The sequence below is a fragment of the Cygnus olor genome, chromosome 3, assembly GCF_009769625.2.
Source record: "Cygnus olor isolate bCygOlo1 chromosome 3, bCygOlo1.pri.v2, whole genome shotgun sequence".
NCBI classification, from domain to species: domain Eukaryota; kingdom Metazoa; phylum Chordata; class Aves; order Anseriformes; family Anatidae; genus Cygnus; species Cygnus olor.
The window spans coordinates 115,939,599-116,227,956 of record NC_049171.1 but is presented as its reverse complement, the minus strand read 5'-3'; the positions used below and the strand labels follow the sequence as shown (position 1 = coordinate 116,227,956).

General features: G+C 44.1%; 2 long non-coding RNA genes across 3 annotated transcripts; one reads left to right on the top strand and one right to left on the bottom strand.

Annotated features, from left to right (window-relative positions):
• Positions 1–70,166: 70,166 nt before the first annotated feature.
• LOC121066812 lies at positions 70,167–209,679 on the bottom strand. Of its 2 annotated transcripts, none has more exons than XR_005817974.1 (4): positions 209,515–209,679; positions 194,615–194,789; positions 104,770–104,851; positions 70,167–70,557 (listed from the first exon to the last, which is right to left on the bottom strand). It is a non-coding gene; the product is annotated as an uncharacterized LOC121066812 (long non-coding RNA). The 2 variants fall into 2 exon arrangements; XR_005817973.1 differs by lacking the exon at positions 70,167–70,557 and adding an exon at positions 102,373–103,235.
• A 58,927-nt stretch (positions 209,680–268,606) lies between these two features.
• LOC121068310 lies at positions 268,607–275,567 on the top strand. Its single transcript, XR_005818796.1, has 3 exons — positions 268,607–268,814; positions 272,313–272,542; positions 274,695–275,567. It is a non-coding gene; the product is annotated as an uncharacterized LOC121068310 (long non-coding RNA).
• Positions 275,568–288,358: the final 12,791 nt, after the last annotated feature.

The following is a 288,358-nucleotide window of genomic DNA, read 5'->3' as shown; positions in this document are numbered from 1 at the left end:
CTGAATTGTGTGTGGATATAAAGTCAGACTCACCATTTTTGATCCAACAGGCATAGAATAGGTAGAAAAGCAGACCTATTTCTTTAGGCTACACATTTCTCAGAGATTTACAAGAGAGGCAGAGCTGCTCATTAGCTCATATGTAGTGGCAAGTAACAAAAAATCTTCAGAGGTATCGAGTTAGATTGTAATTTCAGCTCCAAGAGACTCCACCAGCTTCGGTGTAGCTATTCCTAATGGATACTGGTCAATTAGGGCAGAATGAGCCCCATCCTGTTTTACAAGTATTCAATCACGGGTCATATGTATTAATAGATGATGACAATGCTAATTTGATGTGAGTGCTTGAGGCAGCCTGTGGATGGTCTGCCTGGAATCATGTGGCCACAGGAAAAGCCAAAATCCTTCGTTTTAGGACAGGCCTGTTAGACAGGACTCGTGTTTATTCTAGGCAATACTTTCTCTAGGTTGTGTGAGAACTCTTCTTCACACTGGTTGGAGCAGTTCCTCACCCAGATTAGTGGCCAGAATTTGGATTCAGGGTTTGCTAGAAGAAATGCTTGATGGTATCTGGCTTGCTTTGTCCCTGGTCTTCTGGAGTATTTCAGCTATTTTTCCTCTGCTTTCAACACTGTGGTTTCTAAATGCCTCCTCCTTTCGCTGGCCAGTGGCAGATGGACTCCTTTTTCTCTCTACTGAATGAACTAGTAGACTGAGCAAAATCAAAGTGAAATCACGGCTGGACTACTGGTCTTTCAGTCAGTTACGTATCACCTGTTAGGAAAGCTATCCGAGTGAAACCAGTATTTATGTGGAGTGGCTGAATTTAGTAGCTAAGCATCTGAATAGTGGCATTATTTTTTCATGCAAGCATTCCAGCACTTCTTTCCATTTTACCGCCTTTCTAAGCAGGCCATTGTCCAGTGTTATCTCCAAAGACCACGGTCAGATAACACCGGACAGTGTGCTAGTACAGTACAGACATTGGCTGGTTAATTATCAACTCCTCTATCAATGCAGCTTTAACAAGGGAATGTGTCTTAATGGGATGGCTGGTTAGGAAGTCAGTTTGTTTCCTCATTCTGTAAATGTTATTACTGATTTTATGTCACTGACTGCATGTTTCAGTCCATATTTTGAGCCTAGTGTAAATCTGCACTGACTTCACTGCAGTTCTCCTGTGCCTATGGTGCCATAATGACACACGTGCACTGAAACTTGCTTTTTCTCTGCTTTTATTGTACCTGCATCGTGCTGGCATCACTTTCCTCAAAGATGATTAGGTCTTTTAAAAGAGGGACCTGCATTTACTCTGACGGAAGTAAGATCACTTTTTCAGCACTGTATCCCTCCCCAGACTTTCTTGCGTGAGAGGAATCCTGTCAGATTTTAGTGGAGCAAAATAAGAGCTCCTGGGGTTGGTGAACGAGCCTTGCTTCATGGCTGCATACACTTTTCTAGTGTGTTACCTGCTTATCCAGGTGAATTAGGCTCCTGAAGTAATTCTAGGACAAAGGAGATTGTATTAGCTTTGAACTAGTGCAGTTTCCTCACCCTCAAAGCAATATAGTTCATCTCTTTTAAAACCCTCTGTTAGGTTCAATACTAGCCAAAGTCCAGAAGTCCCAAACGCATCTTTTTGGTAACTTCTCAACAGCTGTGATCGCTGGCATCTGACTGGCGGAGGAGGAGGCATCAGTTCAGACACCCATGGAAGTAACCCTTTGAGGTGCGTGGGGGGATGTTAAAGGTTTCTCATTTGTACATGGGACTGACTGGAGACAGAAATGAGCAATACATCAGCTCAGAACATGCAGTTCTTTGTGGGGAGACTGTGCAGCCCAATTTCATCAGCACAGCATTGAGTCTCCTGCCCCAAAGGGACATGTCTTGTGTTTTCTGTTTTTTTGGGAGCATTCCTTCAGTTTTGGGTGGAAGGCAGCATATGTAGTACCTAGTTCCCTTTGTTGATCTGGGAAGAAGCTTCACCAAACACTCTTTATCCCAAAGCTTTTAATAAACGGAGTTTTCAAACTGAGCTCTACTCAACAGACATACGAACAGTTTTCGTTGTCGTTGCTAACACAGACTGGGAGATGGACTCAATCACACTTAGCAGCACCCTTGCCTGTAAGAGTTTCACCCTGCTGTCACAGACAACCAATTTTTGAAGTCCATGCCTAACTCAGAGCAGCATTTACATACTTTTGACTGTCTGGTCTCCTCATCCACCACCCCTCTTTACTTATTTCTGGTATGCTTTTGAACTCCCTGGTCTTGTAATGGTACTGCAAGAGCATGACCCTCGTAGCTCCATGTACAGGTGAATGCCTCTCTCTCTCGCACTGTACTGGGCACTGCCAGGCCGGGCTGTCCCTGCTGTCACCATCAGCAGAGGGATGCTCTTTTACCTGGTAGAGACTGCACTGTCTGTCAGCACATTTGCTGTTGCTGAGGATTAAAAGGACTGCTTGCTCTGGGAGCAGATGGCCACCTCGGGAGGCAGCCAAAAACTAGCTTAAAAGAGTAAAGTGTAACCTGTTCAAAGAACAGAAAGGAACATTTTTCAAACAGCTTAATGAAGCACTTATTAAGGACTGCCAGGGACAGATTTCCATTCTACACGGGATATTCATTAGAAAAGTAAACACCCTCCAGCACCATTTGTAGGAACAAAGCAGCTTGCATTTTATAACGAGGTGTTAATTTAATGAAGGAAGGGACTGGCAGGGGAGCAGGAGGCAGATAACCAAATGACAGACACCTCTTCCTAGGGGGACAGGGCAGCTGTGCCATCCTGCTCTGCCGTGGGGTGGAGGACCAAGGGCGCTGTATGCTACACTGCAGGCAGGGATGGTCCTGGGACAGGGATCTGGGGCGACGTGGAGCTTGTTGGCCGACATGTGGGGTTAATGGGGGCTCTCTGGTGCCAAGCATCTCAGCTGGAGAATCAGGGACCCCACCAGGGCCTCCTGCCTCTCTTTGCTACCAGGGTGCTGGATGCTCGCCGTGACCCCAGGGCAGGGTAAAGTAGCAAATCCTCAAGTGTCGAAAGAGCCAGCTATTTATTTATTTCACAAGGAAACAAATCCAGTGGAAAGATTTCGCATTTTTTCCCCTTAAGATGAAACAAAAAATCCTTAGTAATTTCCTTTCTGTGGGAAATCTTCCTCTTCATTTTTCTGAAGTGGCTCCCCCCACGCACTCTAACAAAATGTCACAGCCTCTTGCAGAACAGAAACCTGGCAGTTCAACCTCCTCTCTGGTTAGGACGTCACTGGATTTGTGACTTTTGCTGGATAGAAAGAGCTGGACTGGGGCTAAGATGTGTTCCCCAATGCGTCATCCCAAAAGATGCACAGCTCTGGGGTCACTCGCAGGAAGGGGGTGTGGAGGGTGCCAGTCTGCCTCTGCGGAGCGGGGAGAAGTGGCAGGAATATTTTGCTGTGCCAGTGGTGGGGGACAAAGGTAATCTGTGGGCTCCCAGGATTAGCCAGATGTCACCAAGGGAGAGCTGGGAGATGAGGGCGAGTTTTTCTGCGTCTCCTGCCAGGACTTTAGCTCAAGCCCTTCCCTTATTTTCATACGTGTGTGTTTCCCACCAGGGAAGTCCTGCCAGAGCATTTAGCCTGTGCAGTTGCTCCCCGTGAGGATGGGGCCAAAGCTAACCTGCCCTCCCAGCTCCGGGACAATGGGAGCCACTGTGGTGCTTGCCCAGGGAGGAGGCTCAGGAGTTGAAGGGAAAGCACTAGAGAAGAGGCCAAGTCTTATTTAATTATGCTATCCTGTTTTTGATCAGGGCATACATCAGTGCAGAGGAGAGCGAAAATAAGGCCTTGGGAGAAATTCTGGCCACGAACCTATATAATCAGGCTGAGCATTGGCACAAATGAAGTCATTTCTCATGTTTATATTTTTACATGTATTGTACGCTCCCTGTCCTTCTTCTTGTGTCGCTGTGATGTGAAGGGAATTTCCTGCTCACGCACGGCATTGTTGTTGCAGGGCTTTTGTGAACATAAACCACCTCAAGTGGCAAGGAGAAATAATTCAGTGCTGGCAGGAAAAACACGAAGTTAAGGAAACTCCCACTCCCTCAAATCATTTTACTTCTGGTCGCTTGCTGAATATTTTATTAGAAGATTAGAAGGAGAAGTGGCCGTATTTAGCAGCTGCTGACACGTTTCGGCACTCTCGATACACAGAGGTCAGCTCTCCAGCGCTGTAAATCAGCCTGGCCGCACTGTGGCAGCTGAGGAGGGGGCTTGTGGGACCACTCAAAGCCCTCCTCTCCTTGTGGAGTGTCGCTCACCCATCGGCTCTACAAGCACATGCCTCATTTGAGTGGTGAGCTTTTCACTTGCAGTCTCTCACCTTTGGGTGTATGCTGCCCAGGGTAGGGGTACAGGTGGAAAATACGTGTCCCCTTTGGCTTCTGGTTCCTGATGGATAGAAACATGCATTTCTGTGGTTGTAGAATAAGAGCCCAGGTTTGTGCTGCGAGTGAATGGCGGTGGAGCACGGGATCTGCAGCCAGTGCTCAGGTGCACTGAGCCATGGGGTCCTTGTCAGTGGGCCAAATGAGGAGCGATGCAAAATGGCTGCAGTTCTCCAGCGGAATCAGATTAAAAGCAGATGTGCAAAGGAGAACCCCCCTTCTCTCCTGCCTCCCGCGGTTGCCTCAGCTGCAAAGCTGTTGCTTAAGGGCAACAGAGCTTTCCTGCTGACGGCAGGCCAATAAAGCCATCCCCGAGCTAAGTCTCCCAAGCCTGAGGCCAGAGGGCACAGCGTGCTTTTAACACCAGAGCTGTGAAAACCCAGCTCAGGCTGGAGGGGAGAGGGCTGTAGCTGCGGTGGGCACGTCTCGCCTCTCCTCTGCCCACCGGCAGCGTGTCCCCGTGCCGATGGCACTGCTTTGGCAGTGCAGAAGCATGAGGTTGCTTCCTATAGGTACCACCACTGTCCTGCCTCGGGATTCGGGCAGGGCCACAGCCAGCAGCGGGGTGACAGGTGTGGGGCAGCAGCTGCAAGAATGCCTGGGTCTGGCAGCAGCACTGCGAGTGAAGAGGTGGTGCCCCAGACACTGCGATAGCGCACCTCGTCTGCAATTACACTTGGAAGAGGCTTCAGAGTGCAAAAAAACAACAACAGAGGAGAAGGAAAAAAAAATGAACAAAAAGCCAACCCTCATGTAAACCCCAGGGCTGGAGGAATAAAAGCGCCAGAAAACATTTATATTGGGCTCCCCTGATATCAACACAGATGAAATGGATCCCCATGCTTCCCTCCAAACCGCAAGCTCTAAAGTGGATTCCAAATCCCATCCCCACTTTAATTTAAGGGCCTCCCAATTAGACCGTTGGATGCCTTTCAAAGCTTTGTATAAATTGGAGATTATGCATCTCGCAGCAGAGGCTTGTCTCCTCACCGGAGCAGCCACCGGCCGTAGCTCACAGCACGGCCTCCGGCGGGGAAATTCAGAGGCCGAACGCAGCGTCAGGGTGCAGGGCAGCTCCAGCCCCACCGCCCTGGGGCTGGCATCTGCCCCAGCAATTTGGCTGCTGGGGGGCTGGAAGCGGAGGGGCTGTGGGAGCTAGAGATTCCTCCAGCACGCCAACCAAAGTGGAAATATCTCAGGAGGGGAAAAAACATCCTTTCAGGTCGATTTGAAATGTGTTTGCTCTTCTTATTCGTCCCGTCTCCCCCAAGCAGGCATCAAACAATGCAAAACAAAGCAAAGCAAAGCAAAACAAAAACCCTCACAGAATATGGCACAAATTCAAATAGTTTTGGTCAAGCTGTATTTTTCATGATTAAAGATTTTTTTTTTGCTGTTGTTGCCCACACCAAGGATTCTCCTGTGTTTTCCTAAGAAATAACAGTCTTAGGTGGTGGAAGCTTTGGGTGGGAGAAGGAGGGATCGGGGCTGTTTCATTCCTGTGCGAACCCCAAGCGTTTCCTCCCATCCCTCCTGCATCCTCCCTCCTACCTGCCCTTCCTCCAGGGCTGCACCCACACCCCCGAGGCTGATGGGCCATTAGCGTTGCATCCAGGACCCATCCCTCAGGTGAGGGAAGGCGGATGCAGGGGGATGCCTGCCTGTGGGTACCGGAGGGTCTGTGCAGGACAGAGTTATCGAGCAAAAGGTCTCCAAAAGAAAAGGCCACCTTGCAGAGACTGGTGGTGGTCTTGAGTTTCTCCCGTTGCTTGTCAGCTCCGGCGTTTCCCATCCTCCCTCCCTGTGCCTCATGGCTGCTGGGCTCTCAGGTCCTGAGCAGGGGATGGGCCCCATCCTGGTCTGCCTGGACATGAGGAGCTGCCACCACGTAGTGCTTTGGGTTTCCAAAGAAAATAACAGCAACAAGCTGGAGATGGGTAATTTTATTATGTTGTTGGAAATGAGGTCTGTAATTTAAATATTTGCCACCAGGCTTCTGAGCCCAAACTCTATCAGAGGGAAACAGGTCATTGTAGTGGCATTAACTGGCTGCAGCATGTGGAAGAATACAATAATTAATAATTAATAATTAAACAACCAAGGTGACCAAGGGGATGGAAGGCATTTACTTGGGCATTTCCACATGCTTTTGAGTCTGTAGCTCCCAAGGAACTGGAGGGAGTCCTGGGCCTGGCTCTGCCACCTACGGCCAACTCCTCACTTTTCAGCCTGATCAATATATCCCAAACACAGGCTCTAATCAGAGTTACATCTTTTTGTTCAGCTCTTTAAAGTCATTTATCATGACCAAATGCCCTATTTGGCGCAGTTCAAACTGGGACAGCCTTTTCTGCTTTTGGCACAGGAGGGGAACACTTACAGAATGGCTCATTTGATGCTACCACTAATGCCAACTGCTTTAAACTACTGAGCCTTGAGTGAAGGAAGGAGGACAAGACTGAGCTGTAAGTCCTCTTTTTCTTATGCACATGACCATCCCATTTTTATCCGTCTTCCCTTGAAACATGAGCATTTTTCTTAAAAAAAAAAAAAAAAAGACAGGAAAAAGAAAACCGTAAAAACCAAAGGATAAATTTATGTCTCTTTTAATGTGAGAACCACGACATCACCATTAAACTATCAAATTATTCTCTGTTTAATTTCTATATAAATTTGAAGACTTTCTGCAGACAGCCAATAAACCTCAGGGTGATAGGACTTGTTTCTGCTTCCATTGAAGTCCGTGGCAAACCTCCCATTTATTGCAGTGTGTAGGATCAAACCCCCAGCACATAAATAATCAGGCACTGAAGGTGCTCTCTGATTCTTCTGTCCATATCTCTCCCTTCCTCTCAGAAAACTTATGAGGTCGGGCCCAACATTGATCTCATGCACAGGCTGGGAGCATCTTTCTTTCTTTCTCCCCCCCCCACCCCCATCCCCCTTCTTTGTGGGTTTTGATCTCTCCCTTTGAAATGGAAGCAAATTCCCTGCAGGGTGCTCTGTGATCACTTGCTGGGTGTAGTCGCATGCTTTCACTTCTTGCTGTAGGTGAAATGGCTCGTGTGCAACGATATTAACTCTCTGCTAGGCAGCCGTACGCAGCAGGAGCAGGACGCTGCTTACCCTGTGTGTTCCTCGCTGCTTAGCGGAGCCGGCAGCTTCCCCCAAAAACCTCGGTAAGGCACCCATGTGGGTAGTGCAGCACTTAGAGAACACAAGGCGTACAAGAGGCGATGGTTCGGTGAGAGATGTGTCTCAGACAGACCTATTTAGTTAGCCTGGGCTAGCTGGTCGAAATGGAAGATACTAGCTCTTCCCACAGAGCTGTGCATAAAGTACCAGTTTGTTGTCAATTATGATTTACTTGCCATAGACAAAAATGTCATTTCCCTTTGGTTGCACTGGAATGAAGCAGATGGAGAGCGTTATTGAAGCGGGAAATTGCAGTGGTGGGGTAAGTGTTGGGGGAAAAAAAAAAAAGAAAAAAAGACTTTTAACAGGAGAACTCTGGTTAGGCCCAGCCCAGAGAAGTATGTAAGAATGTGCTTGTGATTTGCTTCCAACAAAATTTTTAAGCCTATACTTAACCATAAGCATGAGTATCTCGTTGCTTAAGGTTAAGCACGTGCTGAAATACTCATCTGGAGGTAAGCCCTGGCTGGCAGGACTGAAAGAAACAGAGATCACATAATCAACTTCCAAAGCAAGTGCCTAATCCTACCCAGTCAGCTATTCTGGGGGAGTTTCCAGGAAGGCAAAGAGGTTGCAAGAGGTGGATCTGAGTCTCTGATCTTACAAATTTCCTGGCAGGTGCAAAAGCAACTGCTCTGAACAATACCAGAGGTGTTTGCAGGATTGGCCTGAAGGCTTTGTCTGCAGCAGAAAACGAGGTTAACAGGCTACTTGAAACAAACAAACAACCCCACCTCCCTCCAGAAATTTCACAAAGATGTGCCTCTGTGGATGTGGTGTGATGTTAAAGAGATTTAAGTACATCTGCTCTGAAACCATTGCTGTAGCTCTAGAAAACCTAAGTCTTTACAAAATTGCTCCACTGTATCAATCAGTTTTGCAAAGTCACATCCCAAAGTCCCGTCTGTTTTGGGGAGTCAGTTGGGGCATCTCTTTGTATTGGATTGTATCTCCTCGTATTGGATTTTCATCTTGTTTGAAGAAAAATGCCAGGTGACACTAAGCAGATCTTCTCTAAACGATGTTTGCTTATTCAGTAGGACTTTTAACTGGAAATCTTCCAAATAATTAAGCTTAAAGAATTTGTGCAGGTAAACTATGCTCTTTATTCATGAAAAAATGCACACACGCACACACTCAAGAATGGGGAAGAAAGGGTAAGGAAGAGCATTTGCTTATGGACATGAAATGCAATTGTGAAAACTAGTTTTATTTTAAGCCTTTGGAGAACAGTGCAACACGAGTCAAAGTAATGCCATTTCGTACCACCTGTAAAATATAGGAACATGTTTACAGCAAGCAGAGAGGGAAGCAAATGCAAAAGAAGAGAAAATGAGATCACGGTGGGTCTGCTGCTGCGTACTGCCATGGTGGCAGAAGTCTGCCCGGGGCATTTGACAAGAAAGCTGGAAAAGGAGGCTTTGGATACTTCCATGCTTCATCTTCTCAAAACTAGGCCTAAGGTTCTGTCTTAATTTTGAAGGCTTCTGGCCAAGCAGAGCTGATGAAGCCACTGGATTTCTTCTATCTAGCAGAGACGAGAGGGAAGTGACTGAAGTGCTTCCAGGTGTTTTGGCTTCAGAGAAAACTCAGCAGAGTTTTTGGCTTGCTGGAGATTTGTGCACTATGTTCAGGGTTCGCTTGCACTTGCTGCCTTCCCAAGCTGCTCAGGCAGCTGGTGAGTCTGTTTTGCAGCCCCATGAGAGCTGATACAGCTGAGCTGTCCCACAAAGACAGTCAGATCAGTCTTATCACCCAAGACTTTGCTGCCAAAGCATGTGACAGCTCTGGGAATGGCCTCTGCAGAAGTAGTTTCAACCTCTGGTTTAGCAGTAATTGCATTGGAGAATAAGCAAGATATGCTGGCCACTCATTTGCAAATCCCCAGCGGTGAGTTTGTGAGCCAGGCTGCGTGTTTCTCAATATTAAATAATGAGGTGGAATAACACAGGTGATCGTCACACGGCATTCATGCGTCTGTAAGGCACTGAGTAATAAATGAGACCTACACAGCGTTTCAGCAAAGACCTCGCCTTTGGATTTTCATGGAGATGATGATCAACAGAAAAGGTAATGTGCTCAAAACAATGGAAGTTATCTACAAGTATGTTCAGGAAGGCCTGGGGCTTTCAGATGCAAATACAGAAATATATTTAACATCTTGACTTCTATTCTTTTGTCATAATACAAAGTGGAAAGACAATGTTTAGTAAATGTTTACATCTTACAAAGGGGAGTTTTGCAAATTGCATTGTAGCTCTTTGGGAGGAACCAGGAAAGAGGGCAGGATGTTAACAACATAAAAAAGAATAGCAATAAAACCCACCCCTAATATTAATTGTCTAAGAGGAAATGCATATATCTCTCATCAGGATATTTCATACTCTGCTTTGCATTGCTGGAAGCCTGAGAACACTAATCATTTTTTGGCATAGAGAACCAAGCTCTTGCATACTTGAAACATAACTCATTTACAGTTGTTTTGATGGATGCTTATAAGCAATATGGAGAAACTCCCAAGTCCTTTCAGCTTGCTGAGCATCAGAGCTAAGAACGGGCCCAAGCCACAGAGTTCAGATGTGGATCTGGCTGAGCTCCTTGACGTGGGAACAGGAGGGGACGGCTCCGATTGAACACCTCTGTTCATCTCTGGTCCTAAGGATGGTTGTGTTACACCACGAACATCTATCATCAGGTTTCCTTGTGAGCTAGTAATGCACCTGAAGGGGTTCTTGAAGAATCATTTCCACCAGCACTGTGGCACGGAGCCATCGAAACAGCTCTTAGCAAGGTGGCAATGGCTCTCACACCCTGAGGATCCAGGCACCGGGTGTTGGCAAGGTCGACCAGTGCAGGGTGGCCAAGTGGAGAGGGGCACCTAAACACTTCCAGGCAGTCTTGGGAGTGAAGCGTAGCCCAGAGAGCTGCAGCCTGGTCCTCTTCCTCCCTGAAACAGCAGCCTAGAGTCGCCATGCTCTGGGGTCAGGCACAGACTCAAACGCCAGACACAGGTGACTGGGGGAAGCACGAGCTGAGCTGCAGAACATAGCCACTAACTCTGCGTATCTGTGCGTACAGTGTGTGGAAGGGGGAGGAACAACAGGCTTGTGGCTGCAGTGAGATTCCTCATCACTGGCCAGTGCCAGACTTCGTGTAAAAGCCTCGGTGGTTGATGTTACTTAGACATAAGGCTTTGCCCCGTGTTCCAGTTTCTCCCACAGACTGCTATTCAAAATTTGGTTGGAAGAGGAAGATTAGCAACTCTAGCTCTTGTGGAGAACAATTTCTTTCCCCTAGACCCCAGCCTGCTTCTCCTGGTGCTGTAGAACAAAACCCTGAGCAAGGTGGTCTTCATGGGCAGTGCCTTTTAGCAACAGAAATGATTGCATTTCTGCCACATGGTTTTCATTTCATACAATCTACCAAGTTGCAATGAGTAACTTTTAGGTTACATCATGTTGTGTGGAGGGAAACAAGTGGGATTTATATACTGTGTGACTGTCATGGAGTCCTGCATATATCTCCTGGTACAGTTTTGTATATGGAACATGCAAAGATCTCTGCAGACAGGCTGGAAATGCATTTGTGGGGATACTGAGGAGTTGATGCCAAACTCTTCAGAGCCATTTTTTTTCCTCCATAGGCTATCTACGTGCATATCCACCCTCCTCCTTCCAGGTGAACCATAGACCTGGTCTTCATTTTCCTTCTAGTGGTGTTCTGATGATGTACTTATAGTGTACTTACTCCTGTTCAGCACATACCAGCCCAAATAAAACCCTGCAGAAGCAATCCCAGTAGTTAGATAATACCAAATTATTATCTCTAAAAATGTCTTTCTGTCTCTTGTTGCCTCGCTCTCACCCTTCCTTCCTTTCCTTTCCCCTTCCTTTCACCTGCCTTGCTCTGAGCATCCATTTCCCTCCCCACGCCCGGCTGCCATTCCTTGGGCTGCACCTCTCCCACGGCAGCTGGCAGGAGGGCTGCAGGAGCCTCTTCCTGCTCCACCCTCGCAGGAGGTTTTGGAGCCCTGCAGGGAACTGCAGGCTTATTGCTCGCCGACTTGCAAGGGCAGGTGAAGTTCTCTAAGCTCCACCTAGTAGCAAGGAAGGCAGAGGAGTTGCTTGGCCGAGAGGCGTCGCAGAAGATGGGTCTGGAGGGAAGGAAGCCTCGGAGCAGCTGGGGCTGTGTGGGAGGCGCTGGCTGGGAGCCCTGGACACTGTCAGGGGGCCGTCCACTTATTTGAAATTATTGGTGCTCTAGCACTCAAATCAGGCTAAATGTCCACAGGATTAAAAAACAAAAACAAGAACAAAACCAAAACCAAAAGCAAGAACAAAACCAAAACCAAACCAGAAGGGACCATACAACAGTTGTCATTTTCACATTCATTACGTGTTAGCCTTAGCAGAAGCTCTCACCTCATGTCAGCCTGGGACAAAACCAGACGTAGGCACAGAGTCTGGCTTCCAGGATCAGCCCTATGACACCAGGGAATGATTGGGCCCAGGGAGAGATAATTTTCTAGCAGCTGCTGCCTGTAAAGCAGCACTGACTGCAGCTCTTCAGCAATACCAGGACAGTGGTGACTTACGCTGGTCCTGTCAACCCGCATGGTGTCCGAGTCACTTCCCCGCCTTAGGAGACAAGCTGCTGGGGTTAAAAAAGGTTCTCTTTTGGTCAGCGTGAAGGCACAGGAAAACAACAAAACTAGCTGGACAATTTTCTGAGATGCTGATGACCTATCTCTACAGAGGTACCTGCTTTCTGTCAAAAAAAGGTTAGACAGTGACTATCATCTTCTTCTTTCCCCCTCCATTGTTCTTCTCTTTTTTCTTGCTGGAAAAAAAAGAGTATAAATTATTGAAAAAAGCCCAAAGCTTAAAGAGAGGAGAAAAGAGATGAAAGCCTAACAGAGTCATTTCACTTAACAGCAAAGCACTTTATTTTTACTGGTTTATTTAATGATGTTGCAAAAAAAATGTCTCCCAGTACAGCTAAAGGGTAGTCAAAAATGTAATTAATAATAGAAATGAAATAAAATTCTAATACTCCAGGGTGAATATTGGAAACAGTCATAATCATATAAAACCTCCTCTGGGATCTTCCATGAACTCAAGTGAGCTCCAAGAGCCTCCTGCAGCACAGCCTGCTTGGCAATGCTAGGCCCTAACAAAAGCAGCAGTGACCTACAGGATCATGATCAGTCAGGAAAAATATTTTCTAACCTCTTCAGTCCAGGATATATCTTTTTTTCCTTAGTGATTGTTCTCCTAGCTGCTGGCCATGACTGGTCTTACAGGGACTTGCTCATATCGGGCTGTGGTAATGTGGCAGCTGGGATGAATAGGAGAACTGGGACATTAGGGACCTCTGGCATTCAAAGTGGTTGTGATTGAGGATTTTTTTTTTTTTTAATAGCATCAGAACAAAATTTTCACAAACTTCCAAACAGGTTTGAAGGCCTAACGTAGCATTTTTAAAGCAAGTGACTCCTTAGGCTTTGGACTCACTGTGATTTTTAGTGGGAGAATATAAAGTCAAATATTCAGGAGCATCAGAGTCCTTTAGCCAAACTCCTTGTGGGTATTTGGTAGGTTTCCCATCCCTGTTTCTAATTTGGTTTACACCCCAAAGCCAATGGGTTTTGCTATTTGTTTTGTGGGTGGGAACGCTTGTGAGAAGGTATTATCAGGTGTACATCCCAGACGAGTGATTTTCTTCTCTGAACTTCCCTGGATGCGAGGAGGAAATTCTTCTCCAAATCATCAGCTTGTTTTTGGGCCTTTGTTGTTGTTGTTGTTGTTGTTTGTCAGGCAGATCTACATCAGGAAATCTGAGCACCTGGAGAAGGTTCAAGCATAGACTGAGCTTCAGATCTCAGCTTGGACTCAGCAGATGTTAACAACAACTACACGCTCTTCACCAGGGCAGCTGTCCTACTGGTTGGTTACACAGGAAATCTCATTTAGCTCTCAGGGACTGGCGTTTGGCTTGTTCTGCTCTGTGGCACACACGTAGGATTGGTAACCCTGCCAGTGCAGGGCAGTTTTTGCCTCCTTGGCTCCCAGCTGAGGTTGCTGGCATGGATGCTGAAGCCACCAGCCCCAGCTGTGTGCCCATGTCTGTTCGTCCAGGGCAGGCTTTCCAGAGGCAGCTGTGTCTGCATCTGACCCTGGTGGGAAGGCTGGCTGTCAAGAAGGGGTGCAAAAGGCATGAGGATAACTTCTTGGGATGAAGAAGCCTTGAGAAACCCTTGCTCCACACACAACAGGAGCCACATAAAATAGCTGGTTGTTTTTAATCAAATGGCATTTGGTACTAGCACCACAGTTTCTTCCTTCAAGAAGGATCGGTAGCCAAAGCTTTAACTACATTTCTAAATTAAATGTGTTAAAAAGCTGCCTCCAAGAGGCGGGGGGAGCCTGCGCCAACATTCAATATAAAGTTGGGCTCAGCGCTGATGGTTTATGGCTGATAATGAATTTAGCAAGCTACCAGTTAGGCTTTGATGCTAATTATTTTAAGTATCATAGGGTCTGATTCACAAGGCAGTAATCACGGGTCATTATTTCTGACATTATTAGGTTAAGTTAAAAATTAGCTTTCAGGCTCAGAGCACCGTGTACTAATATGCTCTGAAACAGAACACCTGTGTGATGCCTGAACAGACAATTGAAGGAAATTAGCCCCTTTAATTAAACAAGCTGCAAGTGTGCATTGTTTGTTGTTACACTGACAAAAAATGGTATTTGCACCTTTAGACAGCAATTTTCTGTAGCTGAAATGGGACACCAGTAGGGAGAAATAAGCCTAGGTTTTGCAAAACGGCGGTGGCTTTCCTTTGATATATTGTGGTCAATGCCCCCACACCCTGAAGGGCTGAGTTGGACCAGAAGTGATTTTGTTAGCTGGATTCTTGAGTTGGGTTAAAATGGGACTGGCAGAGCTGCATCCATGTACCGGCTTTGTGTTTTAGATGCACATGCATGCAAATCCAGTTTTCTGACCCAGCTTCAATGACAGGAGACAGAAAGCCAGATTTTTTCCTGTTACGAGCTTCCTACCGTGGGGTTCCTGCAGGCAGGCTCCAGCCTGTGCCTCTGCTATGTCCAAGCACACTGCCAGAGCTCGAGGTGGGAAGCAGCAGCTTTACCAGGCTGTGACGGCTCCCTTCACATGCAGCGGCCGTGCCCCTGTGCCTCCACCGCCAGCTCGGGGGCAGGTTATGGCCATGGCGGTCCCTCGAGTGCTCCCGAGGCAGCGCAGGACCGCCTGTGTCAGGAGACACTTCCCTCTGGCTTCGTGTCACACAGGTGCTGTGCAATCAGCAATGCCTTTCCAGATGCACTTACAGGTACCAGTTTTAATAGGTGAAGTTTTGAATGGGATGGTTATCTCCATAGAGACTATTCCACTTCCTTTAGCTTAGGTTATCCGAGGTATATGAACGAGAACTGTGTGTAATTGGGAAGGGCCTGGCATTTGCATTTCAATGGGACCCTCTAGCTATAGAATCCAGAGAAAAGCATCTGCAGGCGTGTTTGTGTGGGCTTTCGATCCCTTTGCATCTCACAAAGAATTGACACATACTTAATTCAAAGAGGGAAGGAAGTATGCTGATTTCCTCCTCTCCAAATGTAAAGTTTCTACACAAGGAAGTATGGAAAGTTTAAATGATTTGCCCAACAGCGTAGCCTGAAATAGGACACAGATACCAGCCTCTAATCCTTACCTGCGGCCATGAGATCATCTTTCTTCTCTTGATCGTAATGAAAGTGCAGAAGCTGCTTGCGCAGTTGTGCAGGAAGCCAGGATGAGTTGCTCCACCATGGGGACAGATTAGGGTTATGAGGGGCAGCACCTGGCATGCGGGGGCCAGGGAAAAGCAAATGAAACAGTCACTGAACCAGTCTGCCTGCGGCAGCCCAAGGGGAGCGCGCTTCTCCCCGCCGACACCTGGTTCTCCTCCTGCCTTTTGGACTTTGTCCTTTTGGGTAGCCCATCATAGCTTCTGGCGGGCTGCTGCTGAGCTCTCCAACGCGCTGAGACGTGGTGCTGGTGAGGAGATGCCTGCAGCGTCCACACCACCTTTGGTCCACCCAGGAGCTGGACACTCATGGTTTTCCTGGTTTTGTTCTTGGTGGGTTTGGGGTTCTTTCCTTCCGTAGTTTTCAGACATTCCAGAGTCCCCCACCAGACAAAATGAGCTCTGGTTCTGCAGTGCAAGTTTGGGTCCACGTCAGCTTCTGGAACTATCTTTCTATTTTACTCCTCTGTCCCTCTGAAATAGGGCAGGAGTTGCCTTTCATTTTGGATTGAGCCTAAAAAAATAAATGAATATGGATACCAACCCCATCCAAATACAGCGGAAAAGCTATCTTGCCTTACTAATATTCATTTACAAAACTAGCCTGGATTGATCTGATAAAACTCTTGAAGATAACCAGCACAAAAAAAGGGACTATTCAAATAAATTCATGCCAAGGAAGCACACAAAGACACATAGAATATGTAACACCAGAACTGCAAAACTGAGCTAAAGGATCAGTGTTTGGATTTTCTGACAATACCGGCAGATCCCAGTTTATTAAGTCCGGAAAAGAAAAATAGTGAGTGGTCCCAGGCTTACAGTTAGAGGTGTCAGAGTGCTCCTTGGATGTGCTAACCAGGCAATCACTTTTTTTTTTTTTTTTTTTGTTCCTTTGAGAAACAGAGGTGGGGAACTACAGGGCTGCAAAATTTGCCTGCGTGACACAGGCGCACCTGGATCTCTTTGAATCTCGCTCCACTGCTTTGGGGCTGAGCTTCGCTGGCACAACGAGCTGGCTGCCAGCGGTGTGCGTCGTGTTAACAGGAGTCACTCCATCACCCAGGACCTGTGGGTGGTGGGAAGTGCTGCCTGATGGGGCTGAGGATTAAATGTGCCGGTGCTGGAGGATAGGGTGTTCCTGTGCAGAGAGCCCTCGACTTAGGAATTTGCTCCTCACAAAGGTATGCCAATGCCCCGAGGCTTTCTACATTTAGGGTGTGAGGTAAGATACAGCTCTTTGTTGGGAGCTTTTCTCCTGACATCCTCGCAAGCCAGGCAGATGTGTAGATACCTCCTCGTAGTTACCCCTGGAAGGAAACATTGTTGGGATATCCTAAGGGGTAAACAGCACTGAGAGCTGAATTAAGAAGTGTTGTCTCTGTTTACTCCAGTTCTGTATGCACTGCTCACTATTTTAGGGCAAAGCATTTATATTTTATTAGCAGTGACCTGTTTTCAGCATCGACTCCCAGCCCTGCAGAGGTGTCCTCTTTGAAATCCGGCAGAATGAGGCATTTGCCAGACTTCAAGTTTCCCTCCAGACCCCCAGGTTCAGATCCCACCCGGATGGAGCTACCAGGAGGAGCTGGGGCTGGACGGCCTCGAGGCAGAGACGCTGAGCACGGGGGCTGATGCTGGCCCCCTCTATTCCAAAGGGCCGGGAGGCTCCTTGTGGTGGGGGGAGCTGGAAGTGGAGCCGAGCTCGGGGTCTTCCTGATGACCACAAGCAGCCCTGAGCTGACAGGGCAAGGTGAGCACACTCTGCGCAGTCCCTGTGCTGCCACTCCTCTTTGCAGGTGTACCTTGTCCTTGCTGTCCTCCTCCCTGTGATGATAAAAGCTGCGTCTGCTCTGTACAGGCACCTTCTGCTTTCGTAGGGTGTTAACCAGGCTTGGAGGTGACTGCTGCTCCTGGAGGTGAATGACAGAGGTCCTTGCCCAGCTGATGTTGCCTGTAACTCTGTGTCTCCCTGTACCCTCTCCTGGACTCGTTTCCTTTGCTTACCTTGCAGTGCAAGAAGATGCATTGCGTTTTCCAGCCTGCACATCTCATCCAATTTTGCGAGCTATAGCTGCTGCTGCTGTGTACATAAGGATCTTCAGGTGCTTATTTCCAGACTTTTCAGGCATCTTTCTTTCACACGTCTTTAGAAAATGCTGGCATTTTCATCATTCAAGCTGAAATTTGTTTTTTGACAGGTTGGAAGGACAAAGTCTTGGGTCCAAGATAGAAATGAGGGAGGAGAAGAAAAGGAGAAGGGACAAAGACAGCAAGCAGATGCATGCACCCTGCCTTATCCCCTATGTCTGTGGCTGAGCAGACAGCCTGGTGTCTGCCATGCCCAATGAGTGGCAGTTCAGGGTGGAAGCGAGGACCCTGCTTGACTGAGATCAGTGGCCTTGGGTTTCTGCCTTGCCCAGGTACATGTCCTGCTTTGGGGGAGGACGGGATCCTTGCTCTCCAAAACCCATAACACAACTGACATTGCATGCTCAGAAATCCTCCTAGCTGGAGTTCTTCTCTTCTAGCTAACGCTATTTATACCAACCTTTCTCTTCAGCTTACCCAAGACAGGATCAAAGCTCTGGGAGCAGAGATCTGTCATTACACAGGCTATGAATTCTGTATTCCTACCTCAGATTTTGATTCAATTTGGGAGTTGTGTGGAATTCATCTAAAGCCAAGTGGTTTTGGATGTCAAAACCATAAAAACAATTTTCCTGTTTCATGTGATGCGGGTGTATAATAATGTATCTGGCCTTGCCCCTAGGCTACCTAACCATGGGCTGTGATTCACCTTGGAGGTTTAGCTGCCCTTTTAGCAGACCTGTGCTCCGTTTCAATTTTTGTAATGAAAGCAAAGCTTGGCCAGTTCTTCTGCTTTTCAGGTTCCACCAAGAGCACTTCCAGTAGCTCTGCTAGTTAATATTAAAATCTACTTTCTGCCAATACAACGCTAATGATCTGTACTTCAAGGGCAGCTTTGATGTGATGATCTCAAAGCAAATCAATTAAGGGTTATCCCACACCCTTGCTATGGATGGAAACATCGAATATATGGAGAAATGAATCCTAAAATCACTGGCAAATGGGAAGTGAAAACTGGAATGTCTGTCCTGTGAGAAAGTCAGCGTTTGTTTTCTTCCCCAGAAGACCACAATTTTGCTACAGTGATGTGTTTATGGAACAGATTATGTAAAGGGATAAAATATTCCCAGGAAGTGTCCAGCATTTAGTTGTGCACCAGCAAACCAAATGGCACTACAGCTCCGGTGCCTTGTGCTCCCGGTCCTTCTGCACTGCTGGGGTTTGGGTGAGCCAAGACGCACGGTGCCAACCCTGAGACCGACAGCCTGGCTGCAGTCACAGGGGGTGGTGGGGCAGCGTCCAAACTGCACGTGGTGTCACGGCATCTTTCACAAAAGCATTTCATTGCTATAGCGTCAAAGTCAACCATTTCATTTAGAATTGTCTATTTAGAAGACCCAAACAAACCTTTCCTGATTTTTGCCTTGAAAAATGTCAACTCCACTTGCTTAGTAGAGCTTTGCAAGCAGCAGTCTCCACATGTGCTGTTACAGATGTGCCATAAACCAGGTGTTTTCAGTGCTGAGCTGGACTCAGGTTAAGTGCTGTGTGTTACTCCATTTCAGAAGAGTCTCCCTATCTGTTTGGCCACGTACATGGCTGTACGTGCTCCTCCCCAGGAAGCTGTGACTGCTCACACTAGCAGCCAGCGGTGGAAGACCAGCCTGGAGGCACAGCCCCATCCCGAGCCCTTTGCTGGTGGGATGTGAGCCACAGCTCGTTAAAATAAGACACACTATGGTCAGCTTTGGTTCACAGACCCTCCACATTGCCTGTTTTTTTTGGCTGGGGAGGCGCATAAACCATTGCTGGTTAGATTGCATGGTCTTGGCCTCTTCTGCATCCCTGAACGTTTGCACCCAGAGGGGTACACGGTCAGCCAGACAAGAAGGGGGAGTGCAGGGGTATAACCGGGTGCATTGCCTCTGAAAAGGTCAGCACCAGATTTTTTGGTGTGGTATGCATAAACTCTGCAGGATTGAGCAAGAAAAAGCTTTCCCTCCCACGTTATGCTTCGTCTTGAGCACTGGTGGTAGTGGGACTTAGAGCCTGAAGCATATTTGGAAACATTTACACACGCAGCTGCGACAGCAGAAGGGGGAAATGGCTTCTTTTCAAATGCTCGAGGCAAGGATTACTTTTCTGCAAACTGCCATAGGATGTGATGTTTCTTTAAAGCTCAAATCTCCTCAAACATATATGTATCTTTCTAAGGGACAAATTTCCCTCTACACTGACAGTTAGCCTTTCTTGCAATGCAAGTTGCGGACTGGAAAATGTAGGAAATGCTCCCTAAAGCCCAACAGAGTCTCCAATTTGTCCTGTTGGGCAAACATCTGCATATGAACGGAGGCTTCTGCTTTAATCTCACCCTCTCTGTCTTGCATTTCCGGGTTATCCTTTTATGTGAATCACAGTTTTTATCTATACAAAGAGAAGCTTAAACTGCCTCAAGTGAGGTATTTTTTCCAGTACTTTAGCACTAATTAATCATTAAAGCACCAAGATCAAAGGGTGGGGAGCTACAACGTTGGTATGTTCTTATGATCACACTGTGGCCAGTTCCTCTCATAAATACTGGTATTTTGTGTGTCAAGTCACATATCCCACTCAACTCAAGAATGATTTGACACCAAGACGGTGGGCTGCTCTGCCTTGGCTTTCAAAAGGAAAGGGAGCTCCATACAGATCACAGCATCAGCCCCACAATAAAAAGGGCAGCTCTTACCTCGAACATGCTGGCACCCAGAGGGGCCAGGGATTTAGGCATGAAGTGAAAACCCACCATGGAGCGAGAGGCAGCAGTCCCTGCCCAGAAGCTCTGGTTGCTCAGTGGGACAAGTGAAATGGCTGGAGCCATGTCAAGAGTAACCGAAGGCAGTTAAGGGTGTAAATCTCACTGTAAGCTACTAAGACTTACCATTTAAGTGCTTAAGTTACTTCTCAAAGTGAGGCTTTTAAAATTACGCTGCCACATTTGAGAAGTGTAGCCTAAGGCCATGACTTCAGCGAAGCATTAACCCCAGTCTTAAATGGCTGTGGCTGCTGTCTTCTCACCTGGAAGGCCAGCGCTTGCACTCAAGGGTGCTTCCAGCCGTGGGCAGCAGCAGGCACGGCAAAGGTGTTTGGTGGTGCCCGGCCTCCGCTGTTACATGTGCTGGCAGGCTGCGCCCACTGCCTGCCCTTTCCCGTGGCTGTTGCTGGGTACTCCTGCAACCCTAAAGCTCACCTTCAGGTGTAAAGGCTGCTGCACCCCAACACTTGGGACCTGACAATTGAGCTGCCATGCGTGTAGCTTAGTACAAATCAGAGTGGTTGAGGGTGGAAGAGACTCGAGATCACCTAGTCCGGCCGCCCTGCTCAAGCAGGGTCCCCTGGAGCACGTTGCCCAGGGTTGTGTCCTGGCGGCTTTTGGGTATCTCCAGGAAAGGGGACTCCACAGCCTCTCTGGGCAACCTGCTCCAGTGCTCTGTCACCCACACAGTGAAGAAGTTTTTCCTCACGTTCAGATGGAGCTTCCTGGGCTGCACTTTGTGGACTTCACTCTGCAGCACAGGTAATGAAGCACCTGTAAAATTAGTGGTAACAGTGGTTGTCCTAGAAATGGATAGAGCAATGGTATTTCTGAAATGTCTTTTTTACGAACATAGGATGTTTGAAAAGACCATTATTCCTCCTTTAAAAAAAATATATATTCTTTTCATTCTTTCTCTTGAGGGAGGCCTCGGACTTGACAGCATGGGCTCTTACCCAGCATTTGTTCTGACCTAGATTTTGATCTCTGCTTTTTTCCCCTACCTTCTGCTTAGCTGGCTACTACCTCTTAAAGACATGCATATAATCTATAAAACATTTGTGTTTCCCATTAGTTTTACTTTCTATTTTCAGGAGATTCCTAAGACTGTAACAAAGAGATTTAAATTACACTGACCATAAATGCTTTGGGCTGCTAGGGCGGTCTAAATAACTGTAATCAGCAAGGGAACTTGCTAGGCCATTAAGTAGAGATCACAAGTGAGATATTAAAAAAACACAAGGCAGTAAAAAATGCTGTAGATTAATGAACATTCATCTTGTCTCAGTGGACAGCAGCAATTTGCAATAGCTTGTCTGGCAGCACTGGATGGCTGTTGCACCTGAATTAAACCTCTGAAATCAAGCAATTACTATTACAGTGCAGTCTCAGGACTCGGAGCATGGTTTGGGATCTTTTTTATGCTGGGCGATGTATACATGCATATGAAAGACAGTCCCTATCCTGAAGAGCGTACGGAGGAAAAAATGCATAAAGCAGACAAGGAAGGGTGATGATGTAGGTTCTGGTCCCTGCTTTCCAGCTGGTGATGGGAAGCATGGGGGGGGTCTCTGGTTTATATCACTTGTGAAGCGGGCCCTTTTCCTCAGCCTCCCTTTTGCTGATCTCTTCTGCCTCTCCTATCCCTGATGATGCCTGCCTCTCGTTCAGCGCTCACCTGCTCAGTGTGTGCAGCAGGTTGGTTACTGGACACACAAAGATGGGGAGAACCAAGCCCTGCGGTTTGTACAAGGACAAGCAATTGAGCCTGATCCTTGGGCTGAATGAGAATTCAAAGCTTTTAAAATCATCAGTTAGTTGATTTAGTTAATTCAGCTGAAAGAGTACAGTGTGACACCAGCTGCATTTGTTTTACTGTTTCCTCCTCTCAGTGTCGCATGTCCCCACAGATACTTGGAGATGTGGGTGTTCAGTACGAAGGATGGAGGCTGAATGGGGTCCTTGCAGCTGGAACAGTCCCGTTCCATTCACAAATGAATGTTTACAGACAAAAATCGCTGCAGCTGGCAGGTATTTCTCCCCCATACATATCTCAAAGCAATGGCTGGTAGATGTGCTGTTCAACTTGAAAAGTCCAGCTGCTGGCTGAGGTGATGCTGCTGAGGTTGGAAAAACACCCGTTGCTAAGTCATGTGGGCCATCTTTGTGAAAGTCATTTTTTTTTTCTCCTGTGTTGAATTTACAAACTCCCTGCTCCAAACCCAAATATGCCTCAGCACACAGGGAATAGCGCTGACTGAACACAATGCAGGCTCTTGCTTCTGCTGCCTTGGTTTTCAGGTGCCTACCAGAAATACTGACCCAAAAGAAGAAACCCTCCATGCCATCTCGTTCTGCAGCAGCAGCTTTGGATTTCGAGCTATGTGATGTTGTAAAATGCATTTTACATGAAAGATTGTTCTTCTTAAGCACAGATATGTATAAAGCTTTATTTTTGTAACCCATTAGTGAAAAGTGATGAGAAAAATAAGAAAAAAAAAATTACCACCCTAAAACACTGGTATGAATAAAGGAGGCAGCCCCGCCTGCCTGGGCCACTGGAAGAGCAAAGACCAATGGCATCCTGTGCCACATGAAATGTGCAAGCTCTGGATAATCCGTGCAGGTTATTGATGGGTTAAAAAAAGGTCAGTAGGAAGAGTGTTTACCTGGTGAGGAGCTGGAAACACCATACTACCTAGGAGAAGGCAGGGCGAGCTATTCACTGCTGAAGGTTTAACTGGTGGTTGTCACGTCAGTAGGCTGCAAAGGAGCGCGGACTTTGCTGGTGAGGAGGTAAGGCCTGGAGAGACGAGCTTCCCCAGAGCGTGTGGCTCTCACCTGGCCCGCTGCCTTACCTGGTGCGCCGGCAGTGAGGCAAGTCCCTTCGGGTGTGCGTCGGTGGGGATTTCCAGCTGCATGCACCATGCTTATGGCACAGCCAGACTAGCACTGGCCAAGCCTCTGCCAAAAGCGAGACTCCGTGTCAGGAGCAGCGAAGTGCAGTGCCGTGGTTCAAGAGGCCCTGAGCAGCAAGCACTTTGGTTTGGTTGGTTTCTTCCTCTCCTTCCCCTCCAAAGGCTCCAGCCAGTAGCCAACAAGCAACATGTGCATGCACACACCCCATGCACTGCGCTTTGTCCTTGTTAACACAGGAGACAGATGGGGGAGCGTGCAGTCCCACCAGCCCCGTCTCCTTCAGGTGTGCTGCACCGCTGAGTGTAATTCATACACTAATCCTGTTTGATGATCCAGACAGAATGTTTCAAGTATGTTTCATCCCTCAGTAATTTCGTTAAACTCTCCTGGCAACAAGAAGAGGGGCGGTAATGAAGTGGTATTTTCAAAGAACATAAAACCTAGACAGCCCTTCTTTCGTTTGGGAAGGGTTAGTATGCGTATGGAGGACTTCTCCACATGGCTCTGCACTTCATCTGTGACTTGAAAAAAACCAACCTCATGGGATACTAATTCAGTCCTTGGTTTCTTTCTTGTATCAAATACTGCCAACTGTGCCTTAAATTTGGGCCAGATGCATGATTGTTTTATGATGTGATACTGTTAGGAAGTGTGGGTTGAATATAGCAGGGGCTCTGCTAATGGGGCTGCTCCTTTATGGCAATGGTACGATGCTGGCTTGGGACGCTTAAGCACATTTACTCTGTGCCTCTGTGGGAGTATGTCTTCAGCAGAAATTAATGGTTGGGTTTAGCAGGGTGGATAAGATTACTGGGGCTGATTGGGTCTGCTAGCGTGGTGAGAGGAGCAAAATGTGTTGTGATGCATTGGGTTTGGGTAAGAGCTTTCCACATCACCCTCATTTGAGCAAAAAAACATCAGGGTTTGTTCAGGTTCATTCCTAAATTGTTTATTTATGTATTGCTGGAGGCACCACATGCCTACATTGCCAGAGCCTCTCCTCCTCGTCCAAATGGACAAAATAGGCCAAGGGGATTAGTCTCATCTCATGGGGCTTCATTGCCCACCACAGCAAATACATGCCACAACCGGGCTTGGAAGTAGCATAGTTCATAAGCCCAGTTTAGTGCACAGGACTCTCACCATTCAAAACTAATCACAAGACTGTCCTGTTCCTCGCTGATCACATCATGTCCCAAAAGCTTTGTGGAGGATAAACCAAATCTCCCGTGTTTTCATTTACTTAGCTCAGCCAAGTGATACAAAAACCAGAACTCTTTTTCTGCCAATGTGGATTCACAGTGATTAAATTGCTCTGTTGTATGGGGTTAATTTTCATGGACAGATATTAATAATTATCAGCTAATATGCTTAGTAATCTTAAGAAAATACTTGGTAGTCTTTACAGCTACTTAGCTATCAAAAATTGGCATAAATTTCTTTGAATTTGGGCTCTGTAACTCATCATCATCTCCTCTTTTTGTCCTCCTTCCCAATAATATGATCACCGTCTTCACATTAAGGTGCAACTTTCTCTTTACCTAGCATTTATTTCTCAGTGAGAGTCCAAACTGCTTTGTTGTCACCTGTTCTTAAACCTGCTTATTGATGCAGACATGAAGGAGTCCGATTTATTTTACTTATCAGAAACATGGACTAGGCATGACCACAAGACCCTTGGTCTAGAAGATAAAGGCCATGTCTGTGCATGTGCATGCACATGTAGTTCTTCCAAAACAGAATTTCTTTTAATGCATTAAGTGTACCACGTAGTGAGTTTCTCTTACTATGAAACTCCCCATGGATATGAAACACTCATTTTCAGTGGGATGGAGCTTGGGGACAGCGAGTCAGCTACGCTAACTCAGTACTAGCTCGTTGAAGTATGCGTGCGTACACTTTTTTTTTGTTCAAGTATGTGTGCGTGCGCTTTTTTCCTGGGAAACCCACAGCAGTGGCTGATGCGGGGTTTTACGGGACAGGGGTATAGCCAAGAGGCAGTTGTTTTAAATGCAAACTGTTGGGCTATGTACAAGACTAAGTGGCTGAATTTTATGGCTACTGCTATGCTGGATGGCACATTATGGTGTTGACAGTTTGGTGTACTGAGGACAAAAGTATTTTACTAGAACATTGACTGTACCTACTTTTTTCTGTCCTTTTGATAAATGCAACTAACTTGAAAAGTTCCCTACACAAGAAAAAAATACAGCAGTTACCAAATATTAAAGGAAATACAGTCGAATATATGGGAAGAGTAACATAAAACCAATACCTTATGAGTCAGGACTGAATTTAATCTCCAAATATGATGCAGGAACTCTTTATAAATATCTGCCTAAGAGTCTTCCAGTGAAAAAGTGGTTTTACAGTGGGAACATTTTAAAATACTACAAATATTAAATGTATCCTCTATTTCTGATTTGTCTTGAAGCTCCGTTACCCGAGCAGCCACGATGCTGATGGACTCCAGCTCACGCGCACACACACAAAGCTGATACCTTGCTGTGTAAGCCATTATCCCGTAGTGTGTCTAAGGTAGGAACAGGAGAAACCGCATCTCATTTCTTCTTTATCCTTTCTGTTTGCTTTGTCCTCAAATCCCTGCTGAAGGAGGCCATTGGCGACCGGAGTAGAGTCTGACACCAAATTCCTTCATTTCACCTTCAGCCCAGTTGTGTGAAGCCCACATGATGATGGTGTGAGTGTTTCTCTGCCTTGGTGGCATTTGGTGGCTCAATCCCTCAGCTGCTCCTCGGTGGATGGATGCACTAAGCTGCAGACCAGTGTGACAAGACAGGGGCATAGGAATGCTCTCCATTTTATAGACAAGGCACTGAGGTCCTGTGGCACCTGTGTTTCCTAAGAAACAGTCCAGAAAATCAAATGGCACCCCTTGTAGAGGTCCAGATGCCTTCCTGGCCTCCCTGTGCTGTGGAAGGGGTGTAAGTTCACCTTCTTGTGTCCCCAGCTGTGCCCTGGCCTTGCTGGCCCAGCAGAATGGAGCCATTTTCCCTATTTCCTGGCTCCTCCTGCTGCTATGGACTCGGTGGTACCAGCGCTGCCCACCCCATCCCCAGTGTGCCTCTGGTAGGTGCAGGCTGAGGTCACAGCCGCACTGGGGATGCTCCCTCACTAGTGGCATCTTGCTGCGTCAGACAGGGCACCAAGGACTCATACCGCTGTAATACAACCTAGCCTCCGGCAAGCCATACTATACCAGGTAAGTGTGTTTTTCCTTGGTATCTGTGCATAGGCTGGTAGAATGGTACCTGAAGCTATGGCAGCCAAAGCCCTTAACCTCTTCATTATTATTTTTAAACCTGCTTAGTGAGTAAACGCCGCGACAAACCCCAGCTGGGCGGCGTGGTGCAAAGCTGGCACAGCACCGGCTGAGTATCGGCCGCAGCAGTGGCAGTGCAGCAGCATTGCTGCTCGCGAGTCGTGTCGGGGTGTCGGGTTTGCTTGAGGCCAAGACAAGAGCGGGTGTTAGGGGCTGAGCCGTGGAACATACTGCAACCCCACCAGAAGGGGCTTGCCTGAAGTCCTGCCCTCGCAAACATTTACGCTGTAGCAGACGTGTGAGATATTGTGTGGCTGTGTTCCAAAGTGTGGGATAAGAAGACATGTAGAGGGCATATTATCATCTCTCTGACCATTGCAGGTGCAAAGAATTCGGTAACAATATTTGCTCTGGAGCCAAATTGCTCTCAGACTCCCTCCAATGTTTATTCAGTTGAAGAGAATTACCCAGCTGTTCAGCTGCACAACAATCACCGGGTAAGAATTCCCAGACAGCATATTTTTCTTTCTTTTATTTTATACCCTTTTGAAACATTTGTCTAGACATGTGACAGGGAAACCTCAAATTGTTTGGTTGCATATTTGAAAGGTACCTGAACGTTTCCTCCCTCCATCCATCGCCCTGAGTGTATTCAACCTGCCTCAGTTCCTTGTAATTGGGCTGAAAGCCTCTGGAGAGCAACTTTTCTTGTAAGCTTTTCATCTGCTTTTGGTTTGAAGGAGTTCAGCGATCTCCCAACCATCAGGACTTTTGCAAACACTTCACTGGTTCCGTCTCAAACCAAGAAGTACAAGGAAGCATAAAACTGTAAAAAAAAAAAAGTAACTATAATAATAACAAAAGGACTCCACCCCCAAACCTTAACATAACAGAAAAGTGTTTTTCATTCCAACTAAAAATATAAAGAAGTCACTTGTATGCAGTTCAAGGAAAGGAGCAATCATTTTTTTAAGCTCTCTGAACCAGAAGCTTCATGCCAGTAGCACACTGCCCTGAGGACAGCGGTGTGTAGCACTGCCAATACAGCCCTGTGAGACGGGCACACAGGACACTTCACTGGTACAGATCCTGCTTGTGGTTATAGGCTGTTTGCTGGTCTGAATGCACGCAGTTAGCCTGATCCATTTGATTTCAGTGGCATTTCACACGGATGCAAAAGTCTATCACAGACCTTTCAGTAGCTGAATCACTACATATTTTCGTGCTTTAAAATAATTTCAGACTCCAGCTGTTTACTGGAAATAGTTTTAAAAAGGCAATCAAGATAATATAATATCAATAATAATCAAGATAATTGCATTATCTGGTAGTCCATTTTATTACTTATTCGACCAACCAGAGATGTCGTACCCTCTAAGCAATGAAATATCCAGCAGCTCATTTTTATTCATATTTTTCAATTAGCCATCTATAAAAAATCATTGCAAAACTCAACTCTTCTCTTCAGAGTCACATCCTCTGGCTGTGCCAGGCAGTGAAATAATTCAAAGAGGGGCAGCCCTAGGAGAGAGCTAGATTGGGTGAGGAAGTAAACTGCAATGCTGCAGCCTCACTGCAACTGAATCCTTACTGCCAAAGGCCAAGTAAGGGGAAGGCCAATACTGCAGCACCATATTAACACTGCAAGATTATCATTTCCATTCCATTCAAATTAAAAGAAAAAAAAAAGTATTTCTTTGGCTTGATAAATCCCATACGTCCTTCCCACCCATTTCCATTTTAATGCAAAAATAGAAGCACTCTACTTATATCTTGTTTCCAAGCTGGCAGGAGAAGTCCCTGTGTTGGTTGGTAGTGCTACAATGCGTTAGGCTGCGACGCAGCTCTGGCTGTCTTTATTTCATTACTTTTTTCTTTCCCCTCAACACATCGAGTACTGAGAGCTGGTTCTTCACTTGGTGTCAATGGCAAAGCCTTGGCTCTTCTAGAGGAGGAAGCCCAAACCCGTAGCTAATGCAAATCACCAGCGTTGGGTATTGTTACTGAGAAAACATTCTGTAATGAGCTGTGCATTTAGAGCTGTTCGGGGAGGAAGACGACTTTGGTGTCCTGTAATCACAGGGTGACTCTGAGCCACAACTATGCCATAGTCATGAAAAGGGAAATGCAATCTAAAGGGAGAGACAAGACAGTGGCAGCACAGCGGGCACAGACAAGAGCTCGGCTTCAACGCGGCACAACGCGGTGCCCTTCTGTGCTCACCAAGGAACAAGAAATGAGCTGAGGCAGAAGCAAATGCCAAAGCGTGCTACCAAGGTTGGCAAGGACAGGAGGGCCTGCTATGGGTAAGGACACCATAAGGGATTAGCTGAGAAAAGCAATGGCTGAGATTTCTGCCTATAAATATATTAAAAAAAATTAAAGAAGCTGAAGAACTCTTCAGGCAAAGGGATTGTCTGGTACGAAAATGGTAATACAAACTGCTGTGGATGGATTTAGACTGAAATTAGAGAAAGGTTTCCTAAGTACTGGTGAGAGCAAGCACGAACAATTTTCTCATTTAAGATGGAGCTTGCTAGAAAAGCTCATATGGCATGGTGGGGGAAAATGGGCCTGAACTTACTGACACAGCAGTCTCTTGTACCGAAGCTGGAGACGCTTGCCAAGCAGCAGCTGGGTTGTGTTGGGATCACACTTTGCAGGGTAATGTGCCAAATTCTCATTGTCTCTCTCATTTGAAGCCTCTGGTTGGCTCATCAGAAAGCAGCATTTCTATCAGCAAGCCAGGGAGGCTGGCAGGGGTGTGGAGGTCTGCTCTCAAGCAAAACTAATAACTGACCCTGTCTGCAGGGTTTTTGTATTGTCTTCAAAGGAAGATGGCTCTATTTTAATGTAGGGAGGTTTAAAATTTGTAGGGCTTTCTTAGGTGACAAAACTTTATTTATTTCTTTATTTATTATTTAAAAAAAAAAAAAAGAGAGAGACCATACTAAATTTTAGGTGTTTAGGAAACCTGAAGATACTCCACTGCTGTGAATCTTTCCTTGCTCAAGCAGCAATAGCCCAAGAGGAATCATGCCTGGGGGCTCTTAGCAGATATAGGTTTGGAAAAGAATATCAGAAAAACTGTTTATCAGGAAAAAAATAGGGATTATGTAAAAACATATTTCTGCCTGCAGTGATACTTAGATCAATATAATGCAGGTAACCACAAAGAAATGAAATGCTTTTGGGGAAATCGGAGGGGAGAAGTTGCTATCTGTATTTGTTCACATTGCATTCAAACATCCAGGTTAGCTCAGAGCTACTCAGATAGGATATTTTTTAGAGAGGCTCAGGCGTAGATGACATCAAAGTGCGTGGTGCAGCAAAGCTCTTTCTTGTGTGTAAATATGTGCTGTGCACTCACCAAAATGTGTTCACTGGGCCTGATTTTTGACCCACCTGTGCTTGATGCGGGGAGCGGGCGGGGACTGAAGGTTGCTCTGAGGAGAGAGGAAAAGGGCAGAAATGTGCCCTGTGTTGGGGGGAGGTACTTGTGCAACTGCTCAGCCTCAAAACCTCCCGGTCGTATTAGCAGATCAGTCGGCCAGGCCTTCCCTTACCATGCAGCAGGCAGACGTGCCATGCACGGAGAGGCAGCAGCTAGCTGGCAGCACTGACCCCCATGTTGCATCCTGACCCAGGGGAGCCGCTGTGCTGCCCCCACTGGAGGAGCTGCTCCACAAACAGTCTGTCAACATGGAGAAACGAATTCATTTTTTAATGGTGGGTGATGTCAAGAGTGAAAGACTTCGGTGAATAATCCTAAAAAGGAGATGGCGTTTAAATGAGAGACTGGGGAATTCACAGACAAATGCATGAATTGGCTGGTTGTAAAATGGACAGCATTTTACTCAAGGGTGCAATGGCCACTTCCAGCTTTTGAAATTTCCACCAAATTTTAGAGGCTAAGTGCTAGAGAAGATAAAGAAGATAGACATCATTCAGTGGCAGGATTTCATCTGTCTCAAGAGTTTCTGTAGGACATAGGCATTAGCCCACCGTTGTTAGACCTTGCTTGGTTTGGTCCTCAGATCACTGCCCTGCAACTGATGAAGAAAACACACAGTAGAGAATGGATCTGCTGAGAAGATTTACCTGGTCAGTCTGAGAGTCCTTTGCACCTCTATCACCTCCCATCCCACACTACCACATTCACACTCCCTGTCTGTGCCACTGTGCACAAAAATAATGGCTCCAAGCATGGCAGGCAGTATGTTGGACTTACACAAAGTGAATGGGCAGTGCAGTTTCTATTGCAGTATGGGAACACTGCTCGCTTTTATCCTCTGGAGTTGATAAGAAGCCACCCCCCCCCTCCCAAAAGAAAAGTCATGCCTTAGCTCTTTGGCAGAAGAAAAATAATTCGAGTGCCCCTTCCGCCATGCTTTGCTGCGTTACAGGCAATGGTGTTGCTTGGAATGAAACGCTGCAGCTGTGAACTTTGCTTCGTGTTAGACAGGAATGAAATGTTCTCTCTTTTCACTTCTGTTTGCTACACAGGCAACATGATTTCAGATTACATTACCTGAGCAATTGCCATCCAAATTATTTGTCCAGACATAAAATAGCAAGGCAAAGAAACCCACCCAAGAAATCTGTGGTGTAACTTCAAATATGTGTACGAGTATTTCCATGCTTGCAACTATCCTGTGTAGGTGTTCAGTGATTCCCCATAATTATCTAACCATATGTTTTATTTCTCTCTTTTTTTTTTTTTTTAATAAATGATTCAACACATTTTTTTGTGGCATGTTAGCTTGGCTAAAATAATGCATGGTCTGATTGTGCTCTCATTTAGTTTAATGCCACCATTCCCACTGAGTAAACTGATTCAGGATTAGGCCCCCAGTGAAGCAAAGTCCATACTTTGTAGAAATGGCAGGATTGAAAATCCCTGTAGTTTGTAGACATATTGAGCTTATTTAGTACAGAACGAATATTTTGCCTTTACTTGGACACATATACAGATGGTCCAGTCCTGCACAGAACAGGCAAAGCTCCCACTGAATTAACAAGAGGAAAAAAAAAAAAAAACAGAAAAAGGTTAAAATTTGCAAATCAGGTCAGTATGGCATGATCAGTGGAATTTTGAAATATATTGAAGTTGCAGTTTTTCTTTGAAAAAAACCTTTGGTCCAAACTTGCTGCTCAACCCTTAAGATTCATGGAATTGTACAACTCAAGTAGTAGGTGTTGGCTCCTCTTTCAGTTTCACTCCAAGTACCAGGCTCCCATGGTTGTGATACAATTTTCTGCAATGGGTTACCTGCATGGCCAGCAAACAGGTTTTCCAGGAGGAAAGCGGTGTGCAGAACAACCCCAGAGGGGCAATGCTCAGCACCTCATGATAACTTGGTGTGACAGGTCCGGCACCACAACAGAGCTAGGGGAGAGCTGAGTCACAGCTTTCTGGGGACACCTCGCAGATGCACAGCTTTTGAGGATGAGGCACAAGTTAAGTCTGGGTTAAGTCCACAAATTTGGCCCTTCCTGCTAAACCACTTGGACAGCTGGCTGACGGGGGAGTGAGAATGATCTGGGACAACAGAGAAGTGGCACTATTTTGTGAAACGAGGAAATGGCTTGCCAATGCTAACTGGTTTCACACTACTGTGAGAGTTGATCTTCCAGGAGAAATAGATCTATACTGCGGTACAGTAAAGAGAAAAAAAATCTCTTTTCAGCTGATCTGTGTAAGCAGATCAGGATGAGTTCAGCTTTTCAGAGATCCAAGATGCAAAATATTTCAGATGTGTGTGACCAGATTGGTCACCTTTGCTGATATAAAGGAAAACAAAATAAATTCAGAGTTAGAAGGGACATAATTCCCTAGATTTGAAAACTAGAAATCTTTGGATGTGGAAATAAAAAACGCCACCAAGCACTGTACTCAGCTTGTACTCAATGGTACATAACTTGCATTATCTTAAATTCATCTAATAAACTCAAAATTATTCTGTGGATTTAATCTACTGGACTAAGTGTATGGTGACATTTTCATTTTTTAGGAAATATTGATAATGGAAAGCCCTTAACTTCTGTATGGTAAAAAAGCTATCCAGGATATAAATGTGTGACATGCATGAACAGTTCTCCAAAACATGAAGGTTTCCCTTAAGCTGCTCAGCTCGTCAGTAGCCCATTTAGGCCAGTGATGATCATTTCTGAAAGTCTCAGATGGAGTTTTTTGAATTACTACTACATTGAAAAGCGTACAATGATAATCAAACACAACGCTGCTCAAGGTAGGAGAGGGCCCGGATACAAGGCTGAACTTTGGCTGATGGATCAGATTACAGACCAAGCATCAGCCTGGGTTTTCTCGCATGATTTTTAAGCTTAAATCATCCCAAGTTAAGTAAGTACAATGTCAAACTCCTGACTAGCCAAGGATGGTGGTTCAGTTTTCGCTCAACATCAGCTGTTTTGCAGGATCCTGGGCCGAGGCTGGATGCCTTCCTGGGTATGGGGTTGGAGGAACCCAACTGCCCAACCAAAGTGTTTGTATTTCTGCTTCCAGCCTACACCAAAGCTCTGAGAGTCACTGCTCAAAGGAGAATACTGCTGGGCTCTGACATGTGCTCCTCCTCCATTCACGGAGCATGAAGAAGAGAGTGTGCAGAGGGAAGTCCTTCTTACTAACTTGAGGTCCTTCTGTTTGATGGTCTGCATGGTTTACAGGGAAACTATGATCATCAGGGAAAGACAATCTGATAGTTATTAAAAATAATAGGCCGACAAATGACGTATCCCTGGCCATGGAATGAAATACATGACACACCAGATGGGACTTCTTATCAGAGATTTCTCCAGCTTACCCACTCAATATTGATAACATGCTCAGAGGAGTTAAGAGAGTCATGCCAATAAACATAAACGCCTAAAAACTATCTGCATCAAGGCTTGACGATAAAGGATATGAAAAGAAAGATATTTCCCAGAGTAATAACAAGTTAAAAGATGTCTTTCTGGAAGATGGGTATAAAGCTCTGTTCACAATTGTTGGAGGATACAACTGGGTCCCCTCAGGGCTTCGTGCTAGGACATCTGCCACATCTCTCTGTGCAAGAGAAAGGTTTTTGTGCATTACTTAGAAGTGAGGTCGTTGCAATACTAATTTGACAGTGTTCAGACATATTCATAAATAGCCCGGTAAAAAGGATGAATAGTGAGATGAGAAATTTTGCAGACGATGCAAATTATTCAGCATTGTAAAACTAAATCTGGCCACAAAGCACTGCCGAAAGAGTTCATGATCCTGAGTGACTGGGCAATAAAATGACTGATGTAGTGCAGTGTCAACAAAAGCAGAGCACATACAGAAAACTCACCCTAACTATACTTCAACATGGATGAGACCTCAGTTTAACATTTAGCAAAGAGAGCTTGGAGTTCTCTGTAAACATCATTTAAAGTCCATCAGAAGAGGCAACCATCATGTTAAGAATTAGCTGGCAAAGATGCAGGAACAAAACATAAAATGTCATCACAGCAGTCCTCAGTGAAACTGTATCATGATGGTAGTGTGTTTTCTGGTCATCTAAGTCCAGAAAGGTTGAACTGAACTAGAAAACACAGAAACGAAAGCATTCAGGATCAGGAGAGGTAGGAAACAGCTTCCATAAAGATGAGAAACTAAGTAGATGAGGAGTCTTCAGGGTGGAAAGGGGTGATAGAAGCAGGAGGTACAGTGAAGGTCTGTTAGATCATGAATGATGTATAGAAAAAGGCAAATAGGAAATGGTTGTCCACTGCTTCTCGTAAGGGGACCTGACACAGCATTCACGCAAGAAGGTTTAAACCAACACAAGGAAGTACTTTTTCATGCAAAGCATAATTAAATTGTGGAACTCGTTGCCACAGGATGTTGCGGAGGCCAAAAGTTATAAATGGCTTGAGAAAGGGATCAAAAAAATTTGAGGAGGATAGGTCCATGGGTGGCTATTAAAACACACTGGTCTGGAGGCAGCCTCTGCTTTGGGAAGTCCATAAACCACGGATTGCCTGAAGCAAGGAGGGTACAGCTGGGGAAGGATCACGCCGTACCTCCTCCTTGAGTTTCCTCCTTCCGCATCTCCTTCTGGCTATGCCAGCAGACAGGATACTGGCTCACACGGCTGCTTGGTGTGATGCTGCTCAGGTCCCAGCTCTGCTGGTCCTGTCTGGGGCACGTCTCCACTTAATCCCCTTGAATTAAAAAATAAAAAAAAAAAAAGCCAAAGAGGGGGAAGAAACAACCCCAGCCCTCCACACTGTTAGTAGGCAGCCTGGTAGTTGTTTTATTTTCTTTAGAGTGGACTTTGTGTTGCAAGTGGCAGGAAGCCATGAACCACAAAAATAAAATAATTCTAACCCTAGTGCTAAGTAAGGAAAACAAAGATGGCTCAGCAATTAGCAGCATTATATATGTTAGTACTAAGTAACAACAGATGTCAGGACTTGAGCCCTTTGCATTCCTTGCAATCCTTTGGAAACCAAAGCCTTTTGACGTTGCTATACATTATTACAGTTATTTTGGGTCTGAGAGAACAGCAAAAGCTCTTTGAATGTTGAAATATGCACATTGCTAGGACTGGCTGGGTCTTACCTGTGTATACCTTACCGTCCTGCATACTTCTGCTGACTTAACAGGCTAGCGTGTGCTGTAAAAGCCTGCTCTGTAAAGACATGCGCTGGCCATGAGTCATTAGCAAGCATGCGAAGCTAATTGGCAAAATACTCATAAAAGATTTTGAAGGTGGGTTAATTACAATTCATTACACTGTAAACTGTCCCCAGGCTATTGTTAAAAAATGCAGGAGTTTCAAGGTCCAGTATTTTATGATTCATTTTGCCATGCAGTGAAAAACAGACTCTATATCAAACTACATTCATTATAGTTAAGACCACAAAATCTTTATTGGTTTTCCCAACATTCCCTCCTTGTTATAAGAATTCATATGGACTGCACATTTCTAACAATTGGCAAGAAGGCATGAAATAAAATTTATGATATTTTCTTACCTTATACTCAGTGCAGCCTTAAAAATTGCCCATTCCAATTGCTTTACCTCCTCCCACCTTGATTCATTGGAGCCGATTGGATGGGAACTGGAAAATAAACAGAGATGAATAAGAACGACAACAACTCCATGCTAGAGGTTTCCTTGTGTGATGAACCAGGCTTCTGTGTGGAACTTCAGCTCCATGAGGATAATGAGAAATGGTAATAAATAAGAATTTCCCCTTGTCGTAATATAGGTAATGTTTTAAATTTCAGAGTGTCACATTTATACCAGTTACGTCTATTTCCAGTGGAGGCTCTCGCAGCTGAGCCCAGGACACACCACCAGAGACCCAGGTTTCAGTCCCGCCTCTGCTTAGGCAGATCTTGCAGGCTCGTGCATCAATTTGCACACAGGAGTAACACTGCTCACGTGCTTTGCTGGACCTCTGTATACTTGTAGCCAAATTCTCCAGCTTATGATAGAAGATAACAGTGCCTTCGACTGTCTTCGCTTATGCCTGAGACGTCAAATACTTCTCTTTTCTCTTTAAAGGTCCGTGGGAGGGAGGCATTACTACTGAGTAGCTCGGCATAATCTCAATAACGCTGTGTTGAGGAAAGTTAATAGAGGACCCAGCTGCAACCTCTGTGGGAGCCGAGCCAAGCGCTGCTCATCAGTGCTACCTTTGTGCCCTTCTCCGGGGTTCTCCTTATCTCCTGGCACTGGCTGGCACTTGGGCTTTCCTGTGGGGCTTAAATGGTACCATTCAGACATGCTTTCTTTCCTCTACCCCAACTTGCTGAGCCCCGATCACTTCTGCACACCCTGCGGGCTTTCTCCTGTGTTGGCCCAGCCCGCATCTGACTGCACCACGTCCTACTCCCTGCATTCACACACCTTGCTAAGAGAATGGGTGGTGGAGGCATTTCCAGCTCAGCTGAGCTAATTTTGGCTTTCAATAGGTTCCAGTAGGCTCTAAGGATATTGCTATTATTGTCATTAATACACGGCATTGAGTTGCAATGGCCTGCTTGGAGTCTAAGTTCAACTCTGAGTCCAGCCCCATGTGGCTTTGGGATGCTGCAGAGCAGCCACTTACAGAGGTCAGAGCTGGAATAATACCAGATTTAAGCATAAGTAGTAAATGGGGAACATAACCAGGGACTACTCCTCTCCCCCAGGAAAACTGCTGATGACATGGATGAATTTTGTTATTTTGGTTAATATGTTACTTTTGGGTAGCCTTGAGGTGATGGGGGAGTGCAATACTGAAGAAACCTCTCAGAAAATAACTGAACTGATGTTCTTACCTTTTTCCTATTGAGAGCTCTAAACCTTTCAGTGGAACTGAATATTGTTGGAGGCAAAATTTTTCATTCAATTGGAAAATAAGTTCTCGTTCACCAAAATGCACCAATGGAAAAAAAAACACCAAGCCTACCAGCTAGAAATCAGATATGTGGGAACGTTCTAGTAAAGCTCAGTAACAGATTTATTGTAAGGTGTGTTGGTTTTGTTTGCATCTATATAGTGTAAATCAACAAATATCTTGGGATGGCTATTTTTTCTGAGGTTTTCTCTAAGAAACTGGATTTTCCTTACATGACAATGTCAGAACTTCTGTATTTGTTGGGACCAAGACTCTATCTAGCCCAGTTTCTTTCAGTGTCACTCAAGGAAGAGTAAAAATCAACCTGGCCATTTATGATGCTTGTACCACCCCATTGCACTGGCAGAGACCCCCGGCCACTGCACTAGATGCCGAGCAGAGCCCAGAAGGAGTTTATAGCCCAGCAGCCAAAGCTTGGTTGGGTTTCCACAGCCAGTGGGCATTTCCAGGAAAGAACTTGGAAATCAGATTTAAATGACAGTGATATTTATGGGTGCTCTGACTAATCTCTGTGCCTGGGAAATAACAACTATATCCAGAAACATTAGCAAATACTTCTTTTGTTTTGTTTTGTTAAGAATTATAGCTACTCCCATGGCCATCTCACCTGGAACTAGTACATGAACAAAGTTCATCATGACATTTCAGCGATGTCCGTGATGTTATTGGACAGGCGTACCAGTGAGCAAAATGGAAGCAAAGGAGGAAAAAATGAGTGACCAAAAGTTTCCAAACTCTAATATTTGTTTCTAGCAGTGGAGAGATTTTGCAAGTGGCAGGTGTCAGTAATAAGTACTGAATTCTCCATTTTCCCCCTGGTCTCATTATAAACAGGGATATTTGTTTTTAAAATAGACATTTTTCATCACTTCTTTTTGGGGTCATGCCTCTGTAAGGCTCACAGATGCTGAGTTTGGACAGGATCTTTAAGCCATAACATATGAAGCTCCAAAATTTCAGAGGCTCCATTAAGAATATCTTGCAAAAAGTGGGATTTTTGCCATTGGCTTGATTGGCTCCAGGATTACACCCTTGCTGCTCCTTGGAAGTCATCTTTGATTTGGAAATCATCTTGAAAAATGTTGTGATACATTGCTCTCTGAGGAGATTCCTGCTACTTCATCGTTTTGACAAGGCTGTAAATAACAAAAGAGCCATACTCATCAAGTGCTCCTCCAGTCCCGGCTGAAATCAGGATAGTCAGAAATGGGCAACAGCAAAATGTTAATCAAATTCCTTTGAATCTCAAAAGAAATGTGGAGCAGAACTTCTTTGAGACTGCAGAAAACTGTCCATGGAAAACTGTCAACATTGCTCTTTAACATATTGTGTCAACATTTGGCACGTGTGAATCAGTTGGTGAAGTGGCTGGAAAAAACAGGAAAATACATTTTTATGGATGTTGGGAATATATATAGCTATATGACTATATGTATAAAATATACGCGTTTTGCTATCTAAAATATACACACTACCTACATACAAAGTTTTTATTTGCCAACTATGTGTATGTGTTTATTCAATATTTATATATGAGAACAGGAAAACTTTCAGCTCCAGTTTTGAAAGCAGATTTATTTGTGTGTTGAAGAAAACCCACTTTTGACAAACAACTTGTCCTAGCTATGGACTGGCTACCCTGAAGGCCATTCTGGATGGGCCGTGTGATACCACTGTCAGGGCTTTCATAGTTGCCAGCATCAGTAACTCCTCTGGAGTTCTCCTCCCTGTGCTGTTATAATTCACTGGGGTATTGCCTTCCTCTCCAGCAGCTGCTGAGTCCCATTGGCATCACCTATGTGCTAGAAAACAGGGAAAGGATGTGCAAGTGTTTAGGGGGAACTTGGCCCCACAGCTGTCTGTGGCAAAAATCCTATTGACTTCAACAAACCTGGATTTCACTCGCAGCCCTTGGAAGATTTTTACAGATGTGCAAATAACGCACTGTGTATATCCTGTAATCAAAGCCTTCCCTATTGAGTTTATTTACTTTTATGTTGTGCACGATATTAAACCCAAGCTCTGTGAATTCCTGCTCTTATCTCAGGCCCCATGGAAGGACCACCTCGTCTGGCTTCACTGAAGTTCATCACTGCTCCTACATCAAGGCTGGTGGAAGTACCTTGCTGAAGGTTCCTCACGTAGCTTGTTTCCTACAGTAAATTCAAAGGGATGAGGCATCTCACAATTGGCTTTTATAGCATTACAAAAAAAAAAAAAAAAGTTTGGCTCAAAAGCAGCTTTTTCTCTAGCGGTGGCTGAGCTGCTGGGAAGTTTGTGTAGAATTCCCCCGCAGCAAGCCAAATCCTGCAACTCCAAGCAGGGAAAAGTGTCATAAATCCTTGCAAACGAGAGGCACCTCTAGCTGCATGGTGAGAGCCCAGCCATTGCTTTTGGAGCCAAAGAGCTCACCAGCAAAGGGTTGAACTTTTTTTTTTGAGCAAAGGGTTGAAAGATTATCACCAACTGTCACACCTGGAGCCCTCCAATGAATTCAGGTCCCCTGTGTGACCTTGGACAAGGTGTGTACGCTCCTTTCCTTCACTTCCCCATCTAGAAGATGGAGCTAGTAACACTCGATTTGCTCATCATGTTTATTTAAATTATAAACACCTCCAGGCAGAGGCAATCTCTTACAACGTGTCTATACAACGTCTAATAGAAGGCCCTTGTCTCAGCTCAACCTCTAGGTACTACATGGAGGCAAATAATCGTACTTGGCAGAGTGCAGATTTCGAACTAGAAATCTAATATCAAATAGTTCTCTTCTCCTGCTTTTGGCACTTGGACCTATTCAAGATGACAAATCCTGAGGGCCCTCAGTCGCTGACTCCCATTAAAATTTATATTACACTCACTGGCAGTTTGTCTCAGAAGTGTCCCAGGATTTCCCCCTTAGATTTTTAAATGGCTGTACAGCAGAAAGAAAGAAAGAACGACTGTAGCTGGTCCTGGAGTTGCAGCTGTAATCAAAAGCGTTATGATGAAGTTCAGCTGGAAGAGCAAACAAGAGAAGGAAAAAAAAAAAGAAACAAAACACGGGAATGCCATCAAAGTCTTTCAAAGACAGAAATTCATTTTACCTTTGTCAATGGCTGTGGTTTTCAAGGATAAAGATCAAAGCAATGACCGTGGGCAGAGCTATGACAAATGCCGAGATCAGTCTGTTAAACCCTAGCATTAGCGCTACAGTTAGACTGGTGTCTAGACTAGCAGTGGGTACTCATGCCAGGTTTGGCAAGCACGGCAGCACAGCGCTTGCATCAGAGCTGTAGCAAGAAGAACGAGGCATCCAAATTGCAGAGGGGAGGGAGCAATCAGGCTCCAGCAGAGTGGAACTGGAAAAAGGAAGTTTAGAAAAAATAACAACAAAAACAAAAACACACGCAAAAAAAAAAAAAAAAAAACACAGAGCCGGATTACTGCCTGAGCCCAGGGAAAGCCAGATGAGAAGATGCATCCCCCCAGCTCCTGGTTTGTGCATTGTGATTAACGTACACAGAAAGCTTAGATAACTGGGGGAAAGTAATGCCAAATTCTTATCAATACAGATGAGCTGGCTTCATATTCCTCCAGCGCTTTCATGTGGAAATGAGACTGCATTTGATGAGGCCAAGCCCATTTTTGAAACAGCTCAGCTGGGATGTGAGCATGGTGAGGGTTCAGGTGCCTGCACAGAAAATTGCTGCGGCTGGATGGAAAGGAGAGACCTTTCCTGAGGGCAGAGAGTGCTTTTCCTCTTCCTCATGGAGAGGACACGGAGCTGTTGCTCTGTGGGCTAAATACCCACTGAAGTCCAAGCTGACGGACCGTGCCAGGAAGCAAGGTGTTCTTGGCTGCTGAGGGGCCATGGCCGAGCCTGGGGCTTTCCTGGCCCAAGAGTGCCACACAGGGCCAGTGTAGGGGCAAACACCAGAAAACCTGCATGCTGCTCTCCTGGAGCTCCCCGCCGCACGACAAAGCGTTTGCACAGCCCCCGTCACTGGAGGATCTCAAAACTCCCCAGATACCTTCCAACAACCACTTGTCATCACAGCGACATGGGCTTCCACCAGTCCTTACGAGCTGAAAAGGAGCTGCAGGCGAGCTGTGGCAAAGGCAGCCTCCAGTGGGTGGAGACAGACAGGAGGGGATATTTTCAGAAACCCAGCTGGTCTCAGCTGTGCTTCACGCAGGGGCTTGCAGGGTCCGTTGTCAGAAGCACGACGTAGCACTTGCTAGAAACAATTAGCCAAGACTTCGACCAGTCATATGCTATTCTCAGCTCTGCTACTGACTCACCTGCATGGCCTCAGGCGAGTTGCTTGCATATTTGTGCCTTAGTTTACCCATTGGTAATACCAGAGACAGTAACAGTCTCACAGAGTGGTGCGAGGATTAATTAATTAATATTTGGAAAGCAGTTTGTGCCTTGACGTCTTTGTGCTTTTGTTTACCCATCAGTAATGTCAGAGATAAAACTGTCTCATGGAAAGGTACAAGGATTAATTAATTATTTGAAAAGCAGTTTGAGATCCTCGGATGAAAGATTCTATGCGAGTCAAACATATCATTAAAAACATCTCCCAGTCCTCTGTGAAGTTAAAATAAAGCTGGAGCTTCTTAGTCATTCAAATAATTAAACCATAAATACTGTTTATATTAATCTTGCCTTTAAAAAAATAATCTAATCAGTGATACCAGCCAAAGAATGAAAAATGTTTCAAATTCAAGAGACCTATCAATTTAAAGAGCTTGATTCTTAATTGCCTTTTGATTTCTATCAATGGAAAGTGAGAGCAATTGTATTTACAAATGCCTGCAAAAGCACGGGGCAGCTGGGAGGATGCCCACAGCTCCTCTCCAGGGTTTCAACCTTGCATATTCACATGGATACGGCAGCTGTACACAGCACTGCATGTGGGTTTTCGCACTACCCAAGCAGAGATGTGCATGCCAAATGCAGAAGTCCTCCAACACACTTCCCTGGGGAGCTGTTGTATAGTGGGTCATAAAATATCAGTTTTTTGTCTCTTTCTCCCTCTCTTGTTTTTCTGCATCTTTTTGTTTTACGAGCTACGTATGTAAAGAAGAGGTTTGCAGAATCAAGGTCACAGGTTTTAATTGAGCGGGGCCTCTTTTAAGGTGTAACTACTGCTGGGAATCAGCTAGCATAGCAATCTGCCGTACGGGGCACCCAAACCACCATCCCACATGAGGTTTCCTTCAGCTCTGAGGGACACGTCTCAGCCTTTTCATGGCCTTCCACTTTTCTTTGCTCAGAGAAAATTCTGCAGCAATCTCTGAGTAACCCGTGTGGGAATGTGGGGAGGAGGAAGAAAGGATGTAATTGCTTTCCTGAGCTCCAGCGCGTTCATTAGTCAAATGTCCTGCTGCCTTTTCCATGCTAGTCCAGCTTCTACTGAATTTTCATCAGACCAGAAGAGGCCTCTAGGGCCATTTGAAAGTAACCATCAGATAAAAGCGACTGTCATCCTCCTTCTGCGGCAGGCGAGGAAGCAGACACGGGTAGGCTGGTCACACAGGAAGGTGAGGAGGGACCTGATGACTCAGCTTTTGACTCCCAGCCATCAGCTTGAGACGCCATTCTAGCCAGGTATAAAAGCACATGGTTATCTCTGACCTCATGAATAATCCCACTGATTTAAGCCATAAACTTCGGCATCAGGGCCTTAACCACCTCACTGTGCTCGCCAGGAGTGGATAAACAAGCGCGCAGGCCTGGATAGGCCCAAATAATTGACATAGAGGAATAGCAGCAAATGGTGGTTTACCTGCTGCAGGTTTCCTGGCAGCTGTTCTAAGAAGATCGCCAATGGGACAAACAGGTGGCTTGGTCCCTGCGATGAGGGGCTCCTTGGGGATGACGGTGTTTCCCCAGAGAGCAATGCCCTGATGATGCTATCCCTGTCCTGGGGAACCCCTGGGAGGGGAAAGGGGAATTTGCAGATCCATTGATACCAACTGTCCTTTCCTGGCAGGGATTTACTGAGCTCTTGATCCCTTTGCTCATGCAGAATCAGGAAATGACCTGGTTGTGAAGGAGTCCCACCCACAAGCAGAGGCATCCCTCAAAACTCTGTGGCCCAGTGCAGGATGCAGTTTACTCCCCCGCAGCTGCTTGTGTCCTTGCATTTGTAGCAAAGGGCTAAGAGATCAAGGGAAACCAGAAGGAATCTACTTTCCTGTTGTTGATGGGAGAGTGAGTGAAGCAACCTAAATTATACATGGCGTTGCCTACCAGATGGTCAGAGCGTCTCTCCCTTCTATTATGCAAAGTAATAGTTTCACAGACAAAGTAGAGGGGACTGGAGATAGCAGAGCATTTGGGAAACATGCCCCTGATTTAAAGGCGTGTTTTGCTTCTAGCTGGGACATGGGGTTTCAGCTGGATGCCTGTTGTTCAAACCTTCTCCCGAGGTGAAAGGTGTCAGGCGGGCCTGTGAGAGGGAGCAGGACTGTGAACCCAACCAGAATCAGAGCAGTAATTTCTAACAGCAGGGTTTGGGTTTTGCTGACTGGGACAAGAAGTGGTGGTTTAAAACAACAAGTTTAATAAACCTGGACAAAGCCCATTTCACCCCCTTTTGCTTCTTACTTATGAGAAGCTTTCAGTTTGGCCCTTCATAGCTGTAGACACTGACTCGTGATCTCTCCACTGCAGTAACAGTGTGTGAGCCACATGAACTAAACCCCATTGCCTAGTACGTCCAAGTATTCTTCCTGGTCTGCCTCATGTCATAATAGCATGTCAACATGGAAACTGAAGGTCTGAATGGAAAGCCACTTCTGCTGGCTTTAACTTAGAAAAGTTCAGATATTGTCACGAGCATGAGGCTCATTGTGCGCTGAAGCAGTGCTGGGCCAGACTGCTGGGGCTGAGGCATCCCAGGGAGCTGCTGCTGCCCCCCGCTAGCTGTCTGGAAGTCCTAACAATCATGAGTTCACTTGTAGCAGACATATCCATCCCGAGGATGGGGATGACAGCATTTTCTCCACTACGTGACAGTATCACATTTCACACAATAGTCCTAGTCCACGAGCAGAGCTCCTCAGCACAGCATTAACACCTCCTGAGAGCACGTATGGGAAAGAAAAATTCTCATGCAAGCCTTGCTAGATCAGCCCTTTCATACCGATTGCACAAACACACCGCCGGGCAGGACGCACGGACTTCATTTCACTGGTAATGGCCTGGATCCACATATCAAAATAAACCACTCAGGGCTTTGGTTTGTGCATTATATGATCATCCAGAGGCTTCAAAAAGGGTATCACAGAGATCTCATTCCCATGTATAATTTCTGTCTTCCCTGATCTTGGGCGCAGCTTTCACTGGAGTAGTGCAAGATATAAAAACGTCAGGCTTCCTTTATGAGCCTTGGTTTTTGATAACTGAAACCCAACTGATTAAAACCCAGATCAGGAGTGGTGACCCTTGTTCTCACTCAGAGCTGCGGGTTATCAGCTCTCAGGCTGATTTCTGAAGCAGTTCACTCTGTAGTAAGAGGTCCTTAAGAATCAACAGCCAATACTGGACCTAGTTCAGTCACCTTTCATTTGGCTACAGATTCCCCTAACACAGATGCTGGAGCTCATAATCTTTATTTAATTTTCTCCTTTCATTTTTCTTGAGGAAACCAAGGAGAAACAAAACTAGAAAAGGATGGAAGGGATGGTGAAGCCCATGGAAGGGGCAGGGATTTGGCAGTCAGCTCCTGCTCCGAACCCTGCTTTCAGACTACTGCCTGACATTGGGCAAACGGCATCACAGCCTCCCCATCATTTGAGTATAGAAAATACAGCGTTCTTTCTATACAGACATACAGGTGGAAAGCATTACGGGGAGCTAGGCATTTGTCATATTGTTTTTTAAGGCATATACTCCAAAAATCAAGGCATGAGAAAACCAAGGGTTTCACAACAAAGAGTGGAAAAACCCCAACAAATATTGTCTCAAACCTTCCCTTTCAGGCCACACCCCGAAAGCAAGTGAGACTATCATGGACAAATCCTCCTCTGGCAGCAGGCCGATCAGCCAGAGAGCCATTCTCCGATTCCCAACCTATTTCACACGATGCAGAATCACTGCGGGAAAAGCCTGACAAGGCTCAGACAACTCACAGTGCCATACCTTTGCTCATGACAGTAACGCCAGCCAATTGCTAGCGTCTCGGTGTCTGGCCAAAGTGGATGGCAGACGGCTGTCTGAAGCTGGGACCTGGGAAAATGGGGATAACATCAGGAAAAAAACAAAAACATCTTACGTACCTACTGCTCCCATCTCATCCTGCTCTGGGGACATGCCTGCTCGCCGTGGACTGAGTCAGTGCCTGGTCTTGTGGTCCTTCAGTGCTCTGCAGAGCTACTGAGTGCTTGCAGACTTGGAGCTGTTAGCACATCTCATCCTACCTGCTGTGCACGAGGACTTGCCAGGACCGGCAGCTCCCCGGTGGGTCAGTGGGTTACGATGGAGGAACACCACCTCTTGGGAAAGTTTGGTGGCTCCTCTGAAAATCTTCCCAGACTTTTACTGGATCTTAAGTTACCACGAAGTATCTGCCTGGATCTGGGCTTTGATTCTGCACTCCACTACTTTATCCCAGGCGGGCTGGGGTAGTGCCTTTCCCTCAGAGACCACAACTGACAGCACCCCTCCCAGGGAGAGGAATGGAGCAGTGGCTGTGTTTCAAGGGTGGGGAGATGGAAAGGGTGTTTGAGGCTGCTGTCGGCATGGGGGAGCTGCAGGGCTGGCAAGGAGGATCAGAAATCATCTTATTTCTCCACTCCTGGTTCCTATCTCCAGCCAGGGGACTGGACTGCCACCCCCAGCTCTCCCATCACCCCAGTCCCCAGGTCCCACACTCACAGCTCTCCCCACCCAGCCCGTCTCTGCCCCAACCTCCCCACTGCTCGCTCCCCAGGCAGGTCCTGGCCCTTCAGCTGTGGTGTGGCAAAATTCAATTTTGCCTACGTGGCTGAGAAACTCTGGCTCTTCATAATAATACCAGCTTGCCTGCAGGGAACGAGGTGGAAGCTAGACCACGTCAAGGCCTTTTATTTCCTGCAAAGGTGTGTTTGCAAGACACTCGTGGAGAACACTATGCAGATGAGCGACAACGGGAGAGGTAGGACCAGCTCCCCAGCATGGGGAAAATGGGGCAGATCAAATAGTTACCCAGATTTCCATCAGCTGTGGGGTTGGCCTGGTGACAGTTAGGCAGTCTTGCCATGTTGCAGGGATGGCTCACCTCTCTGCCAGCTATAATAAATATGTCCGTTTGATGCCAACAGGACTGGGCCGAGCTTCACCCACAGAAGCATTTTCTTCCCCTCCTGCTCCACTGGTGTGAGCGGCCCCATCTCTGCAAAATAAGCACACGAAGAGAGCTTGAAATTGCCAAGAGGAAATCCAGTTTGAATTTGTGCTGAGAGCTGGCCAAGGAAGGAGAAAACATCAATCTCAGAAGGTTTTTCAAGTTTTGGACATTTGGCTTCATCTATCACTATGTTCAACCACAATATGTCAATTCCCATCAAGAAAAAAAAAAGAGGGAGAACAGCCTAGCCTTTAAAAGTCAGTGCTGCCATGGCTAGAAAGTTCACGAAGCACATGGGACAAAAAGGTTAGTCTGAACTCATGACTTGAACAGAAATCTACGGCCCGTAACTGAATACTGTGGGGTTCCTTCCTCTCTTGCTGTGCTAGGAAATTCTGGCCAGAAAGTTAGAAAGTGAAATGCAAAAAAGAGCTCTTAAAAGTAATAATTATCCACCCCCCAAAACTGAAGCTAAACCGAGGAACTTCTACGTTCCTCAGCTGCGCAGGATTTATGTTTGAGAAAATTCCTGGTAGGGTATAAAGATTTTACTACTTTGAGCTTTGGATGGTTTTAGTATTAGCAGGCCACAAATGCATTAGGTGGATGATGCAAAAATGACTGTCAATAAAATCTTTACACCAATGCTTCATTCTGTGTGAAACATCTTTTATATATATGCATATACATATATACTATAAATAATAGAAATGATGCCCATATTTTATACTAGGGATGTAAACACTGGTCCCAAATGCAGTGGCAAATGAACCACTCACATTTTCTGATTGCATAATTTGCCTAGAGGATGGATACATAATTACACTATAATTAAGTATAATAAACAGAGAAAATGATTTGAGAAGGAAAAATTATCACAGCCTCAACCACATCAGCCAGAAGCTCTCTTCTAATTAAGTTATTTTATTAAACAAAATGTTTTTAAGGTGGGTCCCCTTTGAAAACGTACATTATAGGCCATGTAATGTAATTTACTTTATAAGTAAAACATAGCTTGTGTATGGACAGACGGTATCTGATAGGACTCATAAAATATGCAGCCACTGGGTCCAGCCCAGCTGGGAGCTGCGTCCCCCCACACTTTTGTCTTCAAACCGAGGAGCAGACCCTAAGCACTGCTCTGGGATATCTCAGTAGCTCATACAGCAGTCTTTTATTTGCAATCATTGATGGGCTCTTTTTATGTTATTATTATTATTTTTTTAGTAATTTAAAGGAAGAAATTCTCGCAGGTAACTCTGATGCTGCCATCCCATAATGATATGGTTGAGGCAGAGGACAAGAGAGGAGGTAGCTCAAGCTACCTCAGATACCTCAAGCTATCTGGATTGGAGAGTCTTTTAAATGCTCTTTCTTCTTAAAAGACTTTTCCCCTTACTAATTCTGTTTGATGCGTGGCAAGATGCGGCATTCTCTTAAATTACCGTGGCTGAAGAAGTCCAAAACAAAGTGGTTCACTACCTGTATGACTCGGGAAGACCACATAATCTGGTACCTCATCTGGCAAGGGCTTCCAGACACCCTCCAGTTCGTTCCTCTTTGAACTATACCGTATGTTTTTAAACACCTGCCCCCACTTGCTTGGGGACTACAGGAGCTATTACAGACGCCTTGGAGCATTGCTCTGAAATTAACTATTGCTCCTGTTCACCCAAAATAGAAATAACTCTGAACTTAGCTATTGCTTTATCCCTGCAAAAGAAAAAAATGTTCAGCTTAAGTTTTAGCTGCAGTATTTCTGTATACATCTACTTCATTTCCATGTTTCTCTTCCTCTTGTGAGCACTTAGAGATTGTGATCAAGCCATCCCTTAGCCTCTCTTCTGTAAGCTCATTAGATCGAGCTGCATGATATAAATCTCTTTCCTAGCTCTTCAAGTCTCACATACAGCCTCGCAATGTTCTTTGGGAAGATCTCTCTGTATCTGTGACCTCTGTTTTCTTAACTACTTACTCTCTTCTTCAGTTCCCAATTCATCTGTAAAGTTTTTGTGATGATTTAGGTTTTTTTTCAGGTCGTTGTAAAAAATAGCATAACCTCAGTAACACATCTCTTTGGGACCTGGAAGGGATGAGACCTAAGAACGGACTTATATCCAGTATATGAGAAAACATCCTTAGTCAAGAAAAACCCAAAGGAAAAATAAAATGTGTCCTAAAAATCAGTTGTCCACAGCAGCACAGTGTCCTTGAATTTCAAATGTTGAACATTAGGTTATGAGAACACCTCTGAATGCCGAACGAAGACATCCTGCTCTAGTTTTGTCTACTGCATGCACAACTTACTGGGTAATGGAGAGAGCAACGTGGTGTTCAGGAGAAATCTTCTCCTATTTAGAGTTTTCCACTCTTAAATGTTTGCAGATCTTTGAACCACAAAATGTTGTAGGTTATTGACAAAATTACTGATGTGTGGTTACCGCTTGCAGGGTGCTCCAGGCGGGACACTTAGGTCATCATGGATCTGTAGATTCCTGATGACTACTTCAGTTTCCCTCCTAATCCCATGCACTTTTGGTTGTTTAGTGACCTGATTTAAACTAGGAGCTTCCATGAGAAATCACGTGGCAATCACAGACTCAATAATAAACTCAAGCCAAAGAGTCATTTTCAAATGCTTGGCAAATGCTAGACCACAGAAACTCAATGTGTCGTAAGATTCCACTTGGTCCCATCATCATGGGTGGGAAAAAGGAGGAGGATTATCCATAGACCTCAAAGCGTTTTACGAAGGGAAGCAAATGCTGCTATTCCCATTTATTGGATAGGGCAACAGCAAGTCGAGACTTGCACAAAGTCACCCAATTAATCAGCCAGAAAACTGCCACTGAAACCCATATTCTGGTCTAAACAGGTTCTCAGACTGCCCTCATCACTGTAATATCTGAGTACCCTTCAGTAGTATGTTAGGAGAATTTGGGCATGTCTACACCAGCCGATGCAAACAGCTGCCTGTCAATCCAGCCCCCTTCTCAGCCAACTGGACAAAAGCCATCTCCACACCAAAGCTGTGTAGCCATGTTAACACCATTTGGAGCCCAGGTGTATGAACCCCACCATGAGCTGGGGGGAAAGCTTGGAACCAGCACCACTCTAACTCATCTCTGTGGCTTCCAGGGTGCAGCTTGCTCGTGGCTGGATGGGGCACGGACAAAGCAGATGCAAGACCATTTCTGAGAGAAGGTAGACCTTCATTCTGAATCTGGTTTCAGCATTTATAGTGCTTCTCAGAGGATCTCCTAATGCTTTACTGAGCCATGGAGACAGGGAACAAATGTGTTGGTTATCTGGTTACAGCCTTTTGGCTCTGAGGAAAGTTCTGGAAGAAAAATTGAACAGGGAGATTTGGATACACTGCCATGAAAAAAGAAAATCTGCAAAATATATTTAGAAAGTCAGGAAAAGGAAAGAGGAAGAAAACATCTCTTTAAACCTGGGATCTACTTGTCATGAGCAGGAGTACTAAAAAATTTGTAACTTAATGACCTGAAGGAAGAGTAGCTGTTATTACAGGGCATTGTGCTGGCAAAGCTCCTATACATCACAACAACAATTCTCTCCAGACTTCTCTTCCCTTCCAAGGCATGAGGAAACATCAGTGTGTTTAGCCTCAACTCTCTGGCAGGCGGCATCACTTCCTCCTGAGCGGCAGGGAGCTGACACAGCGAAGGGAAGGCTCTCCTTTGTAGCAGCTACAAAAGCCCCGTGTGACCCAGTAGGCCTGACGTAGAGCTGAACAAATGAGCCCTGCACCAAGGAAGCTAAACATCTCTGAGAGCTTGTCCTGGACAACTCATGCTCTCAGGTTTAGAAATCCTTCGAGGGTTGCTAAGTTCACACAAACCACTCCTAGCTGTGCAAGTCCCCCAGCCTTGAATGGTTAGAGGCCAGGAAAGCACAGTGTGGATGAGTCCAGCTCTGCTCACCCTGCTTTTGCTCTCCTCCCTGGCCACTTGCTTCCACCAGCTGCCAGTGACGGGCCATCGGATGGTGGGCTATGATCCAGAGCAGCACAGCTGCTCTGATGCTCTTGCCTGCTTCTGGATCCAAATCCCTGCTGGCAGGGATTTAGTGGCTTCACCAGATCATCACCCTTTGCCTGGGGAAACTGGGGCAGCATATAGGCGGCAGCATTTCTTTGCAGCTTTGCGCTTCTTGGACTTTTGCACAAAGTCCTGAAAGGCGATGTGGGCTTCATGCATCTGCAGGGAGGGCACAGACTCTGCCTGAAAAAAACGAACCTGGTTAACTTGGCTACGATCATCCAGGAAGTTCGTGGCAGAGCTGCAAATAAAATCCAGACATTTTGCCTTTCGGGCCTGTGTCTTCACAACAATAGTATTCTTCCTCCGGGCATCTGTGCTTGTTGTCTTATCGGGACACACTGCTCAGCGTGTATCCTTAAAGGGAACGAGTGCTGGGAAAGCCACGCTTTAATTCTTTAGAGAAAATGACACCACCTACATAGGAAAACCCCATAGCTTTTTGCCATGCATGTATATCTTTCCTTCCCTTTGTGATCTTTACCACTTCCTCACCATATGTAAAAGGCCTGATCCTGATGAAAATAGTCATGGTTCCAGAAATGCCACTCAGATGATGTTGATTTACCTCGGCAAAGGATGTGGCCCAATGCTCTTGGTCAGATTTTTCTGCAAGCAGCCAGTCACCCCTCTCTCTCCCCCACCCAGAAACCCGGGGGAAGTCAGGCAACAATAACCTTGCTGGACTTCACCTGGCCCACCCATGGAATAGCTATTTCTAGACTGAGATGGAAAACCCAAGCTGTGTCCCTTTAATCTAACATCTCATGCATGTTGCTAAGCCTAATGTTTAATTTGAAAAAAAAACAACCTGAAAATAGCATTAAAGGAAGCAGAGGATTTGAACAGCACTATGTTTTTAAGATAGTCTTTCTGGAAAACACTATATTTAAAACCTGGCCCTTTTACCATGAGGTTTCTAAAACTATAGAGCCATCCTCAGCTTCCTGGGAGATAAGGCTTGTAATTTGGAACTGAGTAATGGCATACAAACAACACAATTTGCTTAGTATTAAGAAGCAATATGCAATCATCTGGCAGTGTCATATTGCCCCCACTCCAGAGCGGTTTGGGGCTGTTTGTGCTGGAAAGTTGAATGTAAGAGCAAGGTGATGATGAAGGTAGCTCATCCTCCACACCTGATGGTGTCTCAGGGTGCCAGTCTCCCAGGGCTTTAGTGAAAAACCCTACTTCTGAGCATTAGTGGTCCCCCAGCTCCTACACTTGCAGGACTGTTGATTGAAGCTGTAAGCCTATGACTTGAAGTGTTGGGAAGGGCTGCTAGTGAGCTGTGGTGGGCTGAGGTAGACATTGCAACTCAAGTAATACAAACCCAAGATGATTTTAACCAGAAGATCTCATTCCTTTGTATTCACTTGGCATTTTTGTATTAAAAGGATGGCAAGAGCAGAGAAAAACAGGAGTTTCTGTGGTGGTTTTACGCCAAGCCTGTGTAGGACCCTTTCAGACCTCTTTGTACTTCCAGAGCAAGGACCAGATCTGGCCTGGGTTTTTTAATTTTCTTCCAATTTGTTGGCGTGAAATCTGACAGCCAGGCAGATGTGCCTGCCTTGATCTTTGGTGTGGATCTCCTTTTGCACTCTTCCCTGTTTTTCCAAGCCTCAATAGGGGAAAGCGAAATTACTGTCCAGAAACATTAATCACGGTATCTCAGATCTGTAAATTCTCCAGAGTTTTTATCCTGGAGGACTGGAAGGATTTGACTCATTTTCAAAAGTGGGTATAAAACATATATACATAAGGAAAGCACACATACTTGTAGCATCTGCAAAAACATATGGTAGTTTCACATCCCACTAACCAGTTTCCTGGACTGAATACATATAAGGACAGGCTTTGTGAGAACTAGCAGTTTTTGAATGCTGGATTTCTGACTCTCATCCCTTAACCGCAGCCCTTCCTTGACTTTGTGAAAGATACCATTTCCCCCTTAATTTGGCACGTTATTGCACTTCTTCATACTTGTTCTTCCCTTCTGCTTACTTGTTCTTGCGCTGCCTTTTTTGCAGGTGAAGCTACTCCCAGGCTCCTCTGAGAATCCCTCTATCCATCTTTCCATTCCATACTGTCTTACCTCTCCTTAATCCCAAATGGCAAAAAGTAACCATCTCCAGTATTAGCTATTGCACTTCAGGTGTCTCGTGATATTTCTGGGCTGCTAATCTACAGAGGTCATTGCAAATTTTTCCATCTAAATCTTTTGTTTAATGAAAGATGATGCTTTGCCAAAGGATCCATTTTCCTGAAATATACTTTTTTTGAAGTAGAACATCTAAAACTGCTGGCTCTTGTTTCTGACAATGATATCATTTTTCCTGTCTTATCAACATTTTCTGTGCAAACATACCCCCCTATCAGCATCTTTTCTATTTTAGCAACCCAACTTGTGTCCCACATGCCTCCTGCTACCACCACCAAAGCAACAATCTCTGAAGAATGGGCTTAACCAAAGGCAAGTAGATATGGAGAGACCCTCCTGCATCTTTCTGTGCCTGTGCCCACACCATTCCTCTTGTACTTTTGTTTAAACTCTTGGGATTTCCCAGTGGTGGAGATCCCAACGCCTCACATCAGTTCTAGTGTCTCCCTTTCCTTATGGATAAAGCTTTCCTGAACTCTTACCTCTGTTTGCTGCCAATAAAGCCAATTAGATCTTGTTCTTCCCCATGCAGATAGACCCAGTGACCACCATATCCTTTTATATCCCTTTCAGCTACTGTCCCCACATGTGCAGTCTCTCCCAGCTGTCCTCAGTCTTTTCTAGACTAAACAAACCTAATTAAAAAACAATTCCTTTCAGGTCATGTTTTTCTGAAAGGTCTTATCAGTTCTGCTGTTCTCCTCCAGACTTCCTTGTGTGCTTACATCTTTATTCAAAGTAGGGAGTGCAGATCTTTGGTCTGGGCTTCTCCAGCTCCAAAATGACCTCACCACGAGGAGCGCTCTTAATACCTCTCCTAATAACAAGCATCTTTCTGGCCACAGCATCACATGGCAGACTTTGAGCTTCTCCTCTCCCAGCTCCTCTAGCATATTTCCAGTACCAAGACCAGGTTCCTATGTGCATTTTGATTATGTACTTTCTTTTTCATTTAAGACTGCTTCTAAAGTTTATTGAGAACATTTAAAATAAATTCCCTTCCCCTCCCATAGATAGGGACGGACCTTCCTGCCTATTTCATTGTTTTATCCTACTGTGAGAGCCCTGTCTGCTCCACCATCCAAACCATTAACAGAGAGATGTAAATGAACTGTGACCGACACAGGCTTCTGTTGATGCACCTTCTCAGTTTGACAGTGAATCACTCCTACCTAATGTGCAAGACTGTTATTCCAACCAATGGCTGAAAAATAGCAATTATTTCTGTCAGGCAGATATCATTTCTGATACCAGCAGTTGTCCAAAGGAGACCTGAAGCCAAGAGTGATACCAGTGAATAATAGGCGAATACCTACTCATCACCTGCACGGAGAAACAGGCTTGAGTACCAAGCCCTGAAACTACACTCTCTCTTTTTTTTTATAAGAAGATGGCAGTGAAGCCAGATTATTCATAGCTCTAAAAGCAGGATGGGCACATCAGTATGCCCCTAAAGCCAAGATGATGAGCTAATCAGCTTTGTATTGTTAGAAGAGTCCCCACCTACGCTTTCACACAAAGGGCTGATTAGCTCACAGGTATGCAAAACTCTGGGAGGATGCCATCTTTCATCACTACCAGAAGATGTTTAATATATGCTAAGTTGCCAACAATTAAGTGTTTGTGTGTGTGCGTACACATGTGCCCAGCCACTTGCTGTGTCCCAGGAGCTGCACACCATGTTGTGCTAACCCGCCGAGCCTGGGCAGAGCCCCACGCCGGGCACAGCTCTGCAGCTGCACCGTGGGGATGTGCGCCGCTGGGTGACGGCATCGCAGCAACCACTGCCTTGCAGCCCAGAGGAAGCAACTTTTAACGTGTTTGTCCTGCTTCTGGTGGCAGCAGCTGGGACAAAACCAGTCACAGGCTGAGGGTGTCTACACAGGGAGCGAGGCGGTGAGGCTACAGTGCGTGATGCACGTCTACCGCTTCTGTCATGCCCCAGTGCAAGAAAGCCAAAAGCACTCTGTCATCCGAGTCACTGATGGAAACACTGAGCAGTGTCTGAAGGCACTAAAACACCCTCTGCCCACGTGCCAACGTGCTGTACTCCCCATAGGAAGGTTTAATAAGAAGCGTGACTGTAAGTGCACATAGTGGTATGGCTGAGGCTGGCCATGGTGGTTCTTGGTCCAAGCCCTGAGTGGTGACATGAAATATTGGCTCGGTGTCTGGAGGTGTTCAGCACCTCCTCCCCATTCCTACCTCACGGGATGCACGTGGGCTCAGCGCTTTTCTCAATAAACACTGGTTTTACAACGTTAACTCTATGAAAAGTGCTGCATGGCCCAAAAGAGAAACAAGCAGGGTGGGAGGAGCTGGGGAGAGAAGTCCTCTGAAGCAACACATTACTACAGTGGTGAAGCTGTACTGTTTGGAGGAATATGTGCTCCAAGGCTGCACCCTGCCCATTGCTTTGAACAACCAACTATATATGTGTCCCCCTTTCAATTTCCATCAGCAAAGTGCAACAAGCTAGAATGATCTCTTTATGTGACAGATGAATGTCAGAGGGGAAAGGGTAATTTGGGAAAGAAACCCTCCCTACTATGGAAAAGAAGAAAGAGAAAGGTGACAATATATTTGCTATCTTTCTAACAGCATACCTTATCTGATGTGCACAGGAAGCAATGTCTTCTGGCTAGCTTTTCTTGCTCTGTTCCTCCACAATTCTTGCTGAAAATCCGCAGGACATCAGGAATGCCTATAAACCATCTTCCCCATTAGCTTAACAGTAATATGGAAAACAGTGTGACCAAAAAAGTCATGCACTGAAATATACATTTGACAAATATGTATGTGTGTTTCCCAATATGCTTTCTCACTGTAGTGTGTCAACAATAGAAGACACAGGAGGTTATCACAAAAATGTATGCTTGCAAATAGAATAGCTTCCTTTTCCCTTTCTCTTTTCCCTTTCTGATATAGGGAGACATTACCCACTGTAGAACAGAGGATTTTTCTGACTTGTAAGGAGTGGAGATGCTGAGTCTGTGCCATCTGCATTTCCTCCTCCTAGGGATGTGTGTGAGGAGGGCTAGTTCAAGCTGGGCAAACCAACCCCATTAGGAACTGAACGCAAATTTGAGCTCGTGGGAAGAAATTATCCCGGAATAACTTTAGGCTACTGCTGAGAAAAAGTAACTGTCTAAATCCCAAATGATTACCTCCCTGTATCTGTGGCTTCAGAGGAGCAGCCAGGGTTACATCAGCTGGGCTCCAGCACAGCCCCTTTGCCCGGTGGCAGCTCCCAGCCCCAGCCCAGCCATGGCTGCTCCTTCAGACAGACCACAACCCCCCCACTGCCAGCTGCTGGTCACAGCACAGCACATCGAGTGAGGCAAAGGGGGAGTCTGCAGCGGCAAGGAGCTCCCTTTGGTTCCCTGTGGCCCGTGCTGGTACTTAATGCAGAGCGGTTTTTACTTTACAGAAGCCTGCATGAAATGACTTTGTCCTAATCACTGCACTACCTCGGTTATCACCCACACAAACATTCCCTTCAGATCAACATACTGGCTGGGCCAGAAATCACACAATTGATGTTTTGGTTTCCATTGCCTTATCTAAATCCAGTTACTGCTCAAAATGAGACTAAGTCAACAGACTTAATTGAATGAAAGGGCTGTGAGACAACCTAGAGATTTGTGGCTGTGTACGTCCGTGCATGAGTTAATCACTAAGCAAACACTTCGCAACAAACAGTTCTGGGCTGAGCAGGCTTGGTTTTTCTGTGGCCTCAAAGCTCCTGACATGCTGGGGTTGCGTGAGGCATTGTTGGGACTGGCAGGAGGATTTAAACAACATCTCAAACAATGTACTGCCATGGAGAAAAGCTGGGGATGGACAATGGAGCAAGCCATGAACAAACACTTCTGCTGGCTGCCTAGATCAGGAGATAGCAGTGACCCTGTAGTAGTGGCAAAAAATAATTGCTCCCTTGTAATTGTTGCTTTCCGGATATGTGAAATAGCTCTGCTGGCACCCAAAAGCTGGGAGCAGGGAACTGCTCAGTGTCCTCAGCTCATTCCTGGGGAGGCAGCTGCCAAACTCCCGATATCCCCAGCCACAAGCCCTTGCAGACATTACAGGTTTTCCTGGCCGCAGAGTCATGGCTTTCCTCCTGACTCTGCAGATGAAGAGAGAAAGGTGCAAATGAAATATTTGGGAAGGGCCATGCTGGGTCAGTCCACTGCTGCACCTCATCTCTCTTCTTGTCTTCAGTGGAGGCCATGAGGAGACTCTCAGGAAAATAATAGTAAAATGGATTTTAATGGCACTGTCTAGGGCCACAGCCAGGATCAAGTCCCCACTGTGACAGTACTGCACAAAGCTCCTTCAGAGCTGAAGGACTAAACAGAGAAAGCCTTACTCTGCAGTTGTAACGTGCCCTGGCAAAATCCGTGCCTCTCCTTTTTCTAGCACCTGCTCGGCTCAGAGGCCTGGTGCTGGTACCTGCTGCAGCTGCTGTTTGGGCAGGTTGCATCGGAAATACTCAGGTTCATGCCAGTGGTTCATCTTAGCCACTGCAAGAAGGGAGGCTGAAGCTGCAAACTTCCTAAAATAATCATTAAATATCTTCTAAAATGAGATGACTCGCCTATTTCTCTGGCTGGTAGAACTTCAACAGGTGATGGAGAACCTGAATCAGGTCACTTGGCAGTGACAGCCTTAGGGACATAGGTGACTTTGCCATGAGCAGTATAAAGACGGAGCCTTGCCATTTTAGCTCAGGATTGAACATGATTTTCACTGGAAAATCTCATCCCATACTACAGAGACACCACGCCCTGCACAGGCCACCCACTTGTCACCAAGCTCTTGCTTGGGGCCAGAACATCTGGTTGTAAAAATGCAACTGTGATGGTGTCTCCTAAACAAAGGAGGGTACTGGACGCAGCTAGATCCTTCCTCCCTGAGGGAGGCCACAGCCACTGCTGTTACATTTGAGACCCATCTGACAGTTCTTGCCCTTTGGCGTGCCGCACAAGCAGACAGGGCAACTTTTCTAGCAAGGCCAGGAGAGATAGCAAGGATGACTAGCATTGTGATCAGGTGCTGCACAGCCAGAGTCAAAAGGAACTGCTGCTGAATGCCCAGGTTTTGGGATACAATAATAACACACAACGCTATATTTCATTCCTTTAACAAGTGCTGAATATGCAAAGGCTCCTTTCCCAGCTTCTGTCTCCGTCTTGGAAGCGGGGGAAGAGCTGTGTATATAATTATTTTCAGATGCCATCCACTTTATTGATTATCTGAGTGGGATGCACAAATAATGGCAGCTAATGCCAGGAGCAGAGATAGAATGGAGCTTGCTCCCTTTTGGGAAAAGCTGAAATAAAACCACTATATGAATGGGTCATTGAAAACAGGCTGGAATATATTCCCTATAGTCATTCCGAAAGTTCAAGGACAGGGGAAAAGAAAAAACAGAAGAAACTGCCTCTGTGTTCACTAAACTTCTAATATCTGAAAGTGCTTAAAAAAACACACATGCACTTTTTTTTTTTCATACAATCATGGAAAAACACACTAAGCTTTTGACTCAATGGTTTTGTTTTTCCAGTGAGTCCCTTCCAGGTTCCACGCGCCATCTCACAGTCACGTCTGCTGGGTGAGCTTCGAGCTAACAAAGTTTAGAAGAGCTCTTTGCGATTTTGCCACATCGAGTTTCAAGTATCGGCTTGCTGGAAGTGCAGCAGAGAGGGAGGAGGGAGGGAAGTGGTGTGAGCTTTGCCAACACACCTGCACAAGCTTTGGGCTCTCCTGGACACTCTGTGCGCTAATGATGTATAACCTGTAGAGCCTGGCAACACGCACGCTGAAGACTATAACAGACAGACTGTGCATACCTCTGATTTCTAATTTCTTCAAACAAGTAATAACCCCATCCTCCCTCAACCCTGTGCTGTAGGTAAATGCTTAGGATGGAAACTAAGATGTGTTCAGCTGGGGAGAGCTTCTACCAAGGTAAGGAACAAATGACAATTTAATTATGGTATTTTAGGTCTAAGCAAAAGGGGGGAAAATGCAAAAAGAAAGACGGAGTTCATTTTGACTCCAATGTTCTGCTAATTTGTCTTTTGACTATTAGAGATGCAGCTGGATCCTATTTCTAATCCACTTTCAAATTTGCTCGAATTAAAATTCCAGATCACTGCTGTGTTTTCAAGTTGAAGCATGCATAGTAGCCAAAGTTTATATTGCAATTTCTGGAGTTATGGAATGATGAGCTCCAATAGAGGAAAGTGTGTTGTATGCCTGAGTCCTGGGGAAAAAAAAAAAAAAAGGTTGGCATCGGTGTTAGTGTTATTTGGAATTAGAGCTCGCTTGTAGAATAAATAACCTTGAAGTTAATATACTGGCTACGTTTTACATTCAGTTCCAAACACTGGAACTGGTAGGTATGGAAGAGCAAAGGCTGCCATGGTGGAGAGGTGGGAATGGGAAGTGCTATTTAATTATAAAGTCTGGATATTTTTGAACTTTAATCTGAAATTGAAAAAATCCCCCATTAGACTGGGACTTATTTTAATAAGAAATTAACTTTCTGACTGAGACAGAAAAGTAAGACTGCCCTTGCTTCAAAATACCTGTGTATTCTCTATTGTTACCTGAATCCCAGTCTAAAAGCTGACATTTCTGCTCCAGCATCCTGTTTACATCTAAATTCAATAGAATAGTCTTGTTAGTCTTTCCCACCTGGAAAACACCGTAACTCACATGAAGTTATGAGTCCCTATATTCTCTGGCCTTTCATATCTGCCATGACAATTCCCTGCCACTGCCAGGTGAAGCCAGCCAGCATTTATGGAACACGAACAGACTAATCATTTCCAATAGCGGGACACAATTATGATATAATTGCAGCAGTTTACGTTGACATCCAAGTGGACAGATACGAGCCAAAAATTGGAGTAAGGGATCCACCCATCTACCACCCAAACATAAACAAGCCAGCATGGTTAAAAAGAGGACTAGAAGACATGGCTCAGGCATTCTCCTTCAGCTGTGCTGTGGTACAATTGCCAAATTGCCACACAACCTTTCTGCCAGACAATTTATCCAGCCGTACAGTGACCCTTACCTCACACAAAAAGTTCAGCGGCTTTTTTCAGTACCAGCTCTTTTTTAAACAGGGCTAGAAGTGCATTATTATTGTTAGCAGTGAGAGATTATATTTTGGATGTTGGTTGTTGTAGGGTCACAACTTTGACCTGCTATGTACCTAAAACCCAGCTCAGCCTGAGCCAAGCTCAGCCCCACTGTAGTGTGTGCACACCACTGCCAGCATGGGTTCCCTTGTTCAAACAAGCAGTAATGTGCATGCAAAGGGGCACATTAGGAATGAAGTCTACATGAATTCAGCTGGAGATGAGGTGCACAAGAACTTTCTGAGGTACAGAAGCATTTCCGAAAGATTGGGGAGTGGCTCCTTTGCTGATGGATGACTGATAATCCAGTTGTGGACTATGGGTATGTGAAGGAACACTGGGGTACGTCTTCAGTTGGAATAAATCAGTATAGTGGTCCTGATGCTGAGCAAGCCCTACTTTATACAACCTTTGTGAACTATGAGCCTCATTCAGAGCATCGTTTCCACAGAAGAAAGACAAAGCTTTTTATTTCAGCAATACTAGTCAATCCCACTCTATTCCCTTGTTGAGCATTTCCCTTGTTAACAGAAAAAGATGGAGCAAAGCTATCTGTGTTTGGGTAGGGGCTGTCCTGAAAAGAGACCTGATGTTACCCTGATAATTTACTTCCCTGCCTCTCTCCAAAATGGGCTAAATTAGACTTTTTTTTTTTTTCCCCAAATTTACATTTCCAATAAAGTAATGACCCTGAATGAACCAGCCTCTACAGTATGCTGACGCATTTCTGTATGCAATGGTCAATCCATTCCTCCTGGTAGTCACCAGGAGAAAATGGCTGCTGCTCAGCTGCAAGTTCTCACCCCTGTTTAGGAGTTTATGAGACAATTTGGCCTGAGTTTGCCCTGTGTCTGCATCTCTGGATATCACAAACCTCCTCAAATGTGTTGGCCAGATGGAGGGAGCTCTCTTGGAGGCTGGGGCAGTTTCTACTAGTGGAGGATCTGGCCTGCGAACACCTGCACCTATGGCATGAGGACAAATAAAGGCCCAAGATCCAAACACAGTGTGCTCTCAGGCTTCTAAGCTGCACAAAATTCCATTTCCTTTCCACTTGTGCTAAACGTAAAAACAGAAACAAAATCACACACCTAAATAAACAGAAAAGCACAGACAGCAGAAGGGGAGAGAGGCCCTAGTGCAGGTTGTAAGCCAACTAGTACAAAGAGATGTTTTCTATTTGCGGTCCTTCGTGTGAGACCTTGCCATATCATGTGGATGAGAATGTGAGTGGGAGACTTGTTGGATGTTGGTTTTATAAATGTCTCACAACTGCAGAAACACCTGCTTTACATTATGTTTCTTGTTGGTCCACAACAAAAATCCTCCCTGGTCAACGGTCCTCAGCAGGCCTTGCTCCTTCCTTCTCTGTGGACAGCTCAAGTCACTGGTCTCTCAGCTCTGGGACACCACAGGATCACACCGGAACCTCATCAAGAAGGAGAGGAAAGACAGAAGGGAGAAGGGCACTTCTGCACAAAATCATGCCAAAATGTTGGCTAGAGGACCAAAACCGCATGAGACTGCTTCCCATAAGGTGGGGGAGGCGAGGCAGGAAGGTTACCCAGGCCAAATGGACAGGTCTTGAAGACCCATCTGTTTTCACCATGAAAACCTCACAGCCCACACCTATGCAACACACATCACTCCAGTCACCACAAGTTATTACTCTTGGTCTCCACTGCTTCCTGTGAAGCTGTAATGGGTCTGATACAGTGTCCAATGAAACCAAATGGAGCCTTTCCATTAACTCAATGGGCTCTGGATCAGGCCCAACATCTGTTTGGCCCTCTCTGTACATAGTGCAGCCAATTTATTCTTTATCCATTCCTGGGCCTCTCTCTCCTACTTCTGGTTGTCATTAGCCATGCTAAGCACCACCTCAGGAAGAATCCGTCCCCACCCTGTCAGCACCCAAGCCCCTGGCATGGCAGAGCTGCAAGCGCTGCCCCAACCCCTTATCATTCCAGCAAGCTGTCTCTCCTTCCTCCTGGTTCACGTTGCCAGGCCTAGCTCTGAGCTCCTCTCGCTCTTCTCTTCCCATAGGAAGGGCTGATTGTCTTGTCTGCTGTATTGTAAACCTGGTCAAGAATGAATGCAAAAAAAACAAACAGGTCCAGGAGCCTGCTGGACACTTGAAGAGGATTGTTGGAGCAGGAACAGGTCTCTGAACAGATATCTCCTACCCTGATCGATGGCAATCCTGGAAATGGTTAGGCTGACAATCCAGCATGCAAGGGGGAAAGAGCAAACAGGCAGCTCCGTGGTCTGATCTCGGGTTATGGAGCTGGAGTACCTGAATAATTCTGCAAGCTGTTGGTCTAAGACCATTCCCCTATCTCCTCAAGTGCAAATACACACATTGTGCCCCAAAGCCACTTTGCAGTACTTCAGTTTCCAACCACTCTAACCAAATTTGTGATTTATGTTGCACAGACTGTGATGGGACCAGGCACAGATCTTGTCAATGTCTCATGCTGACAGTGATGAGCCAGAAGATACCACCCATTCACTGAACAATACACAACATTCATTTCTTCAGGACTTTGCTGGGCCCTTGGATTCCAGGGTCCTTTTGTCACCTGTCACATGTGGATTCCCATGTTGTGAAATGCATGCCACTGCTAAGAAGAGCTATTAATAGCATTAAGAAGCCAAGCAGCTTCCTGTATCAAAAAAAAAAAAAAAAAAGGCCTCCAGTGTCAAATCAATATCTTATTCCAGACACAGAGCTGCAGATTCCTTTTGGGCACTGACATTGTGTAAGTGAGAACTCCATGCAAAAATCTTCCCGCCCCAATGTACCACCAAATCACATGGGTTTGAAAATGTGAGCATGATGCCTGAGGCCAGATGTGTGGACTGGCAGACTGCTGGCACTGTGCATAGGTACATTTGCATGTCAGCTAGTTACTCATCCCTGAATACTTCCCTGATAAAATCTGGATTGCCTAAAGCTGGTATTTTCACTGCAGTTTCCTTATCAAGGTATTTACCACCTCCTGTCTGTGCCTTGCAGACTGAGGGTGTTAAATGCTCCCTTGCTCTCTTCACAGTGCAGTGAGCTCAGGCATGTAGGAGCTGCTGTACAGGATGGGATTTCTAAACCCACTGGAGTATGCAGTGGGTGGCTGCTGGCCTGGGCTCAGTAGGATCTCACCCTGTTTGTACCTGGGACATTGCGCTTTTGATCCTCTTGCTGCCTTTCTGCAGCTGGCGGGCTCCTTCCGGTGGTTCACGGTGTTTATTGTGTTTTCTGGTAGTCCCAGCAGTTTACAGGCTGTTGTCTCCCATGGAGGGTTCTGTCCTGGTGTAGTTGCTGTACGGCTGTATAAAGAGGAGAGTTTGGGATGAAGTTATCTGAGGAGTGGCAGAAGTCTGTACAGAACCTCAATCTATACACAAAGCACCTTCTTCTCCTTCTAAAATAGAAAGCCTCTCTCTCTTTCTTTAAATAACAATAGAGATAGGCCAACTACCACAAATACCAGCTGCCCTTGGAAGCTTTGAGTAGTCCCCTTCCAAGAGCACCCCACACCTTTTTCCCACCCATTGCTGATATTAATCTTTCTTTTATGCTACTGGTTCTTACCTTTCTCTTCCCATGAGAGAGAACATCACTCTGATTCCTGCACACTGTCCTTGGTGGCTCTGCTGTTCACCTCCAAGCTTGATGAAAGGGGAAAAAGAAGGACAGATTCTGAAACGCAATTTCTGAAAAATTACTAATTTCCTTCAGGAAGAACACTGTTTGATTACATATTGGGGAAACCTAAGCAACAGATTTGTTTCAATTAGGTTTCACAAATATAAGAAATATTTAAGCAGTTTAAGAATAATATTTACAGAGCTTGTTTAGCTGGGTGCACATTGCACCGGGGGAGGATGTAGTTTATTTTGGGATGCTGATTCCACAAACAACACTTCCATGAACAACAACTCCTATGAGCAGTGCATTGTATGAATATTGCTTGGCATTAATCAGACTTAAAAGGAAACCTTTGGGCTAAATTCAAACAAAATTAAATGAAATGTAATTTGATTTCTAAGATGTCCCCAAGTTCTGTAAATTCAAAATTACAATATAGTTTTTCATGTTTCATATAAAGAGATTTTCTTCTGACATTGTTGTTCCAGTTGGGGATCTAGAAAAAAAGAAAAGTCAAATCTATCTCATGGAACAGATTTCTAAATGACTTGAAATTTCTGTCTTGAAACAGGCTGGCTGAAGAAAAAGAGTGAGCTTCCCAGCTGCTTTTCCTAGAGCAACTGCCCAGCTGTAACCACGCTGAGCAAACTTGTTTAAATCCCATCGCTACACCCCCATAACATGCAGTGCTCGTTGGATGTTGGACAACACTTAATGGGACCCAGGAAAAAGACCTTTATTTCAGAATATTTAACTCCTTGTGGCCTTTCTGTTGAAAGAGGCTAGACTTGGACCCAAGGCTGCTATCGTAGCTGACAGCCTTCAGTGCCTGTCCCAGAAGGAGAGCTCTGAAGCCCACCAGCTGGGGAAAATGAGTCTTGTCCACTGGCAGCAGTGAAGGAGAATCAGGCAGAGTTCAAGGGGCTGGTTTTTCCCATTGCTTTGGTTTTGGTACAAGCCAGCACTGAAATCAGAGAGATGACCGCATATCTGAGGTGGTGTTAATTAGGTGCCAATTGCAATGAAGACATGACAGCATGGGCTTCCATGGGAGCTGGCTGCTGGCAATCAGATCCTGCATCCAAGCCTGTATCCTGCTCTGCATCCTCCCTCCTGTTAGGACTAGCTAGGCTAAAACTGGCTTGGGATATGCCTGCTCTTGCTATAGTTTCTCCTCGGACTGTACTGCGATTTTTTGGAGGTGTGCACCTGCTGCAGCCCCGTGCTTGGGTGCCAGTGCCCAGAGCTTGGGTAGGAGCAGCCCTGTGAGAAGCCTCGAGCGAGATGCACGGGGAAGCAGATGCTTTGCCAAGTGCTGACCCGCAGCTTTGTCCTGTCCCGAAACCTCCAAAGACATTGAGAATAAAACCTGGGGAACCATGTAGTGCAAGAGAGCAACTAAAAAATTACTCCTGTAGTGAAGAAACCACATAATATATTCAAGATGTCAGAGGTTAGCCGTGGTGCATGTGAATCATGCTGCAAATACCTCACCTTTAACTTTACCGTCGTAATTAGATTACAAAGTTTTTATTATGGTTTTAAATTCTGCCTTTATAGGTTGCTGCCCAGCTGTGCACTTAAATCTGGTTTTATCACACTTTCTGAGCTCATCGCATTTAATTCTGCCCCTACAATGCTGGATTAACTTTAAGGGTCACTGAAGTCAGAAGTCACTCACCCTTGCCCTACTAATGGATTCACACCATCCCAACACGGCCCTGAAGAGTGATGTGTACAGTAAACTGTATTTATTGGCACGGTGGAGGGCAAGGGGCGTTGGGGCTGTTTGCTTATTTACTGCACTGCTGCGCTTAGCTGTCGGGATATTTGCACAGATTACCGTGTCCACAAGATGCTGTTTACCTCCATGTAATAGCCTGTTGCAGTGAAATCTTCTCAGCAGCGCTGGTCTGAGAGCTAAAAGGGAGAATACTGACGTCTGCCTGTGAGAATTGGATGGCTGCTTAACGAGGTATATAGGCTTGTATCATCCGAGGAACTGATCAATTGTCTCCATTCAGAAATCCAGAAATCACACCCGGCCGTCGCACTCATTGCAGCCAGAAAGCCCAGACCTGGCGTTTCATGGCTCCTGTCTCTGATATTTCATGCAGTCCCAGAGGAGGAAGAATACATTATTTTTTCTAAGGATGACTTCTTCATTGTTTCCATCACCAAGAAAGCATGTCAAGGCACAGACGAAACTCTTCATCCAGACAACATTCATCCCCAGGTTTTACCTTGATCTCTTTTTCTTCTTTGACCAGCAAAGATCAGATGTGTTGGTGTTAGATACCACCCACACAAGAGGATTCGTTGTCCTGAGAAATTCATCACGTAAATGGGCAAATAAAGGGGAAATCACATTCTTTCCATTAAAAAAAGGAGACATGAGGTATTGAACATCCAAGTGATTTATGTGAAGTCACAAGGGGGAGTCTGAAAGGGATCTGAGAAATAAAACTAGCTCCAGTGGAAAGGTCATTTCTCTCTTTCTTGCAGGGGAATACTTTGAACAGAATTAGAACAGACCTGAGCCAGAGATGGACAGCAGGGACTTTAATCAAAAACGGAGGGCAAAACTCATCACTGAATAATGCCATGACAATTCTTAACCTTTGCCATTCAATGACTAGACATAACGGTTTTGGAACCAAGGTTAATAATTTTCGGCAATATACAACCTTCTCCCAAGGAATGCACGGTGATTAGGGCAAAAAAAAATTCACATGGTCACAAAATATCTATCTCAGAGTCCTGGGCTTATAAAATACTCTATTTCCTCCATTAATTGTGTCCACGTGGAGCTGTAACTAAGTAGCTGAAACAAATAAAACCAAAGTAATATTGTTTCCTTTTAAAATATTTCACTTAATTTGTGGAAGAGGTTTGGGCTCATTAAAAATAGACCATCTCCCATGAGGGCTTTTCCCTTTTCTTCTCCAAGACTCTCAACCAATCCCTAGTAATGCATATAGCAGTGCACTCCTCCTCGGCACAGCCCCGGCTGGGGCTGCTCTCCTCTTTGACTCAGCAGCTCCTGCTGTGATCTGCAGTGAGGGCAGGCAACGCTCCTCTGGCTAAGCAGAACGAGGCCTCCCTGTCCTCTGATGCATCACTGCCCTGAGGTGACCACTCAGTGTCTCTGAATACAATTTCCTCCTTCCATCTCCAGCTCGTTAGGGAACTCCAGCCCTTCCTCCCATGTAAAGATTTGGCTATCATGACCTGTGCTTTTTTCACAGAAATGACAGTACCCTGCAACCACAGTGCAAGCAATGCCTAGACATCAGCTACCATCTACACAACGGAAGCTATTCTTGTGTATCTTAGTGTGTTCCCTAATCTTCCAAAGTAAGTTATGAATCAGTTACTGGTGAAATCACAAACCTCTGTGTCATCTGCGACAATTCCCTTCCCCAGGCTGATGTCAATCACAAACCAGAGGGCAAAGCACGTGAGACAGAGAGGGAAAGAGCAACCTGGAGCAAGCGCGTTAGGCTGCAAGAACAACCTCCAGAGGAGGTTAACTCCAGAGATTCCTTTCCTGTTTAATATCATTTTTTTCACCTTCTTCAAGATATCTTTTCCTCTTAAATCCTCTTAAATCCACTCCTCCAAAACAAAGGCCAAACAAAAATGGGAAAAGATCTGGTGACTCCATGTAGTCCCCTGCGAAGTCCCCATTGCTGGTGTGCTCTTACCAGCAGAGTGCTCCCACTGCAGTGCAATAGGGCACACAAGGTGGATGATGGATGGATCTGACCAAGGGGGGGCAAGTATGCAAGCATTCAAGTTGCAGGAAATTTAGGCCAGAAGTTGAGGCGGTGACGTTCTCTATGCTGGGATGTTTCACGAGGTAGTAGTGCCTTGCCGGCATCCAACATCCTTACCCTCACCCACAATCCCGATGAGGCCGAGTATGCTTCAGGTATCTGGGACAGATGTCACGGCACGTGCACTTCAGCCCTGTTTCATAAAGACTCTTCCATAAAATTGGTCCTATGACCTGGTTCCGAGTTTCTCCCAGTCACTCTGCAGAAGAATTTACGCCAATGTTACCAGGCAACAGCCAAACTATTCGTGAGGGCATCCAGACAAAGGATGGAGAGCAGTTCAGAGGCTCCCCCAGTGCTGGGCCACTCCAGTTCTTCTCACTGGTTTTGTTCTCCTCCTGGGGGGTGAAGCCACATCTGGAAAATTATTGGTGTCCTGCTGTTCACTATGGACACCACTGGGAACTGGCATACGGTCTTGTAAACCGTGATTAGATCTACAAAGTAAACTCTCATTATGACCTCTCTCAAGGTCTTTTAAAACACATTTCCCTAACTGCTATGATTACATTCAAATTCTTTCATTTTAGTAATAAATATATTGTCCACATTTTCCTCTCTTCCTCCTCTTCTGATCATAATCTTCTTGGGCACAATAGAAAAATCACTTCACATTCTCTTTTCTCCCCATGCTCTCCAACTCTGGGCATTAACACTCTCCTCCCGTCAGAAAGACAATATGAATATAAACAGCTTCCCCGCGCGGATGAGCTGAAACTGATGTGCGGAGCTCTTCTGGAGCATATTAAAAGGTAACTATCACCAGTCGTTCATTGGCATTATCCTTATTATTATTACTACTATTGCTTATGTTTGCGCCTCTCTTGGAAATGATAGCCGGGATCAAGGCCTGATGATGGTGCAGATGCTGTGCAGGCAACGTGTGAACGCAGTCCTTGCCTTCAGCCTGCAGCAGATCTAGAGCAATGCAGCCGTGAAACAGAGTGCAGGACATTAGGGGAAACACTTGGTCAGTGTGAGAAACAGCCCAGCTCAATTAATCCTATGTCACTGCCACTCCTCTGATGCCTCTTTTGCGTAACTGGAATTTTTCGTGGTGCAGTATCTGGTGATCATGAACATGGCTGTACCAAATGACTTTTTAATGCAAAGCACAAACCCCAAAATTGCCATTACTCAGCCCCAGGAAACAAGCTCCCAGCGACTGACTGGGACAGCAGTGAGGCTTTGCCCAAAATCTTACCCGCACCATAAGAGCCATGGGAGAACTTGAGTAGGATGAAGATTTCTGCCCTGTGTATGTTTATCCTGGAGTATAATGTCATGCTCCAGGCAGGCACGCACTAGTCCTGGGCAACTTCAAAGGAATTAATTCAGGATCACCTCTCAGCCCTGTAGGAGCTGAGAGGGAGAGCTGGACCTGCTGACTCTGCAGGGACCAGTTTAGGTACTGCAGCAACCAGGAAAATGGCATCTGACCACAGCTAGGTAGCTCAGCTCATCTAGGCTGTTCTGGTGTCCTCTGAGGGAAGATGAGCAAAACCTACACACTCGACAGAGGGCTGTGTATTGCTCATACCAGATTAGTAAAGAACTATGCAATATTCCTAAATAATTGAAATTTTATGATTCCAACAGAACAGCCTGCCCAGATGATGTATCACAGGAACTAAAGAGCTAAAAATATCCAGTAGCAGTTTGCTTCACAACGGGGACTGTGCATGCAGGTCACATATGTCTATACAGGCATTCTCTGGATTGTGTTTTTCTATGTGTCATGAATGGAGACACAGACATAAGAACACTTGGTTTTAAGAACTGAATCACTTGGCTTTGATAAGATTTTATCTAGCTAAAAAACGAATTGATTGACATCTCATATTTCTGGGCTTTAGTGAGATCATAACTGCACTTTAATTGGTTTAATTACCAGGACATAATATTACAGGTATGTAATATAGACCTGTAATATGGAGTTATACAATATATGTGCAATATATAATAAAATGTAACAGGTAATATAACACATTTTTTCATGATAATTATTACTAGGATTATCAGTAGTAAATATTCAGTGACATGAATAGAAATTTCCGGTAAGTAATGTCCTCAGGATTTGGCCCTTCTTGTACAAGCTTCTAAGAACAACATACATAGGAGGAATCGTGAAGGTTGTGAATGTGAAAGTATTTGCAGGCTAGGGTGGGATTTGGCTTCAGTAAGCTTGGGGTCTAAGCTCTTCCAAGATGTTTAGGCACCTAACTCCCACTTCAAATTTCCATGTTCTCTTCAGAAATATATTTTTCCTTTAGCTTTTTCCATGGCTGGCTCAATGCTCACAGCATTTTTCACAATCTATCTGTTGCCTGCATTTTGGAAATGGCTGTTAACAGTCACCCAATATTTTCCTACCATAATTATTTAGATCTCTCCAGTGACACAGTTAGCACCTGGGAGAAACACCGTAGTGTGCAATTGTGTCTTTAATTATCTTTCCATTGTGAGAAGGGATGGTATGTGCCAAGGCATTTATTACGCCTGACAAGGGCTATGTATTTACAATGGGTGTTTATACACGCTAATTCTTTACAAAAATACCTTGACAGAAAGTGCTCCGCCTGCCCTCATGTTCCCTATCGCAATTGCTAATTAATATTATTGTGCTGAAAATGATCCTATCAATTAAAGCCTCTCCTGTCATAACCGCTGCTCCCTGCCTAGCTATGCCTAATTAACGTGCCGCTTACTCACATGCTGGGAAGGATGTTCATTAGGCAGACCTTAGGCCTTGCTGATCTGATTTCCATTGCTCCACTTGGTTTTATACAGAGCCCTCCATTTGGCTAAGCATGTGCCTCACCTGAAGGATATTATCCAATTGGTTTCCCTCTCCACTCAGCACTTATACTCAATTCCTTCTGCTGATTAGGGTTTAATGCTATATTCAGGTATATGGTAAAGTTCCCGTTGATATAATCAGTACTAGGGCTGACCATAAGCATATATTTAAAGCCAAGTGCCATTTGATTCACTGTGCCAGTTACTCTGGTTAAAATAAAGTTGTGAGTGCACAAAATTGTTCTGAAAAATACTGCACACAACGACTGCAGCTGTTCTGAATTTTCTGTATATTTGTCAAGCTAAAGAGATGTTTATGTTGCTTGTATAAATAAGGCTTGATCCTTCAAACTGGAACAGAATGCAACTGTTTCGCAGATCTGGTCTCTGGGAATTATGACAGGGACTGGGAAGGACAGTGGTGAGAGCACTGCCATCGCTCCCAGAAGAGCCAGGTTCAGAGAGTGACTTTGCTGTCTACAAGATGCTTTGGGCTTAACTTTGGGGTTTGTATCCAGGTACATAAGGATACAAACAGAAGTCTAATGGGATTGTCAAAAGGACATTACTCACCCCTTGGGAGGCCTCTTCTTCTGCCAAAGAGCTCCTGCCTGCCTCAGCTCAAATTGCAAAATCTCCATGTTCTTCTGTTTCTCATCTGTTACAAGAGAGATAATTACAGAGGTGCTAAGAGGATAAACGTAGCAAGGTCTGGGAGGTGCTCAGAAAAAGAGCATGTAGGATAGATAGATTACGAGTCGAACACTTGTCTGAAGGCATGCCTGAGCTCTGTAGGGACACAAGATGGGGTTTCTGGCCGATCACAAACTCAGCTGTGATGTGGTCAAATGGGGCTGGGTGAGGGCTCTCAGGATATGGGCTTGTTCTCTCCAGGTTTGCTTCAGATCAGCTGCCCAGAGATGCTGGACTCTGAAGCTATCTTTGGCCTTTTCAATGATTAAGAAATTAATAGGATATCCCTGAGGACAACCTTTTATACAAGCTGTCTGGTGCCCCTCTGTGCCGTGAGAGATAGCGCCAGTTAAAATGAATCACACAGAGGGAAAAAAAAACAACAATCTCTTCTTCCCCAACTCTCCAAGAAAGACTAACTTAAAATATGGAGGAGCATCCCTGCTGGAAGCTGCTTCTCATTCATCCATCCCGGCTTGCTGGGCTGCCCTTGGTGATAAAGCTGTTCGCCACATGTTGCTCAGTGGCACTACAGCGATTACGTCCAACCAGCGCGGCGCAGTGGGGGAACCCATCCTGCCAGCCTGGCAAGTGGGGCCACATAGAAGGAAATGGGATCTTAAGAGAAAGGATGTCACGTGGTGAGCCACTGTCTCTTTTCCTTGGGACCAGCTCTGTGGTGGGTGTTACAGATTAGGTTCTAGGCAAGCGTGATGAAATCTTGTGGAGGGATGGCAAAGTGAAGAAAGCCATGCACGCGTGCCATCTAGTAGATGAGGCCTTCAAACTTTTCTCTTGAACCTACCAATAACAACAAAAACAAACAAAAAGGGAAACAAATAAAGCTTTAAAAGTGAGTCTATCTTAGAGGGTACAAAACTAATCAGTGAATCAAACAGGCTAAAGGAAGAGGAAGGGATGTGGAAAAATCAAGTCTTTTTTTCCCTGTGAAACCATGGTATTCTTGTAAATAGAGAAGGGGAGAGGAACTATTTATTCTCACAGGAATGTGAGAAAGTGTCACTGTGCAATGAGGCAGGTGGCTGGCACACTGGTGCCTGTGCATCTTCGGCACTAACCAGGAGTAAGGCATTGCAGAAGACGTTCTACCTCAGCCTGCTCCCAAAGCATCCCTGGGTCCACTACCCAGGAGGAGCATTTTCCCTCCCAGACCTCTCCTTCTCTGGCAGTTCTGACCTTCCTCCTGCACTCAGAGGAGAGTTGGAAGGTGGGCAGAATTGGCCAAGCCATATTGCTAGTACATCATGGGCAAGTAACCCTTATGGGAGTATTTGTTCTTGTCAGCGACTCCCATGGGAGCTGAAGGTATGTAGCACCTCACTGGATCAGCACTTGCTATTGCAACTAGTAATAGCAGTAATAATAATAATAATAATAAAAAAAAAAGGCGGGGGGAAAAATAATATTGCAACTTCTTTTCAACCTCAAGGTCTCTGTGTGTTGGGAGAGCGGGGATTCCACAGGCACTCTACTCCGCTTTCTTTGAAGCAGTGGTAAATAGAAATGGCTGGCAAAACTTCAAAAGAGCCATATAAAAGAACCATATACCTACGTGGTTATATAGGGTTTGTATAAGGAATACACATCCATTTCTTTGAAATATGCAGTCCCACCAGTAGATCCCTTTTTGACTACACTTTGCTTTGAAAGAAAAACATCCAAAGGAAAAAGAAAACGTCAAGAGCACTGCAATTGCTCCATTTCAAAACTTAGAGCATGAAGCATTTGGCTTTTGTACTTTGCAGTTCTCATGTAGATCATTATGCAAGACTGCGAAAAGCAGGAAGAGAGACAATAGCTTTAGGCTCACCTTTTAGGAGGGAAAAAGGAAGATTATTATTTTTTTTCTGGAGTGATTCCTGAACTCCTAAGTCAGATGTCAGAATTCCTTCTAGCCATGGGATTCCAGCTCGTACGTCATTTGAAGTGTTGCTTATATGCCTCTCTACATCACCACCGACACCATAGGAGCTACACACCAGATCTCCTGGTTTACAAATCCTCACAGAGCCCCTGGCCCACAGGGAGACACTACTATCCCCACAACTGTGGAAACTGAGGCAGGAACCAAGCAGGTGACCTTATAACTTCACATGGAGCATCGCTGACAGTGCTAGGTGACAAGCTGTATCTCGCGAGTCTGTGATCCGCAGTTCTGTCAAAAAAAACCCTTTTCTACTCTTTTCTGAGTCAGCCTGGGTAATGAGAAGGAGGCTTTTGTTGTTTCCATTTGAGGAGCTGGCTGTTGGTTTGAGCTCTCGTGCTCTCGTTAAGGAGGCCACGAGGGGAGAGCAGAGCGCCGATCCCAGCGGGAACACGTGTCCTAGGTTGGTCCGTCTGCAAAATAACTCTTCTGCATGTCATCTAGGCCAAGAGCCGAGTCTGGGATCTGCTACATGGGTATGTTTCCTCCCTGTGGCGGCCAGAGCAAGCGTGGTGACAGTTATGGGGAAGGAAATTGAAATGTTTTGGGGAGTTATGGCATGGAGAGTGACATCTGTGGCAATGGGCTCATTAAGTGAAGGATTTGGTGTAATACATATTGTAACAAGGTCATATTTTCAGAAAACTAGGACTTGCCAGAAAAACAAACTAAATCAGCCAGGCTTATGAATCGGTTTGCTTCCAAACGCATCTTTAATCTAAGTTCTTTTCAAGGTCATCACAACCAGGCTTGCATGAATCTTGGGGCCTAATCCTCATCTGGTGCAAGCTGGAGTGAATCCATTTAACTCAAGGGAACCTCGCCAGTTTACATCAAATAGTAGTTATTTTTAAGGGTAGGTCATGTACAAATATGTAAGTACTTAATTCCAGTTATACTTTTTGAATAAAGCAAATAAATCTGTAACCCACCAGGGTACAGAGCATCCAAATTTTTGTTTCAAGCCATGGGACAAGTATCCTCTATCTTGAGTCACTTATGCTGTAACGTGGAAAACCCGGGGACAGAAATGACATTGAGGTCTTTGTGGAGTATTCCCCAGCCCATCTTTTGCCAAGAAGGGACTTCCAGAAGGGTGCTGGGCTGGTCACTGTGCTTGACAGCGGTGATAGCCAAAAGTGCTGCCAGGAGAGAAACTGGAGCAACTCACCGGTTTCTCCCAGGCTCACCTCACTGATGAAAGAGGTGCAGCCCCCTTGAAGTAAGCGGCTCCCTTTCAGATTTCACCAGATTAGAGTTTGGCCATGGGATTCCAACAATCCCAGGTCTGACAGCCCTGAGAAAGCACTTGGATGGAAGATGTGTCTCCAAGCAACAATGACTTGAGCAAATCCTGGCTTCATTCAGCTTTCAAAACCAGGCAGAACCCCAAATACTGCACTCCAGATTGAATTGTGCAGCTTCAAGGAGGACAACAAACCATGATTTGCCTCACTGCTGGGATGGGCTGGCTCCAAATGGTCCCCTCATGCAAGAGGCAGTACAAAAACTTTGTGAATTACATTTCATTTTTCATCTCTAATTCCTCTTTCTGTGGCCTAATTCCTACCCATGGTGAACTGCTTTGCCCTCAGTCCCACAGATTCCTGTTCATGGGAAGAGTCAGAAGGTAATGAATGAATGAATTCCATCAGGAAGGAGAGACCATTCTTAAGTTTAAGAAGGAAAAAAAAAAAAAAAAAAAAGATGGTTGCCTGCATTGGAAGTGGTTCAGTAGGTCAGGAGCAGTGGCAGGAATTCAGGGAAAGGGAAAGATACCCAGTAGCAATTTTGCAACTCTGTTTTAGAGAAAAAAGGTTAAAACCCAAGAATGACCCAGGGACCAGCTCTTTTGCTGCTCTTTCAACTGTTGCCTCTAAAGACCCTAGTGCAGTGGTTTCCCAAAAAGATCGAGGCCTCTAGGTATTATCTGAGCTTAAAGAAAAAGAAAGGTATCACCTAATGAAATACTGAGATGTAGAAATACCTGTTTTGTGCTTTTTTTAACATCCTTTCCACTTGAGTAATTGTCTCCCTTAGCAAAAATGGTGCACTGAATATAGGGCAGAGACAAAAGAATATTTAAAAGCTATAATTACTGCTGTTTAATTAATCAAAGTTCTATCTGAGGATGTTTTGAATACCATTTATGGTATGTTTTCTCATTTTAATTTATAATTATTAGGGAGAAGCTTAGCTTTGAGTGTTTCTCCTCTAAAAATGTAGAATAATGTATATAGTACGTGTTTGGTCTGTAGCAAAGGATACAAAATTGGGAAAAAACATGTAGGAAGGATACATTTTTTTTTTACGTGTAAGTAAGGTTTAAATGGAATAATTAAATTTACCATAATCAATAAAATGTGTGAGTCAAGTTTATTGAAGTGGCTATTTCCCATTGCATAATTTCCCTGGGGAACTTTCATTTTTAATTCAAAAAAAAAATAATAATAATAAAAAAACCCAACCCCCTGAGCACTTACTGTAAATATGCCAGCATACGTGTGAGGTTAAGAAAAGCACGAGCCTACACCCAGGAATCAAAGAGGGGCTTACCACTGCTTTGACACTAATTGTAAAAGCTGAACATTTTCTAGAACCATAATCAAATATTAACTGCCATGGGGGACTCATTCAGCAGCTCACAGTAATTCTAATAAGATGCAGAGCCCTTCACCTTCAGGTCACCAGTTCAAACCCACTTTGGGCTGGTTAGTAAACACAAGGTAGATCCCAAGTCCGGTGGAGAGCCAGAGCATCCAGAGTAGATGCCAGAGCATCTGTTGGGCAGAAGTTGGAAAGGTTATCCCTTCCTTTTCTTCCCTGCATCCCAGGTCATCCACGCTTCCCCTGGGATTGATGTGGTCACCTCCTCTGGGGCCCCACCTCATGTCCCTTGGCCTCAGATCCTCCCTTCTGAAGAGCAGAAGGGAAGCCCTCCTCCTTGCTGCCCTTCCACTGCTGCAGCTGTAAGCTCCCCGGATGCCCCCCAGCACCTACCACCAGAAAGGCTGATCTTGATGTGGTGTTTCTCAATACTTCTCTAACATCCCTTAGATGACGAACATTACTTAGAAAATGTAAGCAGCAATATCACCTCTGCCCCTCTTCCATGTGTACAATTCCTCTTAATTAATTAGTTCATTTACTTGAGCACCGCATGGAAAACACACTGATCAAACACATAACTGAAATTAACGGGTTTCACCCCCCTGCCTTAGGCTGCACAACAACAGCTCTGCCAGTAACGGCAGTGTTTGAAAACTGAAGCCGAGTCCTTGGCTCGGCTATTCACCCGGCTTCAGGTAGCAATTCTTGCACTACTCTGAGCTGAGCACAGTTCCAGCTGAGGCACTCGGGACACAGCACTGCCAAGAGCCCCAGGGCAGCTCAAATTTTGTGGCAAACACCCCACACATCTCCCCACGACACCAGGGTCTGGATGGGTGCTGAGCCTACTGTGTCTTTTGTGGGGAGGGCATGGATGGTTTTGGTTCCTCAGTTTTTCAGGCTGAATACCCACCACAAGACGCCTATGTGGCTGAACCAGCCTAAAGACAGGTTGCCACCAGCACGGACAGTCTCCTCTCTTCCTTGCACACACGATCCACTTCTTGTGTGCACGGGCACAGAGGAAGATGCTTCAGGAAGTGGCACTAGCTGAAGATGAATCTTGTATTTCATTTGTGGAGTTAATTTTAGGCTGAATCACTTCCCAAGGCTTGGTATGGCCAACTTATGGCAAGGTCACAACTGCTACTGGTGGCAGTATTGGAATGGCCCTTTCCTATGGCTGGAGGGAAGCTAGACAAGGCAATCCTTGATGCATTAGGAAATCCAGAGCTAGGCATGACTTGAAGGCTGTTTTATGGCATATAGTTACAGTATGCAACCCCATCTTTCTGACTATGATGATATGCATGCTTCTGTGTATGTGTGTGAGTGAACAGAACAGTCTGAGGCCTTAATTGTGTCTCACATTAATGCAGCTGAAAAGTTGAGGAGCTCTACGGAACAATTCATTCATTGTCCTCTACACATCTGGGTTAATGTTTCCTCCTTGGATTAGTCTGTACCAGCATGTTCCCTCTCTGCTCACCACAAGCTAGCGGTGCCAATTTCCCTCCATGGCAGCTCCAGTGACAGCTGTTTACTTGGAAGCTCATGGATTTGATATATGGGTGCTAGCCACAAATTAATGGAATACTTTCCAGATGCAATGTCTTTAAATATTCAAACAATAAGCCAAAAGCACTAAGCTGTTCTGGCCATTTTTTAACTCCGGATGTCTCCTGGAGATGATGTAAACACAATTTCTTGGGGCAATGACCAGAACACTTCAGGGGTTTCGAAGGCGAGCAGCAGCATGTGCTGCTAGATGGCAGCCAGTCGATGGTGCCATTTGTCACCTGAAGCCAAGACCTGAAATGACCAAGAAGGACAGACGAATAAAGAACAAAAAAGAAGTGTTGAGGCTAACGGTTAGCAGGTGGCCTTCCCAGCCCGCTCTGCCTGAGGGCTGTGCACATTGACTTGGACCCTGGGGTTCAGATGAGCTACACTTGGCATAGGCTCCAGAGAACAGCTCCCAGAAATGTCTCTGGAGCATTTCAGAGCAAAAACCAGAGTCTACTGAAGATGGTGGCAGCGGACAGAGATCACATAAATGCCTCTAACTTCTCCTTGCTAGGTGTCATTTAGAAATCCTTCTCAAATAGAGGAGTGGGTACCTAGCTCAGAAATTGAGACCAATGGATCATCTCCAGTCTGTCTCCCACACCAGACCTTCAGCTGAGGCATACTGTTCCTATGATCTCAGTTTGCATTATATTCACCCTAATGATGAGGACTGGAACAAGTCCTCCAAACAACATTTGAGGGTAGAGATCAGCATGCAAAAGTGAGCTAAACTGCTTTGTGGCTGTGTGTAATTTTGACTGTTACCACCTTTGCTCAAAGTTGACAACAGGTCAAACTGAAAACTGCGAAGTAGAACGGCTGCACCGAAGCTGAACGGTAACGATTTATACCACACCAGAACCTGGGCCAAAAAGTGTAACTGACTTCTTGGCCAACTTGCATGATTTTTTCTTCTCTCACTGCATTTTCTTTGGCATTTTCTTCTTTGCATTCTCTCATTTTCCAGAACAATTTAACATGACCTGGACAGTTGAGCTACCAGGGCATGGATTTTCTATCCAGGCATTATGGTAGGAACCTTCTAACACATTTTTATCTTAAAACTTAACTTAACTTAACTTAACTTAAAAATGCCAGCAAACATGAGCTGTGTGGCCTTATACTTGATGAGGGCAAGAGAGAGCTCTGTTTGAATTTGAAACCAGCTCAAGCCTGTTTGAAGGTTTCTCTTTTATTCCCTCCAGTGTTGCAATTAATTAAGAGAATTAATAGTTATTAAAGTTATCATCATTTTTACTGGATGGAAAAAATCAAGTTCATTATCTAATGGGAGAAAAATAAACATAATTTTACAAGGGTTTTAAAGCAACAACAGTAATAACAAACCGCCCCAAACTCTAGTCCACAGGCAGCACAGACATCTGCTAGAAAAATATGATGATTCCCCCACCCACCACCCTCAAATTTAGGGATTTGTGGAATATGGGCCTTGCCTAAAGTTGCTTGGCAGAAATCCCCATGTTAAGTTCTTATTTAATGAAATCATGTGGTAGTAAATCAAATACAGAAACAGGAATAAGTAAATCCACCACATCCTTTGAAAAAAGTATGGTTTGACTCTGTCAACTCAAGTTGCCCGGGCAATGAATTATCTGCATTTGTCAACTCAAAAGCCATCATCCAGCAGTTACCCACCTTTTGGTACAATTTTCTAATCCTCGGTCTCAAAGCTGAGCTGAGAGCCAGCACAAAATGGGCAGGATACTCACACAACTAGCTCCTGAAATGAGTGCTAAGCTGCCCCATCTTTGCTAAGTCCGTGGAAATGGCCCACAATGCAGGCCCTCTTGCAAAGTGTTTACCTCTGAATTTTAAACAAAAGGTGGCAAATTAGTGTCATATACATCATGAGGGAAAGTGGCAGAAGAGTGGGCAGAACAACGTTGATATCATGATAGAAAAAATTAAGAGGTTGGCTTCATGGATTTGGCTGTGTTAGGCTGATGGTTGGACTTGGTGATCTGAAGGGTCTTTTCCAAACTGAATGGTTCTATGATTCTATCTAGTACTGAAGTCAACAGGAGCCTTAACACAGAGCCACTTTACATGGTTTTCCCTGTGCTCTTGGTGCATCCACATGGGTCAGAGCCATGGAGAGATGCTGGGTAGATTTTGTCTTCTGATAAATTCATTATAATTTGATAACAACTATGACAACAAAAAGGATCTCTCACAGAGAGAGCTTGTGAACTTTTTTCTTGTGAGACTTCCTACAGAAACTACGTCTGTTGAAACAACAACCTCTACAGACAACAATTGACGCCTTTTAAAATATGATTCAGTTTTCTGTCTCACCTTCCATATTTTTCTCTAGAAAAAGAGATCTGTTTGATTTTTGGTCCCCAAAACTCTGAGGAAAAAGTTCAGTGAAATTTTCAATTTTCTTCTCCCCCCCTCCTTTTTTTTTTTTTTTTTCCAAAGGAAACCTGTATTTCCTGTGGAAAACCACAACAAAAATAAACATTTCTTGTCAACATTTCCCTAAGGAATATTAACACGTGATTTTCATTCACTGGTATGCCCAAGAAAGCAAGCAGGAGAGAGATCATTTGTGCCTTTGCAAACAAGATTTACAAAGAGCTATCTTGTAAGGAAGTGGTTGAAAAAGGCCTTGCGTCAGATTTTGCTATTGTGTCCATTTTAATCATGACCCACCCCCTGAGATTGCTGTGCTACTTGGATTTGCTGCTTGAAATTAATTCAATCGCTCAGTCATAGGAAAAGCCCCTTAGCTCTTCAGTCTTTAATTTACTGACAAAACATAAGGAATTTGGTACCCTTCCTCATTCCCTAAGACTACACACTTTTAATTTAGTGTTTTCATTTTTATAACCGAGTACTTACAAGTACCAAGATGACGGCTTTATGCTTGCTGGTCTGTCTTGTATCCATTATTGTTTCAGCTTTGCGATTCATTGCTGTGAAATCAATGCAAAGCAACCCCTCAGAAATCTTGGGATTCCCTGGAATCCCCATCTGAATGCCATTTAAGATTTGACTTTGTAATTAACCATTTCTGAGGGAGTTAAAAAATATAAACAGCTCAAACGTGACATTTTTATAACCTTCATGAAACCAAATGCAACAATTACTAGGAACGCATTTTAGCAAAAAGAGAAAGGTTGCCATAGCAAAAGAGCAATCATAGTAATTTTAAGCAAAACCAACAGTAATTGTAGAGCAGCAAGGTGTATGTTATTGACATTAGAAAAATTCTCGCTTTGTACTGGAATAGCAGAACTTGATAAAAACAAGAGATCACCACATGGAAACAGGCTGCAGTACTCAGCAGAAAACAAAAGCAACTGTTGCACTAGAGAGCAGAACTTATGCAAAAACTATCCCTTCTGCTCCCAGTGACAGATTTTCTTTTTTATGCCCTAATTTGCAGAAGTAAAGAATGATAAGAACTACAGCTGGGTGATGCTGTTTGAACTTTGTTGTTGTTGTTAAACAAAACACAATTTGCGATGAGTTAATTTTTTCTTCTTCTAAATTCATAACCCAGTAAAAACAAACAAACAAAAAAACCCGACAACAACAACAACAACAACAAAAACAACAAAAAAACACAACAGGATGAATTCCGAAATCAGGAAATATTTTCATTCTTATGCTTCCTTATCTTTCCCTAATAGACAGCCACATTACAGGGTGGTTCATTTGGGGCTGAAGAAGTGATAATTTTTATTGTAATTTTTCCCTTTCTTGCATTAACTGGAAAAAACAGGGGAAGATCACTGGTGCCAACACTGACCTCCAGAAGGTGCCTTGCTGTTTTGAGTGCCCTGTATAGAAACTGCCATGTGGTACCATGCCTGGTCAGACAAGATGCTCTGGGATTAGGACCCTGGCTTCAGAGGCTCCATTTACCCCTTTCGGAGCAAAGTAGAGATGAACTTGGAATAAGCCTTCCAAGATGACCCAAATCCTCTTCCTTTCCTAGCAGAGATCGGTGCAGCCACCAGAGAGGCTACAAGTGAGAGCTGTGTCACGTTACCCATGGCGAGCTTCAGAGCGCTGCACACAAAGAGCACTACGTTTTATGGCTCCTGCAGAATACTAAGGGATACTAATTTTACAGGTGCATTCTAGCAAACTGCAGTCCCTAATATCAGAATGCCATTAAAAATAATGCACTCCTTATGCCCGGGCAGTTAATTTAATATTAAATCAATAAAACATTTACTAGGGCTGGTCAGGGGCCTGGTTGCTGACAGCAGACTCAGCTCACGGCAACAAATGTCTCCTCACCCTTTGCAGACAGCTGCTGGTTTATTGTAGAAGACGTCTTTGGTCCTGACAAATCGCCTCCCTAAGCCCTAATGAGTGCAGAAATTCAAAACATTTGTGGGACATTTATTAGCAAGAAAATACACCAGCCTTTTGGGAGATTTGGATCGACAGCAACAATCATCCGTGGGCCAAGTTCAGTCCAGCTTGCACAGGGAACACAAAATGACTTTCCTGGCCACACTGAACGAGATTGCAGCTCTTCCCAGCTGGTTTCATCCCTGGGTTACGGAGGCTGGGGTGGGATCTCTTCCCTAAGATGGATTTTCACTGGTGGTGTCATTTCAGTCTCCACCAGGATCCCGACAAAATCCTAAAACAATGGAGGTCACTGGGATGGGATCCGCCACATTCCATAGTGCTGCTGAGCACAGCCAATCCCCTGGCACAGCCACCTTTCCCCCCCTAAAAGGTCACTTCCAAATTAACTTGAGCACAAAATACAGGATTTTGCCAGCCCGCTTGAAAGGCGATGTGCTACAGTGACTTTAAGGGGTAAGGCTGGGGAACCATTTTTCTTCCTTCAGAAAATGTCAACCTTTTTATCAAGAATCTGAGAATCAAAGTAACATTTTTATAGCAACCGCCTCCTCTCACAGATCAAATACACATGCAAAGAAGAAGAGAAAAAGAAAAAAAAAACACCAACAAGAAAAAAAAAAAAGACCAAGTTCTCCAAATCAGCAATCTGGCAATTCTCTGTGAGGAGCTGACATTTCTGAGTTAAACAGACACTTTCTGTCCAAACTCTATTCTGCAGAAAGTCCGATTCCCTAAAAATTCCCGCAGCAGTTGCTTCCCAGCATTGTACACAGAAGGCTGGTCCTTCCCCGAGCCAACAGAGCTCCAGGGACCCATGGCCCAAGACTCCCCTCCACTTTTGCTGAAGCAAGCCACTTTGGGACACTGACTTTCATGAGAAGGACCACTCCGGGTGTAGTCCACCCAGAAACGCTCCCAGCAGACTCCTTTTCCCTGCCGCCTCCGGGAGCAAGGACATGGGTACCGAGATGGCTTGTGGCAGAGTCTGGTCCTTGCAGGAGGTGTCTGCCTGGAGAACAAGGTGCTTCCCGTGCCTGCCCTAAACCCTGAGCACCTGGGACAAGTTGGGGCGTGACCAGCTCTGACTTGTCCTGACACCACTGGCATTATTTGTGTGATGAGCCTCTACGCTGTACTTACGGGAACGCTTTAGCTGTGACCCACAAAGCCAAGCCCGGTCAGATTTAATATCGAACTCAATCCCTAGTAGCTTCCCTTAGACATCAGCATTCCAGCACATGTAATATGATGAAAACAAATTTCATGCCATGAAAGCAGAAATATGGGTGAGGTCTGGGAGCATATTTAGGATGTGGTTTTCATAAGCACTCAGCGCTGGCTTAACTCTGCTCCTATTACAGTCAAGGGTAAGAAAGCCCCACTGACTTCAATGGGAGCGGAATTAGGCCAGCACTGAGTGGTTTTGAAAATCCCACCCTTAGCTTTTATATAACATCGAAAATAAGAATCACATGCAAACCTTCAGAGGGTAATTGGCCCATTAAAATGCATATCGCTATTTCTTTTAGCCACCACGTTCAATGTGAAGATCTGCGGCACTGATAGACAGGGCCTGACGATCCCCGGGGAACGCCCGCCGGTATCGGGGAGCGCCCTCGGGGCGAGGAGCACAACACCGAGGGGAAGTCACGGGGCCAGCTGAAAGCAATGCCTTGACACTGTTCTTGGTAAAAAAAGAAAAAAAAAAAAAGAAAAAAAAATCAAAAAACAAACATGCTTGTAGAGTTGTCTGTTTTGGGGGGAAAGCAGAACTTCCCATTGGATGAATCAATCCTGCCAACAAACAGCCCACCCGTACATTCTTTTGTTCTTCCTCATTTACAACAGAAATATTTCTGCCGCTAGAAAACCGACCAACCTCTTCGTTTTCCCCCATCTTTCCAGTGAACTTCTCAACAGTCGTATAGGAAAACGTAGAAGAAAGCTTTTTGCAGCAGCAGCTGTGGCCGGGGAGGTGCAGATGTCCTGGCTGGCTGTTGTGGTCCTGCCACGATCAGAGCACGAGGGGCAGGATTTGCCGCATCAACCTGGATCGCATTATTCACAGGCTGCCCATGATCCAGAGGAGGAAGAGGAGGAACAAACCCCACTGTTTAAAGGGCTGTAAAACCCTGAGCTGCTCCCCGAAGCGCAGCTGTTTTCCGCAGGAGGTCTCAGTAGGAAGCAGGGAGCGAGGTGACATTGGAGGCGTCATGCAGAGGCGGCCGCCGTTGCCTGTCCCCAGGCGCGTGGGGCCCTGGCATGCCCTCGGCGCGGCTCTGAGTCAGGAGTGACTCACTGAGAGGACAGACTCGTTCTCAGGCACCCAGGAAGCTTGAACGGAGGAAGACAGTGAGCAGGACATGAAGGCATCTTAGTTGTGCAAGAGGAGGGGCTGCTGGGTTTATTCGCTAGTACAAGCAGCGAAAAAACAGGGGAATGCACTATTTCATCAGGGCTTTGCCATCACCAATGGTGACAGAAGGATACGGCCGCTGTCCTGTTGCTTTCTGACCCTAAGTGCCCCAGCTGCAGCTGACCGTGGGACCTCCTGGCTTGTTCTGAATGGGAAGCGCTGTCAGCTTAATCCCGATGCTGTCAGCGGAGCATTTATCAAGCCAACGTATCAGGCAGGGATAAAACCAACACGCGTCCTTCGGAGCAATGCGGTTAGTCCTCCCATCGCTCTCAAAGCACTGCTCATCCCTCTCTGCCCTGCCCTGCTCCTGGGCATGCCAACGGCAAGCACAGCTCTAGTCTCTGCTCCTGTCACTGCTGAAGCATTTGGCCTGAAAGAAGTCACCGTCTGCGAGCCATAGCAGTGCTGGGAGCACGGACAGGAGTCCTGGGGGAGAGGTCACCACCTGGTCTGGGTTCGGGCTCCCAGTTCACCCCTGAAAGTGCTGTGGAGGTTTCTCAGCCTCTTCCTGAAACTTCAACCACGGCGAGGAGACCGAGGTGCCTGGCAGAAGCCCCCAGCAGCCGTAACCCAAGCAGGCTCCTCATCTGCCACGTGAGAAGTGACCCCTGGAGACTCCGGGCTATTAAGGCAAAGGATGCTTTTATCATACATTTTTGCCATAGCAGACACATGGGGCTCTTTGCCAAGTTCCTTCATTCTTTCCCCTGCTTTATTTGCACAGATGTTTTTGCCAACGCTTGTCATCAAACTGGGGAGGGGGCAGTTGAAAAAAAAAATAAAAATAAAAATGACCGAACAAGTTGAAGAAATTGCAAACAGTAAATCTGGTGCTCGCTAGGCTGAGCCCAATAAGTTGCTGAGGTTGTACTTTTCAGATTCAGTTTTAGGCTCTTGTAAATTTTCAGTTATTTTTAACCCACCTCTCTGAGAGAGCGTAGGAATGAGAAAGTAATCGTTTCATCAACTCAGGCTATATAAATCTCCTTGGGGTTTATTATTTGCTGTTTCATTTTACTGGCACAAGTGCTCCTACGAAAGTACAATAACCTCCTCGTTGATTTACAACTTGGAAGCAGGCACATGCTGAAAAACCCAGCACGTAGCACCTGAGGAAAAGTGCACCGAGTTAATTGAAAAGCTTCAGGAAACTGGAATTCCTTGCAGTGATACTGTCACATGCGTCAGTCACCAGATGTAACTCCAATTTTCTGCTTTCATAATAAGAATTCAATTGATATCCCCAGAAATAAAAATCTGCAGCCAGAATAACAGCACATTTATCATCAACAAGTCTAAACCTCAGAACAGAGCTGTGTGCAGCCCTTAGCCTTGGGGCTGTAAGCACTGTGGGTGCCTTTTCTTCGTCTTTCTTATGTGAGTGCGTTTTTGTGCCTATACCTATACATACACACCCAGACATATATATCTCCTGGGGAAGTCTAAGATTAGAAAGAGGATGTTGTCTCTGGAGAGCTACTCCCGTAGCCTGAGTTAACATCACTGCCCTCGTGCCTTTTTTATCCATTTTGGTCTTCCACTGGTCTCACATCTCCGTTTCTCCCTCTCACACAGACTTTCTGCAGCCTCCCCACACCCGATCCATGCAGTCGTTCGCTGGGTACAAGGGGATATTCTCCAAGAGGCCTTTGATTAGAAACACAGACATGCTGCGAGCTGCCTCCTCCTTTGTGCATATACCCCCCCACACCCCGGTGACAGCACCTTTATTGCCATTTGGACATCTACGTATTGCAACCCTGCCCTGAAGCCGGGGCCAAAATAGAGCGGTAGGGAAACACCAGGCAATGTTAACATATCTCCCCACTTTCTAGAGAGGGTACTTACAGACTTGCTCCACAGGGGACCATAGCCACATGCTGCTGAATGGCATTTTTTGGACCCAGCTTCAGGGGTTTCCAGGTCAGCTGGTGTCCCACGCTACCCTGAGCTGGGCTTTCATTTCATCAGCACTGGGCTCACTGTGCATTTTTGAATTAACTGCAAAAACCCCACCCCAAGGTCTAGATCTCCCCTGGAAGGCAACGCAGAGCATCCCAACCAGGTCACTTTGATTTCTATACAAAAGAGAGAGGCTCTGCGTCGTGCTTTGGTGAGCCCTTATCTCTGTCTACAGGCTCAGTGGTATACGAGGTCCCCAGCAGGGATTTAGCTGTCCTCGTAAAGCCGGCAGGCACTTGTCTAATGTAAACATTCCCATGGAGATTTCACATACATTAGGGTGAAAAAAAAAACCCGTTTGCTGTTTTCCAACTGCTTTTAGGCAATGCCTGGCTTTATATACTCAGACTGGATGGAATTGTTTTATGAATCCTCCTTTTAAAAAGGGCAGCTCTGCTTCTGGATGGTGCACAAATGACCACTTACCCCATGAAATCTGCAATTCCCTTCCAGACAGAAACCCTGAAATGCAATGAAATCAGTGACCTCGCTAAAATCTTTCATAAATTTTTCATTCAACACTCTTAATATATTGCACCCATGTGCATGCACATGAGCATATATCTATATACCTGTATAATACCTAAACAAAATCTATTTTATAGTATTGTCTGCTGTATGGGGGCAAACACTGAAAATCACCCACACTCAGGCATTGCAGCACTCTGCCTGAAGCCAGCTCTGCAGCTCTCTGTGCTCCCATCAGTGGCCCCAGGAGGAACCATCAGCTGGGTGCTGACGCCACCCTGCAAGCGGCACAGCGCACATCACTGATTTCCACATATTTCACATCCAACAGACCACTGAGAGCCATCAGGGCTTCTCCCAGACTACTGGGCATTCCTGTCCTCAAACTAAACATCCTTACTCATTAAGCACCGGTGCCTGAGGCTGCTGCAGGCTCATGCCACGGCTTCACAGAGGACCCTCAACCAGAGCTTGGGACCAGCGGCAGCACGTTTGGGACACCAGCACCTTCCGAAACAGACCAGGTTGTTCTGCAGCTAACGTGCACCTCCCTGCATTTGCTCTGAGTCTATGCCAAGCTAAGTTTAGAAAAAAAAAAAAAAAGTAAAAATTTATAGCAATTTAATGATGTCAGCTAACTTTTGTCCTGTGACCATATTTAACAGTCGTGTCTCTGTTAGCAGCACACATATTGTGCTCAGAAGTGAAGCAACAAGTGTAAGAGGCCAAATTACCTCTCAAATTTATTACAGGCTGATTTCTCCCAGCAAACCCACTCCAAAGCCGCTTATGTTTAACACCACCAGCACAAAAAAACAGTTTGGAAAACAGCCCCCCCATGGCACTGTCAGAGGAGTACCAAGAGGCTGCAAACCTCCCGTCAGCTGCCACGCGAGGGCTGTGATGTCCCCTCCTCCAACTGCTGAAGAACCCAATCTGTGTTGGCAATGCCTTTCAGGTAAGAAGCAAAGCAGACCTCTCTCATCTGAGATCCCCTGATTTTCTTCTTTAACCATTTGTCCAAGTCTCACTGGTGCATGTTTTTCATGAGGCAAACCGTGTGAAGTTTTGAAGGATGCACCTCGCAGGAACAACCGATCTCCAGGAGCAGAGGACTGAAGTAAGCCCGCAGAGAAGAGTAAAGTAAGCTCTGCGAGAAGAGCCAATCCAATGAGTCAAACCAAAGTACCCTCATATTAACCTGCCTCTGAAGTTTAGGTAAACTTCCTGATCACTTAGACTTTCAATTTATTTTTAGGGAACTATTTCCAGTAAGTGGTTCAAGATGGATTATAGTTTAACTGGAAGCTTGGGAATAAAAAGATGGTCACAGGAAAGCTGGGTTCAATTCTTGCCTCTGCCACAGACTTCCTGTATAAATCTGGATGCATTGCACCGGGGGGGTATTCGCCCATCTAACTCAAACATCTAATTTCAATGCCTATATTAAGAGCTCAGGCTTCCATTATAGCCAGTTGAGTGAGCTGGGCTGGGTGATTCAGAGCACTCTCAGGAGCAGTGCACTTACTGGCTCTATAGGGAATGTAGGCTCCTAATTTAAGAGCATAAAGCAGACTCCTAAATCCCCTCTGCCCTTTCGACATCCCTGGGGCTCAGTTTCTCACCTGTGAAATGTGTTTTGGATTAGTGACATGAAGAAAGTGGTACCCAAATTGAGTCTGAGCACTGGTTCCCTGGCGCAGCAGCTCAGGAAAGATGCAGCAGAAGCACCAGGCAAGAGTGAATTTCTAATTCAAAATTTTTCATTGGCATTTGTTATTTATCTACTTGCTGATTATTTTTTTTTAATATATAAAGAAGTACATGTTTTAAGTACATTTTTATGAATCTGATTTTTTCTCCCTTTTTTGTCTCTCCTGATTGTTCTCTCTCTGAGGTCTTGAGTGTGACTGTAAAAGTCCTGGTAACACTTGTGGAAGTGTTTTCACAATTTCTGAGCTTCAAGAACAGGCCTACAAAACTAAGCATCCTTCCCATCAGTGCCCTTTGAAATGAAAAAAAAAAGCTTGTGCATGCTACTGAAACAAATTCTTTCATTTGAGTGTTTTTCCCCAGACATCTTCTGTACGGGCTTTTTTGTCCACCTTTAATTCTGAATGACTGAGGATGCTGTTCTTTACATCTGTAGAATGACAGCATTTGAGAACACTGTTTTAAATGCCTAAAAAGAGAGAGGAACAATGTGCACAACCATCCTATATTTTGCAAGGAACTTTAAAACATGAGGCTTCACATATATCAGATTTGGCCCTGAACAATAAACATGTTGTGCATTCCTGGGGCTTTTTTTTTTTTTTTTTTTTTTAGGACTGTAAACTTTCCCTTGACAAAATGTCCCACTTGGGACTGATGCTATATCAGTATCTGAAGACTGTGCTACTGAGCAGCTACTCAGAATCCTGGGGTGATAAATTAAAACAGAGGAAACGGATCGTTTCTACTATCAGGGTCACTGTTGTCAACTCCTAACAGGGCAATTGACTTGTCAAGTTGTCTCTGAAAGCCCAAGCTCAGATTTCATTGCCTTTCACATTTTTTTCAGAATTGTATACAAGGATCTCTGAGCCTGTCTTTCACCTGGCGCTTTGCGAAATTCCAGACACCAATCCTGCTCATAAATGGCAGAGGAATAGATGATGAGACTCCCACCAAAGCAACCGCGTGGGACTATAAAGTACAAGAAAAGATACAATAGGGATGTGTGTGCGAACAGAGGGGCATTTGCTTGTGTGTCATTATTAGACATGGACAAGATCTTAAATGGTGAAAGGTCATTTGGAAAAGCCACAGCCTACCTCTAGCATCAAGAAAGAAAGAGAAAGCTCTGACACTCTGAGGCTCACTGTATTATTTAGAGTAACAAACAAATCCACCTGTCAGAGAAGCAACAGAATAACTGTAAGCAGAGCAGACCCACTAATAACTCTTCCTACCTGCATTTCTGTATTTATATGTAATACACACTTTTAGATATATAAACATATACACACAGAGAAGTTAGGGACCAAAATGAGAACAGCACTGTGTAAGAGTATTTGCTCAGCAAAAGAGAGCTCCCCTGCTTTAATCAGCTTCCAGGCTAGAAGAAATAGGCAAGGCAGGAAAAGCGACTTGCTTGGATACAACATCACAGGGTAATGCCAGAGAGGAGAGGAGAAGCCATTTCAAGTGCATCCCTGTAATGCTTGGGTCATGCTGTTACCCAAATTAGAGTTTCAGTTTTCCAAAATGCTTTGGAGTAGTGCTGAAACTCAAGTGATCACTTAAGGGAAATGCCACAATTATAAAAAACACGCTTGTTCCAAAACCAAAATTGCTCAGTGGTCAACTAAAAGATTTCTTTTGTTGTTAAAGATGTCTTTTGCTGGTGCTGCTGCGATTAAATTGAAAGGTTTCTGCTATGATGTTGACATCCTTGTTTTTATTACTGATTAAATATATATATATATATATATATATATATATATATATATATATTCCAGAACCAAGCCACATTCACTTTTCCATAAAAGATCTCAGCTTCAATGAAAAATCATTTCTGGAGGAAAAATGTTCTGCTGGAAAATAGTGACCAGCTCTCATAATCATGGCTGAAAATCCAAACACACCCAGATGTGCTGTAAGCCCTTGTTATCTTTGGGGCAGCCTGAGTTTTTGTGGCATCCTCATGCGACGGCTCTTTGAATGGAGAAAGGTGAGGCGAAAGCATGTATAGGGAGTTTCTCTGCTTTGCCCTGCAAAAATGCCTCCTCCCTCCACCCCCAAAAAGACCACGTTGCCTCCCAGTCCCCTGCTCTACCACCTCACCCCCAGTTTACCCTCTTGTCGTTTCCTCTTGCCCTCTTCCCGCCGTATCACGTTTCCAGTTCAGAATCTGTAGATCCACAATTGTTTAAAAAGCAGCTCAAACTTCCAACTTATAAACATTGCTTCCTCTGTCTCCTGAATTTATTTTAATAGCTGATATTTGAGCCCAGGGGATTGTTTTAACTAACACTGTATAGTCAGAAGGAATCACTTTCCTCCAGGCTACCTCTAGGTCAATAGCATAAGGCAAGACCCCCTCACATTTCATTACCCAGGGATCAGATCCCCTTTCCCAATCCATCACTCTGAAGCTCGTTCCTCCTATTCCTCTCAGATTTGCCCGTATGATTCATGCGGTGCCAAATCAACAGTATATTTGCTTTTTTCTCAGTTCATTGTTTTTATTTGCTTACATGTTCCCTGTCGTAGTTCAACTCATAAATCAACGCTGGTTTATTTTCTACAAACCCGTTGAAAGTTTGAGCCAGTTTCCACTGTTATGAAAGACTCCCAATACTACACGTCCTTTAACAGGTGGAAAATGTCTTAAGAGGCTGTTTGGATGGGAACGATTTTCTAACTTAAGGACAAAGTAGTATTTATTTATGACTTAATCTAATTCCAAAACAAAGTAACAGTTCCCTGCACCGAATTATCTCCTTATGATGCTATCCCACTAACATATGGTTTTATTATTTAAATAAAAAATGTAATATTGAAACCATTTCTAGCTATTAAACTTGTGTAACTGATTACAGTGAAACAATGTTCCTGAGATACTTTAAGAGACCATTTTCCCTTAAGAAGACCGCTAAAAGCCTGTCCTAGCTAAATTTGGAATTGTAAAAGCAGGCAAAGAAACAAAAACCAAGCAATCACCCCAAACCCTTTCCTTAACCTTTACTTTCTGGTTCAGAACGAAGAGCTGTTGTTTTACTGGGTTATCAGAGGAACAAAACCAGCCCTTTTCTGGTGACCTAGATTTGGAGAAGACGACCCTGTGAAGAGGAACCCCCCAGCCTGAGTTTGGTGTGCGTTACCTTGGTCAGAGCTTGGCTCAGCAAAACAAGCCCAGACAGCTCCTGCCAGGGCCCAGGCTCACCCATGCCACCCGGCCAGGCACAAACAGAGCAGAGAGGTGCCTGCTGCTGTGGTTATAGCCCATTTCCCTTCTGCTTGGTACAGCATCTGCTGGGGGTAAAACCACTGCCCTGGGCGACAATCACCCCCCGTCCTAGTGAGCGGACAGGGTGGTTCTCTTCTTCTCCTCCCAGCTCCACGCCGCAGTGGGATGCAGTCCCCGAGACCATCTGGTGCCTCTTCCTCTCTCTGGCTGACTTCAGCTCTCAGCTGTCAGCCAAGTAGAGTGCTTCAAGACTGTGTGCTTCTCTAATGTTTCTTCCTTGCATGAATGACATTAGCCACTGGGAAAATATCTGCTTCTTGGTTAGGACACTGGGGATGCTCACTGGCAGCTCGGATGACAACCATGTGTTGCGAGTCAACAGCTTCAGCGAGTACACAGCAGGAAAGGAACTGAGGTTGAGGCATGATGGTTCCCTCTTGCAAATGCAGCTCCTTGGCCTTAGGAGAAAGGACCTACACCTCGTCCTACCGGGCATCAGGAATAGAGCCTGAAGCACTGTTCCAGCAAGGACTGCAGCCTTAAAATGGAGAAGACATACACCACTAGGTTGGGGCAATGTTTGGCCCTGCTGCCAGACCACACTCAAGACAAACCAAAGTGAATAAATAAAAACAAAGTCCAGAAGTCAGAAGCTTCTGAAATTGCCAGCCTTGAGGTAACACTGCACTTCTGGACTGAACAAATGATGTTGCAAGCAGACTTTAAACATGCTGAGAATCAGTTCTTACTGAATGTATCATGTTTAGTGCATTGAAAATATTTCCTATTGTGAGTTCTGATGAAAACCTTGGCAATTTTGTGTGCTGTGAAAGTTTAAAAGAATAATTTAGAATAACTGAAAGATTTCATTTCTGTAATGTGTTATTAGGATTTCGACACACAACCATTTTCCAATATTTTTACTACAATGAGAGTATGTTTCTATACAGCACGCTGTTTTAGATGAGAAAGTCATAACTTTTACCTGAAAAATGCTAAAAATTTTTGCTTTAACAATTTTGAGACATTCTACCTTGTTTTTTCTTCAAATGAAAAATTGTCTGAAACTGACCCTTTCTTGTAAGGCATTTCAGATTTGACACATCAGCAGTTTCCAACCACAACACATTTACTTTGAAAAAAACTCAACCAACTTGGACAGTCGCAATGAACTTGTGCTCTTTGCCTGTTCACTTCCAGCTCTGAGATCACCAGGGACAGATCCAATATTAGGTTTCCATACGCCAAGAATTGCTTTGTCCTGCACACAAGCTGCCGTCTTGGAGGAAACCCAATTCCAGCCTTCAGCTTGGTGGAATTAGCAACCTAGCCCTGTCCTTCAGAAGCCTTAACAAAAAATCCCTCAATTAATCTGCTGTGAAGCCATTAGAAATAGTGTCTTCTTCCTAGCCACTGCTAACATTTTTGATCGAAGTCAGCTCTCCGCTCAGCCCAGGTATTTGCAGAGCCACAAGTCCAGCCATACCCTTTGATAAACAGGACAATAAACACAATGGACAATTAAGAAAGCAGATTAAAAGCCATCATCTATTTCTTTCAAGAAAAATCATTGCACTTTTCATGTAAGTTTTGACAGGCTCAGCTCCTCCTTTCTTGAGTGCCACATACTAATCCTGGCACTTGAGTGGGAAGCATTGGGTAGAAGTGAGACCAGACCCTTTCAGATGAAGGCAGTGGGAGCAAATGGCCAACGGCCCGGGTTCACTGCCTCGGGCTGGTGGATCCACGTCTCCTGAAGCAAGGCCGAGGAAGCTGACATGCCACAGCCAAACACACCATTATGACAATTACAACACCTAATACAATTCCATAGGCCAGAATTAACAGGTTGTCCAACTAGATGTTTCCTAACATCTTAAAATGTATTATTTACTTCTACTTTCTGTTTGCCAGAGAATGAAGCTAACTCTCCCCACAAACCCTAATTGGACTAGTTAGAGCGGCTGGAAAAAATAATCACATTTTCAGGCACACAAGCCTTTTCTGTGTAGTTCTGTGCACCCAAAAGCTGTTCCAGCTGCACGAGCTGACCTAGTGAACAAGATTACCTTTACCTGCGAGCCTTGTCTGCCTTATGTCTGTAGACAGTCCAGGCTACCAGAGCAGCACTGCTTTAACTGTGTGTTTAGACATTCCTGGCACAGCGAGACTTTAAGTTCACTTTTTACCTGTGGAAGTAACAGCATACTGGAGGCAATTAAAAACACACGGAAAAGGGCACTTTCCTCCTATTTGTCCCTTTCAGAACCTCCCCCACTGAAACTAAAATTATATAAATCCAATTAGGAGGGGAGCTCGAAAGGTTTGGATTTTTATACACTCCTCTAAAAGGCTGGATTACTCGCTGCAGCCCAGGAGACACACCGCAGGATGCCGCTGGTGGACACGGACCCGGGACAGAGAATTCCTGCTCGCTGCTATGAAAACGAGAGGTTTGTTGCAATGCACACAGACCCATTACTACTAATTTCCTCCAGCTTCTGAGCAATTTTTGAATTGTTCGTCAATTTTTTCAAAGTGATTTACGGGTTTGAGCTAGAGAAAGAAGCAGGGGTTTTGTAAATAGTTCCTCCCTTTCATTCAATTTCAGCGCATTAATTGCTCATTGTCTGTAATTGGAAACATAAAGTGCATTCCTACTCAGATCGCATGCAGACAGCTGCCCTGATGTGACTCTTAATGTACAATAAACTTCCAGTGTGGTACCATGGACTTGCTTGTTTTAATAAAGCTAATGTATGGGGACTTTGAAATACACGAGTACGTCCAGTATGCACTTTTAGATGAAGAAAGATTATTTAAGCCTCCACTTTGAGAACATCCTTCCTCTCTGGAGGTGAGTGTTTTAAGGAAATTACTTGAATTCATATAAGTATTCCCAAGATCTCACCCTTCCAGTTTAAAGTCAAAGTTTGGGGTAGTTTTTTGGCATTTCTACATCAAGGCAGGCCCCAGAACTCCCTTAGAAAGGAAAGAAGGAAAGAAAAATAAAGAAACGTAAATGGCTGTTGCTTAAATACCAAGAGTTTTCCACTTAACCAGGCTTATCTTTATTTCTAAGCCCATTTAAGTGCAAAGAGGCCTAATGCAACCACATGATTTTATTGGCTTGACAGCCAATTTCCCAGGCTATAACTTGCCTTTAGGAAATGTGGCTAAGAAAGCCAGGAATAGGCCATTAACTTCCCCATTGCTGTGAGCAAGCAGAAAAAGGATGGTTCCCACAGACAGAGGGGAACAGGAACGATTCCACGCTCCATACCTGGGTTCAGTTTTAAAGAGCCTTGCATTTGACTAAGAATCTTGCTTTTGATTTTATAGTGGGAACTACTTATAAAGACCACAGCTAAATGAAACTTTTCCAGTAGTTTCAGAGAAAGTCAAATGAAAACAAGTTATTTTGAGTCAACGTTTTCTGGAGAGAAGTAAGTAAAGAGAAGTTTTCAGAAAGAATATTAGGGATCGGAAACCAAATCCCTGGAAGGACTATGGACATGTTTGGGAAGCTTCTTCATGCCAGGAGAGGCATCCGAGGGCCTGCAATTCACTTTGTTTGTCACACAAATTAAGCTGAGGATTTTACCTGAAGCAGCACAGGAAAGGCCCAACTCATTTCTTCTGCTAGCAGATTCATGCGATTGCAAACCTCCGGCAGCTGGAGTGGGAAGCCTTGTCCCAAGCAGCATGGCTATTTGCAAAATGAACGTCTGCCTGCAGTGCAGCTCCCTCCTTCAGAGAGGCACGGCTCTGCTCTGCTCCCCAGAGGGGCTGGCACGCTGAAACTTGCTGATAGCGGCTTAAATTTCACCGCTGTCAACCAGGCCCGAAGAAGGAAGAAGTGCTCGGATGGGTGCTGTCACTTTAGTGCAGAGAAGACAGAGAAGATGCTGAAGCCCTGAGTCTGGACCACGCACGGTGGCCTGCCAGATGCAGCACGCCAATAAGCCGAGGCAACACAAAACAGTTAAGATTTCCAGAGAGAACTGTGTTTATTTTAAAGCTCACAGCAGCCCTTTAAATGAAGAAATAAAGTCCTTCATCTCCAAATGCATACAGACCTTAGCCTGAAAGAAAATGTTTTTGGGGACCTATTATTAAAATAGAGACCACATAGTAAAGGCTGAAACAAAGATGTTTTTGCTGCCAGTGCTGAATTCATTACCTGTATTTCTGTCACTTGTAGGACATGGCTCTGGCTAGGTGCTGTACAGATGAGCAGAAAGCAGCCCCCTTTGGACTGCTCAATCTCTGCAAGGAATGCAGAAATACATGCACTAAATGCCCACTTAGCACCCCCCACACTTTTTTTTAAAACAAAAAATATTGGCTTATATTAGCTTATGCAAGTACCCTGTCCTGGTTATTGTAGACTTAGACTGTTTTTTCATTTCCAGTTGCTGAATAGTAAACAAAAACTGGCATGCTGCGAGAAAAACGATTGCCTCAATAGAAAAGTGCCCATTTATGTCATCCCACAATTATTTCAAGCACTATAGTTGAGGTTAGTCCCTCCAAGGCATGTACAAATTGCAAATACACACAAATAATAATGCTCGTACTTTTGGAAAATGTGAAACCCTTTGTTTTGGAAAGGTTGTTCCTATTATTTGTGGCTTGCAACTGTCATCATTATTCAAGTCTTGTCTTCTTTCATGATTGTTCTGCAGCTACTGGGTGCTTGAGAACTTCCCCAAAATTAATATACTTCAAAGAACCAGACATTTTGTATATAGCTTAATTACAGCCTATATAATTAAGTTTTAAAATGATAAAAACTCTTTTGTGCCATAAGTGTACTCAGGCTTCGGCTCACAGACAAGCTACTACATATCATCCGACGGAGAGAAGGGCCAAGAAATTCCATTTCATTAATTGTTTCCTCCAAATCTCAAATGTAATTACATATTTTCCAGGGACCTTTGACATTTTCACACTGTGGCTTGGAATTTGATCATACCCTGAAGTAAACTGCCTGGCTGGTCAGAAACTTAGGAAAAAATATGACTAGTGAGGTAGGCTTGGTCTTTTTCAGACTCTGGAGAAAGAGGAGGGAGCTGTACAGGTCTGGGTCAGGTTTTGTTAGCAGAGCCTTGAAAGGAACCAGAAAGAGACGAGGAGATGAACTCTCAACTAACCGCTCTTACAGCAATCAGAAAAGGCACTGGAAGAAAGAAAAGTCTTTTTTTACAGCAGCCATGGCTGGTGCATGTAGGAACTGAAGGGATTTTTAAACCTTGTTCATATTTAATCTCCCTGGGTTTTGTGCTAAGTTTCCAGACTCTTCTTCTGAGCCCAAAGCCCAGACATGGTGAACAGACAGATGTGACCCATACAGATGCAATGCTCCAGCACTGACTGCTCCTGGAAACATCCCCTAAGGTGGGCGCTGCTAGGAACAGGCACCAGGGGCTCGATGCCATCAGTCTCACTCTGGGTGGGCACATCCTTGCTCTGTCAGAAGCCACAGTGATTTTATTAACGCGCAACTCTTTACTAATGAGTAAAGCATGAATGAACTCACTGTTGGAGAACTCAGTGATTGACATCAGTGGGCCCAGCCCACCATTCGTGCTATTCAGGTGACTATGATGTGCACACGTGACACAAACACAAGGTATAGGTAAAGGTATGCTAGCAAATAGTTGATTTACTGTCTTGCAAACAGTATGTTAGACCTCGGTGCAATCAACCCGATATTTCTGCAGATGCTAAATTGACATGAAAATACGATTTTTAATGTAGCACCAGGTGGTGTTTTTTTTTCTGCCTCAGAATGCTTTTCATGTATGGCTTTGGATGACTCGACTCCCAGACAAAACATCTTTCTTCGAAATTTTGCTCTGCTTTCCTTTACCTCTGTGAACGGGAGAACAGCACCTTATTAGAGACAAAATTGATGAGTCTCTATGAATCATTGCTTGGAGTTTGGAAAGGAAAAAAGAAATTTGGCAAGCCTATAGTCGGTAATATGTGCTTCTAAAACCTACTCTTTGAAAGGGCCAAGTTATTACATTGTGAAAAGTAGTTACTCAGCACGTGCTGTAACTTTTCATAGGGATTTTTAGGCCAAATTTAAAGAGTGCTAATGATTTTGAATGCCAAACTTGAGACCCTACAGCAGGATGAGGTTTTAACAAGATTTGAACTGCCCTCCCTCCCCCCAGGTTATGCCTCCTTTAGAGATCTGGATATCTGGTGCCTGAAAATTAAAGCATATCACATCTGCAGTCATGGAAAGTCTTGGCCTTCCCATCCTTTTCAGTGTATCGAGAGTGAACTCCCACCAAAGGCAGTGGGAAAGCTGCTGGCACTCACCAACCTATGTTGGCATGCTGGGAATGTCATTCGTTATTAAAAAGAGGGAAAAACCACAACTGCAAGTGCCTTGTTCGGCAACCTGAGCGCATGCAGTGACGGGGCACACCGCTGCCCTGCAGACAGCCTGCTTCAGCTACTGGGGGTGACCTGGCCACGGCAACTGGGAACTAATTTATTCTGCTTCTCAATTACCTCACCCAAGTCAGCTAGCACTGTGGGGAAGCCTGACGAAAGGTTCTCCGACAGTGGCTTGTACCGGATGCTTTAGAAGATGGCATAACCTGAGGGGGACGTGCGGTAAGGGCCAGCACCTACTCTTTTATTCCTCTTATTCATTTATGATTTTAATAAATAATTAAAGATACTTGCGAAGGCAGACTAGAGATAACGTAATTAATATTAGAGCATAATTCCTAGAGCTTGCCAAATAGCATGAACAGGTGCTACTGCAGGGAGGGCACAGAAGCTGAGCCTGATTCCTCCACTTCCAGCACTCGGGCTTGCTGCGAGCCTGCGAAGCTGAGCTGTTCGTAAAGCAGGCAGGCCACAAGGCCAGACCTCAGGGAGCCCAGCCCTGAGCCCCCGAATCACCTCCAGGTCCCCCATCGGCCATCTGGCTCCCCAGCGGTGCAGCCCCACTGCAATTTGAGCCCATCTTTAACGTTTCCCAAAGAAAGGGGAGACGAAAAGAAAAGGATCATTTACTTCCTCTAATTGAGAAACAAGATAGGAAGCCAGATAAGGCAAGGAAAATTGGCATGACTCCACAGACTTCAACTGATGCCAGAGAGCAGGGTGATGAGCGCGGCAGAAAGGATAGGAGCACGCTACTGCTGCTGCCTTGTGACAGCAGTACCAGTCTGTTAACCGATGCACTTCATCCTCGGGTACAAAAGCGCTTTACAAGGAAGGCAGCGTCACAGAAATGAAGTTGCTTTGATTTACCCAGAAGGAGCTAAGCCAACCTTCTTTTCCTTGTCATTCACAATGTGACTTTTTTCCTTGCTAAGACAAAAATAATGTAGTGCTAGTTGTTGCCAAATAGCCACTTTTGAAACTTGGGCCCAGTCATTTTTAGCTATGCAAACTTGGCACGAACCAAGTGTTGCCTATGGATGGAGTTTACAGTGTGGGAAGCTTGCCAGAATCCTATTGCAGCCTACTTTGAGGTCTGGTGCTTCACCTTCTCACCCTACAACAAAGATTAAATAGTGTTCTAGCAAGGAAAAAACAGAAAACACCTGATGCTATTTTTTTCCCTTCCCTCCTTTGGATTCTAGGAATTAAGAGTACACAGGAGATGAACTTTGATAATGCCATGAGCAAAAACATGGCTTCGCCTGAAGCCAGCAGTACTTCCCCAGGCTGTGATTATTTATGTACAACACACACATAAATGCACATGCACACACGGGTGTCTTTACAGGAGTCTGGTAGGAGTGCTCTCCTCTCACCAGTTTCTTAAGGGCACAAAGAAAAAAAAAAAGCTGTTAAAAAAAAAAAAGAAACGTTGTGAAACAATCCAAAGTTACAGGATCCGTACTTTTTAAAGGATACTCAGCAGCCCTGGGGTTAGCAGTGGCTGCTGAACAGTGACTCAGAGGAGGGACAGAAATACTCAACAGAGCTTGTACGTCCTCTGATCGGGGCAGAATGGGGTTTCCCCCCCTCAAAAACTATCCCTCAGGGAGCAGACAATGAACAGTGGCGTCAAAGGAGTTGGAGAAGCTGCAACCACTCCTTTGGGCATCGCACGCCCTGCTTCAAATCCTCTTGCTGGTGAGGGACCCAGAAGTGGAAGCCCGATCACTGCCCTCCCTGGTCCCTTCTTGCCTACAGCATCAGTGAGAGGTCATCGGCGCATCCATGGCTTTCCGCTCTGCACAGGGGAAATGCGAAGGGACAAAAACCCACAACGTGCCCTCAGAGAGGAGAGTTACATCCCTGCTCGAGCCTACTTCGCATTTCCTATGTCTGCCACAGGACACAGGAACAGAGCAGGATGGGGATGTTCCCCTGGACCAGCTCTCCTTCGCCTCTCTGAAAGAATAGCTGAAACAAGAGGGGAGGGTGTGGGTGGGAGGGGACCATGGAAAGATTGATGTAAATTCATTTTTAAAAGCCAAACAGATGAAAATAGTTTTCACAGCCCCACAGCTGTTCTATGTATTTTTTTTGGACCAAGCCCGAGCAAAATGCGGTGCAGATAATAGCCCTTACTTCGGGTAGATAAGCCCCATGTAATCAAACCAGCAGCACAGCCCCAGTGTCTCCGCGTCCTGGCAGCTGGTGAGCTCAGTGACAGATGAGCATCTTCTCTCCCCCTTCTTGGGGTCCTTGTCCCCCCTCCAACATGGTCTGTCTGGGTTAGGTGCAGTCTTTGGTGGGCTGCTGCCTGCCCACTGTGCTCTGGTTCCAGCGGAGCCCCACGTGAGTCCAGCGCTGCCCTGGGCTTTCCCTGCTCCCTGCCCACACCTTTGGGCATGAAACAGAGCGGACAAAAAAATGAGAGAAGGAGCAGGACCTAAGTCCTGAAGCCATGTTCTTTGAGGCGACATTGCCAAGCCTCGGACCACAGCAACAACAGACGGACTTACAGTCACATTTATCCTCCGTTATTTTCCTATAAACCAACTCTGCCAGCAGCTGGCCAGTGCTTTCTGCAGCTTCTGCAGAGCTTTGTGGAGCAAGAGCTTAGACTGGATTTCAAAAGCTGCAAAAATCTCTCTGTTTGGGAGCCAGACAACACATGTCCAGGAACTCACTGTCGTGCTCCGCGTCCCAGCGCTTGGTAGGAGGCAGAGCTGCCTTTTCCGCAGGAGGGCCCCGGCACCCCACGGGCATCCTCTGGATGGGGATGGAGCCTGCTGCGAAGTGACGGGGTCATTTTGTGTCAGTCCTGAGTGATTTTCCTCCTAAAGTCAGCCTGAGCCCGACCCTCGTCCTCACCGGGCTCTGGGACAGCCTCCGAAAGAACTGGTGGGGAATATGAAATGCTGCGATGCTTTCAAGAGTCCAAGTTGGCACCTCCTCCTGCCTAGAGGTTCCTAAATGGCTTTGAAAACCTTGCTCTAAATGTTTTATCTGGGACCATTTCATTAAAAGGGAAGTGTTTAAAATGGCTTTTATAAAAATTGCTGAGGCTCTGAAAGCAATACCTCGGGCAGATGCAAGTGGGGTGTACAAAAAGCAACTGCTAAAGGCAACACCAAGTGGAACAGCTCATGGGCTTCAGAGCAGGCTGAGGGCACCTGGGCTCAGCAACTTCCATTCCTGAACGTATTTAGCCCAGATCCCACCTGAGGCCCTTCGGATGAGGAACAAGAGGCCTGGGGGTGCTCCCCTGCACGCAGCCCCCTCAGCACAGGGCTATTGCTGCGTGGTTTTTATGCACAGCGGCACAATATAAAATCCATTTAGAAACTGGGCTCACTTGCTGTTATTAAAGAATCCATCAGTGAATTTCATTTTTTATTGGTTCAGTTACAAAACTCACAGCGGTGTGTTGTGTTTGTTTTTCCAGAGCACCAATAAAAATCTTTTTGATTAAAAAAATTGAGAGAGGGAGAGAGAAAGAAAGAAAAAGGAAAGGAATGAAAAGCTGACCTGGCGTAACCCATGAGAGCACTGAGCCTCAGCGGTGTTATATAAAAAGCGCCAAGAGGCAGCAAATCCAATTGCTGAGCAACTGCTCGACTGCGGCTACAACCAGCAACAATCCAAACCCGTTTATGACAGCATTTTTGTTTCATAAAAATAAGCACAATCAAGCTCTGCTATATTAAACCAGGTTTTGTCATAGACCAAACACTGAAGGAGAATTATGGCATATGTAGAGCCCCAGGAGGAAAGCACAAAGCTCTCTTTGCTTTTCCATGGTGCCAATCCTGCCATACACAGCCAGCAGGGCTGGCTCCAGGTATTTGGGATGCTACACTGCCATACTGCTCCACAGCTGTCAAACAATCTACACTAGACATTTTTCCTTCTCATTTATGGGCACGCAAACATTTCAAAATCTGCTGCCTTTGTGTGACCTGCAATCCCATCTGGCCTATATCTAATCATCTGCAACCAATATGGAAATTGTGAGCAAGGTGACAATTACAATAGATCCCATAAAGACAAATATCCCAAAGATGGTAGCCACACCACATCAGGTGCTATACAGTAAAATTGTGGACTCGTCCCAAGTCAGGGCCACTTACTCCTGTAGGACTAAGCACAGCAAAATGAGAGCCGAGCTGCACTGGAGTTGGCATCCAGTTTTCCAAAATGATGCCTATGAAGAGCAAATCCAAGCAGCTTAATTTCCATTTATATGGATTGGTTGAAATTCTATGCAACTGAAAATATATTGTAACAGCATTATTAGGATGGAGCTGTAATAGGAAATCAATTTTCTTTTTTTCTTTAGAGTGAAAATAAAACTAAATGCATATAGTTCATATTACAGGGAATTCTACTTAGCAGAACAGAGCTGGTTCATTTTTTAAAAAGAAAAATAGGTGAATTCTGACTTTTTTATCAATTATTTCTCAAAATACAATTTTGTGTAACTCTATTTAGAGAGAACAAGCAATTATAGAAAAAGAAAACAATTGCTTTAAAAATACATAATTTTCCCCATCTCAATTACGAAAACAAATTTTCAAAATATCAACTAAATTTATACAGTTCAGTTATTAGATGAAAAAATGCAAGTGGGATAAACACCAGCATTCAGAGCATTTCATTTCTGTTCCTTTTTTTTTGTCAACCCTAGAAAAAGAAAATAGATCCTATTTTATTCACAAATGCTTGTCAGATATTTTATCTGTTACAGCTTGTGGGATGTTAATGTGCTGCTCGCTTTGGCTGCTCATTACTAGGTGCTGATTCTTGGCCAGCCACCAGAGAACCAGGAACACGTCCCACGAGAGCATGGGTGCTGGTGTGAAGGCACGGGTTTTGGTGTGAATTCCCACAGATATCATAAACTAGAGATGCCTCCATGGTCAAGAAATGGGGAACAAATGTGGCCGACGCGAACGGCTGTCCAGAACAGGAACTGATGTTTGCAAACACTCTGTCATCTCTGGCTATCTTTAGAGATGGTCTTTAGAGGACCATGAATCCTGCTAAAAATCAGACAGCTGATGTGTCGCTAAGCCTCTTGGATGCTTTCAGAAATCCCTGCTCTGGAGCTTGTCTAACTTGGAAAAGAAACGAAGGGCAGCTCTGATGGAATATATACTTATCAATGTCTGCATGGGTGGATGCTGATAGCGCCTTTATCAGGTTCAGCTTAATCCCCTTGGGAAACAAGCCATTAAATAATCCCTCGGAGGCAACGGAGCGCAGGAGCACACACTCGGGGCAGCGCTGAGCTTCGCAGCCTTGCTCCCCGCCTCTGCAAGTGCCTGGCCTTCAGATAAGGAGGTGTTAACCGAGTGGGAAGTTGGTCACAGGCAAAATCTCCTAACTCTTGGGAAAAGTCACACAGCTACACAAGAGCAGCAACCCGTGTTGCTGTTCTGTCTTCTTGTGGGTGGGAAATGAACAGCCTGAGCAAATAACATGGTGCAGGAAACCTTTGGGGATTAAAACATGATATGCTGTGTTTCAGCGGGGATTTAGATAGGCCTCCCGGAAGAAGGAATGTTTCCCTCATGGCCTCTAGATTACCTTGGTGCTTTTGTTGCTGTCTTCTTTCACCATGAGCTTTCATTGGGAGGGAAGTCATTCGCCACTGGGATGCGTGTATAGAAAGCAGCAAACTCCAAGCACTGCTTTTGCAGGGGCCTTTTTCTTTCCACCCCATCGGCAGAACAGATCTTACATGGACAGAAGAAAACTATTATGCAAAGCCTGTTCCTAGGACAGGAAAAGTCCTCTCCCATCCTCATTAACATTGTAAAAAGTATTTCAGGCTTGCAAGTGCTATAGGAAGGGTTTGACAGACATGACTGTTGACCCAAAATATTAGCGAGGATTGGAAAACAACCGGTTGAAGCTTTCTGAACACGACCTTCAGCGTGACTGCCAAAGAAAGCATCAGCACCCGTTAATTCATGAACCAACATGCGATTTGCAGAAACACTTACATGGCTTAAAAAGGCTAAATCCTGCTTTCAGAGGGGCTTAATCACCACAGACTGATTTAGGCATCTCAGTATGTTTGAGGGTCTGGTCACTGCAAGCACAAATTTCAGTGGAAATGAGCAGTTGATTATAAATTTTGAAGTCGGAGATTCCTACTAAAGAGGCTGCTGGGGAGACCCAAAGCTGCTGCAAAATACCTTCCCTCCACCACAACCTCTACGCCTCCACGCAGGCCACCTGGGCAAAGAGCTAGAACAGAGCATCCTACATCTGGTAACAACAGCTGAGGTGGGACACGCAGACATCCCCAGCTGGCAGCAGCATCTGGGACCCTGCTGATAGGACAGACCTGTACTTTTAGGAAGTAGGTAGCTTCCTACTTGCGTGTGAAGCAGTTAAAACACAAACTTCTTGCCCATAAAAACACAAAAGATCTTCTAAGACTGGGCTTGCATGCAAAACTCTCAAAAAATAGGACACTTAGATAATACAGGAACAGCATTAACTCAGCACAGAAGAGAAAATGAGGAGTTTCAGTCCACGCTGGTCAGATAGGATTTCAGTTTTTTTGCATTTTGTTAGAGCCACACCACAGCGATGTACCACATTAGCCCTAGCCTAGGAGGCTTTCTCTTGTGTGGAACACACACTTTGTTTGAAGCCATCGTTCTGCTTTTTGCTATCATAACTGTGAGAAATTAACCACCAAAACCATCTGCTGTGAACATCAAAGGCTGCTATGCCAACATTTTATCAAAGATGCAACAGGACTTGTACCCCGGCAGAGATCATAATAAACATCAATCACAGCAAAAAGTAACAGACACTCAACATAAATTCACATCCTTTTCAGTACAGGACCTGACATATTATTAGTTTGGCACATGCGTAGGTCAAAAAATTGAACTGAAAAGTTTAACCCAAGGAGTCTTAAGTTCAAAACCCCTCTGAAAGTGAAAGCTGTGAATTAAGTCAATAATAATCACAAATCAAGCTTCAGGCTAAGTAGTCTGTCATTTAAAAGCCTTAAATCAGCAGCTGGAGTGGCATTACTTGAATTTAATGGGCACACAGCAAAGTGCTGTTTAATTAACCATTGCCAGCCTGACATTTCAAAATCTCCTCAATTTGCCATTTGCTTTAATGTATATTAATAGCTAGAGCTTGCTGGAAATGCTCTGTTGGGAGAAATTTTGGAGTGATGAAAGCTCAAAAATTTTCTCCATGAAACTTTCCATTTTACTAACTACTACAAAAATCACAGAAAAACACCTTAAAATATTTTTTTTCATTTTGAATCAGTTCAGTATTAATGGAAAATCCCCCCACAGGTAAGTTTATCCATGATGACACATTACCTGATGTAAATCTAAGTTCCAGTTACTAAAACCTTGACTTTTTTTTTTTTTTATTTAATTGAGTTAGGCTCTTTGCTTGGACTATCCAAAAGGAAGCACAGAAATCCTCCTACCTTGGTCCATTTGGAAGGTGTCTGGAGGAACATGGCTTTTGCCCCATGATGGCCTCCCGTTATCAGTCATGTCAACGAGCCTCTGCAGAAACAAGCAGAAACAAAACTCAACAGACTGTAAAGAAACCCTTAAAACAGTAATGGAAAGACTGTGTGTGACAACCAAAATAGCTGGAGGCTTCTTCTTTCAATCTGCAGTAGAAATGGAGAGGCTGAAAGGCAGCTAAGATCACCCTGACGGTCTTCCCAAGGATATCTATGGCACAATTAGAAACACTGCATATGATTTCCTTAGTATCACCAAAATGGCTTCCAAAACCAAGGAAAAGTACCACTTCCAAAACGTCAAAGCATTGTTTTTGTCTATAATGCCAGCTGAGCAGGCCAGTGAACTCATTCCTGCTTACCAATAAACTTTTATTTAGTTTTCCACTGTGAGATTAGATCATGCAGGAAAAGTTCACCAAATAATACTGTAAAAAGAGATGAACTCACGCAAGATTTTCATCGGTCACTGAAAAAAAAAAAAACTCTGTCAAACTACTAGAAATGAATTAACTTTGAATACTTGACTACATAAACATTTCTGCAAAAACACTTTGGGATGAAAAAAATTATTTATTGTGCCCTCCAGGGAAATGTACCTCGTCAATTCCTTGTTACTAAATCACTTTCTAACAGTTATGGTGTGAGGTAAATTGCTGTTTAACCCTGATGAGTTTAAAGACCTTGATGCCTAATGAATTCTCCTATTCATACTGGAGGTTACATCTGCACTAGAGCTCTCTTTTAACAGCCTGGTGCTGAAAAGATCTGATGTAATTTTATTTACCAAACAGGTGTCAGCAATCATATCCAATGATGTCAGAAGGCTTGATGGGAACTTGCTCTAAGATGAGTATCAGAGCCAGTGCTCCACAGTCATAAAAAGGCTCTCCCCTAGGTAGTAAGAGCCTTGGAGCACGTTCATGATGCTTGATGATCAAGTGAGGGCTAGTTAGTGCTGCCATGAGCAAAAGCAATAACCAGACGGGTTAATGGCACGAATCCCGTCAGCGCAGCTCACCTGTTGAGCTCTTGGGGGTGGCTCCACGGGAGGGCCCTTTGCTCATGCAATGCAGCGCCCAGCAAGGGCATAACCCCGGGTGCTGCCCTCCTCTGAGGTGCACCCAGGGCTACTCCGAGGGAGACAGTGCTCAGCGGGGCTGCACCACTTCAGTGCAGCAGATGGGCACAATGTCTCCTTCAGCCTGGTTAGTGAGGCTGAGAAGCCACAGTGATGTTTTACATCGGGAGGTAAGGAAAGAGCTCCCAGTGCTGCAATGCTTCGCTGGCATAAACTTGGCTGTAGGCTCCCTGGATGACCTCCGAGCCAATTTTGAAGTAACCCAAAGGCTGCTGAGCATGGCCCCATGGCCACCCCCTCTGGGTAGGCCACTGCCGTGTACAGGGCTGGGACTTGACTTGCTGTATGCTCAGTCCCTCATGGAGCATCAGTGTGCTGGGGGGTTGCAGAAGATTTTGGCTATGCAGCACCATTCCCTTGGCAGGAGAGAAATTTGAGGCAAAAAGGCAGAAATGCTGGACTCTGGATGCCTGATGCTAAGGCCATGTGCAAGATGAGTGTCCTTCATTTGTAGAGCTTGTTATCCTCCTAAACTAAATAATTTTAACTGTGCTATTAAGTATTTATATCAGATTTGTTTTTAAGACAAAATACGTCTGTTTTAGCTAATGGAAACACTTTGCAGAAAATATAAAAAAAAAATTTAAAATCTACAAGAGAAAGAAGATTTTTGGCTGAAAACCATCCCATTGCAGCCTCGCGCTGAAAACTTTCCAGGTTAGACTAAAAATGTTTAGTCTTTAATGACAATGTTAAATTTTCCATGGAAAAAAGGAAATGTTTCCCAGATATGTTAATAAGCTACAAGCTATATTCCTCGCTGCTGGAAATGTATTTGTTTGACTATATAATTTCAGGCACTAATTTTGCATTCCTGTGCCTAGAGTTTTAAACAGGAGATTGCTTATTTTCATCAAAGCAGTAAAATCGCATCAAAACTCTGCACGGGCATTTATGCAGATATAAAGCCATCCTAATTTGTTCAGCTTAACTCATAAAATGAAGACAACACACAGTGGCATTTGAATTCAGAGCAAACTTGCTACTAGTTATTAGGTCTCCATGCAGACAGCCCTACTTGGCACTGCTGGACGTTGGTAGTTTGGTCTAACACACTCCCCAAAACACGCTGTATTAAATCACACACTTCTTCAGACCTGAAGAACAGCCCATAAGCCTGCAAGTTTGTGTCTACTTTTTCCAGCTACATCAGTTGCATCTAATAAAACACATTACCAAAGATCTCATCTTGTTTACATCCCACAAAGGCAGACTGAGGGCAGAAAATGAACATTGAGTCAATCGATTTGACTGGGCTCTGTCAAACCAGGCTCCTGGCAGTTTTTTGGTTTTTTTTTTTTTTTTTTTAACTTCAATAGAGCATCTTCTACTCCATAAGAACTAATTTTCCAGGTCCAAGCCTACGTGTTTTTTAGTTTTTTTCCCCTTTCAATGTTGTTACTAGGTATTTAGCTTTTTCTTCCTTAATGGCAATTTAATAAGACCCAGCTGACAAATGCTCATTGGAGTGACCAAGCAGCACCTGAAAGAGATGGGATGTAACATTCATATAAAGTGCCTGAGTACAATCATTGTTATTAAAAGGATAACCAAATGAATTCGTAATGATGGGACACTCATTTCAAAGTGTTTCCATAGCTGTTACACATCAGGAAAAATAGGGAAGTTACCTCATTTTCTCCAATCCTAAATAACCTTATAAACTCACCAAAGAAATTAATTAGCCAATATTTCTTGAAAATTCATAACAAAGTTTCCATTTTTCCGTCAGATAATTCCTTAGTGCATTCTGGTTTTTAACTTCCTTCAAGTCTGGATCATTTTGATGTGTGAACAGACATTTTGTGTTTCCATGGGTTATTTCCACAGGTTCAAATATCTTATGTAATTGACATTTTCCTGCTTACAAAAGCTGTCAAACTTAAAAGTAGCAGTTGATTGATAAAACATGGTTTTTGTCTGAACTTAACTTCATTGTTGGGGCCTATTGCTCAAGCTCTGAATAACTCCTCTCTTCAAAGTGACATGCATTCATTTTTTTCTTCTAAGCATCTGTGCTTTAAACTACATTTATAAACTAGAAAACAGCAGCAACTTCTTTTTCTTTTTTCCTACAGGTAGATCTCTTCAACAATTTCCTTCCCTTTATAATTGCTGCTCTTTAAATAAGCAGTGCAACTTGACTTTAAAGTAAAGACTCCTGAAGTCAACACAATAATCATTCAGCAACATCTATCCTTTCCAATCCTGACTTTAAAAAAAAAAAAAAGAAGTGGGAGAAGAGAGCACTGAGATTTATGGCATCTACAGAAAGCTATAGCTATGCGGGCTGTAAAGCAAGCTGTGCAGATAATTTTTAATAGTAAAGGACCATTTTGTCTAGCTGTGACAAAGGCCCAACAGCATGATCCAGAGCCTGGTGGGGCTTTTTGGTTGGCTTGTTAGGCTTGGATGTTGCTTGATGAAGAAAAGAACAAGCTGGTGTCACACTGAAATGGCCACAGTGATTGTACAGGCAGGGACGTGGAGCTGGCAACCTACTTAGCCTCTGTGCAAACCATCACCAGTACAGTGGTTCATGATGGGCAGCCATCTACGTTTCCCACCTGAATACTGCTTTATGCTGCAAACACTCAGCAATGTTGTAACAGCACATCACTGTTACTCTTCCTCATGTTCCAAGAGCCAAGACAGGCGTCACACAGCCCCTTCGCTGCCCACGAATCCCTCGCATTTCAATTTTCTCCAGGAGACGGCCTCCAACAGCATCTTCTCCTCTCTTGCATAAGCCTGCTCTGCTCAGAGACGTCTCTGTCACAGAGGGGCCTTAATTTTGCAGCCCTGTAACCAGCACAGTCTCAGAATTATTCAGTTGTCCTGAGCAGGGACGGATTGAAGCAAGTGCCAATTTTTTTTTATATTTTTATTTCTTTGCGTCAAGGCCCAGATACAGCAGTTTCACATGCTTTTGGCAGAAAAATGTTATTGCTTTCTGAAGCAGTTGTTTTTTCAATGACATGACTTCCTGCAGGGGCGTTTTAATTATTGTTGGTGTATCACCTAACTTAGTTATGTATTGCTTTGAAGTTGTTCTTTGTATCTGATAGTAAGAGGATAGAAATAAACACGTCGGTGTTTATTCGCTTCCCCTTGCCCTGCATTGGCTTGGTGCAGCCTTCTCTTTGGATTACACAAGCACGGGGCGGGTGGAAGAGGAGGTCCCAAAGAAGAGGCCAGGCAAAGCACATGCACTGACACCTTTACGCTGGCAGGTGCTTTCTCTTAAGCTGCCCATATTAGCAGTCAAATGGAGATCACACGCACAAACCTCCAAAGCTCTGAAGACAGAAAATTGCTGAAGACCAAGGGCTGCATCGATGTGTTAAATGGCCATTCCTAGGTGAAAAAATAAAATAGAGTTCCTGAACCAAATACATCGCTGTTGTGCTGGGGTATGCAAGCCACTGCACTGTGGCAGAGAAGCAGTATTTGCAAGTGTTCGCGTATAAGTGCATGAAGTGATATCCCAGCCACCTGCAAAACAGAGGCAAGGAAAGCTTCCTCGTTGTATTGCCAAGGTAGGATCGAAGGGCTCGACGCTAGCCAGATGGCAGCAGAGTATGCACAACCTACGGCGAGCTGCTGAAATACATCCCAGTCTCCTGTTACTTTGATATTTCGGATGTATTTAGGTATCGAGGGCTGGGGGATGACACCTCACTGCGCTCAACTCAGTCTTCACCTTGAACTGGATTCACCTCCTCCCCATCCAGGTGACAGTCAAGTTCCTCAGATTTCATTTGCTTTTTCCTGAGTTAATGACCAGAAAGTTTTCTTTTTACGAGAGAAAAAAAAAAAAAAAAAAGCAATTCATAAAAAAGATGGTTCCTGAAAGGCAGCGTGCCAAGAGCAAGATAAAGCATTTCAAACCATCAGCTGCAAAGTACATGCATTAGGAAGCTGTGAACTGGGCCGCTCATTTTGGGGGAAGCCTCTCTCATCTTGAAAGAATTTGGATGATTTTTATAGTCAGACAGGACAGATCCTTCTGGGATCACTAAAGCCTTCTCCCTTCCTACCAGAGGCACCAAGAGAAGGCACCATGAGAACAGCTTTCAGCAGAGGCAGTTATTATTAATGGTTTCTTCATTAACAGGGCAATTTCAGTCCCATTCTGCCTCTCCCATTGAGGACGGAAGTTCTCAACTTTCAAAAGCAATCTGAGCAAGCCATGTGAGGATTTCGCCATTTGTGGCTTGGGAAAGTAGAGATGAAAGACTTCTAAGACCTTTTGCTTGGATTTGTTTTCTACTGTGTGATGATTATGACATTACTCACCACATGTGCCATCTTCCCATCCCAGGAGACTGTGCTGGGGAGACCCGGTGCACTATATAACTCATTTTGTACTTCAGGGCTTTCAGTTTCCATCTAGTTTTTGCCACCAAGGCCGAGGTCCCAACTGGAGAGCTGTTAAGTTGGATACATAAGGCGATATTTACACCGGGAACTTCTCAAAGAAAGGCCACAATCCTGCTTCAGAGCTACATGGAGCTATAAAGCCTCGTGTTTCTTTAACAAACTGTTTCTCAAGGCTTTATTTTTTGCACTGAATGTTGTGCCGTGCTGAACAGATGCCTTCAGATGGAGGATGCACTCATACCACCTCTTGCGAGAGCTCCGTGACTGCACTCGCTGCTCCTGGGAAACAAAAGTCCAAATGTACAGCAAAAAAATCCTCCAGCCAGCTCTCCACTCCCACTTCCCAACCCTGCACACCTGGTGTTTAACATATACAAAGGCAGAGACTTTCCTTTTCCCACAACCTGAAAACTGGAGTTTAGCAGCAAAGCTGAGCGGAATGGGAACCTGGCAGATCCTCTGCTTTCTGGTCTTTCTGCCTCCTCCTTTGCTAAGGCTTGTTTTCAAATCCACAGCCTTCCGCTATCCTCCAGTGAATAAACCTCATTAAACACGAGGACAGAGGCAACTCCTGGTGCCGAAACCTCTCGGCTCATATGCGCAGCCTGCCCACGCTCGTGGCCACGGCCTGAAAAACCGTACTGAAATCCTCTCGCTTCAGATCCACAACAATCTTTGAACCCAGACAGATGTCCAGAGATGAAAGGGGGAAATGAAGCTGCTGAGTTCCTTTCCTGCCATGACAGAAGCGTACACACCAGTCGACTACTTCCTACAGCCAGCCCCACCCTCCAAAATTCTGAGAAAAAAGGGAAAAAAAAGCTCAGCTAATGAGAATTGCAGCACTGTTCACGCCACAGTAGTTAAGGTTGTATTCATTATAAATCCCCTTTTCAAGGTTTCTGTCACTCAGCCATAAAAATCATACTGGGTTGAAATTTAGCATCCAAGCTTTCTGCCCAAGGACAATATTTTTGACAGAATTTGGAAACAATTGGTTTGGCAAAGCACATCTGAAGTTTTAAGGAGTGCAAAAAAGAATAGTGGTTAGTGGTGTCAGATGCTATTATTTTATGCTCTTATAACTTAAAAACAACTAATTTAGGTTCTGTGGTTGTTATTACTCCATAATTTCCTCCGAAATATTTGGCCCGTTCCTAATAACAAACTCCTGCAAATTGCTAGCACTGTTTTAAATAGAAAAATAATAGCATTCCTGGGCCAAATCTTCAGCTGCTATAAATTAGCTTAGTGTCATTGTTGCCCTTGTACAGCAGCTGAGGTGTTGGCCCCAGGTGTTCAGCAGAACTCATTTTGGTGTGTGCATGTGTCTGGCTGGCTCCATTAGTCTTTTGCTGGGCAGTTCCCAGGAATTTAGAAAGCAGATGGTTAGGTAATGTCTTTGGGATGTGACAGAAGCGGTCCTGCTCTCATCAAAGCCTGTTGCTAAACATCGCTTGACTTCATGCGCTGAAGTCAACACCTCCACCTAGAATGCGTAAAGTTTTCTTGGGGAGCACTGCCACACCAGGAAGCTCTGCCGGCTGCATTCAAACCCAACTTTAAGTCACTGCAATGAATCACACGCATGTTTAGCCTCTCTTGTTTTGCCTTTGGAGCTGCTGCTACCAGAGAAGCTGCTGTTTAATGCATCCTGAGCATAGCTCACAAGAGACCATATATTTTGGAGGCCACCGCATCCCAACGCACGGTAACTGAAGGGTGTTAATGGCCACAAGTTGGGTCTTTGGTGCCTTGGGAAGCCTGGTGTTTGCTGTTATGTGAGTGTTTTTTTGAGTGGGATCTTGAACACTAGGGGTAGGATTTGGGTGTTTTCAGAGGCTGGTCATAATGACAACTCCTTTCCCCTCCTCCTCCTCGCACTTACATAAGCGGTATTTTCTTATTGAGAACTAGTGTTTGAATAAACAAGTACTTGGGAAATGCCTTAGGTAAGCTCTGAGTAACTAAGCAGTTCCTCTCCCATTTTTACAGATCTTCAGAGTGAAACCCGTGCTCATTGCACTGTGTCAATGCAATGTTTTCAATGTTTTAACTCTGCACTTCTGCCCACTGCAAGCCATCTGCAGCTCCCCCTACAAGTCACTCACCTCCCTCTTCCCTCCTCTTCGCTGTGCACGGCAATGCACACACAGACCAGCTAGTGGGTTCTCCTTGGGGGCTGCACATCCTCAGCAACATTAATAAAATCAAGTTGGATGGAGCAGCTGCCCACCTCTGACACGTACCCAAGAGGACCCCTTGCAAAACTTTCCAGTTTTTGAATGCTCTCATGCTTCCACATGCAGTGGACAAGGTCACAGTCAGCAGGCAGACCGCCCTCAGAAGTCAGATGAAGATTGTGAATATAGCAAAACGTGTTAGAAGTTCAAAAAAATATTTTGTCTTGTTAAAATTTCTCATGCAGTTGTCCTCCAGTGAATGTGGCTTGGAACCTAAAGGTCTTCTGTGTAAAGTATCAGAAAAAAAAAAAAAGCAGCTTTCTAGTTGAAATAATTTGATAGTTAACCTGAGAAAAACATACCTAGGTCTGCACTTCTAAAATTTAGGTATTCTTTCTGTATATCCCTCCCCCACCCCTCTGGTTAATGTTCACATTTAAAATCTGCACTGCTCAGAGAAATGGATTCAAGGAAGAGCAGCAATAAAGATTAACCAAGAACCATGTAGGTATTTCACGTGGATTCTCACCTGGAATTCACTCTTTGTGCCCTTGGATCCCGGCCCACTATTCCCTACCCCACCAGACCCCCTGTGGTAGGGCAGAGCTCTGGGCTGGCTGCGGAGTCAGCGCAGCTGCCTGTGTTCAGGGTAAGAGTGAGACAACAAGGTAGCCAGAGCTGGGCTGACTCTCTCCTCCTGTCAAGACGAGAATTATTAGGTAATCCCACAACCTGTTAATTGCTCTGTGGCCATAACAGCCTCCTAGGCCTAAAATGCCATGAGTTTGTGAATCAGCTTTCCCCTTAAAGATTGCTTATCTAGATAGAAAAGAGACAAACAAGGAGGCTCCAGCCAATTACAGCGATGAAACTGCATCGTTTTTCTCCTGATCTTTGAAGCAAAAGGGCAAGGCCCTCGAGCAGGCCAGAGCTGACTCCCACGCAGCCCAGGCAATCTGCATTTCTGCCTATGGAGGTAAGACAGCAGCAGAAGCTGGTGCTCTTCAGAAGCAGCAAGACTACTTGCAAGGAGCAGCAGGGCAACGCATCCCTGGGACACAAGGGACTTGCATGGGACCGGTGTTGGTCACCAGGGACAAACCTATTCACCTGACAAGGGAAGTAAATTGCAGTGTCAGATGTCAAGAGAACCTCCCAAATACTGTTTGGAAAGTACGCGGACTGTTTATGTCGGGGCAGGGGGAAATGTATCCATCCCTTCTTGCAATGGGTTAAGCAGCTCTTACCTATACGATAAGCTACTTGTGCTAAGATGTCAACAACTGACCTAAATTATTTAAGATGCAGAGCAAAATTGGCCTCTGCTATCCAAATTTCAGCAATTAATTTAGGGAAACAAAAAGAAAAGAGGCCCCTTGTCATAAAAAGGCATTATCTTGCCAGCCTAAGGGATTTTGTCCCCAGGCTACTCATCTTCCTGAATGATACAAAAAAAAAAAAACAAAAAAAAAAACCACCCTGATTTTTGAAGATGAATTTGAAAGTGGCATGGAAAGAAATCCCTTCCTGAGAACAGGTTAAGATTTCTGTGATAAAAATAGCAGGAGTCTGCTTTTACACAGCAGCTAACTTGCTCCTGTCAAGGTGGTTTTTAAATAGTGTTTCGGCGTACAGCTACAGAAAGCCCCTCTCAGCCACCCGTCCAGAACCGTGCCTGGCTTCTTCCTAATCCCTGGAACAACAGCAGCAGACTCCTAAAAATACTGGGTTGGGGGGGAAGCTTAATCAACTCCTTTCAGAATAATATTTGTAGACTCCTTATTTCCTCCTGCAATACCATCATATTTAATCATGAAAGTCAGGTTAAGGTTTTACTTGGCGTCTGTGTCTATTGTGGTGTCGGGAATCAAAATTTTGGGCCTCCAACAGCTGTGGAGAAGGGCCTTGAATATTACATCATTTATCAGTAGTGCTTCCAGAAAAAAAGGAAACATTCCATGAAAAGATAATTTACTTGTCTTAATAATGTAAGCAGAAATTAAAGTGGAGAAATCCCCTCTGGCAGTGTTTTTGACAGTTACCTTCATTTTCATCATTGCTGACTGCACATATCTACTTTGAAAATGAATACAGTTTCCACTTCAAAAGGAAAAAAGAAAAAAGAACACAGGAAAGGAGTGTGAGAGGGACCCTGTGATGTAAAAATTCATTGACTACAATATTTTCTGGGAAGTTTACCTGCTCTGAAGTTCAGACAGAAAGGGTACCTTTGAGAGTATTAGGGAAATGTTTATAGCACATTCACCAGGAGCACACGTCAGGGTTTTGGCTCAACTTACCCACACTGAACTTTTAAATAAATGCGCGTTTCGGCAAAGAGAATAAAAGTGACGGGTCCAGAACCGTATGGCATATCTCTACATATATATTCACTTCTTCCTAGTCGGAATAAATTGGAAACAGTTCAGGAAAAGAGCTACAAGGAGTGGTAACCTGCCTCTGAGGAGGTGGCTCTCAGTTCCCGTGCCACCCGTACCGCTGCCATTAACCAGTAACAGCAGGGTCTGGTTTTCTCTGCTCCAACTGCAGCCCTCCGGTGCTGAGCACTCCAGAAGACTGGAGCCCTCGGCTCGTGCACTGTGCTGTAGGTGCAATGAAAGGCACCTGGGGTGGGAGGCGCCTTCCCACACCGTGATAACCAAAGGGTAGAGAGGCCAGCAGCCGAGGGCTGAGCGGTCGGCCTGTCCTCACAGCCTTCTGGGGACACGGCCCCCCCGTAACTGCGGAAAAACTGCACAGGAAGCCAATGGCAGAAGCAGAAATGGAGGCCAGACCTCCTTTTCCTAGCCACTCCACAGCAAACACCGTCCCCTCCACAGGGGGAGGATACACATGGTGTCAAACATGAGAACTGTCCGTATGTGGAGCGCATGTCCCAAACTCCTTAGGGCTGCGTCGATCCAGTCCCACTGCAGGGTGGGAAAGCCGAGTGCCTGCAGCCCAAGTAACCACCCCAGGAAACACCGAAGGGGCTTCCACACCCCTGACGTGCTGTCAGGCTCTTCACAAGCTGAAGAACTCTGGGGAGAGTCACCTGAATGCTGGGCAGATGGCCTTGGTACCGCCAGGAAGGGGTGTCCAGCCACAGTGCGATACCACGGGTGCCCACGAGCTGCCAGACCAAGCAACTTGTGTGCAGGAATTAGCACGCAGCCAGACCTGGTTCTCTGCCTAATGAGGAATAAGCTGATTATTGCAGAGAAAATATGCAACAGGGATCGTGATAAAACAGACTCTAGGCCAGGTATAGTTACACTCAGCACAAGTTACTTCGTAATTCTTGCAGAAGTGACAATGACACAGGTCCCAGCTGCCACTAGAGCTGGTTCCCTTTGCTCTATGCTCCTTCCAGCCGAGCCTGCAGCTGCTGCAGAAGCTGACCTCAGGGCCTGATCTCCCAGCGGATTTCACACTGAGAAATCGACCAAGTCTCAGCAATTTCCACGAAAACCATGGTACCGATCTGGTGTTAAATTAATAAATACATGGTCATCTCCAACAGTTTAGAATGAGGGGGTTACACGCACAATTTCCACCCATGTAAACTAACTTGCACATGAGTGCAATTCAAGAAGAGAGAAAAATATCTGCAAGTCGTATTTAATCTGAAACACCCCACTGTGCTTGCGAAAAGGTGGTTGGGGTGGGAAACCTGAAACCTGTCACAGCCCAGTTAGATAAAACTATGTTGTTTGCACAATATTATTTTGTTTGAAAAAAATCAAGGCAGTTTGCACAGACCTATGTGGGAACTCAGTCATTTGGGGATAAGCTGATGTAAACTTATCTACTGCAGCTATAATGAGGTATTCAGTTTTGCCAGAAGGATGCATTCAAAAACCATTCGTTAGGTACTGAAGGATGAGATTGGCTTAGCGATTGCAATTTTTTAAAAAAGACAGATTTATATTTTGTTGGTCTGTACAGTGCATGTTTTCAAATCTTTCTGTGCAACCACTAGGAACAGAAACCCGAATATAGAAGCCCCGTCAGACAGACCTATTTATCAGGATACTCTGATTATTTCAGATGCAGAGCTTGGCTTCCTCCCCAAAGCACTGCCAAGCTCCAAAACAACTTTCTGACAGCTGCTCTGAGGTGGTGGAGAGGGGAGGGTGCTTCTGGCCTCAGCCCAGCATGGCCTCAAACCCACACGGATGGGAAGGGAGAGAGCGAGCTGCCCAGAGGAGAGCGAAGGTGGGGAGCAGTGTGACAAGGACACGGGGAGCCTCACCCCGCACATAGTATCCAGGCGAGCAGGGAAGATAAACTAGACTTATTTTTATTCCCCCTCAAGGTGTGTTGCAGAATGTTGGATGCTTTAATAAAGACACCCAACGTAACACGTCTGCATTCCCCAGATTCACCCCCAACAACAACAGCACCAGACGTGCTGTGGCCTGAGCAGCCAGCGGCGGAGGTGGCCACATCCATGTCCACAAGGCTGGGAGCCCAGCTCCCTGCCCCAGCCGCGGGGCTGGAGGGCTACAAGCACTTGCCCTTCGAGCAGCCTCAGCCAGCCCCCCAGCAAGCCCCCACACAGTCCGGAGCCCCAGCACCGCTTCATTCCCCGTGTGGGGAGGCCGGCGTGGAAGCCCCCAGCCTCCTGTAAGCTTTAGCTCAGGAAGGGGTGACCAGCCCCAGTGTCTTAACGGAGGTACAACCCCCTGCACAGAAGCCCTTTATGTGAAATCAGCAAACCACTGGCTGTTTTAAGTCTCAAACAAAATACGGGGGAGTTTTGACTGTGGTTTGAAAAGAAAACTGACAGGCAGCCTTCGGAAGGAGAGCAGATCTCACCTAGCAAGATCCCTGCTAGCGCCAGGGATAAGCGTGCTGCTCGCTGCTCCTCCCGAACACGACCAGCCTGGGACAAGCTCAAGAAGCTTTGTAATTTCACTGCGTGGTTTTAAACTTTAGGAACGTCCTGTGCTCTGTAAGATATAAAAGGCCAGTGTGAATTGATCCATCTGACTCAGCTCCCAGAAGCATCTGACACCGTACCAAGGTGAACAGCATGAGGAAATGGCTGATTTTCTGTTGGTCCTACCCTGCAGTGCTCAGCACCCTCTCCAGACAGCAACATGGCTTTGCACCACCTGAAGAACTTCTCCCAACTTTTTAACTCTCTCCCATTTTTCTCCCCCATACTTATCATTTGGAGCAAACCACAGCTTTCAGTCCGTCTCCTTCCCTTTCCAAAGGGCCAGGATCCAGCTGGAAGCTGGTCCAAGCCAGGCCGCTGGGAAACAAAGCGAGGAAAGGAGAGAGCTGGCAGCACGATCCCTTGGCAGCTCGCGCTTCCCGCTAACCCACAGCACAGCTCAGCTCCGCTCTCAAGGTGATCGCTGCCCTGGCATCTGCCAGTGCACCTTGCAGGGGCACATCGATGCCCAACCAGGGGATGCTGTGGCAGCAAAGTCCTCCAGAGGACCCTGGCGGACATCAGTTGGCAAAAGGATGGCTTTTTCTTAACCACTGCCGTGTAAAGCCTCCTCTGATAGCTTTGCTATCTACAACACAAACCATCGCAAACTAAAAAGGACTAGCTGTTCCCGGAAGAGCTGAGATTTTGCTCTAGGTATTTACACTGTTCTTTGCCATAGATAAGGAATTATGATAAGAATTCGAGCGACTGTGTTAGAAAAAACAACCAGGAGGTTTACAAACTTGAGAGGTTCCTCAGGAAGGAGCTCGGAGAGAAAGGTAGCTTTGGGGTTTTAAAAGAAGGGACTCGGACTTTGGATCTGGGTTGCCTCTCCTCTGGCTGCTGGTGGGAGTCTGGGCAACTTGCGTAACTCTGGATGGCTGCAGCTCCCAGTGCTGTGAGAAAGGACTGAGGTGATCAGAAAGTAAAGACTAGTAATGTAAGAAATACCTCTAGCATCACCGAAGTCTCAAACTGTTGAAAGAAGAACATTTTAGAGAAGGAATTCCAAGCTGATATCCAGTACAGGTGCTGGGAAAACCTGCTTTAGACAACCCAAAGGGGTGGTGGCATTTTTGCTGCTAGACGAGGGAAACTGCCACGCTTTTAGGTTGCCTACACGGGGAACAGTGAGGACACCAAGTGTCCTCAGTCCCACACCTTCAGGACAGCCCCACCACATGCACGCCACCCTTGGGGGCATCGGCCCCCTGGCTGTGATGCTCTCAGGGCCCCAGAAGACCCAAGATCTGAGGCAACCTTGGGGTTTTGATGGGCTGGAAGCAGCAAAGTGGCTGCTACCGTGGATGCATTTAGGAGACCTTGAGGAACTATTCCTGTCAAAAAAATAAAAATTAAAATCCCCAGAGCTAAACAGCCTCTTCTCTTCAAACAGCTAGCAGAAATTCTCTTGCTCAACTGCATTTAAAAAATCCTCCTCTTTTTACCTTTAATCAGAGTGCAAACCTCCATAACTAAATAAAAATGAAAACAGGGCAGCACTTCAAGTAGGACAGTGATGCCAAACTCGGTCAGCTGCAGGTTGGCCTGGGAGGAGCCCCAGAGCTGACCCTTCCTGTATCTCCTGGCTGAGGTCCGTGGCTGTTGCGGGGAGCCATCTGCTCTGCGGAGAGGTGTGGAACATGCACTGCTCTCCTCTGCCCCCTCCCCAGAGCGAGGAAGCAATTCAGCTCCCTGGTGCTTGTCTGATCTTTGGGAAGCGCTAATTTTAATGCTGCATTCCTCCTCCTCTTTCCAGGCCCTCGCTGCTCTTTTTGCAGTGGAGATAGCATCAGCTCTGCCAGTCCCTTGTGGCACGTACAGAGAGAGCATGTGCTCCCCGTCCTCTCTGCCCTTCATGATGAGACTTTTGGAGGCTGCCTGGAACAATGGGACTTTGCTTTTGGTTTGAGCATCCATGTACCACTCTTATAGGAATTGCATGAAGTGCAGAAGATGCTGACTTAGCCAAGCAGCCCAGTAGCCTTGACAAACTGTTCCCTCCCCATAAAGTTGTGTCCTCATTTTAGGAAGCTTTTGGCATCGTGCAGAAATAAATCACCCAGCCTGAAATCAAAGGCCTCTCTCTGGACTTGAAAGAGGGCTGGGATTTCAAGCCTCTCCTCCCAGTGCTCTGCTGTGAACAGTAGCAGAGCAAATACTCCTGGTTTTCTTTGCACAAGCAGTAAAGCTCTACTTTTCAGGATTTTGTGCATGTCCGAGCAAATCACATTTCTTTCTGGCTCTACGATGATTTTTTCCACGCCGCCACCACCACCATCCCCCTTTTTCCCCCCTCCTTTGCAATGCCATTGGCATTCCTTTGGAGGACATTTAACTGCAGAAGGGTCCAGCAGACCCTCCCCACCAAGAGCCCTGTTCACAAGTGTCAACCCCAACTTGGAGTTCAGCCCTCAGTCAGAGGAGCAGTAAAGCTGGCAGGCTTAAGTACTACAGGAATGCTAACATCGCAGATCTGAGAGAGTTAATTTGGTCAGAATGCACTCTAGTAATGTTTATGTTTTAGATAAAGTGCCTACAATGTTGCAGTTTGCCCTTCTGACCCCATTTCCTCGTTCGTGTGCAGCTCGGAGAAAGTGATACTTAATTCCAAATCTCTGCTTTTATTAGCTCCCAGAGAGGGGTAGGATTTCATCCCAGCCTTATCTCTGGTATAAACATCCTGTTACCATTCATATCGCAGGGCTATCTTTGGGAAAATGATTAAATACGTTCCACCAGACACAAACGGCGTCCCCCGATCCGTTTTGCACGGTCCGTGGTGACTTTGGGCCTGGTCAAGCAGCAGGAGCCCGATTCCTGCAGAGGGGCCGGGAGTTTTACATGCCAGGGCAAAAACGTGTGGGGGCTCGGCCGCGACGCACGTCCAAGTGCCCTATCTAGTCCCAGCCTTGCTCACAGCAACAGTTTTAGCCAGGAATTTCCTAAAGACAGCTTAGCCATTAAGGTCTAATCCTTCATCCTTTTACATCTCTGCCAACTCACTTTCTCAGCTGCTGCAACCCAGCTCTGACTATTTAATGCAAGTGCAAGCGTGACACAGGTGGTTCTCCTGCAGCTCTGCACCACTTTCAACATCAAAAAAGTCTGGGCACATTCTTGCAGCAGTATTAATAATATTCCATTCACACTTCTGGAGCTTTGTGAAGTGCCAAGCGCTCAAGTGGGCAGACTCCTGGAGGACACCTCGTTCCCACAGGCTTGCTTCTCGTATTGCTGCTCTGCAGCAGTGGTGTGTGAGCCAACGTCCCCAGCCACAGATTTCAGCTACTGAGTCCACAAAAGAGACCAGGAAAGCACCTCTGCCTAGGCTCTCCAGCAATAGGTAGTATTTTTAGAAGGATTTCTACCTTTGAAGCATGCAGGCTACAGGAGTCACAAACCAAAAAATAATCATCAAAAACTTCACCCCAAAGCACCTTCTCTGGAAGCATCTGTACATTACCAGCATATACAGCAAAAAAGGGAAAGAAAGCACCTGATGATGTATTGCAGTTAGTGTATGGCCAAGCTGGACATACGCAGGAGCACAGGGACGGAGTTTCCTGGTGGGAAAGAAGTTGCATTTGACATGCTCATCAGTAACTGATGGCCCCTGGAGACACACGGGGGAATGGCAGCTTCGTGCAGGATAGGCACACGTCCTGAGGCTCACTGGGGACTGGGCTGACACGTCGGCTTCTTGCAGCATCCTGAGAACTTTTCTAGCTCTACCTTCTGGCACTGAGCAAGGACAGCCTTTGGTTTCTTTATTGCGAGTGATCTTGACCAAGAGCACAAGAAGAGTATGTCCAAAGTTACAAGCTCTTGAATTCAGTCAGTTAGGGATACATTTTCAATGTCACAAAGGGCAGGTGGGTAACCAGCTCTCCATGGCTTTCTACCAGAGCTGGGTACCAAACCACGCACCCTTTTGGTCTAGGAAATGGGTATCTTACTCAAGGAAAGCCCTGGATTTCCAGAGATGCTCAGCACACAGCAGTACTCCTTGGTTTGGAGCCACGGTTCAGCTCTCTGCTCCCAGACACACATCTGCACGTACTTCCAAACGGCAGGTACCGCTTGGAGCTGGGGCTCAACCCACGCCCCCATCAAAACGCATCCCAGCTCTGCAAGAAGCTGAAGTCTGGGTCTATGCAACTTGCACAGCTGAGACCTGTCAGACCGGGTCCTGTATTAACAGAATTCAGGGCAAAAAAGCTTCCAGTTCAATACCTACAGTATCACTGGCTAAAAACCACAACTGTTTTGTGTGGAAGTTAAAAAGTGTGTGTAAATACACACCCACCTACCCTCCTTTGGGAATTCTTTTCCAGTGAGTTACTGATGATAAAAAAATCAAAACATTTTCTTCCATGTTCTGTAACCAGCTTCCAATCCCATTCAGGGCTGGAGCTTCGACTTAAAGTAATACTTCGGGAGGTTAACAAAAACAAACCGCCCGAAGTGAAAAATTTACACACAAACTGAATTTCACGCATATAGTTCCAGTTTTTCTTTCGTTCCCGTCCAACCAAAGATTGAAAGATAGTAGCTAAAACTGGAGATTTCACAGATTTGTCCCCCATTTGCTGGAGGCCATTACACATCAAGCAGCTTTCCAATTTAATCTTTTGATTTTAACAGCCTTTGTATCTACTTAAACGATGCATCCTCCAGGGGAGGAGGACAGGGAATGGCCCCTCCGTTCCCCAGCCTTCCAGCTTTTCCTTCTCCTTGCTGAAGCAGAATGGGATGACTTCATGCAGACCTCAAAACATCATCCCAGCATCTGGCTCGGGGGTGCAGGAGCACTGTGCAGCCAGGATGGCACCAGCTGACCAGGTACAGCATGGACTGCTGTTTTCCATACCACCTGGAAAGGGGCTGAAACAAGGGGCCAAACGAGATGTTGGATAGCCTGTGCTTGAGCAACCCTTCTCAAGGTGCCTCTCTGTAAGTACGTGGCCCCAAACAGCAGTGCAAAACCATGCCCTTTGAGATCATCCTTTCAGCTCCAGCCTCCTTGGGGAGTGGAGGTGGCAACATAGGCTCAGAAAGGGAGAAGCTGGCTCTGAGGGGTGCAGCGTGCATGCTTATCTCCCCGGCAGCCAATCCTCCCGTCCCCAACTGGGGTTAAGCTCCTCCAGCAAACGCTGTTCATTTCCCTACTTGGCGTGCGGCCAGAGGAGTTTGCCTTCCAGTCATGTGAACTTTTCAATTTGTGATTCTTACAAGCTGAGCTTACATGAAACTGTTTCCTGAAACGAACTGTTTTCATGCCCCCTCTGTCCTCTCCCCGCCCCACCACTTCTGCTAGAGCAAAACCGAGCCCATTTATTGATCAGCCAACAATAAACAAAGGCTCTGAAAGTCTGAGGCATCCCTTAAAAGCTACGGTGACATGGTCTCCTATCAGATTTACTCAGTTTAACTACACTTCCCTCAAACATTACATCCCTTAATGTGTATTTAAACAGGTCTTGGCCTCTTGGGTACATTTTCTAATGACCTTTGTTTTAACCCAGCCCAAATGAAATGCTGTGAGCCAGGAGCTTTGCTGGAATGGGAACTTGATCACCAGTTCCAATAAAAAACAGATCACATCTTGCATCTTCTAAAAAATCAGCCTGTTTGCTGTTTTTACCATAACTGAATGCAAGAACACCAACATCATGCCCTGGGACATTGTTTGCAGCATGCATCGTTGACATGGGCAGAAGAAAACTACAACACAATTATCTAGTTCGCTCAGGACCAGGACACACCATTAAGCAAAAAGACTTTCTAAATGAAGGTGAATGGGCAGTGGGAAAGGAGATCTGCTGCTGGTTACTGACAGATACAGCACACTGGGTGGACTGAAGTGACTTCAGTGTAGTGGAAGAGTCAAAATCAGCTGAGGGCTCGGAGCAAGGCATCCCTGCCTGCTGCACAAGCAGCATTTTGGCTCACTGTCGGAGCCAAGAGAACGTGAGGTCAGGACAGTAAAGTAATACAAACCTTATTATTTCACAGGCAGATGGTGGAGCCTCATCTGGAATAACATGTCAGCATCTGCTCATTTTTTCCCCAAAGATGAAGTAGATTGGCAAGAATTAAGGATGCTGAGGGGCACAAAGCAAGAAAGTGCAAACTAGAAGAACGTGTTCAGGAGAGTAGATAAAAAAATTGTCCTTTAAAAAAAAAAATCACCCCTTCCAAAAACCAAAACAAAAACAGTAAAACAGTATATTTTTAGGAGATGGTTTCTCCTTTTTTTTTTTTCATTTTTTGGAAAAAAGAAAATTACTGTTTCTTTCTAAAATGGGGAAAATCTTACCGAGCTCTGCAATCAGACCTTAACCCCGACATTTTCAACCCGTGCCAGGTCTCAAAAGCAAGTGAGTAGGGCATTTTCTAGGCATATACTTAGTTTCCATTGATTCAACCGGGATTTAAACATACATTTAAGATTGAGGTTTTCCAGGATTTGGGCAACTAAAGCTCTTCAGCCCCACAAAAGAGCTGAGCAAAGAGTTGCATACCAGCCACGTGCCTCAAGAAGTGCGCAGCCAGTTGACAAGAAGCACCAAGAGCTGGAATTTAGGGAGGCGTAAAATATTGGCAGGCTGGGTTTGGACAGCCCTGAGAGTGAGGAACACAGGCACCACCTCTTTTGATAAATCCTTTGCTAAACTGAAAACTTCAGCTCACTCCAAGGCAAATGTACTGTCATGATACCTAGCACATTAGTGTAGCAGAGAGGATATGGGGACCTTCTACTGTCTGCTCAGCCCCATGGTCTGATCTGGCCAGCTGCTGTAAGGTTTGACTTATTCAAACGATGGAAGGATTAATGGAGGTCATCCCCAGCTTAGCAAGAAACCTAAGCCTAGACTTCTTCACAGCAAACCACCTTCCTCTAAAGGTATGCTGATTATAATCAAGAATGCACAAGGGTTTCTACAGACAGAGCTTGTACTCAAAAAAAAAAAAAAACACAACAACTTTTTCCAATTTAATATTTGGTCTCTGATCTACCTCTTCCCTATATTTTTTCAATAAGTATGTTTTGGTGTTCAACCCAAGGAACTGTCAGCCTGGGTTGGAAATGCTGAGGCCTGACATTTCTAGATTAAATGTCAACCAGATGTTTGTGTACTTCCCTTACGAGCCTTTCAAGAAGCTTCCCAATTTGGTATTGTGTTTCGCTATTAGGGGAAACCCATGTTTGTACCTTACTAGTTTGGGCTAAAAGAGACTGAAAGCCTCAGGGAGGAAAAGAAATCACAGGTACCTCAGCAATAGGAAACATGATTCTAAACTGCAATCCACGATAGTTGGCGTCCTTTTTTTTTCCCCAAAAATATTTTAAGTGCAACTGAAATAAATTAGCTTCAACTCCAGAAACTTTTTTTTTCTTTTTAATATATATACAATAGCAATATTTTCCCTCAACCACTGAAGCAAGGGAAACACGGAATGGGACATTGCCCTTCCCTTAATCTTCTTGGCCGCAGTGCCAGAGGTGGCACTGCTTCTGACAACGGAGAGCAAGATACAGGGGAAACACTGAAAAGAGATTTACTCATGAAAAGAGAGGAGAGGAGGGAGAGGGAGTATTATTGCAGCTGTAACTGCCTATAAAGCCCCTACCTGGGATACAACGGGGCACCCTGGCTTTCCTCTCACCTCAACTTTGCAAACAAGCCTCAGTTCCTGCTCCGCAAAATAGGATTTATAGTGGGATTTTGTGTACGTACGTATGCGTGGTTGTTTTGCCTTGTATGGTCTTCAGGGCAAAGGACTCGCTCTTATTATGCTTCTCACATGCGCTGCAACAGGGCCTCAGGCAGAGATGGGGAACTCTAGGTGCCAATGTAGTCAATAAATAAGGACATAAATAATGCAGTTACAACATGTGGCTGAGAACTGGCTCTCATCCCAGAAATTCAGAGTGAACTTTCCTGTTTTTGTTGGTTTAGTTTGACTCTAGTTTCTTGGTCAAAGTAACAATTTTTTAAACTCAATTTCCAATATTATAGTAGTGAAAGAAATCAACGGGTAGACCTGGACAATAACCCTACAAGCGGGCCATCAGTGAACATCTGAGAGAGGCAAAGAAAGAGTCAGCTAATTGCTGTTCATGGGGTAGGCAGGACCAACATGCCCTCCCACGCCAGACCCTTCACTTATGGCTGCATGCAAATTCCAAGATTCTGCAGGATTTAAGGCCAAATTCTTTTAGAACATGTAACATGCAGAGAATAAGAAGTTGTTAGAAATAAGACCCCCCCAAAAAGAAAAAAACACCAAAAAAACAACAGCCACCACCATCAACCCCACTGGGGCGAGCACTCTGCAGGAAGCAAATGCCTCCATGGCCTCCACGTCCACCCTCCATGTGTGCAGTGGGAGCCATGCTCAGCAGCCAGGAGCTGGTTCCTACCCATGAAAACACAGGCACGGTTTCCCGCTGAATTTCATTACCGAGAATGAGGACCGATTCCACTAGACTCAGTAAATGGCTTCCAGACTGCAGCGTGGTGCGGCTGGGTAAGAGCCTGACCTCGCACACTCACACGGCAGGAGGCTGGGAAATATATTGGGTGACGTCCTGGCTCTGCTCAAGCCTGTGGCAAGATTCCCATTGACTTCAGGCAGGTCCAGGATTTCACCCATTACATTTCTGGATGTCAGGGCAGCAACCCAGTACCGGCTCCTGATCCAGCCTCCCAGGTGTGCTTAGAGCCACTTGTCAGGAATTGGTAACCCCTCTGGAGCTGCGATGCCTTCCCCAGCAGGCTCACAACAAGCTGGTGGCCCAGGGGAGGCAAGCAGATTGATGGATTCTCTGTAAATGTGTCACCCAAAACTGAGCAGAAAGAAAGAAATTTGATAATTTAGTACAACTCCTGTGTTATTAGGGTGTGGATTACTCTGCTTGGTAGGGGGACCCTGCTGAAGGCTTTTGAAAATAAATGTAGTTAATCACTGCAAGGGCTTGGTGACTCATTATCCTGTGAGAAGTCTCTTTTGAGAACACAATGGTATCTGAAAAGAATAGACAGAAGGGATGCTCAGAACGAAGAGATATTGAAGAGAATAGCAAGTGGAAGTGAAACCAAGGCAATTAATCTATCCACTCTGTTACAGAACAATCCCAAGACACTGTCTTTGTATGAATCCAAAGATTGGGAAAGTGCTAAAGTGAGTCCATAAACCTTTTAAAAAAAAAAAAAGAAACTAAAAAACTCAAAACATGGGCTCTACCCATCTCCTGCTGAAGTGAACAAGAACCATTTCAGTGAAGCAGTCAGAGCGTACAGTTTTAACATTGTTCTGCTGTTCATTTAAAACTAAACATCTTGCTTTAATAAAAGTATTTAAGTCATAACCATATCCACTGCTGAGGATACATTGGAAAGCATCTACTCAGGACCAGCCTTAGGTAAATACAGAGTTCGGCTTTCTTCAGAGGCAGGAAAAGAGTAGACCTAGAGTGTAGTTTCTTCACGGTTTTCCGGGCCAAGTCAGTTCTGAAGATGACAGCATCACACAGAGTAACCACCTAGGTCATTGCGATCATGTCCAAGTGTTTGAAGTGAAAAGGCTAATGAACAGTGCCACTTTAACATGAAAAATATTGTCAGAGAACAGACAATCCTGCACCTAAATTGCCAGCTATACGTCTCAATGTTTCCATCACAGGAACAGAGAACATTAAAAACATCACAGATAAGTTGTCTTCTTTCCTAAATATAATAAATTCACACCTACCAACTTCTTAGATAACAGCAAATCTTGCATGAGCAATGAGCTGGTCTCTCACCGAAGAGCCTGGACTTTGTTTGGTTCAAGAAAACATTCCTTCTAGTCACCAAAATCATAGCTATTTAAATATCACCAACTGCGCAACCATAGACGAATCTTTTCTACTTGATGCATACTTGAACAGAGATACACTGCCTGTTTTTGTTTACAAATAATTAAAAGCCCCACCTGTAAGATCTGCCTCGGTGAGTTTACATTGCTCAAATGATTTTCTCCAAACCTGACTTCTTTTGTAGTGTTGAGGCCTGAAGTCAAAAAACTTGTGTGTGTTTATAATTAACAACTCCTAAGACCAGCTTAATATATAATCACCTTAGCCCAGCACACACAGGTAAGAACATGCAGAATCAGAGTTCATCATGCAAGGCAGGAGATGCTGGAATGCTAATATACATGACCAGGGAACACGTTCCAGTGCACTGAGATACATTTCTCTCTTCAGGGACAATCTCTGCTCTTCAGAACTAAAGTTAATTGATGTTTGAGAAAAGGAAGGCTGTTGCATTACGCTGCTAAGAGTTTATCATTCTTTGAGCTAACAAAAGCAATGGCAAGAAATACACCATAGTTCCTTTTACACCCCACTGAGCAAAACAAGGGCAATGCTTTTAAAGTGTTGCATGCTACTGGAGCTGTGTGTCAATCTTTTTCCTTAGCTTCTTGTGTCAAAACAACAACAACAAAAAGAAGTCTCACCGAACTACACGCATCAATCCTATTTGAATAAGCATTAACAACACAAGTGGCAAGACAGAGTGCATGGTTTTACTTGTAGCTTGTGGCCTAAACAGATCCTGACGCAAGCTTTGTGCGACTGCAAGTCATGCTGGGCACAGAGGTGCTGCTCAAAGTTGAAAAAAAAAACAAACAACAAAACCAAAAAAACCCAATGACAATACCTGCAATGAGAATACGTGCATGTTTTGGAGTGACAACTAATAAACTTTTCATAATATTTCGGCTTTTCATTTGGGTAGCATATTCCCCTTCAGCCTTGAGTTTTCCACTGTGATGGAGCCTGGGATGAATTTAGCAGGAGTAGGGGAAAGACAGGAAGGGCTTGAGAAAGTAATGACCGAGCTGTTTTCATAAACTGGTGTGTATATATATATATATTTAATGAAAGAAAAAAAAACACACACACACAAATATTCCTACAGATTACAAATGTTTCAGTCCTTTAAAATGAAATTGAAAGGACAGTGGTAATTCCCAGCAGGTGGTGAGAAGACTCGCTGTTGTTTGCAGCTGGTACAGTCACCTAAATCCCCGTCTTGTCTGAGCGCTCAGCATGGTGCCACAGAGCAAACACTAGGTAACAAGTAACCTTAAGACCCTACCACCGAAGCAGACAAGGAAAAAAAAAATTAAGAAATGCATCGTTGTCACCTTAGCAATAGAGAACTAAACCAAAGAGAACACCTTGTTTGAGGCTGAAGAATGAACTGCAGGCAGAGCCCAGAGCAAGCCCCATCCCTCCCAAGTGCCGTTGTATTGCAGAAGGACAGGGAAATAGCTCAGACCTGTGTCCCTACAAAATCCATCCCTCCGCATCCCTCCTCATCTGCACATATGCAGTAGGGTGTATTCCTCAGACAGGCCACACTTTGGAACTGAAGCCACATGCACCAGACCTCCCTAAGATCCTTACAGAAGCTGAGATAAAGCTCCTGGTGGACACATCGATGCATCCAGGCAGAAGTGTCTTTATGCTATTAATTTGTCACCAAATTACCATCTATTCAAAGACAGAGGCATTACAGGACCCTGCACACCAAGGTTGCATCTACCCCCTTAGCCTCCACATGGCCTTAGGCAGGACCCCCACACTGCACCTTGCACAAGGGCTCCTGCTATCCCTACTACAGCACAATACCTTGAGTACTGCTGCCAGCCCCACACAACACTTCTGGTGGCAAGATAGGTCTTCAGCCCCCCTCCAGAAACAAAGAAGAGAAGTGGCTGCTGCCTTATCAGTGGCACAAATTCGCAGAGTCCCCACTGGCCACCTGCCTCGAGCTGTGCCACCTGTAGAAGAAATTAACCGTGCACACGCCTTTGCTGCCTCTCTCAACTGCTCTGAGATCAGCTGCTGAATAAACGGCAAATCTAGTTAGCTGCATTTGTTCTGCTGGAATAAACCCCAGACATTTGTCCTAAAGGCACAGCAGTATAGCTGGTTGCTATGGCTTTTGCTTAAGCCCTGTTGAGCGCGGAGGTGAGTGCCCTGCACCTGCGGTGTGTGGGTGGGTGCCTGGGTGGCTCTCTGCAGAGCGAGTGCAGATGTTTCTAATGAGAGCAGGGAAGGAGCCAGGGCACCGCAGGAGACCTCCCGCCCGCCCTGCGTGCTTCCCTAGGCACGCATCTGGATTTGGGCTTTGGATCACGCCTTGGATGTCTCTGAGAAACTCCCTTTGAAATGCTGTTTTCACATGAATGAAAAAATGAAAACCTTTTAAAATGACCTCCCATCAAAATACTACAAAACATTAAAGAAAAGAATTGGCTGGAAGTGCTCGTTTTGAAAGAAAAAAAATGCCATTGTGTTCCATATTTGACCCAAGCTGATATTTTTAACCACTTAAAGTAAGTGTCAACTTTAGAACTATCTGCTTTAAAAATGCTGATGAATTTTCTTTAATATTTGTAGAAACAAAACACCTTTCCCTGCCAAATTAGTTACAGATCAACCTAGGTGACATAGCAAAATATGTGTGTATTAAAGTATACATGATATAGCTCCACAACGAAATTCAGGAGTTCCTTCTTATCTCCAGAAATCTTGTAGTGTGCTATGGTCTGCCCACCGACCTCTCAAAATCAAAGCACCCTCCGAAGCCCTACCACTGTCTATCTGCACAGCAGATCACCATATATTAGTGTTTCCAAACACACTGTGTCAGTCCACCCTCTACTTGTTTGGAGTAGAGAGTAAGCAAAGTTAGATGGCTTAGACAGACATTAACATGCCCCGAACTAGGTTTAAAGTCTTTGGACAGTAAAACGCGCTTTATTTATAGCGCAGTGCTTCTTTCACAGTTCAGGCATAGTTCAGTCTCAGTCATATAAATAATACTCTGACTATTTTAATAGAAAAAAAGAAGTGCATAGACCTACATGTTACACCAAGCATGATAAGCTCTTTAAGGGCAGAGTAATTTATTGACCTAGCCGGAACATTTATGGGGTAATTAGCCAGAGCTACAATGATATTGGATTTTACGGACGTTAAAGAAAGCATGCAGATGAGCTGCATGGCAAAACATGTAATGTCACACAGCTCTGAAGACCGTTCATCCAGCACGAGTACAACACAGCTGCAGAGCAGGGGCACTGCTCTCCAGGAGCTGGGGATTGCAGGCAGGCAAAGCAGCCTGGGGAGCATGATAAACCACACCTGGCCCTGTGTGGACATGGGTGCAGGGAAGCTCCTGCGGTTGGCCTCAGCCTCTCATCTTCCCTGGCAAAATTAAGACATGAAAAGGTTAAGTTTGCTTGGATGACAAATGTGTGCCATTGAAGCACAAAGGCACCAGCCCAAGAAAGCAAGCTCAAGGCTGCTCGGCCCAAGGATGGATGGGTTCCTAATTATCACATATTTCAGGAGTAAACTAGATCTTTCCTGAGATTAAAAAACATTAAGTCAGTCCTGGTTTCCTGAGACTGAAGTCAGTCAAAAGAAGTGATTGCCTTGTTCTCTCAGCAGCGATGGTTTTGTGGTAACCCCTGAGGGTGAGGCAACATCTGCTGCTGGAGGGCACCCAAGAGGCTGCCATTGGGTGTGGGAGGACAGCAGGTCTGGTCCTGGTGAGACCTGGTTCAGGGGAACAGGCTGATTTTCAGGGATCACCTCCAAACTCAAGAACGGCCCATCCCCACAAGCAGGAAAGCAAGCAAAGGTAGCAGGAAACCTGCAGGCATAAACACAGAGCTCCTAACAAAACTGAGACATGAAAAGGAAGCTTATAAGAGGTGCAAGGATGGACAAAGGACCTGGGAGGAACACAGAGGGTGACTGGACCCTGGAAGAGGTTGCCCAGAGAGGCTGTGGCGTCCCCAGCCACACAGGAATTCAAACCCTGACTGGACACGGCCCCGAGCAACCTGCTCTGGTTGTCCCTGCTCTGAGCAGTGTGGGTGGACACGACGATCTCCAGGAGTCCTTCCAGCCCCGGTGAGTCTGTGGTGTTAGCCAACAGAAAATGCTGAGTGCAGCGATGTGTGTGAACTGCCACCCTGTTGGCGTGCCGCAGGCGCCTGAGTCAGAGCAGCCGGGGAGGTGCCTCCATCCACTTCAGTCCCTCTCAGGAGGGTCAGTGTTTACAGCTTGTTTTTTCCCAGGCGCAGCCAGACACCGGTGGGAATGCCCTGCCTTTTGCACAACCACCCCGTGGTCGGAGCACTCAGCTGCATGTGGGGAGCTCTCCCAGGACTGTTTACGTATTTTATGATAAACAATCTTGGAATAAACCAAAACAAAAGAGAAACCAAGGAAAATAATCTCAGGAGCTGGGATCAGAAGCCAGGAAGCCTACCTACCGGCTGGGTGCCCTTTCCCTTCGTCCCCTGGCACCACGAGGCTGCATTCAGCACCGTGCTGCTACTCCATCTCCATCACACGGGCAGAGGGTGCAAGAACAGAGAAGTGCTCACCTTTCTTCCCCTCCTCCTCAGGGTATCTTCCTCCTGAGCCGAATGGAGACCCTTCACTTCCTTGGCCAAGTCTTTGACCTCGAGGCCATGAGACGGGAGGCAGCTGGCACAACTTAGCTACTTTTGAAAGAAAACAGCCAAGAAGGCCATGACCTATGCTGAACCCAGTATCAGGACTGCGCTTTGAATGCCTCGGTGGTGTCAGGTCTTTCAAGAGAGATGTTGCAATACTTTATTCCTAGAGATTGGCCAAAAGCTGAGACACAAGGTGGGCTGAAGCGCACACAGAGGGCAGAGCTGCTCCCTGGATGTTGTGGTCAAGGACAGGCATGTCCAGAGCCTGAGCAGCAGTAGTTTCCTGGATTGCAACCTTAGCTGAAACCTTCATCCTTTCGCTGTGTTTGGCCCTTACAGATAACTTGGGGTGTGCGTAGCTGTCCTTCGTGTCAGTTATGTGCACAAAGAAACACTCTCAACCTCCTCTTAATCTGGTCTACGCTCTGTTTTCCTACCTGTAAATTGGATATAAGAAGCACACAGTGCAAAATGCCCCAGCCCCAGCTGAGCTGAGTGCCTGATCCTGTGGAGACTTCACTCGGGATGTCTCAAGGTAGATAAACACTTGCCAGGTCACACCTTACATCTGCCGAGGACAGCAGAGGTGACAGGGAAAAAATGCAAGGGCTCTCTTCTGAATTGTGCTTCCGTCCCCAAGACCAGCCCCCGCCCGGTGAGCTGCCATGTGGCTGGTGAGGTCAGTGGGGCTGTCGGGAAGGATGCGTGGGCACCTGGAAGCAGCCACTGTGACCCTGCGAGGAGGAGAGGGTCTATGCATTTGGGGGATAAGCAGAAGCAACTGGACTCCTAAAGGACTCTGCAATATATACATCAAATCTCCTTTTTTTTCAATTTCCCAACTGTGCCATACAGCCCATTTCAGAGTGAAATGCAAACAGCGGGGAGATCTCCCATCCTCTTGCTGCTGTTCCTAAGCTGCTATTTGGGTCTGGCTTTGCAGCCGCACATCCCATGTCACACCTCAGCATACTGACCTAGCAACAGCCTCGTCTGATTTATGGGTGCAATGGACAGTAGAAGTGGTTCCTGTTCAAAAACTACATGACAAAATGTAGCACAGTCATTAGAATTTAATTTTAAGCCTCAAACAGCACCAGAACTATTCTTGTGCTTCTAAGTCAAGCACATGCTCCAGGAGTTACAGGTCTTTGAGTACAGCTCTCCTCTGTGCTGCTCAGATTTTCAAGTGGTGTTTTTAAAGGTGTTTGACCAACTACAATTCTAAACTGAAGGTAAATATGACTTTCAAAGGCTTCTAAAACAATGCTTTTGTTGCTGTCAGTGGGAGTTAGTACCCATACCGGTCAAGAGCTTTGGGTTTTTCCTCTGACTGAATCAGATTTAAACCCTGAAATGAACTGGCCTGGCCACAAGGAGCTCAGAGACTCAGTTCCTGAGGGACCTGCAGCCATGTGCCTTCTGAAAATCTCACTCTGAGCCAGCCAAGAAAGCACCTTCAGGGCAAGAACACCCAAATACGCAGCCCAGGGTCTTAGCACAAATTCTTCCCCTGTAGTGCTACAAGAGGGCATGGATCTAAAATAGCAAAGAGAAAACATTCACCTCAACCTAACATCTGTACTCATTAGGACAGACACTTTGGGCCTGTTAATTCATTTGAGTTACAACTAATTGCAGACAGGAAAATCAGGTGGGAATCACCTAAACAAATGCATGCCTCTGCATCCAGGTTCACCTTCCAAAGTGCCTTCATGGCCAAGAAGACAAGGCTTCTTTATTGATCCCATTTTCCTGCACCAGGGTGAGTAGTTCACGTGTGGTTCGGAGCATCAGCCTCTGTAGGTGGCTACATTCAGGTGAGATAAGCTCTCTCTCCTGCAGGGATGCCAGATCCTACTGATATGAAGCAGGGTAAGACACCCCAACACTCTGAATATCCCACCAGTCTCTACCATTGATTTGCACACTAGTAAATGCCATTAGTATATGACCTTCTGTCTTTGTATGCGTCTGCTTGGTGTCTGGTTTACTGAGGCACTGAACAACATAGTATGAGCAGAGCTGGCTGAAATTTCTCACGAAAGCACCAGTACAGCAGGCACAACAACTTGTAAATGCATCCATATATGTGTGTATTAGAACAGAATTCAATGAAAAAAAAAAAAGTCAAGACTGTCCAAAACATTTTTTTTGAAATTTTGCACTTTGTTTCAGTTTTTGAAGCACTCAGCACAAATGGTTTTGACATTATTGCTAAGATCATTCATGTTCTCCCCCCTCTTTTTTTACCAATGTGAAGTGCAGGAAAGTTGAAAGTATTCTCATGGGTTTTGATCACCTTTCACATCTTGTACTGCTTTCCAGTCAAAAAGAAAGGTGGAAAACAGGGAAATTTTAACTGAAATGCAGGGACCTGGAAATGCAGCTAAACCATGCCATTGCATCTGAATAAGGAAGCTAAATGCTTTGGTTTGTGCAAACCCAAATATATAAATCTTTCATTTTAATGTTTCATTTTATAAAATAAAAAAAGTTTTCCTCTATTTCCTTCTCAGTCTGAGTGGAGATGAAAGGCCCTGCTGTATTAATCTATTCCTAGATTAAGTACGTCATCTGTGAAGGAAAACCGTATGGAAACGCGTGCTCTAAATGGCTAAGCATTAATTGGAGCAATTTCCCCGTAGCTAAAAACGGGTGTTGCAGGGCCTTTTATTCCCCCAAATTCTCTTCATCCTTTTCTTTAAATAGCTAAAGTGTGAATGTCACCTGACATTTCTTTTTCTTTGGGGAGCATTTCTACCACCCGTGACCCTTGGCTGTGTCTCCCAGAAGCTGCAGTCATTTTCAGTTAAGGGTAATTGGCAGCAGAATACACTTTGTTCTGTATAGTGTTAAAAATGGGCTACTTTGTTTTGCCAACCTTCCTGAACTTCCTTTCAGTTCAATGAAGGAGTGCAACATTTGTGTAAGAAAGAAATATTGTCTTCAATGGGAAATGTATTCCATGTGTGTTATAATTTATATTATGACAGATCTTTCTTAGCTTACAATATTGTTATTCACCGGCTGGAAAGAAACTTTATCAACTCCTTTCTTTCTTTTTTTTTAAAAATGTGTTCTTTGAGGCAACCATAATTTTTATTTGCGGAAATATGTGATAAATTTGAATAATAAATTTATATTAAAACTCCCATTTGTATTCGATTTCCTTCATAAATCTGGGTAAGATGTCAGCCGAGCGGTTCATATATAAAATATTAGAACAAACATTGCCTGTCTAATTGAAAAATCTGTCTTCATCAAGGACCTGGAGCTGAGCTTAAGAATGAAAGATGGAGGCTTTATTTAATGCAGTTCTGCCCTGACTGTCATGAATGCTGTCTTTTTCTTCCCCTTCACCACCTCAACAGAAATAGCAAAGCTCTATTCCCCAACTGGTCTTAAAGAGGGAAATACAAAGATACGCAGAGAAAGGAATGGTCACTTGTGTCTGCAGAGTGGTTTAACGTACTTATGTTCCCGAGCGCTAATCCTCCTGCACTTAAAGGATGGGAGTTGCAATCCCTACTGCATTGGCTGGCCCAGGTTCAAAATTTGCAGCTAATGTAATAATCTTCCAAGGTCACTCCAGGGGGTCACTCCTGCTATCATCAGAGGATGTAACTACAACAGTTGAGAGAGATAAAGGCAAAAGCAGAAAGGGAAATGAAAAAAAAAAAGGAGGCTGGGAGGCTTTTGCAGACCAAGAGGGGAAAAAAAAAAGAAAGAAAGAAAGAAAAAGAAAGGGAAGGGGAAAAAAAGAGTGTATGTGTGTTTTCAGAACCGCTGGGATTTCCCATGCTGATTTAAAGCTCAGAAAGTGAGTGTGAAAACCTGCCAAACCCACCAGCATCCCCTGATCCAGCCAGGCTTTCACAAGAGTGAGTACAAAGTCAGTCAAGGCTTGAAACGGAGATGAGGGAGTAAGTGTCCCTGGAGCAGATGAGCACTAGAGGACCATGCTCGCCCCTGCTCACCCTTTTAGTTTCACAGAATCACAGAATGGGTTGGGTTGGAAGGGAACTTAAAGACCATCTAACTCCAACCCCCCTGCTTTCTTGATACAGTTTGCTGTATCAGTAAGAAAATGCCCGAGTGTCTGGCCTGAAAATTAATAATTCAAGGAGGTCCCTGAAGCTCTTCAAGGTTCACGTGATAAATATGGGTATGAGGCTTTTCTTTGCTGGACTCAGGAAGCTCAGAGGTGAATGAATGCAAAAGAGCACTGTTTTTATAGAGCAGTCAACAAAGGAGATAAAACCCTGCTTTCTAAAGCAGGATCCTGCCCAGGACATAACAAACACAGAAGCTCCGGGAGGGTGGAGGCTGCAGGGCTATGGGCAGAGAGAAGCTGTATCAAAATGTGGACTTAGCCGGCAGCAGACAGATTTGTGCAACACTTGGAGCTGGATCAGATCAGAGAAACAGCCCTAGCATCTCCTGCAGATGTGAGCAGCTGGTGGGGTGCTCATCTACAGGTTTGGAAAACTGGGTTCGGTTTTTGTCCCATCAGATGCTTTCCCTGCCACCTTGCTCAAAGAACTCAGCTCCTCCACGCCTTGGATTTGGGTTTTCTGCAAAATACACTTCACTTACTTCCTGCTACGATCCTGGTGCTACAACCACAGAGTCAAGGATCTTTGCACTGACCTCAGTGCTGCTTTGTGTCCAGCCCTAAGTAAAGGAGTTGGCAAGAGGAACAGCTGGTATCTGGGGGAAGAGTTTTGTTTCGTTTTGTTTTTTGTAAAAAAGGGAAATTGGATTCATTTGATTCACTTTTAGTAAATAGGAAGGAATCCAGACAGGAGGCAGAACCGACAAGGAGAACTAACAAGATGCAGCATCCACAAGAAGCAAGAACTCCATGTAAGCAGTGGTCACGAGGCTATTCTGATGAACACCAGCAGTGGACAACATTATTACATTAATCATTGTCACATACTGCTGGTCCTGTGGCCACTGAAAACATTATCTGCCAGCTTTTCAAGTAAATTCTGGACCCTTGGGCAGCAAAGAACTGGTGACACTACCAAAGAGTTCAAGCTTTGGACTCCTTCGGGACTCTTTGGGACTCTAAAGCACCTTGCCAGCGCCTTTGCAAAGAGAAGAGGCAGAAGCAAAACAACCAGGTTATCACTTCAAACTCTCCTTTGACTCAAGAACGCCCCCCCCCCAAAAAAAAAAAAAAAAATCCTAGTAAAGCGTTACTACCCTAGAAACAGAGGAACAAGACAATACCTTGCTTCAACACCCATGATGCAACCTATGTACAGAAAACCACAAACTAACTCAATCTGTCAAAAAATATCAGCCCATCAAAGGAGAATATACTTCAATTTCACTTCTCTCCCAGAAACGAAACCAGCATCAGCGTGAACTCTTGTAGTTCTGGAGAATATGTCCCTCTTCATGGTAGCTGGAAATTCATCTAAGGTGTAAAGCAGCCTCATTTGTTTCCCATCATAGGTTCATGGCCCTACTGATTTTTCATGTAGGCAGCAGTGCTGTGGTGGAATTACAGCCTGGCAATGCCTTTCACCTTTCAGGGAAAAACTAGGGAGGGAAAGGGTGACTTGCTACGGAAATATTTTTTCTTCAGCCAAAAAGATAAAGAAGAAAACCATTAAGCCCAGCATGAATTCTCAGCAAGAACCTTGGAAAACTGGAATGAATGTTCTTCAACTCCTGAACAAATTTGCAAATTAAAATGTCTCATTTTCTCATTTTGATGAAAAACAGAAGCACTCCAAGGAAAGTAGAAACTTTCTGCAATTTGCTTGCTTGGGCATAAATGAAATAGCTTTTGATAATCATTTTTAAGAACACTGTTTTTGCCGGCCTTTGCTCTCACCATTGCTTTATTAAAAATGAGGGAAGCCTCTTATTAAAAGATGTGTAAAGAAATAAGCAAAAAGCAAACCACCAACCCTGTATGCCTTACAGAGATGTGAAGGCAGTGGGTTCCAACCAATGTTGGAGGAAAATTCTCCTTCATGTCACCTGGGACAAAATTCAGCCGGCAGTGAAGATTTCAGCAGCAGCTGGTCTGCAGCCTGAGGGCAGAGGCAGTGGTAACCTGCTGGCTGTGGGACAGGGACCGCATTGCTCAGCCTCCTGTGCCTCTGTCCAGTGCCTAGCTCATGATCAAGGGGGAGAATTCCCTGCAATATGGTAAATGCTGGGGTATAAGCCTTGAAGTATGTTTCAAGAACACCATAATAGGGTGGGAGCTGAAATGGCTATCAACTGCTGTGCTTCACCAAGAAAACGTGACGCTCCTACAGCACCCAAAACGTGATGGGTTTGGGGTGCAACGCAGCACCACAGAGCATCAGGGGCTTGTTTCGTTCTCAGGTCTTGTGACTATTTTTAACACTATATTTATGTGTGTGTGAGCAAGAGGGCCAGAAGAGGTTAATGCTGGCTCTAGAGGTTCCTACCTGGGGAAGATACAGTTGCTGATGAGAGTGGTGTGAGCAGTTCACCATTTCAATAGGATACTGTAATTTACGTAGTGACCTGTCTATTAACCCTGCCCCGCTCCCGCTGCACTGGCGGCATTCAGGTTGGGCTGAATAACCTCCGCCATTGTCCCAGCCTGCCATGAGGTTTCTCAGCTCAATGCCACACTTGAATGACACTCTGTCATTATGCTATATTTAGGTAATGAAAGGTGTAATTAGCTTTGTTCTGCTGCAAGCTGATCCGACCCTGTATGCATTATAAAAGGTAATAAAATAGGTGCACAGATATAAAAACCTGAATAAGCATATTATTCGGCGTAATTTCATGAGCCAAAAACTGATGAAAGAACTGGGGTAGAGGAGCCTCAGCCTCTCCAGTGCCCAACCTGACTTGTCATGAGAAGCCAGGCAAAAAGCTCAGCCAAGGTAGGTCAAGGCATCAACAGGGCCATATTTAATCAGTCCCCCACTGCTGCAGCTTTTATATAATTGATGGCATTTTGTGATGATTGCTTTCCTATTACAGTACTGTATCTTATCTCCCCATTGTGAGGGAGAGGTTTTATGTTAGTGTCAGCAGCCCTCCAGAGCCAGTATTATCCAGGGCCCATGCCCTTTGTGGGGCTGACGGCTTGTCATTAATTGTTCTGCCTGGCCTTTGTCTGGGACTTCGGCCATCTGCTTTATCGCACCCCATCAGCCCTCAGCAGGAATGAATGGAACTGATAATATAAAAGTCCTGGCAGCAGAGATACTGGCCTAGGAGCTCAGGATGCCAAATTAGTCAGTCCTTGGGACATCACACATTTTTCTTAGCATGAGTAATTCTAGCTGGGGAAAGGAGTTTTGCAGTATTTGCAAAAAATGCTGGTGTGTTTCATATGGAGGCTATGCTTACCAGCAGATCTTTGGTGATTTATACCAGGTGAATGGCAGAGCCAGCTTTGGGCAGTGCCGTAGCTCTTCATGGAATATCCTCCAAGCTTTGCTCATCTCCAAGAGAGTGGAAAATCGTGCACTGGTTTATGCACTCTCCTGCAGCCAGGCCTTGGTGCTGGAGATGAGATACTTCTCCTACCCCCTTTGCTTCAGCTGCAGCAGGACCAAGACTATGCAGCAAAATATGCCAGCAAAATAATCCCTTGTCTGCTCTCTCAGAGGCTGGTCTGGTACCTGTGGGTGGCTGGGAGCAGAAGAGAGGCTTGAGCAAAGGACATGAAGGCCAGAAAACGGCAGAGAGGCCAGTACTCACAGCTTGCACACACACGCAAAGACCTGCAGGCGCTGGGCGACCCTGCCATGGCTGTAGAGCCTCCGAAGATCAAGGGAGAGGAGAGATCCCACCCACACCGCCCCTGCAGCCCTACCGAGAAGAGCAGAGGTACAAACCCAACAAGCTGAGGAGCTACAGGACTTTGAAAAGCCTCACACACATTGGGAAGGGACTACGCCATGCTGTTCATTTGTAGACTATGCAGGTTCAACCTCTTGTGCCCACCTCAGACATTGCCAGTGGACGAGGTTGCACATGGGTGTCTCGTGGTGTGTTCACCACACACGATGGGGGAGCTGGGAGCGTCTGGCCCAAAGGATGAAGAAAACACACCGTGGAGGAGCAGACTGCAGGGTGTCCTACAACACTTTCACATAGTGCCCATGATCAAAGGGCACTGGAGACATGGGAAAGGCACATCCCTCCCATGGACTCCAGTGGGCTTTAAAACAGGGCCTGTGATCAGTAGCATATGAAGTCTCCCTACAAAAGTCTCCCACAATAAAGATGTTCCACCTGATGCAGATGCTTGTAAAACGTTTCTCAAGCAATTATAAGCAGGTAATGCTTAAATTGCGTGGGAATATATGTACATAAAGTGAAACGTTTCTGTTTTCTTTTCACTCAGGAACAGGACTATGGGTGTTTGCTTGTGGTGGGAAGAAGGAGTTTCTCAGGCATATTTCCTGGGTGAGACAGGAGCAGTTGGTGAATATAACCAAAGTACAAAAGGCAAATATTCCAGTCACTGCTGCCTGCTATGGCTGTAACCACCGAACGACGTGCGAGCACTCATCCTTCCGTCCTGCTGTACCACCACCTAGGGGGTCCCTAACCCCTATTTTGTTTGCTGTGTACAAAGGAATAAATATATATTTTTTTCAATAGCACGAATCTAGTTCTCTCACGGAAAAAGCACTGACTCTCAGGGAAGCCCAGAGGCAGCACTAAATGCTCCCAAGCATGTTGCCCTTTGGTAACAAAGGTAAGAATGACACAAAAAAGAGCCCTTTAAAATTCACAGTATTTTTTTTTCTTTTGCGTGGTATTTAATCAACTCTTCCAATTATCTTATTTCCCTATGGCACATTGCCTTTATCAGAAATCAAGTTTTCCTACCCGCATGCCCAGTTCCCCCATTGCAGGACACATGTTGAGGCCAGGAAGCAGCCGGGAGCACGGAGGCAGGCAGGGGGGGCCCAAAACCAAAGCCACCGCTGCCATCAGACAGCGCAGGAACTGCAGCAATGAGAGCCCTGTGTTTCTTGGGAGGTCAGCACAGATTTTCTAATGATCCTCTCAGGTCTTAAATCTTTTGAATTAGTTCATCTGGGGCTTGAGCTGCTATCCAACAAAATCAACAGACCGGTTACAAGCAGCCATAGCGCTCAGTTTTGTGTTTTTTCCTTCTTTTTTTCCCCCAAAGAGCCAGACAAAGCCACAGCAAGATCCTCCGCATCTGCAAGCCCAAACCTGCCGTGGGCCCAGCTGGACACTGCCTGGGAGCAACCCACAGCAAACAGCTCCCCAGAGCCGCGGCGTGACATTGCTGCCGCCCACACTTTCACTCAGGAATGCCTCTGGTCTTGGGAGATGATGGATATTTTCTACTGATGCTACCCCGTGGAAAAACAAACAAACACACACACCTTCTGACAGCCCCGTAACCTGCCTGCTACCGGGAGGTGGGAAGCCACACCCTGCCTGCCCAAAATTACCCCTGGGTTAGGGCAGGCGCGGGGCGCACCGGGTACCCACTCCCATGCGCTGCTCTGCCACGAACTTCCTCCTCCAGCCTGGGAACGCTGCTTACCGCCACCACGTAGGTATTGATGGCAGCATGAACATCTTCCCATTTGCTCTCCGTGAAACTGGGGTGATGGCTGGGTCCTGCCTCGCAGGGGGGCATGAGGCACAGACTGCTGGGATGGGGGCCACACGCATTCCTGAAATAGATTTCCTTGGGGTCAAGTTTCTCTCGAGGTGGCGTTTTGAAAGCTAAACGTAAAGGGGTAATGAATTACCTCTCGGGATAAACCCGGTCCTTAGCTATTCATATCTTAGATATGTCTCATAATGCTTTTATCAGGGCCGGCTCCTGTGCGTATTAAAAATGCTAGTAATGTCCTGTTAGACTGGGTTTCTTTGGCCTTAAGTGATATTGTTTGCTGAACACAATGAAAATGTGACACTTCAAAATAAATGTGTTCTTTCCAAGGAAATCTGGCTTGGCTGCCTGATAAATTCTGCCATTCAGTCAGTTGCTGGAATTTAAAGAATCCCTCCCCATCCTTCAGCTGGTATTTTCTTAAAAGTAACTATCAGGAATTATCAAACGTGGGGAATTCCCAAAGGCCCTAACATCCCAGCTGGATCAAAGCGTGGCGGTGATAAGATCGGTGACTGCATACATCCCTATTCTGTGGAAGGTAGGTGGGCGGAAGAATAAATACAGTAGAGGCCGTGCCAGAAGCTAATGCAACACAAACACTCAGCTACCCCAGATGCATTTTCGACAGGTTTTGTCTGTGACAGACTGTCTTCCCACCTGCGGAGGGAGGTGCAGTTCAGGAGGAGTTAATCTAGCACGAGGTCACATTCAGCATCTCCGCTCCTCTGCCAAGCCTCTGGGCCGATAGAGGGGCTTTGTGCCACGACCTCCCGCTCCATTCCCCTTGCTGAGCCAGGCAAGAAGGCAGAGAGCCATCAGAGCTACACTGGACACCGACAGGTGCAAGCCTAGCGCTGCAGAAGACAGCATGCATCTGAAGAAGATGCACTGAATGTGGTTTTCCACAGTTCCTGCAGAGTTTACATTCCTTTAGGGTACCCACAAAGCTGAAATTCTTTAAAGTCCTTTAAAAGATATCGGGTCTCCGATAGCTTCCTGCCAAAAGGTAGCCCAGACTTCACGTTTCATCTTAAATCAAAATAGCTTTAGTGATTTCACATTTCTGCAGCAGATGTCGGTATCTGCCACGGAAATGTGCTTCTGGAACACAAGAGTCCTGTTTACAATCAAAGTTGTTTGGGTAAACCTTGCAAACACTACTGTATGTGTATTCATATTCATGCAGTTATTTCAATTACAAATAATGATACCTGCGGATGGAGGGACTGGCACTTACTGCCTGCGTTGTTTTCTCTTTTTCTTTGAGTTTTTCTTATTGGATACAAGATAAAAGATACAGAATCCTGCACACTGCCCTTGCAGCCTCCTTTGCCCCATCAGCCCCACAACCCCAGGTTGCAGTGCTACCGTCCGCACACGGGAGGAACTACAGTGCCTTGTCTTCCTTGTTGAGGTATTTATCAGATGTACAAAGACACATTTTTATCAACCTGAGTTATTAGGAGTCCAAAGTAAAGGGGAAATCCTAACAGTGTAAGAGAAGGATTTAGCTGAAACACCACAAAATACAAGCGGGCACTGCTTTGACAACTGCTGCTGCTGTTAGAGTGTGTTTGCAGAGATGCTGCCCATTCCCAACTAGTTCTCAACATTCTCAGTGGTGCTTGTCTATCTATCTGGGAGTTTTTTGGTCATTGCCTGGCACTTGCCAGACAGGAATTAAATAAAGCCAGGTCATTTCTTTTCATTTTACTAGCCTAACTCTTACTGTTACAGCTCTGAAGTGGGTTTGTGCAGAATGGGAATGTCAGGGGAAGCGATTTTTTATTAGTGGCTTTTGGAGGAAATGTATTAATAACTGTGCTACTATTATTTATTTCACTAGTTTGAACTCACATAGAGAGACACATCCGGCATCAGAAATGGGGCAACTCCGCGCTGGAGGACAAGGGAGTGAATGCAGGAATTGCTAACGCCACCATCTGCTGGAAATAGCTATGTACGTTAGGGCTTTGACCACTGCGGCTTTTATGATTATTTTACTGCTTGTTTTAATGCCTGAGTTTGCATTTTTCACATACTGATTGCTTTCAGGTACATCAATTCATAAAGTACTAGCAGAGACTTTCCAAGGACCGGGAAGAGGGATTGTTAGGAGTTTCATATTCTTTGGGGTCGCTCAGCCTAGGCTCTGTTAATGCTGCCTATCTATTCAGCTGTTTGGATGCTAATGGGATCAGTTGGTATTTAAAATGTGCTCAGTGCTTCACATGCAGTGCACACATCATCTCATAAATGTGACAAATATAAAAAGAAAACCACTGCGCAGAGTGATATTATCATACTGAATGGCACAGAATGATATTATCACGCTGAATGTTTGGGTGAAAAGGCATTAAAAATTCTCCCTGATGAAAAATGCGCTCTGTTATTTTTTGACATTCCAGTTTGTACAGAAAACAAGAAAGCACTCATGCTCAAAGACAAATGTGATTTTTCCAAGATCTTATATCAGGCTGCAGTCTTCTGCAAAGTGCTTTTCAGAGGAGGAATGTGTATGGAAATGGCAGTGACAGACAGGTAACTATTAAAGATGACAGAAACAGGATATGGTGCCAGGAAGTATTTCAAAGACCCAACCAGCAAAATAGGAGTCTAGCAGCTTTAAGCCAAATTTGCAAGTGTGCACTAAAGGTAAGCATATGCCCGAATAGTAGACTGAATAAGGACAGACTTATGCACATATTCAAGTTCTTTGATGAACAGTTTCTTATTAGTGGGTTTAATCTTATACAGCTGAAAGTGCCGCAGCAAGTTGCTGGGGTGTTAATAGAGAACACCGTCACTGACCACACTCAGCCAGTGGCTGGAAAACCTTGTGGAATGGTCTTAAAGAGCATGCCAGAGCAAAATTAGCTCTGCTTCATATTGTATATATTTCAAAACACGGCCAAACTGTTAATAACAAGATGAGACATCAAGGCATGCATCAAGGATAACGAGTTAATCATTAAGTTATTCCTGTCTGTTTACATTGTCAGACAAAGTAGCAGTCAAAACATTCAGAACGTTGCCTCAGTGCTAGAAAATCCACAGGGAAAATACCTTTTCGGCACTTAAAATAACAATTTTCATGCTACTGAGTCATCAAAATTAGTTCTGCATTGTTAAACTTTAAAGGAATTCTGCAGATAAATGAGTCAACGAAGTGACTCGGAGAAGTACAGAATGTTCAGTGTCAATTGTGCGATGAAAACAAGTTATGATGGAAAACAAAACAAAAAAAAACTTATTGCTTTTGGTACTTCCTTGACTTCCCTAACATCAAACACTACTCTTTGTATGTTCGAGTAAAGGATATTTAACAGACTAACTTAATGAGAAGGATCTGCTTAACAACCACACTGATTCTGAGAAAAGATTAGAGCTGCCTCCCTGTCATAGCCACAGCAACATTCCGGTGAGGACATTTTTCTTTCCCTCGTGAGGATCAATGGTATCTCATTCAATGCCACAGGATTGCCAGAAATGGTCAGAAATGACAGGTGGAGTTTCTTGCTGGCTTGCTCAAGATTCACCTTCTTGTTTCCAGTAACCCGGCTGACAATTCAGAAACCAACCTGCCCTGGTGAGCCTCCAGCTTGCACAAAGACTGTAAGGACAGAAGGATAAAGGGAAAGTACAGGTGTCTGCCCTCTGGTGACTGAGCAAAACCACTGGAAAAAGTCCCCGTAGGAAGCTGCTCCCCAAAATGTTCACATCGGTCCTGCTGAGGTCACCTGATTGTAAATGAGACCAGCAACACCTGGACTTCCGCATCCCTCATGTGCAGGGAATGGCACTGGCAGGGCCTGAAGGACCCACCCACAGCACCTTCTCCCAGTTTCTTAATAAATGTGCAAAACCAGAAAAAAATTTGGTGCTCTGCTCTGTGTAGTTCAGCAGCTCTGCTCCAGGATTTGCAAAGATATTTAAGGGAACTGCAGAAGGATTTTGGTGCTTCCTCCTAATGCAGCTGCTAAAGAGTTATGGAAAATGGGAAGATGTTTATAAAAAGGAAGATGTAAGTCTAGAGCAATTTTCTGTGTTTATTTATGGAATCTCTGTAAATAACACCTACTTTGTTACTCCCACCTTACATGAGCATAATGTCCCCAGCTGAAAGATCTAAATTGTTTGGGCAAAACATAGCAAATTATTTTTATCAGTCAAATGTCCTCATTTCCTCAGTGAGGCACTCTTCTAATGAATTCCTTAAGATATTCTCCACTTATTTGCTTCATGGACACTGGATGGCAATTTCACTTTTAATCCTGTACCTGGTACAGCAGCACTGCTGGCTGCAAGACAGTTACAGATGGATAAACCTCTGCGTTGTCCAGCCATTTTGGAGTCTCAAATGGCAACTGCACCATCACAGGCTACAAGCACCTACCCGAGCGCATTCGCATTTCTTGGGAAACCACTACAATGTGTCAGAGATCCTGTAGTCGAGTTCCTGTAGATGTGATCATTTGTAAGCATAGCTTTTCAGGCTGTCTGCAGAAAGCTCCTCTGGATCCAACAAGCAGGGACTGTAACAGCTTAGACCCCTGTCCCGAAGATGCAGAGCAGCCCTTGGAGCCCCTCGGGTCACAACGTGAATTTTCGTGAGATGGGGTCAATAGCAGCATGGGCAACAGGAGCACACCCCAGCCTCCCTGAGCTCCTGCAGCTCCTGCACAAAGGCATTTCTTTGTCTCGCGGATACCTTGTTACCTCCCTGCAGGGCCATGTTTCTGCACGCAGTGTGGTGGTTCCCCTTCACCCTCGTGCCGGGCTGCAGAATGCGGATGAGATAACTGGTCCCGGGCAGCCCCAGGCAGCCACGCAGGTATTAAGCCCTCAGCCTGCAGTTTTTCAAGCACCGAGAGCAGGTTTGTGATTATCAGCAATTACCTAACTGGGTTGGGTATTTCCACTCCTACCCCTCTCTTGTTTGGTCACAAGACGTTTAATTAGAGAGATGAAGAGAGTTTCATTATATCCTCATTGCTGCCTTTCAAGGGTGAAGAATTGCAGAAATGCAACGTGCCCAATTTCCTTGCAGTCAAGATTAATTTGAAAGCTGTCCAGTGAAAGTAGATTTCTTCTTAAACTGTAACATACTTGCAGCTACTGGGATAGTGGAGGCTGTAAAAGATCTAACAGACATAACAAATGAAGTTTACTTCTCCCAAGTGAGAACACATTCAAGAAAGCTTTCAGAAAACTTAGCAGCAGGATACAGTCTTTGTCGGTACTACCTACTGCAGTAGATTCCTTGATGATAATGCTTATTTCATGGTCAAAAACATTTTATACATTAATTAGCATGCTCATCTACTGGGATTTCTGAGTAATAGCTGTGACAAAACACTAGTTTTTTGTTGTTTTATTTGACAAAAGTAAGATTTTTGCACTGAAATGGAGAGTAATATTCTTTAGTTCTTTCAGAGCCACATGGATCAACATATTCCACGTGGAAAGCAATCTGATCATTCCTACAGAAGACAAACATAATTTGTAAAAGAATGAATGAAAACCAGGTTTTCAACTAGAATTATATCAGAATGTTAGCAAAGCCTCGAAGTATTTCATAAGCCTGGTTTTGCTTTGTAGAAAGATAAATCAAATGTTGAAAACTATCAGTTTGTAAAACTATTTCCTAGCTATTTTGTGCTATTCTCTAGAAAAGTTATTTTGAGCACCTCTAAGACTGTCACAGAACAGGAGTTTAAACAAGATTAAGAAGATAATTCCTGACCTTTGAATATCACGTACATTTACTCGAGTCAAGAATGATTCACGACAACTGCAGGGATCTACAAAAGGGACTCCATTTGCAGGAATGTTCACAATGAATACTGCAGCAAACCCCACTGGTGTGCGGCTTCCTATGATAGCATCCCATGTTTCACTACATTTCACAGAGCACGGCCCAGTGAAGGGTGTCTGGGAGACGAACTATATTCTGCTTTGAAGTAATATTAATCACCAAGGTCCAAATCCATGAGCTGACTGCCGTGGGAGAACACTCCTGTGGTCCAGAAAAAGATTCACGCCACATGAACATAACGTTATAAGCAACCATATAACATTATAAGCAATGACTGCAGAACCTTGGAGCCCAAAGTCACTGAGAAGCACTGAATGTTTTGGTTTGATCTGATATTCACATCATTATTGAAATCTGTAATAAGGGAGTAGGCAAGTGCCTGTGTGTCCACAAGCAGCCAACAGGAACCAGAGGCAGAAGCATGGGGGAGAGCCAGACATGGCACCAAGCACATAAACAGGCTGTTCCCTGTCCACATTCTTTTTCAGACCGGGATATTTTTTTCCCTTTCCCAGTGCTGCATCACTATCACACTTCCTGTGAAGTTGCAGTTGACCGGACATTGTTTTATCAGAAATAATGTGGGGGCAATAGTGCTGTACTGCCACTGGGCACCCTTCCTGCAGAATATGCTCAGATTCAGCTGTACTGATCCTGACTGCTGCTCAGACAGCAATTAATATTCGTACAACCAAGACAAAACATACCTCTAAGTATTTCTGTGCATAACCCCACCTTCACATTTGTTTTTCTGGTTTGAGAGCTTAAGCCTTATTTTCCTTCTTATCTGTTAGCTTTCTACCAGGATATGCTGGTTATTGTTGTTTTCTGCAGTTTCATAGAGTCAAGGCCCAACAGATGGGGAGCTGCCTGGGGTGCTGTGCCCAGATACCCACTTCTCAGACAGAAGAAGATGCACTATTCAGTGCCTTGAGGAACTCACTTTATCTCCATCTTTTGAGCTGTTATGGGTAAGTGTTCACAACCTTAAGTAGTTTATTTTATAAGAGCACGTATCCTCTCAGGAGATACTGTAAGATAGAGGCAGATTCCTAGGCTGGTACGAACAAGCAGACGTTCCTTTTGAACATGTACAGGGAAACCAAAAGCTCTCATAATCCTACAGGACCTCCAAGAGAGATTGAAGTGTTCATTTCCCCCTCTCCCCAAAGCAGCCAGCGCTCCTCAATGCTGACTTCTCTTGCTATGCGAGAAGTACTCATGGGTGACTCAATCCAAGCCATTTGCAGCAGAACGACACATTGCCTTTTTCACTCAATTGAACTGATTTCACGTTCCAAGGGCCGCAGGAGCCAATGGCACCCTGAGTGGGAACAAATCCTAGTTTTTGCCGTTCCTTGCGTTGATGCAATGGGACCTGACAAGGCTGATCCCTGATTTCCGGCCCTGCCGGAGCCTCCCCAGCCCACCACGGGGACGGGGACAGGGACGGTGCCCTGCCCGCCTTCCTCCCCACGCCGCTCCGCGCAACCTGCGCTCAGCCACACGGGAATTACACTTTGTGAGTGGAAACATCTCGCAGGCCGGCTTCCCGCAGACATTATTTACTCACTTGAAATGTCAGCTGGGCTATTTTGCTCTCCTTCCCTCCCTCCCTCCCTCCCTCCCTCCCCTCCTCCTCCCTGATCCTCACCTAGCAAAGCAGATGAAATGCCAAGAAGAAATGTCACTCCGGCGAGCAAGTTCGCTTTGGGGCATAAGTTGCACTTTGATAATGGTATTTGTTCTGTGGGTGGTCAAATTCCCCTCCACCTCTCCTGTTTGGTCCTAACCATTATCTCATGCAAAGATAAGGTTCATTAGTCACTCCTCTAAGCTGTGGACACTGCCGAGCTCATGAAGAAGCATGTTCATTGGCGATAGTGCTTATTAATGATTGCTGCTTTTGTGGCTCTTTTAGAGTTATTGTGCTGCTGTCTCTGTATGGAAAGTCTTTTAAAAACTTTCAAAAATAGGCACGCTTCTGAGGCACGTGTATGTGTGCAACACATGCATATGCATAAGCATGCATATGTAGTTTATTATTGCAATTAAAACTAATGAAGCACTGTGTGTCCGAATGCAAACAAAAGCTTACTAAAACCCATGAATTTCTAAAACCTAAACTTAACTCAAATTCATTTATACCATTTATATTTTCACAAGCTCTGCTTCAGATTCACATAGCATTCTTGTTTGCAGCCTAAAAGAAAGCACTGTCCCGTGGTTCTGGTAGCAGAAATAGATACTCCGATTTCTCTTGGCTAAAAGGAGGCTTCCCATTTCTATAGCTTACGAAGATAACACACAAACAAACAAACAAACACTAAAGGGATTTGGTATAATTTCTCTTAAAATATTTGTTTTCTTTATGCTGGCATAAGTTATTCCATATGGGGGAAAAGGGGGCTCCTGGAACACATCCTGCATCTACCCTACGATAGCCGTGAAGCTTTTAAAATACCAGCCCAGTCAAATGCCTGAAACTTTCTAGGTAGGGCCAATATGAAAGAGAAGATGAAAAAGAGGAGATAATATAAGCATATAAAATAAGGAGTAGTACAGGGAAAGTAGGCTGGAATACCTATTTATCCTTTTTTTGTATAGCATTAACAATGAACTTTCAACATGAAAGGAATACTTTTGCACATAACACAAATGTAGATAGTGCCACTCTTCACCACAAGATTACATTGCCATCATGAATGCAGAGAAAATAAAAATAAAATAAAAATAAATTGTATCTATAGGAAAATAAACACAATAGATGCAAAGGGTAATATTATAGAAATATAATAGCTACAAATGGTAAGTATTTAGGAAGTAAACAAAAGCTTTTGTATGCATTAAACCTTTGAGTTTTCCATTTTTTTTCTGTTATCTCAATATTGATTTTTAGCCTCATGAGGGAGAAAAGGCATATTTGGTGACTTTCCTGATGCCCAAATTATGAGGCCATATAGCACTGGGATCTAGGCACCATCTCCTCTTATCCTCTTAACTGTTTACACAGTGAATGATGTCTTTCGGATGGAGAGCAGATTCCAGTTTGCATGCCCAGTTGAGTCTTTCAAAAGCAATCAATCTGGTGGTAAAACAACAATATTTAGCAAAGCCTCTGGGGATCATGAATGTTATGCATGAATTATGCATATATGCATACACAAAGGCAAACACATGTATGTTTACCATAGGCTTATCTACCCAGGCTTACACAACGAGGTTGGAAATAGGGGAATTGAGTGGAAAGTGACAGCTGGCAAAATTTTTACCTTGCCCTGTGCCTATCTGAATACAGCTTTTTTTGCTTTAAGGTCATGGAAATGTGTTTAAGTAGAGTGCACATAGGGAAGTCTGTCTGAATTGCTGCCATCACTAGAAGAAATCTATCTTGTTCCCAAAAAGCACAACAGTCCCCTCCCCTCTCATTTTGACAACCAGCAGCAATGTTGCCCTATCTTACAGCAACAGCCCACCCTCCAAAAAGCGAATCTGAGATAATCAGCAATAAAGCTGACTTATCTCTGGGCTGTGACAAATATCAGCTTCTCCACATGCTCACGTGGAGCATAAACTTTCTGAAGCACGCTCACAACAGACACACAGTGGAAGTCCTCCCAAACCATCCAGGCTCCTCCTCCCCTGCCATCAAAGCGAGATGGGTGTCTAAACACCCCGATGACCTCAGTCACTGAGTCAGTGCGGAGACAATCCCTGGCCCAGGGATCCAGCCCTTGGGTGCAAAGGAAACAGAGACCTGGCTACGATAGCACTGCAGCTGATTCACGCCATGCATGTATACATATAACCTTTTTCCATACAGGACTGCAAAAAGAGAGAGGAGAGCGCAATACGTCTGGTGCCATCACTGCCATCCAGCCTGCAGATACTGACACATGCTGCTGTCTTGGTAAAGTGCTCTAATGCAAATGCTACGGATTTAGCAGTGGAGAAGCTTGGTGAAACAGGCTCCCATGGAAAAAAAAAAAAAAAAAGATAAAATGAGAGGAAGATAATCGTGCTGAACATGAGCACATGCAATCGTAAGTCCACAGCGTCTATATAATTACTGCACAAGCAGATATGGTTATTGCTGACACTTAAAGGCAGCATGAGTGTCATAGCAACTCTTGGAAAAATTAGTTACTTGAGATTTTGTCCAGGGGATTTGCTTGCCACAGCGACCACTCAGCTAACAGGCTCCGGCACAGCACACTGCAGCCCAGCAGCACCCTGCTCGGGGAAGGGGGCAGCACCTGGTGGGGCTGCGCTGCCCCGGCCCCGAAGGCCAGAGATGGCAGGACAGCCAGGCTGCTGCTGCTTCTTGTGCCTGAGGGTGGGTGGCAGGGTGGTTTCGCCGTGTGCGGCTACAAAGTACAGCTTTCCTTGTATAGCCGTGCTCAGGCGAGGAGCATTTTTCCATTATAGCACGTGTTGTACAGTGTTCCTATTCTCGACATGACCTCGGTCATCGCTATTATTTTCACAATGTATGTTTGCAGCAGTGTGGCAAAACAGGGAGGGAGAAGAGAATGGGAATCCCAACTGAGCAAAGCACTGGAGTTTCTTTAGTCCCTCCCCGCACAACGCCCCACAAGCCACTCAGAGCCCTGCCAGGAAATCCCATCTATGCTGCTTCACCACCCAGGAGCGGCGGTGAGCGCTCACTGGTTTGGATGCTCTAAGTGCTGCCCCTATGGTTTAGGAGCAATCACGTACCCCTTTTAATCCTTTGCAAGTATTGCATGCACTGAGAGTTTGAAAAGAAAAGATGTGTGTTGGTGGTCACATCACCAGGTGCAAGGACAAAAAAATCTTCCTCCAAGTTCTCACTGCCGCAGGCTTTCACCATTGCCTGCTCCGCCCACAACACGGGACTGTGCACGGACTGAAAGCTTCTCAGGAGCATCCCTTCTCCCATATCCCTTAAGAGAAATCCCAACAAGACAGTTCACTCCTCCAGATATGAACACCAAATATGAACAGACCTACACAAGTCCCTCAAGTGCTGCCCACGTGTCCCTGCTGATTGCCTTTCAACTCGGAGCCAGAAATGGCACCTGGGGCACTTAGCTTGCCATGATTTTTAAGCAATCAGTTAAAAGGCTAGCCGTGTCCTCGGATGCAATAAAGAGGAAAAAGTCCTAGTTGTCTAACTGAATTGTGGTTGCACTGCTAGGAGCTCACAGACAATGCTTTTGCACAACACTTTTACAGGCTCTGGGGCCAGTTACGAGCTCACCAGTTCATGAACTCCCTCTTGGCCAGGACCCAGAGCTGACACCAGCTGAGCACTTTTCAGCCTTTATAAAGTAAATTATACTTCAGGAGGCTGTCACATTTTGCACAAATGAGGAAAACCTGAGATGAAGCCATACCACAAAATACCGTGCCAGCGCAGAGTCACCAAGGCAAACCCCGCAGTTCTCAGCTCCCAGCTTTGGAAGGCAGTCGCCTGGGTGCTGTTCCTACGGCCACAGGCAATGTGTGCAGCCATGAAACGCTCTGAAAGGACTGGGGTCACTGGTGCTACTGGGCTTACTCTATCTGTTAGCAAGCGGTGCTTACTTTACAGGCTCAGTTTGAGGACAGCCTCTGGTCCACTCTGTAAAGCAATTTGAGATTGACGCCACTGGCCATGTAATGGGTACAGTTATGAGTCAGCACCTTAAACAGCTTCCCATTTTTTATGTATTTTTAATCTTAATACCAAAAGAACGGCATGAAATCCAGCTCTTACCCTCACCTGTTCCCAGCAAGACGAGTCTAACTCTTATTTGCAAAGAGCTGCCAGGTCACAATTGCACCTGGACATGCGAGATCAGCTTTCAGCAGCTCCTCTCTCAAAAGGAAGAGTTAAGTACTCTTACGGTGGGAGCACAGGTCAGTACTTAGGAGATCTGGTCTCAGCCCATGACAAGAAGGTACATGACCTTCAGCATGAGTCTTGACAGGACTCAGTTCCTCCCCCATCAATGAAAAAATAAAGCATGCCTTGACTGTTTCATTTTAATACCCTGAAAAGATGTTACTTTATCGAGTAACTGTAAGAGGGAGGTGGAAATTGTGCTCTTGATTGCTGTTTTATGAAAAGAGAGATTCATTCTCTCCTGAATGGCTGATGCAGAAGTGAAAGTGAGTTCAGAGCAATAAATGTGGCAAAGACCTGAATTTGAGAAGCAGTCTCTCAGTACTTTGCGGGCTGCCTGACCTTCAGCTGAAACCACTACATTTTTCATAATCCATCCAATATTTTTGGAAAAAAATAAAGCAACATAAGGTACCACAGCTGGATTTGCCAGGTATGAGACAACACAAAAATAATGTAACTTTGAGGACACAAGAGGGTTTGTTGCCACCTCCGTTGGTAGTTATAATAATGCCTTGCATCTAACAAGCATTATAGTATCTGAAAGCGTTGAGCAGGCACTGTAACTTATCCTTAGTGCTGCAATGTTACCTCTCAGCTCCACATAGGTCACATCTGTTCCATTCAGGACTCTTTCATGCAGACATAATGAAGAATCTTTCTTTTAGTGAAAAAACCAGATGATGTCTCTTTGATGGCCAACCCTGACAGCAGCCCTGAGACAGGAGTCCAGAGACAGGAGAGAGGTGGGACGGGCTGGCCTTTGCAAAGATCCACAATGTGACTGTGTGGTGGAGCTGGGCTGGACACCTCCTAGGGCTTCATTTCTGCTCCCTCGGACCACCCCAATGAAAAAGCTTTTCTCTGCCATGCGAACAGAAAAAAGGTCCCCTTACACAGCTCATTACACAGAAGGGCCCCGGGCTTAGCCGCAGTCCTAGAGAGGACAGTGCTATACATGACTCTTGGCCAGAAACAGATTTCCAGGACAAGCTTGCATATTTTCATGCAGACATATCTTCTCCAGAAAATGGGAGAAGGTATGTCTGTATGAAAACATATCATTGACACTAGTGAAGACTACAGAGAAACTCAGCACAACCTGGGACAAGCAGATGAATGGGAAGACAACATTCACTGATGACAAGTGTAGGTAATGCCAACTACAAAGGACAATGGAAAATTACTCATACTTGCATTTGGCGTATACATTACCTGTCATTGCCTGTGGCCAGGGAGAACTAAGCTTAAATAGCTGAAAGAAAAATCTCCATACCTGGTACAGTGAGCCTAATAAGTAAACAGAGTACTAACAAGTATGAAGGATGTGACAGAAAGCTGGACTGAACATTTTCTAGGTAATGGGGTTTCTTTAATGTGAAAGGAGCTAGTGGCTGCCTTCAGCTGGGTCGATGGCCTATAGCAAATAAAAGCTCTGCACAAAGCCAGTGGGTGTCAGATGTCTCCTTTTTGTGTGTGAAAGGAGAAAGTCATTTATGTAGCAAGGTAGCTGGAAACAATAGGAGCCACTGTCCATGCCAAGGCCTGATCTGGAGACAAATGTTTGGGAAGAGGTGGTTACCCTGACTGCAAGTGAATGGGTGCGATCACAGCTTGGCAGGAGCTGTGTGTGTGTGTGTGTGTTTGTGTGCGCGTGTGTGGCAGGAGAAAGGAGCAAACCCAAGAGATGACAGGCTGAAGAGCAGCAGAGCTCCCTGCGGCTTAGAAATGATTGGCAGAACAGACTCGAATGTTACGAGCAACAGGACTTTCCACTGTGTGCTCCTGTTGCTTTTGGGGCTCACGGAGTCATGAGCATTCTTTGCAAATAAACAGGTTGTGTCAACGTACATACCTGGCTTGTGTCATCCGTTCCTCCTCCTAAAAGAAAAAAGTCCTGCAAGGCCTTAAATAATGATTCACCTCTCAGACCAAAGGGAAAAATGTTTACTTTATTTGCTAACATACCTTTACGTACCCTTAAAGAAGAAGAGCAAGTAATAGATTCAGAAGAGGGTGTGTGGTTCGGGAAGGAGAAATGGAATGATAAGCAGCTGAGAAGTTTCTATAGAGAGTCTGGAAAGGGTAGGGGTGTTTCATTTGCAAGTCTGGCAAGTAAGTGGGGATGGGACAGGAACATTCCCTTTAAACGGTGGAAGGGGGTGGGGAGCACCTCATACATATTTTGCATCCCTTAACCCAAGGGCAAAAGAACATTCAGGGAAAATAAAAAGAAAGAAAAAATGAAAACTAATAAAAGGCAACACCTTCATACATAACCAACGTGGAAGATGTATTGCTACAGAAAAGCATTGTGACCAAATGCTGAGAGACCATCGAAACAGAATTCAACAGCTGTAGGAGTAAGGACTTGCAGATGACCAGCTTGTTCCTAGAGGGACTGAAGCCCCTGGATTTCCAGACATAAACAAAGCACAGGCTGGCAGAAAAACTTTCCATAATTATCCACAAGGGGTTTGTTTTGGTACTATCCTGAAAACACGTAGAACTATCAATAGGTTAAAGAAGACACTGGGCTGAAGTACTGGCCAAGAATTAATTTTGGGACTGCAAATGAGCACGTGGTTTGCATTAGAATAGCAGAATATCTCTAAGCATAGGGAAGTTATAGGGATAGCTCTACAGAAGTGTCTGAGCAGATACCTCTAGTCCTATTGCACCACGTACTCTGTTTTCTTGTAATATGGTTACAGTTTGGGACTAATCCTGGAGGCTTCCTGGCTTTCTGGAGTGCCTTCCTGAGTTCCCAATACAAATAGGGTGTCCCTTGGAGAACACTACTTAGCATGAGCGAAAGTGGCAGAACCAGGTTCAAAGCACAAAGAGAAAAAAAGGCAAAGTAGCAAGGGGTTCCCACTAGATCCACTTCTAACTGCCCAGTACACCTCTTACAGACCGGGGTGTCTTTGATTTATTCTCTCACACCCACAGACCAGGCCTCTGGAAACAGGAGAACTGCTAACTGCACCTGACAAATAGCAGCTCCTGTAAAAGCAGCAGCTGAAGTTAACACACCTTGCTTTTGTCTGCAACGAAAGCCTTAACAGTGAATCTACCGAGTTACCATTTTAAAAAATCTGCTGGCACAACAAGAAGAAACACACCTGTGTCTGTATGCACATCCAGACGCACGGGGATGGAGCCCTACAGATCTCGGAGGTCTGCATTGTGCAGCTATTCTGGCCAGGAAGCCCTTTGGGCACTCTCTCCCTGTTCAGACAGCGTGAGAAAGCAGAGATCTTGACACCAGCATGTGCAGAGAGCTGCAGAAGAGCTTTCCAGTGAAAGACCTGCTACAGCAGAAAGCATCTTCCCTTGTCCTGGGTGGAGCAACAGAGCCCACTGCTAGGAGCTCCAGATGGGGAGCTGCCTTCAGGTGATGCTCCATCTTGGGCAAATGCCTGACCCTCACTGCAGAGCTCCTGTCCAACAATCTCAGGCAGTTCTTGTTACCCCCCACAGCCCCAAAAATGCACACAAGAAAGAAGCCCCTGCCGTGGGCTTGGAGAGCAGCGTCCCTCCCGCTGGGAGGGGTTCTGTCCCCGGCAGGAGCAGCTGCCCAGCAGGACCTGCTCTGAAGGTAGGGCTGACCTGCAGACTGCCAGCAAAGCCTCGTCCAGCAGAGAACTAATTTAGTCTCTTGTACAGTTGATGAATGAAGAATTTCCTCTTGGGACTAAATTACAGGCCTTGTCAGGGTTGCTCTTTCGTGATCTGTTATTTAGATGTAATTTTCCAACAGGGCTGGAACACATAGCCATGAGCGAGAATAGTATTTGCTGTGAACAGCTGCCACACACCGTCCTTCACATCCCACACCCCTTCCACCCTCCCCGGTACCCCCCCCTCCTTCCCTCCCTCCCTTTCTCCCTCCCCTCCATATCCACATGCGAGACCCACTAGGCACAGCTCGCGCTGCATTTGTTAGATCCTCTCCGAGGTCCTTAATTAAACCACAAGAATGGCATTTGCCCACCTTCCCAGCGCCCCTGTTGTACAAAGAGTCACGTCTTGTTTGAACATGCTTAAAAACAGATGAGAAGGCTTTTTTTCAGACACTGATGATTACAACCCTGTGTCAATCTTTTTCCCCTTTGGCTTGAAGATAGACTTGTGATCCTCCTTTGGCTTTTTGAACTGTTGGAAGCTGTGTAAACACACCGCATGTTAGTAAAGCTCTGTTGACCTAATGGCTGCAGAGTGCAAAGCGATTACGTTAAAGCTCCCGTATCTCACAAAGCTGCAGTCTCACCTGTTTTGAGGTCATTAACGATGAGGTCTGAAAATGAAGGGAGGAACATTCTGGCTAGTCATTACCTAAAGAAGAAATGGCTGGGTAGGACTATTTAAAAGAGTTTTATAACAGTCCGATAATTGTTTTGGGCTTTAATCCCAGGATGCTATCTCCAATTAAGAAGCCGACTATTTTAATGCAGAGCGGTAAATCTAAATGTTGAGGGAACACGTTACAATGCCGTCCATAGATGCATCTGGGAGTCACTCTGCTAGACGTGCATCATAAATCCACGGGGCATGGAAGCAATCCAAGACGCAGGACTCTATTTTATCCACTTACGCACACTCACGCCTTTCCTCTACACAAATCAGGCTATGCACTCACAAGCAGCAAGCTGTACAGCCTGCCTAATTCCAAGCCCTGTAGGTGAAGAGCTGGGATCCATGTTGTATAAGTGATGATGACCCAAACAGCCCGAAATAATTTTCAAACGTAATGCTGGTGTGGAGCCTAAACAAATCAAGGAGCTGCTGACAGCAAATTATATAGTTTTAGAATAGCATAAAGGAGCTCAGAGGAGAAAATGCTGTGGGATGACTTCTGAGCCCGTCTGTACACAGAGGTAGAGGAAGGACCTTATTTTATAGCCCCACCAATGACTTAGTGCTTTGACACTGTCTGAACGTAAGCCCCGTGCAATGGCTTTGCCAGCCACATGACTTGTGTGTATGGGGCCAGCAGCCCCTCTCTGTTCACATCCTCGGGCCAGCACGACGAGGATGGAGCTCTAAGTGCAGGTGCAAGGAGATCCTGCTGCAGGCAGATGCTGAGCAGAGACCCCCTGGGGAAACTGATATCCCATGGTCTTCCCTCTGGGTGAAATCACAGCAGCCCAGCACGGTGTGGCTGGACGGGCACAGAACAGGGACGGCACTTTTCTCTAGCCAGCACAGAGCCCTCATTCTTCAGCTTTAGCACCGAGGTCCTGCTGTGCACAAGAAGGAAACCGTGGAGCTCTAGGCTGACCACACGGGGCAAGACCAGACTCCAGGAGAAGAATGAGGACAACAGCCCCCAGGAGTACTGGTGCTCTCCCAAAAGAGGCACCTCACCTACACAACCCATGGGCTGCCAGCTTACAGGAGGGAGCCGAAAGGAGAGCGCTGCTCTCTGGGAAGGGGGATTTCCATTCGTACTTGGTCCCTCGCCTCCCTGACTCCAACAGGCCTCACCACAGGTCCCTGAAATGCTGCTCCCTGTGGGAACCCCATTTCTCCCCTAATCCTCAGCCGCACAGCCAGCTCTAGAGATGCGACCGTATTTATGGGCAGGCAATAGAAATAGTGCCATCTACTGACAAGTACGAATATGGAGCTGCAGAGAGTCAATGAGGTTATTGTGACTGTGTCATGTAACATGCCATCACAACCCACATTTTCATATTCTGGGATGAGAGGGTGGGAGCATAAACGTTACAGCGCATTTACACCCATTCCTGCGCCTGAACAGCGTGCTTTAGTGCGGCAAGATCCCTGCAAGAGAGCACCAGAATCCCACTTGCAAACCTCCTCTTGTTCTTTCTCCATGCATAAATCTTCCACCATCTGATTGCCATTTTCTTAGACGGGTTTGTGATTTGAAAGTACCTTCACTGTCTTCGTACGTTGGCTCACTGTAACACAGACCAGCACCCAGCACAAATTAGGGACCCACTTTCCTAAGCAGCTGGACAAACAACACAACAAAAGTATGGATCTGGTTCCCGAAGACCACCAGTCTGAGCATACTGCTCCGTCTGCAGTTGGCTTGTGTGCAGTTCATGAGGAGTACTCTACATGTAAGCAATTTTTACTAGACGCGCAGATGATTTTGCTCTTGTCCCTAGAGGCATTAAATGACAAAATACTTCATCTCACCTATAAGTTTCAGTTCTGTTAGAACATTTTATTTTTCTACAACACTATGACACAGCACTTTGTCTGGGACCAAGCAAGGCTTAGATGCACAGAAATAGGTGCATTTCTCACAGTTCTGGCATCAACACCCATAATCAGACAGCAATCCTCTGGACCTTTCATAAATCTAAAAGGGACTTCTGCAGCATCATTCAGAACTTGCAAGATGGGGTGATCTGCACAGAGAGGTCAGATTTGCAGTCAGGCTTGCACAGCCGCACACACACGTGCCCATCAGCAGAAGGCCAACACAACACTCACTGTACCAGGGCTCAGGATGCTGAGTTTAAGCGATACCCAGGCTTTCTGCTGAGGAGCATCCACACAAAAAGAGGTTTTTCTTTTCAACAACATGCGGGCAGTTGTATCTCAATGTCACAAAATTAATTTGAATTTTTTTTTCTAGTTTCCACAACTCCCCAAGAGAGAGCCCTGCCTTTTCTCAAACCTAAAAAATATTCTCTGCCTGAGAAGAACCAGGCAGGAGGCCTGCATTTCTACCTCTCAAGCTCCCATGGTTTCTTGTGTTGCCTGACATACTCTGCCCTGTTTAAGAGGAAACCAACAGCAGCTCCTGCACACACCCAGGAAAGGATCAGAATACAGCTTGGCAGCTTTGTGCTGAGCCCTGGCATTCACAAAGCCCAGTCACACAGCTACCTAAAGCACCTTGACGAGGAACAAGACTTGCCTTTGCACAGCCTCCTCCCCATGAAATTTGTATGTTTCCTTCTTCTCAGCCCCCTGGGAGCATACCTGCTCGCCTACAGGTTGGCTATCCTTGAAGAGAAGTGCTCCAAGTGGTAGATGAAGACCCTTAAAGCTGGGAGCCGATGTCTATATGTTGGCTACACTTGTGCTCTTTGTACACAGGTGCCAAAACCAATGGTGAACGGCTGCTCACACCCAGGCCTGGGAAGGAGCACCTACAGGCACTGGCAGTCACATCCCTGAACGCTGATGAAAAGAGGGACAATCCCATTTTCCACAAGGTCTCGTTACCAGAAATCCCTCTCATCTTACTTTCCCGCACCTCCAAACTCGGGGGAAATGAGGCTCCCCCAGGGAACAACGTGAAAAAATCATTTTGGAAGAGCCTCGGCCGGTGCTGGTGCATCCTCACTGCTTCTCTGCTTCACGTGCACAAAGCTGCCTCAGATGTCCTCACAAAGTTTCTGACAGCAGCTTCTGGCAGCCCCAGCCACAAGAGTCCCTACGTCCCAAAGCCACCAGAAAGCACAACGCTCGCCACAATGTCAGAAACAACGTCAGGACTGAACCATCTAATCCCTGAGTCAAGTGACACATAGGAGAGACCACTGTGTCAATACAAAGGGAAAAGACCTTGCATCGGTTTGTATTCTCTACTATGAATTTCACACAGTGGTTGAAGAGCCGAGGTCTTACAGCTTACTGCTGTTGCTTCTCAGACTCACTTTTATTTTCCTGAAGTCTTCAGGTGGTTTCAAGGTGCTTTTAACAGGTCCGAAACAAAAAGTCAGTGACAAACATCCTCAGATATTGAGTTTTTTTGTTTAATCCCACCACTTTTCAGGCAGTCTCAGAGCCGACACATGCCTGTTAAGGGCATTGGCAGTGCTGCTTGAAGCGTTTGAGAACAGCTTTGATTCTTTCCATTAATGGCCTCTTAAGAGCTACACCCTGCAGCTGCCACATTTCTTGCAGGCATAAACCCTGACATTTAGCATTTAGCACTGCCTTATTTAAGTGGGGTTTGTTCTTGCTCTTCCCCATCGAGCTCAGTTAATAATTCTCTGGTGATTTTATCTCCTTTTTATCTGCTGCAAACCTCTGGGTGCTTGCAGTATTTCCCCAGCTAGCAGCAATGCTATCAATGCCAAATATTTCAAGCTGTCAGGACATTACCGAACCAAAATTCCTTGTAGCCACCGGTAGCCTAAAGGTGAAGCATTTAACTATACTGCATTGGGGTTAACGACCCTGATGGTGGCCGGTTGCTGCTGGTGGCAGCGTGGGGACAGCCTTTGCATGGTCCCTCCCAGAGCAGCTCCACCTCCCAGCTCCTGAGTGGGCCAGGACCGCCGGGACTCCCCACTTCACTCCACATTCCTCTGGGTTTTCCTGAAAATGTGATCCGTGTTACGTTTTTTCATGCTTCTCGGTTAGTCCCTAACAGGAGAAGGGGTGGGGTCAGGTCCGTTTTTAGCATATTTTTCCTTTGGTTTTAAAGTTTATTTAAACTGACTCACATTTAATTGTCCTAAGGTAAACAGATGAATCACCCAGGGGGGAATACACCTCCAAAGGTCAGGGTTCAGAGCAAGCTTTTTTTCTTTCTTTCTTTTCCTTGGGCTTAAATAAGGAAAACTGGGTTGGTTGGAAAATAAAACTATTTTATTTGGGACTTCAGCAGACAGTGACTCAGATTTTTTAGTTTCCTGAACTTTTACTTTTATATAAGTAAGACTCTTGATAAACAGGTATTGGGCCCACACCTGCCATGGAAAGAGCAGCGGGAGTTCAGTGCAGCTTGTTAACAGAAGCTCTCTTGTTCTGCCACTGAAATTAGCTGCTTGGCTACAGGGAGATTCTTGATAACTCCTAATTTGAGCCCTTCAAACCAAGTATGCTGCCAGGTCCTTTTTTTTCCCCCTTTGGAAAGATCATAATCAGTCAATGAGAAAACACTACTACAAAAATAACAGAAGGAAAGAGCGGCAAGTTAATTTTGCTACTGGAAAGTTAGCTGTGATCCCCTGAAATCCCTCGACAACTTGCTACTCTGATATTTCTCTGCTATTAAAACCCATTCACAGTAACGGGTTGCTATTTCCAACCTCGCCTGTCTGTGCAGGATGTGTCTCCAGCTCCGTGTGGATAGCGTCGGCTACAGAGGCACTAACTGGTGCGGTGTGAGGTTGCCAAAACCCAGGCCGTACATTTGTATTTCCCAGCATTTTTACTTTGATCTGGTTTTGGGGCTCAGAGTTTGCTGGAGTCTATCTCAGGTCATGCAACAGCACCTGTATCCCTGCAAGAAACACCTTGCTCATTTGGGTTTTGTTGTTGCAGTAAGAGAACAAGACGCCCGTCTTCCGCCACTGCAGAAACATATGGCTGTAGAAACCAGGCTAAAGTTAAGAGGGATGAAGAAAAGATATGTTTGCTGCAACGGTTGCAGCTGGATTTTGGCTCCTTCTGGCTCATCATTTCTTTTCCCCACCAAGCTTGTTAGGGTTAGGACCATCATCTAATCTGAGAGAGATTTGTAAGCAGAGAGGATAAACTGAGGTTTTCCAAGCGCTCGTCCCAATCCGGCTCTAGGATGAGTGACAGGACCCTTTGGATGTGCTCCCTAGACCATGGCCCGGGAGCCATCTCCCTCCCTCTTGTGCTTCACCAAGAGAGAGGCCCCAGAAGTGCCTCCCGTTTCAGGAAACGAGTGCATCATTCTGCCAGCAGGGACGGCCAGTTGGGTATGGCAGGGTTTGCCCACCAGCTCTTCATCTGCAGGGCAGCGAGTGCTTTGCACTTCACTCCCCTCCTGTAAAACAGTAACGTAACACTTCCACTGTCATCCCTCTGAGATACTCCACTGCCATGGGTACGGTAGTCTGGAATACTGGAAAGAGAAGGAAAAGAGCCCGTGTTTCTAAATCATCCAAAGGGTTCACATAAATGGAAATAATCTCATCAAAAGTTTGCATAACCAAATACGAATTTCATAAATTTCTTTTGCTTTTTTTTTTTTAATTACTTTTTTTTTTTTTCTCCAGCTTGCTAAGAATACTTAATGTGAACTAGTAGCTGAGATTCTTGGTGAGAAATAAAGTAGGTATGCCAGTAGCACCTCTACGGACAAATCCTGCAATATTTTGGTAACATTTGGTGAAAGAAAGAAGATTTCATTGCACAATTACTCTGGAAGAACCTGAGTTTTCAAAACCCACCTGGCCAAAGCCCGAGCGACCTGCCCTGCATTCAGTGTGACCCTGCTGGGAGCAGGAGGCTGGACTGGAGACCTCCCACTGGCCATGACAGCCGTGGCAAGTTGGTTATACTTATGTACAAAATAAAAGGAGAATATCAGTGTATGAAGCAAGGAGGACTGGGTGATTAACGTCCTGGGTTGCAATCCAGAAGGTCTGAGTCAAATTCCTGGACTTTGTGTTTGATCTTGGATGAGTATTTTACAGCCAGTTGCATCCATCTCATCCATTTTCAGGCACTTGGCTCAGAGACCTCTTGGTTCCTTTTGGTGCCCTTTGAAGGTCCCCAACTCCTTGTATGCAGGGTTGCACAGCCCATCCTGACCAAAATCACTCCTAGAGTCACCTTCCTCCCTCAGTCAGTGATAGAGGGAGTCCAACAAAACCCAAGACAAATCAGGTACCTCATTTAAGTAGGCAGTCTTAGGTGGGGTGCCTGACCCGTCAGCATACATTCCTCTTTTTTTCCTCTTGTTTCCCTCCTCTCTTTAGATTGCCCACTCTGTGTGCAAGGCACAAAAAATCTCAGACAAAATATTTCAAATGCAGCTGGACAAAAGTAGATATTGCCAGTGAACACCTTTACAAAAGTAAATCCGTGGGGAAGCTGGATTGAGCAAGCACACGTTCCCGAGATCCTTTAGGTGTTCCCAACCATTCAAACCACATCAGGACCTGGACGTTTCCTCAGCTGGAATTAGCTGAAGGATTTCAAGACTATCTAAACAATTTTTGTTTGCCAGGTCTCCGGACATCCACAAATAGCTCCTGTTGGAAACAGGAGGTTTTGGTGCAGCCCAGGATGACCATTCCTACGCTTTCTTGTCCCTCTGTGCTCACCCCAGATGCCTGGGCAGCAGAGCACTTTCAACAATTTCATCTCAGAACAGAAGGTTTTAAAATAAGTTTTATAAATGCAGAGGCTAGGAATCCAGTTTAAGGGTACTAAACTTGGAAATAGGTCCCCAAATGCCCAGGAATTTATCTACCTACCATCTCTGGCATCTCCTGCAGCCAGGTCTGAGCACCCCTAGGGGCCTACAGGTACTGAAAGAGGTGGAAAGTCACAGCCATAGTTGCTTATTATGCTCTGCTGTGGTAACCATCATGTACTACTGAGCCCACAAACCTCTCTCTGACTGTACATGAAGCCCAGCTGTCGTTTCCATGTGAAAAAACCCTAACCATTTCCGTATTTCATTCCCTAGCCCATTTGGGTTGCTCAAAGCAATCCCTAAAGCCACCGTGTCATGCACCTGAAGAGAATCGCTCGATTCCAGACCCACTGAACATCCTCCACATAACCTGTTTATAGTTGTTTTGCACTTGTTTGCTGTTTCAAACCATCTTAACCAAAAGCGTGGGAGGCCCTCATGATTTTCCCTTCCTCGCACAGAAAGCCTCGGTCTTTGCAGAAACACCTTAGCCCCCTTGCAGTGCCTTTTCCCCACCTCCGGAGGAAGCGAAAGCCTACAGCCAAGCTCTCTCAACATTTTGGAAACCTCAGGGAACACACAGCAACACGGGGCTGTTTGTATTTATGCTGTAGTTACCGGAGCCTCTTCAGGCTTTTCCCCCGTGCTCTCTCCCTCTTGTTCTAGCTCTTTTCTTTCAAACCGGGGATGTGTATTTGGTAACACTGGAACTGCTTTGTATGTTTCTTTAGTTCTGCCTCTATTAGTAGCTTCCGTCCGCTCTTCCAGCCCCGAGCGCGGAGACCTGGCAGCGAGGAGATCAAACAAACACAGCTGCTCCCGTGTCCCTCCCGCAGCCAGCCGCTTGCCCGCTCCCCGAGCCCATGACGGCCAGGGTGCAGGTGGAAGCGGATGGCTTTGAGGTCGAGGTGTAAATACCCGTAATTAGACATGAATTACATTTAGTACCCATGACGGGGTCTGGTGGGAAACAGGTGGGGCAGAAAGCTGAAAGATGCACGCTGGAAAAAATTCTCCTTACTCGGCTTGATCTCGAGCCCATGGAAGCGCATGGAAAGAATCCCCTGGAGTTGTGATGGGCTTTGGACCAGGGTTTTGTGCAAAAGCAAGGGGAGTGCAGTAGGAAAAGCTGCATACACGGTATGGATTGGCAATTCTAGCAGCCTCCTCCTTGGCAGGCAGAGTTAAAGGCGAAGGGGTGTGGGGGGAGGACATTAAAAAGAACAAAGCGAAAAAAAAAAGACTGGAGGGCAGGGGGGAAAGCAGAGGGATGGCAATTTACATCTTCATTTCAAAGCCGCTCATATGCTCTGTTTTGACACACCTTGCAGAAAGTAACAAAACAGCCTGGGTTGCCAGAAATAAATGTTACGGCTCTCACGTTCTGGGTTCTTTTCTTCTCATTTTTCCGCAGAGCTATGTCAGATATTTCTCACAATTTGACCCTTGAGCTGCTTGGAAGACTTACCGAGTGCCTCAAATGCAGTCATTTCTGCAAAACTGATGTGTAGCATTAGCTACAGGAGAGTATTCCAGTGATGTGCAAATAGGCCAAGGAAAAAAAGTGAATCAATAAGGTAACCAAACAGGAATGTAAACTGAATGGAGCCTTTTATGCAAAGGTGAAAGGTTCAATTTTTTCCAGAATTATAAAATATTGAAAAGCTTGTGTCAGAGCCCCCATGTGCAAAACCTTTTGATAAGCAGAGATGTTTTTAAAGCTACCCAGGCCTCAGTGCGTTTGTCCTTGCAGCTCTAAAAATGTTGCTCTTGGAAACCCATCTTTAAGTATAAATACTTCGTTGGAAAACATAACTTTATTGTAGCACAAAATCTATGGTAAATCTTGAGTAAAGTTTGTGTGATATGGTTTTGGGCTTGCCAATGTTATCACTTCTACATGGTCTTTTTTTTTCTTTTTTTTTTTGGTAGAAAGCAAATCATCTGCTTTGGGCTATCCTATCTTTAATCTCTTGCCCTTCCATCTAAGTTTATCCACACTCCTCCTTACAGTACATGTGGGGGCAGATCCTCAGCTGATGTAAACTAACACAGTGGTTTTGATACCTACTGAAAATCTAACTTAATCTCTTTAATGGACAACCAAGTAGCAGCCACAAAGACCCCACGCTCACAGATTTGCCTCAGCAATATTCAAGGCTCAATTTAACATTTTTCCTTCCAAGATGACTCATACCTGTGAATTTGTTCCTCATTTTTCATGACCAGAGTGCCATGTTTTTCACTTGAACAGTCAGGGAAATCCTACCTGAAAGTTTGTGTTGATATTTTAAATCCTTTTGGCTTCTTCCATGCTGACACTTAATGTTGCAGCAATTCGGTCAAGAAACAAGAGCCGCTCAGTGACCCAAACAACTGAAAACATAATCACCAACACCAGAGTCAAAAGAAACATAACGGGATACATGGAGTAAAACACTATTTTTTCCTCATTTTAAATCACCAGATAACTTCCAGGTAATGCCAAATATGGAAAAGTGACAGTCTATTCAGAAATATTTCTGAAATAAGAAGGCTAGATGGCTTGCTGGAGTATTGTCAGCCTGTATGCTCTCTGCTGTATCGTTAGGTTTGTCCCTACAGAAGAACACCAAAGAGAAAACAAGGTAAAGACACGCCATAGCCTCCTGCAATGCCTGCTGCCTTTCAGTACCTATCTGTCCCCAGCCACCAGTAAAGACCCTGTTGTGCTCTAGCAAGTGCCACCCAGTGAAAACATGTCATTCCCACTAAAAAAAAAAAAAAGGCCAGATTTGGACAAAGATAATCAAACGTAACTGTGCTTAAGATGCATTCATTTTATTCTGATTTAACACTGACTTATTTTTTTTTTCAAAGGGCAGTGCCAGATATGCCTAAGTCTTTCCAGGTCTGTAAAATATCCCTACACGCTCATGGTGGACCCCGCAGTGCCTACCTCAGGTTTGCAAGGAGCCCACAGCTGCTTAAATAAATACACAGCCCACTTGCACATCCTCAATGAGCCAGCAGCACGTAGGTTGGGTGCCATTTGCACATCCCACAACACAATAAATGTCTGGTTCAGCACTGCTGGAGGCTGACAGCCAGTGGCTCCGTATCTACAGATGGGCTCTCTTGAGATGGCCGGCGGTTGATGCCCACCAAGAGGTAGCACTGGGCGTTCACGCCACTGAGATGGTTGCCATTCGGGAAACTTGCCTGGCTACCAGCACGGATGGAAAAACAAGTCACTGGAAGTCTGCAGTGTTGCACTAGCACCAAACAAAGAGCTGAAAATTTTCATGACTAGCCTTCTCATGGCTTTTAGTCATACCTTAAGCCAGGGAACAGAGACACATGCGATAATTAAAGCAAAAAGATCTTTTTGAACCTTAAAAGATTGAGTTTGAATTTGAATTTTAGACAAAGGTTCACATGAGTTTTTATTTCATCCAAGCCAGTTCAGCCGCCCTTCTTTTTCAGACAGGCTTAGATTTTAATCCTCAATACCTGCAAAGTTATTTATGCTACTTTGTTTGTTTGTTTGTTTCCAATTAACTTTTAATTCATTTTGGGGTCTGAGCAGGATATTTATTTTGTAAAATGCTGGGTGTAACCATTTATATAAACAAATCTGCCTAATTTATTTTTTCCATTGCCTTTTGATGTTGAATCTGTTGATTTCCATTGCTTTTAGCACCACATGTGAGGTGAGACTTTCCTCCATGTCCTGGTAACCCCATTCTGAAATAGCCATCAATGACCTGAACGCCCATTTAACAACCGATTAATTGATCAGAGAGCATGGAAAACAGCAGTGCTGAATGACAGCCAGGGCATTTAGTGTTAGAGGCAGCTAAAAGGTTGGGCCATTTTTAGATTAAAAACATTTCTTTTTAACCAGTTGAAAACATCTGCAGAACATGACTGTTTTCAACAATCTGTCCTGCCATTTTTTTTTTAATCTGAAAATGAAAATCACCATTTCAGCCCAAATGGACAATTCAATCTGGCTTTCAAGCTGAGAATACTTGGGTTTTGTGTGTTTTTCACCAATTTTTACTTTTCACTTTTTATGGAAATATTGTCATTTTCTACAGGAAAGATAACAGCAATGACAATAACAACAAACACCTGATTTTCCAACACTGTATTTGGTACACAGCTTTATAGTCCATTAAACATAGGTCAGAAATACAAGAGAGAAAAATCACTAGCTGGCAGTCTGTTGGAATAGCTCGCTTGCCTTATGCTGGGAATATGGCCCAGTGTTCCTAGTAGCTGCAGGAGGAGTCCCTGATTGCATTAAGGAACACATTTATTAAAACAGAAAAAAAAAATCAAACCAGGCCACTTTTTTTTTTTTTTTTTTTTAATTCCCATAAATTAAGTCTTCCCAGTTTCGGGTTCTCCTTAGCTTTTATGCAAGCATGCTTTAGAATGGTAAGGGATAAAAGCTTTCCTTTCTCTTTCCCAGATGAAAGGCAGAAATGTTTTGCAGTCCTTTTTTCACCATTTCTGACTGCTAGTGGTGAGAGAAAAAACGTAGGAGGTGGTGTAATGGCTTGATCCAAACTGGGCGCAGGCAGCAGAGCAGTAGGTGAATAGGAAGCTGTAAGAAGCCTTCTGCCTCCTTACAAGAGTATTTTCCATCTCACTGTGACTCTCAACCAGCCATTACCACAGCAAATTTAGGGACAGCTGAAGTCCCATGAGGCCCACAGCAAAAGTTGAGTGTGTGACCCCCCTGCCTACTAGGATACAGAGCAGAAAAATGTTCCTGGTCCTCCTGTAACCTCAAACCACTCCATTTGCCACCTCCAGCTCTCACTAGAAAGCCCTTTCTAAATGGCACAATTGAGACCCAATTATCGAGTGGATAAAATTGTGTATGAGTTGTAGAAAATGATTCGAGATTTACACAAACACAGATGACAGCAGAGGTGAATTACTCCTCGGGTCTGCAATGCACTTTACAAATGCAAGGCACCACATGACTAATTATTTTTCTCTCTATTTGCTCACTAGCCGACTTCTGAATACCAGCTAATAGCCAACCATCGTAAAGAAACTAATAAAGTAACACCAGAAATACAGACATATTTCCAGCTATCTAGAGACCTCTTTTCTATCATAGTGTGTCTTGAGTCAGAGCAGAGCTGAATTGTTAATTCAGGTTCAGCATTTTCTTCAGCTGAAGGATGACTCAACACTGTCTGCGAGCAAATGGGTGGTCTCTGAAGGTGAAGGGTGGCCATCAGCCACTACAGCAGATTTGTCCAGCTCTGCTGTGATATAGATGAAGGAGCCCGGACTGCAAAAAATGAAGCTTCAATGTAGCCTAGCCAGAAGGGACACTGAGGCACTGAAAACTTTCTGCCTTTCTTTGAATGCTGAAGTAATATATGTGTATCTTTCCCCTAAGAGCACTGACATAGGGCTTCTTTACAGCGGGGAAGAAAGAAGGCTCCATATCCATGTCACAGTGAAGTGATCACTTCAGTATTTATGGTAAAGACACTCAAAACCAGGCTTAGTCCTCCTATGGAAAAAACAGCAGTAGGGCTAAATAGAGCATGTACAAAACTCCATGTTGCCATTTGGAGTTGTTGGGATCTTTCATGTTCAAGACTACAAGAACAAACTTCTCCTGACACATCACGGTTTCTGCAGGCACAGGTCTCTGCTTCCCCACTGTATCCTCGTAGAATGGGTTTGTAGGAACAGCACTGTGCCACAAGCATGAAGGGATCAGCTTATTTGCTGGGACAGGATGTTTATTACTTCCTAATGCCTTGGTCACACACACCAATTCCCCTTCTTCTCTTCTGGCAGTCAAAAGGGGCAACAAATTGATGCAAGTGCAATTTATGACTACCCCACAGCCCCTCTGGAGTGCCTACGCATATGTCTTCTGGGAAAGAGAATGAGATCCACAAAGTCCTCACATCCTTCAGCTTTAAAAGGAGAATGGTTCCGGCTTGTGGTGTTTAGGGTTTTCAATAGTTGTGGTGAAAAAGGAAGGTGTGTAATGTGTCTGTTTGTTTGCTCTCTGGCTACTTGAATGGTTCTGCCATTTTCCCAAGAGTTGAAAGGCCGATACTATCATAAGGATGACTATGAAGGTATACAAATTTCATTTGTGCTGGCAAATGAAAGATGCACTTCCAAACACTGGGTGCGTTCCCAAACTCTCCACACCTCCCAAATGCGGTCAGGAAACCTCATAAGAGCCGACTACACTGTTAATGGTCTGAATCCAGTTGGGCCACAAACGCCATGAGAAGAAAGTTTCTCATGCCACAACGAACAATTTTTCCCATGTAGACAAGACCTTAATTAATCTTTAAAGTGTTCCAGTTTAATTTTAGGTCACAGTTGGGGCTGGTTCTTACCGTGGCTCCCATCCAGCAAAGCTCTTAAGCACATGCCTAATTCTAGGCATTTAAAGTAGCCTCGTTGACTCCTATGGGATTGCTCACATGCTCAAAACTATGCAGATGTTTGAGCTTCTGCTGGATCAGGGCCTGCCTCCGAACTTGACTGTCCTCCTCCAGTCACAACAACAAGGCAATGGAAGAGAAACTGCTCCCGAACCGACCTTCAAAGTTTTGTCTGAAGGCATACTGGAAGGGCCAGACAGCTGGCGGGCTTTGCATTAGTTTGCTCACCACAGTATAAATTACTTCCAATTTGCTTAATGACTGTTTGGAATCAGGACGTCTCAGCCCCGCTAATACAATGCCCCTTGGGCAATAATCCTCTTTTTAGAAGAGTCATAGTCAAAGCACATTTTCAGCAGAATAAACCACTTCACACAACTCCAGGTGAACTATGTGCTGTGTAAGTACCCGAGCCCCAGTGAAGATCGCAACAGCAAGTCAGTGTGTGCTTGCTTTATGTGCTTGTTTTTAAAGAGTGTGGTTTACTTCTTGCTAAAAATAACATTTCTTAATGAGGACACATCAGCCAAAACATTGATTAACTGTGGCTTTTAAAAGCTTACTCAAAAAGGTATGAATTTAATTAGCCCTCGTCAAAGTAAGAAGAATTAGTGTTAAGCTGTTTTATAACTTGATTCTCCTGGCTGTAGGACAAAATGAAAGGAATCGCTTTCTGAAGGGAATGATTGGAAAGGTGATTACATGATGCCGTCATGTTTGCCTGGGCTCCAAATATAAATTTTGTTTTAGAAAAACAGAAATATAGAAAAGGCAGCTGATGGCCCCAATTTGTCATGTTGGTGTTGCTGTAAGCTCTGACTCTCCAACTTTTGCTACATTAAATAGCATCATGAAGCAACACCATCAGTTAATGTGAACGTGAAGTTCAAACAGAAGATATCTATTTGTTTAGAAGTCTGCCTAGCAAGCTAGCTGACTTCAAAAAACATATTTTCTGACCTAGACAAACCTTCCTCTCATATTTCTATAGCACACCTAACAAAATAACCCATATCAAAGTTCCTCCCCTGTGAAACATCAACACCATTAAGAATCAGATCAGAAATGAAACCTAAGTAAGGCCCATTTTTCCATTAGTATTGCTTCTTGAAAAACATTTGGGATATTTAGTCACCTAATTTTTTAAAGCAAAAAGCAGATTAAAAAAATTGTCTGAGAGGTGCAAGGGTTCTGAACAGGAGTCCTAAAACTGCTAAATCATTATGCAGAGTAAAATGTCTCATTTCCCATTTTGTAACCATACTTCAAAGGATCGTCTGAAGGTGCTGAACATCCTGATGGGAGCTGACAGAAATTACCTACCTCTTGTTTTACAGAACAACTCCATGCTTGCTGCTCTCACTCCCAGCTAAGACCCTAATACACACCCTAGGAGCTGACCCACCTCCTGAACACCCCTTCGGAGGCATCTGCTGCCAGTCAGATGGGGAAGCCAGGTGATGCTCCCCACATGGTCCAGGGCCTGTGTGGCACCCGCAGACCTTTCTCTGATGACTCCAAACTTGCCCAAGCTGTGCACACAATGAGATCCAAGTGCAAGCACCTTGGGACTTCAAAACCTAACCCGTGATGTTTTCGATGGTTGGGACAGACTCAGTTCTTCATGACAATCTCTTTAGCCTTGAAACAACTTCAGTAATTTAAAAACTACAACAAGAAAAACAATGACAGAACAGCTTCGGAAGAGTGGCTCTAAAGAAAAAGAGCCTACTTAAACACAGCAGGTTTCAGAGAGCCTGTAGCAGCAAGTGGGAGGGAGAAAGCAAGGGGAGTAGAGTTGCTTTAAAATACTACAGTTAAAAAAGAAAGGATCTGAAGTCTAAGGCTGCTCAGAGAAGAGGAAATACCCCAAGTATTTCTGGGAAACCAGCTGCTGGAACCAAAGCATTTCCACTCTCAGGGGCCCCCAGGGCTGGTGGAACATGCTCACACTATGCTGAGCAAAACCTGGAGCTTTTCAGGACAACTGTGACTTGTTTGGTTGATGTAAAAGATAGGCTGAACTCTGCAAAACGTAATTGAAAGCAGTAGCCTACCACGGGGCAGACCCCATTTTCAAATGATTTATTGTTATTACTTAAGATATATGCCTAATTGAGAAAGCCATGTGATCTCAGATGAAGGAAAGCTCCTAGCCATAGAGATCTTCTTACCAGGGCTAAAAATCCACCACTGCTATTTATTTAATCCTTCTCATCTCCATTGAAATATAAATACAGTGACTTCCAAGAACACATGCAATCCAGCTTGGAGGAACAATAAAGGTAAATAGTCTGATGGTTTATCAGGATTCACCAGATGGCTCTGATGTGGAATTGGACCCTTCCAGCTTCTCCAGCCCCAGGCGGAGGACAGGGAGCTCTGACTGAAAGCTGAAAGTTGCACGCTCTCCTCTCAGAAACAGGAAGAAATGCAAAAAGGCGTTGGAGAGCAAACACCCAGCTGCGCATGGAAGAGTCCACGTTTTGAACAGCAGGCTGTAGAGCACCAGTGCAAAAGCAAAGGCAATGAAGATGTGCGGTGTAGGCCTGACACACAAAAAAACCCTGTACAGCTGCACCAGTGCTTGAGCTAATTATTCCTAATTAGGGTAGGCACAAAGCCATGCTGTAGCACTTGTGGAAGGAAAGTAATAGTCTTGTACAGGCCCACATGGTGCCAGGTACACCTTGCTTCTGCAGCCATTTGTAGCAAACTACTCAATGGATACACACCCACTAAAAAGAGTCAATCCAGCCCCTCTTGCTGGTTTTAGGCACAAGTAAAATAAAGAATGTGGTTTTTTTTTTAGGTGCTAGTGCCACTAATTAATTGTATAATGGCAGGTTGCCTCTATTAAGCAATCAACAAAGGGAAAAGAAGGAAAGCATATCAAAAACTCGTATCAGCAACTGCGAACCACAGAACCACAACTCTGTCACTAGCCTGGGACTCCTAAGGCCTACAATGTCATCAGAAGCCCTTGCTGGAATTACAGCACCATAGTTCAACATTTCCCTAGCTTTACCCTATGATGGTTATTATTTTCACCATTTTTATATTAAATATAGATCAACACTTCAGAGCTATACCCTGTACTCGCTGCAGCTGTTTCAAGCTATGCCTCCCTCTGCTGTTGCCTTCGCAATGGCTGCTACCACTTCCCGTTCTTCGGGAGCCATGGAAATGTGTCACCTGCGTGACACCTACGGCAGCCTCTTCCAGCCTGCTCACGTGCTGCCTTTCTCACTCTTCTGTCCGCCCCCAGGGCAGCGCTTCCCTCTCTAGGAGCTTCCTGTTTACCTCGAACCAAGGAGATGCCGGAGCAGTGAACTGCTGTCCTGGATACGTTTGCACAGTTTATCTCTTTTCACATGTAAATATTCATGAGGCAATTCCTAACCTCATGGAAGCTGCTGATAAATCTCCCCTTGCCTCCCTGCAAGAACTGAACATGCAGTGTTCCCCCTGCAGCTCCTCAGCCCATGTATTTGAAGGCTAATCCATCCCCACAGGGCCACGAACACAAGGCAACACCCACAGCCAAGCAAGAATATTCCATAAGATCTGCTGCATTGGGTGTTATTGGAATGGATGGCTGAAGAAATGATTTATAACGTGAAATACTGCACTTACCAGTTACTTTTATGTATATGCATGTATATTTACATATATATGTTTACATATATATATTTACATATATACACTTATATATGGCATACAGAGTTACATTAGTTGGCTGAATCCCCTTGACACTTTAATATTGCCATAAGGAGTCAACAATAATACATCAAAACATGTAGTTAGTTGAGCAACTCCCATCACTATTTTTTTTACAGAACAGAAATTTGTAATGTCTGCATCTGGCTTTCTTCCCCAAAATAAACAACCCTTGCCTTAAAGGTCTTCTGATTTCTGTGTGCTTTCATTTGGGTTTTTGACAGCTGAAAACTGGTCTACTGTAGCTGATTTTAAAATTTAAATCTAGGTTCCTGGTAGCATAAAGACACGGTTATGGTTTTGCAATAGAAACTTTTCTAGAATCATAAGACTGAAAAACGTTTCTTTACTTTTTATGTAAGACATTTTCTTCTACTTAAAATGGAAATTTTACATCAATAAATGGGTGTGTCTTTGAGCTAGTGTATTGTGACAGTAAGATTAAAGTCTAGGAGCAAATGCTTCACACAACACACAAGAGGAGTAAGACTGTAAGAAAAGCCCTATAGCTGCCTTCCATGCATCTATGTGGCTCTCCAGTACAGAGACTAATCTCCTAATCTTGGAGGGGAAATTTCCATGGAGAATTTCCATGGGAATCCTTATCTCCAGTTCTGCAAACATGTTGTCTGGTGCTTTGGGCTGGAAAAAATGGGAGTAGAGAAGGAGAATTGCAGAACTGCAAGACAATCAATGGCATCATGTGAACGTCTGTAAGGCCCAAATACTGGCCTTCAATCTGAAAGGGGGTTTCAAAACCACAAACCTTACTAACCAGGTCAGCACAGCTGTTTGCAAAAACACACCGTGTATCTCAGCCTTTCTGATCATGCGTACCAAGCTGCTGAGATCTGCTGCTCGTTCAGGGACCAATACCATGTTACTTAAGCAGTCACCTCCTGGGAGTCTGGACTCAGGACACGGGCAGTACAGGCTCAGCTGCCTAGCAAGCCTGATTTTCTAAATATACCACACATTTGGCTTGCTGACAATGAGGAATTACATTATTCAGAGACTAAGTAGGCACAGAGGATAATCTGGAGGACACTGTTGCTGGGAAGGGCCTAAGGGGAAACTAGAGAAGAAAGTCCTTCAGTGACATAAGGAGGAAGAGGAGAGGTCCTACAAGAATAAGAGATGCAGAGGGGCAAGAGGGAATTTTCTGTCTGATAAACACATAGTTTTATACTGAAGAACAAGGAACAAACAAGGCTAATAGAAGTCACAGTGCAGATCATTACTAAGCAAACACACAGTCACAGCCAAGCAGGTTTATTCTCTGGCTTACTTAACTCTGGCCCCGCACTGCATTCATCTGTGGCTGAACTCAGCAACTGCCTCAGGAGGGTGATGGGAGTAAAGATGCTAATGGGAGCCTAGAACTTCAGGTGCAGTTCGTGTCCTGACACAGGTAAGTCCATGTTCTGACACATCTAGAGGTGGCTGCGCAGCCTTCTATAACCAGATGATTATATCTTTACTTAACCTCAGTTTTCCCAATGTAATAATTTTTCCCAGGTGTTTCAGTTTGAAAATATCTTATTTTAATGGGACTGATTTTCACTGTGTAAAACAGTGAAAAACAGTCCATTGGAAAAACCCTCCCTTTACATTTCTCCCTCTCCTCTGCGTTTCTGTCCTCCATTCCTGAGAGCCAAGCAGGTGCCCAGGCTATGGTGCACCCAGTCCTGGCACTCTCCCAGGCATGGTCACAGGGACCCCACGAGAGAGATGTGGTGACGCAGCCAACTTTTTTGTACAGGAGCAGAAATGGAGTTTGTGTAGCATCTGGGCTGGACCAGCAGCCAGCCATGCACCACTCAGTGGGTGTTTCGTGACTCCAGACTGAGCAATGGAAATGCAATAAATCTCAAGTACCTGCACTTACACCTTTTACAACCAACTCCTACTTCCCAACACCCACAGCTATCCCTTGTTTCCTTTATTTATTTCAGTCAGGAACTTCATAATACACTAATAATTCTAAAAATACAACTGCAGTTAAATGGTATGTTAAAAAAAAACAAACAACAAACTTGCTCTTAGACTGGGTATAAGCCATTAGGTTCCTGATCCAGCAGTCTTGTCCACATAGGTACAGAAGCAGTTTCTTGCACAGGGCTAATATCATTTACTTGTTTTTCTCTGGCTGAGATTTGCAACATGACCTAGGAGTTACCGATTAAATGAATGAGAAATCTGTGTTTAAGCCTCCTATTTGTCTTGGAAAACCTACCCTTAATGAATATCAATAATAATATTATTATATGCACTTACAAATGAATTTCCAGGGCAGCAGATTAACATAAAAAGAAAATGCTGTGCTATTTGCTGTTGCTATCTAGCTCGGTACCTATCTCATATTGCTCTAATATCTGGCCTGTATTAATGTAATATCCACACACCGCTGCTTGTTTATACACACATGTTCATCACTTCACACAAACACTCGAGGACTTCCATATTAATCCCTTCTATTATATTCAGCGAGGATCTATAAAAATGAATTAAAAGACTCATTTTTCTCCCCTTAGGAAGATTCCTTCTTGCTATCATTTCGCCATCAAGGTTATAATTAAAGACACTGGCTGCTGTGGCCTGTATACATAATTGCAATATATGATCAAGGATTGTAAGCACCAGGATAAATGCATTATCACGCTGTCTAATTATTATGTTATCTGACTGACAGGAGGCTGTTTTATCTCTATCTGGAGATGAAGGACATATCTGACAGACGCCAGGACTTTGCTTTGATGTCAGATTTGTATACGAAAGAATCAAAGACTCGAACCCTTTCCAAAATGGTTCCAATGTGGTTTAATCCCGCCAGACAATTCCCGGCCTCGCTGCCAGAGCCTGCTTTGAAGTGGTGCTGCACCGCGCACTGCTGGTGCGTCTTCCCCAAAGCTGGAGCGCTGGCTGGAGCCCCACGTGTGGAGCAGAAGGCCCATGCCCTCCTCTCGCAGCACACCCACCCCCTCATTCACAAGATCACAGGGCAGAGAGGGGATGTGGTGGGGCTGGCAGGGGGGAGGGCAGAAGGGACACAGGTTAAAGTGCCATCCCCGGGACGCGCCTGGGGCGTGCGGCCAGCCGCTCCCTGCTTTTGGCCTTGCTTGTTGTCAGTGCTGTCTATGGGAGCGCAGCCACCTTGGGTTCATCATGCCACCGCTGCTGGCACTCCAGCAAGAGCGTGTCCAGCGTCACCTCCACCACTGGGACCTCCACGACCCTACTGAGAGCTCACACGTGGGTAACCACAGTGCTTGGTCGCACAGGAGTAGAAAATTCACCTTCTTTCGCCCTTTCCACTCCTGCATGACCTGCCTGTGTACCACTGAAGCAGTTCTCCATCACATCAGTGATAACAGCCAAGCGCTGTTAAATGTCAGTGAGAGGAGGGAAGGCTGGGGACGGGGATGACTGCGGAGAGACCCCAGCGGTGGGACAGGCAAGGGCAAAACAGGCTCCAAGACTGGGAGGACCTACTACCTCTGCACTTCAGTCAAGTGGCTCAAGTCCAAGCAATGGCACAAAGGTTGATTTTGTCCCCTTGTGCACATGCACCATGATATAACCCCTAATTACATGATCTCTTTTTCTTTAAGTCCTTTTTTCTGGAGTGCCTGGTTGCCATCTTCAGCCTGCTGTGCTAAACACAAGCAGGCATCCCCACACAGCAGAAAAAGCCTCCAAGATTGCCGCACCAGCAAACCATTTCAGAAATGGTTTTCATCGTTTGAGTGAGTGCATAATTACGATAAGATAATGAACCAGATTTGTACCTTTTCCAGTTTTTTCTTGCAAAAAGAAATCATGCCAGGAACTTGGAAATAGTTTCTAAGCATTTCTGTGGTACAGGAACGAGAAGATAGTTTTGTTGTCAGGATTTTTGTTTTTTAATTTGGTGAGTTTCATCCTCCTTAGCGCATTCTTCACACACCCTTTGGCCATGTATCAGTCATAGTAGAGACGGATGAGTCCTGTGGACTTCAGAAATGTCCTAAGTCTGGAGCACTCAGCTTTGCAAATGAAATATTCTTCCAGCATGGGGTTTTTGTACGTTTAATCTTTCAGTTTTTTAAAGCAAAATAAACTAACTTGCCCCATCCCCAAGACTTCACAATTTTCCTGGGAATGCTCCTCCATAAAATCCAGACAAAACACCCCATTTCTAGGAGCAGGAAGAAGGAACCATTTCAGCAGCAGGGGCATCTCCCCTGGCAGAGGAGACGACTTATCTCCCATCACCCCAGGACCGTTCCCGCAGGGTAGATAGGAACTGATTTTTCTTTCTAAATCTCAAACCAGGTCTGTACCCCCAAGATCTTCCACTTCCCCTACCTTCCTGTTGTTTTAACTGCTGCAGTGATATATTAACAACCTGACGTTTAACCCTTGACTACTTTCTCTTTGCACCTATGTTTGGGTTGGTTTATTGCTGTTTTGTTTGTTTGTTTTTTTGTTTTTGAGGGAGAGATACCAGTATCATTTACAAATTGGTACCTGTGTATTGACACACTTAATGTCTCTCTAACAACTGCCTGTTTCTGTCTTCAGAGATATGGGTGAAGGGCTCCCCCAGTTTTTATCCAGCCATAGATTATTTGTGGTCGCTACTTTCAGTCCTTAGTAACTCAGACACAGAGGTGTTCCAGGTGCCTGAATCTGACCATCAGGACTGAAGAACCCAGCAGCTTTAGGGACCAGAGCCAGTGTGTACACCACAGCAAAAAACAAACAAACAAACAAAAAACAACACAGACATGTAAGTGTGAAGTCACAGCAAAACCAAACAACAACAAAAAAACCCCTGTGGATCAATCTACCTACTGCAAATGATATTTCTCCCCAGGCCTCTGTGCCTGACATGCAGCCACAAGAGCTTCTTCTCTTGCAGGTGCAGCTGTAGGAAGCTTGTACCACTCTAACCTTCTCCCCAGCAACACCAAAAACTCTTACCATCTCCCTGCAGGCTCTAGAAAAGCAGGTGGCTCCTGCTGGGCTTCTGTCATCAAGTGAGTGTTATCACACAACCTGCAAAGAAGCCTTCACCTGCCAAACTCCAAAAATCCTTTTCAGCCAGAAGCAACATCCTGCCAGTGCCACGGGGGTGCATACACATACTTTGGGCAATATAAACATGACAGCAAATACCTAATCAAAAGAGAAGTGAAGAACAAATAAACCTTTGCATCTTACAATCATTACAGGTAACCTCATAGTTACCAGACTGGTACAACACCAAACTGATCAGAGGCCATTGACACAAACACAGAAGAGGCTTGGCTCAATCGGTTTTCTCATATGGCACAGAGAGCACATCTCCCCCATCCAGGCATACACATCAATCACATTTAAAGACTTGGGATATTCTGCTGTTCTTCTCCAGAAGTATTCCTAGAAGAGCCTGGTTATATTTATACATACATATAAACATTGTAAGACTAAGTCTTTAGAAAAGTTTGATTTTTTTTATGGATGCTGTCAGCCCTATATAACCTTTTTTATCTTTTTTTTTTTTCATTACAGATAAAACCTAAGTAACTTTGAAACTTTGATGACATCAAAGTGCACCTTCCATTACTTTTAAATTGCACTTGTAAAACCTGTTGACCATAAGCAACTGAGGTACGGTTATAAGTGTTTTATTGTCTCTTCCACTTCTAGTAACAGAATTTTATTGTGCTGTTGAACTCTCCATATAGGACCTTGTCTTTCAAAGCAAAATGGAAGTAAAAGGGGCAACAATCAATATTTTTATACATATATATATATACAAACACACATGAATGTATACATACCCACTAAGAGGTTAATTACATGATAAATTCACATTGCCTTTATTGCTATTTGATCTGCAAATGTGTTTGCTTAACGCTGCCAGACATTCATTACCACCTATTTATTTTTAAAAGCTTTGTTTACCATGCGATAGGAATCTTTCTAGTATCTTGTCCATTCTGACTGCCAACCCTCTGGAAGTCCTGGCTGAAATGCAGACTTCAGACAAATAATTCTGATTTCAATGGAAGGTGAATATTAGCAATATGATAACATTGAAGAAAAAGTCCTTCAAGTAGTTCAGGAGTGAGGGAACCCCCAAAAACTTTAATGAAGGTTTTGTGGGAAACCACATCACTCATTAACATTTGAACTGGAACAACACAAGGCCAAACTTTTTCCAAACATGAGATAAATTGGAACAATTATCAGCCACAGCTCGTACGAGAATTCAAATACTCTTATATGCACTAGAAGTGTCTGACTCCATTAGGAGAGTCTCTGATTTCAGCTCAACTATTTACAGAATAAAATACTACTTACTATGGGTAAGGCTGTCAAAACCTCAGAAACCATACTTACTGCTGGACGTGCCCAAAATTTTCTCATTGAAATTTTTCTTTCTTTTATAAAGAAATGGCTTTTCCATACGAGCACTTTTCTCCTATTGAAGGTATGGAACAGGTCTGTTTGAATGGATATTTTTATTACTGAAAAAAGCAAGCTAAGAATTTTCAGTTTTTAATAAAAAAATGAAAATCCACTGAAAAGAGCCCCAAGAAATGATTTACTTTTTGGTGAAGGTCCACTTCGATTGAGCATTACCTAGTGTGGAAATAGCCACCTAGTCATTTTAATCAAGGGCTAGAAAATGTTATATCAAGCGTCTGTACCTATTGCTAAGCAAGTAGGAACAAGACATAGATATCTAAATAAACTATCACTTCATACTGAGCTCTCCCAGCATCCTCAATCAGCATCAAAAACTACAGAAGCTTTTCTTTCATTTTCTGTGTGAGCTAAGAAGGTTCTCCACTGCTGAAGAAGTGTCCTCTCTGCCTTTAGCCTTTACCTGACTCCAACAGTGGAAGAAAAAAAAAAAAAAAAGCACAGAATACAAATATTTAGGTAACCAAGCACGGTGATTGCAGGATTTCTTTGTCAGAGGTATCCTAACTACTTATTTAAATCCCTCAACTAAGAGAAGGGTTCATGAGTGACATCTAGAGGTAATTCTTCAAGATTACTGGGGTGACTGCCTACAGAGGTTCAGGTATTCAGGTACCTGCCCTAAGAGCTGACACTTGCCAGTGCAAGTAGTGCTTATGCATGCGGGGAGAGCTGAACTGAATACTGCAACACAGATTTTAACATGTAGATCAGGCCAGAAATTTTTCAAAGAGAAATTGTTTTCTGTAGAACCTCCCACCCAGTGTTGCAAAAGAAAAGTGAAATAGCTTAAATGAAATCTTTCCATTTGAGTCAAGTATGAGATCACTCCTCCCTGCAGAGCACTTCAAGTTCAGGTGTCTCCTTCCTCACCCCCTTGTGCAGGTCTGAGATCCCTGGCCAGATCTCATCTCCTAAACAATCAAGCCTTCCTCTTTCCCACACAATACAGCAGAAAAGATACTTAAATACAGGGTAGGAAGGAAGGCTGAAACACCTGGGCTACAACTCACAAAAGATCATGAGAGCTCATAGAGGAGTATGGTATAATACAGAAGGACCTAAGCCAAAACACAAATGCCATCTTTTGATTATTTTTTAAGTGAAAAATGCTTCCAAAAATACTATGCCGCTTTCAGTTTTAATTCCCAGGACCTTTGCACCCTTGTGGCTTTTGAGATGCCAGTGGTGCAGGCAGGGTTTCAAGGCAGCTCCCCTGCCCGTGGGGAACCTGAAGCTTCTGCTGTAAGAGCACATGCGTCAAGTGGAGCTTCTCCTGGTGACATTGCTGGCGCCCCCCATGGTGACACGCGGACCGTGCCATTCGATAATGGAGCAGCTGCCTTGCCTGCAAGACCTCGCCCCTCCTGTCTGGAGATACCCCCCTCAGCTGCCTTCCTATCTATGCATTGTGGTGTTTCAATACTCCTAGCCACACACAGATTTTGGTAGCACCAGGAAGGCTGTCATCTCCTCATAATTTAGGACAAGAAAAAATGCTGATATATCTGATTTTTTTTCAGGGTAGACATTCTCGTTCACCTGTAGTGAAAGGCAGGCTACAAGCAGACATCCAGCCAAGGACAACCAGATGATTTGATATCACAAAAAATAACAGACCGATAATTTTGCTTGACTTTTGTCTTTTTGGTCATTTCTGACAACAAGAAAAAGGAGGGAGGGAAAGGCTCAATTTAAGAGAAACGAATGCAAAAGCGAGGGATATTAATGAAACACGGATGTCTTGCACAACACTGTAGTTGTAAGCTGCTCCGCACAGGAAAGGAAAAGAGCCAAACAGATAATGGAGCCCCTGCCTGAAGTCCCGTGGATACGCTGCCGAGCATTACAGTATCGGCTGGGGTGTGCCTGATAGCTGGAATGCTCTGAAGAGCAGGTGGCTCTTCAGCAGTTAATCTTTCTTTTTCATCATCTGCATTTGCTTGGCATGTTTGGACACATGCATCTCATTTCTGTGCCATCAGGGAGCTCAACCGTAGTTCACCTATATCACATACCAGCAAAATGGTGGGTCTCTGCTCATTTGCTCAGTTTGGAAATATTCGAGGTACCTAAGGAAAGCCTTTAATCTGTCAGTTAAAATCTCATTGTGGTTTAATTCTTAAGGAATAATGTTATTTTCATAGTGTGCCAAGAGCACTATTGGCAGCGGTAAGGCAATTATTTATGTGGGTTATCAGTTCATAGAGCTGATTAAGTAACCTGAAATGTGATGATAATGGCTTCCAGTAATGGCTCCATATCAAAAGGATAATAAATATTATTTGCTGCTCTTTCTTATGAGAAATGGGATATATTTCAGTCCTGTTGAAATAAAAGCAAAACTCCTATTGTTCTTTGGAGAAGACTCCCAATAGCTCTAATTTTACATCATGTCTACTTCAATATGCTTATTTTTCTGCATAAAATTATGAATGATATATTGAATACTACAGATACATCTGGATAACTGATGTTAAATCCCAACCCGCTTTCAGAGAACCAGAGTGACCTTTCTATGGGAGTGACTCAGTTTTTATTCCACTGCAAGGTACAGAGAACCAGCTGTATCCCTTTTGCTTAGCTTTATCCCCATAGCATCACACCCTAACTCTTAGACACATTTTAGAAAACATTCAAAAATGATTTCCTGCTGTATTTTACCAAAGGAAACTAGATCTACATTTTCTTATGATGGGGCTCGGTAAACTGGAGTTGTTTAAATGGAATAGCCTTGCCACAAATAACATTTCTTACGGTGATTTGTGGTTTTCTCCATCATGAAGTTACTCTGACCTATCTTAAACCCACAGAGTGCCCAGTTATGAAATCCTTGTGAGGGACACTCATCAGCAGAGGTTTTTCTCATTCATTTAATTATGGAATGAATAATGCAGAGCCTATTCAGAATTGCCACTGATGTGCAGATTTGGATCACTTGCCAATGGCTCAATTGTTTCGGTATTAGATCACAGAAAGTATTTAGGAAAACATACAAATCCGGATTAATTTTGAGCTACAGGTATAAAGAAATATATTTGTTTTAGAATTTCCAAGAATGGTTTACAAAGGCAGTTTGGATGTGAAACCTTTCTCAAAAATATCCTATCAAGGGAAAAGGAACATATAGTATCATGTTTTGGAGGGCGGGCTGTTGTAATAGCTGCAGAGCTCTTTTGCTCTGAGGATTACTGAACTGGTGTTAGCTGGTTTGAATGAGAGCCTGTAGGCTTTTATTAACTTTTCAGCTTACATATATAATATACTTATGTAACACTGACAGATCAAAATACAGTAAAAAAAAAAAAAAAGATGCTACTCTAACTGTTGTATAATGTATTTGATTTTCAGTAATGCTGAAGAGCAGGATTTGAATGAAGTCACAACATTACAAACCAGGGTATTTTTATAATAAAAGTATCTTTTGTAGATACTGTAATATGTTGCCAGGATCTGTAGGTGACAATATTTTTTCACATAAGTCCTGTTCTGTAAATTTTAATTAAAATAATACTGTTCCTATTATTTTTAATGACACAACCCTCACTTTTAGTTTTTCATACATCTCCCAGTCAGGTCAGCAGCTTGGATACCAATCCTTGACTTTTAGTGCTTAATTTGAGTGAATCAGGGCCCAGTGTCTGATGATGTTTAAAGAAGAACATAGGATGGGATGTGAAACTAGTGTGAAGAACACAAAGACAATCACCTTCAAAAACATTGGACAAACTTTTTAATTTGTAACACAGAACAAAACCTTGGCAACGAGGAAAGGTTTAATAAAATTTTACCTAGGAGGCATGCTACTTTCCAGGTCTAGTGTAACGGTATTAAAATTAATTCTACATCTTCTCTCAAATACATTTTTTTCAACTGACAATGAAATTTACTTCTATATAAAGGCTGTGATTTTTATTGAGCTTTCAAGAAGTGTTGCATGCTTAATGTTAAGGTTTTGGGGGCATATTTTGATATCCAGTTCAACATTTAAATCAATGGGAAATTGGTTCAGAATTTGAGCCTAAATGTGGTGTTGAATGTGGACTCTGGAGCATAAACGTTAGCCATTTAATTACTAAAAATGGTCATCGTTTTTGCCTTATAAGGGTTATTCATTTCAGTATGTAGAAATATGAAACCACACTATGAAATGGTATCAGATATGATGGACAAATTTATAAATCTACCAAAAGCAAGAGGCAATCTTATTTTCCCCACAAGAAACCAGTCCAAATTAATTATGCAGTTCTCCTACACAAGAAATACAGCAGACATAAAAAACATCACGATGTTTCTAAATTATTTACATTTTAAAGACCGTGTATCTATTCATCACTAAAACTGACCTTCTTGAACGTGTGTCCTTATTTGATTTAACCAGACCTCATGAACCAAGCAAGGAAAAGAGGGTGAGAGAAATGCCCCTAAAACTGTCTGGCAGACTGCAGGGAGGACACAGACAGTCCGGCAGACACTGTCCTTCCTGGGTACATCAAATCTGACTGACTGCCTGGGTAAAACATTTACAGCACTGGGCTCTGGATTTGTACTCTATCAGTGGAAACACGTTACAAATCACCCACTCATGCTGGGAAGGCGTATCAGCACAGGGCTGGACAAAATGAATTTTTTTGCAATTTTTCTGAGACAACCCCAGCCCGGGCAGTCACCCCATATTTTACACTTTTGTTCAATGCTTGTACTGCCCTTGGTAACTGCATTGAAAGTGAAACAATTCTCACATACACGTCCCCATCAACAGGGAATAGAGACACTTGAACTAAAGCCTGAACTAAACAAAGGTGTGCAAGGATGCACTTGGAGGCACAACTGTAGGCATCCAGCTAGGTCCATGCCCAGCTCCAGCCTTCGTTCTGCTACTCCACTGCCTGCGATGGTAGTGGCTGTTTTGTCACATGAATTGTCATTGTCAGAGCATCAGCATGGCTGGATTAATGAAGTGTGCCACAACCAGCTACTTGACAATGCAGTACGACTGCAAAATAGGTTTAAAATATCCCATCCTGTGACTCTGAAGCTGTGAAGTTACAACACAGATCACATTTCGTTTGAAAATCCCTGCACGATCTGCCAGGAAAACCCAGGCTATGTAGAGTTGTGGAGGAAAAATATAAGGTATGCTTTCTGTGCTATCTAGCTGTCATAAGAATAGGTTGCAACAAAGCTTCATGAATACTACCAATAATTATGGTGACACAGTTGAACTTCATACAGGTGATTTAAACTGGGAACGTCAGGAAGCTACAGGTGGCTGACAAAGGAGGCTTCATTTAGAGACCAGGGACTGGAACAACTGGGGGGCCTTCTTCTGACCTCACAACATTTTTTTTAATCAATGAAACTCCACTGATATCCATTGCTAGGCTACTCTCAACTGATGCTTGCCCAAACAATTTCTGAACTGGGGTCCCGATCTTTATCCTCCAGTCACCACTATTTACATTTTGCTCAACACAGAAACACCAAGGTGCATTCTCTGGGCTCGCTGATCACTGTCCACCCCAACTTCTCCCATCTCTCTTCTTCACTAGTGTGTATCCTCTCTGCTCCCAATCTCTTTTCTCTGCCTGTAACTCGGTGATTCATCTGTCGCCTCAGGGAAGGGCACCTGACTCCATTGCTTAACTGCTGTTACAAGTTGCTGCACAAATCACCTGGCATTGCAGAACTGCCAACAACTTTCTAATAGAGCTACAGCGAGCAGGTTTGCAATGCCAACATTCTTATGAAAATCTCATTTCATTTTATTAAGGGGTTATTCCAAGTGTATTGCAGTGCTGTCCAAAATGTCACCTTCAGTATTGCTGCACCAGCAACAACTTTCTGAGTACTCACAATCGAATCTGGGCAGCCAGCAGAAACTACACCCAGTTATCGGAAGCTTCCTTCCTCAGTCCTCTTACAGAAAAATGTCTTTCTATCCATATTATTTTTCAGTTCAATTTCCAGTCTTTTAAAATTATTTAATTAGGAATCTGTGTTTTAAAATACTGAATGAATTAAATGCAAATTAAATACACTAGTGCAGTGTTCTTGGCATAAGCCCATCTCGTATATCCAGGTATTGGGAGCAAGCTAGAAGATGGCAAATCAAGCCTGTTTTATGGAGAGCATAGATGTGTCCCATGTCACAAAGATGTGTCCCATTCAGTCTCTGGTTTCCTTGCTAAGACTGTTAGCTGATGTGGTGATTCCTGGGCCCCCCCCATGTGCGTATGACCTCCTATGTCAGCTTTTACTCCCTTGTCATCACCATAAGACTTCTGCCCCCTTCCTTCCTCTCGTGTAACTCATTGCTTTACCAGCTCTCAGCCTGCATGTTCTCACATCTCTGTAACCCCCAGAGAAGGGATAGAGAAGTTGGGTGGCCAATTCCTATGAAATACAGTATTTGCCTTCCTCTCCTCCACGTTTTGACAGCGCCACAAGAAGCAAGGATCTGCCCTGTGCTGGGTGCTGTCAGTGACTGGACAGGGGCAGGTGGGAAAAGAGGGTCCAACTCTCCTCATTCTGCCTCACTCACAGCAAACACGATAAATACCAACATGGAGTGAAGAATACCGAAGTGCAAGTCATCCCTTCAGTTCAGACCCAAAGTTGAAATGAATGGCTCTGCCAGCTGACATAGATTGATTGCTAGAAAAATAAGGGACAGACTCAGATATCCTCTTTCATGATGACTGTGGCACGCTGTGCTTTTTGCAAGCAGGAGACTTGTCCTGATACACATCACAGAGCTCCTAAGCTAGCCTCCTGCAATTGCCCAGAAATAGCTGCACACTGATGGACACTTGTTTCAGAGACAATCCTTATCTCATTTACTGCAGGATCCTGCTTTGTTTTAATTACTCTGACAGGGTTGGCTTGTCAAGTCATTCTGCTTGTTTATCTGTATGTAAGTAAAATACATGTGAACATCCACCCCAAGGACCCAAAGCTGCAAATGCCCATAAATAACTTCAGCTGAGCAATCAGTCTCATTGGGTAAACATCAGGGAGGAAGAAGAGGTACTTCCAATATTGACACAAGGACAAACTGGTAGAAACTGTCCATGACTAACCTGAGGCTGAAAATGAGGCAAGAGTTTTTAACTTGCAACTGAACAAGGTAATGGAAAAGCTTTCCAGTACAAGTGATGAAAAGCGAAAACTCAGGAAGCATTAAAATAAAGCTTGGCCATTCTCTGAGAAGCACTACACGACTTGCTGTCATACTACCGGACTGGAAGCAGTGACCCATGAGGTCTCTTTCGTCCCAGCGTCTGTACGTGACTGAAGTTACTCAGAAGCGTAAATGTTTATAGGATGGGCCTGGAGCTTGCGTCAGCATAGCTGGCAAGCTTTCATGGGTGTTTCATTCAACCCACTGAACTCACAGAAACACTGAAGGACGTGTTCCTAGTAAAAATGCACACACACACACACACACTACATATCTATACATTTTTGTAGGACAGTTTGAAGATACAAGTTACTAGTTACATGTATTTCAATGTATACTGTAAACATTAACCTGCATTTCTTGTGCAAATGATATACACATTTATTCACACATGCTAACAAGCAAGCCAAATAACTTTCACTGAACTCTAACATGGATTATATTAGCGTTCTTGTTAAAAGAAACTGAAGAAACAGAGATGATTTCTTCAGATGCCCATAGGGTATTTAGGAACTTTTAAAGGTATTAACTGAGCATGATCTAGGCACTGTGCCCCACACCTTGCAACACGGATTATGCACCAGAGCATTAAGCATACAGGTTGTCACAGTTCAAGTCACGGAGAAGAGCAATAGGATTCAGCCCTAAGGTGGCTTCTGCTTCATATGACCCTACACAATCTAGGGCCCTTGATAGTATTACCTGTAGCCTATACTGAATCAACAGACAACTTAAAAAAAAAAAAAAAACAAAAAACACAACTGAATGCACAGAAGTGAACAACCAGAAATCAGAATGTTCCAAAATGAAGTCTGAACCGGTAATCTGAACGATAGCACTTATACACAGAACTTCATCCTACGATTTCAACAGTCTTCAGTACATTGTGTAGTAACCTGTAAACCTACATTCGGCACCTTGTCTTTCTCCACTATTTCCCCACTGACATTTTCTTAGCTGCACGAGAAAGCATGTGTGAGTAAGATGATCATGAAGACGACAGCGGTACATCTAAGACAAGCCTTGCTGAGGACAGAGTTGGTCTCCATCAGGACAGAAGAGCTTTCCTTGAAACCATGTAAGAGGCAATGCTTACAGAACATACAATATATTTAGAACTGATTTCACCATAACATAAAATCTGTAAGAGGAGCTGAGTCATCTAGTCAAATTATATATGTTAACAATTATTTTTTACGAGAATGAGATGGGTATTCCCATAAAATTGAATAAGACACCCTGATTCTGTAGTCACCCATCATCGTTCATAACAGCCTGGATATAAAATACTCACACAAAGCAATTTTCTATTTTCTCTGCCTTTGTGTCAAGATAACACTGACTCAATGTCAAGGAGAATCTGCCTCAACATCTTTTAGCGTTGGTGATTAAGAATAGAGGGGGATTTCCCCAACCATCATTATTTCTAAATGCAAAGATTTATTCACTTGTTTACTTTTATTCATCTCTTCATCTGATCTTTTGATCAATGGAAATGCTAATGATACAGCCAGGAGAGCCCACGAGTAACAAATCCATTTAGCAGGTCTCTTTCTTAGGTTAGAGATTCCCTGAACCTGAAGTGAGTTGCTCCCAAAGAACTAGTGTGGATGGAGGCCTTTTGGCCTGGGTGTTTCCTGTAGGAGAAGATTTCTGACTCCTGTTGTGGGCGAAACTCCTACTTGTCCTGCCCCAAGGGTGAAAGATACTGCCAGGGAATTACAGTAATAAACCTCCAGGTCCCTGTCAAGTTCCAACCATCCCAATGAGTTATTATTCCCTTAGGACTCAGGAGACCTCAGGGAGGTTGAAAACCACTGCTGCTTCTACGGCTGACCCAACCCATAACCGCAAGGATCAGGCAGAAGAGCATCCTTTGCCAAAGCCAGGGCTGGAAACTGTGGGAGCCTGGCGAGGCCATGGCGTGGGCAGCAGGGAAGGCTCCCTGCCCTGCCAGGAGGCAGGTGGTCCCTGCTGCGGTGCTTGCACAGCCCTGTGTGATCGCAGCCCGCTTTCTGCCAGGCTGCAGACGCTCCCACCTGTTTGCTGGCAGGCTGCAGGACAAGCAGCTGCACCGACTGCAGCTGGAGCATGGTGGAGGTTCGCCAGGAAGCCCAGCAAAATGTCAGTCAGAGCCAGGCTGCTCCTACACGTGTACATAAGTGCCCGGAGAAGAGCTCAGGCAAACCTGTAGCACAGGCAGGGTAGCGGCAGGACTGCCCGCAGACACCCAGGTCAGTGCCCACCCGCAGCTTGCCAGGATCACCATGCAGCAGGTTGCACAAGGGGAGGGGAAGGTTTAATGTCCAAAACGCCCAGTCTGCCCGCCGTGGCATGGGCTTAGCTCTCAGGCCAGATGCAGGCAAACTCAAACAAATAAAAAGCAGCAAGGAAACACACCCTCTGAGCTGCTGGGGCACCTTTGTACCAAGGTTTTCACAGTGCTCTGATGACAGCAATGCCTTAAAATTACTAAAGGTAATTTTTATATTACCTTTTTTTTTTGTTTTCTCCACCATTTATAAAGTCCACATTCAGGTGCTTCATGCAAGAACCCAGACTGAAGACAAAAACTATGTTAATTTGAAGCTGACCCTTTACCTCACCAGATGTCTACCATATCCACATCATACATGGTGGCAGCAAGGTCACGCATATTTGTAAAGTAATGGCAACATCAGACTGAGTAGTCATACAGACAAAACTTTCCACACGATCTTACAGACACACACACGCGCGTGGAGGAGAGGCTACCACTGATCTCAGGTAGGATCTGCTTCTCTGTTGATACTCAGTCCCCGTGAGAGCAGGATTTTTTTTTCCAGTCCTCCAAGAATTTGTGGACTCCCCCAACCTGCCTTCAAACAACAGAAAGTAGCACATGCAACAACTGAAGGAAAGCCTGAGCAAAATTATCTGTAACCACTTAAGATACAAATATGCCAGAAGTTCCTAAGTCATCTGATACTAATTTCTGAAGAATTCAAATAGGACTTGTGCTATTGTACATGCCAGAAACCATAAATACAATGCTTTCTCTTATCATTCTCTTCTCTCACTTTAGGCAGCTTGATAACATTAGCTCAGTATCTGCTCTATTCCTCCTTCCTTCCCATAACAGAGCATAAGGAACCTGTGAGACCTTTCTGCTGATTTATGTTCAAAGCTGGAGGTGAAACTGCTGTATTAGAAGATCACTCTGAATTTAGAAGCCAGGCCACACAGGCTTTAAAGGAAGAAATCACAGAAGGTGGCAAACAAGAGAAAACTTAGAAGAGGGATAAATTAGCAAATGGCAGAGTTCACCAGGAGGTAAGGTCTGCGTGCTAGCCTTTGTGTTTACACGCTTGCTTGTGCGGATGCAGATCTGCTTGAATGTGCTCCTGGTGAGAGAGCAGCTGGGACTCTCAGCTCACACTGTCCGGGCTAGTCTGAAGACAGGAATTTCAGATAGTGAAGGAAGAAAACAGCATCTAGAGTCGTAAAATACTCAAAATAGGCTGATGGGCAAAATAGGTGACCTCCAGAGCTGAAGTTTTAGCTTTAGAAAAGCCTGCATAGTTCAGTGCTGTAAGTTTCTGAAGTACATTACAGATTTTCATTTAAAGCTAAAACCTGAAAGTCCACTGATTTATTAAACTGCAGAACTAGAGCCAACAGGTATTTAAATATTTCTCTTCCTATCAGACTGGAATCCACAGAGCACTTTGCCTCCCATGAGGTTACACAGGGATGTTTAGTCTGACATTAGGTGTCAGGAGAATCAGCTGAGGGTAGGTGCACAGGGGAAAAACCAGCCAGGGAACGAGACCTGTAGCAAAGGCTGAGTTGATCAGACTCTCCAGCTGCCTTAAGACATGCAAAATTCAACATAAACAAGTGGTTGTATTATTCATCACATAGAGAAATTGAAATAAGATACAATAAAACATTTTACTACCAAGTTATAAAAGAATCTGAAGCAAATATCTGTAGATATTGGAAAATACAGTTATGTTATCCTTGGGCTAAAGCAGATTTTGAACCTAAACAAAGGACTTTTTCCTCTTAGAAAATGTTAAAAACAAATTTATGTTCACAACCTTGATTTTTTATTTAGTTTTCTTCCAGGTTACTTAACTCTTCTTAAAATCTCTTAAAATTTAGGCCGTTTTTCAGGTTATAATTTCAAAACAAAAGACAACATATTACCTTTGTATAATATTGAAGTAAAACACTGTGTATTTTCCTAAAGGAAAGACTGATACCTGACAAAAAAAAAACAACTGTTTTGTTATTTCTAAATGTGCCCTAGAAATCTAGCTAAAACTGTTAGTCAACAACAGGCATACAGAAACAGCTCCTATGGCCCTGTGGTGTACCATAATAAATACTGCTAATTTTTTTATTAATTACTGCAGTCACTCTAGCAGATGTTAAACTCATAAATAAGAAAAACCAAACAGCTGTGACACTGTCCCAAAGGTTTTGGCACTCTTTCAGGAACGGATGTGGCAGGAGAAACTCCTAATAGGAGAATCCATTTCACAAAACTTCCAGCCCGAAGTCCACAGATCAGAGTTTTTTGAACCAGTTTCAGCTGAACATCTGAATCAAATAGGTCAAGATTTACTAGATCCACTAACCTACTTTCCTTCTGAAACTTATTCCTCTATTTTTTTAAGACCACTGGCATACTCTCTAGACACTAGTATACTTAAGGTGCTAGTATAGATAGCATACTTGAGAACACCTCAGTGACACTGATGAGTTTTACCTCTTAAAGTTACTCTAGCACTGAAAATCCTAAGAAAAGTCCTTTTCTCTTAGCTTACTTAAAGGCAAAACTTGAGAGTGGACCTTTTGGAAAATAAACAAACAAACAGAAAACTTTAATTTCTACTTCATTTGACACTTTGCTGTAAAACACACCTACTAAAATCATATTTGCCATACCAAGCGTATTTTTAAATGATAGGATCTGGAAAACTCAGATGAAGAAATCCATTTGCATTTCACCCTGCTTGGCAAGAAGTAGCAGCTCAAATCCAGAAATGTTTGGGACACCATAATGCCAGAATGCAGACAAGTTTAGAACAGAACAGAAGTAGAATGGCAAGAGCTATGCACCTCTGACTGTGTCTCAAGAAGCCCAACGTGGTAGCAAGCAGCCCTGTTGCTGTGTTCTGCATCCCCATCTGGTGTCCTTTAATGGTTTTAATGAAAGCTCTTACACATGGTTCTTAAAACAACCCATCTGTTTGCTGGGGTGAATTAAAAGATGTAAACGCAGTGTAATATGCCAAAGAATATAATAGTCTCAATATAAGATCTGACTGTGTCAACCAGCAACAGGTTCCAGCTGGGGCAGCCTCATGGAACAAAGATAGCCCTGGGCTTAATACTGAGTAAAATGCTTCTGAAGTCCCAAATCAGGCGAAAGAGAAATAAAGCTCAAGACCTTGACCAGATGCGCAATACCCAGCCGAGCGCACAGTAAGCATGCTTCCACAGCAACATTGTATCAACATGGACAGTCCTGATACAAGCAGACCTCTGTTTTGGATGGCTAGTACAGGGGATGTAGTACACACTCACAGATAACGCTTCAGCAGAACTGATCCTTTGAAGTGCCTGTCCCTCTCGGCTGTTGTGGCCACAACCTGAGTTAGCTCACATTCTGTTTTAGCCAAACGGGGACAGAGTCACAGCAAGGCAGCTCTGAACTCTGCAGCTCAGGAAGGACCAGATATCCTAAAGTACTCCAGTATGGCACTGATACAGTCAGGGCTGCAAAGCCCTCAGAATCCCAGCTGTACTTCTCTTTCTGAAATCTTTCCAACCTCTTCCCACTAAATACAATAAACAGATGCAAATTAATTAAATCTACACATTAAATAGTTATTGTGCTAAGGTCCACAACAAGTATTTACCGCATTATAGTGTTTAGTACACATTGTCAGGAGAGGAGGCTTAAGACAGACATTCCTAATGACCAATCATTTCCAGTCCTAACGACCACTTTGTCTTACTCAAACCACCTAGACGCATGCTGACATGTACATTCTCCAAGTCCCCTGTTCCACAGGTTTTTAACTGGGATTATCTCAATTTTTAGAGCTTCCAGCTTGCTGAAAAGATGCGGTTGACTCTGCACATCGCATGAGCTTAGTGTAATCATGCTATTCAACAAACACATACATGAATTGGCCTAGATAACACACCACCCTTTCAGGCTGGTTGGTTTGTTTGTTGGCGTTTTTTTTTTTTGAAAACAACTTGCTTTTCATTTTGATTTCTTATTTATCACAGCAAATTCCTGACCTGTGACTAGAGTTTGCAGGTGTTAACATAACACAAATTATTTAATGTTTTACAAATCTGGATTAATTCAGACTTACCAGAGGCTCTCTTGCGATGATTTTCCCTCGAAGGTTGATCGAGATGACAAAACGTTTGGAGATGATAACTCCTATCTTTCTATTACAGCCTTGATGGTCTGATAAAGACTATAAAACTGCAACCATTAAATCTCTGGTCCCTGAATTCCCCTTGAGCATTTTTCTTTGAGATCACCTGAAAGAGATAAACAGAGATGTGAAGAGCATGTGATGGAACTGTTCCAGCATCGATACTGATAATATTACTTGGCTTTGCATTTATGCTAATATCAATAAGCGGGTTTTATTAATACTTGATATCATTTCTTGAGATTGTCTTACAAAATAATCTATAATGCAAGCTTTCACTTCAGAAAAAAAATACTTCTTGCATGCATATGCCCTGTATTAGGTAGGAGAGACAGCCTCTGAGAGACGATAATCAGAGAAATTAGAGAGGAGCAGAAATGGAGAAAAATGTTATATATATATATATTTAAAGGTATATATATGTATAAATTTATCCTCATAAAAATTGGTCAGAAACATCATGGAGCCTAAGCTGTATATCTTGACCAGTGACCGACGCTCCTAAATCTGCGTGGGGTAGCTATGGAAGTGTTTTTCCCCTTGTTTTTAACTAGGTTGCACAATCTGACAAAGTTCAAGAGCCACTGCTAACGTTTCTCTTTCCTTTTGCTTGTCTGAGAAAGTTTGCCAAACAATCCCATTTTATCCTAATACCTTCAAGTCTTTCTCTGCCTGACGCTGCAGGACCGACATACTTAAAATACTACTCTTCAAAAACAGCTACTTCCTTTCTGCTGCTATACTGAACCCCAGCTAGCAAATAGCATCTACTTCTCCCTGTGCTACACGCACACCTTTTATTACCTTCCTTTGGACATCACAACTTCCCTTCCCTTCCCCTAAGTTTGCCAAGGAACTACTTTGATCCAATGTGGTCTGTGAGAAATGATGGGCAGGTGGGAGCAGTAGAGAGAACTGAGAGCTGGTCACAAGTCAATCCTGCTGGAAGTTTTCTTTTGAAGAGGGGTTATCATTTATTATATTATGAAATGAGGTACCAATATGACTGATGGTTACATTCAACTTAGCAACAGAAAAATAATACAAAGCAAAGTATTTAAAACTTCTGTGGCTCCCATAAGCTTAGTGGGAGCACCTCCGAGGTTTTGGCCCACTGTGGTGCTGACATCCTCACTGAATATGAAGCATGTGGAGAAGACAAATGAGTTTCCCAAGAGATGACAGAAATTCTGGAGCAGAGAAGGGACCTGAAAACGTGTATTACACCCTAATCAGCTGAATGTTAAAAAAATCAAAACTACACAAAGATTTTAGATTCCAGCCTGGTAAATATGTTCTTTTGCTTGCCCCAGAAGCACAGCAAGCATACACTAGTCTGCCATAATTCACACACAGGTAGTCTGAGCTTTTACTTCATTGCCTCTGAGAGCTGTTTGCTAGCTGAGATTTATCTCAGCTAAAATGTTTTTGCACACTACTGTTCAGGCACGGCTATAATTTATCAGGTGTTCTCCGTCTTTTTTGCATGAGGAATGCAGCAAGCACTGAGACTTATCCTCCCAAATGTTCTAGGTTCACCTGAAATCAGCCTTTCTGAGCTCATCTTAATTGTGTCCTCGTGACTCTGCAGTAACTTCAAAGAGCGCCGTGAAGACCACACAGCTCTTCCTGCAAACAAGCCAGCAGGACAAGCATAACCCCTACTAATAATGTCGTAGATGCTAGACCACACAGAAGACTCCTGCAGCGCCCTTTAGGCTTAAACATGTAGGGGGTCTGAACTACTTGCTGCTTAGACCAATTCACAGCAGCTCCAAGAATCCCCTGCGCAAGGCATGCGGTGAGTTTCATGCCCATATGGATGGGTGTAGAGGTATAGATCTTCCCTGTCGATCAGATAGCCATGTTAGTTTTGCCTCAGCTTGCAACAGGCCCTCCTCAAAGCTTAATGCAGCAGAGAGAAAGGTTCACACCCGAGTACCTGACAGCTTGCCAGTTAAGGCAGTCTCTCTGCCACTGTGAAGTCTTCACTTGCTGCTTCACAGCAAATCTGGGGGCTTTAGCCCTCGTCATTCCTGATGGCAAGAGGCTGCATCATCCCTTGATTGCCTGAATACACTAAGACTCACAAACCATCATGACATCCATCTTTAGAAGACTCTGAAGATGCCCACAAATAAGTTAGGAAGGGAAAATGGCTGGCTTAAAAGCCCTAGTCTTGTCAGGTCACCAAGTACTGTAGTACAGTTAAGATTCAGGAAACTGGGAACAGTTGAACTACGGAGTTTCACTAACAAAAACTTGTGGAAAAAAAAGTGATGCAAATGGCAGCCATCCAAAGAGGGGCTTTGTGACAGAGGTATACAAGTGACAATTTTTTGCATAATCCTATGTAGGTCTTGCCATGGATCTTCAGGTCAGCAACTTGAAGCTGCAGCAGAGGCTCCAGGTTTGGTTGCTAAAGGCAGCAGACTGATGTGCTGTGCAGCTTGGGCTGAACAAATGAATGGGATAATTCATCACTCTTCCCTTGACCAGCTGTCAACAGGTGACTTGCAGTTGTCTTAACATGAGTACTCACTAATTAAATTTTTGTGTTTAGTAATAGCTAAAAGTAGTTATTGTCTGAGAGTTCACCACAGCCAGTACGTCTGGACTGTGGTTGCTGAAATTCAGCCGTGGAGCTGGGCTGGTTAGTTTTGGCTGGACACACAAGCTATAGGTATAGTTTTTTTCAGTATGTTCTGAATTTCTGGCACAGGAGCTTATGATTTGAGCTAATCATCATTTCCTCATCGCCCTGGTTTCAAACAAAACTTTTCCTTGTTTGAAATTGGGAGTTTTATCGAGGGTAAATGGAGGCAGTTGGGAGGGGAAAGAGAGAGGGTTAACATTTTTCAGAGGAAAGACCGGCAGGGCTGGGATGGCTCTGCTGGGGAGGGCAGGAAGATGAGCTGCTTCAGCTCAGTAGTCAGAGGTGCATCTTCAGAGCACAAGGATGGAAAATCACAGTTCTGGATCACTTGGATGCTTTGTCCCCCTGTATATGTCCCATGATATGGCAATCTTTTCTTGCTGCAAACTTATTTTCCCATTCACTTTTCCCAGATCACAGATGTTGATACTTTTGATCTTTGTCCTAATTTGGTATACACTAATTAAACTAAACACTTGAAATTCTGCAATGTTAGAAATACCTTTTTCCCACTCATTTCCAAGGCTGTCTGGGACCTTGCATTGTCCTTGAATGTGACACAAAGGTTACTTAACCTGCTCAAATACTTACTGGTAAGGAATCCAAAATAAATCACAACTGTTGCTAAAACAAATTGGTCTGAAAACCCTTTTTTTTTTTTTTTTGCAGTTGCAGTATTTATGGAAAATGTTGACATAGGCATTTATCTCTAGATTAGAGCCAACTACTCTCACAAGGAAAAGGACACAGTCATTTATTCCTGCTATTAGGAACAAGCCTTCCGCTTTCTGGGATGGTGGTACATTGAAAAGAAAGAAATAAAAGAATCTGTGGTGCACAAGGAGAAGTTGCAGTTCGTGTTTGAGTCCTTTGCCACTAAAAGTTCTCCTTTGCACAGAAGCCAAACAGGGCAGACCCTGAACAAGATCCCTGCCAAGACTGTGATTAAAGACTCGCTCTCTGCACCTGCCTGTTATTTTACTGCTACACACCTGCAGACGGGTTTCAGGAGCCTCATTATTGCTCACTTGTCTCTGGCCTCATTCTGACAGACTTCACAGACAAAATACCACATTTCCCTTCTAATGACCATCGCAGTAGTTCCCACTCTAAACAGCCTCTAACAATTTCTCTATTTTTTCCTGCTCCCTGCTCACCAAATATGTAATAATGAATAGTGATAAAGAAGACTGTAATTAGAGTTAATGCAGTTCCTAGAAAGATAAAATTTAAATCAAATCATAAAGATCCAGGACTCCAGGTAAAAGACATAAAAGAAGAAAAAAAAAAAAAAGAAAAAAAAAAAAACAAACCACAAAACAACAAAAAAACCCAACAAGGGTATAAGTGAACAGGGTGACCTTTTAACATTCCCAAAGCATCTATCTAGAAATTTATGAATGCTTCTGCACCTGGAGAGGCCTCCTTTGCAACTTTCAGCTTTGCAAGGGACCTGGCATTGACTATCTTCTTTGCTGCTGGTGCTGCCACTGGCCAGACTGGAGCCCTTGCTGGAGTCAGGCAGGGGATAAACTGCTGAAACTCCAGGCCTTCTTTCAGCTCTAGCCCTGCCTTCAGGCTCTCCTTGGCTGCCTTTTGTATTTCCCCACAAAATGTATTTTGAGCTTACTGTCTCTTTGCTAACCAAAATAAAATAAGATAAAAACCCATTTCTGCTTAGACCTGTGGTGTCCTGGGCAGAACACAGCCCATGTGTTGAGGCACAAGTGGCCACAAGCGGCTAGAGGGCTTTGATTCTCACTCTGACTGGTTCTTCTCCCAAGGAAATACAAGTACGAGTAGCTCTTGAAGGAGGTGCCAAGAACCTACTTGATGATAACTGATACAGAATAAGTGGCCACAGCAAAAAACCCTGCCTAGATCTAGTGTGCCTAAGGAAGTGCTTTAAAACCTGGAATTTGTGCATTTTCTTTCCTACAGTATCAGTTATGCTTGTAAAAATATGCTCCTGCCAGTATCACCTGTATCCACGCGTTAGGAAGCTAAGCTGCAGCCCTCCCATTAAGATACCATCCTGTTGCTTCCCAAGGGGCCTTTTCACAGTGCTACTGAAACATGGGTGGGCAGGGATGATGAACGAGATGGCATTTTAAGAGAAATCAGTATGAAACTGTAACAGGGAAATAAAATATTAATGCCTTTGTTTTTTCAGACAGCTGTTGTTTAACCCTTCAGCCATAGGGCACTCGAAGAAGATATTGTACAATGTGCACTGCCAGAGGCGTGAAAGGAGCAAACACTATCAAGTTCTCATTGGTTATCTAGCCAAAGGGTAGCAAACCATCTCCAGAAGAAAGTCTTGTGCACAGCTGTGGCATACAAAAGTGACTATTTATTTAGATGTGTTGGAACAGACTGAAGTGAAGGGTTCTGATCCAGCTATCAAAAGCTCTAGAGTCATTATTACAAGCTTCTGTGCTATAAACCAGGACCAAAATGGGAGAGGAAAAATGCAGATCTTGGATCTGTACCATCAAAGAGAGAATGAAGTTTACCCTGTGAGTCACAAGTCACAACCAAAGAGTGTATTAATCTTCACCCTGACACATTTCTTCCATCCATCAGATCTAGCATTGTGCTCGTCTAACAGTGAGGATACATCATGTCATTCATGACACATGATGACTTCCAGATGTTCAGAGAGCTGTGTTACCCAGTGGAACAAATGGGTGTTTACAGTAGAATAAGTACCAAATTGAGCAAAATTGAAGATGAAATTACAAGTTAATTAGTGGAAGAGGGCTGAAAAGACCTGGTATACAGGAGCTCATGCTTGTTGAGTGGGTCCAGAAGTACAAATGGAGAAAGCAAGAAAGTCTGACAATTGAATTGTAAAAAAACAAAATAACAACCTAAATAAAAACCCCAAGAACAACAACAACAAAAAAATAAAACCAGAAAGCCACCCTGACAGAAGCTGGAATAAATAACATCACTGCCAAGCTCTGATGTAGCTCTTCTGGTGGAGTTCCTGGTGACAAATAAAATGAGCTCTGAGTCAGGTGCTTGTAAATAGAGTCGCATGTAACATCTCCCAGGGCTGACTTGTCAGTGCCTCAGAGATGCTGGAGTGTGCATGGCAGTAGGTAGGGAAAACTACGGGCTATTCGTACCAGAGAGACAGTCCACATTAATGCAAGGAGTGGAGAATGGTAAACTCTAAAACCAGATGTTGCTAAACCCCAGTGAGATTGAAAGTAACTCCCTGTTACAGGCTGTCCACCTAAAACGTTTTGTGTTCCCAAAAGTCATAATGGCGCTCCAGATCTTTCTGCTAAAGCATCCTTATTCTCCCAGAGATTTCAGCCAGCACTGAATGGCGCCATGCAAAGAGCAGCCCCCCAAAACCCCCTCCATTCTCCTGTACTTGTCATAGCCAGGAGGCAGGAGCAGCCTGTGGAGCAGACGTCGCGACCCAGCAACAGGGATGCCGATGACCCAGAAGAGCTCATTGGAGCAAGAGTTCACACAACTGCAGAGGGCTGGACGCCAGCACTGGCCCTGGATGCTTTCATTATTCTGTGCTTGAGCAACAAATTCATTTTCCATGAAGCACTGACTAGGCCAATTTTTAATCTGGCTTGCAGTGCTGAAAACAACCTGCAAAAAACAGGTGGCAGTCTCCCTTCGCACAAGCCAAAAAATAGATAAAAATAGACCTGAATTGCCATTGAAAATATGGTAAAATAATCCTTTTCCATCTGCTAAAGCAAGCCTTGGGAGTAAGTGAATTAACAGGTCTCCACTATCAAACACACTGAGCTAGGCATTGCTGGTCATTAGCTAATATTAACATGATGTCAATCGATTGCCTCTATCTCTTGCACACATTAATCAAGCCAAAAGCGGAGGGTGCACCTTGTGTATCACTCACAAGCCCTGCTGGCACCCTGCCCATTCCTTCCTAAATGTTCACAGCAGAGTTTGCTTGCTGAAGATCCTCTGTGCTGCAAACGCACCGTAGCAAAGTGCCACCCCGGCAGCCACCCGCATTCCCTGTTCAGCCTGTGCCCTGAATTATCAAACGCACTGTGCCATCTCCTTCTCTTTGAAGTCAGCCACAAATGATGAACTCAAGATGCAAAACCCAGGTCATTTATGGAAAGGGATCTTACAAAGAAAAGGATGTCCTTCCAGAAGGATTAAATCTGAAGGCCATAATTAACAGCATATCTCTGCCGCTGTGACGACAGGGTAGCACTGTCGCCCCTGCTGGCCTTCAGAGTGACCCTGAAGGAAGGTTCCTCAGCGCTGTCTCCTTACCCCAGCCTTCAGCTTATGGCTCAACGGGGTTGCTTCTGCAGGTAGCCTGCTATAAATACCCCCAAGCACCCTGGCATGGAAACGGGGACTTCCCCTCAATCCAAACACATCCAGTTCAATCAAGTTAGGATACGACCTGTCCCATCTCGGAGGAAGAGAGTAGGTTCTGTTTAAACATGGGGGAAAAATGATTCAGGCCTTGTCTCATTTATTATTTGGAATAACTGTACAAATGAAGATTTTTTTTTAAGACTATTTGGCATCTTTTAAACATCAGTTACTGGCTAGCTGCTTGGTCAGCCTGAGCCCTGCCTTTAAGCTGGTCGTTTCTCATGTGACCATTCACCAAACCGATGGGGACAGCAGTGCAATAAGGCACCCAAAATCAAGATTTCCACCTCAGGATATTATGATTTTCATTTCAAATCAAGATTAAACACCCAAAGCTTTTTCCCCACAGAATCAAAAGTTCAGAACATTTTTGTAGTCTGAAATGTTGAAACATTTTGACTGAAAATAAACATTTTGACATTTCCAAGTCGCAATGTATACATACGGTTTGTCAACAAAATTAGGTTAGAAATTGCAGAGGAAGAGGTTTTCATGTGAGGTTTATCTTGTACTTCCTGCTTTTTAAAGAAATATTGCAATCATGTCCAGGCCAAAACGTTAAGAAGTGCTCAAAACCACTAACAACGAATTGCCCACTCTCTAATCTCAGTTTTGACCTTGGTTTGGATTATGCCTGCTTTTACTCAAGCTAACTCCTCTACTTTTCCAGCTGCACACCCAAATGCAGAGATCTGGGCCAGTGAAGACTTCTGTGCATGATCCAAGATTAGAAGAGTAGGAAAACACAGCAATACCATATCACCTTTGTGTATGTTTTCTTGGACCAGAAGTTTCATTTTGCACCTCTTAAGGGTGAACACTGGATCCCATTTCAGGTTTCTCGTCTGTATTTAGCCCAGTTGGATGGAGCTGACAGATTTCAACATCAAATACCTTTTAGAGCTGTGTGAATTCCTTCCAGCTATTACTTTTCTTGCATGTAAAAAGACTCAGCACTCATATAGCACCTGAATGACAATCCTACTACCAGAACAACCTGGATAGTAAAGGATCTGAAGGAGTAAACTACTTCCAGTTCGATTCTTTATAACTTTTTTTCTTTTTTTGGGGGGGGGTTGCAATGCAGAGAGCAGCTGCCTTCTGGGGACCGGGGCATAAGAGTTCAGGCAACAGCATTTTTTAAATCTGTGCCCTAAACTTGAAACTGAACTGCACAGTCAGAAGACTTAAACTTGTCTTGCTTTTATTTCAAATTCCTATATCTATTCATCTTGCTGACTCTGGCAAGAAGTTGAAATGCCCAAAATAATTCTCTTTTCTCAATATTTCTGGCTTGCTTTCAAGCGCAGTAGCTGGAAAGACCAGAATCAAGTCATTTCCATCTACTCTTGTATCTTACAGTGAAAGCCTATGGGAGGTACCTAAACCGCTGATGCTTGTGCAACAAAGTGTTGACCTGAAAAACATGGTGTTTATTTTGTGACTTTGGATGACTTTACTCAGAGAATAATCCTAATGCATGCATGCATACATAATGTGTGTATATGCATGTATGTTATATAATCCAAATATGCAACCAAGACTCCCATGTCTTGTAGTCCATATTACACTATATTTATCAATTGATGTTCCTGATTTCTTTCTGAAAACAAGCTGACTTTTACTTTTACTCTGCCGGAGACAAGGTAAATCAGACACCTCACTATCAGACTCTCACTACAAGTCAAGGTAGTTTGATTTTGAGAATTTTAAATTTCAGCCTCCATTTCAGTCCTGAAACTTACCAATAGTTTGGAGAAGGCACAATGTAAAAAATATTTTCATGAGGTATATACCATTTTCTGTACCTTGACATTATTGATAGAAAAAACAAAGAATATAAAATAAAAGAAATGTTATGGGCATAAGTAGGAACACTCCTACTGAAAAAAGCAGCTATCTTATACTAGTAAGTATTAAAACATACAGATATTTAACTTTATACATGAGATTAGGAACATTACTACTGATTTGAAGGTTAACTTTCAGATAAATGTGTATGTGCTTGCTGATTTCTCTCCACAACAGAAGAATTACCTTCTTTAGAGAGAGATCTTTCATCCATTATTAAATACAGTGCTCTGCTTTTAAGAAGCACAGACAACATTCCTAGTCCTAAATGTTGTGGTGCCCTGTGTATCCAAATTAAAAGGTCTTGAATCTCAGGGTTGAGCTGCTGTTGAGAATCACGTGTTTATACCACTCAGAATCACCAAGCAACAATGAGAAGATGCAAAATCAGGATGCAAGTTTGAAAATTTAAGCAGCTTTTTTCTAAAAAATATAAATTTCATATCATTAGCTTTTCAATTCTTTTTTTTTTTTAATCAAAAGAACACTCAAGATCCAAGTATTTGATGTAACATTCAAGTATTTTGCAATACAAGCCATCTGAACTTCTCTCATTTTTGCCTTTTACATAACACTTGTACTATTTTACTCCTAAACTCATTTCAGTTGCAGAGGCTTAACTTCTTCTTGATGGAAAGAGACAGTGTGGGAGGACAGGTGGATGAGATGTAGCATTTAATCTGTTTGATCAAGCTGTCTCTTAAATCAAGGATTCCTTGCTGAAGTAATAATGAATTGACTACATCACTGTAATAATAAGCTTCGCATTGCGCTAGCATCATTACTTTCAGACAATGTTTATCTTAACTCTTTTATAGCTAAGCACTATGCCAACATCTAAGGGAATTTAAATTGTTGCATAAAACCAAAATGAACTACAAATTATTTTAGGGGAGAGGATAGTACATCTTGTATCTTTGAAGCTTTGGTACAGAATATCTGCGGGAAGTGGAAATTAATGGAATGGATGAATATAACATATACAACATCTTTTTATTTGGCCCAGTGAATCCAAAAGAGTCTAAGTTAATAAGTGCAGGACTTTAGAGAGTACACATGAAGATCTTTCAATTATATGTTCAACAAGTAAATCAGTAGACTGCACTAAGCAAGACTGCCTCTGAAATTCAACTTGCTTAAACTCAGTTATATTCACCTCTGAATTTGGCCCTTGGAATGGCACCTACTACACAGCATTTCATAATCTTGTGGAAACAAGATGAACAGGTCTTGCTAGAATTGTCTGGGAGACTTAGCTGCAGGTCACTAACAATATTAAACATCTGGATAAGTGGAACAGCCCAACAGATTCCCAGAAAATGAGCAAGCTCTGCTATGAAAACATATGCACTGCATTTAAATTGTCATGAAGAATACTAATCTGGATCATCCTGAAAAGTTGACGTTCCAGGTCTTATCAACATCATCAGAGAACATGAGTGCTATTGCTAGTTGTCTGTTTGCTGTAGCTCTAAGATACATTTTACTGGGGAGCCACCGAGCAGAAAACAACCTCATCTTCAAGAGCTTGTGGCTTGTACAGGAGTGGGACCACGCGTCTCCTGCAGCATCACACACCACAGAGCCAGAACACAAAAAAGATCTGAACCGTGGATCCCTGTTTAAGGTTCAAATTATCCTACCATGTGAGATTTACATGTCATCACACTGTTTTCCCCATATCTCGTCTCTGCCTCTTCATCTGCACATTGGTGAGAAAGGAAGGGAAGTGCCTACCTGCAAGGGGAGAGGCGGCATACAGCAAGAAGATCCACAGGAGCTGTGATTTTTTTGTTACCCAGCTGTGCAGTCTCCAGGGGAAGCTCACACTGGCAACCAGGGCATGAATGTGGAAACTGGATCACTGGAATCTTTCTAAACTCAATCTACCATCCCATATCCTCATCCTAGTTGGAAGTGCCCTGACTTCATTTTCCCAGAGATAGAAGAAATGAAGTTTTATGTCATGTAAAGCTAGGAGACTTTCACTAAGCAGACTCATGGCCAACTTCCTGGTCTCTTAGGTAAGCAATATAGGAAATTATACTGTAATTCAGAAAGGTCTGAAATAAAATGACTTTTGGCAATGCTTAGGCTTGGGCTAGTATCACAGCAGTTATTTCTGTTAACTTCAGAGTACCAAACCGTGGCCAATTAATGGAAAAAAAGACAAGACTCAGTCAGCCGCTCTGGGAGTTTCTCTTTGAATGTTCAGGCTAGATTAAGGAAAAGAACTTGCCCTAGCCTATATGGCCTTGTAACGCTACTGCCTGCTATTTCCAGTTGTTGTTACAGCCAAGCTGGCCTCACGGCTATTGTTAACAGTTGGTCAATGTTTCCACTATAAATGTCCTTTACTGCGGATTTCACATAAGTGTGTGATTTTAACTTACTCTGGACCGAAGCACAGCTTTTCTTTACCTGGAAACGGATGTGTTCTGCTCTGTTCTTCAAATCTGTACCATCGTTTTGTTATTAATGCAGGACATCTTCAAAACAGAAGATCTCTAGCCCACATTCTTATGTAAGATTGTAAGGGTAGATGATCCCATGTGGATAACAGACTCCTTCATACCACCAGCCAGTGATTTCCTGATTTAGTCCCTAAGCAATACTGGCAGCTCCCTGCACACTATCTGAGAAACTGCGGTTATTGAGCCTTATTATTCAATAGTGGGTGGGTCACTTCTGAAACTCTGAAGGGAAGGTGTTATTAGTTGGAACTATTTCAGTTTCAAAACAAAAAGTCATATTTCAAAACGGGCTGTGCACATAACCAGGGTACAAGACACAGCGTAGTCCCCAGAGCTGATTATGAAAACAATTTCTGCCATTGGGCAGGGAATGAAAAGTCACCAAAATCAAAACCCTGCACATCTGAACTTCTCCATAAATTAAATACTCCATGGGATATCTCTAGAGCAACTGAATGCCCCTTAAAATGAATAAAAACCAAGAATTAGTTGTGAAGTCCCCTCATTATACACCCACACACATCTTTCCCTCTGAAGCAATAGTTCTCTGCTGTCAATCTTTTGCCTCCCTCTGTTGGGAAGAGGCCTCCTCCACAGCAAGGAGAAGCAAAGTGCTGGGAGACGTAGCTGCAGGTCACTAACAATATTAAACATCTGGATGAGTGGAACAGCCCAACAGATTCCCAGAAAATGAGCAAGCTCTGCTATGAAAACATATGCGCTGCATTTAAATTGTCATGAAGCTCTGCTGGTTTATTCACTGCTCTGCCTTAACTGCTGTGGTGGGATACGGTCAGCCTCCCAAGCTCTTCCCCTTCAGGATGAAGCATCAGGGAGACCCTTTTCTCCCCCCAGAAAAGAGGTACAATCAAAGAGGAGACCCAGCAGAAAATACAGATCTGATGTCACATACATTTCACTGACAGTTACAAGAAGGGATGGTGAGGGTACCTAGGAATGGTTACAAATTTGAAAATAGCTTTGCCTTCCACACTATAAAACCAAAAGCTGTTAACAATTTTTAAAAGGAAAAATCAAAATATTACCTAATTGTTTGTGGTTTTATTCTCAGATAGTTATGTGGTGGAAATTAACCAATTTGTGAGGTTTCACTCAGAACAAAGCAAAAGCAAAATTCCTTTTCAACAGCTATTTGCCCATCCCTATTTCCAGCTTTAAGTCTCAACACACGCACGCACATACATTTGCTCATACGCACACCTGGTATTCCATTAGGATTGACTTGGCAAGGCCCCAGGAACAGTGGATTTTGAAGCCAACACCCATTTCTCATGCACAGGACAATCCCACACCTATGGCTATGCTTTCAAACTATCTAAACATACACGAGGTATCTGCAGAGCTCAGTTGCATCAGAACAGCTTGAAGTGTAAATTTAGACTAGTACAGCTGCCTTGATGGAAATCTGATGAAATTCTAACTGCATCAGAAGGATTGGGTTTTGTTTTAGCTCAGCTCCTTTGGAGGAGGTCAAACTAAAGCAAGAATCCCAATTCCTACATGACTTTTAGAGTCGGAATGGCCATGCAGGGCTACCACAACAGCAGAGCTAACTAAATCAGGTATGTAGTGCCCACATATCTCTGTAGCAGGTAAGAATAACTTGCATTTTCATGCTCTTCTTCTCAGACCTAAGGACTGTAAACCTGATACTTGAAAACAGCAGACAAAAAAGTTTGCATCTCGCAGGCTTCCATCTCGCAAGGGTCCAGGGGATCCTAAACATTAACACGTCCATGCACATGCATACAAGCACACAGACCTCCACTTCATCTACAATTACAGCCCTTCAGCTTTGCACTCTGCACCGGCAAAAAGCAAGTTAGCTCTAATCCAGGAGCCAGCAAGTCACGTCCATGCAGTACTATGCTTAAACTAAAACATCTTGTGTTTTAGGAGGGATTTGCTTGGATCGCAGGCAGTATTAACATGGTGATAACATGCATAAATATGACTGGAGTAAGTTCATATTTTGGGCTCTCATTCACATCTACCAGCATCAAGCTACATGGCCATGTCTTGCCATCAGAATTAATTGGTATTTCACAGGCCTGGTATCAAAGAGATCAGGGTTGACTAGGCAGCTTTACAGTACAGCCAGCCATCATGAAATAACCCAGTGAGGATAAAACTGCATATGAGGAAACAGGACTGTCAGCAGTGCAGCTTTGTGTGTCCCCGCTTTGGTCACTGTTCTGCTGTGACAGCAGTGATGAGGCACCTCGTGGAGTGTGGGAAGGGTAAGTAAAGGAAATCACACTGCAAAAGATTCAGTAGAGAAAAATCTCTCAGTTCAGTGGGACCAAATGTGAAAAAGCCCATGTCGGGTACAGAGAATGAGGTCCTCAGGCTGTCACTGCACCATGGTCTCTATTCTGAGAGAGGAGGAATTCACATATTTAGGCTTGTAGTTAAGAGGACTCAGTCCAAAACAGAGGGATGTGTCAGTAATAATTTGGATCTACAACTATTTACCTGTGAGTTTGACTTGGCTCCCATTCTCATGATGGAAGTGAAGACTTTCCATGCTTTCCACTTTGACAAATACCCTCCTGGTATTCGACTTACCTAAAAGAGCGTGACCCTTGGAGGTAATTTTAAGAGATGGGAATATTTCATCCTCCGTTTATCAAGGGCTTCTCCAGTCTATATTTTTCCCCTATTTATAGGATGGATAGTCCTCTGCCTCTGAGGCTACGTAATACACATGGTGGGAAAGCCTCCTAAAACAGCCTAACAAAACAAGCTTAAACAGAGCCAACAAGATTTCACTACAGGCTTTATCAGTAGGTTAATTCTATTGCATAACTTAAATAACTGACAATCAGCTATAGAAGAACAAAAGATGTGTTCAGCAGAAGAGGGGAACTTTCAAGCCCTGTGACATGATTCACTGCTGTTTCCAGATCAAACTTTCAGTGCCATAACAGCACAGAAACAAAGACAGAGAACATCCATGTGACACAAGCTAAGGTAGCACAACTACCTCGACTGAGCAGAAGCCTTTCTGTCCAGCTCCTGTATGAATGATGCCACTTATCCTTTCGCTTTCCTGTCCGTTTGCTAAGGGCCTGGCCCTAACGCCCCGCTTATTTCATATTTCCTTTCAAATTGCAATAGATTGTGCTTTCATTCACTCATTTAATTATTTTTTTATTCAGATAGAAACTGTATGAAAACAAAACCTCCATTAAAAAGAGAAAACAGCAACTTGTGCAATGACTGGAACAGCTTGGAAAGAATAGACCCAAAGAACATATGCTATTTATCTTGTATTCCTCCACTTTTTTCCAAACTTGTTTTTATATAACATGACAGGTTATCACTCCTTGCCTTTGGCTACAGTTGGGTAGGACTGCAAACATTCAAATGCAAATCAAGAATAGTCTACAGCAGACACACTATTGTATTGTCATGGCATCACTCCTACTCACTCCGATTAATCAAAGCACTCCCTTCGGTTTGGTTATTTGGACAGAGTAGCTGGGTGGGGAAGGCACATGTGGGCGGATGGCTGTTTTCCAGCAGAGCAAATGCTCTCCTTGGGAGACGTCCCTTACGACAAGGAATTCCTTATGACATCATGGGCTGCTTGACTCTGGAGTGATGTGCTCAAGCTGGAATTGCTCCCATTGCATTTCATAACAGCCAAGATAGGATGAGCAAATCCTACAAGAATAATCAATTTAGGGGTGTGGCAGTACTTATACCTTCCTTTCTCAATAGTAAGATGTGCTTCAGGAAAGGCAACTTCTAACCCTGCAGAAACTGCAAGAAAAGCCAGATGCACGATTAGCAGAGCTTCATTTTGTTCCTCCTATAGAAAAAACACCAAGTCCAAAAAAATGTTTTCCCTTTCAAGATCATGAAAAGAAATGACCTTCACACAACCTCCTGACATAGCCTAACAGTATTTAAAAAAGGATTAAGTAGTTTTAAAATTAGGTTTATCATGCTGTAGATTTGAAGATAATGTGCCTTTGCTATCTAGAAAACAGCTGACATTTTCTGAGTTAGTGGGGCCGGGGAGGAATGACCAACTTGGGCTCGATGAGTTAAGGAATTCTGGCCTGTCTTATCCATGGGAAGCCCAAGAGACGCTTCAATGAATGCTTCATCACTGAAAAACGTCTGCACACTGTACAGACTGAGCTGGCATCATCCACAGAGGACATCTCATCAAAGTGTAATATGCTCTATAAATCATATAGTGGGCAGTGTCTCTGGGATGAGAAATATTTTTCTCAGTTTTTGGCTAAACTAAGCACAGCAATCCCTGGGCAAAACCCCCGAACTGCGGGGCAGACTAAGTTGTGGATGTACGATCTTAGCTAGCTCCTGGGTAGAGGTTTTGGGGCAGGAGCTTTCACTCCAGCTTTCCGTGGTTCACTTGGCTGTGGACAACTATGAACTGCCAGCTGACACTTTGGTTGTTTCCATTAAAGTATTTCTGAAAGAACAGGTGAATACAGCTACACATACCATATTCTGGGCTATAAAAAACATATTCTGGCATGGTATTACAAGAAGTGAAGCACTGAATCACACAGGATCGAATGGTGGGGGGGGGGGAGGGGGGGGGGGAGAAAGAAAAAAAAAAAACAACAACAAACAACCTTGCCTCAAAAAGTTAAAGCTTTTGTCCTCTGGAGAAGATGCAATCAAGGGAGAGCACGTAGGGCTGAGATGCCATAACCGGGTATTAATAAAATTAAATTCCCATGTAAAACTGAGCTATTATTCCAGGCAAAATATTATGTACTAATGATAATTCTGTGCAAATGTTTTCTGTAATTGAGAGAATTATAGAAGTGTGTACTGTGGCCAAGTCTCTGTCTAAGATCTGTGCATAAGGAGTTTGGAGAGATGGAAAAAGAAAAAAAATTGGCTATTGGTGAAAAGACTTCCTTCTTCTGCACTACAAGACAGGCTATAAGCCCAAACACAAAGTCACAGTAAGAGAGTTTCCAGTAATAAGCAAAATTACAACACATAATTATCTATATCACTCAATGGCTGAGTAAAATGAGCCAAAAGATTTTTTTTCCCTGAAAGTTTCTGCCAGGATAATAATTTCAAAATGAAACAAACCCTGCCCCAAATCTGAAACAAGTGAAAAGGGTTCCTCTTACTCAAGCTATTTCATGTCATAGAGGATAGACATGCTCCAAAGTTGCAGGGAGAAGTAAAACACACCCAAACTTTAATTCGTGTAATTCACCTTTTCTCCATCCCTTGAATGAATAAGGCAAATACCCAAGGCTGACAAACAAGGGCCTTATATCCTCCAGAGATATTCAAGAAAAAAAATAGGGAAAGACAAAAAAAAAAAGCTTGTGACCAGATGCAATTTCAACTCTACCTCACCACTCACTCTCAGTGTTTACTTACAAACCAGCTGATACCAGTTATTCTGTGTTTAGAGAGTGCCAAACAGTGGCTTGTGAGCAAGACCTCTAAGCAAAACCCTAAAACCAGATAATGACCAAGAAGCTGACAGTAGCAGCGTTGACTCACAGGTGCAGTGGGATTTGAATATCACCTGCCATTCAATGCTTGTTTCCTGTGGACTGCATGAAACAGTTTGTTTAGTCCTGGCCATGCACTCCATTTTTTAAAAATATGCTTCTTTACAAAAATCAGAACTCCCCAACAATAGGTGGGTCATGAGAGACCCTGTAACAGTATATCAGCAATTGCTGGAAAGTTTTCACAAAGTGTTTATCACTTTCACAGAGCACTAACCCAGTCTATGCTGTAAAATAACACTGCTTCTCCTCGCTGCCTCAGCCTTCTGGCTGCCCACCCAGCACCCCTGCTGGTTTGGGCCAAACCTCTCACTTGTAAGGCATCAGCAGGTTCCCTAGAAGACAAATCTCTGTTGTAGTTCTTGTGATAGCTCACACTCAAGCACAAGCAGGGCAGGGTTGCCTCCCGCTGTCCTCCACATCCCAGGCCACTGTCCTCCCATATCCCTGGCCGTGTTGTACATCTCCTTGGCATCATGCTACACAAACACACCCTCGCAGGCCCCAACACACCTTTCAGATTATTTTAAGTGTTTTGAAATGAAAAGCACATGTGCAGTCTTACAAACACATACAAGAGACTAAGAGTCCGACAGGAGATGCGGACCTTGTGCCGTGCAATGGGAACAGTAGGTTTAAAAAGAAACTCGCTCTGAGCGATGCTTATTGTTAGATTAGCTGCAAACCAGAGGGATATCTCCGTGCCTGAGAAGCACATCTCTGAAAGGTACACCTACTGCTAATGTTTCCCAAGTGGCTCCCAGGTGTACCTAGGTTAGCAGTATTAGCAGCTCCAGAAGGCAAAAACTCTGGCATGGGAGAGAGGTAACACCACATCACTAAATTCCCCTCTTAATCCCTGATATTTAAGAGATCACTTTAAACCCTGAAGCATGACATTTTTGATTCATGACAGCATATGTTCTGTATTTGGATTATTCATATTACTCTATCAGCTTACAGTGCCATATTCTCTCCAATACGAGCTCAACAGACAGTGTAAGCAGCACTGGTGATTGGCAATTTTAAGCGATTCTTCCTCCGACCATTCCTATTTCTCCTTCTAATTTAACCTGTTTATTTCCCTGGCATTTTCTCAGCCTGCTATATCGTGCTCCACTCCCCAAGGCATGCTACAGCTAAGACTCACCTACACACTGTCACTGGCATCTTAAATCACCACTCTGACTCCAGGGTAGCTATAGGAGTATCAGCATGTACCAACTATCCCTCATTAAAATTCAGCATTGCCGCCGTGGAGGAATTGTGCAACCCCATTGTTTCTGCTGTGTGGTTTCAGGCACTCATATAATCTTATTATGACTTTTGGGTGGTTCGCATGCATATTTGCACTTTAATTTTCAGTGCTGTAGGTTCAAAGAGGAGCGCGCAAAATAATATTGTATGGCTGTTGGTACTGGGTAGAGATTAAAGTCTCCAATAAAAAATGCAAAGTGATCTGACAAGCACCACAGTGCAGAATCAATACTAGAGCATTCATTTTTTAATGAAAAATATAAAAACTATAAATTGTTGCTGGGAAAATATTTTGTATTCTTGTTTTTGAAGGAGGTACTGCCTCTGAAACACTTCAGGTTTGGTACCAATTCCTGTATTCTAAGCGATATAAACTGAAGTGAGACCTCAGGGCCCGTTTCACTGACTGGATCCGCACCGAGACAGACACCGGGTGCCAGCTAAGATGGCTGTACCTACCTGGGGGACCCTGCGGTGCTGCTGCCTCCCTGTCGACCTGCACTGCATCTCAGCGCCTCCACAGAGCCACCAGGGGCCACTGCTGACTCCGCCGCCCCCTGCCCGGCCTCCTCCTAAGGCGAGCCGCGCGAGCAGGCCGTGGGGCTCCCGTGGCACACGGCCGGTTCAAATGGCGGGAAGCTGCCTGCGAGCAGGGCCGGGCCGCCGGCATGGCGGCTGGCGCACGAGCGGCCATTACGTGGGCTGCTATCTCCTCCCCGCCTCAGCCCTGTTGCCCGTTCAGCTCTGGGGTCCCAGCACCAGTAGGGCACGGAGTTGTTGCGAGCGGGGCCAGAGGGGCCACAAGGATGATGAAGGAGCTGCAGCACTTCTGCTGTGGAGCCAGGCTGAGGGAGTCGGGGTTCTTCAGCCCGGGGAAGAGAAGGACCCGGGAGACCTCACAGCGGCCTGCCAGTGCCTGAAAGGTGCTGCAGGAAAGCTGGGGAGGGACTCATTGTCAGTGAGTGTAGTGATAGGACAAGGGGGAATGGCTTTAAATTAAAAGAGGGTAGGTTTAGATGAGATATAAGGAAGAAATTCTTCACTCAGAGGATGGTGAGGCCCTGGCCCAGGCTGCCCAGCGAAGCTGTGGCTGCCCCATCCCTGTCAGTGCCCAGGGCCAGACTGGATGGGGCTGGGGGCAGCCTGGGCAGCCTGGGGTGGTCGGAGAGGACCCTGCCCATGGCAGGGGGCTGGAACTAGGTGGGTTTTAAGATCCCTTCCAATCCAACCCGTTCTGTGATTCTGTTAGTGGTTTCACATTAAGAAATTTGGTAGAAAGAGATGAAGGGAAAACAAGAGGGAAGTTGGTTGTGACAGTTTCTGTGAAAGGATTTATGTCAACAACCGAGGGACAACTTAATGTTTTGAGAATTTGCATAACGCTTACGGAATTACATGCATGAGCAACACCTGGAAGATTGCAAGGAATTACGCCTGCCAGTGACTCCCAGAAAAATGCTTTCATCACACAAACATAGTTGAGGGAGAGACAAAAGAAAGGACTTAAAGGAATCCTGACCTGACAGGGAAAGAGATCACTCTACCTCCAGACCTTACAACTGTGCTTAGTTAAGCTGTTGGCAATACAAGCACTAGCAACTGGTTAAGACATTAGCAGCTCCAACAAGGTACAGAATTTGGATTTGGATCCTCAGCATTATTAGTCACCTTCCCTCTTCAGAGAACGTGGCCATGGCATCTTTGAGGTTTCATGACATGGCCAGATTTGCTTCTGCCTTCCTCCAGTTTTCCCCTGATGAACCTCAAATAAAATGTACTGCCTCAGCACTGTCTTAGGAGGAAGAGGCCCAGTGTTCTTTCCACTGTATTCTTCATATAAAACATCTATATTTACATACACTTTTATTTATACAAGTGTATTTACATTCTTCTTCATATACGCTTTTCAAATATAACGCATGTAGGGATCTAATGGCATAGACGAGAGAAGAGCCCAGAACTCCCAGTCTATTTCTCTACTACAAGACCTTATTCACCCCAGCTCTTGGCTTCTCTGTGAGGACCTCCAACAGAGGCAACAGCTGAAGACAAGTGCAGTGATTTTCTTTGGAATATGAACAGGTCTATGAGGAATTCAGCAGACACCAGTGCTAGAGGGCTTCTGGACAGCAGGTTATACATCTGCCAGGAAAAGCTAGCAGCTTAGGAAGGCTACTTCTGCTGTTTTTTCCTTCACTCCCCCACTTCTTTTAATAAGAAAAGGAGTTCATCACATAAGGTGGTCAGAGCAGAGGAATATTTAAGTCATCAAACTGTGCATCATCAGCACAGTGGATGGTAGCAGTGAAACACCTGGCAGGGCACTTAGCCTTGGCTCTGGAAAGCAGGACGGCTCCGCTCCGTGCTCCCACCCCTCTCATGCACACCCTGCATGGTTTCTTTCCTGTCCCCCTTTCCTCTTCTTTTGGAAACACTGGAGAATTAAAGAGCAGCAGCAAACATGAAGTTGCTCATTTTGTGGTCTTATGTCAAGGTGTGTGATCTCAGGGAAATTAAAAGTACACCATTTTTTGTCGCAAGTTGGCAGGTACAGCTTAAATGAGGCTGTTGCAGTGGAAGTGAAATAGACAGTCTAAAAGGGGTGGCTGGCACAAATGACTTAAACAGAAAACCTTGTGTTTACTGGTCCAGGATCAAGCAAACCTTGCCGGCATAGCTGCTTTCCTATATATATTAACCTACTTCATTACACAGTCTTTAACCATAGTACGTGAAACATTACCAATGGGAAATCCATAAAAGTTGGAGCTCGGAGAGTGGAATGTCTTGATTTATTTTTGCCTCCCTTCTCCCAGGAGTCAATCAAAGAGTAAACAGTATTTTACCTTTCCTCAAATTAATTATTTGTAAGTTTTCCCCCTTCAGGCTTCCCACTCAGCGCAGAATAACATACCTACCCTCACACAAAAAGAATCTTTAAATTCCAGAGGAAATATCTTAGCACCTTTTGCCTGGCCCAAAGAAAATAGTTCATAACCCAGTAAAATCTTTATTAAGAATAATGGGCACGGAAATGGCTAGAAAAGTAGTTTCTGAAAATCCAACAGCAGAACCAAACAGGAAAATGTCTGGGTTTTGCATCTGTATTTTACAAACACCCATTTTCTAGTCAACTATCTGCTTCCTTGCCATGTGAATTTTGAACTTTACTTCCTCACACCGATTAAACCTTTTGGGTTTCAGTGGCTGCTTTCAGAAAGAAAAATATGGAGGTTGTTTACAGATAGAGAAGTATGACAAGGACTCCCTAAGTCAGTATAGAAGCTCCAAGTAAAATCACTATTGAAGGAAATGGCAACTTTCTCATTAGTTACAGGGCTTTTGGAATTCTTGAAGCTTTTCTACATCATTTAAACCTGTGCAAAGGATATTTTCACCAGCATTTATATTGCACAAACAATTTTTCTCCTATCTTTTTTATACAGAGGCAAGTATACATCTAAGCTTTGGCTTAATAAAGATAACCCTTTTGTACAAGGACTTTAGAGTCCAAAGTTGTGATAGATAACCAAGCAACAGGAATGTGATTAAAATTGGAAAGATTTGAGAACAGCTAAATGATTACATCTACAGGGTAGTTTTTCTTTCAAAATGTTTAAAAATCAATGTAATTTCTCCTTTGTAATTTTTCAGTACAGCTCCCCAAATGGAAATATTTGAGGGTACGTACCTTTTCCTTGAATGTTATACACTACCATGTCTAGTTAAAAATACAACTTTTTTAAAAGCCAATTTTTAGAAGTCCAATAGCAACAGTGATTTTTTTTCCCCTGAAATATTTATAGTTCCTTAAGAAACAATTCTTTCCTAAGAAACAAGTCAATCATTTCCTTTCACATTCTATAAAATCTAGATCAGAGAAGATAAGTGCTGTTAGGGGGATGTGTAATCTAGCAGGCAGGACACACAGAGCTCTGGATTAGAAGCTGAAGCTCATCTCATTCAAATAGGGAATACATTTTTAAAAAACAAATGAGAGTAACTTCTCCTGGGTGTTGTAATTCTATCATCACTCAGAATCTAAAATCAAGATTGGATGCCTTTCTGAAAGATGCGCTCATGGCTCAGTCACAGATTAATGTTATTGATAGTTCATTTACTTGGTAGACAAAAAATATAAAAATAGCAAGGTCAAATTCTTTGAATTTTTTACACCACAGGTCAAAGCAAACAATCATATTGGTCCCTGAAGAATTTTGAATTCATTGTCATGATCAACAACAACAGTAACAGTTAACATGGGTCTGTATTCTTTGATTTAAATCCTGTTTGCAGGCAGTGGAGGGAGCATAAATCCCACCAGAGCAATGAGTTGTTTGAATCTTTTCACAAACCAGGTTTTAGGAATTCTCCCAGCTCTGACCCCTTACCGTGGTACAAAGCAGTCGACTTCAGTGTCAGTACCACAGAGGAGAGTTTTTTTTTAGATAGATGCCAGAGATGTACTGCACATAAAATCATGCCTATCAGCCAGATTTCTTCAAAAGTAGATTGAGGAGACAGCTGAGAGCTTTGTGATAACAGCCTCTTTCTCATGCCAATATCCCTAGCACTGGGCAGCAGGCAACAGTGCTCCCCATGGATATCAAAGAAGATGCACGTGTGTCTCGCTTCACATATTTTCTGCCTTGAATTGAAAGAAAGCATGAAATCCTGGCCAAGCCATTGCACCATAAAATTTGTTGGCCAAAGGAGTGGCCAGTACTTTGCTGGAGATACGCCGAGTCAGCTGCAGGTGCAGGGAAGCCTCCCCTGCTCTCTGCTTCTAGCAGAAATGGGGATACATCACGGTGACAGTCTGACTGCACAGGATGGGCTGGGGGAGCCAAGCTCCTGCCCCACGTCTCCTCCAATGCTATGTGCTACCTGCTGGTGGTCTCCAAAGAAAGCGGCTCAGAAACTCCCTATGGCCTCTTTTGACTGAACATCTGACCAAATCTCTGTCCTAAAGCAAAGCCTGGCTCTTGATAAAATGAACTCTTGCATTAGAGATATAATAAATAAATAAATACATACATACATAAATACATAAATAAACACACTTCCTCTTTGGCAGGCTGGTCTAGACTTTGGGGGAGCCTTTTGAAATTTGAGGGTTGGGGTCTGAATGTTTGTTTTTAAATAAATAAAATTCTTCCATTTCCTAGTAAGGACAACAAAAAGGCAAGCTGAGATCATGAGACTCACATCGGAGATTTAAAGTCCTTTTCCTAAGAGCAAAAATGTGGAAACATATGTTCTCCAAGTCTGGAATTTTAGGTGTTTTTTTTTTTTTTAATTATTTTAGGGCTTTTTGTTGTTGTTTTTTGAAGTCACAGACAGGATCAGAAAATAACAAAGTAAATGGCAAGGCAGGGAAGCGAGAGGAAGGGAGCACAAAAGCCAGTAAGGGCTTTCAAGCCCCTGCAGTTTGGGTTGATGGAACTGTGGCAGACAGACCTGGGCTTTTCAGAGCAAGTGCACGTCTGCAAGGTGGTCCTGACAGCCCCACCCGCCCCGTGTCCCCTCTGATTCTTGCCTGCCCTCAGTTTCTCTGCCCAAGCGGCCAGCTCTTCATGTTCCATCTTTCAGGAAAGCTTTTTTTTTTTTTTTTTAAATGAATCTCATCCTTTAAAATCCAGCTTTGCCAAATTAAAGCCTGTTTGTGCACACACACACGTGCTTTCTCACACACACACAAGCCCTAAAACCAGTGGGATTGCTCAGAGTCATCTGATGTTAACTTTCTAACCATATCAAGTGCAAGGTGCCTCCTCCATCCACACCAGCTTTTGAACCTCTTAATCTCAGGACTAAGTCTGCAAGGAGTTCCAGAAGGGTAAATGCGTTTGGCTCTGGAGAAACCACTAAGGGCTGCACACATTTTTGGCAATACAGAAATCTCCCTAATGGCCAGCTGCAGTTCTGAATCTGCCATCTGAGGGGAGGATAGAGACTTGGGTGTTGTTTAGTCTGGAGGAGAGGAAACTGAGGAATGAATGTGACAAGAGTCTTCCAATACGTAGGGACTTCTAAGAAGAGAAGAATGATTGATTGTTCTTCATAGTCCGTGGAAGAGGAAAGAGGAGGAATCAGCATAATCTCTAGCAAAGACAACTTAGGGCAGATATTAGAAAAACATTTCAGCTTCAGCAGTGAAATACTGGAACAGGCAACCCAAGAGTGTGGAATCTCCTTCACTGAAATTATGCAGACAGAGTTTAGATAAATACCACTTGAACAGGCAACCTAGAAATGTGGAATTTCCTTTGCCAGAGTTTTAAAGAAAATGTTAAGACAAATGTTTGGTGGGTATGGCTTAGTTACACTTGATCCTTTTTCATCTACAGCTCAAAGACCTCCAAGGTTCCTTCCAGCTCTCCATTCCTGTGACTCTGTGATTTATGGGGCAGTGGTAAATATTTGTACAATGTCTGTACCCACGCCCCCCTGCGTGAGGCACTGAGAACAAGCAGCTTGAAGGTACCCCAAGGAGCTAAATGGATAACTCACAGACCAGCCACCCCACCACCAGGTCCTTTCCCATCAGCCAGTAGCAGCCGTAGGAGACCATCCCTCACCAAAAGCTGTATCAGAGCCCTGTCACCTTCTTCTTCACATTTTCCCTTTATTTCACAAATGGAAGAATAGCTACTAGACAGCTAGAGTAAAATCAGTTGCATCCTTCCCAACATGGCCAAAGTTATATATTTGCATTTTAATATTTTTTCTATTACAGACCTCCCTGCGCTACCATAAAAAACACAGCCACTAATCCCCTATTAACTGTATTTAGCAAACCTCAAGTGTTTCCTCCATTTGCAATCTGGCTGGGCTTCAGCCCCGAAGCAAATTTCAGGTGGCTGTGGTCTAAACATTAACTCTGGTCTGGAGCGATTTGAATTACAAACCAAACAGACTGTAAATGGAATCCTAAAGCGCAGTCAGAGCCCAGTCTGGGAACCTGGCTTTGTTCTTCTGAGCCTGCAAACCTACTCTTGCACTGCTCCTCAGGCAGTCAAAAAATGGGTCGTTATTCTCTGAGAGGAAGCACAGGTGTTACATTAAAGGGCTGCAAAGGGAGCCATTTGGTAGCAACAATATAGATTTATTACTCATAAATTTTTAAAATTTCCTTGTGTTTTGTGATTAAAAACACATCATACTTTGATTTCCTAACCACCTCCTGTGTTTTGCGTCCAAATTTTTGACAGCCAGTTAATTATGAAGTTTTGAACTTGTTTGCCAGAGTCTACTGCGCATGCATTTTCTGTGTTGCAGTCCAGAAAAATATCCAGCCACAAATACACCTAAAACTGCAACAGTTAAGAGTTGATGCATGCTTTAATTATTCACATCCTCAAACAATACAGAAGCATCATCTGTTACGCAGGAGGACCACTATGCCTCCATCCTCAGAAAAAAACAAGGACCAAACTTAAGCTTTTGTTAGTACTTCACTCACGCTGAAGATTCAGAAGAAACCTACGGGAAGTGGAAAAGGCATGTGATTTTATGCGCACAGCTGGCATTTTGTAGACTGCTTTTAATAGGATGGAAGAGGTGATCAGATAGACCTTTAAATTACTAGGCCTACAAAAAGCTTTAAATCACAAACGAGCTATAATTACAGGCAACGAATCAGCCTTTTTTTTTTTTTTCAAGAAAGAAGCTGCTTATATGATAAAATACAGTCGGGCACACTAGATGATGAATCACCGAAGGTTTAGGACTCAGGAATGCTTCATAATCATTATGATAGTTACTAGTTTTATATTGCAGGCTGAAATCAATGGGACTGTTCATGTCCTGGAAATCAGGTATGCGTTTCAATAGCTTCCTCAGTCAGACTGATGTCAAAAAAGGATAAGCATGTGCTGATGGAAACTGCTGAACAACGTTCTCCACTACTGTCGCGGATGGTGGGTAGCATGAATTTACTAGCAGGCCCAAGGTGTCTTTGAAGTATCGTTCTGTTATGGGTTTAGGTTACACACTAGTCATTCTGTCTTCTTATAGCACAGGAAATATTTTCTGCAGAAAATAGGGGAGAATATAATGGTCCTCTTTGAAGGATCCTCCTCTCTTCCCATCTTGGCTCTGATATTATACCCATATGCTGACTGCTCTTGGACAATCATTTGTTTTTTTCAAAGGCATCCCCCAGCATTTAAGTAACTCTGCATCTGAAAGTTGCTAACCTTGAGGGATTTTCCACAGCTGCACAAGGCATGACTTCTTAGAGAGATTGCTCCACAGATACTGCTTGTGGCCAAAGTCAACAGAGCCGTTTGATTGCTTTCAAGATACACATAGGTAAAATGAAGCCTGTGTTCTCAAGCACTCCACGCTGTAAGCGCATCTAATAAATAACTAAATCCTATCTGAACTACTTTGTTTGATTAGCTTCCTCATACAAAGAACAGGTAGCGACTGACTTGCTCTTGTGGGCTTGCGACCAGAGCTTTCATTCAAAGCTTGGCTCCTTTGTACCCTCTACAGTAGTCTGCCGCAATGGACGAACACTTCTCCAGAACTGTTCATTGACGACTTTGACTAAAGAAAATGTTTATTTGCACTAGCTAAGGTAACACTTATGTAAGATAAGTATTCAAGCTCTTCCTCAAGCTAAAGGCCCAGTGGAATTCCTTCCAGTGAAGAAGGACAGTGTAGGAGAATATGGGCAGATATCATACAGGAGGGATGCAAATATTTGTGAATATTTATTTGTGTTCCAAGTACTCATTTCCCTCAATAATCTTAATGGCCTTTTTCTGCTTGCTATGTGCTGGCATTACTCCTGAGGATGTTTATATGTGGGAATACATGTGAAACAACTGTTTCCACACCCATATGTGACTACAGATAAGGCATGCAAACATAAAACAATTATTTTCTTTGCCATTTGTCATTCCCCGATCCTTCCATGTCAGGTGCTTAAATTAGATGTTGCATAGATAGAAATACCACCCTGCTATAAAATTGGAAAACCTACCACGCACTGTTTATTACATGTTCTACCTGTAGGTCTCAGAACACCATCTGGCAGGAAGGTAAGTCCTAGCAACATTTCAGAGTCAGCAAACCAAATGCCAGGAGGGCAAGCGATGGGCAAGCTCAAGGCAGAGGAGCTGAGCCTACCTGAGAACTCCCTCTCTTAGCAGACAAGAAATGGTCAATGTTGGTCAAAAATCCACCTGTGGCTTCTCCTCCAGTTGACAAAATATTCCAAAACAGCAGTTCGTTCACTACATCTCTTCAACTGCGTTAACTACCTCTGGTAACAATTGCCTAAAGGCTGTAGCCCAAAAGGAAATTTTATATTTTCATATATGAAAGCAGAGGAAAATAAACAAAACAAAACATACAACAACCATTCTACCCTGGTTTCCGCACCTCAGTAGCGAAGGTTTGCTTAGGAAGCCAAGCAGAAAGCCCTCGCGCTCTACCCTGTGTGAAGCAGCTGTGACTCTGGGTGCTTGGATGGACCACGTGGGGAACATCAGAGCTGCTCCAAAATCGTACTGGTCTCCTGCCAAGCTGTGCAACAGCACCATGGAAAACGTGAGGTGGGAGGGTATTTCCACAGTTGTGCCCTCCAGCAAAGGCTGGGCGCAACAGGTCTGTACCTGCACAGAGACCTTGGCCTGGCTTCATCTCTGACCTCTCTAGCAAGCTGCAGGGGAGCCCTTCTGGCCCGCACTCTGAGCAAAAACTGCTTCAGAGGAAGATAACATAACCAAAAGTGATGCTGTCTGAGACGGTGATGCTTATTTTCACGTTTAGTCCCAGTGAGAAAAGCTCAGATGCCATCTACGTTAGCAAACAACAAAGTAATAGTGGGAAAGCTGATTAATATCTCCTTGTGTCAGTCATGCCTCCTCTCCTCACCCTGCTCCATGGCCCCTGAGGTTACCGGTACCAGCACGTTCATCACTTCCACACCGACCCCTACTACCAAGGAGCTGTGAGCACAGAGGAAATATTTCTGTGCACACTGCCTGGTGTTTCTATTCCAGGCTAACTTTCCTGTTATACAATCAAGGTGTGCCATGATATTCAGAGCATAACTCTGCTTTTTCTCCCTTCCCTGTGGTTTCTGCGTTACAATTAATCTAATTTCTAGTGACCTGGCAAGAGAATGCTTTCCCTGTAATTTGGCAACGACATGTCGATGCGAAGCATTGGATTCTACGTGCCAAGAAAGGGATTTTCTCAGCTTGGCTGCAGGTGCTAACAACAGGATGCAATACGACCACCAACACCAAAGACTTAGTGTATTCATAAACGATGGAAATAACAAAGTAGGGTTTCCATTCTAGATTATTCCAGTTGTTTTAGGTCTTGGCATGGCGGCTAATCTCTAGACCCATGCTGATTCTGCTACAGTTCAGAATGTTTTATAATTATTTCATAACTCATTATCCAGGTACAATTATTTTTAGCTTTGGCCTGGATGTGGATGAGGATGACTTTCGGTGAGAGGCCCCAGCTGCAAGCAGCTACCCGGGGTACCAGGCACGGGCTGAGATACAGCCCTTCCTCCAGCACCGGTGTGGGACTTGGGGGAACTGCCTCTGCCCTCCTCGTTGTGCTTCTAAAACATCATAACCTTATTGCCTGAGCACAAACTGACAAAAAACCACAGCCCAGACTTTTAATTTACTTTCACTAGCTTGATAGATTAAGATATAAATAATATTTGCTGGGAACGCATTCCCTAAATGCCTAATTCTTCATTCCTGGGACGTGCACTTGAGCGGTTGTGTTTTATATTCATGTCCGAACATAATAGACTCTGAAATGGATTTCTTTCTACAGCTGTGCAAAGCTTAGGGATTTCAGGTCACAGCAGGCTGTAAAAATATTTTCCTCAGTTTCAGTCCACGGTGCTTTTGAATTCCCAAATTCTCTTCACATTTCAGATTCAAACAAATACTGAAACCAATAAAAAGCTCTCAGTGATACAGAAGTAAAACTAGCCCAGGTGAGTTTTGCATCGTTCACCTGCACCATTACTAAAGGAAAGCTCCAGGCTCGGTAAATGTCTCCGGGAACCTTAACAAAGCAGGCAGCCCATTTGGTCTGGTTAATGTTCAGGACCAACATGGGTATTTGGGCAGGTTTTACATTGCTTGGATTCCACTATGATCATTTTTACAAAATTCTTGTTTTATTTTCTCATCAAACTTGAAGTGAAGAACTTGAGTAGGTCTGAAATATTTTTACTGAGATACCCAGACTTTTTAAATACAGTTTTATTTCTTTCAATTCTTACTCAAAAAAAATGGGGGGGGGAGGGGTAGGGCTGTGTAGGCTGGCTGCATTCATAACAATGCTATCATAAAGAAAAAAAATGCACATTTTTATATACATGTTTCCTTATACAGAAACATCAGCCTCCACTACATTGACTGTGCACCAGGAGACATAACAAGACGCCTATATGTGGCCCACTGGGGAAAAGTGAGAACAGTGAAGGCAGGTGAAGAGGCAAATTCACTGCAGTTTTCCTCCATTCACACTTCTGCTTCCCAATTAGCTACAACAGCAGAGCTGATACAGACTGGCACTGCACTGTAATATGGAAGTCCACTGACTTAAAGGGACATCTGAGTCCTGGTGGCTTTCCCCCAAATCACCTTGTACCACAGTGACAGCAGCACATGGATGCCACTGGTTACAGCACCTCATCAAGCACAAACTATGCTCCAGCATAAATTCCCTCGTTACTCTATATTCAGGTTTATTGTGTTTAGTACTACTTTCCTTTGATCTCCCCCTGCCCAAATAAGTTTTGTTTAGAACAGGGAAAATGCAAACCAGCTATGAACATAACCGCTTCCTTAACTTCCTCTCTTGACCCCTCCATTTTTCTTGCACCCTCACACTCCTTTCCAGCCACATAATACATCTGAAGTATTATACAGGTGTCCGCTTAGATCTAGTCAGAATTTCCAACTGACAGGTGTTATCTTCCAGCTGTAAAACCCTTCTGGTCTCAGTCATTTTTTCAAGAAAAACAAAAACCCTGTTGGGAAACTGAAATAAAATCCTGTTGGTTATGATCAGCTGGCTGTTCGGTGGAAAGACATAAAGTCTTAATGGAGCACTGGAAGGAGATAACACTGGAGCCAGCCAGATATTAACAGCCTGGAGGGGAGCTCTGCAGACTGCCCCAGCCTCCTCCATGGCTGCTTTTAAGTTCCCTCCTAGTAATGGTTTTGACTGCCTGCACCTGAGACTTTGTCATAGACTTTATGGGCCTGCTGCCATGACCCTGAGCTCCGTCTGGTTCCCTCTGAAGCCGGTGGAAAGGTGGCTTCTGAAGTGCTCCACAGCAGCACATAAAATTTTGCACAGAACTGCATGGAAGCACCTCCAAAATGGGCCCAAGCCTGGAGGAGCAAGGTATGGCTTCAGACTCCTCACTGCATACAGGACCTGCCAGCTACGTACCAGCCCTGGTCATTGCCTGGAGGAGAAGCTGAACGAGAGCCCCCGAGAGAGACCAAACTGGCAAAGGAACAGCCACACAGGTTGCATTACTGCCCTGGAATACAGACTTTCATCTTCATGAGCTTCCATTGCCAGTTAGGGCCCTGCTCTAACCCAGGATGTTGCGTTGGGTACGGAAGACGCAAGCTGCTCGTGAAAACCTCTCCCTGCCCGGGCTGAAATCAGCGGCTTCCCCTACATGCATTCCTGCAGGCTGTATCATCACACGGGGAGTCTTCTGGTGCTAGGATGACTTTAGCACCAATGGATGACGCTTGTCTTACGTGTAAGGCAAATAAAGCATCAACATAATGCTACAACTGGTTTCTTCAGGCTCCTGACCTCTTACTTTTAATCAGCATTACTCTGCTAATATGGTCAGTGTATGGACACAGCTCTACAGGCAAAGGGACCTTCCTTCTCTCACAGGAAACAGTTATTTCTGCAAAAGTACTTTCAACTGGAATAACTGAACTTTTTCTTTTTCAAGATTACTCACTTAATTTCAATCCCTCAGCTAAAGACTGTAAATTGTTTTACAGAAGTGAACTTGGCAGTTTTTACAGGATGTTGCCATCTGGGCAACAGACCTTGGGCTTTGTATATTTACCATATTATGAAGAATTAAAATCTGCCTTGGTGTTGTAGCCACCCTGCTGCAGAAACAGAAATTGTGACCCGCGCGGTGGGAGGGGTGTGTGGAAGAAAAGTAGTGCTTGGATTTAAAAGGTTTTGGCACCACTTTCAAGGGCTGTGACAAATTTATAAAATTTGTTTTATTAACCACATTAATGGTGTTGCTGAGTGAACTATTGATTTATTTAGGTCCTCTCCAACAAATTTTCAAAAGGTAAGTTCAGCTATGAAATACAATAAAATCTCGATAAATAAATTACTTGTGTCAGAAATGGGGGGAGGGAGAAGGGAAGCTGTCACAGAACAGGTGCTGATGTTTAAAAAAATATGATTAATTGCTGCACAACATTACCAAATAGAACAGGACCCTTTAATTCATCTGGAAACTGGGCACACAAAACCTTCTGGAATGAGCACCCTGACCTAACAATTAAAATAGTAATAATAATAATAATAATACTTCTATGATTCCAGGTGAACATTTATAGAATAGGATGCAATAACTGTAGCACAGGGACTCTTAAAACCCTTTAAGAGACCACCCTGATGCCCAGCCAGAAGTACCAAAAGCCTGATAAAGGGATTGCATATTCAGGTCAGGAAACAGGAGTTTACAATTAAACCACAACCATCAAAAAATCAGTATTCCTTGCCTCACTTTTTCTACAGTACATATACTCTGGGAAATTTCAGGAGCAATGAGACTTGTGCAGAAAAAAAAAAAAAAAAAAAAAAAAGAAATATTTTGGAAAATTCTCACTTCCAAATATTTTAATATTGCACCCATGTTCTCTTATGTGTAAGAATATCAAACAAACACTACCATGGAAGCTGATGGCCCCTCTCCTGCTGAGATAGAGGTACTCCCTACCCATCTGCATGTGTACACAGCCTTTCCATCCCCAGCTGGCTGACAAAGCCCCCACCACTGCTAGGAAGCCAGGAGGCCAGAAGCCCTGGCACCACAGGTGGCTGCCCACACACCCTTGTGCTAGTCTGCTCTGGGGGGAGGCGCTGGCTGGTGGCACTTTGTGCTCTTCTGACACCACCAGCATGGGCATGGACCACTCTCTGTAAGCGTTGTGGACCAGGCACGGTGTTTTTTCATTTGTTTTTTGCTTTGTTAGGGAAGAGAGTCAGTTCATGGACGTGAGACACTGATGGAGCACTTGCCTTCAGAGATAGATGAGAGTCCCTTGCCCATTTTATTTTCTGGCATGGACCTGGCACGCATGGGCTGAGAGAAGCAAAGGGTTTCTAAATCCTTTAGATTTGTATGAGAACTGGGACTCCAAATCACTTCTGAGGTGCCCACAGGGTTACATCTGCCTTATAGAAACCCTGGTCTGGAGTGATTACCTTAAGTCATACCAGGAGTCCAAGGTGAGAACCAGGAATTAACCCAGCATAACAGCTAAAACCAGTTTACCTGCTCCTAAGACTCTGTCCCTCCTTCCTACCCTGCCTTCAGCATGGAAACACTTCAGAGCTCTGCAGCAATGTGCGGCTGCCTGCCGGAACCCACACACACCTGGGGCTTCCACATTCAACACCAGAGGAGGCAATGTCAAGTGCTAGCACCCGTCAAGCCCATATTATGGTCTGTTTGCTCCCTTCAGACTTCTCAGATTAAATTCTCACCCTGCCTCAACCCACAGAAGCGTTGCTTTCACCTGCAATGGCACCAGAATTTCACCTCCCCTGTTCTACCCCCAAATCACAGACTATACCTCCAGGAATTAAAGAAAAACAGAACAAAATAAATAAAAACCCAACACAACAACAGTAGAACAGCAGCAGCCACCAAAAACTAGGACATTACATAACCCATGCAGAGGGGTCTGGCAGTAACAGCTGGTGTTAACAGCAAGGTTGCAGAGGGGCTGCTTAACAGGAACTACTTAGCCTGGCACTTCATGCACTGAGCTATTTCTGCCACAGACACTGGAAAAATGCATTTGCCAATTAAAATAATCCAAGCAGGTCCATTCTACCTGAGCAGACAAGGAAAACAACATCTTACATCTTACACAAGGAATCACAAAAGCAGAAAGTATTTCTGACACTTGTGATACCCAGGGTGAAACTCTCACCCTGCTGAAGTCAACACCAAAATGCCCATTAATTTCAAGAGGTCCAGGATTTCACTTTCAGCTTCCTCAAATAGTCTTAGCCTCCTTTGGCTTGGGATGAAGGACTGGGACAGCCAAGTAGGCAGCACAATCCATTCCTGAATGAGAAGAATGGGCCAAATTCAACAATACTGCAGGCCCTGCAAGACTTGCTTACATCAGGCCTGGACTGAGCCCAACATCTTGCCTTGCTCCACAGCGTTGAACAACAGCTGCTCTTGGATCTGTGATCTTCATTCACAGTGGCAAAACCTGAGCAGGAAGCACAATCTTCCTAGACGGCATTTATTCCAGGGGCACAGAGATACTAGGATGCCAGATCAAGAGGATTTTAGGGCTGGAAGACAAGAGAAGTATCAGAAGGCCTGTACTACAGCAAAATGTTGATCAAGACATTATTTTCCCATAAGTGATTGCCAGGAGGTTTTCAGTGGGAGCTGTGTTTCCTCTAGGGAACTGAAAATATTGCCTCTGCTGTCATCATTCTCTTAATGATGGTGGTCTACTTAATGAGGTGCTTCTGCAGATGACATCTTAAAGTGCGCTGTTTCCATGGTGCCGAACCACCGTCTGGTTCATTGTTCCCCAGGATGCTGACTCACTTCCTTTGCCACTGTCATCCTGCATGCTATCGCACTGGGTCATGCAAATACCAAAATACTTTACTTTAAGAGCAGTCTCTGCTGGTACGTGTCTTATATCACTCAATACCCCAAGCAGCCAAGAATGTGCACCATAGTCCCCAGTTGTTTCATCTTCCCCAGCGTACTAAGGCAGAGGAAGACACGCTCCGCACAAACCCCACTGCAAGAATCAAACATTGGTCGAGGGGCAAAAAAAAAATATCATTTGAGGTAGATTTCATGCAATTTTGCCACCACAGTGAGACCCGGAGACATTACAGAGTACTCTCCAGGAATCCTGCAACAAAAATTCATCTGCAGATAGAGCCTCCTGGCCAGAATTTGCTGAGCTCAATGTGCAGCCGGCCTACTTCCACCGAGTCTACAGGGGTACTTCAGATTTTGTGACTATGGTTGAGATAAGACTCGGGCTTGACCTCCATAACTCAACTAGAAGTGAGGTGGAAATGGTCTTGGCCATACCAGAGATCAAGTGCTAGATGGCCACCATAAAACTACAACATCAGAATGACAAATACAGCTAAAGTAACTACAGCTTGAGAAAAGGTTGGTGGGAAAATAGATGAGAAAGTGAATGAAATAACCTAGAAAGTTTTCTGAATTCTCTTCCTTGGAAAAGAGCTAATATTTAAATTCTTGGATGGTACTTACTCTGCAGAGCAGTACACAGAAACAATGGGGTTGGTTAAAAACGAGCAGATGCATTTTGGTTATGTTTAAATAACAATGTTCCTGAAATATTCCTCACACATTAATACAGAACTTTCTGGCTACAGTGGTGTTGTTTTAACCTACACCACACAGACAAAATATGCTGAAGATTTATTCTATTGTGAAATAAAAACAAACAAGAGAAAAATACCTATGTTCTGGGTTTTCTTTTGGGAACAGCCAAGATTATTTGTTTGCTCAACAAAGGGATGCCAGTGCTTACTCTTACTATGGTGGTGCTTTTCTATAATACTTGGAATGTCAACAAGAAGGATGGTATTGTGAAATGTGACTATTTCCCAGCTCTGCAGCAGCATCCCAGTGCCAGACGTGGACTGTACTCCCAGCTCCGCTCCCATTGCAAGGCGCTGAGTAATGCTCCCATCCTCTCTATACGATCTGTTTTGATTGCATGTTTGTGAAGTGGGCCTGGACGTCACTGAAAGTATACAGTGGGATACTCATTTTCAGACATAACCTCTGACTCCTGTCGGAACATGAGTCATAATGATCACAAACAAGCAAGCATCAAAGCAAAACACTAGAGCCATCCCAAATTCCCAAGCATTCGGCTACACAAGTTCAGCTTCATTTATAAAAACCAAGACAGCAATATTCATTCTTTGCTCAAAAGCAACAGCAAGGGCAGTGTAGTTAGGTTTATGTCACTGAAAAGAGCTCATAGGAATAAGCATCTTTCCAAAATGATCTGCTAATGCATGGTCCTGTACTGTGTCTTAGCTTGGCTGAAGCCGGAGGTACAGGCAGACTGAAATGAGCCATTGGTTACAGCAGCATAACAATATGACGCCTAAACCCGACATAATTCAAATTCTGGCCATTGCTAGGGATGGAGGGGAAGGGCAAGGAAACCCCTTCCCTTCCCTGACTACCACCTTTAGCTGCAACCCTTCCTATAACATACAGTTAAGGAGATCCATCTCTGTCCCTTCAGACCTGTCACGTTCTCTAGCTCAGCACCGCAGCTGGGAGACCTGATTTAGTGGGCTTTGTTGACAAGCCACACCATGAAGACCCACATCAAATACATTCTGCTCCAGCCATGCTCCACACAGCCTTCCCCAAAGACATCCTGCTGCCCCTGGAGCTCTGGAGAGCCCTGCACATCGGTACAAGCTGAAGGGCAAAAAGGAGGCTCTGCTCAGGAGCCTCCCAGCTGGCTTTGCTGGCCTTCAGATAAAAGTTTGCCCATTCAGGTGCTTGTAATAATTAGAATTGAACATCCAAAGCCTTTTGAGATTCACCCTTCTCTACACCTAATTGTATAAAAACAGTGCCTAGAAACCTGCTGATGTCAGAAGTAAGCACACCGGACTGAACTTGCTGCAAACATTGGTCAATACTTCCTTTCCCAGCGACTGGTACTCGGGAAAAGGCCTCCTCTTGCAAGGATTAATTCACCCAGTTTGGTAATATCATCATTTGGGTTCCAGCCTTTGCATTTTATTTTATCTTAATTTACAGAGTTAAAATATAAACACCAGCTACCTGTAACTGCAGTGAAAAGAGTACAAAAAGTCAATATTTTAAACTCCTTTGCTGACCAGGAAAATTAGCCTGTGCTGCTATTGCTGATTTTAGCAAGAAATCCAAGCAGAAGCTTTAAAAATACATTATGTTTAATTTCAAAATACATTGTTTGCTAAACACATACAATTCTGTTCCTGCCAACCGGTCTATTATAAGGATAATCCACACATGCCTTTCTGGTTACCCTGGAAAAAAAAACACGAAACACTTCTGAATCTGTGGGTGGTTTCTCCCCAGCGCAGGAGAGACGTCAGTGCTCACAGGCACGGCGAGAGCTGCCCTCTTGCAAGCGAGGTGGGTTCTGTTTTTCCAGCCTTGGCCTTTGGGTCTGAGCGTTACTGACGATTTTCCACCCTGATTTTTGATTGAAATGAAGTCCAGATGGTACCATTCAGAGTCAGCGTTGTCTGGAGACTTTTCAGTGACCGGTATGGCTAAATGGGCTTTGAGTCTATGAGGCGTCAATCTGATATCCTGTAAAAGAGGAGCTCACCCCACCTTTCCTCTGTCAAACCCATGCCAGACAATTGAGCTGAAGAAGACCTTTAAAAATACATCCTATCTTGATTTAAAGACCTTCAGTGCAGCTGAATTGAATTGATTCAGATGAAAAGATTCAGTAACCTCAGCTTATATGGCCTGGTGTCAATACTGCAAGACTGGCTCTCCTATCCAACCCTGTCCATGCAGGTCAGGGCCAGTCCCTCTCATTTCCTCCCGGGGATTCAAATGGGTTGCTGAGGCTGGGGAAGGGTCTCCCTCACACTGTGAGAGACTCAGAAATATACATTGATGGAAAATATGTTGAAGCTTTTTCCCTTCCTTAAGGCTGAAACCAGAAATAATCTCAGTTTCTCAAAGTATGTGTACTTCATTCTGATTTTCCTCACTTTTATTTTCTTTTCTCAGCTAAAGCAAATGTCCCTGTCCTTCCCCACTTTTTCAGCTTCTATTCTCTGAAGATTTCATCTTTAACTATTTGAAACAGCTGTGATTTTTTTGAAAGTCTGAAAATACTTAAAACTACAAAAAAAGTCTTTTTTTTTCTTCTTGCCTCTCTCACTTTTGCAAGTCTTGGTAAATTTTGACAAGTTACCAATGACAACAGGCGTAAAAGGCAGGTGATACCGTCCTCCATATAGAAATGGGAAGATTAAAATAATCTACAGTGCAATTGCAACACCAGAATCTTTTTCCTTCAGCATAAGCAAAGCCCATCAGTAAAGGGGAAATATGTATTATTTCCTTTTCCCTCGGTAAGCAGCCTAATGAGCTTAAGCTATTGTAAACCCTGGAATACTATATTGCTTTATTCATGAACAGTTTCAGAAAAGTCAACAGAAGTCACCGAGACGACCAGGAAAACCAGATAGACTCCTTGTTCTTGCTGCGTTCTGCCAGCCTGAATAAATAAACTAAGTCTGACCCAGTTATTACAGTAATGGCTCTGAATTATAGGCAAGGAGCAGAAAACTTATGACATGAGAAACAAATTAGAGGTAGCCGGAGGTATCCTGTGATGGGAAAAGATAAAGAGAAGTTGAGTGGACCTTCAACAAGACTCTGTCACACGTAGAGTAACAGGAGCGTTGGCAGAGCCATGGCACCAGGGCCTGTGTTAGTACTGCCCTGGCGCCAGGTTCAAACGGGCAGCTCGAGGGTGAGACAGCAAGCGTTCCTTTTAGAGGAGAGCACTGGAAGTGTGCAGATTGCTCAGCAGAGCTCTCAGGCCTTGAACACAAGGTTAACTCATGCTGTGTATCTCTTTCTAATTAGAAATGCAAGTTGTACAAAGTAACACGGGCACAGAGGTGAAGTGGCTTGTTGCCTTGAGGGCAGGCTGCGAACAGCCCCCGCGTCCTCTGCACAGAAGTAAGGAGCAACCAATTTCCCCAATTAAGGTAATTAATTAGGTCATTTTCCCAAGTCTTAGTCAATACATATCAATCTGCCCTCCAACTGCATTTCAGGCAGTGCTCCAAGTGCAATGAAGTCAGGGACACCACAGAGGCCGGGTTCGGGCACCCTGGTGGCTGACCTGAGGCGCTACCAGAGGCACCAGCTCTCTGCCTGCAGTGTGGGACCACGTTTTCCAACATGAGAAATGGCAGGTTCTTCAGTACGAGCACCCAAGCTCAACAGCTCGGCTGTCTGCTCACTACAGGTCCCATCAAATGACTTTTAAAGCCAAAGGCTTTTTCAGTGGGCTTTGAATTAGATGAATTTCAAACATGTACCTTTAAAATCTGCCCTGATTAGACACATACTACTGAATAAACACTCTTCCATGACTTCCCGTTTTATATAGGCTCCTATTTTCTCTAAAATGGCCACATTTAACCTTTTGCTGATCTAATTTGTCTATCGTGAGTTCTTTTAAGACGCTGGGCTCTCCCTTGTCTCCAGGTCAGCCTGGTCCTAAAGTGCATGCTGAACTTTCCACGCAAGAATGATCTTCCTGCAGTCATCCTTTCAATCAAACTATTTACTCCAAGAAGTTTAAACATGTGCTAAGCACCACGTGACATCACAACCCAAAAGGTGCACCTCCAGGCACGGTTTTGTTTGGCTATATTCATTTGGCTACGTATCAGAGAGCATAAGATCTTGAGCAATTATTTCTCTTATTATTAGTAGGTCCGTTCCACTGTGCAAAGAACTTTAACTCCATCATATTTTATTTTCTAGGAGAAACACACCCTCCACATGAAAGTATGGAAATTCTGGATATTTAGTTCTCAAAAAGACCTTTTTCAACATGAAACATCTCCCTCCTTATCATAGCAAAAGATTTAAAAACATGCTTGATTTTCAGCACATGCATAGTCCCCATGACGTAAAAGCTTAAATTAACCCATCTGCTTAAATGTTTTTCCAAATCAACATCAGGGTAAAAATTCATTCTGAGCTGAAATTTGGCAGAGATAATTTAAGTCTGGAATCAAATTTTTTAACAGATTTTGAAAAATTTAGTTCAGCTATATTTGACTTTTATAGACCATACAAAGAATCAATTAAAGAGTTTCCAGATGTGTTCTTCTTTTGGTTCTCATGTGACTTAAAAACAGCCTTGCTTCTTCAAAACTGAACTTGCCAAGTGATTAATGGAAGACTAAGTATTTTCCCAGTTTGAAATAATACCCTAAAAAAACCCCTCATTTTAAAATAATAATTATAGCTGTTTAAAAATGATGTTCTGGGCACGTAAAGCATCGGTTTGAATCTTTTTGATGCCATGCATTGCAGCTGTAAGCTGGACTTTGCACATAGAATCAAACAGGAGATATGAACTCATTTTAGCCCCAAGGTAAAATATTTCTGTCCCAGATGGCGCAGGTGAGTACCCCATGAGCTCACAGCAGACTGCCTGATCATTGCTGTGTTGTGCTGAATGAGACAGTGAACGATCAATCCCTGCACAGCCTCTCCACGACACTCCTGATTCTGGGTGCCCGTGTCCTCTTCCACATCTTCTTTCATGCCATATTATGCCTGACCTCCACAATACAGTAATATCAGTTTTACAGTAACTCCACAGGGAAGTCAGAAATTTTCCCCTTGCTTTGTTCCAAAGCCCAAGTAACACCCCCCCCCCCCCCCCCCCCCCAAGATCAGCCTTATGGCATCTATGGGCTTTGGATGACAATAAAAGCAATCAGAAGGTCATGGCAGGGATGCCGACAGCCCTGCCCCACCCCATATCCACATGTCTGTGTGTGCCATGGCAAAAAAGCAGCCCAGAGCACCAGTGGTGTCACACCACACTTGAGAGAATACCCGTTCCCATGGGGGACAGGGGGAAGATGACGTTTTGTAAAGCATGGGAGTTTATCAGCACAGCACGGGCAAAAATAAACCATCAGAGTAGCTGCACTGATGCGAACTCTGCTCAGCTGAGTATCTAGCCCAAACAACTCTCAATAGTCTAAATGACTGTTTTAAATGACTGTGTATTTTATAAGTATGTACATTACCCTGTTGAATTTTTACAGCTAATGGTGTGCATATGGTCACACATATAGACATGTGTATGCATTTAACCCCCCCAAGAAGCCCTTCACTGTGCTGCTGTCGCACTCCTGCTCCCTGCACAGAGCTGCGCGTGGCCGGGGAAGATGTGCTGCAGCATGGCCAAGCTAAGGCCTGTCCCTGTCCTACAGCACAGACCCCAAAAAGGCACACGTGTGGCCTGGCTCAGCAGTGGATTGGGCAGGAAGACATGGGATTAGAAGGACACAAAATGCAGGAGTGCACATCCCGGCTGAGATCAGGCTTATCTGATGCGATCTTTCTTTGGGTCACACATTGACTTGTGCTGGCTGTGCTTGCCATTTGTTGAACTACGGCTCATGAGCAACTCTTTGGATTTAACTGGACTCACTAAAGTTAAGAAGACATTTAAGAGTAATGTAATTGGTTCTGAAGGAATCACCATCCACGGTGGAAATGCCGAAGGCAGAAAGCAGGTCCCCGCGGACGTGGCTCTGAGAACAGGCTGAGTCAGCAGTTCTCCAGCGCTACTAAAGACTTCCTCTACCTTCAGGCACTAATTTGTCTGAAGACTTTCGTAAGGCTTTTGCTAAAGAGAACCAGAAAGCCTATGAAAATGTGCTTTACGGGTAACACTTTCCATCTGTTCACTCTGAGGCAAGAGGCAGGGAATGGCGTGTTTGGAAACACCTCAAACCGAGCGCTGGGGCTGTCAGGTCTGCCCAGGTCTTTAACAGTGCAGCTGTCAGTGACTTCAAAAACCCCCTCCCTCTCAGAAATTGTACTTTTCTTGCTCTTTACCCTACACCCAGCTTTCAGGAGTTCTAGCAAGTTTCCACAGAAGATTCCCATGCTGAATGGACGAGCGGTGCTGTAGGTGCGATATCCCCACCCACTGCTCAGAGGACCATCACTGTGTACTGCTGGAGAGCAGAACCGCTTTCCTTTTTGGTACAACAAGATGCTTCCCTCTCCCCTCATCTACAGCACTGTCAGTCTGGAATAACTACTACAATCAGCAAGATCATTATTTTGGGGAAAAAAAAAAGAAAGGTCACCAAACTCCCAGATTAACAAAAAATAACAATTTAAAACAACAAAAAAAAATCAATGGTACTCTTCTTTTTGGGGGGAATTTCCTTCCCTTTCTACATTTAGACTTAAGCTGATCAAAACTTCTCCAAATCTGGAAATTTCACCTTATTTAGATGCTGGCAATGAAGTAATATTTCAAAAAGACATTTGGGTAAAAGATCACACAGCAATACCTTTCACCGAATTGAATTGAGTCTTCATTCCAGAGGTAGGCAACCCAAGGATAAGGGAAGTATTCCTGTAGCTCCTGTCCTTGAAAGCAGTATTTTGTTCTGAATAACCTGTGTTTCATTGGCCATGGAGCCTTATTGTTATTCCATTATTTTTATTCCCCATTGTGCCTTTCTCAAGCTTTAAAACAAGCTACTTATTATTGGAAATCTTTGGGTACTATTTAACATTCACAGAGGAGAAATGAGCTGACCATTAAGCCTTTTTCACTGCTCTGTTCCAGTCTCAAAAGCTATTACCTTAAACTGGTTTATTGCTCAAGCAACGCTCTTAACCTTTTCTCATGACAAATTAACTAAATCCTATGGCTTCAATTCCTAAATAGCTACTCAAAAGAAAACCAACATACACATTCTGGTATCCAAATGATAAGTAATTGCAGCTGAGTTAGCATTTTGCAGAACCAGGTTTGTGGCTGCTCCCTTGCTGGGTGCAGGAACAGGAATACCAGTAGGAGGAGTTATTTCCTGTCTTGCACACACACGTATGGACATCAGCTATTTACAATCCTCTCCTGAGGCATGTCCACCACAATCACCAGGCATGACCTTTGTGATGAGCAGATATGCTTTCTGATGACATTCTCACAAAATCTATATCATCCTTATCATACACTTGCTTTTAAAGCATTTGGAACCTCCTCACCCCAACATGTTTAAACATGCTTTCTTCCAACTACACAGGCCAGAAACAAAGTCAAAGCTATGCCACATCTGGTAATAGCTGTACCTGAAACTAATGCCATTGATGGTGTCAAACTATGCTCGAAAGATGATAGTCCCGAAGATGTTTATTTTTTTGGGATAATTTTAAGATTTTGGTCCTTTTGTATCCAGCAGAAATCATAGAAGGAACTGACTTAAACCAAGCTATGTTTTTACTAGCAGCCAGATCTCCAGCTGTTTCACCAGCTGAAGACATAGCTGCTGTGTTTCACAAAGTTAGGCTAATTCAGTTGCATGTTCAGTATAGATACGACCTTATCCACTAGGATAGACTGGTAAAGCAGAAGGCACTGGTTCTTTTTTACACTAGTAATTGAAACACTGAGGAGATCTTTAAAAGTAAAGAACAACAAATCACAAAAGAAAGACAGTTGGCCTTGGAAAAGAAAAAAATGGAGAAAATAAAGTTGTGATCTGTGATAACACCCAGCATCAGTAACTAAGAATTCCAAATTAAGTTTCCAAAATATTTGCTCAAAAGTGTATTGGGTTGGGCTTTTTTACTGGATTTGTAAAATTAGTGGGTGAAAGGAACAAAAGACTGGAGAGGACAACCTCCTGTGGACCTCCCACAGCACAGCAACATATGAACTCTTGTCCAGAGGAACGCCCAAAAAGTTTGTCCCACATGCCAGAAGCCATAGAAACCCCCTGGCATCTGCAGAAAACTCTGAGGCTTTTAATACAACATACCGCAAAACCAGGAATATTACCAAGGACTGCAAAAGGACAGAAAGAAACGTCACAGACATTTATATCTGAGGCCACTGAAACAATACAGAATTTGTTATGTGTAAACATGTGGATGAACCAAGGAAGTAGGTAACAGTCCAGGCAGCATGAGACGGCAAAAACACAGTAAAAACTTTCCTAGTGATCTGATCTGAGAAGTTCCTCCCTGACTCCTGAACAAACGTATGAAAATGAGACACCAACCAGATACTGGAAAGTTTGCTTAGGAGCAGCAGGAACATGAGCACACGTCAGTCACCCAACATCCTACCTCCATCCTTCAGCTGGAGCCAGCCTGTGATGCTTCAAAGAGAAGGGAAAAAATCAAATTTACCAACACATGAATCATTAACAACAACAAGAACAATACGTAGATGCCATGTTGTTCAATGGAAGGAAAAGAAAGGGTCCCTGGTTCCTGTGAGCTGCACACTGGCAGGATAAGGGATGAATTAATAGAATTAAAAATAATGTAGTTGAATTCTAGTCATTAAGGATTTTTGAAACAGTATTGTGAGATCTCACACGGTACCTGGGATAAAAGTATCGTGGCTAATGGCAGAGCAGAGCTAAAGGGGAAAAGTACACCTCCACAGCCCTGTGTTGTGACCCAAACACACGTCAGCACAAGGAGCTGTGGCTGGCCCTTTCTTCCTCACATCCCCCCAGTCTTTTCCACTCCCTCTTTGGAGACAGTTAGTGACAAGAAGAGCTGTACTTGAGCAGTGGTCAAGTCTGCTTTGTATTCAAATCTGTCTTTTTTAGCATTATTCTGCTCTAGTTTCCCCAGCCACCAGGTAGGTGCCAGTCTTACAAAGAGCTGAGCAAATAGTTCAGACTGGAGCAGAGGAGCCAGGGAAAGACAGGGATCGTGTTTGCCTGGGATGCACAACTGGGTACGAAAGTAGTAGTGCTGACTGCAGGCTCTAACACGTTATGCACCACCAATTCCCTTGCAGTGTGTTCACTGCAGCATGTTCTGGAGAGTGCTCACTTTGGGCATATTAACAGCACAGAAACAGATCCCAGATGAACACAGAGCTACAAGACTTGTCTGCTGGTGGTCCTCCATGAAAGCCTAGGGTTTTATCATGTTTTCCATGGATGATTCCCATTCCTAGAACTGTCTGTTCATCACACACAATTTTCAACAGCTAGCAATGTTTTGGTTACGCAGTCCGATCCTGCCAAAGGACAGCCAGGCTTGTCTAAATCACAGCCACTTCTCTCATTTACACTTACTGAATAGCTGGGCTCTGCTCTTATTTCAAACCTTCTCTATTTTTCTTCTCCCTTTGCCACTACCAGGCCACTTTGACCTTGGTTACTAGAAGCACATTAGGTAATCCACAGATATGAAATGCAGTTGCTTTTCTCTTAATTTTGTTATACCTTTTCACTTTTTTTTCCTGAGTTAATCTCCATCCCCATTTTTCCTCTTGCCCCTTCTCCTCCCCCAGTTTGTTTTTCTTGGAGTACGGAAGGGGAAGGAGAGATGGAAAACCAGAGGGGCAGGGTCAGCAAAGTCAGGCTCAGCTTTGGCACTCCACTGCTCTACCAGCTTGTTGCTGAGCTGGTGGTTCAGGCTGCGAAGGCTGCACTGTGCCATTGTCCCCCTGCCAATGCTTTCTCCACCAGGCTGGTCCTCGTTAATGAAGCCCAGCTGGGCTTTGCTGACCTTGTACCAGGTACCTGAGGGCTGGCAGCAGCTCCAGGTCAGACACCGGCCTCGGCCACCCGCTGGAGGGGGAACACAGCAACTGAGGGCCGTCAAGCCAGCACGTACAGGCTGCTGAGGCAGCAAGGAAAAGGCAGCAATCCGCAGCGGATGCGGGTGGCACGATTTCCCGCATGTCACACTCGTTACGCGCGGTTTCCCCAAACATTCGGACGTGACACAGAAAAAGTTACAAGCACCTGCAGCTGATGATTCAGCTTCAATAGAGGAAGCTTATACAGTCTCGAAGTAGTGAAGGAAACTAATCACACTGGCTCTAGGAATACAAATAAGCACTCAACAGGTGCCAAAAATGACTTGGCACTTCCAGTCACCTTGCAGTTCATTTCCAGTGCAAGCTGGGAGGCAAATACAAGATTTTTTTTCCTGTTTTGCATGTGTCACCCTGCAGAGAGGTCTTGAAAGATGTCAGAGTACGGACAAGGAAGGGAGCAGCTGAAGCAGCACAGAGGCAGGGGGCAAGCACATCAGCCCTAGCAATCGTCCAGGGAAGACAGAGCCAGAGCCACATCCCTGGGCACCAAAACCAGTGTCAGCCCAGCAGACGCCAGCTTTCCCCAGCTCCAGGCGCAGCAGCCACCGGCTGCGGAGGGAGGCGAGCAGGGAGCAGGTGCACACCGAAATGGCCTTGTGCTGGCTGGCTGTGGGGAACCCTTGCCACCAAAGCTGGCTCCAAGTGTTAATGCTTTAGTTAATAACGCTCCCGAGGTTCGTGCAGGGAAAGCAATGCAAGCAGTGGAAGGCTCACAACATTTACCAGCAGACCAGTAGTACCACCAGAGCGCCTGAAAGGGGCTGCTGGGTTAACATCGGATGACTTTGAAATAAAGAAAACAAATATGAAAATATGAGCCACTCTAATGACTGTAGATCTGGAATACAAATCACAACGGGCTACTGCTGTTTATAACGTTGACCTTGCTTTCTTTTTTTTAAATCCACTGTGAAGGACAGACGTACCACCTACTGCCTCATCCACCAGACGAAGGACTAAAGCTATTTTTGGCATTCGTTATGGTCCAGGTGGCCCATCTGGCCTGATTCACTTGGCCAGTTTTCCTTTCCATCTGGGAATTTTGACCCTCCTGCTTTCCAACTAATTGTATCACATTATCTCCTTTTTGTTCCCCACTTCCCTCGCTGCAAAAGGTTGCAAAAATCTCATGCGCTGCGTTAGAAAGTTTCAATTAACCTCTAACCCTGCTTCAGTGCAGGCGGCTTGGGTTACTTCTCACACCCAACCGTGGGCCCATTAACACGTTGTCGTAAAACAAAAACTGTTTTGACGGGCTGTAATTGCTGCTAAGTGATGCCAAACAAAGGCGCTCTTGTCCCGGGGCACCGGGGCTCAGCCCCGCTCCCGGCCCCACTAGGCCGAGGGGAGCCCCCGAGCCCCCCAAACCTGGCACCCCCGGAAGGGCCGCAGGAAGGTTGGGGTCCCCCCTTCCTCCTCCTGCCACAAATATAATTAGTTTATGTTAGCTGGAAGAGGTCGCGGGCGACCAAAGGGCAGGGCCCTTTTTGTTTTTAGGCAAGATAGTGGAATAATTGCTTGATGCTCCGATCTGCAGGTGCTTTATGAAGCTCGTTTGGCGCTGGCAGCCCGCAGTGTGAGCTGATTTCCCTGGAAAAGGCCAGATTCCATGTGACAGGTTTGATTTGCTGCGATGGGAGTGATCGTCCATTCATGCCACTCATAATTACGCTACCTATTCCAGTTGGCACTTACCTTGGCTGCCAGGCCTTTGGGCTCTTGCTCTCCTCTTCCCCAAAGGGTGGATCTGCGGCCAAGGTGGGACCGAGCCAGGGATGCTGCTTGGATGCTGGGGAAGCCTTCCTGGGCAGCCACAGGACGTCCTGCAAGGAGCCACCTTCTGCAAGTAGCCCCAGCCAGCCTGACCTCAGCGCCTGGCAGGTTTCCTGGGTGAAACAGGTGCTTTGGGGGAGCCCCTTCTGCAGGCATCTACTGTAAGTGCACAGGAGGACCAGGATGGGTGTAACTGGGTAGCGAAGATGCTGCAGGACATCCTGTGTTGTGCTTGTCAAGCACATCCGTAGCCCGGATACACGTGCAGAGGTACACAATACCTGAGGATCCGGAGCACACCCAAGGCAGGTGAAATAAAAATACCTTGGTTAGACTGTCAGCCCTGTGTTTTGGTAGTGGGACACAGTGTCCCAGTCAAGTCAGGGGGACTGCTGACATGAGTAAGTGCTCGCATAAATAGATATACAAATCATGTGGCCTCCAAATAAACCAGCTACACATTTACAGGTGCGTCCTCTTAAGAACTTCCAGAGCCCTGGTATCTGTGGGTGCTTCAACCATTTTCTTCATTTGTATATAGAAATTCTACTCGCCCTAGCCTCAGTTTTTCCAAGCCTGTTTCTCTTCAAATGCCAGGAAAAAAATTGCATGTCACAATATTAATAGGTGCTTTACAATCCCAGAAAGCAGTGCTAGTCTCCTTGCCCACCTGCTACCCCAAGGCAGAATCATTTCTCCCTGTGCTGTTCTAGAAAGTTACTTTCTATCTTGTTACTGAGCACATCCAGTGGTGGAGCCTCCCTGGCACCATACTCATCTTAACACCAGAAAGCTCCTCCTGCTATGCAGCCTGACTCTTTTTGGTTGCAATTTAATCTCATTGCCAGTTGTCCCACCCACTACAGAATGGGCAACAGAACTTTCCCCCTTCGGCAGCAGCCTGGACATGTTCGAAGATCCTCATTACACAGTATCATTAACATCCAAAGCACAACCAGAAATTCACTGCCATGGAGTCATCTTAGCCCTTTGTGTGAACCAGTGATGCTCAGTCACCATTTATAATAAAATAAAAGCCACTCCAATTTTATTTTTTGTTCCAAGCACCTCCTCCATTCCCTCAAGTTTCTAGTGGGCTGTTATTTTTTTTTCTTACTGTAAGCAAGAGCTAAACAGCTTCAAGCATTAGCATTTCAAAGCAGCCTGTACTTGGAAACACACCAAAATAGCTATTTCAGATACTCAGGAATAGCTGTTTTGGTTCATTTCCAGGCTTAGACAAACCTGAAGATTTAACCTCCCGATGCTGCCTGCAAAGGGTTGCTGACCCCAAATCCCAGTGCTAACCTCATGTGCCTGGAGGTACCACCTGGCTTTTAGGAAAGGAAACTCTATCACAGCCAACAACTACATCTCAGACATTTCCACATCAGTATGTACTTCTGGCCTACTGCACTCGTTACTGGTTTATATCTTATTTAGTTATTTATCTTCTGGCCGAAGAATTAAGTTTCTACAAACATTATCTAAGCCCTCATTAATAATGCACAGATATTTCCTAATCAGTGTAAACTGGCACTTCTCCATTGATTTGCACAGAGCTACTTTAATTTATATCAGCTGAGGATCTAGCGTGTTTAAGAGTGTGTTAACAGAAGACAAAACCCGAATACATTTTATCTTCAGTGATAAACATTGTGTTACACAGCGCATGTAGAAAATGCCTTCTCAGAAATATGATCTTGGCTGTAGCACATACTGGGCACAAAAGCTGGAAAAGTCTGGATGTTTTCAAGCAGGGGAGGTTAGAGATTGCCTACAGCTATCATGTGAGGTCTGAATTTAGGCAATTTGACATCACCTACATAACAGGTGCCCAGATTTAGCAGGACAGTTAAAGGAGTCAGCATCAGGTCTCTGCACCGCTTTTGCAGTCAGGGGATGAAGCCTCCGAAGGAGACTTACCCAGGTGAAAGCTGGGCACCTCGGAGCAATCCAGAGCTATGATAAGCTAGGGCTAGCTAAAGAAACACCTGTGTATGGAAGTCAGAAAGCAGCACGTCTGTGCCTGTTTTGGAAACTAGTATTACATACCAAGAAAAATGCAGGATCCAAAATGTAGGCACAAAAGAACCCAAAGCGCGTAGCAGATGTGCAGCCCCAGAAATGTTTGTGTTCTGAATCAGTTAGTGAAGTTCAGCACCTGAAGTCACACCTACCATCCCCACCTAGATTTCACCATGCAGGCATTCTAGTGTGCCTTCCATCGGTATTTCACTTGTGAGCCCTAAATCAGATGAAGCCAGACAAATGTGTACAACTGCACTCTTCCCGCTCCTACAGATCAGGATTTATGTTTGTGTAACTCCAGGAGGAATAAGCCACTGCCAACACTGCCAACAGGATAGCTTAGTTCTTCTCTTGGCCCTGCTGGGTGATCTTGAGAAAATCCTTTTTCTTTCTGCTCTTCCCTTTCTTTTCTCACACTTGTCTGTCTTTATGGTGACACAGATCAGTCCAAATACAGATGGGTGATGCTAGCTGGAATTATATGAAAGGTGGCAGAGTCACTTTTTCAAGAAGCCCCTAGTGCTGTGCACTAAATACAGCCACCATAATGGATCTCTGATTGGATCTTGCATGGCAATCACTATCACTGTGAAGGCTGTTCTTTAACTAAAGCTAAAGAAATAACTTAAAGCATTCTCCATGACTAATCAGGATAGCAGTTTAGCAGTGTGGCAACAAATCCCAAAGCAAACACAAAATAAATCATCAGTAATTGAATTTGCTTTTTATGTTGAAAAGATCTCCAGAAAGAAGATGCACTAGTCTTTTTTTTTTTTAAATAAGGTACGTGTTATGGATATTACTGCAATTAGATGCTGCAATTTGTATGAGCAATGAAGGGAAGCTATACATTACATGCATTTTTAATCTTTGAGGGAGATCACACTAATCTCTTGACAGGGACACGCAGAGCAGCGGTAGATAACAGTACGATCAGGGAGAAAAGGTAAGATGGGTGTTTGACTGTCATACCCCAACCTTTTGCCTATATATCTGCAGAATCTTCCTCTGCCCCTTTCACCCATGATTCACCAACATATTCCACTGAACTGCTGAAGTAAAGCCTATAATTAGGTTATTATCTTTAGAAAAGGAGTCTAATTGTAAGACAACAAATGCCAAGCACACAAGAGATTACTTGAGTCTTGTGAACAGATGATGATACCTTCCAACACACACTCCTTTTCATGTGTGGAAAACTCAGATGCCAGTTTCAGATAGGTCTGAATCATTGACATCTACATAAAAAGACATCTGGAAGTAGATGATATCACGCAGTGGAAAGGAACAATAAATTAGCTACAAGAACAGGATTTTCCCGGGAGCAAGGAAAAAAAAAAACAACACACACACAAAAAGAATTCAACTGTATACAAAGTGGACTTCCAGTCCAGAGGTAAAACATATGGGAATCAATAGTGGAGGCGGGAGGACAACAGTGATACAAAAGATGAGGCGAGTTTAAGCAAACTAATAGCTGTGGGAAGATGAAACGAAGATGACTCAATTGTCAGGCAAATAATTTTGTTCCCCTCAGAGCCATGATTAGTAGTTATTTGATACAGATTCCGATTAAGCTGCCTCAAAATAGGTTGGAGAAGCTTACCTATGGATTGAGCAAGACATGTGTGGCCAGAAGTAACGCCCGAGCTCTTATCAAGAATGGCTTATACCTCTGGGACCAGCTCTCAGGAATCTACTGACGACCCAGAGCATTCACGCCACTGGATTCACCAACACGCCTAGTTCTATGGGAGTACTCAGGCATTCAGACAAAGGGACCTCCAGGAAGATCCTTCAGAGACATGGAGCTTGAGTTAGTCTCCTCAGTCCAAAAAGTCACACCCTTCGGATCCGTCACCTCTAACTTCAGAGAGAACTTCCAGGAGTTCTGCCCTTAGGAAGATAACACAGAGCATCACATGGGACTCACAAAACAAAGCTGCTGTTTTTTAAGCTGCTTGTCAAGTTTGCAATAACTGTCAGAGAAAATGTGACTGTTCCACTGAAGCACCTTGACTCAGGTGCTTGATCTGGGGAGGGGGGATTATTTTTTTCAAAATCAAGGCTATTGATTGATGCCTTGGATCAAGCAAACTGGAAGCAAAGCTTAAGCAAATTTAATCTTTTTTTTTTTTTTTTCCAGAAGAGTCACCCATCCCATTTCTACAGCATTTGACTTGGTGACCTCCCACAGCAGTGAGATTGACAGGGTAACTAATACCCTATGCAAAGTAGTACAGTGGAGCCTCGTTAATGTTCCCCTCGCTAATCCACACACCTCATAATTCATGCATGGGAAGCAGTGGTCTCTTCCTCCTTCTCCACTAAAATTTAATAGATTGCTTCAAGGAGGTCTCGTATTACTAAGAGTTCAGAGTACTACAAAACATGCTTCTGTACATGAAGGATGAAGAGAAATCATCACAAAGTCTATCTGCACAACAGTTGACTGAACCTGTGGCTTTCCATAATTTCCTCAGCTGTGACTATGAATTATCAAAATGTTATTCTTTTATTTTGTATTTCCTATTTCATCTAAATAAGCTTGGTTAGCAATAGACATCACCTCATTGTGAAAGGAAGAAGTGACCTATTTTAAGTGTTTCCTTCAAAATTAGAAAGGCCTTAGGAAAATTCCTTTTGAAAGGTTTTTTTTTTTTCACTGCAAAGTTAGCTCATGCTGTAACTTGAGTCCCACCTCACACAAAAGTGGAATTCTTAACTTAAATGGGTGGGCTCGTTAGCTGGCCTGGGCTGGCCCAGAGACAGACACTTGAGTAGTGACTAGATGAGTACCGCTAATTCTCCAGTGTTTTCCCATAACTCCTGCCGGGAAGCACGAAGGACAACAAAGTTTTCCTGGATCCATTAAAAACAGCTTGTAGGGCAGCCCAGTATAGCTGCCTTGAAGAACTGGGAGCCTGTGAATTAATTCTTTCATTGGGATTTTCAGGAGAACAGTTGCATCATTTCTGGGCCTAAGAGAAGTTCAGGCTTTGTCCTCATGGCAAAATAAGTGGGTTACTCGTCTACCCAAGCCAAACAAGCTCACATCCCTCCTCTCCTCATGGGGAGAAGCTCTTGCACAATCTTTTCCCTCTTACTCACTTTGTGTCCCCAGCACAGCTAACCACAGAGTTGGGGACCACATCCAGAGTCTGCAGCAGTGCTGGGGAAGATCCTTCTCAAGTTTAATGGAGAAAAACCTGCCAGTGCCTTTATGCTGCATCTGCCACTGTTAAGTAGAAACTCTCACCAACTGCATGCATGAGTTCCTAGCCTTTTTTTTTTTTTTTTTTCCTCAAAGGATCCAAGAAATTCAGAACTCATTTGGGTACAAAAGAAATTCTGCCTATTTCTGCCAACACTTCTACTGTGTTACCAGAGCCTGACGAAACTCTCCTGCCGTGTATGGCAATAACATCTGCTCTATTGGCTGCACTCACTTAGCTCCACTAAACTTTAGCTTACAACTGCTTGCTTAAAAACAATCAAGCAAAAACTCCAGACTCCACTTTAATAATTAAAATAAATATCTGGAAATAATCTGTAAACACTTTTCTGACATCACACTAGCGTTCTGCATTACAGGAGGACACTCATGCTAAGGCTGAAATTTGGCCTTGGGGCCAAGTGCCTCAGCTGCTTAGTGAAGTCAAATCAGTTCAGGCTACTTCATTCTTAATTTCTTCTCTTGTTGCTGTTGACGGAAACTACTTAGAGTCAATAGCAACTCCACCATCCTGTTGTGTAGGTAATCTCCCAGAACATTACTGATATTAAAATGCCACCACCACTACTGGCCCCCATATGTTCTTGCTGCCAGCCCCTCCTTGCCTGGGAAGAGCTGTCATCCCCTTTTCTGGGGCTCACGCAGTTGTCACAGGCATCAGTCTGATTTCCCTTTCTAAGCTTATACATTAGGGATGTCATAAAAGCAATCTGGTAACTTAAGTGAGTTGTGTTCCGGTCTACTGGGTAACCTCCTAATGGAGTCATTTAGGGCAGGAGAAGGGATTGTTCCCCTCTAGAGCATTTCTCTTGCTCTGACCTTTGTAGATGAAATTATTTATTTTAAAATTAAAGTTAAATGAATGAAAGGCAACACAAAAGCCAAGAACTTGCTTTTGTTTGTTTGTTCTTGAGTGTTGGCGGCTTTCATTTTGGGGTGGGGGGGAGAGGAAAAGGGTGAATGAACATTTTCTATTAGCAAACTGAAAGACAATTCGTGGAAACATCTCCTTTGTCAGAAAGCTGCTTTACCTTAAAAGAACTTGTCAAGAAAACAAAACAAACAAAAAAAGTAGTGTCTACTTATGCAGCTCTTGTCACCAAAATAGGCATTTATTGAGTCCAGACTGGATTTTATCTAGAGTCATGACAAAGCTCATCTGCTTGTTGCTGCTCTCACCCCCAAATCTCTTGTAGTTGCCCTTCAACAAACTAGGTGATGGACTGAAAAGCTGACTGCATCTCTGGGGGCTGCTGAGCCCCCGGGATATGACACAGCTGCTCCCTGCAGCAAACTGGCCTGCTGGGAATGAAGCAGTTTCTAAAGGCTCTTTCCAAAGCCCCCATCTCTGACTCACAAATCCCTCTGCTCTAGTCTATACCACTGCCCTGTTACACATCCCTGTTTATAGAGGTGTGTCAGCTCACAGATGTGACACATCCTGCACACCTTGCTCTCCAGGGTCAGAAATCACACTTGCACTGAGCAGGAGTCCTTGGCAAATGTCTTTCCTGCTGTTGGTACTGGCCCCACAACTTCATACAGAAATTTCTGCACAATGCCTGAATTATGTTTGCTCTCCCTAATGACCTGTTGCACATAAGCTGCTCCATAATTTCTTCTCTGAAGATTGACTTCTGTTAAAGCCTTGCTGTTTGCAACGTGCAAAGCAGGGCTGTTTTTAAACCTTAAGGCATCTGCCACAAGTTCATTAGTAATTGCTTCAGGAAATATACGCAAACTGATAATTCTATTAATCGTTCCTCTGACATCAGACTTACCTCCCTAGTCCTACTTCCTGAAGTAGAACACGGAGCTAGGTGAGCTATGAATACTGCCACAAGCTGTGAGTTTACGGAGCTGGCAGAAGAGGAGGCAGGCTCAGGGCTGAGCTGGATGGGACTCAAGAGCTCACATTCACACTGATGGGGGTGGGATGATATCCCATAGGGCTTCTTGACGTTACTAAAATAATAAAACAAGCCATCCCTTGTATTAACAGGCACCTCCCTTAGAAGTTATCACAAACATAGACCTCTACAGCTCATCTACTCACAATTTATCTCAGAAATGAATTTTGGCTGGTCTGCATCTGCCTATCTGAAGGTAACTTGCAGTGCTTTACAGCCCAGCTCTGCCTCTGGCCACTGTGAAGGAGCAGCTATAATCTTCTCTGCTTCAGAAGGGCCAATTTTATACAAACTTCTGTTATTCTGAAAAGGATTTTGATAGCAAAGCCACAGGTCCAATGTGATTAGTCAACTCTAATCACTCCTCTAACATGACCACCAAGAAAAAGACAAAAGTCAGAGGTACCCATGTCTGCCTCCCTGCTTACTGAGTTAGACCTTCCTCCCCAGAACACTCCTGTTTATTTTCTCAACTTGTTATACAAAACCTATTACTCTTCCAGAACAATGCATACATACACACAGATAATAACTAATAATTTGTGAAGCTCTGAATTTCACAAATTAATGCTGGCTTAATCTTGCCTATCATAAGCTGCCAACAAGTTCTCAGGTCCAGCCATTTTTGGTCCAACTAAAAACAGAAATTTTAATACATACATTGCGTTTCCATATAATAAAGTCTGAAGTTTAAGAAATATTGTCAGTGTTAAAAAAATATTTTAAGTAAGCTCAAACGCTTGTGTTTTTTTGGTATTTATAAAGGAAATGATTTCTGTTTTTCTTGGGAAATTAAGTTTGCACACCTACCTAGGACATAATTTGCTTCTATTTTTTTTAATACCTATGAATTGGATTTGACATGTCTTCCTTTATTATGCTTCTAAATTTGTCCTCAGTAAACGTGTGCTTGTTTAAAATAATTTAACACAGTGGTTCAAAACCACTGGGGCTGCCAGGGCAGAATTTTGAGCTTTATGTTCCCAAGAAATGTGTAGCCTTGACCTTGCCAAAAACTCCGTTTTATGTTTAAATGGTCACAGATTTAATAATGGGCTGCAAAAAAGACTTGCCTTTAACTACATCCTTTACTTTCCTCCTAGTTAACAAAACACTTATGTCTGCAGTGGATGCTGTAAGAATTGAATTAGTTATCTAGGATAATCTGTACACATTAGCAAATGGTGTCCCACTAGGTCAATACAGAAATTAATTGTGGGATTCTTGTCAAATCCACATTGTTTCCTGGCGCAGTTGCAAGCCACTCAATTAGACACCTTTCAAGGCCTTTTGCTGATCTAAATGTAGCTAATTGCTCCAGTTCTGGATGGGGATGATTCATCTCCCAGATGTCTCAGACCTCTCTGCAGTTCTGCTCGGCTAATATCAATACATACATCCAGTGGACAGGATATTCTTGTGAACAGGATATTTTTACTCATGCCTCCCTTTTATATGATTAATCCCAAACAAGGAAGGTCTCCTGAATCATGCTCTTGACACGGCAACTCCTTTACGTCTGCTGGCTTCCCACACACGAGGGACTGGGCATGAATGCAGCCTTTTTGTCAGTGCTCTCCAGGTGCAGCGCTATTCACACTTGGGCTTGACAGCATAACATAACAGTTTTTATTTGCCGGTCTCCTCTGTCAAGTATTCTTTTCTCTTCTGCCGCTTCCTCATTTGTCCATATATCAGTGGCAGGGCTGGCCAAATTGAAAATGAATGAAGCACAAAGACAGACTGTAGTTTCCACAGTGACAGTCTATGGGAAAACAGTGTACGGTTTAGTTTTTTTTATGGAGTCCTCAAAGGTCACTGGTAGCACTTGGAGCTGTGAGTCCCCAGAGGAACAGACATGAGCATCTGGTCCACTGGTTAACAGATTTCCAGGAGAAATCCTCCTGAGCTGTTGCTTAAGAACCGTAGGGGAAAGAAGGGGGAATTTAAAAGAATATAATAGCCTTGAAACCTCTTCCCAGCCCCCTTTGTACATGAGTTGATTCAGGAGCACGGTAGCACAGTGCTGAGGGAGAAAGAAGCAGGTTGTTAGCTCAGCCCCAGCAGGGCAGGATGCAGCTCTGTGTGTGGGAGGTGCGTGCTTCCAGCCTTGGTGGGTGGCTGCAACATGAAGCTTCAACTGGGTCTGGCGCGGCACCTTTGGCCGTATAAAACCTCAGCGAGGCTCCCTGCGAGGAACACGTACTCACCTGCCATTAACACAACCAACCACCGGATGTCTTCATTGCTCCATGCCAACAGCCGCAGAAAAGCATTTCCCCAAGAGCGGAAAGTCGGCTCTCTTCGGGATGCCCACACACAATATGACACCCAGAAAGTAACAGCTCAGCTCACTGCAGCATCACATCTGTGCCTCTGCAGGAAGCGGCGTGCAGTGGTTCAGGTGCTAGTGTGAGGAACAGGTTTTGTTCGGCATGGCACGGACTGTTCCTGTGAGCTTCATGTGCTAGATAGGATCTCAGTTTCTCCACCAGCAAGCTGGAACACCAAATACCCCCTGCTTGTGTAAGCATCAACAGAACCACACAACGTCCAGAGAACAACTTGGGATATTCTATGATTCCGATTTTGCAGCGCTGAGGTCCCTAATGCAGCACTGCCAAGCAGAAATCATTACCATGCACCTCCTTTGCCGGAGCCTTTCCCTCCCTAGTTGAGCACATGGTACCACAACCTCTACAAAGGAGCAGCACTGTCCATGCTTGAGAGCTGGCTCTCTCCTACCTCAGCACATTGGCAGAGACGAGAAAAGAGAATACAACAAACCAAAGTGAATTTTGCTTATATATACACCCATACACGTGTATACACAGAGAGACAGCCGCTATTAGCAGTAGCAGCAACGTGGCAGTAAGCAGAGGCCAGCACTGAGCGGGACAGCAGCTCTGTGAAAATGCACAGCAGAAAGATGGCACCTACTGTCTGCCATCAGACCATAGAGCACATCTGTAAATTTCTCTTGGTTTCCTTTTTTCCTCTCCTAATACTTCCTCCTTTCATGCTGTTGCTTGTCAGCCCTTTTTCTGTCTTCTCCTGCTTTTTACTAGAGTTTGTAATTCTGGAGCACACTCACACTGCCACCTCTTCCCAGGATGGGAGCCTTGCTGGATACAGAGCCCCTAAAAATTCCCCCGTGCACCCTGACTTCTCTGTGGAGTAAGACGGAAGTTCCTCTCAGTGGGATGCTTAGCTGTATCAACCCCTGCCTCCACAGCAGCTTATGTTTTGAGTCATTACTGCTAGGGCTGGGGTGGAGATGGCTCAAGACAGTTTTTGCTTGGTCCAGCATGCTCTGCTCCCCAGCTTTACTGGTTTCATTCCCCTGCGCTTGGCTCAGGCAGATCTTTAAATGTTTCTTTCAATCCTGTACCAGTCAGGTTTGCTATGGACACATATCTGTAAGAAGAGCTCAAGAGGTGTAGCTCAAAGCTTAAACAAAAGCAACACACAATGTTTGTAAAATATATTTCGGTGATCTCATGAGGCCTCAGTCTAGCATTATAAGCAAATCAACTTTCCTTACAAAAACATTCATGTGTTAGTAACTGCAGACATGGTGAAATGCTTTCATACAGTTGGGTCTGTGTCTGATACAGAAGCAGTTCAAGGTCCTGTGGAATAAGTGAAATCTTTCTCGAAGATTTCATTACCCTTCAGACCATCTCTACCTCTGTGGGAGATGTAAACTCCTGAGCATTGAAATCAGAATCTTCTTAAGGTTTTCTGCTCTTATTGACACCCCTGGTATCCCAATTCCATTCACACAAGTAATAGCAACAGAAAAGCCCCCATTATATTTCTGTATACCTTTCTATATACACTAATACTCTTTTCTACAGTGAGCAGTCTAATCAATTTCTGCATTTGTGGTGAGGTACCAAGCCTGGCACTAGCTAGCAGATGCCCTGTTTCCATTCCTGAAGTATGGAAAGGATCTCACAGTCAGGCTTTCAGGCGTTTTCTCCCCGTTTCTGTTTCAGATTGAATGTTTCATGCACTTTTTAACCACTCCAAAAATTAAATAATAGTCAAGTCCTTTGTTCTGCTTTGCTTTTTAAAGAATAAAGCTAATGAAAAGTAGGTCAAGCTGAACCCTGCTTTCCCAAGCATTATTCCTGAAATCTGTTAGCACCTTGTATCTCTATTCTTCTCTTAGCACTGCAGTGTTTACAAGCTCTCTAAGCACGCATTCACATGCCAATTATGCCAAACAGACCAACTCACACATGAGAGATGAATCCCAAGTATGAGCAAGTAGCTCTTTTGGGAAGCTATTAAAAAAAAAAAAAAAAGTCACTCAGATCCACAAATTCGTATTTCTTTTTGGCTCATTTCCAGGCTGTGCCTTAAGCACTGAATAGGGACTAATGCAGAATACATACACAGGAGTTTATTATGTCTCTGCTGCTCAGAGAATTTAATGCCAGCGAGAGCACTGCAATGTGCGTAAGGGGACAATAGGCCCTTACAGCAATGTTTTGAAATTTAAGATGAGAAGTAGGTGTTTTGCTGTGCTCACAACTGTAATCCTTGTTACAACAGGCAGCACTGCAAATCCCTTCTTGACGCCAGCACGGGAGCTATGCCCAAGTACGCTGCTGTGTGATCTGGCGTTTGCATCCAGCTCGCCCATAACATGAGCACAGGTCTCAGCTGCACCTACTTCAACCGTACAACCATCTGCAGCTCCATGCACCCAGAAAGGGCCTGGCCCTTCTAGTCCACCATCTGTACAGTCGCATACAAGGCACAGCTCACTCAAAAGCTCTCAAAATCTATGCAGACATGGCAAAGGAAGCCTCACTCTAAGTACTTAATAGATGGGAAACTGAGGCACAGAACAAGTAAATATGTGGCCACAGAGATCTATGGTACAGCATGAGAGGTTTCTTTCTTTCTTTCTTTCTACTACTATTTCTTTTATTACTACTGCTTTTCTTAGGTTGGTATTACTTGTCCTATGTGAGGAAATACTGCTCTTTCCATTTGGTAATTTTGGTTTTGGAATGCAGGATTTGGCAGACAGATCCATTTTTCTAAGCCGGACGCTATTGCGGCTCTCTGGTCAACAGCTGACCTAAGGGACGTCACAGAGCTATCACAGCTTGGGAAAGGCATAGCTGCTGGTAGATGAATACCAATGCAAAGCCCTTTCGGGATCCAAGCCCTGAAAACAGCCCCCACACCAAGCTATTAATACTTTTGAGCACTCAGAACCTACATAGGGGCTTTGAGGCTTTCATTTGGAACCGTATTTAGACAAGCCATCCAGCAAAGACTGAAGCACATATCCTCTGTCTTCTCTCTATTTTTCCCTACATTTGATTGCTTCCACCTCGGAAAACTTTCATTAACACAGAGCCAGAAATCACAGTACCCCAAGATGACAACCTACTTCTGTAAAGGACACATGCTCAGCTCAATGCTCAAGGGCACAGAACCAGGCTAACACCTGAAAGGGAAAGCTGAGGGAGAGCCTGAGCTGGAGGAAACTTGTCTTGGGCATCAGAACCTCAGCAGCTGTCTGGAGTCAGTTTGTAGCAAAGTTCTGTAACTCACCCCAGTGCAAGATGATGTTTCTACACTATTCTCAGACTTCCTTCCATCCCCACCCCATAACTGAGCATACACAGAGGACTGATTTGCAGATGAAATTAAGTGTTGGTCCTAAATTTGTCCAGAGCACCTGCTAAGGCTTGAAATCCTGATTTTTCAAAATAAATAAATTAAAGTACGCCTCACCTCATGTGGTTTGAAATGGGAGAAGGAGCAAAACAGCAAGATAGAGAACTGCTACCCTAGCAGGAATCTATAATAATATTTTCAGTCTGGTGATATGAGACAGGGCACAAATTCCCTGACAATTCTGCCCATAAAGCAAAGCAAGAAAGTGATACTGCAAAAGTGAGAAAGGGCGGATTTAAATAGGAGCCTGTGAAGTCATTCCCTGCAATACAGAAAATCTGTATAACTAAGGAGATGGCTGCAGCCTGCATTACTTTTCTGCTGTAGGTCACTGATTTGAATCTGACCCAATGGCAGGGACAGGGCCATTGTTATCTAACAATCGCTGAGTGGCTCACCTGAAATGAGCTAAAATTGGAAGCCCAGAGCACAGAGGACAGGTACAAGAATCCCCCAAATCTCAGCCATCTACAGTAATTTCATTTTTGGTGTGCATAGTGCTGGACTGAGACTGGGATGCTTTTACCAAGTTGGGATGAAGGCGCTCTGAGGAACAGGCACATGGAGGAAGCTTGCAACGTCTGCACTCTGCTAATCCTGTGATGCGAACCAATGAAGCTCGTCATCTGGCACCAGCTCCACATAGTGGATCTACGTATAAAAGTTTAAAAAGATTTGATCACTGCAGGAAGAAAAGGATCAAATATGTGGATTTTTTACATAGTTAAATTGATGAAGCACTCAAATAGCAAAACTACAATAAGAACTATCATATAATTGATACTATCGTGGTTATTATTCAGCCTCATATTTTCTTTCTTCATGTCAAATTTTTTTATTGCATTCTGTTGTAATTTTTTTATGAGATGTAATTAAATTTCCACAAAAGCCATGTCTACAGAGGAAGCATGACAGAAAGAGATTAGAATAGTACTTGTCTTGCTGCTGTGCCAGATGCATTAGGCATTGATTTTCTGAAGATTGTGAGCTGTCTTACTTCACCCAGTCCTCCCTGTCTCAGTGAAAGCATGCGTGCAGATATCAATACTCACAGTTTACAAAGGTATCAGTTTATAAGATCACCAAGTTTAGTTTACTTCCACTGCAAGCAAGTTGTGAGCCATCTACGTTATTAGGCACCATTAGAACAATTTTTTAAAAATGGGAACTACCATTTCCATAGCAGATTACTCAGACCCACTGCAGTCATCTGAAAGTTGCCCAAATATTGGAATACATGGTAAGTTTTCCCATTCCTGGATTCCTGTGGAACATATTTGGAATTTTGCCTTGCCTTTTTCATTACAATGCTTTTGCTATCTTCTACCACCTGCCACATCAGTAAGCAACCAGAAAAGAAAGACTTAAGTCATCTTAGGGTAAACTTTGTTATTCTTCATTAATGCTCTATAAATCAGTATTGTTATAAATCAGGGAATGTTCATTAGTCAATTCTCAAAAAATATTTAATTTGGCCAAGAGTGTCAAATTGTGAAAGTAACAAAGAAAAAATTAAAACCATGTGCTAGGAGTGGGTTCATGACTGCATGCTTACGTCAACAAAGACTCATAACTGCACAAACAATTACCATATATCATGTTAACTTTCATTAAATAAAACCATGCTGAAAACCAGTAGTACGACCCTTATAAAACACACATGTTTTCTAATATATTTATGTATGCAGGACAGCATTCTGCACTCAGTTAACTGCAAACTTGGGTTACATATGTGTAAATGTGGGCAGAATTTCTCCTGTTGGCTTTCCATACATGGATACATCAGAAGATGCTGTCGTAAACCCCCGGCTCTGGGAGTTTGCTCTGTAGACAAAGCAACGTTATCCTTCTTTTAAGGCAGGCTATCTTGCTGAGTGATCAAAAAGGAGGACTAAAGATGAGGGATACCCAGGCTTTATTCCTTAGCCCATTACTATCTAGTTATTTGATATTTGATAAGCCATTTAGAACAAAGTCTTTAAACTTGGCTGAGACCTGATCATCATCAGTGTGAACCGATGTGGTCACTGACTAAGAATATATTCCTCTGACTGTATAATACCTGGAGTCAACTGGGGTCTGGTTTTCTTAATGTAAAGTTAGGCAACACCATCTACATTTAAGAGAAGTCAGTAATAAGAAGCTGTTCTAATAACACAATGTGAGTCCTCCTAGAGAAGGGACAACATAGCTGACAAAGAAGCTTTGAGTGTTGATATCTCTATGCATCAGTTTCCTGTGCAAAATAATGCTGACAGCAAGAGTGTGATTTAGTCAGTGCCACTGCTCACATCAGCTCATCCTAGGCCACTAGAAACTGAAAAAGAAACCATCAGAGTTGTCACATACAGAAGTCTTAAGCAGATCTGACTCAGGAGCTGGGGTAACAGAAGAGCACTGTCACTTCCCTGAATGACAGCAAACCACATGAACCACATAAGCTTGAAATTTCAGCCTGAGCCCATTTGTAGGTCAGATCTCTTCTTTTTCCTTTTTTTTTTTTTAATAATACTGATACTTATATTACAGTAGTTCCTAGAGGTCCTAACTAATTGATAGCATGCTCCTACTGAACTAGGCATCATAAAAAATAAATACAACAAAATAAAACATATTGAGAGAGTCTAAAGAGAACCAGCAATTAAAGCAGGTGAGACAGGGAAATATCCATACTCATTTTGCTATATGTGCATGAAGACCAACATATTTTATATTGCCCTCCTTTATCACAAACTTAAATAATTAAAAATATATGCCTGGAAAGTAGATACGGATACAGGGCTTTTGTTTTTTATTTTTCCTTTTTAATGTTACTTTGTGGGCTCTGCAGAATTGCAGAAAAATGCATCCTTGGCCATTGGGGCTGTAGACAACACAGAAGCAAGCCCCCACAAAAAGGTTCAGAAGGCAGAGGGAAACTGAAAGAGCGAGCTTCCTCCATGATTACCTCTCAAACACCTTCATGTTTTGTTAGCCGATCTCTCAGGGCTGCTGTGGGCTGATCCACAGCACCAGAAAGCCTGAGGCTGACTCCATAAGTACAGGCAAAACTCCTTGCACAGACACATGTGCATCACCTGAGTTCATGCACAGTTTTTGAAAGTTCCCCTTCTGTAAGTTTCTGTGCACTAATGATTATCAAACGGGTGGCTGCTTATTTTGTACAGGAAAGCCTGCCTCGTGGAGTTGGTAGTTTAAGTACTTTAAACAAGCATTATCTACAAACCTGGTGCATTTACCAGGGCTTTTATAAAGGGCTTGTTTACCTTCAGATGTGCAGGAAAAATAAATAGACTGGAGGATAATTTAGGCCTTGTCATTGATGATGTTTTATCTCTGAACTTTAGTGCATGATGCTTATTAATCAGCTGTGGCCTGTCACCTCAGAGTCAAAAACTCTTCTGCTGGGATTTTTATCTGATTTTTACCAGAGCACCAATTGTATCTATAGAATAAATTCTGGTTGTGCAAAAACCTCTCTTGATCGGCAAAAGGATGACCCATTCGCTGTCAGCGCAGGACTGAAAGTCCCTGGTGTGCAGTGAAAACAAACGCCTGCCTCTTACAGCCCTGGTGTGCATAGCACCCATTTGCTGATGAGTTGCATTGATTCTGTGAAGTGTCCCATGAAATACGCCTTCAGAGCAGCAAAAAAACAAAAAAGCAAAACCACCCTGAAAGAAGACAACCACTGTGACAGCTACAGAACCTCCTTTGTGCGAGCGGAGCGCAGCCTCTCCCGGTTCTTCCCTTCGACCCGAGCCCTTAGCCATGATCACACCCAACAGCATGGAGAGAAACCATGGCTGTTTGCTAGATCTTGTGGTCACTTTTCTTATTAACCTGGCTCTTTATCTGTTTTCTGAAACTGCAGAGCCAAATTGACACCTCTAAATACCTGCAGCCTACCTCCCATCAGGCAGACTAGTAGAGCAGCAAGAGGCTGGATTAACGTGGCTACTGGTGGCCAATGTATGCATCTGCAACGCAGGGGGTGGGAGGAGAGAAGTCTTTCTGCAAGTTTCAAGATAAAATAAGAAGCTATTTCAAAATGCCTGTGGTTCAAATATAATTAAGTTTTCTTTGGACTTCCCCTCCCTGCCTTTTTCACATTTTTTCTAAATTATCTAAATAGGGGTAAAAAAGGGGGAAAATTCCATAGTAAAAGGAGGAAAAAGCCAAAAAATAATATCTCCAAGGGATGTTAAACAGCAGTCCATGCATATGCAGCCTTCAAACAGTTTGACCTTTCTAGCTGTCTCCACTTTCTCATTCACAGAGCTGCCATCTGTGCAATTTTCTGCATGCACTTCAAGCACATACTGTGACTATAGATGTTGAACTTAACTTTTCTTTTTCCCCCAGTGGAAAATTGGATTTTTAATTAGAGGAAAATGTCTATTTTCCTTGAACATAGTAATTACTTTTTTTCCTCTAGTCACAAAGCTCATTTGGGAAAGTTTTCCCTCAATGATTTTGTTTGTCCAAAGCGTGTGTGTGTGGGGAGGGAGTTTTCCACATGTATGTTTTGGAGTAAAGGGCTGGATTTCCTGCAAATGTTGAGATAAAGAGAGCAGTAACATCTGAAAAATCAAATCAGGTACACAAGGTACATGTTTACATGTGCTGCACACTTCCCTCCCTGAGGAAGGGGTGGGCCCATGGGACTAGCCAGCCCCCTGGGGCTGTTCACAGCTGGCTGTCCCATGTGCCCCACCACCCTACACTCAGAGCCCAAACCTGATGCTTCCTCAGAGTGCTTTTTCTTTCAGATGTGGCATTCATCACATTGAACATGTTGAGCAATAAAAAACACTCCAACCACCTCCAGTAGTGAAAATCCTGAAAAAATCACTGTTCTTTCCCCACTCAGAAAATTCCCAAACTGCAAAATGTCCTGTGCGAGCTGTTGAGCTCTTTCTGCTCCTTCCTGAACTCAGAGCCAACTACCCAGGGGGCTCAAACAAGACCATTTCTGCACTGAATGGGTGGATAATATCTAACGGAGATCTTCACTGACTTCATGTTTATCCATATGCCCTTTCCTGAAGGCAGCCAGAGTCACAAGCTGAACCTCCATTCCAAAACCAAAATCAGCAAGTACTTTCAATCCCATAGCAAAAAGCCCAACTCAGTTCCACTTCAGCAAATAGGAGCCATCTCACTGACTTCAGCAAGAGCAAGCAAAATGGGCAGAATGGACCCTTTCTTCTTCATACCAAGAGGAGAAGGGACACAGAAAAAAACAGGGCTAAGTGCAAGCAGACAAAAATGGAAGAGTCCTTGAAAGGTGTTTGAGGGATGGAGTTACAGTGGGAAGAAGAAAAATGGCACGGTCCTGCAAGAAGAAAAGAAATGTGCAGACAGCAACGGAGACTTGGTACCCAGAGACAACCATCAAAATGGGTGGAAAGACGCTTCTTTTGGTGCCTAAGCCCTTTGCTGGAGCAATCTGGCAAGCAGTACTGCTAGTGGAAGCAGAGCTGCCCTGAACGATGCTCTCAAACCCTGTCCAACCACTGTGTGCCCTGCAGTGCTGGCAGCACAGGGCTGTATTTACCTCCCTGCATCCTACCTTGGACCTCAGGGGGAAAGAAGGCAGACTGGCCTCTTTTTAGCTGTTTATCTACCAACAAATACAACGAAATAATCCTCTGCTGTTAGTCTGAGAACCAGTTTTGGAAAACCTATACTGAGTTTACAGCAATGTTTGTTCACTTACCTCACCCCCTTCTGCCAAAATAGGGTAAAATCCAATGCAAAAGAAACTTTAAATAAGGCTTACAAGCATGCAGCCTAGGAGTGCTTAGGACACATTCCTCTCCCTGCCCACCCAGAGGAAACACTTTTATAGGAATAGCCATTGTCAGCATTTTACATTTTAACAACAAAAAAAAAGTTTACGTTAACATTGAGGGGCTTGAAAGTTTTTTAATAAATTGAATTGCACCTAATTTTAAAGTGGAAAAAAATGGTCACACTATTATCAGGGAAAATGCTCTCCCTATTAAAAACAATACTTAGGCAGAAAAAGTCCTCAGAAATGCAGTGAGTTACATCCAACCTGCTCCACCGTGTGCACTGCTAAATCTCACCCACCCCATTTCCACCTGCACATAGGGTTTGCTTCCTCTTTTATACTTGCCTCTCAGATGTGGAAATAATAAAGGAGAAATAAGACACTGCTATTGTTTTCCAAAGCATACCAGCTTCTTCTAAATTTATTGTCAAGATCTACTTTTTGGCAGGGATAGCAAGAAAGGTCAAACTGGAACACAGCTGCAGGTGTGCAGCTACAATCCACTCCGCTTTGTGCCGAGATGAATGAAAGCATGAGGTTTTTTAAACCCTGCCTAACAATCCAGAGGCTCTTTTATCTCTCCTTGAGGGACGCTGAAGGGGAGCTGCTCAGCTGCTGAGCTATCGGATGTATTTGGTCGTGCTGACTTTGGGACTGGGAAGCTTTATATTACAGTTGATCTGTACATCTGGTCTTTTCTCCTTCAGTTTTCACGCATCTTTGCAGAAGGCATTGGAAAAGCAAATAAGAACAAATTAATCTGAAATCAAAACTAAGATGGCACTGAAAGGGGATGAAAATAAGGTTTTGTTATTTTCATTATTAGAAGAATACAAAGGAGCTCAGCAACAAAACAGTGCGGGTGCTGTAAGGTATGAAGAAATACTAACACTTCCACTACACACACACACAGAAAAAAAAAAAAAAAGAAGACTGATTTAGTTAGAAAACTGAGTTGTTTTTGCATCTGCTTCAAAAGCTTGAAATTCAGATTAAAAGCAACCATGGGCACGTCTGTGCTGTTGGTATACACTTCACCATGCTGGTTCTGCCAACATCCAAATCAGAAACTCTGGCAAGGCCAGAGCAGTCACTTTTCAGAAGGGTCAGCAGCCCCAGGATGGCACAGGGCTCTGCTAATAACTTTGAGCTGACAAATGCTTACGCTGCTCACCTAATTGGCTGGCAGTTGAGGCGACACCATGGTGTTGTCTCTAACCACTTAAGTAATTAGGTTCAGTACCTTAAAAAGCATGTAATCCCTAACTAGCTTGGCAGCTCAACACTTTTTGTTGATTGGGAACTCCAAGTCATTTTGTAAGTCTTACCCAGAAACTTGACTTCAGGTCCCCAACTCTGGGAAACATTATCCTTAAATCAAACCCACAGCCTAGAACTAGCAAATAGGTGTACCTCAGGCTTCTTTTTGGAAAAACCAACCTTTAGGCATAAATAGGCCAGCTTTGCCTCAACTATTACTCTACTATTGCCTCTACTATTACTCTGTGACTTCAGCACAATTACAAGTAGCACTATCCAAAATATATCCTAAATACATAAACACAGGCTGGACTGTGCTGGGCCTTTGCTACAAGTCCTAAGATCATGGCAATTTTGCGAGTATAAAAACCATGCATCTAAGAGCCTCTAGTTTCCAGCACTCCCAACTATGGTCTAAGCACAAATTTTGTCTCCTATTTAAATAACTCCTTGTTCCTGAAGTATTAGTGTCCACACAAGCTACCACACCTTTTTTGGGTGGGGAACTGAGGCACAGACTTGTGATTTGTCCAAGGCTATAAAAAAAATACTAATAGTGGAAATTCATGTCATGGCCAACATCTGGTGTACATTATTTACAAATAAGTTGGCTCTCTAAAAAAAATAATAATTTTTAAGTTTGTTTACAAAGTTGCCGCATGTTGTTTCCACTATTTTATTAAGAGCACATGGAGCTATGCTTCCAAACAGCAGCATTAAAAATAGACTAGGATTCATGGTGGATGAAATTCAAGCTTTGGTTTTGATGAGCATCCAGAAGTTAGGAACTGCCAAACTTCTTTGGTCAGCCAAGAATTTATAGTAAGACATTTATAATGGAAAGCTAAAGTATGAGAAACCTGAACAGAAGTGAGCCCTGGTTTTCCAGCCAAATCTGCCTACCGTGTAATGGGCTGCCAAGGCTCAACATACAATACACCTTACGGGGTGACAGGAGCACTGGAGCTGGGATGGAGCAGAGCATCTGGGTCAGCGCAAGGGGAAATGGATGGTTTCCTTTGGGAAGCTGTCCTTGGTAGGCACTCTAGTTCCCGTGGACTGCCACTGGGCCTTGGTCAGCCAGGGCCAGAGTCTGGTGCCTTTACACTAGCTGAAGCCTTGGCTGTGCTGAAATCTGCGCAAACACCACTGATGGCTTCACACCATCCCTAACATCACCCATTCAGACACAAAGAGTTTGGGGCACTTGTACAGTCAAGTATGTTATGGGTATCTTACCACCAAAAAGCAGGAAGAAGAATGAAAAAATGCCTAAGCAGTTTGATCTGAAGACTTCAAAGAAGGTCAAGTGTGCTTTATTACAGACCAGTTGTTTGCAGCAAAACTAGTCTTCCTGATCCAGGATTTACATCTGGTAATGACACCTCCTGACGATGGCTGGAACACAGTGTTTTCTAACAGCCCCTAGAACGGGCTGAATGAGAATACCCTGAAACTGGCAAAAATGCAGTGTCCTAAATTAAAACAAAACCATGAGCTTAAGTAAAGAGATGTGGTTAGTGGCTAGCTGCTCACCATCACTTTGCTGGCTCATCTTAACTTACAGGATATTATAAAGAAAAGCCTCTTCCCTCCTGTAGCCATGAGCATGGTGGCAGCCTCTGCTAGATTCAGGGGAGTAGCTGCAGGGTTTTCCCAACAGTGGCAGATCCCATATACCTCAGCCACGGTGCCAGAGTGCACAGGGACAGCAGGCAGGGCAGATGAGGGTGTTGGATGCACTGCTCAGGTAAGGATTTGTCTTTTACACTGGTACAAATTTTCCCTGTGAAATAGCCTAGCTTGTGGATATATCAGAAGAGGAGCAGAATAACTATTCGCCTACCAAGCAGTGACTTCTGAGATGTCTGGCTCTTCGTTTCCCTTCCACTCATTGCACAGGTAAAACCAAAGCCAACTGAGACATGCTCACTGCTTACAATGCGTTAGGTACTATTTTGTCTTTTAAAGGTGCTGACCAGCTTATGGAAGGATAAAGGGGGCACATTCAGTACTTAAGAATTCAGCAAAAATGGCAGATTAAAAGAATGAGAGTTCATCAAAAAATGCAGCTCCAGCCACATATTTGTCAACACCTGGAGTTATTCTGTAGGGAAGGAGATCACAACTGGAAAGCTTGTCTGAGCACAAGTGGGTTACCTTTGCACACTTGCATTGATGGGATGATTGTACTTCCATTTTTATTCGATTTACAAACAGGCAGCAAAGCTCAGATGTACAAATACTTAGAAGGTAGGGAAAACACTGCTTAACCCAAACCTTGCTGCATGCACTTTCTGGAGAAGACTAGCTCCTCTCCTGCACATCTGCGTGAAATGTGAGCGTTTACCTTGGAACCACAACCCTCTGTTCATAAGCCTGGTACTAAGACAGACTGAAGCAGCTTGCTGTCTTTTCAGGACTCTGGCTAACGTTCAGTCCTGCCAGGCTCCTGCAGACCTGGAAATGGTCAGCCCTATTTCTGTCACATGCAGAAAGGATTACTGCAATTCTTTCTCCTGAGTCTTATTATTTTTACAGAAACTTCACCCTGTACAAAGATGAAGGCCCTACTGTGAGCTGAATGTCTGGCACTTTAAAGAACAAGAGGCAGTCTGACCTGCTCTGAAATCAAAATACTGATTCCAGACTTCAGCCAGACGCTGCTCTGAAACGTCTTATCAACAGGGAAAGAAAGTCTCAGTCTTTTTCCATTATTTCTCTGCACCCTTGGATGAATTTAGGAAGTAGAACTAGCACCAATATGCATGTAACAAATTACTGAGATTTTCCGTACCTGTCCCTGCCTCTTCTTCTGTGACTTTTCTCCACCCAGCGATCCATTTCTCCCCCATCACCACCATGCACGTTGTGACAAATCCTGCAGCTTCCATCTGCTGTCCAGGTTTCCTATCTGCTGCAGGTCCTGCTTTAATATGCCATGGCCAAGCCCTTGCCAGCTTGAATGTGACATGTTGAAACTGGTGAAAATCAGCATTGCTAGGAAGAGCCAGAGAGTGCCTACACTTGCTGAAGTTGAGGCCACTTGTTTGCAAAAGGGACTTGCAGGCAAAACAGGGCCAGGCTTTGAGTTTCAAGTTTCAGAAAGCGTTAACTTTCCAAAAATTAGTGTAACTTAGCTCCCCTTCAGATGACTTGGGATCTCATGAGCAGGCAAATCTGTTCAATGCAGCGGGGATAAGGACAAATAATTTTTCCTTCACCTGCTCTTATGCCTCACCACAACTGTACAGATGTCCCCACCATTCTCAAGGCTGCAGCATGAAATCAAAGAAGACGGGAAGTTAAAGCTCTGTTTATGAGGAGTTTAAATTTGTTATTAAAGCAGGTTCTGTCCACCTGGCATCATCTAAGCAAACAGGTGAATATCACTCATTGAAAAATAATGGGCTCGAGTCTCCACTCGGCTAGAATGGATTTACACTATTATAACTCTGAACAGCCCTATGGGATGTTTATGCCCTACAAATAAACAGAAGGAGCTTTTCTTTCAGCAAAATACAATCTGTTTCACCCTAATGATCAATGTTCCCACTACTGAAAGGAATCTTGGTCCTACTTGGCTAACCCCAGAATTAGTCAATAATGACTAATATTCAGCCAATATTTTGGGGAAAACAGTATTATATATTTCTCCTGCCAAGGCAAAAATAATAAGCAAAAATATCAGACCAGCTGGCATATGTTACCATAGCTCCATTGACACCGGTTGCATAAACTACAAGTTTTGCAATAGAGCAAAAAAACTTAAACTATTGTACCACTTATGAGAGAGCATACTTAGATTTCAGTTAGCATGTTATCCTAAATCACTGGTAACAACAGTTGGAATGCTTCCAGTTCTTTCTGTGTTTTTTTAGAATACATCAACTCCCATGGCTACCCTGGGCTAATTTTTAAAGTAATAACCCCAATCTTTTACACATAATACACATACAAGTTTAAAAAAAAAAAAAAAAAAAGAAGAAAGTAACAGGCTGTAATTCAGTTTTTGAAGTCAGTAGGGGAGTTCAGAGAGGTGTATGAGAAGCTCAGCTTTTGATATGTTTCCTGAGGATTACTACAGGTGATGTTACAGAAGGCAGACAAGGCTCTCTCTGCCTCAATTTCCTCATCTGCAAAAGAATTATAGCACTGTTTTTTTTTAAAGCAGGGCTGTCTGGAGGAGAGATCTGTTTACAGAATATGACACCACCTAATACTATAGCAAGGAGAACTTATACAACTCTTAAGGCTTCAGTCCAGGGAAGCATTTAAGTACAAATCCACAGCTTTATGGCACCTGTGGCATTCCATGGATTCCAATACCATTTTGTAGATGTTTAAGACTTTTGAATTCAAACTTCAACACGTGATTATCTCCATTTTTTATTAATGCTTATTCCATGTTAGGACTTCAACACTTCCCAAGGAAAGTTTTAGACTTGCTGTGAACTCTTCGCATCTCCCCAACAAATGCTAACATCAGTAGTAGACAGGAATACTGAGGCTAAAGGGGACCAGCTCCAGAGAGCAGAAAGTGTGCTGAAGTTGGTATTGGAGGAATAGAAGCAGAGCACTTTCTGATCCTGCCCCTGTATGCTTTGCATGCTACAGGCCTAGCATATTGCATAACTATGAAAAAGGGTGCAGGTGCAGCACTGTGAGTTGTGCTCCCGTTTTATGGTAAGCAGGACACTCTCAGATCTTATTTCCAGTCCTACAGGCATGGGACAGACTGTTGTCTTTGATGAAATGCCGTTGCTTTTCTGTGAAATGTGGGTCAGCTATAGGGAATGGACCTTAAATTATCTGGAGTGTTCACAGGGAGGAAGAGGGCAGGACTAGCTGAAAAAACAGCAGCAATCAAACAATATGCAACATTTCCTTACCTCCCACACCCTCCTCCCCATCTGCCCCTGATTATTGACTCATTTCTCTTTGAGGAGTAGGGACTAACTCACTTTTATGTAGTATCATATGTTAACACCTGCAAAACAAACAAAATCAAGCCAGGCTGTCTAGTTGCCAAAGGGCAAATCAGGCACCTTCATTTTATCTTACGCATGCACTGGCAGAGGCAATGATGTCTGAGTGTGGCCGAATCTTTACTCAACTGCTGCAAATGCCTCTTCCCAAATTCCCAGTTTTGCATGAAAGAAAGGACCACTCTGTTCAGATGTGCCCAGAAGGTATCAACAGACAAGACCTTTGGCTGGTGACATCCAGGAGGAACTCTTAATGCACGACCTAACTTATGGCCAATTCAAAAGATTGGCGATCATTTCCCTGTTTTAGTTTCTTTACATTCACAGACGTGTGCCCCAGAATTTGCCTTTTCTTTCACCAGGGAACCTCCCGTTATGCCATGCTGCTGGACCAGGGGGAATTTTGCACCTTCCTCACAGGCACTGGGGACATCAACCTCACCACAGAGCTCAAACTCCTGTGACCTGGCGACAGCAAGCACCCCAGTATTTTACTCTAATCCTGGCATGAGACATGATTGGTTAGCTCTTACCCTTGTCAGTGCTACTCCTGCTCAGACACGACCGATCTGCCTGCTGGACTGCAGTTGTGAACACGTTAAGCTAAAAGGAAACATGACTTTGATTCTGATCAAGCCAACGGTAAATAAGTTATCAATGTTTTATGACAACTTTTCCTTCCAATCTTATAGGAGACGAGATCTGGATATGTAGTATTTGGCCACCAAGTCCTGAAATAAGACTAAGGCAGTCTGGCAGAGAAATGATGCTCAAAGTTAGGACTGGGAAACACAGATCTGTATGAAGTTATCAATGCAAAGCCTCCAACTCCAGACGAGTAACATTCCTTACCATTTACAGAAATTGCTCAGAAAGGAAAGGGGCTGATAACAGGGTGGGATGGACAGAGTCACAGAAAATATGGAGCATTGCAGTATCTAAAAAAAAAAAAAAAGACCTGAATTTGGTTAAGGCAGGCCAATATAGTCTATCTGAATTGATAGATCTGTGCCTAAGAGAATTGTCATGGGAAAGGCTATGATGGAAAATGTTAGTGTGTCAAACCTGACATAGCTTCCACTAAAAATGGATTTTCTGAACAAAATCACCCTCCCCCCCCCCACCGATTTATTATTATTATTTTTTCTCCTCAATTAAAAAAAAAAAACAACAAACTTTTCCTGTTATGCACTGGGAGAAATCCCAAGCAATTTCAAACATGGGTGGAAAAGGAAAAGAAATGTCCCCTACCTAATCTAACCCATTTGGGAAATTTATTTAGGTGAGACAAACACCACAAGTGAACACAGAAGCCCTGTGTTAATGGACAGGGTTTGTTGCTGAACTTGCTGCACAGTTTGCAGGGGTGAACATCCAAGTCCATAATCTGGCACAAGGAGATAACAGCACTAAAAAAAATTTGGCTCATATCTAAAAGTGCTTAGCTGAGATGTTCAGTTCCAGTCTAGAAATTTATTTCACCCAACTTGCATTGAATTAAAAGGTAGAGCATAACTAAAAAAAACAAACCCTGAATCTCAGGGGGGATATAGCAAAGAAAAAGCAAGGAACAAAAAACTTTTACAAAGTTGAAATGGACCATACATTGATAGACAAGCTTGCATATTTCTTGTGCAAAAAATAAACTGGGAGGAGACCCGGTAGAAAAAAATACTTTAAATGACAGAGTTGTAAAAAATTATTTTTTCATTAAATAATGTAGTCAGTATTGTGTTATTTTAGTTCATTCTTTTGCTTGTCCTCTCTTAAAAAGACTTTTTTGCTTTTCTTCTTCCATCATTTGTTTTCTTTTTTCTCTCTATTTTTTTTTTCAACTGGTCTTCTTCAATTTGGGTAGTTAAAAAAAAAACAGGAAGACACACCTGTGGGCAGGAAACATGTTTAAAGCCATACAACTGAAGAAATAAAAATAATAATAATAATAAAAACCCTCACTTTTCATATGTCAATTAAAAAATAAATTCTTTTTGTCAAAAAACAATCTCCAATCTAGAAAAAAGTCATTTTTCAAAACACAGCCCGCACAAAAAACAGACGCTTTTGGTCATTTCTAAAAATGAGGTCATGGCTCAATGTGGTCTCCTTTTAAAACTTACCCATTACAGCACCTCTCACTTGGGATGGCTGCAGGACCGACAGTCATCTATCCAATCGAGATCATATCAAATTCCTGTGCTAATAGAAGTTTGGCAGATATCAGGAGAAAGCTTTTGGGGGCAAATACCCACCTGGAGCAAACGGATTTATCTGCACTGCAGAACTGACCTGATCTCACCCAGCTGATGATCCGTCCCTTTGTGATGCAAACTATTGTTATAACTCAGCCCAGTTGGTTCATGCCCTGGCTTGCTCTGACACCGCATAAACTTGAGCGTTTCAAAGGAGCGATGCACGACGACCCTACCAGCTTGTCAACTGTGTCTGATTACCCTCTGATAATCCATAGCTGTTCCTCATCAAAAAAGTAAAGCAGCAAACCCTACTGATCACAACCTGAAAGGCTGACAGGTATTTTTTCCACTCTACTTTGCATATTGGAATGCTGATTTGCTCATCTCCAGGCAGTGCTAATTATACTGATGTTAGCCTCTCTGTGAGCTTCATTCACTTCACAACCTGATTCCTCTACCTGCTGACATGCAAAGGCATGGGGGATACTGGGTTTAACAGGTGGTACATTCAGCACAGGAAACATTCTTACTGGGATATACTGCCCAACACTTCACAATTTCTCATCAGCTGAAAAAAATCATACTGAATTCAGAGAATCGCTAGGTTTGTGTTCTGGTGAAACATTTTCATAGCAACTATGTTTATTTATGGGGCTGCTTATATAGCTCACTGCAAAGAAGACTCAATGATAAGTGAATTGATTATATTCTGTCAATACTGAAAACTTGCACATCAATCATTTTGTCTATTTAAAAGCACATCAGGCAGGGTCAGTCGGTGGTCTTCTTCTGACATGAGACAGGAAAACTCCTAATTACTTCCTATATACACACAAAGATGTCAAAAAGCAAATACTGCAGATATAACAGACTTGGCAAAAGAACCTCTTAACTGGAGGATCAATCAGTGGGCAGATGGTGTGCCTCTTGGAGGAGACTCAGTTCTGCACGAGAGCTATCGCTGCTGCTGGCAACAGCCACCTGTTTTATTTTGGGGAGGGAAGGAAAACAAAACAGCCTTTCCAAAGCACAAGTCTGACATGAATTGCACTGAAGTTAACAGAAATGCTGCCTGTTAATTTCTGTGAGCTTTGGATCAATTCCTGTGTTTGACAACTGAAATGATGGAAAAGTATCTGGTACCTGAGAACCAAGGTCCTCCGCTGGTGTAGAGATGGGTGTCAGAAGTATCGCTGAGGGTTTTTGCATTCAGAAAGAGACATAAAACAATGTTTTCTGTCATTTGTCCTTAATAATAGCAATACTTTTAGTAATGCATTCCTGAGTGTAGCTAAAAAAATCATAGCCGTTCTCAGTTTGCCCATCTAAACCCACAGATAGAGGGAAAAACAAGTCCAAGCAAGCGAATAATTAATAAATGCTGGTCTCTGTGGTACTCATGGAGTAAAAGTACAGTATTTCCTACTATGGAAATCTCTGATTTTGTACGAGTATATGGCACTTGATGGCTCTGTGTCCGAAGTTCATGGGAATCTAGCTGCAGCATTGTATCTTCCTACCCTGCACACCTCCAGCAAGCACTAGTGCAAAGGGTAACAGCAAAGGAAGACCTACAGCTCAACCTATTTTGCTCATGATGAGGAAATAAATTACTGCCAGACAAAATCGACTATTCTAGGACTTCACTAGAGCTACTGATTTGTGCGCAAAGTAATTAAATACTGCTGTGACACAAAGCAATATAAAGGATTGCATCTTTCTGCATTTTTGTACAATTCAACCATGTTAAGTGATGTATATGTACAATTACTTATATAAGCATAAAACATGTTCATCACTTATGTAAGTATATACCTTTCACACCAGTTCAATTCTGTTTTCAAAGTGGGAAGATAACAGCACATCTCTACTTTGATTGCACTAATGCAAACATCGTGTTGCTTTCTTGCTGCACTATGGGGGGAGTAAAATTCAAATTTTGGCAGCTAACATACCATAAGCACAGTAAGTAAGAACATTCCCAGTTCAAGGGAAAAGTAAAATAGATATGAAAAGTAAAATAGATACAGACAACAGATAGAGCAGTCAGCATCCTTCCGCTGTAAAATACAATTAGGCAGAGGTGTGACAGTGAGGGGTTGCAGAATACTGACACTGGCATTTGGTGATTTATTAAATAAATAAATGAGCAATTAAATACATCCATTGCAGACATGTGAGTGCAAAGAAGAGGGCAACAACTGGATCCAGCTCCTAAAACTAAACCTTCACGCACACTTCCCTGATGCAAAAGGATGAATCTGTTGCAGTCTTCAGAGTTCTTTCAAAGAAGGATATTTCCCCCTAACAGTAAAATAAAATATTTTTCTTCTTGTTTAAAGAAACATGCTGTTAAGAATGAAAAGCAACTTGCTAGAAGTATGTTGATGCATCAGAAATACAGCAGGCAGCTACTGGGCATTACTGGCAAAGGTATAAGCTGACATCACTGACAACCAACCGGAGCGCTTCGCTAGTGTCCCAGATTCCTGAGCTCTTTCATAACCGTACGGGGTATGCTACACCTACGCTCCTCCTCCCTTCCCAGCCTCCACCGCAGCCCCCCCAAGCCCACAGAGGATGTCTGGGGGACAGGCGGCGAGATGGCTGCCCACCTGGATGTGGATCCGGGATCTAAGTCAGCTGCTCTGGTTCTGAAAAGCCTGGCTAAAACAAGCACGGCACTACCCATAGTAGTGTTAGTGACCCCACTTCAAGTTCAGACACTCATTTCAGCTGGCAGAATAATGCATGTGCCCGTGTGTTTGTGTTGCATGAGGGGGAAAACCCTCTGAAAAATAATGAAGGGCTGTAATGGGGTTTCACTAGACAGAATGAAAATGCAAAATTTCCTGTTTATTTTTGTAAATGAATGAACAGAAAAAATGTCACTGCTTAGCCTGGTGCATGCTGAACTTCTGCAAACCTTTGAAGAGAACACTGACAATTTGTATTTCCACTCTTTTTAGTGGGGGAAGGAGCAGAGTTAATGATTTCTCCAAATCTTTTGCAAAATGGTTTCTTTGTGTGCTTTTTCTCTTGGTTCTAAAATGTTTCTTTTCAATCTTCCGCTTTCATTTCTTAAGGGGTGTTCCAATTTTTTTTTTTCCTTTTTAAAACCTGATTTATCAAGAGCTGCTGGTTGGCTGCAGGGCCTGGCAGATCGGTAAGGCAATTCAGCAGTGAATTCAGATCTTTGTCCAGTATGTGAGCAAATGTGTGCATGTGAAGTTTTCATATATAGGTACATTAGTTAAAAGTTGCATGTTTTTTTAAGGACTTGTATGTAAAGTGCACAATTTTAGGCTGATAATGTAACTGCACTTCCTATAAAACACCAGATATACGCAGGAGGCTGTAGGAATCAGACGACCTATGAAGCTCCCACCAAGTTATGAATGGAAAATCCTTTGGTGCCCCTACAAAGACTCCCGGTGATCTCGGAGCACCCTATAGGAAACAGGCACATCACACAACACATATCACACCCTGATGCACTGCACAGCCTCTCCCGTAACAGAGCCAAGATCCAGAAGGCAGCATTTTTCCCCAGCAGTTACAACTCAGGCTGTGGAAATAGCCAACAAATCCATTGGGTGACCAGGGAAAGAAGCCCAGCTTGGTTGTGTCAAATGCAAGCTTTGGGCTTTGCAGGCAAAGAAAAAAAAAATCATTCCTGCTCCTGAAAGGTCCCTTTTTATGTTTAAAAGTTAAAAAATCAAATCACCAGAAGTTCTATTGAGGTAAAACCTAACTTAGATGTTTCAAATTTCCCCAAATATGGATATAGTAATAAAGCACTGACAAAGTTTCAACATCTCTTCTGTCCACACAGAGCTTTTAAGCCAAAATTGTTTGCCAATTTGTCCCAACCTCATGGAGGATACATCTGTTTCAGCAGATTTGCTGTTCATTGAAGTAACTGCTTTGTCCTAAAAACTGATAGACTTGTCAAAGCCCAAACCCAGGACAGAAGAATAAACCTTCATTTTCCCAGAATGAGGAGCAGAACTCTGTGAGGTGATCAGCAGGCAGGACGGGACCTGAAGGTACATGAAGCAGAAGGTAAAGTGTCAGAAGAGCTGTACAGTTTTGGAATCGGACTTGGGCTGGGCAAGTGCAGATGCAGAAACCTCAAATACCATGAAAGAGTCAGGCAGTGATGGCAGTGGTGATTGCAGCTCAGCTTTTATTTTGTTTAACTAGGACCTCATGCTTTTGCACCATGGCTTTATAGGCAAAAATAGCTGGTAGCAGAACAGGGAACTGACATCTAGGATGCTTTCCTCAGCCCAAGCATAGGCATCTACAAGCCATTTATCTCAACTGCCCCTAGACACACACAGAAAAATAAACATTTTTAAGTCATGTCTCACCTCAAAGATAGACAATTAAAACAGGTTAGATGAATTGTCCTTAAGTGCAATCCTACTGATGATAAAGAGAGCCCAAAGGACTATCAGGTGTGGATACCTGCACAGACAATGGCTGAAGATAGGCAAGTTGAGTTCAATGGCACACACACACACACACACACAAAATAAGCAAAAAAAAAACACAAAACAGCTCTGCTTGCACATGCAACAATTTATCCCTCACTGTTGGCATAACTTCACTATCGTTTTCGTCCTCCAGGAAAAAGAGGTGAGAATTCAGTAAGGGTCTCCAGGGGTACTGAGCATTCACAGCTCCTCTCCAAACTGCTCTGTGGCTGGTTCCTCAGCACCCAGGAAGACAGCTCCGCAGATGTGCCATGACTGGCCCCTTCCTATCTGTGCTTTGGCTAAGCCTGCAGGAGCTGCAATTGTAGGTGCTGTAATATACCTAAAGCAAACAGTGAAAGATATCCTTCTATATAAAATCAGGGTCCATCCTACATCTTCAAGATATCCTTGACCCAGTATTTGGGTGAAGATCTGGCTTTCAAAGCAGTAATGTGTCAATAGCAGAGGAAGTTAAAAAGGCAGTCGGATGCAGTCAGATTTCTTTTTTTCCACTGGGCTGTAAATCCCCAAGCAGAGTATACAATTTTAACAGTGCCTTCTCATTCCTAAAGGGTTTAGACTGGGAATTTGCTGTGTCCATAGTAACGTCAGGAAAAGGGATCTCAAGTGAGATTTCCACATTCTACCACTCGCCTTATCGAACCTTTTCTCGATAGCCGGGTTGCTGTTGAGTCTGGCTGTGAACAAGGACCTGGGCTTAATCCCACCTGTCAGCCAAGCCCTGCAAACAGCCTCTCTTCGTTATTGTGCTCCAACCATACTTTGGAGTCTCACGTGGGGACGATAAATATCCCTGGATTAACATCCAAGAGCGAGGTGGGTCGAATGGAAGCGTGAACACCTTACCGTGAGTCTTGGCTGACATAGCCCATGCCTGGGATGGCTTTGTTATAGCAGTCACCATGGCAGTTGGAAGATGAATAATTGAAGAAACAGCTTCTTTAATACAGTCCATGGGCAGCATGTGGTGCAACTTTCTCTCTGTTTCCCCCTCCCCAACAAGAATTCCTCATATCAAACTGGTTTGGTGTTAAGTGCGCATATCTAGGAGGCATTTCTCTCAAAAATTTGGATCCAAACACACATCAAAAATAACAGTTCATCCGTCACGGTTGGGAAGCATGTATGACAAGAAAATATTTGCTTTGCTCTGGTTTTGTGTTTGGTTTGCTGACCGCTTATATCAAAAAGCTAGAACAGCTTTTTCATCTTGGTGTAGTTTAGAAACATTTATAGGACAGATGGTCTAAATTTGTGGGTTTTATAAACTTAATGAGAATGTAAAAAAAAAAAAAAAGCACATATGGGTGCAATATTTTCTGGGGCTTCTTTGAGCTGGCCAAAAAGTAGCCCACTGCAGAGCGGAGTAACAATTCGCATTGGGAACTCATTCAAAGGTTTACAAATGACTGAGCAGAGGGACTGCCACAGGCTTTCTTCACCTCAGTGGCAGTTTCACTTGCACTGTGTGGTATAGAGAAAACATACATTTATTCTTCCCAGCAAGCAACTGTTTCTTTAAACTTTGCCTTTGCAGAACTGTTAAATGAGCTGGCTGCAACAGCACACCAAAAGGCATAAATACTGCTCTATCCTCTGTCCTGAAGACTTGCTCTTGGGGCTTTTTGCTGGGCCCCATAGAGAAACCGATGGCTAAACATCTCTAAGATGATTATTATTTTAGTCTTACATGCAGCTTTCTCTTTATCCAGACAGCCCTATTTAAACAGCAATGACAATGCAATCCGATCCTGAGGTCAGGCTGCAGCATGGGGACTTGGGAGGTCTGTATGGAGGCCCTGGCCCAGCTCCAGGTGCTGTCACGACCTTCTGGCAGTCACAAAGGAGCAAGACCAAGCACAACACTTGTCCTGAAGCGGGCCTCCAAATGGACCATCATGATCACAGCCAGAAGGAAGGGTAGCCCTCTCTCCAGGGATACACCAGAGAAGTCTGGTAGCCTGTCTCTTGGGGCACCCAAAAAACCATGTCTGATGAAAATGTGAGTGTCGTGCAGTTTTCTGTTGTAATGCTTCCACGGAGTGTTCTCCTAGATGTCAAAAAATCACTGCGCAGAGGTGTCACCCTTTGCATTCACCAGACCTCTACTTTCTTCTTTAACTTGTCCAGTACCTTCACAAATTCTTATGAACTTATGTCCACAGTGTGTCACAGCTCAGTGTACTTTGCTGTGTGCAGAGCCATTTCCTCCTGCTTGACTTGAACCCACTGCCCCTGCTTTTCATTTACCAATCTGCATAGGAAGTGACAAGTGTCCCTCTCCACTTTCTCCAGGCGCTTCGTCCACAGTCTGGTGTACAAAAGCCTGCCTCAAAGCAAATCTATCAGCATACATCAGAGTAAAAATCAGTCTGTAAGGTCACCTGAGAGTCCTGTTTTCTCACTACAAAACACGGATTAACAAACACCATCTTCTCAGGCTCTTTTTACCAGTCAGTCTCTCCATTAGAAAAGAACATCACAGGTGAAACACCTGCAAGCAGAAATAAAGCAGGTTGAAGCTGTTTTGATGAAACAACATCCTTTGTGTAAGATAGATAGCAAGCATCTCCTGTTAGGCCAAAGTGCTCCCCCATCCTTACCCCCAGTCTGAAAAAAAAATAGTTAAAAATCAGCTTCCAGTCCTCCTTCATGTTAACTATCAAAATATTCATGAACAAAGCATAACTCATCAAAACAGGCTCCATTAACATAAGACCTCAATTTTTACCTTGAAGAGCCCCTTTCCAACGCCAACTAGGAGTTATGAATCTTAAATTATTATCAGCAAAACATTTCAGAATGTTTGCATGTAAGCTCCCATTTTTACATTTCCGAATAAACATAGCATTAAGAAAAACATAATGCTTAATGCTTAATGCTTAAAAACTTAATGCTAAACATAGCGTTAAGAAAAACTAGGCAGCATTTCACTCAAACGCTTAATGCTTAAAAACTTAATGCTAAACGTAGCATTAAGAAAAACTAGGCAGCATTTCACTCAAACGCGTTGTTTAAGCTCCTCTGAAATGTCAGGCATGCACCATTTCCTTTTACACTCAGCCGCTGCTTCCAAGATCTGCTTTGGGATTCTGATTTTATTTTATTTTTTAAATATGACAGCTCAGACTATAGCCAGGTGTGAAGTTCCTGGCATAGGAACTGTGCAGTACTTTGATTATGAGGAAATCTTCAACATTTTTTTTTCCACCCACTAATATCATCGGGAATTTAAATGAGTACGGCATGCCGACCGTTCAGGCCTTGCTTTCCCTTAGCTAGATTTCAGCCTCTCCTGCCAACCAGCTGGAACAAGTTGGAATCTTACTTAATAAACCAGAGCAGGGGCAGCACAGGGCAATATTCTGCCCCACTTTAATGCCCCTGGGGTTCCTTTGAATTTTATCAGTTAGAGGCAGAATTTCTGTATGCACAAAGGTGGTTATTCCCCGTAAGTTGTCTCTATGCATGATCCATCAGAAGTCAGCTATTCTGGGGGTAGAGAGGAAGGCTGTAATTACACAAATCACCTTTTCGTGCAGGGCAGAAGCAAGCCCGACCACCCGCCCCCAGCCTCCTACGCACCCCCCTGCCAGTAAGCAAAGTGCTCGACAAATGTTCAGCAAGCGTTTGGACAAACAGCCAAGGACCTCTCCGAACATCAAATGATTATTAAATCTTAGAGCGTACTTTCCAAAAATAATTTTCTGCTGCTGTTGTTTGTTTGTTTGAAAGAAGGGTAGTAAAATCCACAGATGTGTACAGTCATAAACCTTTAGATGAGACTCAATTTCCTTGATGTCCAACGATAAAATCCACTAATAAATGTGTACAGATGCAAAAGGCCTATTTGTTGTCCTGTCAAGTCAGGCCATGTGGAACAAAAAACCTAAAAGCAACCAGGAGAGGAACTAATGATGTAGGCTCGCCTCTGCCAAGATGCACTTACTGCAGTTCCTGTGACATTTAAGGAACATAATGATGCGACATTCCTTTTTAACTTTTTTGTTTTGTCAAAAGCGGGTTTTTACAGCTGAAGATCACGTTCCCAAGATAGTCAATTAGGTTATGCAGATTTACACACATGCTGTGATCTCTTTTGTGCAGCATGACTAGTTTCTTTGCTAACAATCACTCACATTTGATGACAAAGTTGGGGCTGGTGTCAATATCTCCCATATAGAGTGGGATTTATTTTTTTTAAAATGCTTTCCATGAAAAGCTCTTTAGATCTCCTGGTGCATCAAGACAGCATTTTTTTTTAACCTCCAGATAATTATTTCTGAATGTGCAAATATAGTTTTCAAGGGGAAAAAACCCACTCTCTGGAGTAACCAAACACCAGATTTCCGCAGTATGAAAGCCATTTTAAGGCACTGTGGTGTGCTTCGTGGTTAGCCCTGCTTCTACTTAATTAGGGACCTAAGTTATAAGTCCACAGCTGCAGGAGAGCAGTAAATAGCTATTGCTGACTTCCTTATTGCCAATATGTACATCATGATTGTAGGGTGAAGAGCAGGGATCTTTTCATAAATGCTGCTTTGTGCGGCAACTGTACTTTGATGTCATAAAAATGCTGTTACATATTTTAAAGTCTTAATTGTGGTCCACTGCGGTGCTGTCAGCTTCCTGGTGAAACACTAAACCTTTCCGTGATTTCTCGGGTACACTGAACACTTCTTTTATTTGCAGATTTTATAATTAAGTCTACATGTGCTATATCCTCAGCTCTTGTAACACAGCCTATCTTCACCGATTTCAATCCGCCAAGCGCCATCAACAGGCCCTCATACAGTACATGATATACATGCTGGGGAGGGAGGGGAGAGGGAAAAAGAAAGGCAAAAGAAAAGCCCAGCAGTATGAAGGGTGCTTGCCTGCTCCATGTTGTTCTGATTAGCAGCATCCGCTTGCTTACTGTTATGAACACTCCCTCACTAAACACCCTGGCCAGAAACCCCTTAATTCAGTGCCTCCGACACAGTGTCCCCACACCAGTGTTCCTAGATAACCCCCAGTCTTTGACTGATCCTCGCTTCAATTTCTGGATAAGCCCTCCCGCCCCAGCACATTCTGGCTTTGTGAACTCCACAGCCACTCTCCCAGCTGCATTCTCGTGATTGCAGATTACCCAAAATTCAACAACTTCAGTTTTCTTACACATATATTTTTAATACCTGATTTTGCTTCTGTCACAGCTGTTGCCATCTCAAGGACCTTTTATCCAACCAGTTCATAGCCTCTTTTTGAGTCTCACCATAGCAGGCAACGTCTCACTGTTACTCTGTAACAGGCAAAAATTTGGCTGAAAATGCCTCAAATCTAAACGAAGCTTGTGAGACCAAAGACTTGTGTCAGGCTCACCTGGCACTGACAAAACCATTCCTGCACACACCCCAGTGCAGAGTGCTGCCCCTAGATGACGGCAGACTCCTTGGGGTGCTGGGACAGACCCTGCAGTACCCACTGTCCCTCCTGAGACGGTGGCTGCTTGGCACCGGCACTGGATCTAGTGGCACAGCCACCTGACATCGAGTGCTGCTTTTCTGGTCTGCAGGAGTTGCAGTTACAACCCTACGCTCTGTACTTTGCAGGTTGTCTGTGTGACCACAGACGTTCCTTCAGAGCGTGCATTTTTCTGTAGATATCAATATATCAGCAGAGAAGAATCCAGTCTCAGAAGAAAGCTTTAAGAAATGGACAGGACATTGTAAAGAAGAACTTGGGTGCTGTCTAGACCCTGCTATTACCCTGATAAACAAAAAGACATCTTTTAGGCTCTTTCCACACCTTTCCCTTCCATTTCCACAAAGACTGCAAGATGCACGAAGACGGGCTCCTCTCGGTATGAGGTATTTGGCAGGAGTGGTGGGCAGCATGTAGAGGACGGTGCATGCAAGCTCCCATCCTACTTCATTTTACTAAATAAAAGCCATCTATTCTCACTTAGGCTGAACGGGCTGTCAGGAAAAAGGTCCTAGATTCTGTCCTTTTTACCAGCAACCCACTCAGGGAGGAAAACTAACATCCCCTGCAAACAGGCTGCTGACCTCAGGTAGTCTTTCTAGACATCCTTGTAACGGAAATAAAGAGCAACGCTAGAAACCACAGAGGGAGGACTTGCAGTTAAGCAGACGGGGTTGTGCAGTATCCCTGGTAAATGCCAGCACTTTGGAACATGTCTTGATAAATGGGTTTGTCTGAAGGGGACCGATGTCTGAATGGGGACCGATGATGAAACAGTGACAAATGGATTTCCTCCCCAGCAGGAGACAGCTATTGTTTGCCATCTGCACAGCATGTCTCACGGAGGCATATTTTGCAACATGAACACTGAATTCACACAAAAAAAGCCCTGTCTGACAAAGGCAGTTGCGAGAGCAAGATACAACTGGAATAAAGGTACAGAAAAGGACAACAGCTGTTTGTAGGAGCCCTAGAACCCGAAGAATATCATGGGGAAGGAGAGGATGGCTTCTAGCTTATACAGCTGCATTTCCAAGCAAGCAGAGCAATTGGAATCAGCCTCAATACCTCAGTCTTTGGACAAGGAGGGATGTCACCAACACACAGGGAGTGCAGTAGAAAAGCTGTCTGGGACACGGGAGATGAGTTAAGACACATCTAATTGAGTTGGCAGTAGGAAGCAACAAGGGGGAAGAGAATTGGGAAGCAATTATAAGTTTGCAATTTGTAGGGGACAATAGACAAATCAGTTACACAGGAGAAGAAAGAGACTTGCCACAACCAAATTGCCAGGTTGTTTCACAGTGACACCCAAACCCGCTTGGTTATGTCTCGACTTTGAATGAGGGTGTGCTGGGTGTCTGTGCCTGGAGGCAGCTCTGCTGGCAGCGTCTGCAGCTTTTCAGAAGGGCTGGGGGCTGGAAGCTCCCGTCTGGGAGTAGCTCAAGATCTCCCCAGGAATTAACACTTCTCCCGCTCTGAATACAAAGGCAGATTTCAAACTTATGTTCTCAAAGAGCGCACAAAGAAAAAGCCAATAGAAGAGAGCAACCATACAAATTCATTCCCCTTTGCTCTTCACTGTCCTGAGATTAACAAAGGCAAGAACACACTGGGATAAATTAGAGATTATACAGACAAATTTTAAAAACCTGGTTAGTCATTTGGCATGCAAAGCAGAATTCAAAGCTTTATATGACTTTCCTGAAGAGAGCCCCCCACATATCACTGCAGATAAAGAAAGTGCTCAAATGCTAGGCAATGAGCATAGCCAATGCAACAAGCCACTAAATGAAGCAAAATTGTTAGGATCAGGTACGCTATGGGCTGCTTTGGATTTTAAACAAACAAACAAACAAACACATTTCTGCTTGGTTGACTCATTTTCATGTTTGCATATCCAGCATGACTGGATACACATGCTGCAAGGCTCTTGCTGGCATTGTTTGTCATTGGGCTATTAGAAATTCACCAGGATGTACCGTAATACAGTCTGAGAACATAAACCATGAAACTGGTGACATTTTTCAAGTAAAAGGTTGAGTTTCACCTCACTTCTGAAATCAGATAGTTCCTACTTCTGCCACAATTTTTCTGTCACCTACTGGCTGGTGACTTAATTTCTCTTGTAAGACTTCTGTGCATTAATAAAATGCAGCTAACACTATTTTCCAACATATTGTCTGCCTGTCGTGTCTGCTGACTTTATAAAGCTCTCAAGACCAGAAACCATCCTTGATTTCAAAAATATAGCATTAAGCACAAGAGGCCACTATGTCAACTGGAGTCCACAGAAACAAATAAACCTTAAAAACAAACCAACCCAAACTCCCTCAATCTATGGTACACATTTTAAAGCACATACAGCAATAAAACTGATGTAGCAACCAGCAGCACGAGTGGCAGCATATCTTCTTCATTCACAAAGCCACACAGAGAGACATCTCTGCTGCTTTTATTTCTTCTGAGAAATAAAAATAATAATAAAAAAAAACTTCAAAACTTTTATGGGAAAGACCAGCAATTGTAGTCAAAACCAAAACAAAAGATACAACAGCCAGCAACATTATGTGGGGTTGTGATCCGCATGCCATTTTGATGAATCATGTCGGAGATGGAACTTGACATAACTGTAAAACCATTATTATGATTTAGCTTATGAAATTGTAAGTTAGTGAAACTGTCTCCATCCATGGACTAGAGTAACTGCTGGACAGTTTTTAGCATAACCAAAGGCCTGTTGAAGGAACATTAACTCCCGAGCTCCTAAAGGATTGCTGCACAGCAGTTCACGCAGAGGTTATCCTGCCAGTGGTATTTACACTAGATGTGAGTGAGTACTTATATACCCACCTACAGGCACGGACTTGTGGATACCCCCAAATTACTGACTGACTGACTCAGGAGGTAACATTTCTGGAAATAATGATTCAGTGCAGTGGGGTGACTGGATAAATCTGTTCCCTCCCACCAAACCCAACACACAGACACCCATAACCTCAGGTCTGTGGTATTTCTCTGTTTGGAAGCATGCAGAAATGTTGGGAGTGTTCAAATATCTTTAAACTGTGTAGCAGATCTTATCTGCTGTGCTGCATGCAGCACCCAATGCTGGCAGGCTACCTGGAAATACCATTCCTTGGATTAAATATCCACCGTCCAAAAAAGTTAGGTTTTCTTCCCCTCCCCCCCAAACTTCAGTAAGGTCTATAGACAGTTCTTCATTAGCTAAAGTTTTAAAACATTGTAGTAGCTTCGGTGTGCCTTAAACAGACCATGTTCATTTAATCTCTAAAAGGACACAGATTTCTAAAACATACTTATGATCCAAATGAATCCCTCCAAGTTCTTACAACGTGCTTTCTTTTACCTTACATAGTACAGAAGCATTTGCAGGCTGAAATCCCATTTGTGCCCTAGACTTCTGGCACGTCCACAGCACAAAGTCTACTTTTCAAAGAATGTAGAAAGTAGACATTTATTCCTCGACAAGTGCAACTAGAAGGCACCAGAATGATTGGAGCTTAAAAAACAAACCAAAAAGAAAAAAAAAATCTCAACTCCATGAAGCAAACACACCTCTAAATCCACTAGTTTAGGAAGAACACAGTAACATGTGTCCAGTTCTAATAAATAGGATTTAGGATAAGAATCTATGGTTTAGGAACCAAAGGAAATGTTGCAGTTACACCTGGGATGAATTCGGTTCAACAGCCCACTTATCTGTGTGTATAAGTTAAACAACTCCCCTTAAACAGCAGGTTATCGAGCAGAAATCAGCAACACCTGTTACATTTGTAAAATAACAATAACAAGCTGAGATGCTGTTCATTTACAGTAAGAAGAATGCCAACTTTGCCAAGATTTGTTTTGGCCGCCGGTAAATCTACGTCTAACAGGCAAGTGATGCATTTCATGGAAAATAAACTGCACCTGGATTTGAGTCATACCTTGTCCCCTTGAAAACCTGTCATATCCTCCCACTTAAATGTCTCTGATACAATAAACACATGAGCATAAACAAGGCCCTGACTCCTTTGCTCTGTCTCTCTCTTCGTTCCAGACAGGAAACATAAAACAGCTAACAGCCCAAGATGCATGAAACCATTTCTAAAGCTACTTTGGGCCATTTGTTTAATGTCATCCAGGATCTCTTTTGTGCACCGGACAATTTTCCTACCATGTGTTCCCTTATTGTGTTACCTACTGGTGCATTTCCACTCGGAAACAGTCATAGAATAGAGACCGCAGCCAGTGTCTCTCTTTGCTGAGGGTGCCTGATCCTGCACCACTGCGGTAAAGGGGAGCTTTAAAAGGGACAGATGGTGCAGGTGGACTCATAAAATGTAGGCACATTAATATTGTTGCAGTGAGAACTATGTGAAATATGTGAAAATGTTTGCACATGGATGAGAACACGCATCATTTGGGAGATGCTACTTGCTGTTATTACTGGCCATGACTCACAAAGGTATGAACTGACTTCCCTCTGACTCTGAAGGTGGTACTCATGACTGGCCCTTTACAGAAAGTTAGGAGAAGCAATGATAGAAACACATATAAAGAATGTATAAGCAAGCATGGCGTATCTTTACTTCAGCTGCATTTAAAGACCCCAGCATGCAAGGTGCCTGTCTCAAGCACAAAAGCAAAGGGGTGACATTTGCAGCTTTAGAGACTGTTGAATTAGGCAGCACGCAGGGAATCACGAGTGACCAAGCGGACTAAAGCGAGCCAGCCCTGTGAGCTGGACAGCCAGGGAATGGGAGGGTGGGGAATAGGGACAGGGCAGTAGCTTAAGCTGATGTCAGGATCTCCTGACACCTGCAGACACCTGCATCCATGGACTTGGTCAAGTGGCTTTTCCACATCTCATTGCTACAGAGACAAGGAAACACTGGTGCTCCCAGACCAAGATGCCTGCAGAGGAATGTGAACAGTGTTTTCAAGAGTTTCTCTGGTAGAGCAGCAGAGGTCATGCACATATTAAGCACATGGAAAACCCTTGGTTTCAAAAGGCCCCTCCTATTAGCTCCCATTCCTCCTGGCAGTTAGCAAACTCCTGTGCTACAGGGATTGTTGATATATAAAAACTCTCACTGCTATTTTAGGTTTCAAGTGTTTTATTGGCATCACTCAGCCAATTTTCCCCCTTTCCCTGTCACATGTCATACCATAAGGCAGGTGCAAGGCTTGCAGAATTTCAAACTTTCACGTTTAGCATATTTTTCCCTTCATTTATACATTGACATTTCCATATAGGATCTATGTATGCCGACACACCTGAAAATGAGTAACTAGATCCCTTTTCCACATTTAATGAGTGCTTCTCTCATTATTCTCCTTCCTGTAGGGCCACACAGGTAGACATAAAAGGGAAAATTAAAATGACTCAAAGTCACTTTAGTAATCCCCAGACCACCCATGTCATTAGCACTAGTCCTCTAGCAAATGCCCCATTTGAAGGGGTTCTATGTCACTCGCAATAATTTAGGTGCAAGACAGACTATAAAACCTCCTAGACTCACCAGCAGACATACTCACTGGTGGTAATGGTACACTGCAACACTCCAATAACTCAGGATAAAATACAGCAGCTCTCCTAACAAGTCACAAACACTGGACTATAGTTTCCCTAAAGCAGCATGTAGATTATTTTGTTTTGTTCATAACATCTTTCCTACACACCAATGACTTTTCTTGAGCTTGCTGGCTCATTCCTCAATTCTGTTTTTGTTCAGACTCTTCAGTTCCTCCCAACAATGCATACAAATGGAAACAACTATCAGACAAAAAAAAAAAAAGTTTACTGCCTAGTTCAGAGAAGAGATTGCCTGGACATTGGTTGTGCATGTATAACTGACTGCTGAAGTAATGTCAGTGCAACCAGGGAACAGGGTGACCTGGAAAAAAGCCTAACCCTTGGTAAGGGAATGTGGGTAGTGATAACAAGGTTATAGAAGGGACAGAAAGGGAAAAGGAGGGCTGATTTGCTGGTATCTGCATATTTATGCAAGTAGTATGGGAAATGAAAAGGAAGAACTGGAAGCATTAGTACAGAACCAAAATTACAGGTTAATTGGCAAAACAGGTATAATGGAATAACTCATACGACAGGAATATCAATATAGAAGGCACAGATTTTTCAGGAAAAGCAAGCAGGGGAAAAAGCCTATTCACAAACAGAAGTTAAATTGCTGGAAGAATGGATAAAAGAGTAAGAAAAATGTTAAGAATCATACGTGGGTTCACTAAATACTAAACTTTGAAGATTATGTTGAAGATTTTTTTTTTCCTACTGAAAATCTACTAGCTGTATAAGATTCCCCAGAGGGGAATTTAAGGCCTCCTGATACCTCTTGTAACACCTGTTGTACTGCTACCTTTCCAAAAGTATGGTGTCCAGGGAAGGCAAAAAGGGCAGGCAGAGGGAGCCTGATCTTGATCATTAAGGAGAAACTAAGAGAATCTAAAAGCAAAAGGCAGATTTGGTAATAATAAACAGTGAGAAGGCAATCAGAGCAAAAAGAGAGAGATTACATACTGCTAAAATCACCAAATTTATGCTGAGGCTGCTATGATTCGCACTGGAATGGCTGTGTCTACATGCAGGTAATGCTCTGATTGATTTTGGAAGCACAGGGCAGAGTCCCAGAGGGGCTATGATCCAGGTGAAGTTGCTGTGCTCAGTTACTACCTGCTCTAAGTTTTCCTCATGTCCTAATGTGAAAATAACAAAAAGTTACAAATACATCACTAATTTTTGTCCATGAGTTAATTCCAACAGGGTAGACTATAACTTCTGTCTAAATAATGTCCAACAAGTATCTGAAACAGTGTCTGCACTTAGTGTTTTTTCAATAACAGCTCTCTATTATGTGGCATTTGGTCATTAATAGCAGAGGTTCACACACAACATCACGTCACCATTGTCATGCCTTGAAGGCACAACACTGACATAGAAACCTTTTAAAACTGTGCTTGATAGCTGGTGTTGCAAAAAACACTCGTATTCGATGCCATTTCTAAATTATCAGAGGGACTGATAAAGTTGTTCAAATTATCTCTAGGACCTTTCTCCTTTGCAAGAACACTACCAGCGACAACTGTTTGTGCTCAGTAAGCAACTTTTCTAAGACAAGGAGCACAAAACAAGCAAAAAAACCCACCCAACCAACCTAAAAACAAACAAACAAACAAGAAACTGTGTCCCTCTGTGGATCACACTTAATCAAGTCCAGGCAGGAGTTTAATTTATGACCTATGAACATGCTGTCATGCTATCTGCAATAACAGTACCTGATTTCCTACAGCAGATCCCATAGCAGCAGATAACAGTCACTTAATCCATTTGCAACAGATACGAAAGAGATTGTGCAAGGTGTTTGACAGAGCAGACAACAAACTTGGATTCTTTAGAAGGTAAATCGGGAAGTGATTTCATCTGAGCTGCCTTAGCTCTTTAACTTCTGCGATAAGACTATCTGAATTCCTGCACATGACTTGAAGATTTTCAGAACATGCATACAGTAGGTTCAAAAGTACACATCTTTTAAGTGCTCTAGCACTACCTGCCTCAATTCCTAAACAAAGAGCCACATTTGGACTTGTGATTTATTTGTCTAATCACGGTGACACTGTTTGAGCATTTCCTCCATTTACATATCACCATTTACTCACAACAAACTCCCGGCACTGGCCTCCGTTCACGAGTCCCAAATAGCTTGCACGTAACGTTCATAGGATGCATAACCTGAGCTTCTGCGGGCACACAGGCTTCTGTTACCACCAACATTCAAGTTGTGCAATCCAAGATATTTTAGCTGTCTCCAGATCTGCATCCTTCCTTTCTCCATCACTGGTGGTACAAAAAGCAGATCTCATCAGCTACATGCATTTTTGTCTCAGTGTAGTACTGCAGCGAAAGAACACCGCCCATCTCTAGTCATGCTACACCTGTGGCGAGTAGCCCTATGCCCAGGATAAGAAGGAAGAGCTTTTTCCCATGTCACAGTTATGAGCTTCCTTAATCTTTTAGAAGAATCTCGCGTATTTTCTATCAATTTTATGATGGTTCTAAACTTTAAAAAGGAAACACTTGAAATCAAAGGTAAGAGGCCTTCTGGTCTGATCTTCTACCACGTCAAGTGTGTCTTTCTTATGGGAAGATGGCACAATGAAGGCAGAGGTGCACTGAGATCACATAAACCACCTCAGACAGCATTTGTGTCTTTGCACTGTCACGAGCACATGCAGATGGGTCACATTTCATCCCCTTGTGCAGCAGTTCCAACCGAGGATAAAATGCTGTTTCTATGTTAGGTAACACCCTATAATAACAACTAACCATCTTCAGGAAGGAGTTTCATTGCAACACACTTTGTGGTTGGGGTGCCTTGAGGATAGATTTAACCTTGTCTTGGGATTTACGTAGACCATAATTATCAATGGCATGGCCACAATGTATCATTAAAGCTTTGAAAAATTAGTGTTTTTCCTTGTATGCTGGTGACTTGCCTTAAGTGGAATAAGACTTATTTTGGAGTGAGGCTGTCCACGCAGGACTTGCAGCTGCACAAGTTACACAGTTATAGTTCCACTCATAAACATCCCATAGAGATAAGCCCTTTGTGAAGTTTTTTCCCTTAAAGAATCCACTCTTCAATCACCATTGCTTGCATCTCTTGACACAACAAAACCTCAACTAGAAACAGCACGTTCATGTAAGCGCAAGCTGTTTGCGTGTGAAGTGTATATGGAATGATACACCAGAGCAGTGCATACACACCCAGCTGCTGTTTTGGCTCACTCCTGGATGCAGAGCAGTGAGAAGCACCAGGCATACAATGCTGTACACCTTCTGTAGGCTGTATCAGGGCCCGGAGGAGTGACTCACTCTTAACGCTAAGTACCTTCTGCTAGTGGCAAAGTGACTCAGATAGTGAAGCAGGGAGAGATGCTCATAGTTGAGGCTTTCTGTATCTATTCTAACATACATCTTGACTGATACTTAGAACTACAAAGAACACGCACACACAGAGAGCACAGCCAGACATTATGCTGATCTGCTGGTATGCCAAATGGCTGGGCATGTTCTCATGATAACGTAAAACAAATTGCAAGAGCGTGCAGGCTGAGAGCTTCAACCTCTGTTCTCTTCTTTTCCCTTGTTGGTAAGTAAAGAGGGATCCAGGAAATGCACTAGATGAGATGGGCTACATTTTCATAAGCATTTTCAGTTATGCTGAAGCGTTGTATGTATTTTGATATAGACTACTTGCAAATACGAACATGCACAAAACAGAAGCAGACGAACCTTCATACGCTTTCACGCATAATTTCATATTTAGAAGGCACATGTAATGCTTTGTGTTTATATACACAATTCACTGACACAGCTGAAGCCCTGTTCTAAAAAAAAAAAAAAAAAAAACAAAAATTGGACCTCAGTGTTTTTTGATGCACTGCCTTTTAAAGTTTTTTCCTTGCCTGTAGCATCCATCTTAATCCTCTAACAGCTGCTTAAATGGTCAAAAAAAAAAAAAAGGAGAGTCTGATTTGTGTGATCTTCAGTAAAGCTGGTTGGAAAGTGTTTTATTTTTCCTGGGCAAAACTTCAAGGAAAATACAAAATAGTTTTCATCTCAATTTTTCAAAGGAAAAAATTCAATGTTTTGGCTGAAACTCAAATACCAAAATATTTCAACCAAAACCCAAAATATTTCCATTAGGAAATACTGCTGCATGGTGCCCTGGGAGACGGAATTCCAAGTCTCATACTCTCATTTCCCTTTTTGCCCCATGATACAGCTGATTTCCCTTTTTCCAGACAAGAGCTGCTGCATCACCAAAGTTGTATTTCCTAATTCCTGGGGGGACACACACTAGAGAAATGAATGGGAATCTGAAGC